General features: G+C 45.5%; 2 protein-coding genes across 2 annotated transcripts; one reads left to right on the top strand and one right to left on the bottom strand.

The window, feature by feature from the left end:
* Positions 1-27,901: 27,901 nt before the first annotated feature.
* LOC138665408 (oocyte zinc finger protein XlCOF8.4-like) lies at positions 27,902-68,874 on the bottom strand. Its single transcript, XM_069752860.1, has 11 exons — positions 68,720-68,874; positions 68,029-68,207; positions 65,879-66,067; positions 65,598-65,721; positions 62,054-62,127; positions 60,006-60,114; positions 57,483-57,580; positions 48,485-48,590; positions 40,928-41,011; positions 30,713-30,814; positions 27,902-29,745 (listed from the first exon to the last, which is right to left on the bottom strand). Exons 2-11 carry the CDS (start codon positions 68,146-68,148, stop codon positions 29,045-29,047), a joined length of 1,707 nt encoding a protein of 568 aa, XP_069608961.1. The 5' UTR covers positions 68,149-68,207; positions 68,720-68,874; the 3' UTR covers positions 27,902-29,044.
* Positions 68,875-72,105: 3,231 nt separating this feature from the next.
* Positions 72,106-200,348, top strand: LOC138665409 (gastrula zinc finger protein XlCGF48.2-like). The gene is made up of 10 exons (XM_069752861.1): positions 72,106-72,221; positions 119,236-119,388; positions 141,988-142,116; positions 148,534-148,648; positions 152,047-152,127; positions 152,325-152,425; positions 170,777-170,870; positions 191,839-191,924; positions 195,922-196,018; positions 199,440-200,348. The coding sequence occupies exons 2-10, from the start codon at positions 119,317-119,319 to the stop codon at positions 199,949-199,951; spliced, it is 1,287 nt and encodes a 428-aa protein (XP_069608962.1). The 5' UTR covers positions 72,106-72,221; positions 119,236-119,316; the 3' UTR covers positions 199,952-200,348.
* Positions 200,349-246,793: the final 46,445 nt, after the last annotated feature.

Below are 246,793 nucleotides of genomic sequence, written 5' to 3' on the forward strand. Positions count from 1 at the left end.
TGAAACACAGATGGAGCATTGGCAAGTCGAACGGCATCACTAGATACTCAAAATGACCCTCGGGCGTATTGAATGCAGTTTTCCATTCATCTCCTTGCCTGATTCTCACCAGATTATACGCACCACGAAGATCTATCTTAGTGAACCAACTAGCCCCCTTAATCCGAGCAAACAAGTCAGATAACAATGGCAAGGGATACTGAAATTTAACAGTGATCTTATTAAGAAGGCGGTAATCAATACACGGTCTCAGCGAACCATCCTTCTTGGCTACAAAGAAGAACCCTGCTCCCAGTGGTGATGACGATGGGCGAATATGTCCCTTCTCCAGGGATTCCTTCACATAACTGCGCATAGCGGCGTGTTCGGGCACGGATAAATTAAATAATCGACCTTTAGGGAATTTACTACCAGGAATCAAATTGATAGCACAATCACAATCCCTATGCGGAGGTAGAGCATCGGACTTGGGCTCTTCAAATACATCCTGATAATCAGACAAGAACTCTGGGACCTCAGAAGGGGTGGATGACGAAATCGACAAAAATGGAACATCACCATGTACCCCCTGACAACCCCAGCTGGATACCGACATGGAATTCCAATCCAATACTGGATTATGGGTTTGTAGCCATGGCAACCCCAACACGACCACATCATGCAGATTATGCAACACCAGAAAGCGAATAACTTCCTGATGTGCAGGAGCCATGCACATGGTCAGCTGGGCCCAGTATTGAGGTTTATTCTTGGCCAAAGGTGTAGCATCAATTCCTCTCAATGGAATAGGACACCGCAAAGGCTCCAAGAAAAACCCACAACGTTTAGCATAATCCAAATCCATCAGATTCAGGGCAGCGCCCGAATCCACAAACGCCATGACAGAAAACGACAACAAAAAGCATATCAAGGTAATGGACAGAAGGAATTTGGACTGTACAGTACCAATGACGGCAGACCTAGCGGACCGCTTAGTGCGCTTAGGACAATCAGAAATAGCATGAGTGGAATCACCACAGTAGAAACACAGACCATTCAGACGTCTGTATTCCTGCCGTTCAACTCTAGTCATAGTCCTATCGCACTGCATAGGCTCAGGTTTAACCTCAGGCAGTACCGCCAAATGGTGCACAGATTTACGCTCGCGCAAGCGTCGACCGATCTGAATGGCCAAAGACAAAGACTCATTCAAACCAGCAGGCATAGGAAATCCCACCATGACATCCTTAAGAGACCCTTTCTGAACAAAGCTGCCAGCGCAGATTCATTCCACTGAGTGAGTACTGACCATTTCCTAAATTTCTGACAATATACTTCTATATCATCCTGACCCTGGCACAAAGCCAGCAAATTTTTCTCAGCCTGATCCACTGAATTAGGCTCATCGTACAGCAATCCGAGCGCCAGGAAAAACGCATCGACACTACTCAATGCAGGGTCTCCTGGCGCAAGAGAAAATGCCCAGTCTTGAGGGTCGCCGCGCAAAAAAGAAATAATAATCAAAACCTGTTGAATAGGATTACCAGAAGAATGAGGTTTCAAGGCCAGAAATAGCTTACAATTATTTTTGAAACTTAGAAACTTAGTTCTATCTCCAAAAAAACAAATCAGGAATAGGAATTCTTGGTTCTAACATAGATTTCTGATCAATAGTATCTTGAATTTTTTGTACATTTATAACAAGATTATCCATTGAAGAGCACAGACCCTGAATATCCATGTCCACACCTGTGTCCAGAATCACCCAAATGTCTAGGGGAAAAAAAAAAAAAAAAGTGAACACAGAGCAGAAAAAAAAAAAAATGATGTCAGAACTTTTTCTTTCCCTCTATTGAGAATCATTAGTTTGGCTCCTTGTACTGTTATGTTTGCTAATGACAGGTGTTATGAAGGCAATCCAGAAACACAGTGTGCTTAGCGATCAGAGCGCACACAGTGATCTGACAAATACCCAAAAATACAAGAACGAGCTCTGAGACGTGGAAACTCTGTAGACTGCACACCTGATCCTATCCTAAACACAACTAAAAGCGGCTGTGGATTGCGCCTAACAACTACCTAGGCAACTCGGCACAGCCTAAGAAACTAGCTAGCCTGAAGATAGAAAAATAGGCCTGACTTGCCCCAGAGAAATTCCCCAAAGGAAAAGGCAGCCCCCCACATATAATGACTGTGAGTAAGATGAAAAGACAAAACGTAGGGATGAAATAGATTCAGCAAAGTGGGGCCCGATATTCTAGGACAGAGCGAGGACAGTAAAGCGAACTTTGCAGTCTACAAAAAACCCTAAAGCAAAACCACGCAAAGGGGGCAAAAAAAAACCCACCGTGCCGAACTAACGGCACGGCGGTACACCCTTTGCGTCTCAGAGCTTCCAGCAAAACAAAAGACAAGCTGGACAGAAAAAAAGCAACAAAAAAGCAAAAAGCACTTAGCTATACAGAGCAGCAGGTCACAGGAACAATCAGGAGAAGCTCAGATCCAACACTGAAACATTGACAAGGAGCAAGGATAGCAGCATCAGGCGGAGTTAAGTAATGAAGCAGTTAACGAGCTCACCAGAACACCTGAGGGAGGAAGCTCAGAAGCTGCAGTACCACTTGTGACCACAGGAGTGAATTCAGCCACAGAATTCACAACAGGTTTGTGATCGCTTCTCTAAGATGGTCCATTTGGTACCCTTGTCTAAATTGCCTTCATCCTCTGATTTGGTGCCATTGTTTTTCCAGCATGTGGTTCGTTTACATGGCATTCCAGAGAACATCGTTTCTGACAGAGGTTCCCAGTTTGTTTCGAGGTTTTGGCGAGCCTTTTGTGCTAGGATGGGCATTGATTTGTCTTTTTCCTCGGCTTTCCATCCTCAGACAAATGGCCAAACTGAACGAACCAATCAGACCTTGGAAACATATCTGAGATGTTTTGTTTCTGCTGATCAGGATGATTGGGTGTCCTTTTTGCCTTTGGCTGAGTTCGCCCTTAATAATCGGGCCAGCTCGGCTACTTTGGTTTCACCGTTTTTCTGCAATTCTGGTTTCCATCCTCGTTTCTCTTCAGGGCAGGTTGAGTCTTCGGACTGTCCTGGTGTGGATACTGTGGTGGATAGGTTGCAGCAGATTTGGACTCATGTAGTGGACAATTTGACATTGTCCCAGGAGAAGGCTCAACGTTTCGCTAACCGCAGGCGCTGTGTGGGTCCCCGACTTCGTGTTGGGGATTTGGTTTGGTTGTCGTCTCGTTATATTCCTATGAAAGTTTCCTCTCCTAAGTTTAAGCCTCATTTCATTGGTCCGTATAGGATTTCTGAGGTTCTTAATCCTGTGTCTTTTCGTTTTACCCTCCCAGCTTCTTTTTCCATCCATAATGTATTCCATAGGTCATTGTTGCGGAGATACGTGGCACCTGTGGTTCCATCCGTTGATCCTCCTGCCCCGGTTTTGGTTGAGGGGGAGTTGGAGTATATAGTGGAGAAGATTTTGGATTCTCGTATTTCGAGACGGAAACTCCAGTACCTGGTTAAGTGGAAGGGTTATGGTCAGGAAGATAATTCCTGGGTCTTTGCCTCTGATGCTCATGCTGCCGATCTGGTTCGTGCCTTTCATTTGGCTCATCCTGGTCGGCCTGGGGGCTCTGGTGAGGGTTCGGTGACCCCTCCTCAAGGGGGGGGGTACTGTTGTGAATTCTGTGGTCAGGCTCCCTCCTGTGGTCATGAGTGGTACTTCGGCTGGTTCTGTCCATGAGCTTCCTTTGGTGGATGTGAGTGGGGCTGCGGCTTCTAAGTTTCCTTCCTCATGTGACGAGGTTAAGTCGTTAGGTGCTGCTCTATTTAACTCCACCTAGTTCTTTGTTCCTGGCCTCCAGTCAATGTTCCAGTATTGGTCTTGCTCTCTCCTGGATCGTTCTTGTGGCCTGTCTGCCCTGCATAAGCTAAGTTCTGCTTGTGTTACTTTTGTTTGCTATTTTTTCTGTCCAGCTTGCTATATTGGTTTGTTTTGCTTGCTGGAAGCTCTGGGACGCAGAGGGAGCACCTCCGTACCGTTAGTCGGTGCGGAAGGTCTTTTTGCGCCTTCTGCGTGGTTGTTTGTAGGTTTTTGTGCTGACCGCAAAGCTATCTTTCCTATCCTCGGTCTATTCAGTAAGTCGGGCCTCACTTTGCTAAAATCTATTTAATCTCTGTGTTTGTATTTTCATCTTTACTCACAGTCATTATATGTGGGGGCTGCCTTTTCCTTTGGGGAATTTCTCTGAGGCAAGGTAGGCTTATTTTTCTATCTTAGGGCTAGCTAGCTTCTCAAGCTGTGCCCGAGGCGCCTAGGTCTGGTCAGGAGCGCTCCACGGCTACCTCTAGTGTGGTGTGATAGGATTAGGGATTGCGGTCAGCAGAGTTCCCACATCTCAGAGCTCGTCCTATGTTATTAGTAACTATCAGGTCATTTTTAGTGCTCTTAACCACCAGGTCCATTATGGTTCTAAATCACCAGTTCATAACAGTGTCTCCCGCCAACACTCAACATCCTATTAGCCCAAGAAGACATCCCCCTATCAGGAAAACCCAAAGGAAAACGCCAAAAACACATAAAAAAAACAAAACTCTGAGTATTCCTCCCCCATCACCTACCGATGTGTCTGTATTGTCTGTTGTGTCTCACCCTTCCAGTGTGTCTCAAGCCCCTCATGTGTTAAGCCCCATCCCCGAACTTCCAGACCCTTCCAGTTTTATTGCCCCTTCTCCTGCCACCTCTGCCTCCTCCACGGTGAGCCAGGCTTCTGTTCTTAATACCCCCCGGTTACATCAAACTACCCCAAGGCGTCGCGGCACAACGCGTCGCGGTACAAAAAAATAAATTTTTCAATTTCTTTGTTGACTCAATAAAAATTTTTTTAATTTGCAACAATTATGTTTGGTTTATTGTGTATTTCACCGCTGTCAATACACACCAACAAACTTCGCCACACACTTATACTTTTGGCCAAAACATATCTCCAGTAGTATAAAATACAAGACTACATCTATATGTGTTTCTTCAGTATACAAATATGAGTTGGCCAAAAAAATATTAGTTATTTCCATACTCTTTTTTTTGTACCTAGTGTAGTGTCACTGTACAAAGAGAAAATGGTGGAAATCAAGTTCAGTACTCAACTGAACCGGTCAGATGTCAAAATAGACACCTGACCTATTGAGTTGATTACTGCCTTGTATATTCACCATATTCTCTTATTTATATAGCAAATTATGTGACAATGGTTGTCAAACTGATGTGACAATGGTTGTCACACGCTACATATCTATGCTCACCTGGCCAGGTGTAAGAAATTGTGAATTCATGAGCATGTATATGTTTATCATGAATTCATTATTTCTTACACTTGACTTGATGGGTATAGAGAGCGTGACAGTCTTGACGCAATGACGTCAACAAGATTACCAATAAATCAACATGGTTACCAATAAATCAACATGGTTGCCATTATTAGAAGTATGCGGCCAGTGTTTTAGATCATTATTTGTAAACCAAAATAGGGAGTGCAACAATATAAGAGGTCAATTATGATAAAAAAATAATAACTATTACCTCATCATCTATCACCCACTCCTGGTTTTGGATTACAAAATATGATATACATATCTACTGCCCATCTTTGGTCAACCTTTGTTTAGAGAGGAAAAAGATAGGAGACATGGTCAACACAACCAACACTCAAGTTTATTAATTTGAAAAATTTGTATCAGTATTTAATAATTGGTAAAGATAAACATACAACAGGACATTTACACAACATTGTCCTGCCATGACACCCGTCCAATATCGGAAACAAAATAGGCCGCAAATTGGTCCCGCATAAGACCAACGGCTGCAGTTGACCGCATCGGGTGATGCTGAAAATCAGGCAGTGGGTGTGAAACTGGTTCATCAAGTTCAATGTGGGGTCGCTCCTTAGCAATGAGGTAATTGTGTAGAACCACACAGGCTTTGACCACCTCGTCCACTGTTTCCACTTTTAGATTGATGGCTGTTGCAAGAATGCGCCATTTAGCAACCAGAATGCCAAAGGTGCACTCTACTGTTCTTCTGGCCCTGGTCAGTCTGTAGTTGAAGATCCTTCTAGTGTGGTCCAAGTCCCTACTAGAATATGGCTTCAGGAGATTTTTACACATCTGGAAGGCCTCATCCCCAACCATAACAAATGGCAGCGGTGGGCCTTGAGTGTTGGGAAGAGGCTGTGGAGTGGGAAAATTAAAATTGTTGCCATACACACGACGGCCCATATCCGAGCTCTTAAAAGTCTGGGAATCATTGCCACGGCCAAAAGCTCCAATGTCCACGGCGATGAAGCGACACTCCGCATCCGCTATTGCCATGAGAACTACCGAAAAATATTTTTTGTAGTTAAAAAACTCAGATACGGTTCTGGCAGGTTTGATAATGCGGATGTGCTTTCCATCCACCGCCCCTAAACAGTTGGGGAAATCACACACGTTCAAAAATTTATCAGAAATTTCCCGCCACATGTCCACAGTGGGTACTGGTATAAACTCCTCACGGAGTACATTCCATAATGCACGACAGGTGTCCACAACAATTCCGGACAGGGTTGATATTCCAAGGCAGTATTGGAAGTGGAGGGAAGATAAACTCTCTCCTGTGGCAAGAAATCTAGAAGAAAAAGAAACAAAAAAAAAACATTTAAAATCTACTCTTTTTATGGTGTGATTACAAATAAGAAAAAGAAAAAAACAACATAAAATACATGTCATAACCAAAAATTTGACGGTCATTGGTTTAGTTTTGGAACGTACCGTAATGTCACTAGCAGACGTTCCTCGGGTGGAATCGCTCTACGGAGCCGTGTGTCCTGTCGCCGTATGGATCCTTGGACACGAGACAGTAAACCCCGGAAAGATTCTTGTGACATTCTCGTGTAATCCTGGAATTTCTCCGGGTTGGCATTCAGCTCCGCATAGAGCGTGTGATATGCTCCACAGCTCTCACACACTTCAATGATGGGGTGCCTCCAAAAACGCCTACGCTGTCTCCTTCTCCATCTTTGGCGGTTTCGGTCGGCCAGGAAAATCTTGAAGCTGAAATCCAGGTTGAAATAAAAGCTCTCCATGGAAAGATCCATCATGACACCAGAAACAGTAGCAAGCTGTGAAAATTTCTGTACCCCTAGGGTCAATATATTGAGAGACAATCATATACGCCCTCTCTATTCCCATTGGTTGTGTCTGGTTACCTTTTTTTTTTTTTTTTTTGGGAAATGCTTTAAAAAACGCAAACGCATGCAAAAACGCATGTAAACGCGTGTAAAAGCAGCGTTTTTTTGACACATGCGTTAAACGCATGGGTCAAAAAAACGCTGCGTTTACACGTGTTTACATGCGTTTTTGCACCATGCGGTTTTTTAAAAACGCATGCATTCAAAAACGCAAGTGTGAAACCAGCCTTACGGAGTGCGTTACCCGTGGCATAACGCGGTCTGTTACCGCCGGCATTAACCCTGTGTGAGCGGTGACCGGAGGGGAGTATGCGGGCGCCGGGCACTGACTGCGGGGAGTAAAAAGCAGCCATTTTCTTCCAGACTGTGCCCATCGCTGATTGGTCATGGCTGTTTTGCCGCGACCAATCAGCGACTTGGATCTCCATGACAGACAGAGGCTGCGACCAATGAATATCCGTGACAGACAGACATACGGAAGTGACCCTTAGACAATTATATAGTATATGATTGGTTGTATATATATATCACTCCCCAAACACTATGACCATCCACCCTACTGATTTAAATATCAAGTTCCGGATCTGCTAGCAGTTGCTTAATCATATAGAGGTGCTGTTACTAAATGTAACATGATTTATGATTGGACCGTTGTAAAGTATATAACCTTACTCTTGTTGGTGTGATGCCACCCTCAGAAGAAGGCAATAGCCGAAATGTGCGTAGGGGCGGGCACCATTACCCACCAGAGGTAATCTTTGTACCATCTTGATTTTTTCTTGTAGTTCTTCACACTTCTTTAGGAGAATGCTTTTCCACTAGGATTTTTTATGTTTTTTTCTTGTATGTATTATCTTGTGAATTGTGTTATCTCATCAATCTCTATGTACACCCTCTTTATAACATGTGGTGGGTTGCTGGTGCCAATTTTTTGGTTTCCCACTTTTTAATAACCTTGTTTGTTTTTTCAATAACATTTTGCACAGTATCTTTTATTATGATTGGTTCTTGCGTACATTTTTTCTCTTTCTGATTTTATCATACTGCACTGAACCCTATATATGTCCACTTAGTTTGGCACTTTATTAGTGTTTCTTACACATTATATCTGGTTTATTTTTTATTTGATGCCATAATTATTGACCCAACTTCTTTTTACTTTTGGTAATAGGAAGAAAGTTAGCACAATTGGATGATTCGTGATCAAAAAATCAACTTCCTTGCTGTTTAAAATGTTACATCGTGCAGCTTGTCGGATCAAGGTGTCTTATGTGTCCTTGAAGACGGAGGTCGAGACTGAAAGCAAAATAAGATAACATGGAAGAGTCTTGTAATTGGTGCTTAGCCTCCTTAATATACAAGGAGTTAAGGTACCGTCACATTTAGCAGCGATCTAGACAACGATCCCGATCGCTGCAGCGTCGCTGTGTGGTCGCTGGAGAGCTGTCACACAGACAGCTCTCCAGCGACCAACTATGCGAAGTCCCCTGGTAAACCAGGGTAAACATCGGGTTACTAAGCGCAGGGCCGCACTTAGTAACCCGATGTTTACCCTGGTTACCAGCGTAAACATAAAAAAAAAAAACAGTACATACTTACATTCCGGTGTCTGTCCCCCGGCGCTGTGCTTCTCTGCACTGACTGTGAGCGCCAGCCGGAAAGCACAGCGGTGACGTCACCGCTGTGCTCTGCTTTCCGGCCGGCGTTTACACAGTGCAGAGAAGCACAGCGCCGGGGGACAGACACCGGAATGTAAGTATGTAGTGTTTTTTTTTTTTTACGTTTACGCTGGTAACCAGGGTAAACATCGGGTTACTAAGCGCGGCCCTGCGCTTAGTAACTCGATGTTTACCCTGGTTACCAGTGAAGACATCGCTGAATCGGCGTCACACACGCCGATTCAGCGATGTCTGCGGGAGTGCGGCGATGAAATAACGTTCAGGACTTTCTGCTCCGACCAACATTCTAGGATATGGCGGAGGTTTATAGACAATATTTTTTGCATATGGGAGGGCCCCCTCGAAACACTCCTTCTCTTTGATTCTCACATTAATAATGTATGGCCGGAACTTAAATTCACCTTACAATACAGTGTCGACAACATCAGTTTCCTTGACACTAGAGTTTGTAAAAATACGGATGGCAGGCTTTCCATTGACCTACATACCAAACCCACCGAAAGAAACAGTCTTCTTCAGTACACTAGCTTTCATCCTACGGCAATAAAAAAATCTATCCCAATATCTCAATTTCAGAGGGTCAAAAGGATAGTTACTGATAATGACACTAGAAACCAGAGACTGAACGAAATGGAGGAGAAATTCTCCAATAGGGGTTATCCCAAGAGCCTTTTAACACAAGCCAAACACTCATCCCCGAAGCCCAAAAACTCGGTCCCACGAATTCCATTCGTGAATACTTACCATCCATTTTCAAGACGGGTTCAGGCCTCAATCCACCGTCATTGGAACATTCTAAGCAAGAGCTATCCTAGAGTTCCAGAATTTCAGCAACCTTTCCTGTCTTGTTACCGGCGCCCAACCAACATTAAGGACAAGTTGGTGAGGGCTGATGTAGGTTCTGACCTTCCAGTACCTAGACAGACTTTTTTACGCACTAAAAACAGGGCACTTTTCCCTGTTTAAACTGTCTGCAGTGTAATAATGTCCAGAAGGGAGACATGGTCTTCCACCCGCACACTGGAAAAGGCATTCCTATACGAGGCTTCTTTACTTGTGATTCCTCGTATGTAATCTACATCATTAAGTGCCCCTGCGGCCTGGCATACGTTGGAGAAACTACTCAAGCCATACGTGATCGTGTATCACAACATAAATCGAACATATGGTGTAACAGGGACCATCTTCCCCTCCCACACCATTTCCGTACTATGGGCCATAGCGTTGCCCAATTACGCTATCAGGTATTGGAACATATCGACCAAGGGAGAAGGGGACAGAGCAGGACAAGGCTGCTCAAGAAACGTGAGGCCTATTGGATTTTCACTCTACAGACTTTGGAACCGAAAGGCCTTAATAGGGATTTTGATACATCTAGTTTCCTCTAAGTTGTACCTTTATATTATGCTTGAACATTTGTTTGACATTTGTTTAATAGGATATGTCATAATTAATCCTGTTTTCTTTATCCTTTTAGAATCGCTAAATCCTCTCCATAGGACGTCACTCAGTAGTCTATTACTGAAGGTTTCTACCCTTAACCTTCTATTTACATATTCATAGCACACACACATATTCCCTTAGCCTTGTTTAAGCACCCTTCATCTCTATATTGCGCTCCAGCGCGCTACACAGACAGCAGACACATATACAATGCTCCAACGTTTCGCTTAATAGCGATATATAACGTCTCATTTTAGAGCATACTACAACGCTCCAGCGTATCGTTTAGACTGCGATGACGCGCGGCACCACGTGACGCGCGATACTGCACTTAAACCCGGAAGTAATACCCGGGCATTCAGTGCGTCCCTCTCTGGCAGCGCCACGCAGATCTGAGCTCCTCATCCTGGTAAGTCAGGCTGGTCCCCTCATGCAGCATCCTTAGATAGCGGTCTTATCAGACACGGTGGTCAGGCATTTAACTTATTGTCTGCTTCCTTACCACGCAGATTATGGGCTACAGACTCCATTAGCCGCTTAGTTCGCCTAGAGCCCCTTCGCTTTCCCATTTGTTGGTAAGCCCCCTGTCAAACCTCTTTTAACCCCTTTACCCCCAAGGGTGGTTTGCACGTTAATGACCGGGCCAATTTTTACAATTCTGACCACTGTCCCTTTATGAGGTTATAACTCTGGAACGCTTCAATGGATCCTGGTGATTCTGACATTGTTTTCTCGTGACATATTGTACTTCATGACAATGGTAAAAATTATTTGATAGTACCTGCGTTTATTTGTGAAAAAAACGGAAATTTGGCGAAAAATATGAAAATTTCGCAATTTTCCAACTTTGAATTTTTATGCAATTAAATCACAGAGATATGTCACACAAAATACTTAATAAATAACATTTCCCACATGTCTACTTTACATCAGCACAATTTTGGAAACAAAATTTTTTTTTGTTAGGGAGTTATAAGGGTTAAAAGTTGACCAGCAATTTCTCATTTCTACAACACCATTTTATTTTAGGGACCACATCTCATTTGAAGTCATTTTGAGGGGTCTATATGATAGAAAATACCCAAGTGTGACACCATTCTAAAAACTACACCCCTCAAGGTGCTCAAAACCATATTCAAGAAGTTTATTAACCCTTCTGGTGCTTCACAGGAATTTTTTGAATGTTTAAATAAAAATGAACATTTAACTTTTTTTCACAAAAAATTTAATTCAGCTCCAATTTGTTTTATTTTACCAAGGGTAACAGGAGAAAATGGACCCCAAACATTGTTGTACAATTTGTCCTGAGTATGCCAATACCCCACATGTGGGGGTAAACCACTGTTTGGGCGCATGGCAGAGCTCGGAAGCGAAGGAGTGCCATTTGACTTTCAATGCAAAATTGACTGGAATTGAGATGGGACGCCATGTTTCGTTTGGAGAGCCCCTGATGTGGCTAAACATTGAAACCCCCCCACAAGTGACACCATTTTGGAAAGTAGACCCCCTAAGGAACTTATCTAGAGGTGTGGTGAGCACTTTGACCCAACAAGTTCTTCACAGAAGTTTATAATGTAGAACCGTAAAAATAAAAAATCATATTTTTTCACAAAAATTATCTTTTTGCCCCCAATTTTTTATTTTCCCAAGGGTAAGAGAAGAAATTGGACCCCAAAAGTTGTTGTACAATTTGTCCTGAGTACGCTGATACCCCATATGTGGGGGTAAACCACTGTTTGGGTGGATGGGAGAGCTCGGAAGGGAAGGAGCGCCGTTTGACTTTTCAAAGCAAAATTGACAGGAATTGAGATGGGACGCCATGTTGCGTTTGAAGAGCCACTGATGTGCCTAAACATTGAAACCCCCCACAAATGACACCATTTTGGAAAGTAGACCCCCTAAGGAACTTATCTAGAGGTGTGGTGAGCACTTTGACCCACCAAGTGCTTCACAGAAGTTTATAATGCAGAGCCGTAAAAATAAAACAAAATTTTTTTCCCACAAAAATTATTTTTTTAGCCCCCAGTTTTGTATTTTCCTGAGGGTAACAGGAGAAATTGGACCCCAAAATTTGTTGCCCAATTTGTCCTGAGTGCGATGATACACCATATGTGGGGGGAACCACTGTTTGGGCACATGGGAGGGCTCAGAAGGGAAGGAGTGCCATTTGAATGCAGACTTAGATGGAATGGTCTGCAGGTGTCACATTGCGTTTGCAGAGCCCCTAATGTACCTAAACAGTAGAAACCCCCCACAAGTGACACCATTTTGGAAAGTAGACCCCCTTAGGAACTTATCTAGATGTGTGCTGAGCGCTTTGACCCACCAAGGGCTTCACAGAAGTTTATAATGGAGAGCCGTAAAAATAAAACAAAAATTTTTTCCCACAAAAATTATTTTTTAGCCCCCAGTTTTGTATTTTCCCGAGGGTAACAGGAGAAATTCGACCCCACAATTTGTTGTCCAATTTGTCCTGAGTGCGCTGATACCCCATATGTGGGGGGGAACCACTGTTTGGGCGCATGGGAGGGCTCGGAAGGGAAGGAGCTCCATTTGGAATGAGGACTTTATATGGAATGGTCTGCAGGTGTCACATTGCATTTGCAGAGCCCCTAATGTACCTAAACAGTAGAAACCTCCCACAAGTGACACCATTTTGGAAACTAGACCCCCTAAGGAACTCATCTAGATGTGTTGTGATAGCTTTGAACCCCCAAGTGTTTCACTACAGTTTGTAACGCAGAGCCGTGAAAATTTAAAAAAAAAATCTTTCCCCCCAAAATTATTTTTTAGCCCCCAGTTTTGTATTTTCCCGAGGGTAAGAGGAGAAATTCGACCCCAAAAGTTGTTGTCCAATTTGTCCTGAGTACGCTGATACCCCGTATGTTGGGGGAAACCACCGTTTGAGCGCATGGCAGAGCTCGGAAGGGAAGGAGCGCCATTTGGAATGCAGACTTAGATGGAATGGTCTGCAGACGTCACATTGCGTTTGCAGAACCCCTAATGTACCTAAACAGTAGAAACCCCCCACAAGTGACCCCATATTGGAAACTAGACCCCCCAGGGAACTAATCTAGATGTGTTGTGAGAACTTTGAACCCCCAAGTGTTTCACTACAGTTTATAACGCAGAGCCGTGAAAATAAAAAATCTTTTTTTTTCCCACAAAAAATATGTTTTAGCCCCGAGTTTTGTATTTTCCCAAGGGTAACAGGAGAAATTGGTCCACAAAAGTTGTTGTCCTATTTGTCCTGAGTACGCTGATACCCCATATGTTGGGGTAAACCCCTGTTTGGGCACACAGGAGAGCTCGGAAGGGAAGAAGCACGGTTTTACTTTTTCAACGCAGAATTGGCTGGAATTGAGATCGGACGCCATGTCGTGTTTGGAGAGCCCCTGATGTGCCTAAACAGTGGAAACCCCCCAATTATAACTGAAACCCTAATCCAAACACATCCCTAACCCTAATCCCAACAGTAACCCTAACCACACCTCTAACCCTGACACACCCCTAACCCTAATCCCAACCCTATTCCCAACCGTAAATGTAATCTAAACCCTAACTGTAACTTTAGCCCCAACCCAAACTGTAGCCCTAGCCCTAGCCCTAACCCTAACCCTAGCCCTAGCCCTAACCCTAGCCCTAACCCTAGCCCTAACCCTAGCCCTAACCCTAGCCCTAACCCTAACCCTAACCCTAACCCTAGCCCTAACCCTAACCCTAGCCCTAACCCTAACCCTAGCCCTAAACCTAACCCTAACCCTAGCCCTAACCCTAGCCCTAGCCCTAACCCTAGCCCTAACTCTAACCCTAGCCCTAATGGGAAAATGGAAATAAATACATTTTTTAAATTTTTCCCTAACTAAGGGGGTGATGAAGGGGGGTTTGATTTACTTTTATAGCGGGTTTTTTAGCGGATTTTTATGATTGGCAGCCGTCACACACTGAAAGACGCTTTTTATTGCAAAAAATATTTTTTGCGTTACCACATTTTGAGAGCTATAATTTTTCTATATTTTGGTCCACAGAGTCATGTGAGGTCTTGTTTTTTGCGGGACGAGTTGATGTTTTTATTGGTAACATTTTCGGGCACGTGACATTTTTTGATCGCTTTTTATTCCGATTTTTGTGAGGCAGAATGACCAAAAACCAGCTATTCATGAATTTCTTTTGGGGGAGGCGTTTATACCGTTCCGCGTTTGGTAAAATTGATGAAGCAGTTTTATTCTTCGGGTCAGTACGATTACAGCGATACCTCATTTATATCATTTTTTTATGTTTTGGCGCTTTTATACGATAAAAACTATTTTATAGAAAAAATAATTATTTTTGCATCACTTTATTCTCAGGACTATAACTTTTTTATTTTTTTGCTGATGATGCTGTATGGCAGCTCGTTTTTTGCTGGACAAGATGACGCTTTTAGCGGTACCATGGTTAGTTATATCTGTCTTTTTGATCGCGTGTTATTCCACTTTTTGTTCGGCGGTATGATAATAAAGCGTTGTTTTTTGCCTCGTTTTTTTTTTTTTTTTCTTACGGTGTTTACTGAAGGGGTTAACTAGTGGGCCAGTTTTATAGGTCGGGCCGTTACGGACGCGGCGATACTAAATATGTGTACTTTTATTGTTTGTTTTTTTTTTTATTTAGATAAAGAAATGTATTTATGGGAATAATATTTTTTTTTTTTTTTTATTATTTTGGAATATTTTTTTTTATTTTTTTTACACATTTGAAATTTTTTTTTTTTACTTTTTTACTTTGTCCCAGGGGGGGACATCACAGATCAGTGATCTGACAGTTTGCACAGCACTCTGTCAGATCACTGATCTGATAGGAGTGCAGGCTGCTTCACAGTGCCTGCTCTGAGCAGGCTCTGTGAAGCCACCTCCCTCCCTGCAGGACCCGGATCCGCGGCCATCTTGGATCCGGGGCTGGAGGGAGCAGGGAGGGAGGTGAGACCCTCGCAGCAACGCGATCACATCGCGTTGCTGCGGGGGGCTCAGGGAAGCCCGCAGGGAGCCCCCTCCCTGAGCGGTGCTTCCCTGCACCGCCGGCACATCGCGATCATCTTTGATCGCGGTGTGCCGGGGGTTAATGTGCCGGGGGCGGTCCGTGACCGCTCCTGGCACATAGTGCCGGATGTCAGCTGCGATAAACAGCTGACACCCGGCCGCGATCGGCGGCGCTCCCCCCGTGAGCGCTGCCGATCGCATATGACGTACTATTGCGTCCTTGGGAAGTAAAGCCCACCCCACATGGACGCAATAGTACGTCTAATGGCAGAAAGGGGTTAAGGACATTTATCCCATATGCTGCATTATTTTCACCACTACTCACATTCTCCCTCTGGTAATTTTTTTACATTTTACAGCATTGCTCCACAGTTTCTCGCTAGAAGGTGATTTTTCCTTCCACCTGTTTTAACCAGCTAACCAGGTGATTCAGTATTTACCATTTATCATGTCTCTTCATCCTCACCACACACTTTAATCCACAGCTTCAATCTTACCTCATACCATTTAGCACCACTACCCGGTACTAATATTCCATTTTCCATGTATAGGTTTTGTCTGTATTTAGATCTCAACACTCTATATGCTTTATTTCCCTAGGCACGTTATACCATGCACTAAGTTTATCAGGCTATAAAGATGAATAAATATCGTCACTTCATTTCTGATCCACGTGGGAGCTCCACCCCTCACCTATGAACATATATCCTTTCCTCATAGGGGCTCTTTATAGCATAGTAGACTATATCCAAATTTTTCTATGTCAGATCTGCAGTAAATGTATAGTCCTTGGAGTTAATCGTAGGCTGCGGTAGCATCCGCATAATTATCGTATATACCTTTTTTTATATTTCTCTTCTTATTTTATTTTATTTTATTTGTTTCATTGCTTTTCTATGTAGACATATCTTTTGTTATTTCTATTTTTTACACCTAATATGTGATATTGTGAAACCAGGCAGAGACTAAAATATTGTTCCATATGCCTTTTGTTTTTGGTATTTTGTATCAGATAAATTGGAAATTGTTCTGAAGAAGGTCCAGTGGGACCGAAAACGTTTAACTGTTGAAACTGTATCTGGGACGTGCAATAAAGACAATTAACTTCACCTTAAACCTAAGGGGATTATCTGCTTTAGAAAATCCCTGCAGAAATACCCTGTTGGGGTAATAGCAGAGGCGTAGCTAGGGTTTTGGTTCGGGGGGGGGGGGGTGAAGCTTCTGAGTGGGCCCCTAACTAGGTAACCTTGATTACAACTGGGTGATGCACCCTAAAAGTGGAGAACCTCAGCAGATGACCGCGCTGTTACTAAAGATAATCTCTATATAAAGACCAACATGGATATTACCGCCATACGGTCAGTGGTAGATACCAGCCCAACAGAACGTATAAGATCACAGTACAGTTACAGATAATGACTTCCCACTGACGTTCTTTCTGATGGAATCGTTAACTTTTCCCATCTTTTCCATCTGGCCCAGACTGACACAACTTATTCCACCCAGGACTCAGCTGCAGAGAATGCAACAAAGACACATTTCACTTCTCACATTCCAGCACCATCACCATCTATTCCCAACCTGCATGCACAAACTCCTCATCCTGCTGATACCCCAATACTGAGCCGCTGCTGCCGTATGTGTCCCTATTACTGCTCCTGCTGTGTGGTTCTCTATGACCTCTAAATTCTAAAGCACCCCTCTATAATATAGTTATGCCGGGAGCAAATGCCCTAGAAAACACTGCCCATATTTTGCCCCCCTAGAAAGTAATAATGCCCTGTGTGCACCTTTGACAGTCACAGTAACCTGAGTTCCCCTATAACAATAAGTGCCCACTTTACATTTAATAAGGTCCCGAGTCTCCCCCTGTACAGCTCCCCCTATGCACAGTATAATGCCCCCTCACTGTATAGTACCACCCACACAGTATACTGACCCCTTAGTAGCCTCCAAACTGTTTGATGGCTCAACACTGTATGATGGCCCATTTACTGTAATCCACACACTGTATGATGGCCCCATAGATAACCTCCATATAGTATAATGTGCCAGATAGTCCTCAATATAGCACAAGGCAGCACCCCCATAGGCAGACCCTGTAGTATAAGGCAGCACCCCTATAGGCAGACCCTGTAGTATAAGGCAGCACCCCATAGGCAGACCCTGTAGTATAATGCAGCACCCCTATAGGCAGACCTTGCAGTATAAGGCAGCACCCCTATAGGCAGGACCCCATAGGCAGACCCTGTAGTATAAGACAGCACCCCTATAGGCAGACCTTGTAGTATAAGATAGTACCCCCATAGGCAGATCCTGTAGTATAAAGCAGCAATCCCCATAGGCAGACCCTGTAGTATAAGACAGTACCCCTATAGGCAGACCCTGTAGTATAAGGCAGCACCCCTTAGGCAGACCATGTAGTATAAGCCAGTACCTTTATAGGCAGACCCTGTAGTATAAGACAGCACCCCTATAGGCAGACCCTGTAGTATAAGACAGTACCCCCTGTAGACTAAGGCTGACCCGATAAAAAAAAGCACAGTACTCACCTCTCTTCCTCCTTGTTCCAGCAGGTGCTCCGAACTCCCGCTCATCCCCTGACATCGCGCCCGCTGTCAGTGTTGGCGATGCCAGACGCTAACAGGGGAATGATGGGAGGAGCGTAACGCTGCGTGCCGCTTCAGTTGCAGTAGCGTAGCTCCAGGTAGGCCCCCTCAGAGCGCGGGGCCCAGGGCACTCGCACCCTCTGCACCCCCGGTAGCTACGCTACTGGACAATTGAATGGACCGCTTTTATGAACTTCTGATTCTACATTTGGGCCTTTTGGCTACTGGAAACTCCCCTGATGAATCTCCATGACTGGAGAAGAAACGCGTAGGGAGAATTACTACATTATACATGGTGGGGGGTGTCCATAGTAGGGCACATTTGGGCCTGTCCTTGTGAGGACAGGAGTCATTGCTGGGGCACGACAGGGGTTTAGTAAGAAGGTCCCCCGTCCCCCTTTTGTTATACCCTACATCTACTGGACCCTCCCAGGGACCCCTCATCATCGGTATGGGTACCCTGCGTCCATAATTGGTGAGATCAAACCAGTTTTTTATTGGAGCACAGTTTTCGGCGTAAGCACTATTTTTTTGTTGTATTGTTTTGTCCATGTTTTAATAGTATTAGTAAAAGTTACGTTTTATTTTATTGGGCTATACTCTTCTAGCTGTGTTCTACTACCTACCCTAAGAGTTGTGCAACAGCTTGGTTATTCTAAGCTGCAGCTGCTACGTAATAGTCAACCAATAGTAACCAATAATGAGTGTTTCCATGGAGCCCATATCTCAACATTTATTGACAGATTTTCCCACACACTACTGCCTAATTCACTTCCATAAACCATTTGTATTGGTTGAATCCCAAAAGGCGAGTATGAATTCACTGTTAAGGGGGTCCTTTTGGATATTAATCCTAAAGAAAGCATACTTGTAGCATGGTACTGTGGACACTTTGTTGGTGCAACATGAAACCAGGTATGCTAGAAAAGAGTGAGGTATAATCGCCGTGCTAACTGAGCTAAGGTGAGGATGCAGCAGGATTGGGAGATACCAAGAGAATACAGTATATATATATATATATATATATATATATATATATATATATATATATATATATATATATATATATATATATATATATAGGGATAAAGTGTGCTAGTACTCACTTGTTTGCATGGATGACAAACATGTGTTGGGTTGACTGCTGACTAATGCAGCTGTTGGAAAAGCTCTAATAATTGAAAAGAAAAAAGTTTGTTTATGTATATAGTATACTGGAATATAGTATATGTCAATAGCGTAATTGTGGGCTCATACAGTGCACTAGGAGTCTTATACAGTAGGTATTGAAGTGTACTTACTGGTACTAGTGTTGGCGGTATAGCATACACTGTAGGACCCCGTGCTAAATAGGCAGTCTATTAATGCTGTGAGGGTCACGGCATTTAGGAGTTGCTGCCGATGAGGGATGTTACCGCATTAAGCTGTGTGGTGAGGAGCCTCTGTAGCGCACAGATTAGAATATAATTATAATACACTAAAAGGTAACCCAGTACGGCACACTAGAGATGGTTAATAGGGAGGCACACTTGTGGTATTGTGATGTAATGTGCTCAGCAGGACCCAAGGGTAGTAGATGGGCAGAGATGTTCCTGAGCCGGAGTACGGCGCTAGAGTTGCTGCCGATAAGGAGTATTACCGCTACAGAGCGGCTAGGTGGGGAGCCTCTGGTATACAGAGCGGCGCCAGTGGCCCGCGTGCTACGGCCGTGAGCAACGCTGGGATGCGTCGCGCTAGGTGGGCGGAGCTAAAATGTGATGTCACAGAGTAGCGAGGACAGAGAGGCTCAGTTAGGGAATTGACCAACGCGTTTTGAGAGGTGTCTCCTCTCTCCGCCCTCGTATATATATATTCTCTTGGTATCTCCCACTCCTGCTGCATCCTCAGCTTAGCTCAGTTAGTGCGGCGATTATGCCTCACTCTTTTCTAGCATACCCGTTTTCCCTACAGGTACACACAGAACCTGTTTAATCACCAGCCGCTTCTGAACTATATTTTTCTCCCTGTCTCACGGTGGTAAGCGCCAGTGCTATTATCCAGTTTTTCAACATGAAACCACTGTTGTGACATCATTAGTGTGATGAACGTGTCAGCTCAGTTATTAAGGGTACTTTGAGGACTACTGAAGAAGAGCACCTGTGTTGTGTTAGTTCATTCAGATTGTAAGCTGAATAGTGCTGTTAGTGATCCCCCAGCTCTCCAGAATAACTGGATCCTTATAATTCTTCTTATAATAGAGAGAGACAGTTATGTTCAGCCAGGAACTCAGTGCATGGACTATTTGCTAATTTATTTTTTTTGTAACTATATACTTACATTTTCAAGGCAAATGGCCACTGACAGTCGAGATGAAAACATAGGCACCGTTTATTTTGTAGAGAGGAATGATATATTTTGTCAAATGTTCTGAACTTTGTTTAAAGGGAACCTGTCACCTGAATTTGGCGGGACTGGTTTTGGGTCATATGGGCGGAGTTTTCGGGTTTTTGATTCACCCTTTCCTTACCCGCTGGCGGCATGCTGGCTGCAATATTGGATTGAAGTTCATTCTCTGTCCTCCATAGTACACGCCTGCGCAAGGCAAGATTGCTTTGCGCAGGCGTGTACTATGGAGGACAGAGAATGAACTTCAATCCAATATTGCAGCCAGCATGCAGCCAGCGGGTAAGGACAGGGTGAATCAAACACCCGAAAGCTCCGCCCATATGACCCAAAACCAGTCCCGCCAAATTCAGGTGACAGAGTCCCTTTAAATTCACAAGACACCTAAAATGACATATCCCCGACTCACTAAGGGTACCGTCACACAGTGGCATTTTGATCGCTACGACGGCACGATCCGTGATGCTCCAGCATCGTAACAATATCGCTCCAGCGTCGTAGACTGCTGTCACACTTTGCAATCTACGACGCTGGAGCGATAATTTCATGACGTATGTGCGATGTAGAAGCCGTTGGTTACTATGCGCACATCGTATACAATATCGTGCACACCTTTGTTACACGATGCGATCATGCCGCCACAGCGGGAGACTAGACGACGAAAGAAAGTTTCAAACGATCTGCTACGACGTACGATTCTCAGCGGGGTCCCTGATCGCAGGAGCGTGTCAGACACAGCGAGATCACTGGAACGTCATGGATATATCGCTGGAACGTCACAAATCGTGCCGTCGTAGCGATCAAAATGCCACTGTGTGACGGTACCCTAAGAGTTGCCCTCCAGTACCCAGAAGAAAAAAACCACCTGTGAAGGAAACCGCTAGGGATCCATGGCTAGTGGATTACCCTTCCCTTGGGCTTAGAGTTAGTGCCGATATTACAGATGAAAAAGCAATTTGTACATTTTGCCAGATATAAGGAGAATTACATAAAAATAGAAACTAGGACATCTAGGAAGGCTTGAAATCACAATAAGCTGAACCACAGCCAATTTGCCAACAGAAAGAACATTTCAAAAAATAGCAAAAAGAAAAATAATGTAATAGTAGAAAGGTATATATGGATAATTCTCTTGCACTGCTGGTCAAGACGTTTTGCCTTTTTTTCCTGATGCAGGAGTTTGTTCAACTCAAACTCATAGATTGATGAAACTGCTCTTTGTTTAACACCATGATCGCCATTGGATACATTTTTGACCAGCAGCACAGACGATTTATCCATATAACCCTTTCTACTGTTGTATTTACTGCTGGTTTTGTTCCAGTATATGGCATAGGAGCTTTTATCTATTTTGGCAGGAGCTGTGCCAGACACAACGCAGCCAGGTGAGCAATACCATAGCATCTACAATGTTTATTGCCTGGGTGCGCTTTTTATCACTTTTTAGCTATACTAAAAAATAAATAGTACTTAACTTTGTAATGTATTAGGCCGGCGTCACACACAGCGTAAAACAATACGGTCCGTATATTACGGCCGTAATATGCTGAAAAGTCCCGAAAATAGTGGTCCGTAGCTCCTCCGTAGGCAGGGTGTGTCAGCGTTTTTTGCGCATGGCATCCTCCGTATGTAATCCGTATGGCATCCGTACTGCGTGGTTTTCTCGCAGGCTTGCAAAACCAACATACCGCTATAGAAATGATCCATGTGTCCCAAAAAGAAAAAAAAAAAATATATATATATATATATATGTCATTAGACACATATATGTATATATATTAATATTTTTTCCAGCGCTATACAGCTTGAAAGCCGGTAATTCAATTACCGGCTTTTTCTTTCTCCTTCCTAAAACCCGACATGATTTGAGACATGGTTTACATACAGTAAACCATGTCTTCTCTCCATTTTTTTTGCAGATTCCACACTACTAATGTCAGTAGTGTGTATCTGCAAAATTTGGCCGTTCTAGCTCTTAAAATAAAGGGTTAAATGGCGGAAAAAATTGGCGTGGGCTCCAGCGCAATTTTCTCCGCCAGAGTAGTAAAGCCAGTGACTGAGAGCAGATATTAATAGCCTGGAGAGGGTCCATGGTTATTGGCCCCCCCCTGGCTAAAAATATCTGCCCCCAGCCACCCCAGAAAAGGCACATCTGGAAGATGCACCTATTCTGGCACTTGGCCACTCTCTTCCCATTCCCGTGTAGCGGTGGGATATGGGGTAATGAAGGGTTAATGCCACCTTGCTATTGTAAGGTGACATTAAGCCTAATTAATAATGGAGAGGCGTCAATTATGACACCTATCCATTATTAATCCAATTGTAGTAAAGGGTTAAATAAAACACAAACACATTATTTAAAATTATTTTAATGAAATAAAAACAATGGTTGTTGGAGTATTTTATTCTACGCCCAATCCAGTCACTGAAGACCCTCGTTCTGTGAAAGAAAAAACATAATAAACCAACAATATACTTACCCTCCGCAGATCTGTAACGTCCAACGATGTAAATCCTTCTGAAGGGGTTAAACATTTTGCAGCAAGGAGCTTTGCTAATGCAGGCTGCTCCTCGCTGCAAAACCCCGGGGAATGAGGCTAAATATAGATCAATGAGCTATATTTAGCTTCATTTGCGGTGAGGCGCCCTCTGCTGGATGTTCATAGATCGTGGGAACTTTCCTAGAAAGCCTGGGAGCTTTCTAGGAAAGTCTGGGAGCTTTCTAGGAAAGTTCCCACGATCTATGAACATCCAGCAGAGGGCGCCTCACCGCAAATGAAGCTAAATATAGCTCATTGATCTATATTTAGCCTCATTCCCCGGGGTTTTGCAGCGAGGAGCAGCCTGCATTAGCAAAGCTCCTTGCTGCAAAATGTTTTAACCCCTTCAGAAGGATTTACATCGTTGGACGTTACAGATCTGCGGAGGGTAAGTATATTGTTGGTTTATTATGTTTTTTCTTTCACAGAACGAGGGTCTTCAGTGACTGGATTGGGCGTAGAATAAAATACTCCAACAACCATTGTTTTTATTTCATTAAAATAATTTTAAATAATGTGTTTGTGTTTTATTTAACCCTTTACTACAATTGGATTAATAATGGATAGGTGTCATAATTGACGCCTCTCCATTATTAATTAGGCTTTATGTCACCTTACAATAGCAAGGTGGCATTAACCCTTCATTACCCCATATCCCACCGCTACACGGGAATGGGAAGAGAGTGGCCAAGTGCCAGAATAGGCGCATCTTCCAGATGTGCCTTTTCTGGGGTGGCTGGGGGCAGATATTTTTAGCCAGGGGGGGGGGGGCCAATAACCATGGACCCTCTCCAGGCTATTAATATCTGCCCTCAGTCACTGGCTTTACTACTCTGGCGGAGAAAATTGCGCGGGAGCCCACGCCAATTTTTTCCGCCATTTAACCCTTTATTTTAAGAGCTAGAACGGCCAAATTTTGCAGATACACACTACTGACAGTAGTGTGGAATCTGCAAAAAAAATGGAGAGAAGACATGGTTTACTGTATGTAAACCATGTCTCAAATCATGTCGGGTTTTAGGAAGGAGAAAGAAAAAGCCGGTAATTGAATTACCGGCTTTCAAGCTGTATAGCGCTGGAATAAATAATAATATATATACATATATGTGTCTCACTGACATATATATATATATATATACCTATTCTATGTGTACACATTTATTCTACCTATTCTACTGTAAGCTGTCAGTGTGATTTTACTGTACACCGCACTGAATTACCGGCTTTTCTCTCTAACAGCGCTGCGTATTTCTCGCAAGTCACACTGCTTGTCCGTATTTTTCACGCTTCCATAGACTTTCATTGGCGTATTTCTTGCGCAGTACGGTGACAAACGCAGCATGCTGCGATTTTGTACGGCCGTAGAAAGCCGTATAATACTGATCAGTAAAATACGGCAGATAGGAGCAGGGGCATAGAGAATAATTGTGCCGTATTTTTTGCGAGTTTTACGGACGTAGTTTCTGCGCTCTTACGTCCGTAAAACTCGCAAGTGTGATGCCGGCCTTAGACTGCACAGTCACCCCTCTTTTATCCACCTCCCCCCAAAAAAACAAATCACTTAATCCCGAAAATATAAATTTTGACTATTTCCTAATACCAGGTCGGCCTCCAAAGACCATGAAAACAACAACTGTCTCCAGTGACCATCCATGTCAAAGCAGCCTTCAAGACCCATCAAACTTAGGTGTGTGAATTTATTATGATCCTACTGTAAATTCGGACCTATTCTATAATTTCTATAGTAAATTGTACAACTTACAAGATACTACTTTTCCAAATAGGTTCGATATAAATGGACCTCTGCGCCAATTCTTGTCAGGATTAAAGGGACACTGTCACCTGAATTTGGAGGGAACAATCTTCAGCCATGGAGGCGGGGTTTTTGATTCACCCTTTCCTTACCCGCTGGCTGCATGCTGGCTGCAATATTGGATTGAAGTTCATTCTCTGTCCTCCATAGTACACGCCTGCGCAAGGCAATCTTGCCTTGTGCAGGCATGTACTACGGAGGACAGAGAATGAACTTCAATCCAATATTGCAGCCAGCATGCAGCCAGCGGGTAAGGAAAGGGTGAATCAAAAACCCCAAAACCCCGCCTCCATGGCTGAAGATTGTTCCCTCCAAATTCAGGTGACAGTGTCCCTTTAAATCTCCCAACTCTTCCTGCTGAAGCTCTGTAGTCTTTTAATCAGAGTGTGACGGGGAGGAGGTTCTTCACATTTTGTATGATCTCCCCTTGGGCAAGTCTCCTGGTCCTGACGGGCTGACATATCTGTATTACAAAACCTTTGTAGAGGAGCTCTCCCCCTCATATGGTTAACCTCTTTATCTCTTTCCTGGAGGGTTCCCCCATGCTGGATACTATGGCTCATTCCTACTTGGTCCTTATCCCAAAAACAGGGAAGGATCATCTGGACTGTTCGAACTATCGCCCAATAGCTTTGTTGAATTCTGTTTTTAACGTTTTCACTCGGTTGTTGGCTAATAGACTGAACTGTTGGCTTCCTCAGCTTATCAATAAGGACCAGGTGGGCTTCGTCTCTGACTGGCAGGGGGGAGACAACACTATAAGGGCGATAGACTTGATAGATGTGGCTAATAAAAACAAATTACAGTCCCTGATACTGAGTCTAGATGCTGAAAAGGCAATAGCCCATCTTAATTGGTCCTTCATGTTTGAGACTTTACAGGCCTTTGGCTTTTCGGGCCCTTTTTTGGCAGCTATAAAAGTACTGTACATCACCCCTTCTGCCTCAATTGGCTCCCTTTCCACATGTCCTCTTCATTCAAAATATTCAATGGGAGCCTCCAGGGTTGCCCTCTATCTCTCCTAAAATGTTTTATGCATCGAGCCTTTAGCGGCTATGATTAGGCAAAACCCGAACATCTCGGGGATAGAAGATTGCGATAAGATGTTTAAGATTTCCTTATTTGCGGACGATGTCCTTTTAACCCTGACCAGTCATGTTACGTTACCTAACCTGATGGATGTTCTTAAAAAATATGGTGATTTCTCAGGGTATAAGTTGAACACTCCAAAAACAGAGGCCCTCCCATTGAACATCCCCCCAGATGTTCTAGATCAGTGTTTCTCAACTCCAGTCCTCAAGACCCCCCAACAGGTCATGTTTTCAGGATTTCCTTAGTATTGCACAGGAGATAGTTTCATCACCTGCTCAAACATTAATTCCATTGCCTATGCAATACTAAGGAAATCCTGAAAACATGACCTGTTGTGGGGTCTTGAGGACTGGAGTTGAGAAACACTGTTCTAGATCATCTAAAGTTGAATTTCAAATTCAGATAAAGTAGAGTACATTAAATACCTGGGGGTTAAACTGTCCTCCTGCTATGGTAACTTATTTAGCTCCAATTTCCCCCCTCCCGTGAACGAGTTGAAGAGATTGCTAGATAAATTGAAACCGCTCCCGCTTTCATTACTATGTAGAATTTCTTCGAATAAGATGTCCCTCCTTCCTAAACTGCTCTATGATTTTGAGACCTTGTGGTCAGGGTTCCAATGAGTGAGCTTAGGTTTCTTCAGGCAGCCATGACGAGGTTCCTCTGGAGAGATGGTCATCACAGGATCTCAAAGCGTGTCCTCGTCTCCCCTAAGTCACAGGGAGGATTATCGGTCACAGATATTACTAAATACTATTGGGCACCTCCGTAGAATCCCTTCATGGGCCTTGTTTTGGGCATACAGTAAATGGACTGAAATAAACTATGGCTGGCGCCAATCGATCCAAATTCTTTATTATGGCGGAAAAGGACCGCAATGGTTCCAGAGCCCCTTTTGGGTCCCATTCGATTCACAAGGGAAGTTTAGCTCTCATGTATGAAGAAGTTTGGCTTGGCATCTCCAAACTTGCTTATGATTTCTTTTATATATCAACCCCTGCTGCCAAGCAGTCTAGAACATGCAATGGCCCATCCTTGGTCCTCTGCAGGCCTGTTTAGATTTGAGGATGTGGTAGACGGGGATACTTAGGCTTCTTTCCTTTGACGAGGTCAAATCTAGATTCTCCACTACTAATAAAGAATTCTATCAATACTTACACATTAAACACTTTGCCTTCTCCCTTTTTCAGGAATCTTCCCGCCAACAGATTTCGAGAGGATTTGCAGGGGAAGGTCGTCGACCAAAGGTTTAATTTCGGATATTTATAAAATTCTTTGTTCCCCTCGAGATGGTCGTCAACCAAAACACCTCTATATGAGCAGATGGGAATCTATCATGGGAAAAGAACTCTCGCCCCAAAATTGGCATATCATATAGGAAAAGGCGGCAAAGTCATCTATTTGCACCCTTTATAAAGAGAACCAGTATAATATTTTAATGTTCTAGTATCACACTCCTGATCTCCTTCACAGACTGAATCCTGCAATTCCAGACGTGTCTTGGCGTTGCGGCCTTGATGTGGGTACGCTGTATCACATTTTCTGGATGTCTTCAATGATTCAGAGTTTCTGGAGAGAGGTGGCTTTGTTGATATCTAAGGTGCTTTTTGCCGAGGTGGGATTAGATCCAACTATTTATCTGCTAAATCTTACTCCTAAAGGGATTGAGAAAAGATCAGCTAAACTGCTCTTACACATTCTTACCGCGGCAAGATGTCTGGTCGCTCTTAACTGGAAGCCGACTGCCCCACCGCCCTTCCTCCATCTGCTACACAGAATTAATGACATTCGTAGGATGGAGTATATGACTGCGATCCTAAATGCAAGTGTGGAAATTTTGACTCTGTCTGGGCTCCCTGGGACTACTTCTGGGCACAAAGACTGGATTAGATCAGTTCCTGAACCTTGATTCTCTCCCCCTTGGTCTTTGCTCTCTTCCATTCCCTTTCCTTCCCACTGGTGTGGGTCTTGTCTTGTTTATCCATAATAGGGATTCACACTTATTAAATTGTTATAGGTGTTTTCATTAGATGTGTTGGGAGAGATATTGTTATTCTATCCATTCCTTTTGTTATGTATTGTAAAAGATGCTTTTGAATTTTCAACAATTGTCAATAATTGATAAAACTTTAATACAAATTTACAGTTAAAAAACTCCCCAAAACCTAGGTATGTGAGCCCTGAAGACAACTCTGGCTGTTGGATAAAAAAAACAAATAACTGGAGATGGTGAGCAAAGGCCCAGAAGACCCGTGATCATGAGAAAGTTTTCCATCTCCACACTGAAGATTTTCTTTAACGGTATAAATGCAATTACTTTTATTTTTGGTTCTATGTATGCTGGATTGTAACTTACAGGACCCTGATAAACATCTTCTAGCTACTTGAAAAACTATATGTGGAAGTAAATTTCCTCCTAACCTTTAACAGCTGATTTTGCTTAAATTTTGCTTTTATTTTTTTTAAATAGATATAAACAGGAAGATATGAAACATAAAAAAATATTCACAGGATAGGTAAATGGGCAAATAAAAGACTACTCGAGGCAAGCAAAACATGAGAAATCAATATTGCGTCACTCCAATGCAGAATTAAAATTGAAGTGTAATATTTCCATTAATATGGTTATAAACTAACAGACAAGGAAAAGGACTTCTGCATCAGGCTGTTCAGTAACCAGTAGTTTATAACCCTCTTAATATGAACCTAATACTAATTACCAGACAAACCCAATATGAGTTCAAAGTAATCAGCTTCACTCAAATGCCAATTCCACTCAATGTTTTATATGTGGTAGTGATCTACCACCCTACAATAATGCCAAGAACTCTGCATAAGCTGTTCCAGACCCTTTCACACATCTCAGACAATTCTGCTTATTTAGTGTGAAGTTATTAGCTGGAAATCTAATACACATAGCTATGGAATTTGCAAAAGTATCATCTTACAGATCCCAGACCAGTGTAATCTTATAGGATATACCAGAAGACACAATCAGGTGGAATTCTCCTTTAAGAAACTGAAATATCAATATCTAATCTTATAAAATGACTCCTCATATAAACAGGAATTAGATGCTGGAATGCAGAGTCTTAAAAACAGATGCGCAATAATTCACAAGAAGGTTGCGATGTCTTGGTGACCGAGCAGCGATCTCTAATGTAACAGGCAAAACAGTGCGTTTGTACAGTTCACAGACGTCTTCTCCACTGATAACAAGAGGTATTGTATTACAAGCAAGAAAACACTACAATCATCTTGTGTGAATCGTTTGGTGTCTGTAGAGATTGGTTTCCCTGTTGAAGCACTTTCCACAAATTCTGCAGGCAAACGGTTTCTCCCCAGTGTGTGTTCTTTTGTGCCGGTTAAGACTGCCACTGGTAGTAAACACTTTCCTGCATTGTTCACATTCATATGCTTTCTCCCCTAAATGTGTAGACCGATGAAATGTGAGACGGGCATTGGAAGTGAAACATTTGCCACAAATGGAGCAGGCATACGGCTTCTCAAGAGCATGAACCGACATGTGGGTACTAAGGGAGGACTTCGATGTAAAACGCCTGCCGCACTCAGCACAGGCAAAAGGCTTCTCTCCTATATGAATGACCTTGTGGGCAAGCAGATTTGACTTGGCTGTAAAACACTTTCCACATTCTGAACAAGCAAAGAGCTTTGCATCTGTGTGGACTTTAATGTGCGTGTCCAGCTCTGACGATGTTGTGAAGCTCTTCCCACATTCTGCACAGATGAACAGGGCAGGGATACTGTGGACTTTCTGATGACTCTCAAGGTGTATGAGGTCAGTGAAACACTTGCCACAATCTGTGCAAAAGTATGCGTTTACGTCATAGTGTTTTGTTTCATTCAGTGCATCAGATGTCGTTCCTGATATTAAAGTAAATTTTCTTTCAGGATCTAGGGGTCCTCCAGATGTCATGAGATGTGTCGACCCATCTGTGGGAAGAATTATTTTGTTTAAATTAGTATGTAAAACTGAAAGCAGACATGATCAAACCAGCAGGATAAATTAGGTGACATCTAGGTTGTCCTATATATTCAGCAAAGAGAGAAGACCCCCATCCACATTAGTCTAAGGGTCAGCCGTACTAGCAGATATTGATGGGTTCGGCCAACACACTACTGTAAATTGGAGGGCAGCCAACTGATTGTCGGGAAGATGTCAATTGTCATGTCTGATTTTGGACTGCCAATTGCTTTGTTCTCCTGGAGATAAGCCAACGCTAGACATTTCCATCAGCAGCTGACTCAGAACACAAGATCGCTTGGCCGAACGAACACTTCTATGTATGGGAAAGACAGCCAAGATGGCGATCGGCCGAAGTATTGTTCGCCTGACAGCTTTGTGTATGGGGTCTTTACAGTCACCTATAATGACATATGGGGTTTACACTGAAAATAATTAATTCAACCACTGAGTAAACACCGTGAGGTGCTGGGGACAGGCTGCTATGATGAAAACCATAGACAATATAGAGATGTATGGCACATGAAACCATTGGTGCATTCAGATGAGTAGAAAACTGGTGCACAAGAGTTCAAAAGGAACACTTGTTCGCGATAAAACATGCCAGCGATAACCTGCTGAACTAACAAAATGCTCGTTCATTACGTTAATGCTTGCGGAATAATACATTGTTATTGGTAGCACATTGCCGCTTGTAAACTGGGGATGTGCTGCCAGTTAAATGGTTTGTCAACTTGTGTAAACAGGCCAGTAAACTAGCACCATACAACCTGTATATAGTTGATCCGCACTCATTTAACAGCATGTATAAATTCCCCATTAGTCTTCTCTGTATGTTGACTGTCCCCCCAACTACCTCAAGCTAATTCTTTGGAATTATCAGAAACTGTTAGTAACTTTTCAATTAAGTTGCTAAACCTGGAAGTGTAGAATTACCTTCCTGAATTTCCCACGCTGCCGTGGGCTGCAGGCATCTAATATCCTCTTCATCCACTGCAATCAGAGATGGAAGCTGGAAATTTGCTCTGGGGTGCAGATCTATTTATATACAAAAGGCATCGATTAGATGGGTCTTCCTCATCTCTACAGTAACATTCCAATAATCCAAAATCAATCAGAACAGATAGATTTCTTGATTATTGGATGGTCATAACAAAAGCTTCATAAAGACTAGAGGAAATATTTTTAATGAGAAAAAGTCTTATGTACCATGTTTATCCAAGTGTTGCACAATGTTTCATAAATTTGATATGCAAATTGCCTCTTCTGAGAAAAAGAGGACGTTTGAGACATTTTTAGATGTCTGGTGGAAGGTGTCTTCAGCTTTTACACTCCCCCTCCTTTGTCTAGTTAAAGGGAACCTGTCAGCAGGATTGTGGACAGTAATCTACAGGCACTGTCAGCTTGATGTCGTTATACTGATTAAGAAAATGATTCCCTGGTTGATGAAATTCGTCTTGTGGTTGTTTAATCCTTATTTTCAGCTTTGAGTCAAAGATATGCTCGTGCTCCGGGGCGGCCTGTTGGGGGGTCTTCATATGGTGCTCTGATTAGATATTCATAATGCAGACTATCAAAGAGAGAAAAAGCACTACTACAAAATATGCACACTACACCTGAAAATAAAAAATATATATCAACTTTATTGGAATATGATACAACAAGTAACATAAAACATAATTAAAAACGGATATGGATACAAGCACTCAGCATCCTGGAAATAGGGATTTTTGTGTACTCACCGTAAAATCCTTTTCTCCGAGCCATTCATTGGGGGACACAGACCGTGGGTATATGCTGCTGCCACTAGGAGGCTGACACTAAGTGAAACAAAGAAAGTTAGCTCCTCCCCTGCAGTATACACCCTCCTGCTGGCTCTCAGCTAACCAGTTCAGTGCAAAAGCAGTAGAAGATCAATAACATATGAGCGTATAGCATGTCACATTACATATGAGAGTATAGCATGTCAAATTATAAAACAAGCACAAACTGATAATAGGGAGGGAGCTGTGTCCCCCAATGAATGGCTCGGAGAAAAGGATTTTATGGTGAGTACACAAAAATCCCTATTTCTCCTTCGCCTTATTGGGGGACACAGACCGTGGGACGTCCCAAAGCAGTCCCTGGGTGGGGACAACATCAGATCAGGCCGGTGTAACCGATACTTACAAGTGCCTGCCCAGACTCACATCTGTGGAAGTGTGGGAATTACAGTGCTTCAAGAATGCATGCAGACTGGAGAAATTCGCAAGCTTGCGGCCGTGCTTGCCGACGTCTGGTGTCTAGAGCCCTCAAACAGGGAGATAGGCTGACATCTAGAACGGAAGGACTCCTGGATGGTGAAAAGAACCAGGCTAACATGGCTGATGAAACGGCTAAACCCTTCCTGTGACCGTCAAGAAGCCGTCTTACCATCGAGAAGTCCAAGTAAAGTGTCCAACCTTCGGAAGGACGCCGTCCTCGATACATACCCACTCGGAGCACTCACTTCTTCCAGATTATGGAGAACCCATACCGTTTTGTGGACTGGAGCCGAAAGAGATGGGAGAAGGACGATGCCCCTGCGACAGTGGGAATACAATACCACCTTGGTAACGAGGGAAGGAGATGGCCTGAGGGCTACCTCGCATTGATGATAATAAGGAAAAAAGTCTGAAAGAACTGAGCGGCGAGCTCTGAAGACTCATCAGGATGACAGGAGCGCAGAGAAAAAAGGGGAGCAACCTTCCCTGACAGTAAAGTCTGTCCGGATCAAAAAAGAAGTCTACTGTAAGATCCCCAGGACCATTAAGGTCCCACAGATCTAACGGTACGCGGTAGGGAAGAACTACAGGTGAAGACTCCCTGCTAGAAATTCTATATTTGCAGTTTTGTTGCAATAAGACGGAAAAATACTAGCACGGCAAGCGAGATAACCTGACATTGTCAGTGCGGGTGTCCCGGGATCACTGGGGCCCTTCCTGCTTCCAAAAAGATCTCAGAAGTAGTGGAAGAGGGGTTATGGAAATTGGTACCGTGGAAGAACAGAGCATCACTGATGGAAGACTTCCGAGAGAAGTTCCCACTCACTTGAGGAGAAAACCCTGACGGCTGAATATGTCTGCCGCCCAGTGTTCTACTTCAGGGATATGTACTGCTGAGATCACCGAGTGATAGATCTCGGCCCATTAGAGAGTGCGAGGTACCTCGGCCATGGCGCTTGACTGTGGGTACCTGCTAGATGGTTGACGTATGGCGCAGCCGTGGTATTATTCAATTGAAGACGGATGGTTGACCCGCCTGAAGGCAGTGGACCTGCTGTAGGATTAGCCGTACAGTTCGGATCCCCAGAGTAATGATCGGAAGAAGACTGGCATTGGTATTCCCTAATAACCATTGGACCAGGAGAAGGCTCTGAATGAGGAAGGTGCTCAGAGACTGCCCTTTGAAATCCTGATTGACTTGCTGAAAACGAACGGAGCGAAAGAAAACAGCTTCCATTGTCGTCTTTTTCCCCAGAACCCTCCTAGCGAATTGAATGAACCGAGGGAATGAGTGATCAAGTGCACGAGCTCCCTGTTGAAGGGCCACGACCTTGACTCGAGAGAGGATTACCATCCTTCTTGTGCAGGATCATCCTCAAAAAGTAACTGCTGGGCTGGGAATGAGGAAAAACTTGTCTAAGTTTAGCTGCTAGCCCAAGTGAGAGGGTATTGCAAGTGATATAGACGACTCAGCGTAGTCCTGGAAGAGCGGCTAGAAAGTCGACCAAATAGGGCAGGACGACCATGCTTCCAGGGTGCAAGAGGCACATGACAACCGCCATGACCCTTTTGACCACTCTGGTGCGGTAGCCAGGCCGAAGGGCAAGGACGTGACTTGAAAATGCTGTTCGCGAATGGAAGGCGAAGGAATTATTGTAGAGGGTAAAAATAGGAATGTGAGGGTAAAAATCCCGAATGTCGATGGATGTCAGAAACTCCACATTTTTCTGTTGAAGTAATGGCTGAGCGGAGGAACTCCATTTGAAAAAGTGGGACCTTGTCAAAGGTTGTTAGAAGTTTGAGGTCCAGGATCGGTTTTACTTTTGATTCCCCATTTTTGGCACCAAAATCCCTTAGATCTAGACTGTCCTGGACAACGCTTCCACTGCTGGTTGGGTCTGTAGAAAAGATCCAAACCCTTGTTAGTCTCCCGCTCAGAAGATTTGATTGACCAGCTTACTGTCTTCGGGGAAAGGTTACTTGTGTGAATCGAAGTAGTTAGACTATTGGTACAGCAACCCATGTGGCGGCTAAGGAAGGGTAGGGCGCTGAACCCGAAGCCACAAGACGGAACGAACCAGATTTGCTATCCGACAGTCTCTGGTATTTTAAATGATGATACATCGGGCAGGGACACTAGTAGGTATACTACAAGAAATTCTACCGGGTTAGTCTGGCAAGTGGCAGAATGCGGGGCTGCATCCAGCAGGTCAGGAAAAAACAGTCTCTTGCGATCGTCGTGCAGAGTAGAAAATTAGGAACCCTCGATCCACCATCCTCTTAACAGGGAGGAATCGTCCGCTTTCTTGCATCAGCCGCTAAATAGTGGTGATACAAAGGGGGGTGCTCGGACGCCAGGGCAGGATGTCTGGCGATAGGCCTGGATACAGAAGAGGATACATGGAGGCGACACTGCATGTGCTCATCTGTTGATGGTGTGTGTGTGTGTGGTTGGGAAATCGGTGCCCTTTAAAGGACCCGTCGCCCTTAAAAATCAGATCAGGTATGGCATCCCATGTAGAGGCTTCTGTCCAGGGAACCGCTTGTCAATTTGTTAATGATATAAGTAGGCAAGTCCCTCTTTTTTTTTTTTTTGAAGCTCTGGCGATCCAAGGCAATATCTGATCCATATTCAGAGCGTTGTTCTCAACAAATCATAGGGCAGAGATCAGGAAATGAAAACTTCCGTTTTCTAGATGCCTGTACATTTTTCTGGAATACTTGCGGCCCATGCTAGCCGACGGCTCCCATTGTAGGAGAGGGACCATGTATATCGGTCCTGCGAGCACTCCGAGCCACAGAGGGTTCACAGAGGGATTCAATCTCTTGGTCAGAGAAACCATGGGTTGCGGTTAGTGACAAAGTCCACTGAGGGGGACTAGGTATTCTGAGATAACTTGGGATCAGCGGCGGAGGGCTCCAGAGCTCAGATAGGGTGACCAGCTTTGGCTTGAACATGTGCCCTTAAGACCAGTGAATACTGGTCATGTTCCTTTAAGACCAGGGCATACTGGTCATGTGCCTTTAAGACCAAGGCATACTGGTCATGTGCCTTTAAGACCAGGGCATACTGGCCATGTGCGTAAGACCAGGGCATACTGGTCACGTGTCTTTAAGACCAGGACATACTGGTCATGTGCCTTTAAGACCAGGGCATACTGGCCATGTGCGTAAGACCAGGGCATACTGGTCACGTGCCTTTAAGACCAGGGCATGCTGGTCATATGCCTTTAAGACCGGGGCATTTTTCAAGGATTACGCCAGAGGTGAAGCCCCTTGAGGGGAACTAGGTACTCTGGGAAGAGCCGGGATCGGCGGCGGCGGAGGGCTCCTGAGCTCATTTGAACTAAGAACTCTGGGAAATGGTAATGTGCCCCTTTTAAACTAGGGAACCTTTAAGACCAGGGAATGCTGGTCATGTGTTTTTACAAAGCAAGGGAAAGCTGGACATGTACGTATAAGCCCAGCGACTACTGGGCATGCGTCTTTAAGGAATGCAGACATGTACCCTTAAGACCCGTGCCTTTAAGACCGGAGTTTGCAGGACAACCAGAGATTGCAGGTCTTAAGTATTAAAAATAGTGAACGCTAGTCTCTTTATGCTGCCGGGGTGCGTGCGTGGGAGGGGGGTGTGGAGGGAGGATTCTCCTTACCGAGATTCTGATTCCCCCTTCTGGAATAGTGTGGTCTTCAGCGCTGAGTACCGCCGGTGCGATGCAGCAGCCACTTCCGGAAGAGCTTGTGTCCAGAAATGGCAGGAGGATGAAGATGACCGCCGAGAATAGAGCTCTCGTCCTGAATGAGAGGCGCCTGAATAGGGGGGCGGAGCCTGAAGCGCGGGCTAGCATGGGCGGAGTTCCAGGTTGCGGCCTACACAAAACCCGAAGCCGGGGGCTAAATTTTTGCAGCCAGCCGGCGCCGAACGAGGGTGACCAGCTTCTGGCTGGTCATGACTTAAAGAGCAGAGAATGCAAAAAAAAACGCCGGATGCGCAGAGCCCTCCAACCGCTCGAGTCCCGGCACTTACCTCAGTATGCAGCTTTGTTCAGCAGGTCAGAAGGTAGAAAAGATCCTGTGCTGTTGCTGCTGTTTGGACGGTGCAGGGATAAGAAAAGTCCTCAATCCATCGTCCCCTTAGCAGGGAGGTGGAGAGGAACAATCCGCCTCCTTGTACCATCCACTCTGAATAGTGGTGGTGCAGTGGGGGCTGCTCGGACGCCACACTGGAAGGTGCCTCTGTACAGCCGAGGGTAAGACCTGGTGGGCAGGGCTGAATGTCCGGCAATAGGCCTGGCTGCAGAAGAGGATACTGGAGGTGACACTCCAGTGCTCGTCTGATAAGGGAGGGGGGAGATCGGTGCCCTTAAAGGGGCCCGTCGCCCCTAGAATCAGCTCAGGCAGTGGCTTCCCATGTCGCAGGAGAGGATACGGAGAGGTAAAACTCCCGTGCTCGCCTGTTGTTGGTTCGGGGAGATCGGAACATGAAAGAATCCGTCGCCCCATTCGTCCATTGTAAAAGGTAAAAGTAAAAAGAGTTCTTTGGGTCTGAATAGCAGACCCCAGTGTGCCTCCTACGGACACTAAGCAAGAACTGGTTAGCTGGGAGCCAGCAGGAGGGTGTATACTGCAGGGGAGGAGCGGACTGTCTTTGTATCACTTAGTGTCAGCCTCCTGGTGGCAGCAGCATACACCCATGGTCTGTGTCCCCCAATGAGGTGAAGGAGAAAGATAAATGTCAAATCAGCAGCACATAATAACACAAACCCGTGCTGAAACCTATAGCTTGTTCCATAAATAATACCGTATCTAATATCCAGTATAATCCAGGGCAGGGGTGTCAAACTGCATTCCTCGAGGGCCTCAGACCATACGTGTTTTCAAGATTTCCTTTGCATTACACAAGGTGCTGGAATCATTCTCTGCAGGTGATTAAATTATCACCTGTGCAGTACAAGGAAATCCTGAAAACATGACCTGTTTGCAGCCCTCGAGGAATGCAGTTTGACACCCCTGATCCAGGGTATGTATAACAAGAAATTATGACATAGGTCTGCTCCCTAAAAGGACCTAATTGAAGCAATAAGGGATCATAAAATCTGCAGCAATCGGCTGCCTACAAAAATAAATGAAGGTCCCACCCACAGGCACAGTTGCGAATACACAGGCAGAGGTGAAAGATCAAAATGAAGATGAAAACCATAAGGCAGACAATAAGACACCACTGTCAGTCACAATATGGCAATCACTAACAAAAGGGCCCCAAACGGTAAGGGGGAACTTACATCAATAAGTCAGTAAATCAGAAGATTGAATCAGTGGAGGACTCTGATGCGTATCGCCGTAACCTGTATGGCTTCGTCAGGCGATACGCATGGGGCCGCATCCGAGTCCTCCACTCATGTCCTGGTAGTTGGGTTTCTCCCTTGCCTGATTCGATCTTCTGATTTACTGACTTATTGATGTATCGTATATACTTGCGTATAAGCCGAGATTTTCAGCACAAAAAGTGTGCTGAAAACGCCCCCCCCCCTCGGCTTATATACGAGTCATTGCCAGAAAGCCAGCGGGGGAGGGGGAGCAGCGGCAGGAGTCGGCAGCTGTGACATCATACTCGCCCTCCTCGCTCAGTCCTGCACCTCTGTTGTCCCAGCGCCGGTAGCTCTCCTCTGCGGTCACGTGGTACCGCTCATAAAGGTAATGAATATGTACACGTCTCCACTCCCATAGGCATGGTGCGCATATTCATTATCTTAATGAGCGGTACCACGTGACCGGAGAGGAGAGCTGCCGGCGCCGAGACAACGGAGATGCATGGACGTGCAGCGACTGCGCGAGGAGGGCGAGTATGATGGGGGAGGATGCAGAGCCATGCATACAAGGGGGAGGACGCGGAGCCATCCATACAAGCGGAGGACATCGAGCCACGCATACAAGGGGAGGACGCCGAGCCTTGCATACAAGGGGGAGGACCCCGAGCCTTGCATTCAAGGGGGAGGACGCCGAGCCTTGCATACAAGGGGGAGGACGCGGAGCCATGCATAGAAGGGGGAGGACGCGGAGCCATGCATAGAAGGGGCAGGACGCCGAGCCCTGCATACAAGGGGAAGGACGCCGAGCCTTGCATACAAGGGGGAGGACGCCGAGCCTTGCATACAAGGGGGAGGACGCCGAGCCATGCATAGAAGGGGGAGGACGCCGAGCCATGCATTAACGAGGGAGGATGCTGAGCCATGCATACAAGGGGAAGGACGCCGATCCATGCATACAAGGAGGAGGACGCCGAGCTATGCATTGAAGAGGGAGGACGCAGAGTCATGCATTGAAGAGGGAGAACGCCGAGCCATGCATAGAAGGGGGTGGACGCCGAGCCATGCACACAAGGAGGAGGACGCCGAGCCATGCATTGAAGAGGGAGGACGCCGAGCCTTGCATAAAAAAGGGGGGGGGGGGGGCGCCGAGCCTTGCATATAAGGGGGAGGATGCCGAGCCATGTACACAAGGAGGAGGACGCCGACCCATGCACACAAGGAGGACGCTGAGCCATGCACACATGGAGGACGCCGAGCCATGCATTGAAGAGGGAGGACGCTGAGCCATGCATTGAAGAGGGAGGACGCCGAGCCATGCATAGAAGAGGAGGACGCCCAGCCATGCATACAACTAGGAGACCGGGGGAGCCACACATAGCAGGACAGGGATGAGGGGGCAATGCATACCCGGCTTATACACGAGTCAATAAGCTTACCCAGTTTTCTGTGGCAAAATTAGGTGCCTCGGCTTATACTCAGGTCGGCTTATACTCGAGTATACATGGCAAGTTCCCCCTTACCGTTTGGGGCCCTTCTGTTGGTGATTGCCATATTGATTGTGACGGTCAGTGGTGTCTTATTGTCTGCCTTTTGGTTTTCATCTTCATTTTGATCTTATTCACCTCTGCCTGTGTACTGGCAGCTGTGCCGGGGGGGGGGGGACTTCATTTATTTTTGTAAGCAGCCGATTGCTGCAGATTTTAATGATCCCTTATTGCTTCATGGGGGTCCTTTTAGGGAGCAGACCTATGTCATAATTTCTGGTTATACATACCCAGGATTATACTGGATATTAGATACTAGAATACAAAATCTTAGGCACAGACCACATAGTAAAGAAAGTGGTGTATGGCTACTTGCCACAACCACTCATTGCAAACGCTATGGATATACTCCCATCAAATTGTAAATTTGGATATTAGATACTACATTATTTATGGAACGAACTATAGGTTTCAGGTTATGTGTTATTATGTGCTGCTGATTTGACACTTATTTTTCCAGGATGCTGAGTGGTTGTATCCATATCTGTTTTTAATTATGTTTTATGTTACTTGTTGTATTATGTGCCAATAAAGTTTATATATAATTTTTATTTTTCGGTGTAGTGTGCATATTTTGCAGTAGTGCTTTTTTCTCTCTTTTTGATAGATTGTTTCTACTACTGGCCTTGCACCTCCCGTATTTACGGTAGTTTTAGTTGTGCACCTGGATTACTCTATTTCCATAAGGCAGACTGCTGACAGGTCACGGATCCCTCGGAGATCGCAGAGAGCTGCTACTGCGCAGGCGGGGCCAGCTTGGATGAGTACTTTTTTTTTTTTTTTTACATTTTCCAGCAAGATGGCGCCACCGCATGGGCAATAGCAGCTTTCGGATATCTATATAGACCAATAGTTGCTACTACGCAGGCACGGTGGGTGCCATTTTCAAATTGATTTTTTTTTTTTACACTTTCTCAATAACATCAAGATCAGTTATTACTAGGACACTAAACATGCATTTATGCTGCAGCGCAGCGGCCACAGCTGGCGCCTGCCTACAGAAGGTTTTCTTTTCTTCAGTATGTACAGGTTCATTATGCAAACTAGGGGCCAGGTCAGTGAGGGATCAGTGACCTGTCAGCAGCCTGCAATTCCCGGGTTCATGTGATATGCGTGCGGAAAAATCGGACAGTCTGTTTTTGTTCTCGCACCTGCAGACTTGCATTAGCGAGTCTCATCCAATTTACGCCTCCATACGCAGCATGCTGTGATTTTTTTCCCCTCACTCTGAATACAGGTGAGAAAAAGATAGCAATTCCGCACTGCCTTATTGGATAACATTGGTCCGAGTGCAATACGATTATTTTTTTTATTGGATTGAACTCGTCCGATTTATACGCCAGTGTGAGCGAGCCCTTATTCTGAATATTCGGAGTCCAGATTTAATTGTAGAAACTTTCCATATGAACATATAGCAGGAAGAGGGGGTGAAATAAGTCCAAAAGAGCTCCTAGAAAAAAAATGACCATAACATCTATACTCCAGCCAGAAGCTTGATAGCAGGGGTATTCATATATTTATAGCACAGAAAAATTATTACTGCAGCCAATATCTATGGCTAGACAGGACTGGAGCTGCCCAGTAGTCATAGGTAGAAAATCTCCATGTTGTATGAGAACAGATGTCATGGCTACTTTCTCTCTTCTCTCCAGGTTGTAGGCCTCTTTATCAATACAGTCTAAAAGAAAATATGTCTTTGTTGCAAATAGCAACCAATCAGAGCTTGGCTTTTATTTTGTAAACTGCTCTGGTAACATGAAAGCTGCTCTGTGATTGGTCATGATGGGCAACAAACACAGTTCTTCTTATAGACGGGCTTCATAAATGTGCCCCTGTGTTTTGTATCGTAGCTCAGTTGTATTTGTTAAAATACCAAACACATCATATGGACAAGAGTGGCGCTGTGTGACGTAGAAAGGAAACATATTTTTTATTTTAACTCTCGCATAACCCTTTCACATCATTCAATACAGCAATAAGAGTGAAACTGCTACAGAAAGAACTAACCTTCCTCTACACAAATCCACAAAATGTCTCTGAAAATGGACCACTAACCTCTTTCTTCAGGCACCTTCTCTTTTTCAGTCTGGTGCAGATGCGGGGTTTTTGCGTTCTCAGTCACAGACTTCTTAACCCATGCTGTATAATGATTATGTAACAGAAATATTAGTAATTAAAAAATATGTTATCTGCTGAATGTAATGGCTCATGTCTGAGCAATAATAAGGGACCGTTTTCACTTTATTAATGAAGAAAACACACAATAATATACAATAAAAAGGAATGTATGAGAAGATAACAAATTATTTATATCACACTGGTATTACAAATTTATTTCACAAACTTTAGGGTTTTTTTTAATTTATATTTTCCTGTAATGATCCACATTATAACATCCTCTGCAGCCAAATTGGCAGCTTTGCTGTACAGCTGGGGACAGAATAAGCAGTCTCATTATTATCAGGGTGGGTGGAGATTTAATGACTGTGGTACTGCTGAAATCCTTGATAAGCGAGTTTAGACACGCTAAACTCACAAAGAAGCATCTGTGAGCGTCTCACCACTCCCTCTCTGATGTCGGAGGGTAGTGTATATATGTATATACTGTATATTTATAGGACCTTTAACTATCATATCAGCTGCCAAACAATGTATGAAGGATGCTTGTGCCAAAAAAACCCCAGGGACACTTTAAAATAAAAAGTTCTTGCTGTAATATAATGAAAATATAACACAAATATTTATCTTATATATAGAGGTGGGTGAACCCGAACGGTAAAGTTTGGCGTCCGTACCGAACACCTACTGTTCGGGCACGGACACCGAACATGGACTTCACCAGGACGTCTGTGTTACTACCCGAACACCGGGTGTTTGTCGCACAGTCATGGGCATGGCAGCGCAGCAAACACTGCTTCTGATCATCCCCAATCAGAGAGCCGCGGCTCCCACGCTGTCAAAAGACAGTGCGAGCGCTCAGCTCTGATCGGAGGTATAAAGATAACCTCCGGTCACCCTATTGTGCGTAGTTTCCCACAAGTTATCTCTTGAGCAGCTCACAGCTCTGCAGTCTCATTACTTCCTTGTTGTTTGGAGGCGGGTGCTCCACCTTGAGTGACAGTTCTGGTGAGTAGCTTCGTACTGCTGCAGCACACATCAATAGTCTATTAATGTTCTGAAATCTTCACTTATCAAAACATTTATATATACGTAGAGCAGCAAATTTGAACAAGCACATGGCTCAGAAAAGTGAGTCATGATCAGGAAACCTGCTCTGTAAACTGCAGGAATGGGGAGGTGGAGATAAATATATGATGAGTATGCAGGAGTGATAAGAGAACCTCAGTCAGGAGCAGAGAGGGAGGGGGACAGAGGTGAGCAGCTAACAGCTGTATATAAATGGCTGGACTGGAGAGAGCTGACTGGGGTATCCTGGAATTTAAAGGGAGGGTGCCATGATTTTAGTTTTTGTATTAATAATTATTGATTATATAATCAATTATTTTTAATATAAAAGTAAATGTACTACTTTAATACTTTTTTATTTATTCATTTTTACTTTTGCCACTGGAGGCCGCCATTTTCATTAGTGTGGGTGTAAGTGTCTGGGCACGACACTTGCACACCTCACTTACGGCAGCCATGGACATAGGAGCCAACGGTCGGGCTCCGACCGCTTCTCCTGCCTCTCAGCTGTGACTTGTGCACGCCCACTGGGCTGCTACGTCACAGCTGTCAGAGGAGATTGCGGCCATTTTGTTTTTTATTTTCCTCTGTCATCGCACACACAGCTCAGTGTGTGCGATCATAGCAGGAGCTGCCGGGGAGAAGCTGCTGCTGGGAAGAGAGGTTCGAGGTAAGTATCTGCAGCCAGGAGCTGTGATTGCAGCCTGTACTTAGTATTACAGCACAGGCTGCAATCACTGCTCACTGCCGACCTGTTCAGAGCAGGGAGATCGTCACACTGCTCTGCCCTGAACATGATTCAGCACTTCCTGGGAGAGGACTGAAGGTAAGTACAGAGTTTTTATTTTCTTATGCATCTACCACTGCTACCTGCTCCTATATACCACTGCTACCTGCCCCTATATACCACTGCTACCTGCCCCTATATACCACTGCTACCTGCCCTTATATACCACTGCTACCTGCCCCTATATACCACTGCTACCAGCCCCTCTATACCACTGCTACCAGCCCCTATATACCACTGCTACCAGCCCCTATATACCACTGCTACCAGCCCCTATATACAACTGCTACCTGCTCATATATACCACTGCTACCTGCCCCTATATACCACTGCTACCAGCCCCTATATACCACTTCTACCTGCCCCTATATACCACTGCTACCAGCCCCTATATACCACTGCTACCAGCCCCTATATACAACTGCTACCTGCTCCTATATACCACTGCTACCAGCCCCTATATACAACTGCTACCTGCCCCTATATACCACTGCTACCTGCCCCTATATACCACTGCTACCAGCCCTTATATACAACTGCTACCTGCCCCTATATACCACTGCTACCTGCCCCTATATACCACCTACCACTGCTACCAGGCCCTATATACCACTGCTACCTGCCCCTATATACCACTGCTACCTGCCCCTATATACCACTGCTACCTGCCCCTATATACCACTGCTACCTGCCTCTATATACCACTGCTACCTGCCCCTATATACCACTGCTACCTGCCCCTATATACAACTGCTACCTGCTCCTATATACCACTGCTACCAGCCCCTATATACCACTGCTACCAGCCCCTATATACAACTGCTACCTGCCCCTATATACCACTGCTACCTGCCCCTATATACCACTGCTACCAGCCCCTATATACAACTGCTACCTGCCCCTATATACCACTGCTACCTGCCCCTATATACCACCTACCACTGCTACCAGGCCCTATATACCACTGCTACCTGCCCCTATATACCACTGCTACCAGGCCCTATATACCACTGCTACCTGCCCCTATATACCACTGCTACCAGCCCCTATATACCACTGCTACCAGTCCCTATATACCACTGCTACCAGCCCCTATATACCACTGCTACCAGCCCCTATATACAACTGCTACCTGCTCCTATATACCACTGCTACCTGCCCCTATATACCACTGCTACCAGCCCCTATATACAACTGCTACCTGCCCCTATATACCACTGCTACCTGCCCCTATATACCACTGCTACCAGCCCTTATATACAACTGCTACCTGCCCCTATATACCACTGCTACCTGCCCCTATATACCACCTACCACTGCTACCAGGCCCTATATACCACTGCTACCTGCCCCTATATACCACTGCTACCTGCCCCTATATACCACTGCTACCTGCCCCTATATACCACTGCTACCTGCCTCTATATACCACTGCTACCTGCCCCTATATACCACTGCTACCTGCCCCTATATACCACTGCTACCAGCCCCTATATACCACTGCTACCAGCCCCTATATACAACTGCTACCTGCTCCTATATACCACTGCTACCTGCCCCTATATACCACTGCTACCAGCCCCTATATACAACTGCTACCTGCCCCTATATACCACTGCTACCTGCCCCTATATACCACTGCTACCAGCCCCTATATACAACTGCTACCTGCCCCTATATACCACTGCTACCTGCCCCTATATACCACCTACCACTGCTACCAGGCCCTATATACCACTGCTACCTGCCCCTATATACCACTGCTACCAGGCCCTATATACCACTGCTACCTGCCCCTATATACCACTGCTACCAGCCCCTATATACCACTGCTACCAGTCCCTATATACCACTGCTACCAGCCCCTATATACCACTGCTACCAGCCCCTATATACAACTGCTACCTGCTCCTATATACCACTGCTACCTGCCCCTATATACCACTGCTACCAGCCCCTATATACAACTGCTACCTGCCCCTATATACCACTGCTACCTGCCCCTATATACCACCTACCACTGCTACCAGGCCCTATATACCACTGCTACCAGGCCCTATATACCACTGCTACCTGCCCCTATATACCACTGCTACCTGCCCCTATATACCACTGCTACCTGCCTCTATATACCACTGCTACCTGCCCCTATATACCACTGCTACCTGCCCCTATATACCACTGCTACCTGCCCCTATATACCACTGCTACCAGCCCCTATATACCACTGCTACCAGCCCCTATATACAACTGCTACCTGCTCCTATATACCACTGCTACCTGCCCCTATATACCACTGCTACCAGCCCCTATATACAACTGCTACCTGCCCCTATATACCACTGCTACCTGCCCCTATATACCACTGCTACCAGCCCCTATATACAACTGCTACCTGCCCCTATATACCACTGCTACCTGCCCCTATATACCACCTACCACTGCTACCAGGCCCTATATACCACTGCTACCTGCCCCTATATACCACTGCTACCAGCCCCTATATACCACTGCTACCAGTCCCTATATACCACTGCTACCTGCCCCTATATACCACCTACCACTGCTACCAGCCCCTATATACCACTGCTACCTGCCACTATATACCACTGCTACCTGCCCCTATATACCACTGCTACCAGCCCCTATATACCACTGCTACCTGCCCCTATATACCACTGCTACCTGCCCCTATATACCACTGCTACCAGCCCCTATATACCGCTGCTACCTGCCCCTATATACTACTGCTACCTGCCTCTATATACCACCTACCACTGCTACCAGGCCCTATATACCACTGCTACCTGCCCCTATATACCACTGCTACCAGCCCCTATATACCACTGCTACCAGTCCCTATATACCACTGCTACCTGCCCCTATATACCACCTACCACTGCTACCAGCCCCTATATACCACTGCTACCTGCCACTATATACCACTGCTACCTGCCCCTATATACCACTGCTAGCAGCCCCTATATACCACTGCTACCTGCCCCTATATACCACTGCTACCTGCCCCTATATACCACTGCTACCAGCCCCTATATACCGCTGCTACCTGCCCCTATATACTACTGCTACCTGCCTCTATATACCACCTACCACTGCTACCAGCCCCTATATACCACCTACCACTGCTACCAGCCTCTATATACCACCTACCACCGCTACCTGCCTCTGTATACCACCGCTACCTGCCTCTGTATACCACCTACCACTGCTGCCTGCCTATATATACCATCTACTACTGCTGCCTGCCTTTGTATACCACCACTACCTGCCTCTGTATACCACCTAACACTGCTGCCTGCCTCTATATACCATCTACCACTGCTGCCTGCCTCTATATACCATCTACCACTGCTGCCTGCCTCTATATACCATCTACTACTGCTGCCTGCCTCTGTATACCACCGCTACCTGCCTCTGTATACCACCTAACACTCCTGCCTGCCTCTATATACCATCTACCACTGCTGCCTGCCTCTATATACCATCTACCACTGCTGCCTGCCTCTGTATAGCACCGCTACCTGCCTCTGTATACCACCTACCACTGCTGCCTGCCTCTATATACCATCTACCACTGCTGCCTGCCTCTATATACCATCTACCACTGCTGCCTGCCTCTATATACCATCTACCACTGCTGCCTGCCTCTATATACCATCTACCACTGCTGCCTGCCTCTATATACCATCTACCACTGCTGCCTGCCTCTATATACCATCTACCACTGCTGCCTGCCTCTATATACCATCTACCACTGCTGCCTGCCTCTATATACCATCTCCCACTGCTACCTCTGTCCTGTGTAGCTAATCTAGTCCTGTGTAGCTAATCCTGTCCTGTGTACAGTATCACACAAGATAGGATTAGATACACGGCGCAGCACAGTATCACACAGGACAGGATTAGATACACGGCTCAGCAGTCAGTATCTAATCATCTCCTATGCACTCCTCTCCCCCCAGCGTGTCTTTCCCCATTGTGGTTTATTATTTTTGTTGTGGGAGATGAGGGAGTCGAGGATTATGCGTTCGGTATGGTATAAAAAAGATTAATAAAGGACTTTATTCTGGCCGAGTATTTACAATACATGTGAGATCTATGTGGCGGCATTATGGGTGATCTATATGGTATTATGTGAGAAGCAAATGGTGGTATGTGAGAACACTGGCGGTATTATGTGTGATTTATATGGTGGTATGTGAGAACACTGGCGGTATTATGTGTGATCTATATGGCGGTATGTGAGAACACTGGCGGTATTACGTGTGATCTATATGTTGGTATTATGTGAGAACTGTATGACAGTATTGTGATCTATTTGATAGTATTGTGTGTGATCTATATGGCGGTATTATGTGAGAACACTATGGCAGCATTATCTTCAGAAAGCGGACCCATTCTATGGTGGTTCTGGCTGAGCACCTGCACGCGGGTCTGGGGTAATAGAGGGGGCAGCATGACCTCCAGTTAGGTGTAGTCAGGGGAAGGCTGGTGAGGCAGCTGAAGAGAGGGGTCTCATTTTTATCGTTACTATATGGCTACATTTCCTTCCCAGCGTCACCCCGTACTTCGCCTGCTGCCTCGCTTTCACACATCGCCAGGACAGGATGGAGAAGACAGGATCTGAGGAGGGGAATGGGGTCTGCATGCAAAGTCTGGATCAGAACAGGCCATCAATCCGCAGAAATGTTTCCTGGATTTCTGTGGAGCAGACGGTTCATCCATGTGTATAAAAGACAGCGCTCTATGTACAATCCCTGGCTGCTCCGCACACCGAACATCGTGCCCCCCATAGACCAGCACACTGCTCTCCTGAAATACTCTGTGCTGCTGTCACCCTGCTCCCTCCACCACATATCTCCCAGAATCCTTGCTGCCTGCCATCCTTGGTGACTGTCTACTTGTCAGTATAAGGCTGCCGTCACGCTATCAGTATTTGGTCAGTATTTTACCTCAGTATTTGTAAGCCAAAACCAGGAGTGGGTGATAAATGCAGAAGTGGTGCATATGTTTCTATTATACTTTTCCTCTATTTGTTCCACTCCTGGTTTTGGCTTACAAATACTGAGGTAAAATACTGACCAAATACTGATAGCTTGACGGCAGCCATACTCTGCAGTCACCAACAAAATGGCTGCTCACTGGGTTCCTGAATATCATCCTCTCTAATCCCTTAGCAAACACCCAGAAGGAGAGGAGAGGAGACATCACACACATCAGCAGACTCCGCCCATAATTACTGCAGTGCAGTAATGTGAGCTATTTGTACACTAGGTTTTTCTGAAATTTCAGCAGCTGCTCCCCCTAGTGTTTAAAAGTGGAAATTCCAAAACTTTTCAAATTATTTTTCATATTTTACTAAATTATAAACAAACGATAATATTTTTTAAGAAAATGTAATCATTAATTCTTTACATTTTTACAATTTCTGAAAAAAAAAATTTTTTGATGGCACCTTCCCTTTAACTACTGCGCACGCTCGGCCAGGTTCTGGTGGCAACAAGCCATTCTACCATGAGAATATCACAAAGAAAAGCAAAAACACCCCCTCTATCTAGAAATAGATTTAGTTTTAAATAAATAACTTTAAAGAGAAACTAAGAATATTAACAGGTCACCTCTGTTGTGGTTTTTAGGAAATTCCTCTTCCCGACACAGCTCATCCCAATTTCTCACTTCTTCTCCATCTTCCATAGATTTCATATCAATCTTAAAATCATTACACTAAATAATAAAAGATGGAAAATACATAATACTAGCAGTCACAATGTAATTTTTAACCTGTTATTTTACTATGAAAGGGATGAGCAGATTTAAAGAATTACTTGGCTTAGCAACCCCTTTACTATGCTTTTAGATTCATACATTTGTAATTATATGAGAACTAGCTATTGAACCCGTTCTACGCCTGGGTGGCGAGCATTTATATTGGTATATGGTCTCCATCCTGGTATGTGCTGCTCCATCCTGCGTCCCCATCCTGTCATGTGCTGCTCCATCCTGTCATGTGCTGCTCCCATCCTGCGCCCCCATTCTGTCATGTGCTGCTCCCATCCTGCGCCCCCATTCTGACATGTGCTGCTCCATCCTGCGTCCCCATCCTGTCATGTGCTGCACCCATCCTGCGCCCCCATTCTGTCATGAGCTGCTCCATCCTGCGCCCCCATCCTGTCATGTGCTGCACCCATCCTGCGCCCCCATTCTGTCATGTGCTACTCCCATCCCGCGCCCCCATTCTGACATGTGCTGCACCCATCCTGCGCCTCCATTCTGACATGTGCTGCACCCATCCTGCGCCTTAATTCTGTCATTTGCTGCTCCCATCCTGTGCCCCTATCCTGTCATGTGCTGCTCCCATCCTGCGCCCCCGTTCTGTCATGTGCTGCTCCCATCCTGCGCCCCCATTCTGTCATGTGCTGCTGCCATCCTGCACCCCCGTTCTGTCATGTGCTGCTGCCATCCTGCACCCCCATTCGGTCATGTGCTGCTTCCATCCTGCGCCCCCGTTCTGTCATGTGCTGCTCCCATCCTGCGCCACCGTTCTGTAATTTGCTGCTCCCATCCATATGCCCCATACGCTGCTCCATAAAGGTTTATGGACCCAATAAGATGCTCCATATTATATGCCCCGTACACTGCTCCATAAAGGTTTATGGCCCCCATAAGATGCTCCATAGTATATGCCCCCGTACACTGCTCCATTATGGTTGATGGCCCCATAAGATGCTCCATAGTATATGCCCCGTACACTGTTCCATAGTATATGCCCCGTACACTGCTCCATAAAGGTTTATGGCCCCCATAAGATGCTCCATAGTATATGCCCCGTATGCTGCTGCGATATATATAAAAAAAAATACCATACTCACCTATCGTCGCTGGGCGCCGAGTGCTGGGGGGCCTGAGCAGGCGGGGACACCGGCATGCTGTGGGGGTCAGGTGCCGGAGTCGCCGCTAGCTCAGGCCCCCGACACTTGCTATATTCACCTGGCCCTTATCCAGCGCTGCGTGCCGCTCCGTGTTCCGGGTCCTCTGGCTGTGACTGTTCAGTCAGAGGGCGGCGCGCATTAAGCGTGTCATCGCGCCCTCTGAACTGTGAACGTCACAGGCAGAGGACCCGGAGGACAGAGCGGCGGGCAGCGCTGGAACGGGACAGGTGAATATAGCTCATACTTACCCTCCTGGCGCGTCCCTGCTATCCGTTGGAGATCGCGGTGTGCGTTCAGTGCTTACACATAACGCGATCTCCTGGGAGCATCACTCTGTGGGGTCCAGACTGAGCCGGCGCTTGCGCAGTCTATAAAGGTTTCGTACAGAGTGACGCTCCCAGCCTTATATTATAGATGCTAATAATAAGAATTACGTATTAATGATAAAGTCTAATCTGTTCCCATCTGAACGTTATTCAAATCATCCATTCACTTGCCGTTACCAAGAGCGCCTCTGTTCTGCATTACGCAAACATTACATTGATTTCCCTGCTGATTACTGCTGATCACTGGGGGCCTGGCAGGAATATACTTTGTGGTTAGTTTATTCTCATAAGTTCCTTTTAATGGCACTACCGTGTGCGTTGTGTGTAGTATGCCAGCTCAGTCCTAATACCTAGACTGCAGTATCCAAAGCTCAATACCACTGTCATGTAACAGACCTATGAATAAGAAGAATGTCCCCAAAACTATCATGTTATGTAAGACCCCTCGGCAAACAATATAGAGTGTGTTATATATACCTGGGAGAAATATAGCAATATCCCAGGATAAGAAACCAATCAAGCAACAATTAACCCCTTAATAGCCAGAGGTATTTTTGTTTTTTGCTCCACTCCTTCCCAGAACCCTAACTTTTTTATTTTTCGGCTTGTTTTTTTGCGGGAGTTGTACTTTTGAACTACACCTTTGATTTTAACATATTGCCTACTGGAAAACGGGAAAAAAGTGCAGTGAAATTGCAAAAAAAGTGCAAATCCACAGTAGTTTTTTTTTTTTTTTTTTTTACCATGTTCACTAAATGCTAAAACTGACCTGCCATTATGATTCTCCAGGTCATTAGGAGTTCATACACACCAAACATGTCTAGGGTCTTTTTATTTAAGCGGTGAAAAAAAGAATCCAAACTTTGTTAAAAAAAAAAAAGGCGCCATTTTCTGAGACCTGTAGCGTCTCCATTTTTCATGAGCTGGGGCCGGGTGAGGGCTTATTTTTTGCGTGTCAAGCTGACGTTTTCATTGATACCATAATGGTGCAGATACGTTCTTTTTATCGCCCATTATTGCATTTCATTGCAATGTAGCGGCGACCAAAAAAAACAATTCTGAAGTTTTGATTCTTTTTTTCTCATTCCACCGTTTAGTGATAGAGTTAATTTTTTTTTTTATATTGATCGGGCGATTCTGAACGCGGCGATACCAAATATGTGTATGTTTGACTTCTTTTTTTATGGTTTTATTTTGAATGGGCGAAAGGGGGGCGATTTGAACTTTTACGTTTTTTTAATATTTTTTAAAACTTTTTTTTCATTTTGAATGCTTGAACAGTCTCCATAGGAGACTAGAAGCTGCACTACTATGATTGGCTCGGCTGCATAAAGGTGATGATCAGATCGCCTATGTGTAGCAGAAATGCTCACTTGCTATAAGCACCGACTACCTGGCGGCGCTCATAGCAACCCGACAGTGACAACCATAGAGGTCTGCTGGAGACCTCTGGTTGTCATGCCAACCCATCGGTGACCCACAATCACGTGACGGAGTTCACGATGAGTGGGATTACGTGGCGCTTCCGAAAAGCGAGGGTTAAATGCCGCACGTGGATTGTGATTCCACCCGCGGCTGTTAGAGGCACATGTCAGCTGCTCAAAACAGCTGACATGTGGCGGGAAAGACGTGGGCTCAGCGCCGGAGCCCACATATCAAAGGGAGGGATTCCGACATGGGTGTACTATTACGCCCAACGTCGTAAAGGGGTTAATTAAAAAGTCGTAGTTACTCACCGATAACGGTGTTTCTCGGAGCCCATGACAGCACTACGGGGAGAGAGGGGATCCGCCCTTCAGGGACAGGAAACCTACAGATAAAAGGGCGGTACCTCTCCCTCGCATCAGTTGGTTTACAGAGCATCGGAGGACCTCCAGGTTAGTTTACAACAGAGAAAAAATCATATTACAACATTTCTTAAAAGAGGAACCCCGTGCCTATACTCAAACTATATACAGTATATAAATTATATGTAATTAAAGGTGCTCACCGCACACGTGATGGGAGGGAATAAGCGAGTGCTGTCATGGGCTCCGAGAAACACCGTTATCGGTGAGTAACTACGACTTTCTCGGTCTCCCATGACAGCACTACGGAGAGAATTGCAGAGACTAAGCTTAGGGAGGGACCACCGCCTCGAGAACCCTTCGTCCGAAGGTTAAGTCAGACACAGAGGCTAGATTTAATCTATAGTGTCTAAAAAAGGTCGATGGTGATGACCAGGTAGCCGCTTTACAGATTTGCTCTATTGATACCTCTGACCTCTCAGCCCATGAGGTAGCTACTGCTCTTGTGGAATGTGCTCTTATACCATCTGGGATCTCATTCCCCGAGGATGAATATGCCAAGCCTATCGCCTCCTTTATCCACCTCGCCAAAGTACCCTTGGATGCCCGAAATCCTTTTCTGGGACCCTGGAAACAGACAAACAGAGAGCCTTCCTTCCTATACTCTCTGGTGGAATCTAAATATTGGATTAGGCACCTTCTGACGTCTAGATTATGGAAGTTCTGCTCTTTCTCATTTTTTGGGTTTGGACAAAAGGATGGCAGGGAGACTTCTTGTGACCTATGGAACTTTGATGCCACTTTTGGCAAATAGGCCGGGTCAGGTCTAAGAGTGACTCTATCATCTAATATCTTAGTGAAGGGTGGATTAGAGGATAAGGCTTGAATGTCACTTATTCTGCGTGCGGATGTTAACGCTACCAAGAGAATGGTTTTAAGTGATAGAGTTTTTATGGGAATCGTCCCTATGGGTTCGAATGGAGGACCCGTTAACGCCGAAAGGACTAAATTTAAGTCCCATGAGGGCACTTTCTGAGCGACTAATGGCTTTGATCTTGTCACCGCCTTAACAAATCTAATTATCCATGGGTTGGCCGCAATATTATGGTTGTAGAGTGCTCCTAGAGCTGCTATTTGTACTTTAAGAGTACTAACCGACAACCCCTGTTCCAGACCTTTTTGTAGGAACTCCAATATTTTAGGAATTGAGGGCCCATCTTGGACTTTTACTTTGGAGACGGACAGAAATTTTTTCAAAAGTTTTCCCATATATTCTAGTAGTGATGGGTTTTCTACTTTTTAACAACGTGGTGACTAAGTTATCTGAGAAACCCCTTTCTTTTAATAGTCCCCGTTCAAAAACCAGGCTGTCAAATGTAAGTTCGATTCCTGTGGGTGGAAGATCGGCCCTTGATGTAGAAGGTCTGGTATATTCGGCAGGACCCATGGGTCCGAGACCGAAAGCATCTTCAGCCAGGAGAACCACGTCCTTTTTGGCCAGAACGGGGCTATGAGGATCATTTTCGTTTTGTCCTCTCTGACTTTCCGAATGACTGCCGGGATCAGAATAGTTGGAGGAAAGGCATAAGTTAATTTTTGAGTCCACGGAATCATAAAGGCATCTAGAGCCTGTGGATTCCCTATCGGGTTCAACGAGCAGAATTTTTTCACCTTTTTGTTTTTGTAATTGGCGAATAGATCTATTGTCGGTGCTCCCCACATTTTTGTGATCTGATCGTAGATGGAATGGTTTAGGGACCACTCTCCTTGTTTTAACAGCGATCGACTCAGGTAATCTGCTCTCTCGTTGTTTGAACCCTGAATGTGTAGCGCAGAGAGGGATAGTAGATTTTCTTCTGCAAGGTTGAAAATTTTGGCTGAAGAACTCATGAGTGCCTGAGACCTTGTTCCTCCCTGGTGGTTTATATACGCTACAGTCACTTTGTTGTCTGAAAAAATTCGGACATGATGTCCCTGAATGTAGGCCAGAAAAGAAAGAAGAGCCTGAAGCACTGCCCAAAGTTCTTTTTGGTTTGAGGATGCTGATATTTCCTGAACTGACCAGGTTCCCTGGGCCACTCTGTCCCCCATATGAGCCCCCCACCCTGTGGGACTCGCATCGGTTGTTATCACCCGGGATATTTGTGTCACCCAAGGAACTCCCTTTGATAAGTTTTGGCTCTCTGCCCACCAACGAAGGGAATGAATAACTGAGGAACTCAGGGTGATTTGACTTTCCAATTTGTCTTTTAGTATTGACTGCCATTCGAGTACGTGCCACTGAAGTTCTCTTGTGTGGAACTGTGCAAAGGGTATCGCTGGTAGGCATGAGGACAGAGAGCCTAGTAGTGACATTGCTCTCCTTAGAGTCATGGAAGGATGGTGAAAAGTTCGCGATATCATGGCTAATATGTTGTCTTTTTTGGGGTTTGGAAGTCGGCATTCTTGTACTCGGGAGTCTAATGTCAGACCTAGGAACTCCTGTACTTGACAGGGTTCCAACTTTGATTTTTTTAAGTTTATGAGCCACCCCAAGTCCGTCAAGATAGTCATTACCCGGTCCCTCTGTTCTTTGCAACTTTGGGCCGAGTTGCTTACGATGAGAAAGTCGTCTAGGTAAGGGACTATTAATATATTTTGTTCCCTTATGTGGGCCATCATTTCCGCTATTACCTTCGTGAATATTCGAGGGGCTATAGAGATTCCGAACGGAAGAGCTCTGTACTGAAAAAATCTTAATTGTCCTTTTATGGGAACTGCCAATCTCAGGAATTTTTGAGACTGATTGTGGATGGGCACATGATAATATGCATCGGTTAGGTCTATCACGACCATGTAGCAATTTGGAAACAGGATTTTTATGGTGGACTTTATTGTTTCCATTTTGAATTTGTAATTTTTTACGTATTTGTTCAGGTTTTTTAGATTTATAATGGTCCGAAAGGACCCGTCGGGTTTTGGTACTAAAAAAAGAGGGGAGAAAAACCCTTCTCCTACTTCCTGAGGAGGGATTTCTTGAATTACAGATTTTTGCAGTAGGGAAATGATTTCTTTCTCTAAAGCTGCTTGTTCTGCCACTGAAGATCTTATTTTTGTTTCTATGTACTTCCGGGGAGGAAAAGAAATAAAATCTATTTTTAGACCGTACTGTATGATGTTTAGAATCCAGGTGTTGTTGGATATTTTCTCCCAGGCGGGAAGGAAAGATGTGAGTCTTCCCCCTACCGTAGGCACAATGTCATTTGGCGGGTTTTTTGTCACGAGAGGTGTTGCCAAAGAGGTAACCTCTATCCCTTCTCCTGCCTTCTTCCCATTTATTCTGCTCCCTGGGGGGTCTGCGGCGGAAAAATCTCCGATTCCGAAAGGACTGCCTGAATGGGGCTGGGCCCAAATTTGGAAACCCTTTCTTTTTGTCTCCTGCTTTTTGGAGAATGTCATCCAGGGTCTCTCCAAACAGAAAATTTCCTTCACACGGAATAGAACATAGCTTCAGCTTTGTCTGGAGATCCCCAGGCCAACTTTTGAGCCATAAGGTTCTTCTGGCTGCATTGGAGAGAGCAGCGGCCTTAGATGTTAACCGTACGGAGTCTGCCGAGGAGTCTGCCAGGAATGCTGCTGCTGCTCTGATTGCAGGGATAGAATCTAGTAATTTATTCCTGGGTAGCCCGTCTCTAATTTGACTCTCTAATTGATCGATCCACACCATCAGAGATCTGGAGGTGCAGGTAGCCGCAACAGTAGGCCTCAAGCTACCCCCAGCCGATTCCCATGCCCCTTTAAGAAATGTGTCTGCTTTTTTATCTAAAGGGTCTTTGAGGGTACCCATGTCCTCGAACGGGAGCGCAAATTTTTTCGAGGCTTTTGCCACCGCTACATCCAACTTTGGTGCCTTATCCCAGGAAGTGGATGCGTCATCATCGAAGGGATACTTTCTTTTAAGCGAGGGCACTGAAGAGTTTCTCCTATCAGGTTTTTCCCATTCTTTTTTAATTAGGGATTGGACATTGGGATTTAAAGGGAAGGTTTTCCGTTTTTTTTGTCCCAAGCCACCAAACATAACGTCTTGGGCTGTTTTGTCAGGTTTAGGCTCCTCCACCCCCTTAGTAGCCCTAACAGCTCTCACTAAGGCATCCACTTCCTCGAGAGGAAAACAATGTCGGCCTGAATCTTCCTCGGAGGAGGATAGGGAGGAGTCAGAATCGTCCGAATCTGCGTCATCAGATGAGGATCGGACAGAGTGGGATTGTACTGTTTCTTTTACTTTATCTTTTCCTTTTTTGGAGGAAGATACAGCATTCTGAACCTCAGATCTAATAATATTTTTTAGCTCTGATGCAAAGTCGGGAGTCTCCTCACATAGCACACGCTGGATGCAGGATTTACAAAGCTTTTTGTCCCAGGCTACTGGTAAAGCTTTGTCACAGATGGGGCAGGATTTGTTTTTCCTTTTCTCCAGCTTCTTCTTTCCCTATTAAGGGAGAAGAGGGAGCCCTATTATAATACATTCACGAAGATCAACTCACCATTCGGACGTGCAGGCAGGTACCGGTTCTGGAGGGGGCCCTGGGTCTGGAATGGAAGGTTCCCGAGGAGGTGAACTAGTCTTCGCAGCAGACCTGCTGCGCTGTGTAGAACGGCTGCTAGACCCACTTCTGGCGCTCTTAGGGTCTGTCTTCTTGTGGTGCTGCTGCCTAGGCTGCAGCTCCTGTGGATCGCTGTCCTCCATGATTTACAGGGAGATGGTGCGACAACTGTGTGTGCACCATCTCCCTATTTGTATTTGGCGCCACCTCCGGCGTTCCCCCGCACTTCCGGTCCTGCGTCACGTCCAGGGAGAAGAGAAGCTACTGCGCATGCGCGCGGCGATGACCCGGAAGTCCTGCCGCATTTCCGGAGCGGCGGCCATCTTAGTACACCCGGAGCGTGCGCTTGTCGGCACAGAAGCTCCGGGTGATCCAGCGCCCCTTCCTCTCTCAGAATCGGCGGCGCTCTCCCTCCGCTCACCCTGAAGAACCCCTCGGTTCCAGCGGTGGCGGCTTCGGGAGCCGGACAAGCCGCGGCAGGAGCCTCCTCGCTGCCGGTACTCGACCGCCCGGTCCCGGTCCATCGGTCTTCATACAGGTACCACCGGAAAGAGGTTCCCTGTTCAGGGACAGGAAACCAACTGATGCGAGGGAGAGGTACCGCCCTTTTATCTGTAGGTTTCCTGTCCCTGAAGGGCGGATCCCCTCTCTCCCCGTAGTGCTGTCATGGGAGACCGAGAAATTTTGTTTTTATTGAAGTAAATACTAAAACCAAATATAAAATGATAGGGAAAGCCTCCAAACGGACACCAGAAATGCCTGAAGAATCAATAATATTATGAAAGGGTCCACAAGGAAATATATAGCCAAGAGTAGCTATAAAGTGCAAGTGCTTAGCTGTAGTACAGGGTATAATTATCCCTATCCATTGAGCTTAACCAAGTGCGGTCCCCGGGTTCTACAACACCTCATAGTAGTGTCCTTCTAGATAAATGTAAGAAGGCAAGTTACCTGTTGTAAATGGGCTACCATCAGTAATTCTACACTTTACCTGCTTATCCTGTAGGATTTTGACATCATCCTCGGAGGAGTTTTCGAGTGAAGAAGGACCGTGAGGTTTTTCTGGAAAACTGCTGACACTGGGAGTTCCTGTAGGAAAAACCGCAAAATAAAAAATATGGTTGAAGAAATTACACCCCATTATCCAAAGCACACAGCTACTAAGAAGCAACAGCTCTGCCTCTGGATTATATGTAAAGACATTCCTTTAACCCCTTAATGGCAAGCCATTTTTTACCTCTCCACATTCTAGAAACCATCATATTTTTTTTTATTTTCTTGCTGACGTAGGTGTATGGTGGTCTTATTTTATGATGAAGAAATTGTATTATTTTGAGGAATATATAAATTACCATGCCATTTATCTACTTTTTCTTGCAATAAAATGTTTAAAGAAAGCACAGTAATTTTTTTGTTTTGCAGTTCATGCTTCACACCAAACAACCTATTGAATGAATGGACTATTCAAGTTATTATGGTCGTGTGGATAGCTAATATGTGTAGTTTTTGTTATTTATGTACTAGAATAGACCCCAATTTATATGTATATTTGAATTTTGTCATTTTCATTTTTTTTTGTGGGGAACTTTTTTTTCACATTTTATTTTTCCCTTATGTTTTGATGTGATTTTTTTACATAATTGGTCAACCAAAAGATCATAAAAGTTCTCAGGGGAACACACACAGGAGCCGCAGTTATAGGGAAAAACAGCAAAGTACAGTGGCAAGTCATGGTCTCCTAGGGTGCCACCGCATTTCTGCAGTTTTGCACTTCTCTAGCACACACCACCTGTGAACGTAGACATGGGGTATCTAGAAGATTCTCACATCCAGGGCTGTGGAGTCGGAGCCCATTTTGGTGGAGTCTGCGTCATGGAAATTGAGCAGTCGGAGGTTTCGCTTACTGACTCCACAGCCCTGCTCACATCGCAGCGTTTTCTGCATAGTACGTTTTGCTGGCATAAGGATTACTAGTGCATGCTTGAATGGGAAATTAGAAATTATTTTGCACACTTTGCTTATAATTACTGTTTGATAAAAAGCTGAGTAAGGGCAGTCTCACACGTCCAGATAATTCCGGTACCGGAAAAATCGGTACGGAATTATCCGTGTCCGTGTGCTGGTGCGTTTCTGTGGCACATCAGTGTGGCACACGTACGGCACACGTGTGCCGCCCGTGTGCCCACTGGGTACCACACGCACCGTGCTGGGTACCACACGCACCAGCATCTGGTGCTGAAGCTGCAATTCATATCTTCCCTGCAGCAGCGTTTGATGGAAAGAAGATATGAATAATCGTGTTTAAAATAAAGCTCCATGTGCCCAGCCCCCTCCCACCCCGTGCGCCCCCCCGCTGTTGTTAAAATACTCACCCGGCTCCCTCGCTGGCTGGCTCTGCTTCCTGTCCTGGCCGCACCTTCTACTGTATAAGCGGTCACGTGGGGCCGCTCATTTACAGTAATGAATATGCGTCTCCACCCCTATGGGAGGTGGAGCCGCATATTCATGATTGTAATGGGCGGCCCCACGTGACCGCTCATACAGTAGAAGATGCGGCCAGGACAGGAAGCAGCGCCAGCCAGCGAGGGAGCTGGGTGAGTATTTTAACAACAGCGGGGGGGCGCACAGGGGGCGGGAGGGGGGGGTGGGCACATGGAGCTTTATTTTAAACACGATTATTCATATCTTCTCTACAGCAAACGCTGCTGCAGGGAAGATATGAATCGTGGCTTCAGCACCAGTGGGGGGGACAGCGCTTACAATAGCGCTGTCTCCTGCACGGCACACGGACTGCACACGGACAACGTCCGTGTGCGGTACGTGTTTCACACGGACCCATGGACTTTAATGGGTCCGTGTAATACGTGCGCTCCCACGAACACCGCCATGTCTCCGTGTTTGGCACACGGAGACACGGTCCACAAAAAAATCAATGACATCTGCACAGATGCATTGATTTTAACGTGAGTCAGTGGCTCCGGTACGTGAGGAAACTGTCACCTCACGTACCGGAGCCACTGACGTGTGAAACCGGCCTGAAGGGTCTTAGGTATTATTCGTAGGAAGTGTGGAGCATCTAGCTTTAAGCTTGGGTCACACTTTTAGACACCAATATGAAAGTTTTATTTGATGTATTTTAGGCAAAAGTGCCTGGTCGGATGAGTATTTTGACCAGATCACCATTTTTCTGCAGATTTTCCAACTGCAAGCTGTATAACTTATTGGGTGAAGCAGATCAGGCGATGTGTATTTGTGTAACGATGGAGGGGCGACCTAAGGATACAGCATCCTTTATCAAGGTGTGCAGAATTATTAGGCAGCTTGTTTCCCCAGGGATTTTACTTTCTTGAATATTTAGGTTTATTAACCTTTTGAACTGACCAACAGCACTATAGTAGTTCAATAACAAAATTATTCATCAAAAAACAAATTGCCTAATAATTGTGCAGGTATGGTGGCTTAGTATGAATTTTCTTACTTTGTTCTTTAGGTCTCATTTGGTTCAGTTGCTTACCTGTATGATCTGATGTATCTTCAGGAACGGCCTCTTCAGTCTTTTGATCAATCATCTCGTAAGTCTCTTCTTGTTTGATAACTAAAGTTTGGCTTCCTGGACTCTCGCTCTAGGTAAAACATACAATAAGTAAAGCTCGGTACCTCAATATAGCATGCTGCTTAACCCCTTCACAGCAGGGCCAATTTCCATTTTTTGTGTTTTAATTTTTTCCTCCCCCTTCTTCCCAGAGCCATAAAGGTTTTATTTTTCTGTGCACATAGACATATGAGAGCTTGTTTTTTGCGGGTTGTACTTTTGAATGACACCATTTATTTTACCACAGTGTGCGGAAAAACTATTTCAAGTGGGGATAAATTGTGAAAAAAAAAAAAATTTCTGACATTGTTTTTTGGGAATGGTTTTTACAGTGAACATTTTGTAGTAAAAATGACCTCGCAGTCTGATTCTCCTCATCAATACGATTACGGTGATACCAAATGTCCAGGATTGTAAAATTATTTTAGTGGTGAAAAAAAAAAAAAGTCGGAAGTTTGCAAAAAAATCTTTTTGGGTTGTAGACCTGTAACGTTTTTATTTTTAGGTTGATGGAGCTGTGTTATGGCTTATTTTTTGCGGGGCGAGAAAGTTTTTATTAATACCATTTTAGGATGGATGTGATGCTTTAATCGCTTGTTACAGAATTTTCTTTGGAATTGAAAAAGCGTGATTTTGGCATTCTTGATTTTTTTTTTGGTTTACGGTGTTTACCAATTGTGTTAATAGATCAGTAATAAATTGATCAGTGCCCATAGACTCAGGGGCGGATATATCATCGGAGCGGATACATCATCAGGGCAACCTGCGCAAAGCACAGGGGCCTCGGAAATAAGGGGAAGTAGGTGGAACTGTGCATTTGGGGGAGTTATTAGACTGCAACGGGCTCATATACTCTTCATGTAGTTGCACAGAGGTCCTATTCTGTCAGTGTCCACCACTGCATAGGCTGTCATTGTTCTCAGCAGCGCCAATCCTGTTAATCAGGCAGTGTAAAAAGTCTGCCGAGGTATGAAACGCTTGATGGGTGAAATGATGTTTAATCTTGCCGAGAAGTCATTGTTCTTGGCAGTACAATGCCCTGTGCTGCTTAGAACACTGTGCAATCTATCTGATCGTTCCATGCTCACGGGAAGTGTAGACAGACTAAAAAATGTCTGCTCGTCAGCTTATATACCATCAATCCTTTAATGTTTAACAGCTGCCACTTGCTAGTGTGAACCCGACTGTACAGTCATGAAAAAATAGAGCAGCCGGAAGCGTTTATATATACAGTACAATATACATGCTCATTGACTAGATGACCAAAGATGAAGGACCATAAGCCCACTAAATTTTGTCAGTGGGTTCCACATCCTTTTCTGTGATAAAGGGAAGCTGTCAGTAAAATAAACCTCACCAAACTGCATATGTGGGCAAGCAGGTATTTGTAATGTATAAGCATTGATGCCTTTATAGCTTCTATCTGTTGCTGCATTCCCAAGAAATCAGCATTTTAATACTAATGCAAATACAATGTTAAGTACCCGGGGTATGACGCAGCACCTAACAAGCCTTTGGCTACCAAGTATGTTGCCCCCGCCCTGAAACATCTTCTTTAGCTTAACTGATAGCTTACTATGTAAATGCAGTTACCAAGCAGAAAATCAGACAGTGATGCTGGTGTTGGGTGGGATAACATCCTTGGGAGGATGAGGCTAGTTAGGTGCTCTAACATTTCCATAGCTCTTAACATCTCATATGAATATGAATGAAAATTTCTCGAGAATGCATCAACAGATAGAAGATATAAAAGGTATCTATGGATTTCAAATAGCTGTATGCATATATATGTGGTTAGGGAGGGTTCATCTTACTTCAGATTTGCTTGAGCTACATAATCTAAGAGACCCTTATGATTAACAGCCTCAGAAATACATTTCTAAGTGAGAAATCACAAACATATTTTAAATTTTAGTGAAACTAATATATAGAAAAAGACAAATGTTAGAACATAGTATGTATCAACTTACCATGAACTCACACTGCGGTGCACTATACTCCTCGGAAGGAGACTCTCTGCAGGTTTCTGTGTTCTGGGATCCATCTGCAATAATTTGATTAAAATCTGCACCATAATCCTTTTCTATGAAGTCCCATTTAAACTGCGCTTTACAAATTGTTAAACTACCGCAGCCTCGTGACACGTTTGCATTCTCTATATTGTTCTCTATAGCTCATCGTCCTGTGTAAACCAGAACATTATTTCACCCGACAAGTGAGCTCATCCAGGGCAGTACCACGGCCTGCAGCAGCTGACTGTATGGTCAGAGGTACAAGCGGACAGAGGCAAAAATGTGGTCAGACAATCTGAGGTCAGGGAAGGCAGGACGAGTTCAACATACGTAGCCGAGGTCAGCAGCAGAGAGGCCAGGATAAATGGGTAGGCAAGGCGGGTCAGAAAACAAGGGAGACAATACAAGAAAGCACGTTACAGCAATCTAGACAGAAAATTAACTAGAACCTTAGAAGATCAGGTGAGGAGAGATGGGAGGAGCGGCATTATAAACCTCATGCTGCTTGGGGACAGGATCTCACCTCTGCAGGACACCATGGGGTTAAATACCAGCAGAAAGCGGCTGCGCCTCCCTGTAGTCAGGTGGAGACTTACCAGCAAGAGCATGTTAGAGTGTTGAAAATGCTAGAAGAGGCAGCTCAGCGAGACAGCCTGCGACTGGGGAGAGCACTAGTTCTGCAGTGTAAGGGTGCAGTCAGAAGGCCGTATCAGGCCGAGGTCGGAATGAGGTGCACGGACTGGCCAAGGCTCTCCTGACAGCTTCATGGATTTCTATGCAGCCCTCACGCTTCGGTCAGGACAGCTACTGGCCAGTCCGTGCACTGTGTTCCGATCTCAGTCCTATATACAAGGCTGTCTGACTGCACCCTAAGTGTGATAATATACTCACCGATAGCCATCTTCCCTGGCTTCCAGTCCTCTTCTAAGTCAAGTGATGGCTCTTCTGATCAGCTGGCTCATACAGAGTTCTGTGTATAAGCCAGAAGTCTCGTTTACCATGCAAGTCTATGGAGCCTTGGCTTTTTCAATGTAAACCTATGGAGGTTCAGAACGAGACTCCATAGACTTCCATTATAAACTTCCGGATCACACGTAGAAATCTGGGTGAGCCAGCTGGTCAGAAGATCCATCACAGGACTCAGAAGAGGACCGGAGAAGTGCTGGAAACCAAGAAAGATGACAATCACTCAGTATATCAAAACACACTTACACAACCATTTACAGATATATACCATAAAAAAGGAGTGCTTGTTTAACCCCATCACAACGTAGCATGTACAGTTGCATCATATGTCGGGTCTCTGGCTTTCATGCGGACCCACACACCAAGACCACATCTTTCCAGGTAGATGATAGCTGATTTAATCAGCCATAATGTGCCTCTAACAGTCGTGGGTAGAGTGGAGCTCCGCCCGTGGCTATTAACCTGTTAAATACTGCTGTCAATCTCTGACAGCGCAATTAACACTTGCCAGCATAGGGGCGTGTCATCCCAAGCATCTATCGGCAAGCTTTGATGTGATCATGGGGCGCCAAAAGATTGCCGTGACACTTGAGGATCTCCCGGAGACCTCCATGCTTGTCATGACGATCATCCTGTGAAAGCCAGCGTTTAGCTGACGTTCATAGGTGATCTTGATTTTCTCTATAATTGTTATGTATATACAAGCGTTCAGACTATTAAGGGACTATTAAATACAAGGAAATTTTTTTAAACAAATTTAAAATATGAAACCCCCCCCCCCACAAAAGTTCAAATCACCCCCCCTTTTGCCCCATTAAAAATAAAACAAAATTTTTAAAAGATGTAATATACACATATTCGGTATCGCTGCATTTGCAAAAATTCCTATTAAAATATAAAATAAAATTAATCCGATCAGTAAATGGAGTAACGAGAAAAAACAAACAATCGAAAAGCCAAAATTACATTATTCTGGTCGCTGGTACAATGCAATTGTAAGGTGATTAAACAGAGTATCAGTAAAAACGTCTGCTCAGGGCGCAAAAAATAAGCCATCACATAGCCAAAGATCGCAAAAATGTTACGGGTTTCAGAAAATGACGACAAATGCAAAAATAAAAAACTCAAAAAACTGTGGAATTGACTTTTTTTTTGCAATTTCAACGCACTTAGATTTTTTCCTGCTTTCCAGTGCATTACCTGATAAAAATGGATGGTGTCAATCAAAAGTAGAATTCGTCCCACAAAAAGCAAGTGGAAGGAAAAGAAAAAAAAGTTATGGCTCTTGGAAGAAGGGAAGGAAAAAAAATTAAAATGAAAAATCGCCTGGTCATGAAGGGGTTAAACTGGTCACATCCTGAGATTGAAGTCGTAAGATGTTACACTTGTCACATATAAGATTTGTATACATGCAGTCATGTGCAGACTGGTCTCATCCTATTTCGGTCAAAAGAAGTGAATCGAAAACTGCCTAGTCGGCAAGTGACTGATCGTTTCGCTCGCTCATGTCACCGCTGGCTCACTGCAGCAATGCCAGTTATTCAAGACAGCGGGCACACCAGGTGTGCATTCACATAGCCTGATGGAAGACTTTGCCGTCAAACCTGGACAACCCCTTTTAATACAATTGATGAATGAAAAAAAAATGACAGCGATTAGCTGCAGCGGTCAGGTGACTGGCACAGTGCATCACTGGATGTTTCTGTGATGGCAAACTCTGGAGTGATGTGGTAAAAATGCCAGATTTCTTATTTTACACCAGAATCTGCCTTCAATGTGATCGTTATCAGGTTCAAACCATCCCTTTGTGGGTGAACACATCTGTAAGAGGAAAGCCTAGGAATGTCCCACATATAAGCAGTGCGCCAACCTACGGCAGTCAACTAGAAGGATTAAAGGGGTATTCGACCACTGATATAGTGACAGTTAGTTGCTAGTGGTTGTAACTAGTGATGAGCGAATATACTCGTTACTCGAGATTTCCTGAGCATGCTCGGGGGTCCTCCGAGTATTTTTTAGTGCTCGGAGATTTAGTTTTCATCGCCACAGCTGAATGATTTACATCTGTTAGCCAGCATAAGTACATGTGGGGGTTGCCTGGTTGCTAGGGAATCCCCACATGTACTTATGCTGGCTAACAGATGTAAATCATTCAGCTGCGGAGCTAAAAACTAAATCTCTTGAGCACTAAAAAAATACTCGGAGGACCCCCGAGCGTCCTCAGGAAATCTCGAGTAACGAGTATATTCGCTCATCACTAGTTGTAACCATGGATACCTAAGGTCCTGCAATGCTTGGACATAGCAAATCAGAAGAACTATACTACATTTGTAATTGGAGGTATTTGCTAATATTATTATTACTAGACCTACTAAATATTGGCATAGGACCTTGGAGATGGGAATATCCCTTTAAGCATGGGCAGGCCTGACTAGTGGCTGACAGCTCTTCAGTTTAGGATTATTAAGTCGGTGCTGGAGGGGAGGGAGATCTGGGTCGATCATCTAATAAACATCTAAGTCAGAAGTGCACTTACCAGGAGATGGGTTTTGCTGCTGGTCTCCAGAACGAACATCCAATACTGAAGCATTGGGCTTTTCTAAATCATCACACTCCTCCATGGAGAAATAAACGGTGACATCCTGACACCCTATAGGAAGCTGTCACACGGATAAATGACAATTACATGGGATGCCTAGCACATTCAGAATTTTATTAGACCCCATAAAAATTACAGAGCCGCACCACATTCATTAGACAGATGTGCGGTCACTTCCATGGCATAACTGCCCCACTCACATTCCCGGAAGCGCTCACCTCTCCCGTCAGCAGCTGGGTGATCGTATTGGTGAGTTCTAGAATCTTCTGGTTATTCGTTCCCTCTTCTCTCCTTCCGGCAGGTTGGGGATCTTGGTTGGGGCTCAGATTCCTACAGAATCCCCCCGACACAATGGGGCTGCTGCTGTGCGTGACCCGGCCACCAGACATCTTTAATACAACGTAATCCTGTGGATTGCAATAGTGACTTTAGTGGACATAGCGGACGCTCCGTGGACTATGTCGTGACTACAATCGCCAGGAATCGCTTCATGTTCTAGTGGTATGCCTGAGACACGTTACAGTTACGCCCATATATATTTGGACAGAGACAACATTTTTCTAATTTTGGTTATAGACATTACCACAATGAATTTTAAACAAAACATATCAGATGCAATTGAAGTTCAGACTTTCAGCTTTCATTTGAGGGTATCCACATTAAGATTGGATGAAGGGTTTAGGAGTTTCAGCTCCTTAACATGTGCCACCCTGTTTTTTAAAGGGACCAAAAGTAATTGGACAATTGACTCCAAGGCTATTTCATGGACAGGTGTGGGCAATTCCTTCGTTATGCCATTCTCAATTAAGCAGATAAAAGGCCTGGAGTTGATCTGAGGTGTGGTGCTTGCATTTGGAAGGTCTTGCTGTGAAGTAAACATGCGGTCAAAGGAGCTCTCCATGCAGGTGAAACAAGCCATCCTTAAGCTGCGAAAACAGAAAAAACCCATCCGAGAAATTGCTACAATATTACGAGTGGCAAAATCTGAGAAAGAAAGAAAGCACTGGTGAACTCATCAATGGAAAAAGACCTGGGCGCCCACGGAAGACAACAGTGATGGATGATCGCAGAATAATCTCCATGGTGAAGAGAAACCCCTTCACAACAGCCAACCAAGTGAACAACACTCTCCAGGAGGTCGGCGTATCAATATCCAAATCTACCATAAAGAGAAGACTGCATGAAAGTAAATACAGAGGGTTCACTGCACGGTGCAAGCCACTCATAAGCATCAAGAATAAAAAGGCTAGACTGGGCTTCGCTAAAAAACATCTAAAAAAGCCAGCACAGTTCTGGAAGAACATTCTTTGGACAGATGAAACCAAGATCAACCTCTACCAGAATGATGGAAAGAGAAAAGTATGGCGAAGGCGTGGTACAGCTCATGATCCAAAGCATACCACATCATCTGTAAGACACGGCGGAGGCAGTGTGATGGCTTGGGCATGTATGGCTGCCAGTGGCACTGGGTCACTAGTGTTTATTGATGATGTGACGCAGGACAGAAGCAGCCGAATGAATTCTGAGGTATTCAGAGACATACTGTGTGCTCAGATCCAGCCAAATGCAGCCAAACTGATTGGTCGTCGTTTCATACTACAGATGGACAATGACCCAAAACATAAGGCCAAAGCAACCCAGGAGTTTATTAAAGCAAAGAAGTGGAATATTCTTGAATGGCCAAGTCAGTCACCTGATCTCAACCCAATTGAGCATGCATTTCACTTGTTAAAGACGAAACTTCAGACAGAAAGGCCCACAAACAAACAGCAACTGAAAACCACCGCAGTGAAGTCCTGGCAGAGCATCAAAAAAGAGGAAGCACAGCGTCTGGTGATGTCCACGAGTTCAAGACTTCAGGCAGCCATTGCCAACAAAGGGTTTTCAACCAAGTACTAAAAATGAACATTTTATTTACAATTATTGAATCTGTCCAATTACGTTTGGTCCCTTTAAAAACAGGGTGGCACATGTTAAGGAGCTGAAATTCCTAAACCCTTCATCCAATTTTAATGTGGATACCCTCAAATGAAAGCTGAAAGTCTGAACTTCAACTGCAGCCAATTACTGGACTAAGCAGTGTTGCACCATCACTCAGGATCCCGGTGATTGCCTGCAGCGCTGTCAAAGTCTAGTGAGACAGAGAGGAGGAGGCAGGGGATTTAGTAGGCATGTCCAGCTCTCATGGGAATAGCTCCCTCAGGTCCAACTAAGGAATCAGCTGCAGCCTCTCTAACATCCCTTCACGGCTCAGACGGGATTAACCCTATAAAGGTTATATGAAACCAGACACTCCCTTTAATGGAGATATAAAGGGGTGCCCGAGTAATTTCCAGAATCCTTTCCGCGTCCCTGCAGAAGCCCTCACCTCTCCAGTCAGCAGGTAGAGGATGTCTAAGGTAATGTGCATTATCTGGTCAATCAAGTGCTTCCTGGCCTCGTCCATGGCGAGCGGCTCGGTCAGGTCATCCAGACGCGACAGCTTCATCCTACAGATCAATGCCCGCTGTATCCTGGTGGAGTGTGGATTTCACCTGGGAAACAAATCTGCAAAGCAACAAGTGATTATCTGCATACGGAAGAAAATGCCCCCCGCCCAATGCTAGTTATCACAGGAAATCCACAGGCGCAGTGTCGGAGAGCGGGCGCAGTGTCGGAGAGCGGGCGCACCGTCTGGCGCTGTTATCTTACATGGCTGCACGCGGTTTGCCCACTCTGCTGACAGTGAAAGCCCCTCTCAGCCTTTCCCACGAATGGGGGACGCAGTAGTGCGGACCCCACTGGCAGATTCCCTGCCCCAGAAGACGACGGCTAGTCACAGACCCCTCCTGGAGCGCACGGCGGCCCACAGTGGGGTACGGGCAGGTCATGACCTTCTGGGGTCTTTCCGACCGTATCTATAACTGGATGGTAGAAACGGACCCTAAACTCCTGTGAGCCCACCCACAGCGCACAATGGCACCAATATGGTTGCTAGGAGTAACAACATTGAATGCTCCCTCATCATTACAACCCCCAATTGTCTCATCCTGGCATAGGAAACCCCGGGTGTCAGTCACCTGTGAAAGCCGCTTCTTCGGTGTCCTCCTGGGCGCTGGTACAGGACCGTGCTTTCTTCCAGAGGCTCGTCTCATCTTGGAGGGAAAGCACGTGATCCGGCCATGTCTGCAATCGCAGGAGACATCTTGTAGGAGTCCGCTCCACCCTTAGGGCCAATAGAGATGGCGCGGACTTCTGCACACAAGCGGCCTGCTGCTAGAGTACGCTGTGTGCCCTGCCATCTAGCGGTGACGTTAGGTATTACACCAGCCAGTCTACAACCAGGATGGCAAAATCAGTCCTGGTGACAGGGGCCACCATCATCACTGCACTCCTGCCCGACAGGGGCCACTATCATCACTGCACTCCTGCCCGACAGGGGCCACTATCATCACTGCACTCCTGCCCGACAGGGGCCACCATCATCACTGCACTCCTTCCCGACAAGGGCCACCATCATCACTGCACTCCTGCCCGACAGGGGCCACTATCATCACTGCACTCCTGCCCGACAGGGGCCACCATCATCACTGCACTTCTTCCCGACAGGGGCCACTATCATCACTGCACTCCTGCCCGACAGGGGCCACCATCATCACTGCACTCCTGCCCGACAGGGGCCACTATCATCACTGCACTCCTTCCCGACAGGGGCCACTATCATCACTGCACTCCTTCCCGACAGGGGCCACTATCATCACTGCACCCCTGCCCGACAGGGGCCACTATCATCACTGCACTCCTGCCCGACAGGGGCCACTATCATCACTGCACTCCTGCCCGACAGGGGCCACTATCATCACTGCACTCCTGCCCGACAGGGGCCACTATCATCACTGCACTCCTTCCCGACAGGGGCCACTATCATCACTGCACTCCTGCCCGACAGGGGCCACCATCATCACTGCACTCCTGCCCGACAGGGGCCACTATCATCACTGCACTCCTTCCCGACAGGGGCCACTATCATCACTGCACTCCTTCCCGACAGGGGCCACTATCATCACTGCACCCCTGCCCGACAGGGGCCACTATCATCACTGCACTCCTGCCCGACAGGGGCCACTATCATCACTGCACTCCTGCCCGACAGGGGCCACTATCATCACTGCACTCCTTCCCGACAGGGGCCACTATCATCACTGCACCCCTGCCCGACAGGGGCCACTATCATCACTGCACCCCTGCCCGACAGGGGCCACTATCATCACTGCACTCCTGCCCGACAGGGGCCACTATCATCACTGCACTCCTGCCCGACAGGGGCCACTATCATCACTGCACTCCTTCCCGACAGGGGCCACTATCATCACTGCACTCCTGCCCGACAGGGGCCACTATCATCACTGCACCCCTGCCCGACAGGGGCCACTATCATCACTGCACTCCTGCCCGACAGGGGCCACTATCATCACTGCACTCCTGCCCGACAGGGGCCACTATCATCACTGCACTCCTGCCCGACAGGGGCCACTATCATCACTGCACTCCTTCCCGACAGGGGCCACTATCATCACTGCACTCCTGCCCGACAGGGGCCACTATCATCACTGCACCCCTGCCCGACAGGGGCCACTATCATCACTGCACTCCTGCCCGACAGGGGCCACTATCATCACTGCACCCCTGCCCGACAGGGGCCACTATCATCACTGCACTCCTGCCCGACAGGGGCCACTATCATCACTGCACTCCTGCCCGACAGGGGCCACTATCATCACTGCACCCCTGCCCGACAGGGGCCACTATCATCACTGCACTCCTGCCCGACAGGGGCCACTATCATCACTGCACTCCTGCCCGACAGGGGCCACTATCATCACTGCACTCCTGCCCGACAGGGGCCACTATCATCACTGCACTCCTGCCCGACAGGGGCCACCATCATCACTGCACTCCTTCCCGACAGGGGCCACTATCATCACTGCACTCCTGCCCGACAGGGGCCACTATCATCACTGCACTCCTGCCCGACAGGGGCCATCATCATCACTGCACTTCTTCCCGACAGGGGCCACTATCATCACTGCACTCCTGCCCGACAGGGGCCACTATCATCACTGCACCCCTGCCCGACAGGGGCCACTATCATCACTGCACTCCTGCCCGACAGGGGCCACTATCATCACTGCACCCCTGCCCGACAGGGGCCACTATCATCACTGCACCCCTGCCCGACAGGGGCCACTATCATCACTGCACTCCTGCCCGACAGGGGCCACTATCATCACTGCACTTCTTCCCGACAGGGGCCACTATCATCACTGCACTCCTGCCCGACAGGGGCCACTATCATCACTGCACTCCTGCCCGACAGGGGCCACTATCATCACTGCACCCCTGCCCGACAGGGGCCACTATCATCACTGCACCCCTGCCCGACAGGGGCCACTATCATCACTGCACTCCTGCCCGACAGGGGCCACTATCATCACTGCACTCCTTCCCGACAGGGGCCACTATCATCACTGCACTCCTGCCACATCAGTGCTCATATTAGTGACATAGCCACAGCAGTGCCTACCACACCGCCCATTCAGTGTGAGCAGCAATGCCCTGTCCATGGCAATGCCATCTACACGATGGAGGAACTGACATGGCTGTCCATTTGGGCTATCATTACCTAAGTTGCCCTGATCTCCACTCCCAGGACTATTGTCCCTACTGCTCCCAGTCCCCCACTGGTTCTGGCTGTTCGCTTATTTTTCTCCCTCAGTGGAGCCCTGTAAATGTCTGGGGCGGTGCTGGGAGATGCTGTTTCGGAGCAGCGCTGGGCTAGTCTTGTCCTTGGACCTCCTAACTATGGAGACTCTGGAACGTTCTATACCCAGCCTGGCTGTAAGCATGCCACCAGGATCTGACCCGTGCTGCCTGTGTATGGGCAGCATGGATCAGGAGCACACCGCTCCCTGGCCTCCTGATGTTATACCAAGCACTGAAGCTGGCAGGACCTAGCGCCAACCATGCTCTCTAGAGCAGCGCTTCCAAGCTCTATAGGAATAATCTTGTAGGCACTGCAAGAGTTGTCACTACTGCAGTGGAGGCCGGTAGCCTAGGCAACAAGCAGTATACTATAAAATCCCTCCATTCTTGGGAAAAGTAAATTGTAAAGTTTCCGTAGCATTGTGGCCTGCAGCCCACTGTGACAGGGCACAAACTGTTGCAATCAGACAGGATTCTTACTCCCTACTCTGGTTTTTTCCTCTACAGGCCGCCGTACAAGCGTGGATTTTACAATAACTTTATTAATCGGTTACTTCAGTCAGTTAGCAGCAGGCAGCTTAGCTCCCAGCCGTACCGGGGGCGGGGCCACACTCCGGGCTGACTAACCCGCCCACTTATGACTAGTTGTGTATGTGCCTACAGAGTCACGTGAGAGTCCTGTGCTAGTTTGTCATTGGTTGTCATTGCGCATGTGTAGAAGCCATCCCGGCGCGCGTGTGACGTCACAATGGGGCTCGCTCTGATCCTGGGTCCTATATAATGACGTTGATTGGCTGCGGAGGCGCATTCAGCTCAGGGGTAAGGAGCGCGGCTGTGGCGGACTGGCAGGCTTTATAACCCTTTTCTGTGCTCGGCCTTAAAGGAGAACGCCACCTTTTGTACCCCGTATGTGATTTCTCTGCAGGCTGCTGTGGGCGCAGGATGTTCTTGTCAGTGCTGCCTGTCACCAGTACGTCCATAGCTAGAAATGGCCGGTGTAGGCACAGCGCCTGCCCTAGCTGCCCGGCTCCTGTGTATACAGCTGCGGGGCCTGTGGAGAGCGTGTAGTGGGTGCGCAGGGCATGGCCGCCTGTGTTCTGCTGCCGGCTGTCCTGTCAGTTGGGAATGGAGCTACGTCAGGAGACGTGTACTGGGCTCCCAGTATAGACAACAATAAGGCAATCGATAAACTTGTTATTCATCAAATTAATTGTGGCAAATTAGATCCTCCTGCCTTCTGTCTGTGGAGAAGTTCCACCACTGGACTTGTGCTGGTCTATTCACATACACCAAACAGTAGAATTAAAGTCCATTTTTTCATGACAGTAATGTTATTGTGTAACATAAAGCCGCTTGTTAGAGCACGGTAATCGGCGTCTGTAAAGCTATAGCGGCGGTTTGGGACGGGCACGGGTCCTGACAAGGTCCATTTACTACATCTGATGGACTACTGGAGACCAAGCAACCTTAGGACATACAGGTGATTCTCTCAAAATTAGAATATCATCAGAAAGTTAATTTATTTCAGTTCTTTAATACAAAAAGTGAAACTCATATATTACAACCCCTGGCAAAAATTATGGAATCACCGGCCTTGGAGGATGTTCATTCAGTTGTTTAATTTTGTAGAAAAAAAAGCAGATCACAAACATGGCACAAAACTAAAGTGATTTCAAATGACAACTTTCTGGGGTTGTATATAGAGTCATTACAATCACAGTGATCTATTTCAAGTGTTTATTTCTGTTATTGTTGATGATTATGGCTTACACGAATGAAAACCCAAAAGTCATTATCTCAGTAAATTAGAATACTTTATAACACCAGCTTGGAAAATGATTTTAACATCTGAAATGTTGGCCTACTGAAATGTATATTCAGTAAATGCACTTAATACTTGGTCGGGGCTCCTTTGGCATCAATTACTGCATCGATGGCGGCATGGCATGGAGGCGATCAGCCTGTGGCACTGCTGAGGTGTTGTGGAAGCCCAGCTTGCTTTGATAGCAGCCTTCAGCTCATCTGCATTGTTGGGTCTGGTGTTTCTCATCTTCCTCTTGACAATACCCCATAGATTCTCTATGGGGTTAAAGGGAACCTGTCACCTGAATTTGGCGGGACCAGTTTTGGGTCATATGGGCGGAGTTTTCGGGTGTTTGATTCACCCTTTCCTTACCTGCTGGCTGCATGCTGGCCGAAATATTGGATTGAAGTTCATTCTCTGTCCTCCATAGTACACGCCTGTGCAAGGTAAGATTACTTTGCGCAGGCGTGTACTACGGAGGACAGAGAATGAACTTCAATCCAATATTGCAGCCAGCATGCAGCCAGCAGGTAAGGAAAGGGTGAATCAAACACCCGAAAACTCCGCCCATATGACCCAAAACCAGTCCCGCCAAATTCAGGTGACAGGTTCCCTTTAAGGTCAGGCGAGTTTGCTGGCCAATCAAGCACAGTTTAAAAAATGGATAACGTAAGTATATAACCTTTCAAAAGCTCACCGTAAGTACTTACATAAATTTATACTTTATTGAAAACATTATTTTCAAAATGTTAAATGCACCACCATCACCAACCAAGCATAAACATAGCCCAAGGGACCTGCCCCTATACTAGCCTGGATGTCCCTACCTGACTGCGGAGGTTGGCACCCTAAATCCTGCGCAGTGGCGCCCCCGCTCCTCGTCGGCTCACCCTGCTGGCCCTAGTAGGCCCTCTTATTGGCAGGGGAGTGGGGAAAATGAGGAAAAAGTGACAGATTAAATATACATATAAGAAGTTATTTGGACAATGCTGCTAAAGCTTCTCTAAATGATACTTTATCCTCTAACTATAGACTGTTTAACTGATATAACTGTGAACTACTAGCTGATCTATATATACTCTATTCAGATTGGTAAAAGGTCCAGTGTGTAATCATGATTGGTTATCTAATCTTAGAGCTATTGAACATTCAGCATGCAACGTCAACTTGTGCCATCAAAGATGGTTAAACAGGATCAATAGATATCTATCACACTATCACAAATAATCATATTCCCTCCATGATACTGTAGGTATTCAGATTAATACCATATAGAGGAAAGATATAGGAGTCATCCATACATAGCAATGTCCATAAATCATACAAAGCGCAGAAGGTATATAACCCCACAAATTTATTTCTATTTTAGTGCCACCTAGTGTTGGGAACCCATTATTGTATCTCTCTCTAGTTAGATATCTTCAATTATGGCATCCCCCTTAATATACTTTCTATTGGATAGTGTTATTGCACATTGCCCATATTGATGTAGACACTAGGTCAGCAATTGGTCATCCACATTGTCATTGATCTCACCTCTGATAGGCACTATAGCTCTTATTTAGAGAAGTTTATCAATACCCAATCTGGATTCAGACTCATTCCTCCACAGGCAAGTAATTTTGTTCTGACACCAAAAATCTAAAAATACATACAGTGGGGCAAAAAAGTATTTAGTCAGTCAGCAATAGTGCAAGTTCCACCACTTAAAAAGATGAGAGGCGTCTGTAATTTACATCATAGGTAGACCTCAATTATGGGAGACAAACTGAGAAAAAAAAAATCCAAAAAATCACATTGTCTTTTTTTTAACATTTTATTTGCATATTATGGTGGAAACAAAATTTCATCTCAATACTTTGTAATATATCCTTTGTTGGCAATGACAGAGGTCAAACATTTTCTGTAAGTCTTCACAAGGTTGCCACACACTGTTGTTGGTATGTTGGCCCATTCCTCCATGCAGATCTCCTCTAGAGCACTGATGTTTTTGGCTTTTCGCTTGGCAACACGGACTTTCAACTCCCTCCAAAGGTTTTCTATAGGGTTGAGACCTGGAGACTGGCTAGGCCACTCCAGGACCTTGAAATGCTTCTTACGAAGCCACTCCTTCGTTGCCCTGGCGGTGTGCTTTGGATCATTGTCATGTTGAAAGACCCAGCCACGTTTCATCTTCAATGCCCTTGCTGATGGAAGGAGGTTTGCACTCAAAATCTCACGATACATGGCCCCATTCATTCTTTCATGTACCCGGATCAGTCGTCCTGGCCCCTTTGCAGAGAAACAGCCCCAAAGCATGATGTTTCCACCACCATGCTTTACAGTAGGTATGGTGTTTGATGGATGCAACTCAGTATTCTTTTTCCTCCAAACACGACAAGTTGTGTTTCTACCAAACAGTTCCAGTTTGGTTTCATCAGACCATAGGACATTCTCCCAAAACTCCTATGGATCATCCAAATGCTCTCTAGCAAACTTCAGACGGGCCCGGACATGTACTGGCTTAAAGGGACACTGTCACCTGAATTTGGAGGGAACAATCTTCAGCCATGAAGGCGGGGTTTTGGGGTTTTTGATTCACCCTTTCCTTACCCGCTGGCTGCATGCTGGCTGCAATATTGGATTGAAGTTCATTCTCTGTCCTCCGTAGTACATGCCTGCACAACGTAATCTTGCCTTGCGCAGGCGTGTACTATGGAGGACAGAGAATGAACTTCAATCCAATATTGCAGCCAGCGGGTAAGGAAAGGGTGAATCAAAAACCCCAAAACCCTGCCTCCATGGCTGAAGATTGTTCCCTCCAAATTCAGGTGACAGAGTCCCTTTAAGCAGTGGGACACGTCTGGCACTGCAGGATCTGAGTCCATGGTGGCGTAGTGTGTTACTTATGGTAGGCCTTGTTACATTGGTCCCAGCTCTCTGCAGTTCATTCACTAGGTCCCCCCGCATGGTTCTGGGATTTTTGCTCACCGTTCTTGTGATCATTCTGACCCCACGGGGTGGGATTTTGCGTGGAGCCCCAGATCGAGGGAGATTATCAGTGGTCTTGTATGTCTTCCATTTTCTAATTATTGCTCCCACTGTTGATTTCTTCACTCCAAGCTGGTTGGCTATTGCAGATTCAGTCTTCCCAGCCTGGTGCAGGGCTACAATTTTGTTTCTGGTGTCCTTTGACGGCTCTTTGGTCTTCACCATAGTGGAGTTTGGAGTCAGACTGTTTGAGGGTGTGCACAGGTGTCTTTTTATACTGATAACAAGTTTAAACAGGTGCCATTACTACAGGTAATGAGTGGAGGAAAGAGGAGACTCTTAACCCCTTCCCGACCTGTGACACAGCGTATGCGTCATGAAAGTCGGTGCCAATCCGACCTGTGACGCATATGCTGTGTCACAGAAAGATCGCGTCCCTGCAGGCCGGGTGAAAGGGTTAACTCCCATTTCACCCGATCTGCAGGGAAAGGGGGAGTGGTAGTTTAGCCCAGGGGGGGTGGCTTCACCCCCTCGTGGCTACGATCGCTCTGATTGGCTGTTGAAAGTGAAACTGCCAATCAGAGCGATTTGTAATATTTCACCTAAAAAAATGGTGAAATATTACAATCCAGCCATGGCCGATGCTGCAATATCATCGGCCATGGCTGGAAATACTAATGTGCCCCCACCCCACCCCACCGATCGCCCCCCCAGCCCCCCGATCTGTGGCCCGCTCCCCTCCGTCCTGTGCTCCGCTCCCCCGTCCTCCTGCCCGCTCCCCCCGTGCTCCAATCACACCCCCCCGTGCTCCAATCAAACCCCCCCGCACTCCGATCCCCCCCCCGTGCTCCGAACCACCCCCCCTGCACACCGATCCACCCCCCCTGCACACCGATCCACCCCCCTGCACACCGATCCACCCGCCCGCACACCGATCACTCTCCCCCATGCTCCGATCCCTCCCCCCCCGTGCTCCGACGCCCCCCCGTGCCCTGATCTCCCCCCCCTATACTTACCGATCCTGGCGGGGTCCCGTCCGTCTTCTTCCCCGAGCGCCGCCATGTTCCAAAATGGCGGGCGCATGCGCAGTGCGCCCGCCGAATCTGCCGGCCGGCAGATTCGTTCCAATGTGAATTTTGATCACTGTGATATAATCTATCACAGTGGTCAAAATAAAAAAACAGTAAATGACCCCCCCCATTTGTCCCCCATAGATAGGGACAATAATAAAATAAAGAATTTTTTTTTTTTTTCACTAAGGTTGGAGTTAGAACTAGGGTTAGGGTTAGGGGTAGGGTTAGGGGTAGGGTTAGGGGTAGGGGTAGGGTTAGGGGTAGGGTTAGGGTTAGGGGTAGGGGTAGGGTTAGGGGTAGGGTTAGGGTTAGGGGTAGGGTTAGGGGTAGGGTTAGGGGTAGGGTTAGGGGTAGGGTTAGGGTTTCGGTATGTGCACACGTATTCTGGTCCTCTGCGGATTTTTCCGCAGCGGATTTGATAAATCCGCAGTGCTAAACCGCTGCGGATTTATGGCAGATTTACCGCGGTTTTTCTGCGCATTTCACTGCGGTTTTACAACTGCGATTTTCTATTGGAGCAGTTGTAAAACCGCTGTGGAATCCGCAGAAAGAAGTGACATGCTGCGGAATGTAAACCGCTGCGTTTCCGTGCAGTTTTTCCGCAGCATGTGTACAGCGATTTTTGTTTCCCATAGGTTTACATTGAAATGTAAACTCATGGGAAACTGCTGCGGATCCGCAGCGTTTTCCGAAGCGTGTGCACATACCTTTAGAATTAGGCTATGTGCACACGGTGCGGATTTGGCTGCGGATTCGCAGCAGTGTTCCATCAGGTTTACAGTACCATGTAAACCTATGGAAAACCAAATCCGCTGTGCCCATGGTGCGGAAAATACCGCACGGAAACGCTGCGTTGTATTTTCCGCAGCATGTCAATTCTTTGTGCGGATTCCGCAGCGTTTTACACCTATTCCTCAATAGGAATCCGCAGGTGAAATCCGCAGTAAATCCGCAGGTAAAACGCAGTGCCTTTTACCCGCGGATTTTTCAAAAATGGTGCGGAAAAATCTCACACGAATCCGCAACGTGGGTACATAGCCTTAGGGTTAGGGTTGGGTTGGAATTAGGGTTGTGGTTAGGGTTAGGGGTGTGTTGGGGTTAGGGTTGTGGTTAGGGGTGTGTTGCGGTTAGGGTTGTGGTTAGGGTTACAGCTACAGTTGGGATAAGGGTTAGGGGTGTGTTGGCGTTAGAATTGAGGGGTTTCCACTGTTTAGGCACATCAGGGGGTCTCCAAACGCAACATGGCGCCACCATTGATTCCAGCCAATGTTTTATTCAAAAAGTCAAATGGTGCTCCTTCCCTTCCGAGCCCCGACGTGTGCCCAAACAGTGGTTTACCCCCACATATGGGGTATCAGTGTACTCAGGACAAACTGGGCAACAATTACTGGGGTCCAATTTCTCCTGTTACCCTTGAGAAAATAAAAAATTGCTTGCTAAAACATCATTTTTGAGGAAAGAAAAATGATTTTTTATTTTCACGGCTCTGCGTTGTAAACGTCTGTGAAGCACTTGGGGGTTCAAAGTGCTCACCACATATCTAGATAAGTTCCTTGGGGGGTCTAGTTTCCAAAATGGGGTCACTTGTGGGGGGTTTCTACTGTTTAGGCACACCAGGGGCTCTGCAAACGCAACGTGACGCCCGCAGACCATTCCATCAAAGTCTGCATTTCAAAACGTCACTACTTGACTTCCGAGCCCCGACATGTGCCCAAACAGTGGTTTACCCCCACATATGGGGTATCAGCGTACTCAGGACAAACTGGGCAACAATTACTGGGGTCCAATTTCTCCTGTTACCCTTGAGAAAATAAAAAATTGCTTGCTAAAACATCATTTTTGAGGAAAGAAAAATGATTTTTTATTTTCACGGCTCTGCGTTGTAAACGTCTGTGAAGCACTTGGGGGTTCAAAGTGCTCACCACATATCTAGATAAGTTCCTTGGGGGGTCTAGTTTCCAAAATGGGGTCACTTGTGGGGGGTTTCTACTGTTTAGGCACACCAGGGGCTCTGCAAACGCAACGTGACGCCCGCAGACCATTCCATCAAAGTCTGCATTTCAAAAGTCACTACTTCCCTTCTGAGCCCCGACGTGTGCCCAAACAGTGGTTTACCCCCACATATGGGGTATCAGCGTACTCAGGAGAAACTGGACAACAACTTTTGGGGTCCAATTTCTCCTGTAACCCTTGGGAAAATAAAAAATTCTGGGCTAAAAAATTATTTTTGAGGAAAGAAAACGTATTTATTATTTTCACTGCTCTGTGTTATAAACTTCTGTGAAGCACTTGGGGGTTCAAAGTGCTCACCTCACATCTAGATAAGTTCCTTTCGGGGTCTAGTTTCTAAAATGGGGTCACTTGTGGGGGGTTTCTACTGTTTAGCCACATCAGGGGCTCTGCAAACGCAACGTAACGCCCGCAGAGCATTCCATCAAAGTCTGCATTTCAAAATGTCACTACTTGACTTCCGAGCCCCGACATGTGCCCAAACTGTGGTTTACCCCCACATATGGGGTATCAGCGTACTCAGGAGAAACTGTACAACAACTTTTGGGGTCAAATTTCTCCTTTTACCCTTGGGAAAATAATAAATTGCAGGCTAAAAAATCATTTTAGAGAAAATAAAATTTTTATTTTATTTTCATGGCTCTGCGTTATAAACTTCTGTGAAGCACTTGGAAGTTCAAAGTCCTCACCACACATCTAGATTAGTTCCTTTAGGGGTCTAGTTTCCAAAATGGGGTCATATGTGGGGGATCTCCAATGTTTAGGCACACAGGGGCTCTCCAAACGTGACATGGTGTCCGCTAATGATTGGAGCTAATTTTCCATTTAAAAAGCCAATTGGCGTGCCTTCCCTTCCGAGCCCTGCCGTGCGCCCAAACAGTGGTTTACCCCCACATATGGGGTATCAGCGTACTCAGGACAAACTGGACAACAACATTTGCGGTCCAATTTCTCCTATTACCCTTGGCAAAATAGGAAATTCCAGGCTAAAAATCATTTTTGAGGAAAGAAAAATTATTTTTTATTTTCATGGCTCTGCATTATAAACTTCTGTGAAGCACCTGGGGGTTTAAAGTGCTCAATATGCATCTAGATAAGTTCCTTGGGGGGTCTAGTTTCCAAAATGGGGTCACTTGTGGGGGAGCTCCAATGCATAGGCACACAGGGGCTCTCTAAACGCGACATGGTGTCCGCTAACAATTGGAGCTAATTTTCCATTCAAAAAGTCAAATGGCGCGCCTTCCCTTCCGAGCCCTGCCGTGTGCCCAAACAGTGGTTTACCCCCACATATGAGGTATCGGCGTACTCGGGAGAAATTGCCCAACAAATTTTAGGATTCATTTTATCCTATTGCCCATGTGAAAATGAAAAACTGAGGCGAAAAGAATTTTTTTGTGAAAAAAAAGTACTTTTTCATTTTTACAGATCAATTTGTGAAGCACCTGAGGGTTTAAAGTGCTCAATATGCATCTAGATAAGTTCCTTGGGGGGTCTAGTTTCCAAAATGGGGTCATTTGTGGGGGAGCTCCAATGTTTAGGCACACGGGGGCTCTCCAAACACGACATGGTGTCCGCTAACGATGGAGATAATTTTTCATTCAAAAAGTCAAATGGCGCTCCTTCCCTTCCGAACCTTACCATGTGCCCAAACAGTGGTTTACCCCCACATGTGAGGTATCGGCGTACTCATGAGAAATTGCCCAACAAATTTTAGGATCCATTTTATCCTGTTACCCATGTGAAAATGAAAAAAATTGAGGCTAAAAGAATTTTTTTGTGAAAAAAAAGTACTTTTTCATTTTTACGGATCAATTTGTGAAGCCCCCGGGGGTTCAAAGTTCTCACTATGCATCTAGATAAGTTCCTTGGGGCGTCTAGTTTCCAAAATGGGGTCACGTGTGGGGGAGCTCCAATTTTTAGGCACACGGGGGCTCTCCAAACGTGACATGGTGTCCGCTAAAGAGTGGAGCCAATTTTTCATTCAAAAAGTCAAATGGCGCTCCTTCCCTTCCAAGCCCTGCCGTGCGCCCAAACAGTGGTTTACCACCACATGTGAGGTATCAGCGTACTCAGGACAAATTGGACAACAACTTTCGTGGTTCAGTTTCTCCTTGTACCATTGGGAAAATAAAAAAAATGTTGCTAAAAGATAATTTTTGTGACTAAAAAGTTAAATGTTCATTTTTTCCTTCCATGTTGCTTCTGCTGCTGTGAAGCACCTGAAGGGTTAAAAAACTTCTTGAATGTGGTTTTGAGCACCTTGAGGGGTGCATTTTTTAGAATGGTGTCACTTTTGGGTATTTTCAGCCATATAGACCCCTCAAACTGACTTCAAATGTGAGGTGGTCCCTAAAAAAAATGGTTTTGTAAATTTCGTTGTAAAAATGAGAAATCGCTGGTCAAATTTTAACTCTTATAACTTCCTAGCAAAAAAAAATTTTGTTTCCAAAATTGTGCTGGTGTAAAGTAGACATGTGGGAAATGTTATTTATTAACTATTTTGTGTCACATAACTCTCTGGTTTAACAGAATAAAAATTCAAAATGTGAAAATTGCGAAATTTTCAAAATTTTCGCCAAATTTCCGTTTTTATCACAAATAAACGCAGAATTTATTGACCTAAATTTACCACTAACATGAAGCCCAATATGTCACGAAAAAACAATCTCAGAACCGCTAGGATCCGTTGAAGCGTTCCTGAGTTATTACCTCATAAAGGGACACTGGTCAGAATTGCAAAAAACGGCCAGGTCATTAAGGTCAAAATAGGCTGGGTCATGAAGGGGTTAAAGAAGAAGTTACAGGTCTGTGAGAGCCAGAAATCTTGATTGTTTGTTTCTGACCAAATACTTATTTTCCACCATAATATGCAAATAAATTGTTAAAAAACAGACAATGTGATTTTCTGGATTTTTTTTTTCTCAGTTTGTCTCCCATAGTTGAGGTCTACCTATGATGTAAATTACAGACGCCTCATCTTTTTAAGTGGTGGAACTTGCACTATTGCTGACTGACTAAATACTTTTTTGCCCCACTGTAAATCACCAGTGCAATAAAACGATTCACAAAACAATTTCAGCACATTGGTAACTCAAAGCTGCTGCGCAGGATTTAGGGTGCCAACCTCCGCAGTCAGGTAGGGACATCCAGGCTAGTAAAGGGGCAGGCACCACCCTTGGGCTATGTTTATGCTTGGTTGGTGATGATGGTGCATTTAACATTTTTAAAATAATTTTTTCAATAAAGTATAAATTTATGTAAGTACTTACGGTGAGCCAATCAAGCACAGTGATACTGTTATTTTTAAACCAGGTATTGGTACTTTTGGCAGTGTGTCCTGTCCTGCTGGAGAATGACATTTCCATCTCCAAAAAGCTTGTCTGCAGAGGGAAGTATGAAGTGCTCTAAAATTTCCTGGTAGACGGCTGCGCTGACTTTGGAAATAAAGGTCCCAGAGTCTGGAGGAAGAGTGGAGAGGCACACAATCCAAGCTGCTTGAGGTCTAGTGTGAAGTTTCCACAATCAATGATGGTTTGGAGAGCCATGACATCTGCTGGTGTAGATCCACTGTGTTTTATCAAGACTAAAGTCTTTACAGTCGTCTACCAGGAAATTTTAGAGCACTTCATGCATCCCTCTGCTGACAAGCATTTTGGAGATGGAAATATAATATGCAAATTGCCTTTTCTGAGAAAAAGAGGACTTAAACTCTATAGCGCCACCTGTTGGAAGTAGCGATCCTACAAGTCACAATCAACCCTTTAACAAGTCGTGCAATATGACTTAGGATAAAAGCCAAATTAGTATCTCAATTTGTTTCGGGCTGTTGTTCCTCATCAGTGCGAAACATGAGAACTAATTTCGCTAGGTGAGAGGCTCTGGACTGGAATCTAAGGGGTATTGTTTCTCCTTATGGAGAGTGACATACCATCTCTGGCTTGTCAAGGTAAGGAGATGGAAATGTCATTCTCCAGCAGGGCTTGGCACCTGTCCATACTGCCAAAAGTACCATTACCTGGTTTAAAAACAACAGTATCACTGTGCTTGATTGGCCAGCAAACTCCCCTGACCTTAACTCCATAGAGAATCTATGAGGTATTGAGGAAGATGAGAAACACCAGATCCAACAATGCAGATGAGCTGAAGGCTGCTATCAAAGCAACCTGGGCTTCCATAACACCTCAGCAGTACCACAGGCTGATTGCCTCCATGCCACGCCGCATTGATGCAGTAATTGATGCAAAAGGAGCCCTGATCAAGCATTGAGTGCATTTACTGAACATACATTTCAGTAGGCCAACATTGCGGATTTTAAAATCATATTTTCAAGCTGGTATAATAAAGTATTCTAATTTACTGAGATAATGACTTTTGGATTTTCATTGGCTGTAAGCCATAACCGTCAACATTAACAGAAATAAACACTTGAAATAGATCACTCTGTAATGACTATATAATATGAGTTTCACTTTTTGTATTGAAGAACTGAAATAAATTAACTGTTTGATGATATTCTAATTTTGTGAGATGCCCCTGTATACATATGAAACTCTGTTTTCATCTTCCGTGTTACTCCTTGGTCTTTTGGATAGGGGCTGTAAGGATTAATAGTTCTCTAGTGATAATCTCCTGCTGATAAAAAAAAACTAATTTGATCAAAATTACTGCAAGCAGCCCAGTAAGGCCTCTTTCACAGTTCCGTCTTTCAGCTCCCGTCACAATCCGTTGATTTTTGAGAATGCAGGATCCTGCATTTTCTCATAGACTTGTATTAGTGACGGATTGTGACAGATGGCCATCCGTTTCATCCGTCGTGCACTGGATCCTGCATAAAAAACGGTCCGTCGGGCAGAGAAAACGTTCGGAGGAACGTTTTTTCTGCACGTCGGAAAATCGGTCAGCGACGCATCCTGCGCTGCCTGTCACTGGCTACAATAGTAGCATATGGGCTCAGGATGCGTCGCTGCCTGTGAAAAGCAGGAATCCAGCGACGGGTCCCGTCTTTTCAAACTGAGCATGCCTGGAAGAATTTCCTGTCAGGGAAATTCTCTTTTGCTCGCTCTCTTTCTCTTTTTACTATTGATGCTGCCTATGCAGCGTGGAACGCCGGTAGGTGAGAATACTGCGATTTTAAAAATTTTTTAAACTTGGTTTGTGTTGTGTATGCATTTTCGCAGAGGAAAACCGCTGCGAAGACGTATACACAACAGGTGCACATAGCCTCGACGGGTCCGTCAGAAAGACGGGCCCAGTACACACGTTTTTTACAATCTGCACAGGATCCGTCTTTTCAACATTTTGACGGATCCTGTGCAGACTGTAAAAACGGAAGTGTGAAAGAAGCCTAAGTGACAGTGACACATCTCTAAAGTCCCAACATTATGCTGCCTGTACATTGTGCTGCTCTCAGATGACATTTTAACAGCCGCCACAGTTAGTCTGATGCTGGCTATGTAACACAGCTTGCTTCTACCGCCAATGCAATGCAGCAGACTTCGCTCCTGAGCCCGCATCTTACATTAACAGCGACTTGTGAAGATAATGGACACCACGAGTCATTCAGGGGTTAATAATACATAACATTCTCTTGTCAGTTGTCTCCCATTTATTTCAGCTGCCATATAGCACATGTGAATACTCAAAAAACAAAATATATATAGGAATCAAAAATCAAATATATGTACATACAATCCCTTAAAAGTTTACTTTTAATTCTGATCAATATAAAACCCAGACTCAGTATAAAAAGAGCTTAGTTTAGATACCATATATGAAAAAATATATATCGCCAAGATAAATCACCTGATAAGGTCCTAGATAAACCTACCGCTTACACCTGCCTTACTGTGGAGGTTGGCACCCTAAGAAACGATTTTTTGTCGCCCCCACTCAACGCAGGCTGTCCCTCTCTTCCCTATAATGTCCCTCTCAATAATGGTGGGAAAACAATATAGCTAAGAGCAGTGGTGAAAAAAAGAATCAAATATAAATGGACAAATAAATCATCATTTAGACCTTACTAGGTGCCTCCAAATACTGTAACAACATTCTCAACACACCGCATATAATGCACATATGATATCCTACAATGTCAACCAATATTCCAGTCCACCAACAACTGTCATTATTCTCGACCCATCATGGATAGACAGTCAATTCCATAGCAAGGCAATTCAGTTCAAAGCCCAAAACATGCCAAAAAGGACTTTCTTGATAAATAATAAAGGTGACTTAGCGTGTGTCGGTGTCGCCCCGACACGTTTCCCCGTTCTCACGGTTCATCAGGAGGAAGTAATGTTCATGAAGCCGGATGCTCTGTAGATAAATGGCATAAACCGGCGGTTATAGTGTGGAGACTTCGGCTACTTTCACACTAGCGTTGGATTCGGCCCGTCGCATTGCGTCGGGCCGAGATTCCGACGCTAGCTGTTATGATCTGGTGGCCTTGGAGCAGCATGAGCTCTGGAGAAGGTGGCCCCTGTACTGACCGCAAACCCTGAACCTAGCAGCACAACTAGAAGTAGCCGTGGGGGGTACCTAACACTTCCTAGACCCCTCGACACAGCCTAAGAAACTAACTACCCCTAAAGACAGAAACAGGAAACCTATCTTGCCTCAGAGAAAATCCCCAAAGGACAGACAGCCCCCCACATATATTGACTGTGAGAGGAGAGGGAAAAAACATACGCAGACATGAAATCAGGATTTAGCATAGGAGGCCATACTAGCTAAATAGAAAGAATAGAACAGAGTACTATGCGGTCAGTATTAAAACACTAGAAAATATCCACCACAGAAAATACAAAACACCACATCTGACTAAAGACATGGAGGGTATATCTGCATCTCCAGAGACACAGCAAGGCTGCAAAAAATACTTCACAGACAAAGCTGGACAAGAAAAAACATGAAAATGCACAGAACTATAAGGTCCACAGCAGGTGGACAGCAAAAACAAAGCCAGGACTTATCTTTGAAGAAAAGCACAGCGAACAGGAGAGACCAGAAGGGATGTGAATCCTCCAAAAACAATGGACAACTGGCAGGGACTAAAGAGTCCTGCAAAGCTATATACCCCAGTCAGTTTTGCAATTAGTAGATACACCTGTCCAATCCTGCAGTCCAGGCACAACTGCATTACCCTCTACAACCACCGGAGGGAGCCCAAAAGCTGAATTCACAACAGCTAGCGTTGTGCCACACAACGGGTGCAGCGGATGCATTTCTCCGGCGCATCCGCTGCCCCATTGTGAGGTGCGGGGAGGTGGGGGCGGTCGGAAAAAGCGGTCCGTCGGCTGCAAAAAACGTTACATTTAACGTTTTTTGCTCCCGGCGGTCCGCCACAACACGGCGCAACCATCGCAAGACGGTTGCGACGTGTGTCAATACGTCGCAATGCGTCGGTAATGTAACTCTATGGGGCAAAAACGCATCCTGCAAACAAGTTTGCAGGATGCGTTTTTTCCCCTAACGACGCATTGTGACGTATTAAAAAAAACGCCAGTGTGAAAGTAGCCTTAAATAGCTCACATCAAATACGCGCGCCTCAATAGGCTACGCCCCCTCAGGGATACAGCAGGATCCCAACCGGGTCAAAATAGTGTTGCGTACCTCAAACTAAATAGAATCCAGATGTATATGCTCCTATAGTCTTTTACAAATGAAACAGATCTTTCTCCTTCGCCTCATTTTGGGACACAGACCGTGGGTGTATGCTGCTGCCAATAGGAGGCTGACACTAAGTGATACAAAAAAAGTTAGCTCCTCCCCGCAGTATGCACCCTCCTGCTGGCTCTCAGCTCCTCCCCGCAGTATACACCCTCCTGCTGGCTCTCAGCTCCTCCCCGCAGTATGCACCCTCCTGCTGGCTCTCAGCTCCTCCCCGCAGTATACACCCTCCTGCTGGCTCTCAGCTCCTCCCCTGCAGTATACACCCTCCTGCTGGCTCTCAGCTCCTCCCCTGCAGTATACACCCTCCTGCTGGCTCTCGGCTCCTCCCCTGCAGTATACACCCTCCTGCTGGCTCTCAGCTCCTCCCCGCAGTATACACCCTCCTGCTGGCTCTCGGCTCCTCCCCTGCAGTATACACCCTCCTGCTGGCTCTCGGCTCCTCCCCTGCAGTATACACCCTCCTGCTGGCTCTCAGCTCCTCCCCGCAGTATACACCCTCCTGCTGGCTCTCGGCTCCTCCCCTGCAGTATACACCCTCCTGCTGGCTCTCGGCTCCTCCCCTGCAGTATACACCCTCCTGCTGGCTCTCGGCTCCTCCCCGCAGTATGCACCCTCCTGCTGGCTCTCAGCTCCTCCCCTGCAGTATACACCCTCCTGCTGGCTCTCAGCTCCTCCCCTGCAGTATACACCCTCCTGCTGGCTCTCAGCTCCTCCCCTGCAGTATACACCCTCCTGCTGGCTCTCAGCTCCTCCCCGCAGTATACACCCTCCTGCTGGCTCTCGGCTCCTCCCCTGCAGTATACACCCTCCTGCTGGCTCTCGGCTCCTCCCCTGCAGTATACACCCTCCTGCTGGCTCTCAGCTCCTCCCCTGCAGTATACACCCTCCTGCTGGCTCTCAGCTCCTCCCCTGCAGTATACACCCTCCTGCTGGCTCTCAGCTCCTCCCCGCAGTATACACCCTCCTGCTGGCTCTCGGCTCCTCCCCTGCAGTATACACCCTCCTGCTGGCTCTCGGCTCCTCCCCTGCAGTATACACCTTCCTGCTGGCTCTCAGCTCCTCCCTGCAGTATACACCCTCCTGCTGGCTCTCGGCTAACCAGTTCTTGCTTAGTGTCTGTAGGAGGCACATGGGTCTGTTTCAGACCCCAACGTTTTTATTTTATTTTTTACTTTTCTGTAAATTTTTATTTTTTAATTAACGGAGTGAAGGGGGCGACGGTTCCTTTCAAGGTTCCGATCTCCCCCGAACCATCAACAGGCGAGCACGGCGAGTGTACCTCCCCGTATCCTCTCCTGCGACGTGGGAAGCCATGCCTGAGCTCACTTCAGGGGCAACGGTTCCTTTCATGGTCCCGATCTCCCCACACCAGCAGCAGGCGACCACATGGAGTGTCGCCTCCATGTATCCTCTCCTGGAGCCAGGCCTAATGCCGGACAACTGGCCCTGTCCACCCGGACTGAACTCCGTGGATGTACAGAGGCCCCTCTCTATGGCGTCCGAGCAGCCCCCACTGTCCCACCACTGTGAAAGCGGATGGCACAAGGAGGCGGACGGGTCCTCTCCACCTCCCTAACAAACGGATGATGGATTGCGGTTTATCCCTGCACCGTCCACGCTGCACAGAACAGCGCTGAAACCCACATCCGCGGCGGCTCCATGCCGGGACGCGCACCAATGGTGAGTGGATCCATCTTCAGAGGGATATTCACATGCTGACAGGCAGCCTCAGCCACTTCCCTGTGGCCCACCTCTCTGAGGTAACGCTCTGGGTGGCTGCAAAAATTTAGTCCCCGGCTTCGGCCGATTTGTAGGCCGCATCCTGGAAGTCTTGCCTGGAACGACCCACTGGTGACGTCCGCCGGCTACAGAAATTTAGGACCCGGCTTGGGCCTATTCAACATTGTGTCTGTGGCTCCGCCCCCCAAATTGGCGCTTCTCGCTCTCTGCGAGATTTTATCAACTCTGCAGATCCCGGTGGCCATCTTGGTCCACCCGGCCAGCTCACACTGGGGTGACAGTATTTTTTTTCTTTTTTTTTTTTTCTTTTCTGGTCTTAAAGGTGCATGACCAGTATTCTCTGGTCTTAAAGGTGCACGACCAGTATTCTCTGGTATTAAAGGTGCATGACCAGTATTCCCTGGTCTTAAAGGTGCACGACCAGTATTCTCTGGTCTTAAAGGTGCATGACCAGTATTCTCTCGTATTAAAGGTGCATGACCAGTATTCTCTGGTATTAAAGGTGCATGACCAGTATTCTCTGGTATTAAAGGTGCATGACCAGTATTCTCTGGTATTAAAGGTGCATGACCAGTATTCTCTGGTCTTAAAGGTGCATGACCAGTATTCTCTGGTCTTAAAGGTGCATGACCAGTATTCTCTGGTCTTAAAGGTGCATGACCAGTATTCTCTGATCTTAAAGGTGCATGACCAGTATTCTCTGGTCTTAAAGGTTCATGACCAGCATTCTCTGGTCTTAAAGGTGCATGACCAGTATTCCCTGGTCTTAAAGGTGCATGACCAGTATTCCCTGGTCTTAAAGGTGCATGACCAGTATTCTCTCTGGTCTTAAAGGTGCATGACCAGTATTCCCTGGTCTTAAAGGTGCATGACCAGTATTCCCTGGTCTTAAAGGTGCAGGACCAGTATTCCCTGGTCTTAAAGGTGCAGGACCAGTATTCCCTGGTCTTAAAGGTGCAGGACCAGTATTCCCTGGTCTTAAAGGTGCAGGACCAGTATTCCCTGGTCTTAAAGGTGCATGACCAGTATTCTCTGGTCTTAAAGGTGCATGACCAGTATTCTCTGGTCTTAAAGGCGCATGACCAGTATTCTCTGGTCTTAAAGGCGCATGACCAGTATTCTCTGGTCTTAAAGGCGCATGACCAGTATTCCCCGGTCTTAAAGGCGCATGACCAGTATTCCCCGGTCTTAAAGGCGTATGACCAGTATTTACTGGTCTTAAAGGCGCTTGATCAGTCCGAGGAGCCCTCCGCTGCCAACCCCAGCTTTATCCTCTAGTTCCCCTCAGTGGACTTCTTCACTGACCAATCCATGGTTCTCTGACCAAGAGATTGAATCCCTCTGTGTACCCTCTGTGTTTGGAGTGCTCGCAGGACCAATATACAGGGTCCCTATCCTACATGGGAGCCGTCGGCTAGCAGGGGCAGCAAGTATTCTAGAAACGTGCAGGCATCTAGAAACATACAGGTATCTAGAAACATACAGGTATCTAGAAAACGGAAGTTTTTCGTTTCCTGCTCCCTCACCAATGATTTGATGACAACAAGGCTCTGAATATGGATTGGATATTGCCTGAGCTTGCCAGAGCTTCAGAGACTAAACTCCCTCGAGAGCATTTGCCATTCAATTCGGATAAGCGATTCACTGGACAGAAGCCTCTACGTGGGATGCCATGCCTGGCCTGTTTTTTAAGGGCGACGGGTCCTTTAAAGGGCACCGATCTCCCCACACCATCAACAGACGAGCACACGGAGTGTCGTCTCCATGTTTCCTCTTCTGCATCCAGGCCTAACGCCAGACAACCTGTCCTGTCCACCTGGAGACCTGAACTCTGTGGACATATAGAGGCACCCTTTTTGGCATACGAGCTCCCCCCTCTGCATCACCACTACTTAGTGGATGATGCAAGAAGGCGGACAATTCCTCTCCACTTCCCTGTTAAGAGGTTGATGGATCGAGGGTTCCTAATTTTTATCTCTGCACCGTGAAAAGAGGAGATGGCAAGAGACTATGACCTGCTGGATGCAGCCGCACATTCTGCCATGGGGCAGATTAACCGGGTAGAATGTCCTGTGGTATACCTACCAGTATCCCTACCTGATGGGTCATCAATTAAAAATACCACGGACTGTCAGATAGCAAATCTGGTTCGTTCCGTCTTGCGGCTTCGGGTCCAGCGCTCTATCCTCCCTAGCGGCCGCATGGATTGCTAGAGCAATGGTCTCCTGGCTGGAGACCTTAACTACCCTGATTCACACCAGCAACAACTGGCCAATCAAATCCTTTGAGCGGGAGACTGACAAAGGATTGTATAAGGATTGTCCAGCACAGTCTAGATCTAAGGGATCTTGGTTCCAAACAGGGGAACGAAAAGTAAGATCGACCCTGGACCTCAAACTTCTAACAACCTTTGACATGGTCCTCCTTCTTTGGATGGAGTTCCTCCGCTCAGCCATTACTTCAACAGAAAAAGGTGCAGTTTCCGGCATCCATCGACATTCGGGTTGCTTGCCCTCTGCAAAAATTCCTTCGCCTTTCCATTCGTCAGCAGCATTTTCAAGTCACAACCTTGTCCTTCGGCCTTGCTTCCGCACCCAGAGTGTTTGCACGGGTCATGGCGGATGTCATGTTTCTCTTGCACTCTAGAGGCGTGCTCGTCCTGCCCTGTTTGGTCTGTCTAGCCGCCCTTCCAGGACTACGCTGAGTCGTCTATATCTCTTGCGATACCTTCTCTCCTGGGCTGGCAGCTACACTTAGACAAGTTCTCCTCATTTCCAGCCCAGCAGATATCCTTTTTGAGGATGATCCTGCACACTTCTAGAAGGATGGTAATTCTTCCTCGAGACAAGGTCATGGCCCTTCAACAGGGAGCTCGCGCAAGGAGAGTTCTGAGGTCTTGATTACTCACCCCCTCATTTCATTCGATTTGCTAAGAGAGTTCTGAGGAAAAATGGTGACGACAATGGAAGCGGTTTCCTTCGCTCCGCTCGTTTTCAGCAAGTCAAACAGACTTTCAGACAATAGTCTCTGAGCTCCTTCTTCATCCAGGGCCTTTCTCCCGGTTCAATGGTTATTAGTAACTACCAATGCCAGTCTTCTTCTCCCCATCATTGTTCTGGAGATCTGAACGGTAGTTTTACAGCAGGTCCACTGCCTTCTGGCGGGTCACCCTATCCGAATTCAATTGGATAATGCCACGGCGGTGCCTTACGTCAGTCATCTAGCAGGTACCCACGGTCAGGCGCCATAACCGAGGTACCTCACTTTCTCTGATGGGCCGAAGTCTATTATTCAGTGATCTCGGCAGTATATATCCCAGAAGTAGAACTCTGAACGGCAAACAAATTCAGCCGTCAGGGTTCCGCCTCAAGTCAGTGGGCACTTCACCCCGAAGTCTTCCATCAGATCTGTCCTTACTGGAGCTCTCCAGTTGTAGGTGGGATGACATCCAGACTGAAGGCCAATGTACTCAAGTTCGTGGTTCGGCCTCGAGATCCAAGAGCCATCGCTCTCCATGCTCTGGTTCTGCCGTGGTACCAGTTTCCATAACTCCCCTTCCACTGCTTCCGAAAGCCTTTCGGAAGCAGAAAGGGGCCCCAGTGATCCTCAGAGATCCGCACTGACCACGTCCGTTTTTTGTTTGCGGAGCTAGTATCTTCTCGCCTTATCGCAGCACAACTGCAAGTAGGGACTTTCTCACAGGGAGTTTTCACACGTAGTTCTTCCCTATCGCATACCGTTAGATCATTGGGACCTTATTATTCCTAGGAGCCTTACAGTAGGCTCCTTTTTCATCCGGGCAGACTTTACTATCAGGGAAAGTCGTCCCGTTCTCCTCTGCGATATTCTCACTCTGACGAGTCTTCGGAGCTAGCTTCTCTGCTCTTTCAGACTTTTTTCCCTTATTACCTTCGAGGCAAGGTTGTCCTCAGGCCATCTCCATCCCTTGTTACCAAGGTGGTACTGTATTACCACTGTTATGAGGGCTTAGTTCTTCCCTCATCTCTTTTGGCTCCAGTCCACAAAATGGAATAAGATCCCCCATATTCTGGACGAAGTGAGTGCTCTGAGTAGGTACGTCTTGAGGACGGCGTCCTTCTGAAGGTTGGACGTTTTATTTGGGCTTCCTGACGGTAGAGGAAGGCTTCCTGACATTTTCAGGAAGGGTTTAGCCGTTTCATCGACCATGATAACATGGTGAATTCTTTTCACCATCCAGGAGTCCTTCCGTGCTAGATGTCAGCGTATCTCCCTGTCTATCAAGTGTCCTAGGCACCAGGCGTCTGCAAGGCACGCCTGCAAGCTTGTGGATTCGTCCAGTCCGCATGCATTCTTGAAGCACTATAATTCCCACACTTCCACAGATGTGAGTCTGGGCAGGCGGACTCTGCAGGCCGCGGTGGCGCATTTGTAAGTAGCGGTTACACAGGGCCTGATCTATTGTTGTCCCCACCCAGGGACTGCTTTGGGACGTCCCACGGTCTGTGTCCCCCAATGAGGCGAAGGAGAAATAGGGATTTTTGTGTACTCACCGTAAAATCCTTTTCTCCGAGCCATTCATTGGGGGACACAGCTCCCACCCTGTTATTAGCTTATGCTTGTTTTTTTAGAATATGACATGCTATACGCTCATATATTGTTATTGATCTCCTACTGCTTTTGCACCAAACTGGTTAGCTGAGAGCCAGCAGGGGCGTGTATACTGCAGGGGGGGAGCTAACTTTTTTGTATCACTTAGTGTCAGCCTCCTATTGGCAGCAGCATACACCACGGTCTGTGTCCCCCAATGAATGGCTCGGAGAAAAGGATTTTACGGTGAGTACACAAAAATCCCTATTTCGGTATAATCATACTGTAATTACTTATCGTATTGTGCAATTGTATAAAGATCTCACCTAATCCCCTTCTGGATGTATGTAATATTTATTGCGTCCGCCCTCCTGTGTATCGCTTCTGCGCAAGTCTCAGTCCCAATTACCTGGTGAAACGCACCGCCATCTTTCTGACGGCTTGCGTGTCACATGGAGACTGCGCAGTGACCGTGATAAGGCGCAGCATGACCCAGATGTTAGACTCCGGATAAATATAATGGGTGGAACGCACCGTCAGCTATGGAGAGACTTGCGTTCCACCTAGCCGCTGCGCACTAAACAGGGCACTCCGGTTCCATATTATGATCACACATTCGGATGTAATTATTATGGCACGGTTATAGCAGAGCCAAAAAGTCAATTTGCTTTCAAGAGAATAGTCTTACATTTACAAACGGAGGAAGCAGAGAAATATAATAATCAAGATGGATACCCCAAAGAAAAAGGGGAGGTGACATAAATGGCTATACCATATTTAGTTCATAATTCATAGTTCGGATCAGCAACACCCTTAAATAGATTAAGAAACAATAAATTCCAAAATGTAACAAAGAATATATCAAATAATCACCTTTCAATGAGGAACATGTTCAAACATGTAAGGGTATGGAGTCATCATTACGGCAGATTCTTCTTATAATTCTATCTACGGCAAAACGGACATTCCAGGTATCATCCCATCCAACACAAACACATAAAAGGGGATAGATGCTCTCCCATAATATTCAAAGAAAGCATGTGTAAGAAACCTTATCAGGTGATTTATCTTGGCGATATATATTTTTTCATATATGGTATCTAAACTAAGTTTTTTTTATACTGGGTCTGGGTTTTATATTGATCAGAATTAAAAGTAAAGTTTTAAGAGATTGTATGTACAAACATATAGGCACATGTGCCAATAATACAGTAATAAATTAGATGTCTGCTACATGGTTGCCCCCAGCGGTGCTTTCAAAAATCAAACCTTCCCGCACTGGCCGACCAAACCCAATGGCTGGCGTATGAACATGCATCTATACCATGCAAAACATGATTTATCTACAAAAAAATTCAATAAAAATATTACCTGGTTTGGGGACCGTGGTTATTGATACCAGAATACTATGGGTAACTTATATCTGGGACTTGCCTTACCTAACACTTGCATCTCCTTATAGTGACTGTGGAGATACCACGCTGGTAGTACCAGTGGCTCGTAGCCAGCTAAGTAGTGTCCCCCTTTTTTTTCCCATCCAACCACACATGATGTTTATTTGACTCAACAGGATCCTTGCTATTCTGATCAAGATCTTTTAATGCGTCTCTAGATATTGACTTCTTTTCCTTTTTCATCACTTTACCATACCCCTTTATATTGTATACATTTTAATCTGTTGTCCTAGTTAAAGGAGTTATCCAGGCTCTTACGAATGACAGCCTATCCATAGCAGATCAGCGGGGGTACGGAAAGGGTGACCTCAGAAAATATATTGATAAAGGGAATGTATCATCAGAAAATTACCTATTGTTTAAATCAGGTTGAGCTCAATGAATTTACAGGAGTTTTCAGCAAACTCATTATCAGCAGAGGCAAGATTATAATAACAGGTAACAAACAACTCCAAACATATATCATAACAGGATCCACCATTCACTATCAGTGATATCATGCATGACCCTGTTCCCCCTCACTTCAAAAGGACCTTTGCACATGCTCATTAGAATCTTCTATGCTAGTGAGCCAGACTATTGCTGCTAATATACATGTGCATTTCCTTAAAGGACAGGGAGAGTCTAAAATAGCTCCAGCAGGAAAGTACAAGATTTCAAATTTTTAATACAAATTGTGATATGGAAAAATGACCAACGTTTAAAAAAAATAAATAAATCACAAAAACATGATTTAAGAAATAGGTAATTTTCTGATGACACATTCCCTTTAATGGACTAAGGATACACCATCAGTTTTAAGAGTCTGGATAGCCTCTTTAGGGTAAGTTCACACAGGGCGTTTTTGCTGCATTTTTTGCTGCTTTTTTTATACAAATTTTCAGCTGCTTTTTACAGTACCAGCAAAGCCTATGAGATTTCAGAAATCTCATGCACAGAAATTGGTCACTCTCTCGCCACTTGGTGGCGTCAGTGCTACTGCTCTGTGTGTGCAGTCTCACTTCCCTCTCAAGCTCCCCCTGGTGGAGGCTGCACTATACTGCACTGCAGCAGCATGACAAAAAGTTTTCTATGGGGTTGAGACCTGGAGACTGGCTAGGCCACTCCAGGACCTTCATATGCTTCTTACGAAGCCACTCCTTCGTTGCCCTGGCGGTGTGCTTGGGATCATTATCATGCTGAAAGGCCCTTCCACGTTTCATCTTCAATGACCTTGCTGATGGGAGGAGGTTTGCACTCAAAATCTCACGATACATGGTCCCATTCATTCTTTCATGTACACGGATCAGTCGTCCTGGTACCTTTGCAGAGAAATAGCCCCAAAGCATGATGTTGCCACCGCCATGCTTCACAGTAGGTATGGTGTTCTTTGGATGCAACTCGGCATTCTGTCTCCTCCAAACACGACGAGTTTTCTTTCTACCAAACAATTCTTCTTTGGTTTCATCAAACCATTCGACATTCTCCCAATACTCTTCTTTATAATCCAAATGCTCTCTTGCAAACGTCAGACAGGCCCGGACATGTACTGGCTTAAGCAGGGGGACACGTCTGGCACTGCAGGATCTGAGTCCCTGGTGGCGTAGTGTTACTGATGGTATCCTTTGTTACGGTGGTCCCAGCTCTATGCAGGTCATTCACTAGGTCCCCCTGTGTGGTTTTGGGATATGTGCTCACCGTTCTTGTGATCATTTTGACACCATGGTGTCAGATCTTCGTGGAGCCCCAGATCGAGGGAGATTATCAGTGGTCTTGTATGTCTTCCATTTTCTTATTATTGCTCCCACAGTTGATTTCATCATGCCAAGCTGCTTGCCTTTTGCAGATTCAGTCTTCCCAGCCTGGTGCAGGGCTACAATTTTGTTTCTGGTGTCTTTCGACAGCTCTTTGGTCTTCACCATAGTGGAGTTTGGAGTGTGACTGTTTGAGGTTGTGGACAGGTGTGTTTTATACTGAAGAAAAGTTCAAACAGGTGCCATTACTACAGGTAATGAGTGGAGGACAGAGGAGCCTCTTAAAGAAGAAGTTACAGGTCTGTGAGAGCCAGAAATCTTCCATGTTTTAAGGTGGCCAACTATTTATTTTCTACCATAATTTGCAAAATAAATCTTGCCAAATCAGACAAGGTGATTTTCTGGATTTGTTTTCTCAATTTTGACTCTCATAGTTGTGGTCTACTTATGATGTCAATTACAGGCCTCTCTCATCTTTTTAACCCCTTTCTGACATATGACGTACTATCCCGTCGAGGTGGGGTGGGCCCGTATGACCACCGACGGGATAGTACGTCATACGCGATCGGCTGCGCTCACGGGGTGAGCGCGGCTGATCGCGGCCGGGTGTCAGCTGCCTATCGCAGCTGACATCCGGCACTATGTGCCAGGTGCTGTCGCGGACCGCCCCCGCCACATTAACCCCCGGCACACCACGATCAAACATGATCGTGGTGTGCCAGCGGTACAGGGAAGCATCGCGCAGGGAGGGGGCTACCTCCGGGCTTCCCTGAGACCCCCTGCAGCAGGCCCGGATCCAAAATGGCCGCGGCATCCGGGTCCTGCAGGGAGGGAGGTGGCTTACCAAGTGCTTGCACAGAGCAGGCGCTTGGTAAGCCTGCACTGCTGTGCAAACTGTCAGATCAACGATCTGTGATGTCCCCCCCGGGACAAAGTAAATAAGTAAAAAAAAAAAAATTTCCACATGTGTAAAAAAAAAAAAATAAAAAAAATATTCCCATAAATACATTTCTTTATCTAAAAAAAAAAAAACAATAAAAGTACACATATTTAGTATCGCCGCGTCCGTAATGACCCAACCTATAAAACTATCCCACTAGTTAACCCCTTCAGTAAACACCATAAGAAAAAAAAACCGAGGCAAAAAACAACGCTTTATTATCATACCACTGAACAAAAAGTGGAATAACACGCGATCAAAAAGACAGATATAAATAACCATGGTACCGCTGAAAACGTCATCTTGCGAGCCTCCATACAGCATCATCAGCAAAAAAATAAAAAAGTTATAGTCCTCAGAATAAAGCGATGCAAAAATAATTATTTTTTCTATAAAATAGTTTTTATCGTATAAAAGCGCCAAAACATAAAAAAAGGATATAAATGAGGTATCGCTGTAATCGTACTGACCTGAAGAATAGAACTGCTTTATCAGTTTTACCAAATGCGGAACGGTATAAACGCCTCCCCCAAAAGAAATTCATGAATAGCTGGTTTTTGGTCATTCTGCCTCACAAAAAGTGGAATAAAAAGCGATCAAAAAATGTCACGTGCCTGAAAATGTTACCAATAAAAAGTCAACTCGTCCCGCAAAAAACAAGACCTCACATGACTGTGTGGACTCAAATATGGAAAAATTATAGCTCTCAAAATGTGGTAACGCAAAAAATATTTTTTTGCAATAAAAAGCGTCTTTCAGTGTGTGACATCTGCCAATCATAAAAATCCACTAAAAAACCCGCTATAAAAGTAAATCAAACCCCCCTTCATCACCCCATTAGTTAGGGAAAAATAAAAAAATATATTTATTTCCATTTTCCCGCTAGGGTTAGGGTTAGGGTTGGGGCTAGGGTTAAGGCTACAGTTAGGGTTGGGGCTAAGGTTAGGGTTGGGGCTAAAGTTAGGGTTTGGATTACATTTATGGTTGGGAATAGGGTTGGGATTAGGGTTAGGGGTGTTTGGCTTAGAGGTGTGGTTAGGGTTACCGTTGGGATTAGGGTTAGGGGTGTGTTTGGATTAGGGTTTCAGTTATAATTGGGGGGTTTCCACTGTTTAGGCACATCAGGGGCTCTCCAAACGTGACATGGTGTCCGATCTCAATTCCAGCCAATTCTGCGTTGAAAAAGTAAAACAGTTCTCCTTCCCTTCTGAGCTCTCCCGTGTGCCCAAACAGGGGTTTACCCCAACAAATGGGGTATCAGCGTACTCAGGACAAATTGGACAACAACTTTGGGGGTCCAATTTCTCCTGTTACCCTTGGGAAAATTCAAAACTGGGGGCTAAAAAATAATTTTTGTGGGAAAAAAAAGATTTTTTATTTTCACGGCTCTGCGTTATAAACTGTAGTGAAACACTTGGGGGCTCAAAGTTCTCACAACACATCTAGATAAGTTCCTTGGGGGGTCTAGTTTCCAATATGGGTTCACTTGTGGGGGTTCCTACTGTTTAGGTACATTAGGGGCTCTGCAAACGCAAGGTGACGCCTGCAGACCATTCCATCTAAGTCTGCGTTCCAAATGGCGCTCCTTCCCTTCCGAGCCCTCCCATGCGCCCAAACGGTGGTTCCCCCCACATATGGTGTATCAGCGCACTCAGGACAAATTGGACAACAACTTTTGGGGTCCAATTTCTCCTGTTACCCTTGGGAAAATACAAAACTGGGGGCTAAAAAATAATTTTTGTGGAAAAAAATTTTTTGTTTTATTTTTACGGCTCTGCATTATAAACTTCTGTGAAGCCCTTGGTGGGTCAAAGTGCTCACCACACATCTAGATAAGTTCCTTAGGGGGTCTACTTTCCAAAATGGTGTCACTTGTGGGGGGTTTCAATGTTTAGGCACATCAGTGGCTCTCCAAATGCAACATGGCGTCCCATCTCAATTCCTGTCAATTTTGCATTGAAAAGTCAAATGGCGCTCCTTCCCTTCCGAGCTCTCCCATGCGCCCAAACAGTGGTTTACCCCCACATATGGGGTATCAGCGTACCCAGGACAAATTGTACAACAACTTTTGGGGTCCAATTTCTTCTCTTACCCTTGGGAAAATAAAAAATTGGGGGCGAAAAGATAGTTTTTGTGAAAAAATATGATTTTTTTTATTTTTACGGTTCTGCATTATAAACTTCTGTGAAGCACTTGGTGGGTCAAAGTGCTCACCACACCTCTAGATAAGTTCCTTAGGGGGTCTACTTTCCAAAATGGTGTCACTTGTGGGGGGTTTCTGTTGGCATATGCAACAGATTAGGACTTATTATAAGTGAAAGGAGGACTTTATACTAACCAGACAGCAGATGGCGATAGTGTGTAAAGTTATATTCTTGCTGTAATGTGGGGAGGGAAGCTCTCAGTTGTTGGTTGTTTTCTTACTTTCTGTTTTGCTTTTCTTCAGGAATGTGTTGTGTTCAGTGCACGGACTGTGTGACACAGAATTGTATCTCATGTTTATCCAGTATGAAGTAAATACTGTTTACTCAAGATATCTTGCTGATTGAAGCTCTCCTAAAGGTACCTTCACACTCAGCGACGCTGCAGCGATACCGACAACGATGTCGATCGCTGCAGCGTCGCTGTTTGGCCGCTGGAGAGCTGTCACACAGACAGCTCTCCAGCGACCAACGATCCCGAGGTCCCCGGGTAACCAGGGTAAACATCGGGTTACTAAGCGCAGGGCCGCGCTTAGTAACCCGATGTTTACCCTGGTTACCAGCGTAAAAGTAAAAAAAACAAACACTACATACTTACCTACCGCTGTCCGTCCCCGGCGCTCTGCTTCTCTGCACTCCTCCTGCACTGACTGAGCACAGCGGCCGGAAAGCAGAGCGGTGACGTCACCGCTCTGCTTTCCGGCTGACCGACGCTCACAGCCAGTGCAGGAGGAGTGCAGAGAAGCTGAGCGCCGGGGACAGACAGCGGTAGGTAAGTATGTAGTGTTTGTTTTTTTTACTTTTACGCTGGTAACCAGGGTAAACATCGGGTTACTAAGCGCGGCCCTGCGCTTAGTAACCCAATGTTTACCCTGGTTACCAGTGAAGACATCGCTGGATCGGTGTCACACACGCCGATCCAGCGATGTCTGCAGGGAGTCCAGCGACGAAATAAAGTTTTGGACTTTCCTCAGGGACCAACGATTTCCCAGCAGGGGCCTGATCGTTTGTCGCTGTCACACAGAACGATTTCCTTAACGATATCGTTGCTACGTCACAAAAAGCAACGATATCGTTATGTGTGAAGGTACCTTAAGTACAGCGGTGACTGCAAGAAGACGCACTCTGCAACAGGTTATGGGCCCAGACACCCCAGGCACCCCAGACACTACAGGCCTGCACTACAAGCTCAGGCAGAAGGATCCTGGTTTATAGCCCAGATAACGGAGCACACAGATAAGCTCTGTAAACAGAAGGAACTAAATCCAGATACAGAGTGACAGAGGAATTCACCATCCCAGGAGCTGGATATAATTGCAGAGAATTCACAGGACATACAGGAGAATATCTTCAGTACAACTCTCTAAACAAGTAAGGGTACCGTCACACACTGCCATTTCGATCGCTACGACGGTACGATTCGTGACGTTCCAGCGATATCGTTACGATATCGCTGTGTCTGACACGCAGCAGCGATCAGGGAACCTGCTGAGAATCGTACGTCGTAGCAGATCGTTTGGAACTTTGTTTCATCGCTGGATCTCCCGCTGTCATCGCTAGATCGGTGTGTGTGACACCGATCTAGCGATGCGATCCAGCGATGCGTTCGCTTGTAACCAGGGTAAACATCGGGTTACTAAGCGCAGGGTCGCGCTTAGTAACCCGATGTTTACCCTGGTTACAAGCGTAAAACTAAAAAAAACAAACAGCACATACTTACATTCTGGTGTCCGTCATTTCCCTTGCCGTCTGCTTCCCGCACTGTGACTGCCGGCCGTAAAGTGAAAGCAGAGCACAGCGGCTGTGCTTTCACTTTCACTTTACGGCCGGCAGTCAGTGAGTGCGGGAAGCAGACGGCAAGGGACCTGACGGACACCAGAATGTAAGTATGTGCTGTTTGTTTTTTTTTAGTTTTACGCTTGTAACCAGGGTAAACATCGGGTTACTAAGCGCGGTCCTGCGCTTAGTAACCCGATGTTTACCCTGGTTACCCGGGTACCTCGGCATCGTTGGTCGCTGGAGAGCTGTCTGTGTGACAGCTCCCCAGCGACCACACTACGATTTACCTACGATCACGGCCAGGTCATATCGCTGGTCGTGATCGTAGGTAAATCGTATAGTGTGACGGTACCCTAAGACTATATAAAGATGATGAGTAACACAGAACTGAAATTTACAGTAGCTAATCTGAATAGTGAAAATTATCAGTTATGGAAATTCAAAGTAGAGATGTTGTTATCTAAGGATGATCTATGGGAAGTAATTGTTACAGCAAGACCAGATCAAGATAATCAGACATGGAATAAGAAGAATATACAAGCGAGAGCCACCATTAGCTTATTAGTGGATGATGCTCAATTAATACATATAAGAAATGAAGAAACAGCTAAGGGAATGTGGGAAGCATTAAGAAAACTGTATGAAAGACCTAGCTTGAATCACAAGTTATTTTTATTAAGAAAGCTGTACAGTATGAGATTGAGTGCAAATGACGATATGCAGAAGCACATATTCTCAATGATGGAAGTGATATCACAGCTAAGATCTATTGGTGAAGATATTAAAGAAAGTCATGTAGCAGCTATATTGTTGTGCAGTTTACCAGATTCGTATACAGCCTTGATAAATGCCCTTGAGACGAGACCAGAAACTGACATTACATTAGATTTTGTGAAAACAAGACTAATAGATGAATATCAGAGAAGAAAAGAACAAAGAAATGATTCTTCTACTGAAAAGGACAGTGAAAACGCTCTTAAAGCTACAGAATTCAGAAAACCCTATAATAAAGAGACAAGAGAATGCTTCAGATGTAAGAAAAAAGGTCATTTAAAGAAAGACTGTACCATATGGAAAGCAGATCAACAAAAATTACAACATAATAAGCATACACAGAAAGTAAAAAACACAATTTCCGATTCATGTGAGAATAATTGGAATGGCACATTTAAAGTAACAGACAAGAAATCATCACTTGGTTGGTTTATTGATTCAGGAGCAACGAGTCATATGACAAGTGACAAGAATTTCTTTACTGATCTTGATTTAGATAAGAAAGAAGCCATTTATCTCGCAGATGGAAGCAAAATAACCGCAGAAGGTATTGGACAAGGTATGCTAAATTGTTCAAACAAGTTCGGGCAAGATTCAAAGATACTTGTACAAGATGTGTTGTATGTTCCAAAATTGGAAGGCGGATTATTATCTGTGAAACGTTTAACAGCAAAAGGACTTAAGGTACCTTCACACATAACGATATTGTTAACGATATCGTTGCTATTTGTGACGTAGCAACGATATCGTTAATGAAATCGTTATGTGTGACAGCGACCAACGATCAGGCCCCTGCTGGGAGATCGTTGGTCGCTGAATAAAGTCCAGAACTTTATTTCGTCGCTGGACTCCCTGGAGACATCGCTGGATCGGCGTGTGTGACACCGATCCAGCGATGTCTTCACTGGTAACCAGGGTAAACATCGGGTAACTAAGCGCAGGGCCGCGCTTAGTAACCCGATGTTTACCCTGGTTACCATGCTAAAAGTAAAAAAAAACAAACACTAGATACTTACCTAACGCTGTCTGTCCTCCAGCGCTGTGCTCTGCACTCCTCCTGCACTGGCTGTGAGCCGGAAAGCAGAGCGGTGACGTCACCGCTCTGCTTTCCGGCTCACAGACAGTACAGGAGGAGAGCAGAGAAGCAGAGCGCAGCGCTGGAGGACAGACAGCGGTAGGTAAGTATCTAGTGTTTGTTTTTTTTAACTTTTAGCATGGTATCCAGGGTAAACATCGGGTTACTAAGCGCGGCCCTGCGCTTAGTTACCCGATGTTTACCCTGGTTACCGGCATCGTTGGTCGCTGGAGAGCTGTCTGTGTGACAGCTCTCCAGCGACCAAACAGCGACGCTGCAGCGATCCGGATCGTTGTCGGTATCGCTGCAGCGTCGCTTAGTGTGAAGGGGCCTTTACAGTGAAATTCAAAGACAATGAGTGTGCAATTATTGCAGGAAACAAGGTGATAACCAAAGTCAAGGCAGATGAACAATTATATCATTTTGACACACCAAAGGAACAGATGAAGGTATGTACACATGATCACAAAAACTGTATTCACATGTGGCATAGACGTCTAGGACATAGACACCCTGACAGTATAAGGGAACTACAGAGAAAAGAATTGACAAAAGATTTAAAGATATCAGATTGCTCAATTACCATAAGATGTGATTGTTGTATAAAATCCAAAGCCACAAGGATATCTATTCCAAAAGAAAGTGAGATGAAAAGCGAAAGACCACTTGATTTGGTGCATACTGACGTATGTGGACCCATAAAAGTGACTACATCAGGAGGCAATATATACATGTTGACTTTTATAGACGATTACTCAAGATACACAGCCACATACTTAATTAAAAACAAAAGTGAAGTTTTTGATAAACTTGTAGACTATGTAACAAGATCAAGTAACAAATTTCAAAGGAAGCCAATTGTCATCAGAAGTGATAATGGAGGTGAATTTACAGGTCACAGAATAGAAGACTACTTAAGACAAAATGGAATAGAACACCAGAAAACGGTTCCATACACACCTGAACAAAATGGAGTAGCAGAAAGAAAAAACAGAACTCTAACAGAGATGAAAGATGTATGCTGACAGATTCGAAACTACCAGAGAAATATTGGGGTGAGGCAGCATTGACAGCTACTTATCTACAGAACCGACTTTTTTCCAGAAAACTGACGAAAACACCATATGAACTGTGGCAAGGTATGAAACCAAGTGTCAATCATTTAAAAGTTTTTGGATGTAAAGTTTTCATATTCATTCCAACAGAAAAACGTTCCAAACTTCAAAACAGATCCATGGAAGGAATATTTGTTGGATATAGTGAAAATTGCAAAGGATACAGAATCCTAGATCCCAAAACAGGCAGAGTTACGGTGAGTAACAGTGTGACATTCATTGAAGATTTAAATGAAGACATTATGATTTCAGTTGAAACAAAAAATGAGAAAACCAATAATGATACAACTGAAGAAATATCTGATGAGAAAGAAGCAGAAATTATTGAAGAACAAAATACTAAAAGTGAAGAATCACAACTACAAACAGACACAGAACCAAGACGTTCAATGAGAGAGAACAAAGGAAAACCACCGAAAAGTCTCTCATACAAGACAAGCACAAGAAAAATCTATGAGCCTACTTCTTGGGAAGAAATATCTAAACTGCCTGTAGGAGAAGACTATGATGAGACATTTGCTCCAGTTGTCAAACACACTACAATAAGAACTTTACTTACAGTTGCAGCAATGAAACAGATGCAACTGAGACATCTGGATGTAAAGACAGCTTTTCTGAATGGATATTTAACAGAAGACATTTATATGGAACAACCTCCAGGATTCAAAGATGAAAGAAATCCAAAGTTTGTAAACTACAGAAAAGCATATATGGTTTAAAGCAAGCAGCTAAAGCGTGGAATGACAAAATCACGGAAGTACTTACAAATGAAAAATTTCAAAGAAGCAAAGCTGATCCATGCTTATACACAAAATGGCTGATTAATAGATAGATTTACATACTCATATATGTAGACATTTTGATTTGTTTTGAACAAGAAAGGGATAACGAAAACATTCTAAAAATCCTGAAGCGACATTTCGAAATCAAAGACTTGGGAAATGTAAAACAATATCTAGGAATACAAGTAGAAAGAGAAGAAGATGGAAGTTTCCTACTGAATCAAAATCACATGATCCAAGACATAACAGAAAAATTTGGATTAAAGGATGCAAAAACAGTAAAGTCTCCAATGGAAACTAATTATCTCAAAGAGATGAACAGTGAACAAAATATGCTACCAAATAATGAAGAATACAGAACAGCAATAGGAAAACTACTGTATCTAGCGACCGTTACAAGACCAGACATCGCAGCAGCAGTAGGAATCCTGAGTAGAAAGGTATCAAAACCAAATAAAGCTGATTTGAATGCCGTGAAGAGAGTAATGCGTTATTTGAAAGGAACTAGCAATGTTAAGCTGAAATTACCCACAAGCGATGATTGCATTTTAACAGGATATGTTGCTGCAGATTGGGCTGGAGATCCAACTGACAGAAGATCTACCAGTGGACATATTTTTTTCCTCTCAGGTGGACCAATAAGTTGGACAAGTAAGAAACAGTCAATTGTGACACTATCTTCAACAGAAGCAGAATATGTTGCCGCAGCACATGCGAGTCAAGAAGTACTGTGGTTAAGACAATTGTTGACAGAATTAGGACAACCACAGTTGGCACCAACAAAACTAAAAGAGGACAATCAAGGATGTCTTGTTCTTGCTCAGATGGAAAGAGTCAATCCAAGAACCAAGCATATTGATGTGAAATATCATTTCTTGAGAGATCATCAGGAACAAGGAGTCTTGAAGTTAGAGTACTGTCCTACTGAAGAAATGACAGCAGAAGGCATTGAATGCTGATAAACATCAGAGACTAATAAAAAAGTTGGGTTTGATTGAATAAGTCCTTACTGTTGAGAAAGGGTGTTGGCATATGCAACAGATTAGGACTTATTATAAGTGAAAAGAGGACTTTATACTAACCAGACAGCAGATGGCGATAGTGTGTAAAGTTATATACTTGCTGTAATGTGGGGAGGGAAGCTCTCAGTTGTTGGTTGTTTTCTTACTTTCTGTTTTGCTTTTCTTCATGAATGTGTTGTGTTCAGTGCACGGACTGTGTGACACTGAATTGTATCTCATGTTTATCCAGTATGAAGTAAATACTGTTTACTCAAGATATCTTGCTGATTGAAGCTCTCCTAAAGGTACCTTCACACTAAACGACGCTGCAGCGATCCAGACAACGATCCTGATCGCTGCAGCGTCGCTGTTTGGTCGCTGGAGAGCTGTCACACAGACCGCTCTCCAGCGACCAACGATGCCGGTAACCAGGGTAAACATCGGGTTACTAAGCGCAGGGCCGCGCTTAGTAACCCGATGTTTACCCTGGTTACCATCCTAAAAGTAAAAAAAACAAACGCTACATACTTACCTACCGCTGTCTGTCCCCGGCGCTTTGCTTCTCTGCTCTGGCTGTGAGCGCCGGGCAGCCGGCAAGCAGATTGGTGACGTCACCGCTCTGCTTTCCGGCCGCTGTGCTCACAGCCAGAGCAGAGAAGCAGAGCGCTGGGGACAGACAGCGGTAGGTAAGTATGTAGCGTTTGTTTTTTTTACTTTTAGGATGGTAACCAGGGTAAACATCGGGTTACTAAGCGTGGCCCTGCGCTTAGTAACCCGATGTTTACCCTGGTTACCAGCGAAGACATCGCTGAATCGGTGTCACACACGCCGATTCAGCGATGTCAGCGGGAGAGCCAGCGACCAAAGAAAGGTCTGGCCCTCTAGCCCCGACCAACGACATCACAGCAGGATTCTGATCGCTGCTGCGTGTCAAACTAAACGATATCGCTAGCGAGGACGCTGCAACGTCACGGATTGCTAGCGATATCGTTTAGTGTGAAGGTACCTTAAGTACAGTGGTGACTGCAAGAAGACGCACTCTGCAACAGTTTCAATGTTTAGGCACATCAGTGGCTCTCCAAACGCAACATGGCGTCCCATCTCGATTCCAGTCAATTTTGCATTGAAAAGTCAAATGGCGGTCCTTCGCTTCCGAGCTCTGTCATGCGCCCAAACATTGGTTTACCCCCACATATGGTGTATCTGCGTACTCAGGACAAATTGTACAACAACTTTTGGGGTCCATTTTCTCCTGTTACCCTTGGTAAAATAAAACAAATTGGAGCTGAAGTAATTTTTTTGTGAAAAAAAGTTAAATGTTCATTTTTATTTAAACATTCCAAAAATTCCCGTGAGACACCTAAAGGGTTAATAAACTTCTTGAATGTGGTTTTGAGCACCTTGAGGGGTGCAGTTTTTAGAATGGTGTCACACTTGGGTATTTTCTATCATATAGACCCCTCAAAATGACTTCAAATGAGATGTGGTCCCTAAAAAAAAAATGGTGTTGTAAAAATGAGAAATTGCTGGTCAACTTTTAACCCTTATAACTCCCTAACAAAAAAAAAATTTTGGTTCCAAAATTGTGCTGATGTAAAGTAGACATGTGGGAAATGTTACTTATTAAGTATTTTGTGTGACATATGTTACAGAACCCCCCAGCACCAAGAATGTTATGCAGTATATGTATGTATAATAGTTTCCATGTGAAATGTGTTATGGACCTGGTGGTTAGGAGCACCCGGAACGACCTGATGGTTAAACTCACACAGGACAAGCTCTGGGAAGTGGGAGCTCTTCTGACCTCAACCCCTAATCCTATCACACAACTAGAAATAGCCGTGGAGCGTACCTAACACGACCTAGACGCCTCTTCACAGCCTAAGAGCTAACTAGCCCTAAAGATAGAAAATAAAGCCTACCTTGCCTCAGAGAAATTCCCCAAAGGAAAAGGCAGCCCCCCACATATATTGACTGTGAGTTAAGATGAAAGTCACAAACACAGAAATGAAACAGGTTTCAGCAAAGGGAGGCCAGACTTACTAAACAGACTGAGGATAGGAAAGGTATCTTTGCGGTCAGCACAAAAAACTACAAAAGACCACGCAGAGTGTGCAAAAAGACCTCCGCACCGACTCACGGTGCGGAGGTGCCACTCTGCATCCCAGAGCTTCCAGCTAGCAAGGCAAAATCATGATAGCCAACTGGACAAGGAAACAATGAACAAATAATAACTAGCAGGGACTTAGCTTCTGCTGGAGTAGACAGGTCACCAGAAAGATCCAAGAGTGAACTGAACCAGTACAAGAACATTGACAGCTGGCATGGAGTAACGATCTGAGTGGAGTTAAATAGAACAGCCAGCCAAAGAATAAACTGTCACCTGTGGAAGGAACCTCAGAAGCAGCAGCTCCACTCACAGCCACCAGAGGGAGTCCATGGACAGAACTCGCCGAAGTACCATTCATGACCACAGGAGGGAGTTCGAAAACAGAATTCACAACAGTACCCCCCCCCCCTTGAGGAGGGGTCACCGAACCCTCACCAGAGCCCCCAGGCCGATCAGGATGAGCCAAATGAAAGGCACGAACTAGATCGGCAGCATGAACATCAGAGGCAAAAACCCAGGAATTATCTTCCTGACCATAACCCTTCCACTTGACCAGGTACTGGAGTTTCCGTTTCGAAATACGAGAATCCAAAATCTTCTCCACCACATACTCCAACTCCCCCTCGACCAACACCGGGGCAGGAGGATCAACGGAGGTAACCATAGGCGCCACGTATCTCCGCAATAACGACCTATGGAACACATTATGGATGGCAAAAGAAGCTGGAAGGGCCAAACGAAATGACACAGGATTGAGAACCTCAGAAATCTTATACGGACCAATGAAACGGGGCTTAAACTTAGGAGAGGAAACCTTCACAGGAACATGACGAGACGACAACCAAACCAAATCCCCAACACGAAGTCGGGGACCAACACAGCGCCGGCGGTTAGCGAAACGTTGAGCCTTCTCCTGGGACAATGTCAAATTGTCCACCACATGAGTCCAAATCTGCTGCAACCTGTCCACCACCGTATCCACACCCGGACAGTCCGAAGGCTCAACCTGCCCTGAAGAGAAACGAGGATGGAAACCAGAATTACAGAAAAAAGGCGAAACCAAAGTAGCCGAGCTGGCCCGATTTTATTAAGGGCGAACTCAGCCAAAGGCAAGAAGGACACCCAATCATCCTGATCAGCAGAAACAAAGCATCTCAGATATGTCTCCAAAGTCTGATTAGTTCGTTCGGTTTGGCCATTTGTCTGAGGATGGAAAGCCGAAGAAAAAGACAAATCAATGCTCATCTTAGCACAAAAGGACCGCCAAAACCTCGAAACAAACTGGGAACCTCTGTCCGAGACGATGTTCTCCGGAATGCCATGCAAACGAACCACATGCTGGAAAAACAATGGCACCAAATCAGAGGAGGAAGGCAATTTAGACAAGGGTACCAAATGAACCATCTTAGAGAAGCGATCACAAACCACCCAAATGACCGACATCCTTTGAGAGACAGGGAGATCTGAAATAAAATCCATGGAAATATGCGTCCAGGACCTCTTCGGGACCGGCAAGGGCAAAAGCAACCCACTGGCACGAGAACAGCAGTTCTTAGCCCGAGCACAAGTCCCACAGGACTGCACAAAAGAACGCACATCCCGTGACAAAGAAGGCCACCAAAAGGATCTAGCCACCAAATCTCTGGTACCAAAGATTCCAGGATGACCCGCCAACACCGAACAATGAACCTCAGAGATAACTCTACTAGTTCATCTACAGTGGGGCAAAAAAGTATTTAGTCAGTCAGCAATAGTGCAAGTTCCACCACTTAAAAAGATGAGAGGCGTCTGTAATTTACATCATAGGTAGACCTCAACTATGGGAGACAAACTGAGAAAAAAAAAATCCAGAAAATCACATTGTCTGTTTTTTTATCATTTTTTTTGCATATTATGGTGGAAAATAAGTATTTGGTCAGAAACAAACAATCAAGATTTCTGGCTCTCACAGACCTGTAACTTCTTCTTTAAGAGTCTCCTCTTTCCTCCACTCATTACCTGTAGTAATGGCACCTGTTTAAACTTGTTATCAGTATAAAAAGACACCTGTGCACACCCTCAAACAGTCTGACTCCAAACTCCACTATGGTGAAGACCAAAGAGTTGTCAAAGGACACCAGAAAAAAAATTGTAGCCCTGCATCAGGCTGGGAAGACTGAATCTGCAATAGCCAACCAGCTTGGAGTGAAGAAATCAACAGTGGGAGCAATAATTAGAAAATGGAAGACATACAAGACTACTGATAATCTCCCTCGATCTGGGGCTCCACGCAAAATCCCACCCCGTGGGGTCAGAATGATCACAAGAACGGTGAGCAAAAATCCCAGAACCACGTGGGGGGACCTAGTGAATGAACTGCAGAGAGCTGGGACCAATGTAACAAGGCCTACCATAAGTAACACACTACGCCACCATGGACTCAGATCCTGCAGTGCCAGACGTGTCCCACTGCTTAAGCCAGTACATGTCCGGGCCCGTCTGAAGTTTGCTAGAGAGCATTTGGATGATCCAGAGGAGTTTTGGGAGAATGTCCTATGGTCTGATGAAACCAAACTGGAACTGTTTGGTAGAAACACAACTTGTCGTGTTTGGAGGAAAAAGAATACTGAGTTGCATCCATCAAACACCATACCTACTGTAAAGCATGGTGGTGGAAACCTCATGCTTTGGGGCTGTTTCTCTGCAAAGGGGCCAGGACGACTGATCCGGGTACATGAAAGAATGAATGGGGCCATGTATCGTGAGATTTTGAGTGCAAACCTCCTTCCATCAGCAAGGGCATTGAAGATGAAACGTGGCTGGGTCTTTCAACATGACAATTATCCAAAGCACACCGCCAGGGCAACGAAGGAGTGGCTTTGTAAGAAGCATTTCAAGGTCCTGGAGTGGCCTAGCCAGTCTCCAGATCTCAACCCTATAGAAAACATTTGGAGGGAGTTGAAAGTCCGTGTTGCCAAGCGAAAAGCCAAAAACATCACTGCTCTAGAAGAGATCTGCATGGAGGAATGGGCCAACATACCAACAACAGTGTGTGGCAACCTTGTGAAGACTTACAGAAAACGTTTGACCTCTGTCATTGCCAACAAAGGATATATTACAAAGTATTGAGATGAAATTTTGTTTCTGACCAAATACTTATTTTCCACCATAATATGCAAATAAAATGATAAAAAAACAGACAATGTGATTTTTTGGATTTTTTTTTCTTAGTTTGTCTCCCATAGTTGAGGTCTACCTATGATGTAAATTACAGACGCCTCTCATCTTTTTAAGCGGAGGAACTTGCACTATTGCTGACTGACTAAATACTTTTTTGCCCCACTGTATCAGGGACAAACAGTTTCTCCGCTGGACAACGATCAGGTCTATCAGCCTGAAACTTCTGCAGCACACGCCGCAAATCAGGGGAGATGGCAAACAAAATTACCCCCTCTTTGAGAATACCCGCCGGCTCAGGAACACCCGGAGAGTCAGGCACAAAACTCCTTGACAGGGCATCAGCCTTCACATTCTTAGAGCCCGGAAGGTACGAAACCACAAAATCAAAACGGGAGAAAAACAGCGACCATCGAGCCTGTCTAGGATTCAATCGTTTGGCAGACTCGAGATAAGTCAAATTCTTGTGATCCGTCAAGACCACCACGCGATGCTTGGCTCCTTCAAGCCAATGTCGCCACTCCTCGAATGCCCACTTCATGGCCAACAACTCTCGATTGCCAACATCATAATTGCGCTCAGCAGGCGAGAATTTTCTAGAAAAGAAGGCACATGGTTTCATCACCGAGCCATCAGAACTTCTTTGCGACAAAACAGCCTCTGCACCAATCTCAGAAGCATCAACCTCAACCTGAAACGGGAGCGAAACATCTGGCTGGCACAACACAGGGGCAGAAGAAAAACGACGCTTCAACTCCTGAAAAGCCTCTACAGCCGCCGAGGACCAATTGACCACATCAGCACCTTTCTTGGTCAAATCAGTCAACGGTTTTGCAACACTAGAAAAATTAGCGATGAAGCGACGGTAAAAATTAGCAAAGCCCAGGAACTTCTGCAGGCTCTTCACAGATGTTGGCTGAGTCCAATCATAAATGGCCTGAACTTTAACAGGGTCCATCTCGATAGTAGAAGGGGAAAAAATGAAACCCAAAAATAAAACCTTCTGAACCCCAAAGAGACATTTCGACCCCTTCACAAACAAGGAATTCGCACGAAGGACCTGGAACACCATTCTGACCTGCTTCACATGAGACTCCCAATCATCCGAAAAGACCAAAATATCATCCAAATATACAATCATGAATCTATCTAGGTACTCTCGGAAGATGTCATGCATGAAGGACTGAAACACAGATGGAGCATTGGAAAGCCCGAATGGCATAACCAGGTACTCAAAATGGCCCTCGGGCGTATTAAATGCTGTTTTCCATTCATCGCCCTGTTTAATTCGCACAAGATTATACGCCCCTCAAAGATCTAGCTTGGTGAACCAACTAGCCCCCTTAATCCGAGCAAACAAATCAGACAGCAGCGGCAAAGGGTACTGAAATTTGACTGTGATCTTAAGAAGGCGGTAATCAATACAAGGTCTCAAAGAGCCATCCTTCTTGGCCACAAAAAAGAACCCTGCTCCCAACGGTGATGACGACGGGCGAATATGACCTTTCTCCAAGGATTCCTTTATATAACTCCGCATAGCGGCGTGCTCTGGCACAGATAAATTAAACAGACGGCCCTTAGGAAACTTACTACCAGGAATCAAATTAATAGCACAATCGCAATCCCTATGAGGAGGTAAGGCACCGGATTTGGGCTCTTCAAATACATCCCGGTAATCTGACAAAAACTCAGGGACTTCAGAAGGAGTGGAAGGCGAAATTGACAGCAATGGAACATCACCATGTACCCCCTGACAACCCCAGCCGGACACGGACATAGATTTCCAATCCAATACTGGATTATGGACCTGTAGCCATGGCAACCCCAAAACGACCACATCATGCAGATTATGCAACACCAAAAAGTGAATATCCTCCTGATGTGCAGGAGCCATGCACATGGTCAATTGAGTCCAGTACTGAGGCTTATTCTTGGCCAAAGGCGTAGCATCAATTCCTCTCAATGGAATAGGATACTGCAAGGGCTCCAGGAAAAAACCACAGTGCCTGGCAAACTCCAAGTCCATCAAATTCAGGGCAGCGCCTGAATCCACAAATGCCATAACAGAATAGGACGACAGAGAGCAAATCAGAGTAACGGACAAATGAAATTTAGACTGTACCGTACCAATGGTGGCAGACCTAGCGAACCGCTTAGTGCGCTTAGGACAATCGGAGATAGCATGAGTGGAATCACCACAGTAAAAACACAGCCTATTCCGACGTCTGTGTTCTTGCCGTTCAGCTCTGGTCAAAGTCCTATCACATTGCATAGGCTCAGGCCTATGCTCAGAGAATACCGCCAAATGGTGTACAGCTTTGCGCTCACGCAAGCGCCGATCGATCTGAATGGCCAAGGACATAGACTCATTCAGACCAGCAGGCGTGGGAAATCCCACCATGACATCCTTAAGGGCTTCAGAAAGACCCTTTCTGAAAATTGCCGCCAGGGCACACTCATTCCACTGAGTAAGCACAGACCACTTTCTAAACTTCTGACAGTACACCTCCGCTTCATCCTGACCCTGACACAAAGCCAGCAAGATTTTCTCTGCCTGATCCACTGAATTTGGTTCATCATAAAGCAATCCAAGCGCCAGAAAAAACGCATCTACATCACGCAATGCAGGATCTCCTGGCGCAAGGGAAAATGCCCAGTCTTGAGGGTCACCACGCAACAAAGAAATAATGATTTTTACTTGCTGAACGGGGTCACCAGAGGTGCGGGGTTTCAAAGCTAGAAACAGTTTACAATTATTTTTGAAATTCAGGAATTTAGATCTATCCCCTGAAAACAAATCAGGAATTGGAATTCTAGGCTCTAACATCGGATTCTGAACCACAAAATCTTGAATGTTTTGTACCCTTGCAGTGAGATGATCCACACAAGAGGACAGACCTTGAATGTCCATATCTACACCTGTGTCCTGAACCACCCAGAGGTTAAGGGGAAAAGAAAGACAAAAAACACTGCAGAGAAAAAAAAATGGTCTCAGAACTTCTCTTATCCCTCTATTGAGATGCATTAATACTTTGGGCCAGCTGTACTGTTATGGACCTGGTGGTTAGGAGCACCCGGAACGACCTGATGGTTAAACTCACACAGGACAAGCTCTGGGAAGTGGGAGCTCTGCTGACCACAACCACTAATCCTATCACACAACTAGAAATAGCCGTGGAGCGTACCTAACACGACCTAGACGCCTCTTCACAGCCTAAGAGCTAACTAGCCCTAAAGATAGAAAATAAAGCCTACCTTGCCTCAGAGAAATTCCCCAAAGGAAAAGGCAGCCCCCCACATATATTGACTGTGAGTTAAGATGAAAGTCAGAAACACAGAAATGAAACAGGTTTCAGCAAAGGGAGGCCAGACTTACTAAACAGACTGAGGATAGGAAAGGTATCTTTGCGGTCAGCACAAAATACTACAAAAGACCACGCAGAGTGTGCAAAAAGACCTCCGCACCGACTCACGGTGCGGAGGTGCCACTCTGCATCCCAGAGCTTCCAGCTAGCAAGGCAAAATCATGATAGCCAACTGGACAAGGAAACAATGAACAAATAATAACTAGCAGGGACTTAGCTTCTGCTGGAGTAGACAGGTCACCAGAAATATCCAAGAGCGAACTAAACCAGTACAAGAACATTGACAGCTGGTATGGAGTAACGATCTGAGTGGAGTTAAATAGAACAGCCAGCCAAAGAATAAATTACGTCACCTGTGGAAGGAACCTCAGAAGCAGCAGCTCCACTCACAGCCACCAGAGGGAGTCCATGGACAGAACTCGCCGAAGTACCATTCATGACCACAGGAGGGAGTTCGAAAACAGAATTCACAACAGAAATGCATCAGTCCACAGGCTGCGCTACTGGACAAGATATTCTCTTTCTGACCTCCCCCCACCTTTGTAATTCCCACAGTAAATAGCGGCAGGCTCCGGCCCCCTGCGGCTATTGTAATGTATGTCTGGCCAGCTGTTTTCCTATTGGCCTGTCCTGTGTATCTGTGTTATATATTCTGTGTGCTGAAAATAAAGTGTGTTCTTTTAGACTGGAAATACGTGGGGTAGCAGTCAGCTTTTATATGCTCTCACGTAACCAAGGAATTCCAGCCAGCATCCTTCATTCAGAATCCAGCAAAAGCAGCGTGGACCTCCTGAAACACGGGGTTGTACTGAAAGAGGTACCACAGCTTGTTAGACCCCGTTACAACATATCTCTGTGATTTAATTGCATAAAAATTCAAAGTTGGAAAATTGCGAAATTTTCAAAATTTTTGCCAAATTTCTGTTTTTTCACAAATAAACACAGGTAATATCAAATAAATTTTACCACTATCATGAAGTACAATATGTCACGAGAAAACAATATCAGAATCACTGGGATCCGTTGAAGCGTTCCAAAGTTATAACCTCACTAGATGGTGGCCTGATTCTAACGCATCGGGTATTCTAGAATATGCATGTCCACGTAGTATATTGCCCAGCGATGTAGTATATTGCCCAGCCATGTAGTATATTGCCCAGTCACGTAGTATATTGCCCAGCGACATAGTATATTGCCCAGCGACATAGTATATTGCCCAGTGATGTAGTATATTTCCCAGCCACATAGTATATTGGCCAGCCATGTAGTATATTGCCCAGTGACGTAGTATATTGCCCAGCCACGTAGTATATTGCCCAGCAACGTAGTATATTGCCGAGCCACGTAGTATATTGGCCAGTCACGTATTGCCCAGCCACATAGTATATAGCACAGCCCACGTAGTATGGTATATTGCCCAGTCACGTAGTATATTGGCCAGTCACGTAGTATATTGGCCAGTCACGTATTGCCCAGCCACATAGTATACAGCACAGCCCACATAGTATGGTATATTGCCCAGTCACGTAGTATATTGGCCAGTCACGTAGTATATAGCCCAGCCACATAGTATATTGCCCAGTCACGTAGTATATAGCAGAGCCACGTAGTATATTGCCCAGTCACGGAGTATATTGGCCAGCACAGAGCCACGTAGTATAGAGACTTAAAAAAATACAAAAACATATACTCAAAGGGGTTAAGTGAGAGAACTTGCACAATTGGGGGCTGACTAAATACTTTTTTTCGCCACTGAACACTCTGCAACCATCTTGACTGAAAAAAACAGAAATGTAGTAATTTTTGCAAATTTATTAACAAAGAAAAACTGAAATATCACATGGTCATAAGTATTCAGTAGAAGCACCCTTTTGAGCTAGTACAGCCATGAGTCGTCTTGGGAATAACGCAACAAGTTTTTCACGCTTGGATTTGGGGATCCTCTGCCTTTCTTCCTTGCAGATCCTCTCCAGTTCCATCAGGTTGGATGGCTTTTTAACAGAAAAATAAGTGTATGGCAACCATCAGCATTGGAAAATCTCCGTGGTACAAGGTTGGCACATACTGCTGGTGGTATGTTGGCCCATTCCTCCATGCAGATCTCTTCTAGAGCAGTGATGTTTTGGGCCTGTCTCTGTGCAACACGGACTTTCAACTTCCTCCAAAAGTGTTATGATCCGTTCCAGGGTTTAATCCTGTCTGCCTTTTTCCGGGCGGATCATGTCAAGGGTTAACTTTGCTCTGCCTCATTCTGGGTTCAGGTTTGCTATTTAGCTCTGATGCATCCTGCTGGTGGTGTCAGCTATAGTTCTGCCTTCGGCGTGTGAACCTGACTCTGGTAGTTCCTGATCCGTTCTGCTGTGATCCCTGACTTGCCCCATGTCTGTTGACTCCCTCTGTCTGCCCTTTTCCCAGTGTTTCTCTATTTGTTGGTTTGATTCCCTGGTTTTTGACTTTGCTCATATTCGGACTCGCTTCTGCCTTCTGTCTTTGTTTTATCCGCTTCTGACTGTTGCTGAACCTCCTGCCTTGTTCCTGACCACGTTTACTGCTGATCCCTTTGGTACTTCCGCTTCTAACGGTTTTCTGACTCGGCTTGTCTGACCACTCTCTCGCCACTTGGTGGCGTCGGTGCTACTGCTCTGTGTGTGCAGGGGGACACGTAGACATGTGGGAAATGTTATTTATTAACTATTTTGTGCGATATGATGCTCTGATTTAAGGGCACAAAAATTAAAAGTTTGAAAATTGCAAAATTTTTGCCTAAGTTCCGTTTTCATAGTAAATGCAAGTCATATTGAATTTTACCACTAACATGAAGTACAATATGTCGCAAAATAACCAGTCTCAGAATCAGAGGGATCCATTGAAGCGTTCCAGAGTTACCATGGGTATCAGATATGGCAGATTGGGGATCCTCTGCCACTCTTCCTTGCAGATCCTCTCCAGTTTTGTCAGGTTGGATGGTGAACATTTGTGGACAGCCATTTTCAGGTCTCTCCAGAGATGTTCAATTGGGTTTAGGTCAGGGCTCTGGCTGGGCCAGTCAAGAATGGTCACAGAGTTGTTCTGAAGCCACTTCCTTGTTATTTTAGCTGTGTGCTTAGGGTCATTGTCTTGTTGGAGGTGAACCTTCGGTCAAGTCTGAGGTCCAGAGCACTCTGGAAGAGGTTTTCATCCAGGATATTTCTGTACTTGACCGCATTCATGTTTCCTTCAATAACGACCAGTCGTCCTGTCCCTGCAACTGAAAAACACCCCATAGCATGATGCTGCCACCACCATGTTCCACTATTGGGATTGTATTGGGCAGGTGAAAAGCAGTGCCTGATTTTCTTCACAAATACCGCTTAGAATTATCACTAAAAAGGTCTATCTTCATCTAATCAGACCAGAGAATCTTATTTCTCATAGTCTGGGAGTCCTTCGTGTGTTTTTTTTTAGCAAACTCTATGCGGGCTTTACTATGTCTTGCACTGAGGAGAGGCTTCCATCGGGCCACTCTGCCATAAAGACCTGACTTTTGGAGGGCTGCAGTGATAATTGACTTTGTGTAACTTTCTCCCATCTCCCTTCTTCATCTCTGGAGCTCAGCCACAGTGATGTTGGGGTTCTTCTTTACCTCTCTCACCAAGGCTCTTCTCCCACGATTGCTCAGTTTGGCTGGACGGCTAGGTCTAGGAGGACTTCTGGTGGTCCTACTTCTGCCATTTAAGGTTAATGGAGGCCACTGTGCTCTTCGGAACCTTGAGTACAACAGAAATTGTGTTGTAACCTTGGCCAGTTCTGTGCCTTGCCACAATTCTGTCTCTGAGCTTCTTGGCCAGTTCCTTTGACCTCATGATTCTCATTTGATTTGACATGCACTGTGAACTGTGAGGTCTTATATAGACAGGTGTGTGCCTTTACAAATCAAGTCCTATCAGTTTACCGTAATTAAACACAGCTGGTCTCCAATGAAGGAGTTAAACCATCTCAAGGAGGATCACAAGGAAATTTACAGGATGTGACTTAAATATGAGTGTCTGAGCAAAGGGTCTGAATACTTATGACCATGTGATATTTTATTTTTTCTTTTTTATCAAATTTGCAAAAATTGCTACATTTCTGTTTTTTTCAGTCAAGATGGGGTCAGAGTGTACATTAATGTGAAAAAAATAACTTTTTTGAATTTACCAAATGGCTGCAATGAAACAAAGAGTGAAAAATTTAAAGGGGTCTGAATATTTTCCATACCCCTAACCGCATAATGTGACAGTGGTCAGAATTGTAAAAATTGGCCTGGTCATTAAGGTCAAAATTGGCTTGGTCACTAAGGTCACAAAGTCCACATCCCAATAAGAACAAGGAAAACTATTCTGTGGACAGGTGTGCCCTAACTTTTGACCATTACTGCATGCCCAAAACCAGAGTCATAAAGGAGGGTCTGTTTCTATGTCTGAGTAATAGTACTCTATGTGAGTGCAGTCATTAGCCCACTATGTAACGTATCACATCTCTTCATGTTTCAGGCTTCATTCTGTAGACGCTGCTCATCTGATGGAAAGGCGATAAGTGGACATTAAGTAGACGATTGGTGTGCCATTATAGAGATGGACAGGAGTCACATGACTGGGGAGATCTTAAGTCTCACACTGAAGATCATCTATCTACTGACTGGAGAGGTGAGATGGTCACTTGACATCTGTTACTGATAATACAGGTCCTTCTCAAAAAATTAGCATATAGTGTTAAATTTCATTATTTACCATAATGTAATGATTACAATTAAACTTTCATATATTATAGATTCATTTTCCACCAACTGAAATGTGTCAGGTCTTTTATTGTTTTAATACTGATGATTTTGGCATACAACTCCTGATAACCCAAAAAACCTGTCTCAATAAATTAGCATATTTCACCCATCCAATCAAATAAAAGTGTTTTTTAATAACAAACAAAAAAACCAGCAAATAATAATGTTCAGTTATGCACTCAATACTTGGTCGGGAATCCTTTGGCAGAAATGACTGCTTCAATGCGGCGTGGCATGGAGGCAATCAGCCTGTGACACTGCTGAGATGTTATGGAGGCCCAGGATGCTTCAATAGCGGCCTTAAGCTCATCCAGAGTGTTGGGTCTTGCGTCTCTCAACTTTCTCTTCACAATATCCCACAGATTCTCTATGGGGTTCAGGTCAGGAGAGTTGGCAGGCCAATTGAGCACAGTAATACCATGGTCAGTAAACCATTTACCAGTGGTTTTGGCACTGTGAGCAGGTGCCAGGTCGTGCTGAAAAATGAAATCTTCATCTCCATAAAGCATTTCAGCCGATGGAAGCATGAAGTGCTCCAAAATCTCCTGATAGCTAGCTGCATTGACCCTGCCCTTGATGAAACACAGTGGACCAACACCAGCAGCTGACATGGCACCCCACACCATCACTGACTGTGGGTACTTGACACTGGACTTCAGGCATTTTGGCATTTCCTTCTCCCCAGTCTTCCTCCAGACTCTGGCACCTTGATTTCCGAATGACATGCAAAATTTGCTTTCATCAGAAAAAAGTACTTGGGACCACTTAGCAACAGTCCAGTGCTGCTTCTCTGTAGCCCAGGTCAGGCGCCTCTGCCGCTGTTTATGGTTCAAAAGTGGCTTTACCTGGGGAATGCGGCACCTGTAGCCCATTTCCTGCACACGCCTGTGCACGGTGGCTCTGGATGTTTCCACACCAGACTCAGTCCACTGCTTCCTCAGGTTCCCCAAGGTCTGGAATCGGTCCTTCTCCACAATCTTCCTCAGGGTCCGGTCTCCTCTTCTCGTTGTACAGCGTTTTCTGCCACATTGTTTCCTTCCAACAGACTTACCATTGAGGTGCCTTGATACAGCACTCTGGGAACAGCCTATTTGTTGAGAAATTTCTTTCTGGGTCTTACCCTCTTGCTTGAGGGTGTCAATGATTGCCTTCTTGACATCTGTCAGGTCGCTAGTCTTACCCATGATGGGGGTTTTGAGTAATGAACCAGGCAGGGAGTTTATAAAAGCCTCAGGTATCTTTTGCATGTGTTTAGAGTTAATTAGTTGATTCAGAAGATTAGGGTAATAGGTCGTTTAGAGAACCTTTTCTTGATATGCTAATTTATTGAGACAGGTTTTTTGGGTTATCAGGAGTTGTATGCCAAAATCATCAGTATTAAAACAATAAAAGACCTGACAAATTTCAGTTGGTGGATAATGAATCTATAATATATGAAAGTTTAATTGTAATCATTACATTATGGTAAATAATGAAATTTAACACTATATGCTAATTTTTTGAGAAGGACCTGTAGGTCTTTTACCAATGAAATAACGCCTGTTAGTTCTGTGGGATGCCATATTGCGCCGTTACATCTGATAACGCTTCAATTTAAGCACCACTCTGGCATTTCTTTGACTTCACCGCTGGAGTGGTATCACTATGGTAAGTTCTCTGTCCCTAGTAAAACACCTGCTGTCTTCTGCTCCTTCCTGAAGCTGCTACGGTCCTGCTCCGCCATCTTGTGACCACAGCTCCTGAGTGATTGGAAGTCAAAGCGGTAACAAGCTCTCAATGTAAGTCATATCAAGAATAAGTCCCTCCCACTTGCCCCTAACCGAACTTATAGCAGAGTTCGTTCCCACCGATAACAGATATGTATACAAGGTGAAATAAGACCCTGAGGTCCCTGCGATTTAAGGATACCTATCAGGGACAAAGATGAAATGTTGCGGTTTGCTCCCATATTCCTCATATACGACTGAATGGCTGATCTTAGTTGCAAATAATGGAAAAATTGAGATCTTGGGATGGCATGTCTAGCTTGTAGCTGTTCAAAGGACATGAAGATCTCCTGATCAATCTTATTTATTTTAATCAAGAAAACTTTTATTGAAACAACAGACATTACAGCCTTAATAACAGCAAACAGTTACAGATGCATAATGAGACATATCAACCTAGACATTGCCACCATGCATAACCACAGACCATGAGGATAATTCCCAACAACCTTTATACCTCACCATCCCCCTGTTTCCTTGGTATACCTTGTATATAAAACAGTTTAAATAATACAATCTGAATCTACATACCGAAAGACTGATATTCAGGCTATGTACACACGTTCAGGATTTTTTGCAGAAAATTCCTGAGAAAAACCGGACATTTTCTGCAAGAAAACCGCATGCGTTTTTGCCGCGGTTTTGACGCATTTTTGCAGCGTTTTTTTCCGGACACTTCCCAATGCATTTTGTAGTGGGAAATCCGCAAAAAAACCCCACAAAATTAATGAACATGCTGCGTTTTTTTCGCAGGAAAAAAACGCATCATGTGCACAAAACATGCGGAATTCATTCTAAATGATAGGATGCTTATTGTATGCAGTTTTTTTGCGGTTTTATAGCGTTTTTATCGGGAAAAACCGCGAAAAAACCGCAACGTGTGCACACAGCCTAATACTCCTATACGTAGTTAATATTTTTTTAACCCAGTAGTAATAATTAAGAGATCACATCTGATGCCAGCTCCATGGACACAACTGCAGGTCATCTGATCCAATCTCCCCATTTTTTTCCGAATTTACTGGTGGCTCCATTTTTAGTACGGTATATACCCTTTTCTCCATTAGGATTGTATTATTTAAGTAATGAACTTCATCTATTGAGGGAGGACCACTTACCAACCATTGTTTTGCAATAGTTTTGCTGGCCTGGTAAAATACTTTGGCTACAGCCAAGTGCACTGGATTGGAACCTCCAATGTTCCCCATAAGATCCAGTACACATACCATAGGGCTGAGGGGAACTTGAATGCTAAAGACCTCCAAAATTAGTCTGCTGACTTTCCCCCACAGCACCCCCGCCCACCTTCCCAATTGAGAACTTGAACAGAACATGTGGATCAAATCAGCTCCCTCTTCCACACAAAGGGGACTATGATCGTCAGCTGTCAAAACAGTTCTGACCTTCTCTGAGTTGTATTGATCGAAACGTGACGTGTAGATTCCAGAATATCCTCCCATTCTTCTATGGCTTGTGACAGTCATTGGTAATGTAATAGAGGGGAAGTATGTTTCACTACGCCTAATAGCCTCAGTGATATAAAATCCAGAGTTTTATTTCCTCCAGCTCAGTAAGTGTTGCGAGCGTTAAGTTAAGTTTATGTTATAGGCTGGTTTTTAGGGAGACATTCATAGAGCGGGTAGGAGACTGTCCCCCCATATCTCCACCTACAGAGCCATCACCACTATGTGCTGACAGGAGCTTGGTGAGGTCACAGTCATTTCTCTGTATCATCCTCCTCCCTGCTGTAACCTTTTCTCCTACGCCTCATTGGGGGACACAGGACCATGGGTGTTATGCTGCTGCCACTAGGAGGACACTAAGTTAACACATAAAGAATAACTCCTCCCCTGCAGTATACACCCTCCTGCTGGCTCTAAATGAACCAGTTCTTGCTTGTCTGTAGGAGGCACTTGGGTCTGCTTTTAGACCCCACCGTTTTTTATTTTCATTTTTATTCTATTTTTTCCCGTAACGGAGCAAATGGGGGTGACAGACCCTTTCTAGGTTCCAATCTCCCCCAAATCATCAACAGGCAAGTACGTGGAGCGTTCCTCCCGTATCCTTTCCTACAATATTGGATGCCAGCCCTGAGCTCCCCTTATGTTCGACGGTTCCTTCGCATGCTGATCTCCCCTGTTAGGGTTGGCGGAACGCACCGAATATATTTATTACGTGGGATTGGTGCGTTTGCAACCCGGGATCCACTGTGCAGGAAAGAACCTGCTGCTAAATAAATGGCGGCACTACATGGCAGTATAAACCAGCTCTGTTAGCTTCACAGAGCAGCCGAGAAGGTAAAGCTCTGTGCCCTGTTAGACTTTCACAGAGGCACAGGCCAACTATCCAGATGTGAGCAGTGACTGGTCATGCATGCACACAAAACTCCTCGCTGGAGGTGCCAGCATTCTAGGGGCTTATTTCAGCCGGGTCCCTGAACACATTCAAACACATGACCACACTGGCGCAAAGTACATAACATAAGAGGATACTAGCGCATGGGCGTGCGGCCATGCGAGCCTTAAATAGCTGCAGCACGTATAGGACCTTTCAAAGAAGGACCAATGGAATTGTTGCAGTACCTGAGCATGTGACCCTAGATCTCCACTGAGAGATCTTGCCCTGGGCATGCTCAGTGTGTGCAAAGTAGGACTTAGTCCCAGAAAAGCCTGCTCGCCGCAGATCAGTGCAGGGTACAATAGCAGAGCCAGGAGAGGCAGTAGTAACCCTTTGCACAGAATCAGTCTCAGTCAGACGCTGGGAGCGACGTCTCCGCTGAGCAGGCTCCACTGTGGCTGATGCAGAATGGGAGACCGCAGCAGACACGGATCGAGATTCCCCCTGTGCAGCAGAGGAAACTCGACTCCTAACATCCCCCTCTATAGCAGGCGACCACATGGAGTAGCCCTCCATCTACCTCTCCTGGAGCCAGGTGCATAGCCGGACATATTATGTATGGCATCCGTGCAGCCCCCCACTGCATCACCACTGATATAGCGGATGACGCATGGCGGCAGAAGCTCTCCACCCCCTCCCTGACTATGGTGACTGTGGATTGAGCACCGGCCCACCGCATCTACTGTGAGTACACTGCGGGGGCCGAGGCGCTGGGGGGTCCTGGTCCCAGGGGGAATGGAAGGTCCGCACCTCTAGCAGGGCTTAAAGCCTGGGTCCGTGGGTGGTCCGCACTGCGGCTTTGCTATGAAGGAGCGCGGCTCAGGATGGCACTAATAGCGGTCGTGACGCCGCAGGCTGCAACCGCAAGTTTTTCAAATTTAGTCCCCGGCTTTTCCCCTTCATACAGGCCGGAGTTCTTGGCCATGCCCACCGGCAATTACCGCCGCCCATCTTTTCTAGCGCTTCTCGTTCCCTGAGAAGCGCTCTCACAGATCTCGGCGGCCATCTTGGGACACCCACACCGCTGATCCTGCAGCACTCCTCCAGCTCTCCTAATCACAGCCTTCAGGACCATACATTGCGGACCTCCCCTAGGGACTCAAGACACAGGACCTGGGTAAGCTGCAGATACATAGCTTAACCCTTCTCCTGCTGGTAAGCGCTCTCCTCAAAGCTACTATGTCTCAGTCAAGGCCTCACAAAAAGTCTGGGAAAACCCACACTGTATTCTTTGCTGCATGTACCTCTTGTAAGGTCTCATTACCTCGGGGTCACAATACTGCATTGTGCACAGATTGTGAACCCGGGACTTTTCAGGAACCACCTGTTACTGATACCGAACCTAGTGAGCCTGGTCCCCCTGAGTGGGCTACCTCTCATACCCGGTCTATGGCATCCCTGGCAAAAGCGTTAGAATCGTTCCGAGACCCCTCCTCTAACCAGGGCACTCTTACGGATGATGCTTCCGATCCTCAAAACCCCTCGTACTCTAGGGGTTGTACATTGCCAAGGAGCTCTCGCTCTTCCAGGAAAAGGACTCATGCCATATCCCCATACCATCACCGGGATTCGGGTTCTCAGAGCTCCATTTCTCGCTCCCCTTCCATTGGGGCTAGTAGAGAACCTGTTTCAGAGGACAATTCTGACACGTTCCTAGATCAGGAATTTCATCACGATCAGGAGACTCTCGACTCTCTCATTGAGTCAGTGAATAAGGCTTTGAAACTTGAGGAGGAACCTTTATCTAAAATGGATCATGCCGTGTCCTTTAAGAGGACCAATCGAGCGCACAGTGTTCGCCACTCATCCCAAATTTAAGGAAATTGTTGAATCTCACAGGATCCGTCCTGATAAACGATTCACAGGGAAGAAGCCCATGGAATCAAAATATCCCTTTGCCCAGGATCTAAGAAAAGATTGGTCTCAATCTCCCCCGGTAGATCCTCCGGTATCACGCCTGGCTACTAAATCTATTTTATCCTCTTTGGAAGGCGCCTCTATTAAAAACCCAATGGGGGAGAGAGGTATGTTGATGGATATGTCCACACAGAATGATGCATATGTTGAAGTTTACAACGTTGGTAGGTTCATTGGTGATAGAACAAGTACAAGAGCAGATACTGATCTGGCCAAGATGTGGAAGGTTGTGTGCATTCTTAATGGTCCGGTGGTCTGCCGGTATGTCTCAGGTTGTGGCTGTATAAGCTGACGTTGGTGGTGGAGTGAGAGACCAAACAGGTCTGTGCCCAGGAGGAGAGAAGCTCAGCCTCAGCAGATGCGTCCGTCGGCAGATGAATTTTGCAGGCGGCAGAGCCGCATCTGTAACTTGTGGGTACACGGAACAATTGCAGTGGATTGTTTCCCACCCAGGGACTGCTTTAGGACGTCCCATGGTCCTGTGTCCCCCAATGAGGCGTAGGAGAAATAGGGATTTTTGTGTACTCACCGTAAAATCTTTTTCTCCGAGCCAATCATTGGGGGGGACAGCACCCAACCTTGTTAAATGTTAAACTCCTACTGCTTTGCTACCGAACTGGTTCACTTAGAGCCAGCAGGAGGGTGTATACTGCAGGGGAGGAGTTATTCTTTATGTGTTAACTTAGTGTCCTCCTATTGGCAGCAGCATAACACCCATGGTCCTATGGTCCCCCAATGATTGGCTCGGAGAAAAGGATTTTACGGTGAGTACACAAAAATCCCTATTTTCACCGCAGGAATCCCTATTATTAAAGGGACACATAGAAGTGTACAATGTCCCAGCCTAAAGCATCTAAAAAGTCTAACAAGGCTATTGCAGTCTTTTTCACTTCATGCTCCTCCTGCCAGTCTGCGTTTCCCAAGGCTCAGAGTTCACCGCTCTGCAATGCCTGTGACCCCAAGTGCGCTCAGGAGCCTTCCGCTGCCACCGAGCCCAGTTTACTTAGTCCCCCAGAGTGGACTTCGTCACTGTCTCAATCCATAGCTTCTCTGGCCAAAGCGATTGAATCCCTCCGTGATCTTTCTACGGAGCGGAGCGTTTGCAGGACTGATGTAGATGGTTCCTCCCCCAGGCGGGAGCAGTCGGTTAGCAGGGGCCGGAAGCACTCTGGAAGCCTAGGGGGGTCTAGGAAACTGATCCCTAGTACGTCTCTTGAGCAAACACGTGCCTTGTCGCCTGAAAGCTCCGTTTCTCACTCTCCCTCTCCAGAGGTCAGTAGCGAACGCGAATCTGAGTGCAAATCAGAACATTGAATTCGCTGATAGAAGCGGTCAACTAGACTTTGAAGGTTGAGGAAGATTTAGATTCCGCTCCGGATCAAGCCATGTCCTTTAAGAGGACTAAACGCCCTCATAAGGCATTTGCCATTCACCCTGAGTTTCAGGCCATAGTCAATCGGCACCGGAAACGACTTGATAAACGCTTCACAGGACAAAGACCTCTTGAGGCAAAGTATCCTTTCCCAGCTGAGCTGAGGAAAGATTGGACTGAATCTCCTGTAGCAGATCCCCCAGTATTTCGCCTGGCATCCAAAACCCATCTGTCCTTCTGTGCGGGTAATCCATTAAAAATCCCATGGGCAGTCAGATAGGAAATTTGACTCGCTCTGTCTTTGAGGCCTCAGGTTCGGCTCTCTATCCATCCTTTGCTGCAGCATGGGTAGCTAAGGCAATTGTCTTATGGTCGGAGACCGTAGCTAATTCCATTTAGAGCAGTAATCTTCTTCCGGAGGCGGCGCACCTGTCCAGCCAAATTTCTTGGGCAGGAGATTACCTAATACATACATCTTTGGATGCGGCCGGCTGTGCTGCTCTGTCAGCAGCCAATGCCGTCACCATCAGAAGTGCATTATGGTTCAGAGAGTGGAAAGCGGACTCTGCATCAAAGAAGTTTCTCACATCTATTCCTTATCAGAGTGACAGCTTATTTAAAGAGAAGCTGGATCAGCTTATTTGTGATGCTATGGGAGGAAAGAGCAAATTTCTTCCCCAACAGAGACATAGGCGTTCTTTTCAGAGACAGCAACAAATCCGATTCCGATCCTTTCACTCCAATCCGGGCTGGTCCACTACCACTACATCTTCCTGCTCAGGGCGCTCTCCACGCAAGGATGGAGGACCTCATGTCTAGTATAGACCCAGGCAGCATTGAAAATCTCGATCCAAACAGTCGAGATCTAAGGGATTGAAGTCTCAGAGGTTCTCCGCCCACTGACACCAGCAGGGTAGGTGGCCTTCTACTTTTTTTTGCCAGGCCTGGCTTTCCGTCGTCCACGACAAATGGGTCAGAGACCTGGTGTCATCTGGATACAAGATCGATTGTGTTACGTGCCCACCAATACGTTTCTTCCCCCTCCCGTCCTCCTTCCTCAGAGGCAAGGGCAAAGGCTTTTTCCCGAGCCATAGACGTATTGTATCACGACGGTGTCATTGTCCCTGTCCCAGAAAGCGAAAGGTTTCAGAGTTTCTACTCGAACCTTTTCGTTCCAAAAAGGACGGAAGCGGGAGATGCATACTAGACCTCAAACTTCTAAACAAGTTTGTCAAGGTCCGTCATTTCCGCATGGAATCTCTGCGATCATTTATCACTTCAATGGAAGAAGGGGAATCCTTGGCATCCATCGACATCCGAGATGCTTACCTGCATATCACGATTTTTCCTCCTCACCAGAGATTCCTGCGCTTCGCCATTTGCAACCAGCATTTTCAATTCACGGCCCAGCCCTTCGGCCTCGCTATGGCTCCCAGAGTGTTCACAAAGGTCATGACGGCTGTCGTGTCCATCTTGCACTTTCGAGGTGTGGTTGTGCTGCCCTGTCTGGACGACCTTTTGGTCAAAGGTCTGTCTTTCCACGACTGCGCGTAGTCTGTTCGCATCACTTGCGATACCCTTTTTTCGCCTAGGCTGGTTGATAAACTTAAGCAAATCCTCTCCCGTCCCAGCCCAGCAGATATCGTTTCTAGGGATGACCCTGGACTCTTCTCGAGGGTTGGTAATTCTCCCTTGAGACAAGGTCCTAGCCCTTCAACAAGGAGCCCACACACTTTGTCAATCTTCTCATTCCATCTGGTTTGCTATGAGCGTACTGGGAAAAATGGTGGCTGCAATGGAAGCAGTCCCTTTTCTGCTGCTGCACCTTCGTCCCCTGCACTACAGGAACACGTTCTCCCTCGACCGCAGGTGCCATTTATCCCTGAAGGTCAGCCAGGCTCTCAGATGGTGGACATTGAGCTCTTCCCTCAATCAGGGTGACTACCGATGCCAGTCTTTTGGGCTGGGGAGCAGTTTTTTGTCACCACACTGCTCAGGGCAGCTGGTCAATTCAAGAATCAAGGCTTTCGATCAATGTCCTGGAGATCCGGGCGATACGGCTGGCCCTTCAGCAGTTCCATTATCTTCTAGTGGGTCACCCCGTCCGTATTCAATCGGACAACGCCACGGCGGTGGCATACATCAATCACCAATGGGGCACCCGCAGCAGGGCAGCCATGTCCGAGGTAACTCACATTCTCTGATAGGCAGAGAAGAACCACTCGGTAATATCTGCGGTGCACATTCCAGGCGTTGAAAACTGGACGGCAGACTTCCTCAACTGTCAAGGGCTCGCCTCGGGGGAGTGGGAGCTTCATCTGGAAGTTTTCAACCAGATCTGTCTTCGCTGGGGGACCCCAGATGTGGATCTGCTGGCATCCAGACTGAATGCCAAAGTTCCCCAGTTTATAGCGCAGTCTTGAGATCCAAGAGCAATCGGAGTGGATACTCTAGTTCTTCCGTGGTGCCACTTCCGTCTTCCGTAGAGTTTTCCCCTGCTACCGTTACTTTCGAAAGTCATCAGGAAGGTCAAGGCGGAAGGAGTCCCAGTGATCCTGGTCGCTCCTGACTGGCCATGCCGTGTGTGGTTCGCAGAGTTAGTGCGCCTCATTGACGATGTACCTTGGCGGCTGCCGGATCGTCCAGACCTGCTTTCCCAGGGTCCGACTTACTACCAGAACTTAGGGGCCCTGTGTTTAATGGCGTGGCCGTTGAATCCTGGGTTGTGACTCAGGCTGGGCTTTCTCATCAAGTCGCTTCCACAATGTTTAGTGCCCGTAAACCCACATCTGTACGCATTTATCACCTTACCTGGAATACATTTTTTGCTTGGTACAAGGATCGTGGCCTTCCTCCTCTCATCTTCTCCATTCCCACCATTTTAGAGTTCCTACAGGCCGGTCTGGACTCCAGCCTGGCTCTCTCAAGGGTCAAATCTCTGCCCTATCAGTCTTATTTCAAAGAAGGATCGCGTCAAGACTTCAGGTTAAGACCTTTATACAAGGAGTTTCACATGTGGCATGCCTTTAGTGCCTTGGGACGTCAACTTGGTGCTGAGTGCCCTACAGGAACCCCCCTTTGAACCGCTTCAGGATATTTCGTTGTTTTTTCTGTCCTGGAAGGTAGTCTTTTGCGATCACATCAATCAGACGATTTTTGGAACTAGCCGCTCTGTCCTGTCAGGAGCCTTTCCTTAATTTCCATCAGGACAAGGTTGTCCTCAGGCCGTTCCCATTCTTTTTGCCAATGGTCATCTCGTCCTTCCATCTTAACGAGGACATTGTTCTCCTTTTATTTTGTCCTGCCCCTATTCACAGGGTGGAAAGAGCTCTCCACACTCTGGATCTAGTCAGAGCTCTGAGAAGGTACATCTTGAGGACAGCATCCAGGTGGATTTGTTCCACCATCCATGAGTCATACTGAGTCAGAGGTCAGCCCATACCAGCGGAGATCAGAGCACACTCCACTGGGGAGGTGGGGACTTCTTGGGCCATTCGGCATCAGGCGTCGGCAGAGCAGGTCTGTAAGGCTGCGACTTGGTCCAGTCTATATACCTTTGCAAAGCACTATAATATTCACTCTCAGACTTCAGCAGATGCGAGTCTGGGCAGAAGAATTCTGCAGGCCGCTGTGGCACACATCTAGACAGTTGTTACGGGAAGCTGAATCCTTTGCGGCTTTTCTACATGCATTTGCATATTTCCCGTAAGGGATGGGAGCAGTGTTCTGGATCACTGCGTTGAGAGACACGTGATGGTGTCTCCGCAGTGTTGGATGTTTTGATCTCCCCGAGGTCATTCATCCTTATGTTTATAGTCCTTTTACTAGGCACTGCTCCTAATAGCCAGTTTCCTACTCCACACTGATCAGGGGCAAATACCCCGAAACAGCTGTCTGTGGATGGATACCATGTTTTGGCATAGGTGGTTTTCCTTTTTGGATGCTGCCCTTCCCATGGTTGTTTCTTCCCAGTGAAAGACCTGGCTATTTATTGCTTGCGTTGAGAAACACTTGATGGTGTCTCCGCGGCTTTTCTACATGCATTTGCATATTTCCCATAAGGGATGGGAGCAGTGTTCTGGATCACTGCGTTGAGAAACACGTGATGGTGTCTCCGCGGTGTTGGATGTTTTGATCTCCCCGAGGTCATTCATCCTTATGTTTATAGTCCTTTAACTAATACAGTGGCATGTAAAAGTTTGGGCACCCCTGGTCAAAATTACTATTATTGTGAATAGTTACGCAAATAGAAGATGAAATGTTCTCTAAAAGGGCTAAAGTTAAAGATGACACATTTCCTTTGTATTTTAGGAGATATATATATATATATCTTTTACATTTTAGAAATTACAAAAAGGAAAATGAGCCAACGCAAAAGTTTGGGCACCCTGCATGGTTAGTACATAGTATTACTTTCAAAAGGGGGTATCACAGTTTATAAACTTTTTTTGTAGTCAGACAAGAGTCTTTCAGTTCTTGTTTGATGGATTTTCATCCATTCCTCCTTGGAAAATTCTTCCAGTTCTGTGAGATTCCTAGGTCGTCTTGCCTTCATTGCTATTTTGAAGCCTAGCCACAGATTTTCAATGATGTTCAGATCAGGGGACTGTGAGGGCCATTGTAAAACCTTCAGCTTGCTCCTTTTGGGGTAGTCTATTGTGGATTTTGACATGTGTTTAGGATTATTATCCATTTGTAGAAGCCATCCACTTTTCAGCTTCAGCTTTTTTACAGATGGTGTTATGTTTGCATCAATAATTTGTTGAAATTTCCTTGATCCATTCTTCCCTCTACCCATGAAATGTTCCCCTTGCCATTGGATGCAACACAACCCCAAAGCATGATTTATCCACGACCATGCTTAATGGTTGGCGAGATGTTCCTTTGTCATGGTTAGGACATAGTTAATTCTCTCAGGGTTAATGTGGTTGGCCTCTCTCTCAAGATGGGAGGGGTATTTACTGTATACTCACTCCTAACTTGGTTTCTTTGTCAGCTATATGTTCTGTTTCACTCTGTATCGGTCACGGTCCACAGGACTAAAATACAAAGGAAATGTGTCATCTTTAACTTTAGGCCTTTTAGAGATCATTTCATTTCAACTTACTTAAGGCTGGTTTCACATTTGCGTTTAAATCCGCAGCGTTTAAAACGCATCCACGAGTGGTGGAAAAAACACATATAAACGCGTACAAACGCAGCGTCTTTTAGACGCATGCGTTTAAAAAAAAGCCGCGTTTGTACGCGTTTACATGCGTTTTTTCCTGCGTTTGCGTTTTTGGTGCGCATGATGAGAAATTTCACAAGACAAAAATCAAGATAACCAGACACCGCCAATGGGACTACAGAGGGCGTATATGATGGGATCTCTATATATAGACCCTAGGGCTACTGAAATTTTAAGAGTTTGCTACTGTATCCTGTGTCGTGATGGATCTTCGCCTGGAGAGCTTTTATTTCAACCTGGATTTCAGCTTCAAGCTGTTTCTTGCCTGTGCTTTTGCTTGGGAGCAAGACAGAAATTGCAAAAGATGGAGAAGGAGACAACATAGGCGTTTTTGGAGGCACCCCATTATTGAACTACGTGAGAGCCGTGGAGCCTATCACACGCTCTATGCCGAGCTTAATGCCAACCCGGAGAAATTTCATGAATACACACGAATGTCGCAAGACTCGTTTCGGGATTTGCTTTCTCGTGTCCAAGGAGCCATACGGCGACAGGACACCCAGCTCCGTGAGCGATTCCACCCGAGGAACGTCTGGTGGTTACATTAAGGTACGTTCAAAATCTAAACCAATGACAGTCCAAATGTATTTTTTGTGTATTTTCCTTTCTTTTTTATCGTAACCACACCATAAAAAGAATAGATTGTAATTTTTTTTTGTGTTTTGTTTTTCTTCCAGAGTTCTGGCCACCGGAGAGAGTTTATCATCCCTCTACTTCCAATACCGGCTTGGAATATCCACCCTGTCCGGAATAGTTGCGGAGACCTGCCGGGCTTTGTGGAATGTACTCCTGGATGAGTTTATACCACTACCCACCTTGGACATGTGGCTTGAAATTGCGGAAAAATTCTGGAATGTGTGTGATTTCCCCAACTGTTTAGGAGCGGTGGATGGAAAGCACATTCACATTATCAAACCAGCCAGGACAGGATCGGAGTACTTCAATTACAAAAAATATTTTTCTGTGGTGCTCATGGCAATAGCCGATGCGAACTGTCGCTTCATCGCCGTGGACATTGGAGCTTTTGGCCGTGGCAACGATTCCCAGAGTGTCAAGAACTCGGATATGGGCCGCCGTGTGTATGGCAACAATTTCAATATTCCACCGCCACAACCTCTCCCCAACACTCAAGGTCCACCGATGCCATTTGTTATGGTTGAGGATGAGGCCTTCCAGATGTGTGAAAACCTACTGAAGCCATATTCCAGTCGCGACTTGAACCACACTAGAAGGATCTTTAACTACAGACTGACCAGGGCCCGAAGAACAGTAGAGTGTACCTTTGGCATTCTGGTCGCTAAATGGCACATTCTTGCAACAGCCATAAATCTAAAAGTGGAAACAGTCGACGAGGTGGTCAAAGCCTGTGTGGTTCTCCACAATTACATAATGACTAAGGAGCGACCCAACATTGAACTGGATGAACCAGTTGCACACCCACTGCCCGATTTCCAGCAACACCCGCTGCGGTCAACTGCAGCCGTTGGTCACATGCGGGACCAATTTGCTGCCTTTTTTGATTCAGATATTGGACGTGTGTCATGGCAGGACAATGTTGTTTAAAAGTCATGTTGTAATTATATCTGTACCAGTAATTTTCTACAATGATAATAATATTTCTCATTAATAAATTTTAATTTTGGTTGTGTTGACCATCTCTCCTATCTTTTTCCTCTCCAAACCAAGGTTGTCCTAAAACTGGCAGTATTTGATCTGTATTTAATATCAGTTTTTGTAATCCAAAACCAGGAGTGGGTGATAAAGGCAGAGGTGCTAGTTATTATGTTAATATCATAATTTACCTCTAATTGTTCCACTCCTTGTTTTGGTTTACAAATACTGATATAAAACACTGGCCACATACTGCTAGTAATGGCAGCCATGTTGCTTTATTGGTATTGTCTTTTCATGTATCCATTGGACACAAACTAAAGAGACAATCACTGTCACGCTATCTATACTCATCAAGTCAGGTGTCAGAAATAATGAATTCATGATTAACATATACAGGCTCATGAATTCACTATTTCTGACACCTGTGCAGGTGAGCATAGGTATGTAACAACATTTTTCACCTCAATTTGTGTGTAATAGATTAAGTATAAAGAAGAGAAAATGGTGGTTATACAAGGCAGTTCTCTACTCAACAGGTCAGGTGTCATAACTAATGAGTTTTTTGACACCTGACCTGTTCAGTAGAGGTCTGCACTGTATTTCCACCATTTTCTCTTCAGACTGCCACACTAGGCACAGACAAAAAGAGATTATGGAGATACATGTAATATTTTTTGGCCCACCTCATATCTGTATACTGGAGATATGATGTGGCCCAAAAAGTAAGTGTGTGGCGACGTTTCTTGGCGCACGGTGTGTGTTGCCGGCGGCGATAAACACAATAAACCAAACATAATTGTGGCAAATCAAACTTTTTTTATTTTGTTAACAACTCAAAAAATTATTTTTTACTGCACCGGCTTGGGGTAGAGTGATGTAAACGGGGGGTGTGAAGAACTGAGGCCTGGCTAACCGTGGACGACGCAGAGGTGGCAGGAGAAGGGGCAATGAAACTAGAAGGGTCTGGAGGTTCGGGGATGGGGCTTGACACATGAGAGGCTTGAGACGCACTGGAAGGGTGAGACAAAACTGACATTACAGACACATTGGTAGGTGAAGGGGGAGGAATGCTAAGAGTCCTGTTTTTTTTCCTGAGTTTTTTGGGGGTTTGCCTGGTTGGGGGATGTCTTGGTGGGCTCATATGCCATGGCGTGGTGGCGGGTGACCTGTCAGGGTCCGGCTGCACTGTGTCAGAGTCCATAGTGCTCGTAGAGCGTGCAGCCATGCCAGAGTCCATATCGCTTGTCGAGCGGAAGGCCATGCCAGGGTCCTGCTGCATCGTGGTGGGGGCGGTACGGAAAGCCATGCCAGGGTCCTGCTGCATCGTGGTGGGGGCGGTATGGAAAGCCATGCCAGGGTCCTGCTGCATCGTGGTGGTGGCGGTACGGAAAGCCATGCCAGGGTCCTGCTGCATCGTGGTGGTGGCGGTGCGGAAAGCCATGCCAGGGTCCTGCTGCGTCGTGGTGGGGGCGGTACGGAAAGCCATGCCAGGGTCCTGCTGCATCGTGGTGCCAGTGGAGGAGGTCCAAGCAGGAGCAGCGGTTGTCACGGTGGTGGCGGTGGGATGTCCAACTGCACTCGTCATGGTGCTGGCGCTGTAGTGGAGTCCACCTGTGGAAGGAATTGAGGTGGCCGTGCAGTGGTATGCAGCAGAGGTCGGCATTGAGGTTAATCGTGACAGTGAAGGCACAGTTGGATATGCCGCCACTGTCTGCTGGAAATACCGACTCTGCTGCATAGCCTGCACGTAAGCAGCATTGCAGGCCTGCATGACACTCAGCTGGAGATCAGGAGTAAGGTGTTCTGACATGCCCTGCTCAATTTGGTTAAAAAAATGATGAGCTGGCCTCTGGAGGTCGGCTTTCACTTGATCAAGGCTTTTGGTGACCTCCTGGATACGTGCATTCAAGAGGTTATGTGAAACATCCATTCGGTCACCTAAAGCCTTGATTGCTTCGTGTAAAACCGAGCTCAAGTGCAAGAACTCGGGCATGAGTGACCTGTCCGAAGTCCTCTGCCGCTGCCGGGATGAGCCCCAAAAAAAGGGGGCAGTGGAAGAGGACTGCAAAAGGGGAAGACCTGATGGACCAGCTCCCTGGTCTCCAGTTAGTGTGGAAGGCCCACTTGCTGCTGAATGGCTGGGACGGGTCCGTGGCTGTCGGATGAAGGACCGCTCCAGAACCTGGGCCGACAGTCGTGCTGTATGTGCTGTGAAAAAAAGGAAAAATAAAATTATTTTCAAAAATTTACCAGACGCAAAATCCTGTGGAATTTAAAAATACAGATTATGAAAATACAATACAACTTAAAGCATGTGATAAATACTTACGTTCTCTGGGCAAGGACCGGTCTTAAAAATGCCAGAACGTGATGGTATTTGTACGTTCGGATCCTTGCTCCTGAACCACTGGGAACACGACTCTCTTGACGCAGGTCCTTGTTGAAGCCAGGGCCGGCGTCAGCACCCAGCACAGCGGGCAAATGCCGGGGCCCTGGGAAGAGAGGGGGGCCCACTCATGCTGTGTTAGATACAGCTGGGAGAGCAGAGCAGGAGATAACATGCTCTCTCCGCCTACAAAGTCACTGCTGGCTGCGTTCTCTTAACCCCTATGTGCCAGCTCTGACACAAGCATCTTATCACTCAGTGAGTGCAGCCAGGCAGGCACACATAGGGGTTAAGAGAAGGCAGCCAGCGTGACATTGTTTGTGGGGGGAGAGAGCAGTTCTCTGCTCTGATCTCCACCCCTGGCTGGCTGCCGTGCTGCTGAAGTTATGAGGCAGATTCAGGAGGAGCTCCTATCAGTGCCTGAGTGAGTGGCGCTGCTCTATACTATGTGGGCTGCGCTGCTATATACTACGTGGGCTGCTATATGTTATGTGGGCTGCTATATACTACATGGGCTGCTATATACTACGTGGGCAGTGTTATATACTACATGGCTGTGTTTATATGCGATCATGAATCGGGGTATGTGTTAAAGGGGGGGCCCACTGAGACTCTTTTGCCCGGGGCCCTCAAAAACCTGGAGCCGGCCCTGGTTGAAGCGGTCCTTCATCGAACGCCAACGTGTTTTTACTTTGTCCACTGTTAAAAAAAACTAAACAAAACACATTATGGTCAGAAAATGGACTGCCGTGCTCAGACAACTGTGTGTGATGAGAGAAACTCTGGAGAGTTTCTTTCATCACACAGAGTCGAGTGAGCACGGCCAAGGTCTCTGCTGCTTCACACTGCAGTGTAATACTTACCAAATGCACTTCGGACCCGTGTCGTGGCGTTGTCCCAGCCATCCCACATCGCTTGGGCCACCTCATTCCATAACCGCTGGATCGTGGTGTTGTTCGAGTGCAGTGGATCCCGGCTGTCCCACAACGGGACTCGCTCCTGGACCAGGGTGATAAGGAGGTCATTCTCTATCAGGTCATCGTCCCGTTGTGAAACCTAAAAATTAAAGAAAGTCATTAAAGGTTGCTCAATTACATAAGGAAAAGAAAGAAAAAAGATGCTGAGAAATGGCATGAATAGGAAAGTCAAGATACGACCTTGACTCCGCTGCTCCTGCCCTGTCTGTGCCTCAGTAGAAGAGCTCTAAAAAAAACGGAAAAATCAAATTGTCACATATGTCGATGTGACAGTGAATACTTACCAATCTGACGAGGCAAATACTCACCTCACACTCCACTTCCGACTGTCGTGGCTGAAACTCCTCACCAGATGAAGAATCCGAAGAAGACATTCTGATGCATGTAGAAAGAAAGAAATGGCAGAAATTAGGACATGTAGAGACAGAAAATAAAGGTATTGGCTAGGATATACTCACATTGTTCAGGGTCTTGTCCTCCAAGATGTGGCCTGTCCGTGTCTCGTCGGCTTCAGAGTCTGGTGAGAATTGACCTGCAACTGTCCACACCCTCCCTTTTATCACCTTGAGGCTATGTGCACACGTTGCAGATTATTTGCGGTTTTTTAGCGATTTTGCGCTATAAAAACGCTATAAAACCGCAAAAAATCTGCATACATTAAGCATCCCATCATTTATAATGGAATCCACAATTTCTGTGCACATGATGTGCGTTTTTCTGCATGAAAAACGCATTGCGGAAAAATAATGAACCTGTTCATTAATTTTGCGTTTTTTTTCGCGGATTTCCCACTGTCTAATGCATTGGGAAATTTCCGGGAAAACACGCGCAAAAAACACGCAAAAGACGCGTCAAAACCACGCAAAAAACGCGCAAAAAAACGCATGCGGATTTCATGCGGAAATCTGGCAGAAATGTCCGGATTTCCACAGGAATTTTCTGCATGAATTCCTGAACGTGTGCACATAGCCTGATGGTCGGGGGTGGCTTATCAGTGTCTAGACATGGTTATCTTAATTGAAACGCATGCGTTCAAAAACGCAACCAAACGCATGTGCTTAAAAACGCATGCGTTTACATAGACAGCAATGCGGTTTTTTTACGCAAACCTTGCGCAATCGAACGCATGCGTTTCCTTGCGACAAATAGACGCCTCTAGTAATTACTACATGTTGCATTTCCGCGCCAAGATGCAAGCATCGAAACGACGCATGCGTCGTCAAACGCGAACAAAAAAAAAGCATGCATTTTTAATGTTAAATATAGGAAAACACAACGCATGCATTTATATGCGGTACAAACGCAGTGGCAAAAAACGCAAATGTGAAACCAGCCTGACTGTTCACAATAACTGTAATTTTGAGCAGGGGTGCCCAAACCTTTACATTCCAATGTATATAAATGCATTATCTCGTTGCCCCATTGCCAATTTGTCTAAAAGATGACCCGTTGTTAATCCCTCCTCATAAAACTTTATTAACCCCGTAACGACTGCCGAAACGCCTTTTTAACGGCAGCAGTTTAGGGGCCTTATTCCTCAGCGCCGCTTTTTAACAGAAATAAGGTTATAGCGCCCCCCAGCATCAAAAAATCCCTGGTAGCCGAGACCCCAGTGAACATGATTCGGGTCGGTTTTTACCGTCCCCAGTCTTGTGATCACCTTTATTCACCAAATAACGGCGATCGCATAAAAAAAGGCAGATTTCCCATTCATTTCACTTTCCTCTGATATCATCTAGCATACCAGAGGAGAGAGAAATGGGGTCCACCAACCCCCCCGGTACCTTCGCCATCCCTGGACCCTCCGGCTCTGTCCCCCAGCCCTAGGCGCCTTCTTCCTGGAAGAAAATGGCGGACGCATGTCCAGTGCGCCCACTGAGATCTGCCAATTAGTACCCGGCAACATTAGATTTTTCCTATTGATTCATTTTGATCACTGTGATAGACCCTATCACCATGATCAAAATAAAAAAAAAAAAAAGTAAATCAAACTCCCCTTTGTCACTTCCTTAGGCTACGTTCACATTCGCGTCTTTGGACGCAGCGTTGTCGTCGCAACGCACGACGGATGTGAAACGCACGCAAAAATGCATTGTTTTGTGACGCATGCGTCCATTTTTGGCTTGATTTTGGACGCAAAAAAATGCAACTTGCTGCGTCCTCTGCGCCCTGACGCTTGCGCAAAAAATGACGCATGCGTCACAAAACGCAAGACCGCATGTCCATGCGCTCCCATGTTAAATATAGGGGCGCATGACGCATGCGTGTTTGGGTCTAAACTAAATTTTTTGTGATAAAAGTAAAATGTTCATTTTTCCCTTATACTTTGTTTTAGCTCTCGTGAAACACCTGAAGGGTTAATAAACTTCTTTGGTTTTAAGCACCTTGAGGGGTGCAGTTTTTAGAATGGTGTCACTTTTGGGTATTTTGTGTGACATAACTCTCTGATTTAAGGGCACAAAAATTAAAAGTTTGAAAATTGCTAAATTTCCAAATTTTTGCCAAATTTCTGTTTTTTTCATAAATTAACGCGTCATATCGAAGAAATTTTACCACTAACATGTAGTACTTTATGTCATGAAAAAACATTCTCAGGATCAGTGGGATATGTTGAAGCGTTCCAGAGTTGTAACCTCATGAAGAGAGTGGTCAGAATTGTAAAAATTGGCCTGCTCATTAAGGACAAAATAGGCTTGGTCACTAAGGGGTTAAAAACAGGTTTGTTATCCGCCTGCTCCAGTTGATATACACGCTGTTGCTGCTGGGCCTCCTTCCACTGCGCCTAATTGAGCTATTATTGTGAATATATGCTTGTTCAGTTACATGTACCCTATTCTCTAAATCCTCTCCCTTTTTTGCCAGATATCTTATACCATCTTTATTGCTCTTATTATGACGCCCTCAGAAATGTCTTCATATCATCCCAGACTATATTAATAGGTGCAGATCATAAATTGTGCTGAAAAAAAATCTGACAATTTCCCCTTAACATTATGGTAGTTAAAGATAACCTGTCAGCAGATTTTGCCGCTGTAAGCGGCCACCCCTTTCAGGGCTTATCTACAGCATTTTATGATGCTGTAGATAAGCCCCTGGTCCAACCTGAAAGATAAGAAAAATAAGTTTTATTATACTCACCTGGGGGGTCCGGTGCGGTCTGGTCCGATTCGTGTAGCAGGTCCTGGTCTGGCACCTCCCACCTTCTTACGATGCCACTTCTTACGATGCGCTCCTGCGCAGGTGTATTATCTGCCCTGTTGAGGGCAGACCAAAGTACTGGAGTGCGCAGGCACCAGGAAAGATCAGAGAGGCCCAGCACCTGCACACAGCAGTACTTTATTCTGCCCTCAACAGGACAGATAAGACGCCTGCGCAGGAGCGCGATGCCGGGGAACCATGAAGCAAGCAGAAGGGCAGCGTCGCAAAAAGATGGGAGACGCCGGACCCGGACCTGTGACACTTATTGAACCCCCCCCCCCCCGGGTGATTATCATAAAATGTATCTTTCTTATATTTTAGGTCAGACTGGGGAATTATCTACAGCATTATAGAATTCTGTAGATAAGCCCTGAAAGGCAGATGCCGTATCTTATATCGGCCAAACCTGGTGACAGGTTCCCTTTAATAAGTTTGAGCTAAAATTGGCTCAAAGGCTGCCTAGTCCACATTGGGTCGACTTGTACCTGAAATAGGAGAATGATCCGATAAGGACCTAGAGGAGTAATCAATGTTAAATACAGACAAGGCCATAAGGGAGTTACCCAGCACCATATCTATATGTGAAGGGGCACAGGAGAAAACGATTTGATTAGGAGCTCTCTTCCTCCAAGTATGTATCAGGCCAGACTCATTAACCAGGCGACCAAAAGGAAAAATAGTATCATCCCCGGCCAGGGACTTAACCTTAAAGTGGTTACAAGTGTTATTAAAGTCACCAATAATAATAAGAGGCATATCTGGCCAGTCTGCTAGTTTCACTAGTATTTTCTAGGCTGGAATATAAGGGTATGTGTCCACGGGACGGATTACATCAGGATTAGCTGCGGATTGAACGCTGCATACATCCACAGTGTCTAGATGTTACAGCATAGTTGGGTGGATTTTATGAAATCCCGTCTCCACTATGCGTGTGAACACGCATCCGGCGGCCCTGCGTTTACGGACATGCGGCGCGTCTTTTTAGAACGCAGCATGTCTGTTTACCTTGCGGCAATGCTCCATCGCCGCAAGGTAAATAACAGGGTCCTATGTATAGGGTGCGGCGATTCCGGATGAGTGCAATGAACACATCCGGAATGACCGCGCTTACAGAAGGGGGCGACGCTTTGGGCGGAGCGGGGTTTTCCATTCCTTCAAAGCGCTGACAATCCGGATCGTGGACACGCACCCTTAGGGTAAAGGGAGGGGACATATACCATGCCAACAATGCATTCAAAATGGAACCCCAACAAACTTGCCCTCATCATCTGTAAATGAGCCTATACATTTGAGGGGAATACTCTTCTGTACTAGAAGGCTGACTCCTCAGGCATACTTAGAGTACACTAAATCCCATTAAGGGTCTGTGTGTCAGTCTAATGGAATCCTTGGGCATGTGTGTTTCCTGCAGCCCTATGATAACCGGGTTAATCTTTCTAATGCGCTCAACGGAGTGCTTCTTTAAAGGATTTGGTTTCCTTGGACTTGCAGATGCCTTTTATTTTGTTGAATTACTTATTTGCTGTGATGATCATTTGAAAGCTTCCTCCACTTGCTGAAAGTTGACCGAGTCCATTTCATCAATATTAATGTTACATTTTTTTCCCTTAGGTTTATGTACCAATAAAGAAATCGGATGACGACAACATTACAGAACCGTTAACTCCTGCACTTGAGAAAGAGAATGATGAGAAGATCCTGGACCTCACCAACAAGATCATTGAGCTGCTGACTGCAGAGGTGACGTTATATAGTAACCCCAGAGATGACCTGAATAACCATCCTTTATTCCTCCACTTACTGAGTTCCTGTGCTCTCAGCAGCATTGGCCCTTGCACAGTAGTGACCAAGCCAGTAAGCTGGGCTACCAATGTGTTATCCATGTACAGGTCCTTCTAAAAAAATTAGCATATAGTGTTAAATTTCATTATTTACCATAATGTAATGATTACAATTAAACTTTCATATATTATAGATTCATTATCCACCAACTGAAATTTGTCAGGTCTTTTATTGTTTTAATACTGATGATTTTGGCATACAACTCCTGATAACCCAAAAAACCTGTCTCAATAAATTAGCATATCAAGAAAAGGTTCTCTAAACGACCTATTACCCTAATCTTCTGAATCAACTACTTAACTCTAAACACATGCAAAAGATACCTGAGGCTTTTATAAACTCCCTGCCTGGTTCATTACTCAAAACCCCCATCATGGGTAAGACTAGCGACCTGACAGATGTCAAGAAGGCCATCATTGACACCCTCAAGCAAGAGGGTAAGACCCAGAAAGAAATTTCTCAACAAATAGGCTGTTCCCAGAGTGCTGTATCAAGGCACCTCAATGGTAAGTCTGTTGGAAGGAAACAATGTGGCAGAAAACGCTGTACAACGAGAAGAGGAGACCGGACCCTGAGGAAGATTGTGGAGAAGGACCGATTCCAGACCTTGGGGAACCTGAGGAAGCAGTGGACTGAGTCTGGTGTGGAAACATCCAGAGCCACCGTGCACAGGCGTGTGCAGGAAATGGGCTACAGGTGCCGCATTCCCCAGGTAAAGCCACTTTTGAACCATAAACAGCGGCAGAGGCGCCTGACCTGGGCTACAGAGAAGCAGCACTGGACTGTTGCTAAGTGGTCCCAAGTACTTTTTTCTGATGAAAGCAAATTTTGCATGTCATTCGGAAATCAAGGTGCCAGAGTCTGGAGGAAGACTGGGGAGAAGGAAATGCCAAAATGCCTGAAGTCCAGTGTCAAGTACCCACAGTCAGTGATGGTGTGGGGTGCCATGTCAGCTGCTGGTGTTGGTCCACTGTGTTTCATCAAGGGCAGGGTCAATGCAGCTAGCTATCAGGAGATTTTGGAGCACTTCATGCTTCCATCGGCTGAAATGCTTTATGGAGATGAAGATTTCATTTTTCAGCACGACCTGGCACCTGCTCACAGTGCCAAAACCACTGGTAAATGGTTTACTGAACATGGTATTACTGTGCTCAATTGGCCTGCCAACTCTCCTGACCTGAACCCCATAGAGAATCTGTGGGATATTGTGAAGAGAAAGTTGAGAGACGCAAGACCCAACACTCTGGATGAGCTTAAGGCCGCTATTGAAGCATCCTGGGCCTCCATAACATCTCAGCAGTGTCACAGGCTGATTGCCTCCATGCCACGCCGCATTGAAGCAGTCATTTCTGCCAAAGGATTCCCGACCAAGTATTGAGTGCATAACTGAACATTATTATTTGTTGGTTTTTTTGTTTGTTATTAAAAAACACTTTTATTTGATTGGATGGGTGAAATATGCTAATTTATTGAGACAGGTTTTTTGGGTTATCAGGAGTTGTATGCCAAAATCATCAGTATTAAAACAATAAAAGACCTGACACATTTCAGTTGGTGGATAATGAATCTATAATATATGAAAGTTTAATTGTAATCATTACATTATGGTAAATAATGAAATTTAACACTATATGCTAATTTTTTGAGAAGGACCTGTAGATAAATGCTGTTTCAGTGCTGATAAAAGGAGATTCTCCTCAGGTTTTCCATTTGCCTCAAATCCACTAACTTCTTCAGTGGTGGTCTGATGGCTTCCTGAGAGGACGCATCTCTCTGTGCTCCTCATCTCCCGGACCCTCCATCCTGTGATAAACCGCCATCCTGACTGAATCTCTCACTGGAGCTTCACTTCAGGAATCCCCTGCAGCAGTTTTGGAGTGGTGCTTAGTCACAGATCAGTGTTTTCCTGCTGCGGCCTAGCCTGCCCTGGCTGCTGAGCTGTGTGGATTCTGCTCAGTCAGCTGTGACGCAGCTGCTCCTGACACCTAGTGAGTGATTGAATGTGGAAGAGAATGGTGAGGGTGAAGTCCAGGGTGCTATGGTGAATTGGCATCGGGAATCCACAGGAAAAGCTGGGTGAAGTGACTTCATTAATGCTTCTCATGTGGAGCCCAGCATAAAGTAGCAGCTGGTGCTTCTAATCCATATTGCACAGTGGTTCAACAGTGTAGGACAGCTTCCTGCCTCAGCAGTGTTCCTGACCCGTGACTGCAGATAGTACAGCTTAGTGGAAACGGCCTCCCTGACTGACCTGAGTTTACTGACATTGTCAGAGGCCATTTTCTCTGTGCTTTATTTTCTGGATTCTTGTGGAACAATGCCACCTGCTGATATTTAACAGTAGCAAAGCCTATATATTAGACCTAAAATGAACCTGTCAGCAGGATTGTACACCATAACCTAAAGACAGTGTCAGGTTGGCTCCGTTATACTGATTACAATGATACATTGGTTGATGGAATCCGTCTAGTGGTTGTTGTTTAATCTTTATTTTCAGTTTTGAGTTAATGATCTGCTCGTGCTCTGAGGTGGCCTGTGGGGGAGTCTTCATGTGGTGCTCTGTTCCCTCAGTGACCTGCCCCCTAGTTTACATATTGAATATTATATATACTGGATATTATATACACACATGGTCAAACTTGGTACCCCTCGTTTAATGACAGAAAAACCCACAATGGTCACAGAAATAACTTGAATCTAACAAAAGTAGTAATGCCTGTCCCAACTGTCTGTCACAATGACGCCCCTCCTACTGCTCCCTCCACACACCGCTCCGGATTATGAAAATTCTAATGCCAGGCCCCCCGAGCTCACAGGCTTCATACACCAGTAAGGCTGGGTTCACACTGCGTCTAGGCAGTCCGTTAGACGGACTACGTTACACCGCAGCATAAACGCGGTGTAACGTAGTCCCATTACGGCTGCCATTGACAGCAATGTCGGACGCATCGCTAGCGCACGCCCACAATGGGCGTGTGCTAGGGATGTGCCGTCATTGAGTGATGGACCCGGATACGCAGGCTGCAGCGTTTCCGGGTCCGTCACTGCTAGTGCAGATAGAGCTAGCAGCTGCTCTATCTGCGCTAGCGCCATTGAACGCCGGCACTTGTGCTAGCAGCAGGCCGTCAGCGTATGTGCTGAACGGGCTGCTGCTAGCGCAGTGTGAACTTAGCCTTAGGGTAATAATCCCATGATGGCGGCCCTGAGTAGGGGGATGTTTATTTCTGGCATTGCTGTGCAGAGACCCTTCTTAAGAATAGTGAGATGTCTCTGACTACTGAGGTTGAAAGGGCTGAATACATTTCAAAAACCTGACCTGCACATCCAAACATAGACTGAGTGTGAACAGGTGCTGAACCCAGAGTCGCCAACTCGTATATAGTTAAATAAATAGGGCAGCACACTGCAGCGCCAAAACATGCAAACTTGAAAAAACGAAATTTGAACTGCATTACTGCACTAGAAATATGAAAAATGAGAGCTTTTAGCGCACAAAAATGGCCAATTTTATGTGTACCTCGTAGCCACGTTAAGGCATCTCTCTCATACGAGGTCCTACGTTTGACCTACCTCCCTGAGAATAAACGTCTCCATCTGAATGGGTACATGTAAAAACCTCTTCTTGGACTCAAATTCTCTCTCTATGTGGAGGGGTATTGGACCTACTATAATTAAAACACCTGAAGCTAGGAGGCGGGGAGTGCACGATCAGAAGGCTAGAGAATACATTTCAAAAACCTGACCTGCACATCCAAACATAGACTGAGTGTGAACAGGTGCTGAACCCAGAGTCGCCAACTCATATATAGTTAAATAAATAGGGCAGCACACTGCAGCGCCAAAACATGCAAACTTGAAAAAACGAAATTTGAACTGCATTACTGCACTAGAAATATGAAAAATGAGAGCTTTTAGCGCACAAAAATGGCCAATTTTATGTGTACCTCGTAGCCACGTTAAGGCATCTCTCTTATACGAGGTCCTACGTTTGACCTACCTCACTGAGAATAAACGTCTCCATCTGAATGGGTACATGTAAAAACCTCTTCTTGGACTCAAATTCTCTCTCTATGTGGAGGGGTATTGGACCTACTATAATTAAAACACCTGAAGCTAGGAGGCGGGGAGTGCACGATCAGAAGGCTAGAGAATACATTTCAAAAAACCTGACCTGCACATCCAAACATAGACTGAGTGTGAACAGGTGCTGAACCCAGAGTCGCCAACTCGTATATAGTTAAATAAATAGGGCAGCACACTGCAGCGCCAAAACATGCAAACTTGAAAAAACGAAATTTGAACTGCATTACTGCACTAGAAATATGAAAAATGAGAGCTTTTAGCGCACAAAAATGGCCAATTTTATGTGTACCTCGTAGCCACGTTCAGCACCTGTTCACACTCAGTCTATGTTTGGATGTGCAGGTCAGGTTTTTGAAATGTATTCTCTAGCCTTCTGATCGTGCACTCCCCGCCTCCTAGCTTCAGGTGTTTTAATTATAGTAGGTCCAATACCCCTCCACATAGAGAGAGAATTTGAGTCCAAGAAGAGGTTTTTACATGTACCCATTCAGATGGAGACGTTTATTCTCAGTGAGGTAGGTCAAACGTAGGACCTCGTATAAGAGAGATGCCTTAACGTGGCTACGAGGTACACATAAAATTGGCCATTTTTGTGCGCTAAAAGCTCTCATTTTTCATATTTCTAGTGCAGTAATGCAGTTCAAATTTCGTTTTTTCAAGTTTGCATGTTTTGGCGCTGCAGTGTGCTGCCGAAAGGGCTGAATAGGCATACATTGCTAATCCCCAGGCCTCGTGTAAGCCGCAATGGGCCCAGGAATTACTTATTCTGACAAAGGAGCAAACACAAAAGAAAATGCTGGCGACGGAGGCTGCCATTTTTGAGGTAGAGGATAGTTATTGGCTTGATTGGCTCATTCTGAAGCCACCTCCTATATCCATTCCGTGTGTCAAGAATCCACAGTGGGAATTCCATACCGACCCACATCTGACTAATGAGATTTTTGGAGAATTTTTTATCAAGATTTGTAAACTTGTCTCCCAGATTGTAAACTCTTTTCTACCTGGTCTTCCCCTTTGATGCTTGTCTCATAAGCAATCAGAAGCACTAGATCCCCCGATTAGTGAAGTGATAGAGATGCTACTAAAGTACTACCTTCTGGGAAAACTCCTGGAACCAATGGTTTGGTAAGGGATTGGTACAAGACTAATTGTGATTTGGTTAAACATCGTTTGTTTGAGCCCTGAGAATTTTGAGATGGGAGCTTCCTGACTCAAAAGGGAGGTGCTGCCAGTGGTCTTACTGAAGCCAGGGAAGGGCCTCATGTCTCCTGATTCTTACCACACTATTTTGTTACTTAATATATTAAAACTCTAGCTAAAATTCTTGCTTTGAGATTGAGTCTGGTTCTGTCATCATTAATACATCCAAACCAAACTGGATTCATTCCAAGTAAAACCCCCAGCCCTTAACATTCAACCTTTATTCTTAAATATAGCAGCTGCCCGTGATGATCCCTCTCCCGGTTTTTTTGGACTATTTTTTAGATTTCTGTGCTAGAAAAATGATTATAATGGCATGGAAATCCATGGAAGTCCCCTGTAGGCTCCAATTGCTGCAATTACCTGTAGTCAAGAAATATTTTCCATTATATAAAGTCCTCTATACTAATAGGAGATGTGCTTGTAAGTTTGGTAAGGTATAGGGATGGTGGTCAGCAATAGCAGGCTTCTGTATGTTCAGTGCTCTCATATGTCTGCATGAGCTGGTAATGAATTACATTTTGGGGGATGGGGCATGGAAATGGAGACCACTATGATTGTGTGTTATGTATGAGGATGTATGTACTAAGTGTATGTATAGGTCTCTTTAGTTGTTAATTATTATTTTCATTGTCTTTAAAAAATGGAAAAATGGAAAATAGAGCCTTTCAAAGGAAGAAATGCACATGAACTCTATTGGCAAACATGCCAATACTGGTTTATATCTGTAAAACCCTCAGAATAAAATGCTTGTGGCAAGTTTGGCATGAGTTTTCAGTTTGGGCTTCCGCGATGAGGGTTGGTATTGGATCCCATGTGGCTACGCTTGTTGCTCCCGCTCCCCTTGTCTGAATATGCAAATACATTTTGTCTATCTCTGTCCTTGGTTTATTGCTTTAGATTACTCTCAACTGTTTTACTTATCTTTTTACTTGCCCATGTTTCTTTATTCTCCCTTCTTGCCTCCATTTTGTAATTTTCTCCTCCAATAGCCATCCCCCCATTCGTCCTATAATATTTTGTGTCATCTAGGGCGAACACTTAAAGGAAGTGAAAGACGAACCCGTGACCAGTACTGAAGAGGATGCTCGTGTGTGGGCTACACTGACGTGCAAAGAGGAAGACATCCCCATGAATATAAGTACTGGTAAGGTGCAATGGGATAGCTAGACAGTAGCATGCTCGACCGGGGCCTACAATTATCTGAGACATTTAGGCTATGTTCTCAGAAAACGGAACAAAAATTCAGAATTCTTTGGCAAAATGCACTTGTTTGCTTACTGACAGATGAAGGTAGGGGGCCTCCATTGCGGTGGCCATCTGTTTTCCATTCCGTGTCAATTTTTACAACAGAAGAAAAAATGCAGCATGCAGACATTTTTTTCTTTGTCATACCATTTTTGGAACAGACAAGCAGAACTCCCAGATGGGCATGTGAACAGAGTCTTAGCTACTTACCCTGTTTTTTTGCTATTTGTATTTTCTTGGAGAAAATGGATGGAGTTCATCATCAGAGTTTCTAAAGCAGCATTTTGAGGAACGTGGGTTCCTACTTCTGTCCATACAGTGTTAGTATCTGTGCCAATATCATTATTGCTGCTTCTCTTGGGATTACACACTATATATTTCTTCTCAGAATTCTCTCTTAAAGTACCAAGAAGGACCTGTCTGTCTTGGTGATCACACAAGCTCAGAAGCTGGGCGCATGCAGTCACATCGGACGCACAGCAGTGATTGACAGGCAGGTTCCTAATGTAACTACTGGAATCTTCCCGTTTAGCCCCCTAGATGCCACCGTCAATAGCAAACCACATCATCTAGTTGGTAAGATGAGGGGAGCTACCTGTCATTGCATCTCTGATGCATTGCTAAACATGGCCTCCATGTTCATAGAGTGGGGCTAATGAGTGGCACCACCTTGTGGGCCGAATAAATGGAAAAAATATTGTATTTAAAAGTGTAAGATACAAACCTAAATCCACAAAAGGCTCCATTTTACATCAAAACATTCTTATTTTTAAATTATAATAAATACAAAATAAATCTATTTGGTATCACTGCTTCAAATACAACCTGAATTATACAGCTCAAGCATTATTTATCTTTCACAGTAAATAGTGTTAAAATAAAAAGAATACTAAAATTGCTGTTTTTTGCATTCCACCACCCAAAACATCTAAATGAAAAAATCATCAAATAAGCAAACTATCATACAATCGTGTCAGCAAAAAAAAAAAAAAAAAAACGTTATTGCTCTCAATATAAAAACAAATAATTTTTCCTAAAAAGTGTTTTCAATGTGTAAGGCTACATTCCCACAGTGAGATTTTGGTGAGTTTTTCACGCTGCAGAATTTCTGCACCTATTATTTAAATAAGGTTACTTGTGGGTTTTTTATTGCATTTTTACATGCGTTTTCAGCTTGTTTTTGACACTGCGTCACTTTTTGTTGTGTCCCACCTTAAATAAAGCTGCTTTGTTTTGATACCTCCTGGTATTTAGTATTTAACTCCAAAAGCTTTATTGATATACTAGATGGAGGCCCGATGCTATTGTATCGGGAGGGCGGTAATGTTACGATGGGGGCAGGCTTTGCAGCGTTGAGAATCTCTCCCCCCATGTGCTCACCCACCTATCCACTCTCTCTTTCCCCATGTGCTGACTTCTCCTGCCTGTGATCTCTTCTTTGACTTGCCTACCCCATGTGCTATCCCCCTTGTCTGCTGTCTCTCTCCTTCCTGTGCTGTGTTCCTGTACAGAACATACCACAGCTCCTGGGCAGGGGAGGAAGCAAAAGACAATACTGACATCACAGGAGGATACATTTTTTGAGGTAAAGTATTGTTTAAAAACAGTCAGTGAAATATTTTACCTGACAAAAATGAATCCTCTGTGATCTCCTGTAATATCAGTATTGTCTTTTGCTTCCTCCCCTGCCCAGGAGATGTGGTATGCTCTGTACATGGTAAGACACAGGCAATTTTTTAAAATGAACTTTCGTTCATGGGAAAACCCCTTTAACGTGACCGGCTTCCTCTGCCTGTAGATACGTCGCGCATCTGCCGCTGGGATCAGCCGAATGATTCACTGCGCCTGCACGGAATTTGCGCAGGCGCAGTAAATCAAGCCGCCGCCATCTTTGTGCAGACAGATTACGGCGGTCACATTAAAACTGCACATGCACTCCTCCTGTACAAAGATGGTGGCGGTCAGTGAATCATTTGGCTGGTCCCGGCGGCGGCATATACAGTGTGTGTGTGGTGCGTATGGCGCATACAGTGTGTGTGTGTGTGGTGCATACAGCATATACAGTGTGTGTGTGGTGCATACAGCATATACTGAGTGTGTGTTTGTGTGGTGCGTACGGCATATACAGTGTGTGTGTGTGTGGTGCGTACGGCATGTACAGTGTGTGTGGTGCGTACAGCATATACAGTGTGTGTTTGTTTGTGTGGTGCGTATGGCATATACAGTGTGTGTGTGTGTGTGGTGCATACGGCATATACAGTGTGTGTGGTGCGTACAGCGTATACAATGTGTGTGTGTGTGTGTGGTGCGACGGTGTTCCGCTGGTGGTACCGTGCAAGAGGCTGGTGCCACCAGCAGTTTCCATATTGAGGAATCCATCACTTGGGTGTCCCAATATGGCGATTCGGTGAACTTCCGCCACTTGGAATTCTGGGATCCAAACACATCTGGACGGAACAGGATGTGAAGACATTACAAGGAAAGTATATGTTAGGATTAGGTGCAGAATACATACACTTTTGATGCGTTTCTGCAGTGGAAATGCACAAAAAACACTTGTAGGGTTTTTTCTGCAGATTTTCTGCACCTAATGCTAGTCTATGGGAAAATCCGCACATAAAACTCAGCATATCCTCAAGAGAAATTGACATGTTACGGATTTTAAACATGCACCCAGGTGAGGTTACGCTGAGTTAAAAATGAGCACGGTGGGCATGAGATTTCGATAAATCCCATCCACTTTGCTGAAACTGTAAGACGCTGCATTTCTGACACAGCAAAAATACGGAGCATCAAAAACGCATGAAAAGCTCATGTGTAAACATAGCCTAAAAGTAAGAAAAAGATAGCAGGTTAATACTACCTTAATCTTACTGACCAGCTGAATAAAGTTAACATATTAACTATGCCACTCGGTAAATGCTTTAAAAAACATCCGTGAGCTTTGGGTCTCCTAGCCCATACTCGACAGCCTCATGCCAGTTCGTGCATTGCAGTCTGTACTCAGACTGCAAAATACAGATGTGGGAAAAAGGCCTCATACTGCCTGGTAGCCTATAAGATCCTACCTCCAGCAGGGCCATTGTTAGGCTTCCGGTTGTCACCCTGCAATTTTTTATATTGAACTGACTGGGGACAGAGGGAGCCAGGGACAGGACGCCTGTTAATAAACTAATGAGAACTGACACGTTCCATTAGTACCTGAAACAGCATGAAAGTGACAGACAAACGGTTCAAGATAATGTTTCTTTTAAGATGGACAACCCCTTTACGTGGCTGTTTCCATATTTTATACAGATCAGTCCTGTCAAGACTGCCCACAAGAAAATGTCACTGGAATTCAGTGTGGGGAGGAAATTGCTACAAGCATAAGTTCAGGTAATCAAAGCGATTCCTTCAAAATCAGCCTACAGTAGTTACATTTGTTGTAGTTAAAGGTCCACCACCCTCAATAAAGGCACCCCGATGAGTGGTGTAGGCTGGAGAGGATGTATCAGACATTTCTAGACACCTGGTCCATCATGTTATAGTCCCTGTAGTACTCGTAAAACATCTCTTTCCATTTTCCTATTCAGGTGAATCAAAAGTCAGTCATATGCTTCAAAGACCGGTGGATGCAGCAGACAACATTGCTGATTTCCCAGATGGACGCAGAATGGATTCCTTTGAGACAATGGTACATGATGATTTTATTGTTTGTGTAAAGCAAGATAAAACAGGTTTTGACTGACATGTATAAATGAGTGCGATGGTTAAAAAATGGCTGCTCTCCAGAGATGGGATCTCGTAACTGCTTTCAGATCCCCCAACCTCTTTAAAAAGCAGGCTGGTCTACATATGAGTCTACAAGGACGTTCTGCAGGAGTGGGGAGCCAGCTGTCAGACACAGCTGAATAGGGAAGGCAGAAATGGTTTATTACCACGTCTGCTTACTGACCAGGGTGTACACAGTGCTGAACAAGCTGATAGATGATCAACAGGAGAGGGAAGCTCTGAGTGCGGGGAGGGAGCAAAAGCTGTTTGGTCTCAGAAGACAGAAAAACAAGTATTTGAAGCAAAAAAGTATTTTAATGTTCAAGTGCTTTCAACAGTATTTTATGACTTTATGGAAGAATGGAATGTGAACTAATTTTAATGGGAATCTGTCATGTCCCAAAACTGATATGAAACTATTTAACCTCTATAAAACTCATACTTGCACTGTAGATGTTTGTAAATGTGTTGTATAGAAAAACAGTTTTACTACATGTGTAAATGAAGGTGCTTAGGTACACCCTTGGTGTGGTGAAGAGTTTGGTTCGTTCGCTGCACAGAGGAGTCTACAGCTGCTATACAGAAGAGGAAGATTAGCGTGCACTGCACACACTAACATGGTGCACATTCTCATCCCTCTCATGTCATCATCAGCCTCCACTGCTTTATGATCCTGTGTGCAGTGAGCGGCCACTATACACAGGGGAGTGGGATGAGAACTCTGCCCTTGCACACAATGACACTGTGTATGCAGGTGATCGGCCGCTCCAGCGCCTATTTATGTAGGGCTGGGGAGTTAGATCAGGCAGCGTTCAAAAGCTTGTGCTGCCAATGTCCATGATTTTAGGGGAGGAGTAGTGTAATCAAGAGGGTGGAACATTGCACCGAAGTCCACTTACATATGTTTTAAACTTTTATAAAATGCAATTACTACTATCTACATTACCAGTATAATTTTTTATAGGGACTAAATCCTCTATGTGAAGATCTAAATAGTTACATTTCAGTTTTGGGTATGACAGGATTGCTTTAACCCCTTTCTGACATCTGACGCACTATTCCGTCCATGTGACCCGGGCACGTACGACCATGGACGGGATAGTACGTCATGCCCTTTAATGCGACACTGCGACTTAAATCATAGCGATAGCATTAAAATTCCGACACCATCTTACCTGGAGGAAGATGGTGTCGGCATCCCAGGGCCTAACTCCGCCCACCTGGTCTCCTGATCTCTGTGATTGGCTGTTGAATTCTGCACAGCCTTTTCAGCCTTTCTCATTGTTTCAGCCAATCAGATTATCAGATCCAGTTATCAGTGCACGTGCCTGCCATTTTCCTTTTTTTTATCACCCCCTTTGCGCCACCTGACTACAACCGTAATTGTTGATCACTGATCTCTGCCCGATCTCTCTTCATCCACCCCAATCCCCCCCTTCGCCCTCCTTTTAACCCCCTCCACCCCCCTTTGCACCGCCTCCATGCGCACATTTATCAGCCGCCGAGCGTGGATTGTTGACGCAGTTCACCGATCAACATTCGTGCTCGCTTTTTTTTCTCAGTCCCCTTTGCACCAACTCCATATGCACATCTCTCAGCCGCTGAACTTTGATAAGTGACCCAGTTCACTTCTGAGAGCTCATGCCTGCCGATTTCCTTTTTTTTTCACCCCCTTTGCGCCACCCCAGTGCGCATATCCAGCAGCCGCCAAACTTAGATAAGTGAAACAGTTCACTTATCAGAGCTCTTGCCTGCTCTTTTCCACTTTTTTTTACCCCCTCTTTGCGCCACCTGACTACAACTGTAAGTATTGATCCCTGATCCCTGCCAGATCTCTTCATCCACCCCAATCCCCCCATCTCCCCCTTCCCCCTATTTTTACACCCCTCTACCCCCCCCCCCTTTGCGCCACCTCCGTGCACACATTTAACGTTGATAAGTGAAGAAGTTCACTTATCAGAGCTCGTACCTGCCGGTTTCCTTTTTTTTCACCGCCCATTTGTGCGAACTCCATACTCGCATCCCGCAGCCGCCAAACTTTGATGAGTGATGCAGTTCACTTATCAGAGCTCGTGCCTGCCATTTTCCTTTTTTTTCACCCCCCCTTTGCGCCACCTGACTACAACCGTATGTTTTGATCCCTGATCCCTGCCCGATCTCCCTTCATCCACCCCAATCCCCCCATCCCCTTCCTTTTTACCCCCTCCACCCCCTATGCGCCGCCTCCGTGCACATTTAGCAGCCGCCGAGCGTTGATTGGTGACGCAGTTCACGATCAACACTCATGCTTGCTTTTTTTTCTCAGCCCCCTTTGCGCCAACTCCGTACGCACATTCCACAGCCGCTGAACTTTGAGAAGTGACGCAGTTCACTTATCAGAGCTCGTGCCTGCCGGTTTCCATTTTTTTCACCCCCATTTGCGCCGCCTGACTACAACCATAAGTGTTGATCCCTGATCCCTGCCCGATCTCTCTTCATCCACCCCAATCCCCCTCCCCTCTCTTTTTACCCCCCTCTACCCCTTTTTTCGCCGCCTCGGCGCGCACATTTAGCAGCCGCCGAGCGTGGATTGGTGACGCAGTTCACCGATCAACACTCATGCTCGCTTTTTAATCTCAGCCCCCTTTGCACCAACTCCGTACGCGCATCCTGCAGCCGCCAAACTTTGATAAGTCAAATAAGCGAGAAAACAGCCGCACTCTCTTGGGTTATAGCTTGCAAAGTGGTGTATTTATTCACATGTGTTTGACATTCAAATATACGTACACATACAGCAGGATAAGAAAAAAAGTGACGTTTCGACCCAATTCCGGGTCTTTCTCAAACTGAGTAGCTGATACTGTTTGAAAGTTTGAAATTAGGTCCCAAAAAGGGCTCCTCTAGGTGTGGCGCTGGGGTATCCTGCTTCCAGGATAAAATGCTGTTTTACATTTTTTTCACAGGCATTTTTTTCTCCCCATATGCTTTTTTTCTTTTAGCTTTTTCTTTTCAGACAAGTTTGCACCAATCACTATCCCCGCCCCCCCCCCCCACACACACACACAGTTATAAATAAAGTACACACAAAGCACCATATGCACACAAAAAAATGTCCTGCCCGTCACGTTCGTTCCAATAGGGCTATTCGGTGGAGGAAGCATATTCTTTCCTTGCCTCCGACACTGATAGCGAGGGAGAGGATCCCACATTTCTTTACTTTTCAGATTATTCATCCTCTTCCTCCTCCTCATCTTTCTCCTCTGGTTCGGCAGAACCACCACACAGATGCCCCAGGACAGAAGATGAGGCAGCGCCCACTCCTGAAGATGAATCATTCGAACCCCATATGGACCTTGCCCCCTGAAAATTACGAGCCACTGGTTCCTGATTTTGTGGCAGAATCGGGAATCAAGTTTGACATCACCGCCCTCACAGAAATAGACTTTTTAAAAGTCTTTTTCCCTGAGGAGTTTATTAACCTCATGGTGGGACAAACTAATTTATATGCTCGACAAAACCCCGGTTCATCATATTCTAACTGGTCTCCTGGAGAAGCAGTTGAAATGATGCTGTTTTGGGGCCTTGTCCTTCATATAGGGATCCTGAAGAAGCCAGAACTTTGGCAATATTGGAGTGTTGATATATTATGCAACACTCCAGTGTTCCGAATGGCCATGACGCGGACGTGTTTTGAGGCCATCCACAAATTCCTGCATTATTCCGATAATGCACAGTGTCCAGCACGAGATGACCCCAACTTTGACCATCTGTTCAAAGTTCGGCCAGTCATCGAACACTTCAACAAAAAGTTTGCTGAAGTGTACGTGCCCCAAAGGGTCGTCTGCGTAGATGAGTCCTTTTAAGGGAAGGCTCAGATTCCGTCAGTACCTGCCCAGCAAGAGGGCCAGGTACGGAATCAAACTCTATAAGCTGTGTGAGAGTACCTCAGTACCTCAGGGTACACCTGCAGCTTTAGAGTATTGAGAGTATACAAAGGAAAGGACACCAGGATTGAACACCCTGAGTGTCCCCCTGTCATGGGAGTGAGTGGGATTTGGTGCACCCACTGCTGGATAAAGGTTATCACCTCTACACGGATAACTTTTATTCCAGCATCCAACTCTTCAAATCACTCTCTGCGCAAGGTACCGCAGCCTGCGGTACTGTCCGTAAAAATCAGAGAAGCCTCCCGAAAACGCTACTTGGGCAGATGCTCAGAAGGGGTGACAGCAGAGCCCAATGTTGCAACCACCTGCTGGTGGTTATGTACAAGGACAAGAGGGATGTTTTTCTGTTCACCACCATACACTGTGATGGCAGCGCCCTCAGCACTGTACGGGGTACCTCTACCGCTATGCTGCTGTCACTAGGAGGCTGACACTTGGCAAAAAAAGGAAAATAGCTCCTCCCCAGCAGTATACAGCCACCGACAGGCACAAAGCAACTCAGTTGGTGTAAAAGCAGTAGGAGAAACAACGAAAAGCTCAACATATGTACCAACCCAAAACAAAGGCCCAACAACGGTACAAACATTAGGGAGGGTGCTGTGTCCCCCAATGAAGGCACCAAGAAAAAGATTCTACGGTGAGTACCAAAAATCCCTCTTTTTTATCGCTTCATTGGGGGACACAGGTAACCATTGGATGTCCAAAAGCAGTTCCAAGGGTGGGAACAGAAAGAATGCCAAGAAAGCGGACTTAAAATGGGTCATTCTCAGACCTCAGAATGCCCGAGGTGTCATGAGTTGGAAGCTGACTTCATATACATGATGTGGAGGTGTCCAGCAATACATACATTCTAGCAGGAGGTTACCACCTTCTTGTCATCCCTAATAGCAATACCAATTCCCCTGGATCCCTTGGTGTGCCTGTTTGAGGTTGTAGAAGAAGATAATTGGGACCATTATATTAAAATATTTCTCAGAGAGACACTATTTTTGGCTAGGAAATTAATTGCTCTGAGATGGATGGGTAGTTTAGGCTGGTTTCACATTTGCGTTTTTTGCCGCTGCGTTTTAGCGCAAAAAAAGCGTGCTTTTTTTTCCTATACTTAACATTAAAAACGCATGCGTTTTTTTGCATGCGTTTTGCCGCGTTTTGACAACGCATGCGTCGTTTCTATGCATGCGTTTTGTTGCAGAAATGCAACATGTAGTAATTTCTAGCAGCGTTTTTTAGCCGCAAAAAAACGTATTGCTGTCTATGTAAATGCATTCTCATACTTACCGACCTGTGTCCCTCCCGGTGTTCGTCCGTCTGTTCAATGGGCGCCGCCATCTTCCAAAATGGCGGGCGCATGCGCAGTGCGCCCGCCGAATCTGCCGGCCGGCAGATTCGTTACAGGTACATTTTGATCACTGTGATAAGTTCTAAAAAAGGTTCAAAATAAAAAAAATAATAAATAAACCCCCCCTTTATCACCCCCATAGGTAGGGACAAAAATAAAATAAAGAAACATTTTTTTTTTCTTTGCCCCACTAGGGTTAGGGTTAGTTCATACTGCGTCTAAGCAGTCCGTTAGACGGACTACGTTACACCACGGCATAAACGCGGTGTAACGTAGTCCATTGCGGCCGCCATTGACAGCAATGTCGGACGCATCACTAGCGCACGCTCACAATGGGCGTACGCTAGGGATGTGCCGTCATTGAGTGACGGACCCGGAGACGCGGGCTGCAGCGTTTCCGGGTCCGTCACTGCTAGCGCAGATAGAGCTAGCAGATGCTCTATCTGCGCTAGCGCGATGCAAACGTTGGCACTTGCGCTAGCAGCAGCCTGTTAGCGTATGTGCTGAACGGGCTGCTGCTAGCGCAATGTGAACCTGTCCTTAGGGTTAGGGTTAAGGCTAGAATTAGGGTTAGGGTTAGAATTAGGCTTTGTGCACACGGTGCGGATTTGGCTGCGGATCTGCAGCGGATTTGGCTGCGGATCCACAGCGGATTGGCCGCTGCGGATTCGTAGCAGTTTTCCATCAGGTTTACAGTACCATGTAAACCTATGGAAAACCAAATCCGCTGTGCCCTTGGTGCGGAAAATACCATGCGGAAACGCTGTGTTGTATTTTCCGCAGCATGTCAATTCTTTGCGCGGATTCCGCAGCGTTTTACACCTGTTCCTCAATAGGAATCCACAGGTGAAATCCACACAAAAAACACTGGAAATCCGCGGTAAATCCGCAGGTAAAATGCACTGCCATTTACCTGCGGATTTTTCAAAAATGGTGCGGAAAAATCTCACACGAATCCGCAACGTGGGCACATAGCCTTAGGGTTAGGGTTGGAATTAGGGCTAGGGTTGGAAATAGGGTTAAGATGAGGCTGTGGTTAGGGTTATGGTTAGGGTTAGGGGTGTGTTGGGGTTAGGGCTGGGATTAGGGTTAGGGTTGGGATTAGGGTTAGGGGTGTGTTGGGGTTAGGGTTGTGGTTAGGGGTGTGTTGGGGTTAGGGTTGTGATTAGGGTTATGGCTAGAGTTGGGATTAGGTTAGGGGTGTGTTGGGGTTAGTGTTGGAGTTAGAATTGAGGGGTTTCCACTGTTTAGGCACATCAGGGGTCTCCAAACGCAACATGGCGCCACCATTGATTCCAGTCAATCTTGCATTCAAAAAGTCAAATGGTGCTCCCTGCCTTCCGAGCCCCGACGTGCGCCCAAACAGTGGTTTACCCCCACATATGGGGTACCAGCATACTCAGGACAAACTGGGCAACAATTATTGGGGTCCAATTTCTCCTGTTACCCTTGTGAAAATAAAAAATTGCTTGCTAAAACATTTTTGAGGAAAGAAACATGATTTTTTATTTTCACGGCTCTGCGTTGTAAACTTCTGTGAAGCACTTGGGGGTTCAAAGTGCTCACCACATATCTAGATAAGTTCCTTGGAGGGGTCTAGTTTCCAAAGAGGGGTCACTTGTGCCTAAACAGTAGAAACCCCCCACAAGTGACCCCTCTTTGGAAACTAGACCCCCCAAGGAACTTATCTTGATATGTGGTGAGCACTTTGAACCCCCAAGTGCTTCACAGAAGTTTACAACGCAGAACCGCGAAAATAAAAAATCATTTTTCTTTCCTCAAAAATTATGTTTTAGCAAGCAATTTTTTATTTTCACAAGGGTAACAGGAGAAATTGGACCCCAATAGTTGTTGCTGCGTTTGCCCTGAGTACACTGATACCCAATATTTTGGGGGTAAACCACTGTTTGGTCGCACGTCGGGGCTCGGAAGGGAAGTAGTGACTTTTGAAATGCAGACTTGATGTAATGGTCTGCGGGCGTCATGTTGCATTTGCAGAAACTCTGATGTGCCTAAACAGTAGAAACCCCCCACATCAGGGGCTCTGCAAATGCAACATGACGCCCGCAGACCATTACATCAAGTCTGCATTTCAAAAGTCACTACTTCCCTTCCGAGCCCCGACGTGTGACCAAACAGTGGTTTACCCCCAAAATATTGGGTATCAGTGTACTCAGGACAAACTCAGCAACAACTGTTAGGGTCCAATTTCTCCTGTTACTCTTGTGAAATTAAAAAATTGCTTGCTAAAACATTTTTGAGGAAAGAAACATGATTTTTTGTTTTCACGGCTCTGCGTTGTAAACTTCTGTGAAGCACTTGGGGGTTCAAAGTGCTCACCATATATCTAGATAAGTTCCTTGGGGGGTCTAGTTTCCAAAGAGGGGTCACTTGTGGGGGGTTTCTACTGTTTAGGCACACCAGGGGCTCTGCAAACGCAACGTGACGCCCGCAGACCATTCCATCAAAGTCTGCATTTCAAAAGTCACTACTTCCCTTCCGAGCCCCGACGTGTGCCCAAACAGTGGATCCCCCCCAAATATGGGGTATCGGCGTACTCGGGACAAACTGGACAACAACTTTTCGGGTCCAATTTCTCCTGTTACTCTTGTGAAAATAAAAAATTGTGGGCTAAAAAATAATTTTTGAGGAAAGAAAAATGATTTTTTATTTTCACGGCTCTGCGTTATAAACTTCTGTGAAGCACTTGAGGGTTTAAAGTGGTCACCACACATCTAGATAAGTTCCTTGGGGTGTCTAGTTTCCAAAATGGGGTCACATGTGGGGAAGCTCCAATGTTTAGGCACACAGGGGCTCTCCAAACACGACATGGTGTCAGCTAACGATTGGAGCTAATTTTTCATTCAAAAAGTCAAATGGCGCTCCTTCCCTTCTGAGCCCTACCGTGTGCCCAAACAGTGGTTTACCCCCACATGTGAGGTATCAGTGTACTCAGGAGAAATTGCCCAATACATTTTAGGATCCATTTTATCCTGTTGCCCATGTGGAAATGAACAAATTGAGGCTAAATAAAATTTTTTGTGAAAAAAAAAAAGTACTTTTTCATTTTTACGGATCAATTTGTGAAGCACCTGGGGGTTCAAAGTGCTCACTATGCATCTAGATAAGTTCCTTGGGGGGTCTAGTTTCCAAGATGGGGTCACATGTGGGGAAGCTCCAATGTTTAGGCACACAGGGGCTCTCCAAACGCGACATGGTGGCCGCTAATGATTGGAGCTAATTTTTCATTCAAAAGTCAAATGGCGCTCCTTCCCTTCCAAGCCTTGCCGTGTGCACAAACAGTGGTTTGTGACCACATATGAGGTATCGATGTACTCAGGAGAAATTGCCCAACACATTTTAGGATCCATTTTATCCTGTTACCCATGTGAAAATGAAAAAATTGAGGCTAAAAGAAATTTTTTGTGAAAAAAAAGTACTTTTTCATTTTTACAGATCAATTTGTGAAGCACCTGGGGGTTCAACGTGCTCACTATGCATCTAGACAAGCTCCTTGGGGGGGTCTAGTTTCCAAAATGGGGTCACTTGTGGGGGAGCTCCAATGTTTAGGCACACAGGGGCTCTTGAAACGCGACATGGTGTCCGCTAGAGATTGGAGCCAATTTTTCATTGAAAAAGTCAAATGGCGCTCCTTCCATTCCGAGCCCTGTCGTGCGCCCAAACAGTGGTCCCCCCCCCCACATATGGGGTATCGGTGTACTCAGGACATATTGTACAATAACTTTTGGTGTCCAGTTTTTCTTTTTACCCATGGGAAAATAAAAAAATTGTTGCTAAAACATCATTTTTGTGACTAAAAAGTTAAATGTTCATTTTTTCCTTCCATGTTGCTTCTGCTGCTGTGAGGCACCTGAAGGGTTAATAAACTTCTTGAATGTGGTTTTGAGTACCTTAAGGGGAGCAGTTTTTAGAATGGTGTCACTTTTGGGTATTTTCAGCCATATAGACCCCTCAAACTGACTTCAAATGTGAGGTGGTCCCTAAAAAATATGGTTTTGTAAATTTTGCTGTAAAAATGAGAAATCGCTGGTCAAATTTTAACCCTTATAACTTCCTAGCAAAAAAGAATTTTGGTTCCAAAATTGTGCTGATGTAAAGTAGACATGTGGGTAATGTTATTTATTAACTATTTTGTGTCACATAACTCTCTCGTTTAACAGAATAAAAATTCAAAATTTGAAAATTGCAAAATTTTCAAAATTTTAGCCAAATTTCCATTTTTTTCACAAATAAACGCAAAAATTATCGACCTTAATTTACCACTAACATGAAGCCCAATATGTCACGAAAAAAACAATCTCAGAACCGCTAGGATTCGTTGAAGCGTTCCTAAGTTATTACCTCATAATGGGACACTGGTCAGAATTACAAAAAACGGCCAGGTCTTTAAGGTCAAAATAGGCTGGGTCATGAAGGGGTTAAAACATGCAAAAACGCATGCGTCTAAAAAAAACGCAACGTTTAAATGCATTTTTTCACCACATGCGTTTGCGTTTAAAACGCTGCGTTTTTAAACGCAAATGTGAAACCAGCCTTACACCCAACACTGAGATCCTGGGTAGAACTTGTCAATTCAGTGATTCCATATGAAAACACGGTCTATCAAAATAGAGGGTGCCCTGGGAAATTCTATAAAATATGGGACTTCTGGAACGCCACCGTGTGGGCAGCACGGTGGCGCAGTGGTTAGCACAGCAGCCTTGCAGCGCTGGAGTCCTGGGTTCTAATCCCACCCAGGACATCTGCAAAGAGTTTGTATGTTCTCTCCATGTTTGCGTGGGTTTCCTCCCACATTCCAAAGACATACTGATAGGCAATTTAGATTGTGAGCCCCATTGGGGACAGTGATGATAATGTGTGCAAACTGTAAAGCGCTGCAGAATATGTTAGCGCTATATAAAAATAAAGAGTTATTTATTTATTTATTTAACTCAACACCCGTCACCATCTAACAAGTGCCTAACAATATTGATGTGGAGGGGATGTGCCCAAACCACATTTACAGATGCGTCGGTTTTTCCAACAGAAATGTTAATTTTTAGTTATTGTCATGTAAATAGTTATTGGGTATCGATCTCCAAGTTTCAAGGTCGACGTTATATGCGATCCAGTATATGTATACTGAGATAATAAGTTAGAATGAGTGGTTAGATGTATGTGAAATATACAACCACAGTGTAACATTGCTGGACGGTTAATGAGACATGAGAATGAACACTAATATAATTCATACAGTATTGCTTTTAATTTTGTAAACTAGTGTAATAACAAAGTGTACTCCTGTTTATGGACATAGTAAATGTGTTTGTTCTTATGTACAGTATATTTTAAATAAAAAAAGTTAAAAAAAGATAGCGGACTTAGGTCTGCCGGTGCGCATCCGCCGCCTGCAGCACCTTCCTACCCAAGCCTGCATCAGACGAGGCATGGGTATGAACCCTGTAAAACCTCAGAAAAGTGTGCAAGGACGACCAGATTGCAGCCTTGCAAATCTGTAAGGCCGAAGCCTGGTGACGAACAGGCCAGGAAGCCCCCACGGCCCGGGTGGAGTGAGCCCTCACTCTCGGAGGAGGCTGTTTGTACTGAACGCGGTATGCCTCCATTATTGCTGAAAGAATCCAACGAGCAATAGTGGACTTAGAAGCTGAGAGCCCCTTACAACGACCTTCGGATATAACAAATAGGGAATCGGAGTGACGTAAGGAAGCAGTCCTAGAAACATAGACCCGAATAGCTCTGACCAAATCCAGCTTGTGGACGGACTTTTTCCAGGGGATGAGCCAGAGAAGGACAAAAGGAAGCAAGGACAATGTCTTCTTTGATGTGAAAGGTAGAAACAACCTTGGGAAGAAAGGAAGGAACAGGGCGAAGAACTACCTTGTCCTGATGCAGGATCAGGAACTGAGAACAACAAGACAGCTGCCAGCTCAGAAACCCTCCTGATAGACGTAATGGCGATTAGGAAGTAGAAAAAAGGAGATATCTTGAATGGTTTCAAAAGGCATGCGCTGCAGAGCGCCAAGAACAAGGTTCAGATTACAAGGTTCTATCGGGGAATGGTAAGGTGGCACCAGATGGGCGACACCCTGAAGAAAAGTCTTCACCTGTGAATGAGAAGCTAGATCTCTCTGGAAGAGAATAGAGAGTTTAAACCTGTCCCTTAAGGGTACAAAGCGATAGACCCGAGTCAAGACCTGCCTGGAGAAAACCAAGGACAGAAGGGAGTGAAAAAGACATTGGGAGCAAGCTATTCTCCTCACACTACCAGAAGAAGGCCTTCCAGCATCTGTGGTAGATGTGCGAGAATGCTGGTTTTCTCTCTTTAATCATGGTCTGAATGACCTTATGAGAAAAAACAGCTTCCTTCCAGACTACGGCCTCAACAGCCATGCCGTTAAACTCAGAGACTGAGAACTCGGGTGGAAGAGGGGGCCTTGTGAGAGACGATTGGACGGTCTGGAAGCCTCCAGGGAACATCCATGAGCATGTTCACCAACTTCGCGTACCAGGCCCATCTTGGCCAGTCTGGAGCTATCAGGATTACGGGAATCCCTTCTGCCTTTATCTTTTTTACGACTCTTGGAATCAAGGGGAGAGGCAGAAAAAGATAAGGCAGCTGAAACCAGGGCCATGGGATCACCAGGGCATCGCAACCGATGGCCAGCGGATCCCGAGCCCTGGCTACGAACTGAGGAACCTTGTGGTTCATCCGAGATGCCATCAGGTTGACGTTCGGAGTGCCCCACCTCTGGTATATTTGATTGAAGACGGAAGACGGCGGGATTGAGAGACCACTCACCTGATGCGAGACCCTGACGACTCAGAAAATCAGCTGCCCAAATTTCGACCCCTGGAATGTGAACGGCTGAAATGGCAGGGACGTGCCGTTCCACCCATCTCAGGATTCTTGTCACCTCTGATATGACCTGTTTGTTGCGGGTTCCGCCTTGGTGATTTATGTAAGCCACAGCCGTGGCGTTGTCCGACTGAATGCGGACCGGCTTGCCTGCGAGGAGCGACTGCCAGTGAAGAAGAGCAAGAAAGATTGCCCTGATCTCTAAAAGGTTGATGGGGAGAAGAGCTTCCTGAGCGTTCCAGCGACCCTGCGCTGCGTGATGAAGGAAGACCATTCCCCAGCCGAGGAGACTGGCGTCGGTGGTGATGACCTGCCATCAGAGAGGGAGAAAAGAAGTCCCACGCAGGACCGAGGCGGACAGCATTCACCAAGTCAGGGATTGCCTCACTCTGAGAGGCAGGAGAACCAGTCGGTCCAAGGAAACAGTTCTCTTGTCCCAAGCAGGCAAGAGGGCCAGCTGAAGGGGCAGTGTGTGGAACTGGGCAAAAGGCAAGGCTTCCATGGAGGCAATCATTTTCCCCAGGACCTTCATGCAGGACCGTAGAGGAAGGAGGCTGGACGCTTTAGAGAGCGGATCCCCTGGCAGAGAGAGGCAAACTTCTCCTTTGGAAGAAAGACACGAGCTTGAGCCGTGTTGAACTGCATACCTAGAAACACCAGGCGCAGAGCTGGGATTAGAGAGGACTTCTCCCTGTTGACTATCCAGCCTAGACAGATCAGAGTGTCCAGAGTGATCTGAAGACTCTGGTTGCAGTCTCGTCGGGACAGTCCCTTGATCAGAAGATCGTCCAGGTAGGGGATTATGAGAATCCCCTTGGAGCGAAGGATGCCATGACCGCCCCCATGACCTTTATGAATACTCTGGGAGTAGACGTCAGGCTGAAAGGAAGGGCTGTGAACTGATAATGATCCTCCTGGTTCGCAAACCGCAGGAATCTCTGGTGTTGCACACAAATCGGAATGTGGAAATAAGCATCCTAGATGTCTAAGGAACAAAGAAATTCTCCTGGTTCCATGGAGGCGATCACCGAGCCTAAGGACTCCATCCTGAAGTGGTGGATCCGAACCTGACGGTTCAGCTGCTTGAGGTCCAAGATGGGACGGAGCGATCCATCTTATTTTGGGACTACAAAAAAATTGGAGTAGAACCCTGAAAATTGTTCGTTCCAAGGAACGGGTAAAATTACTCCTGAACGAAGAAGGGAAGAGACGGCCTGAAGAATCCCTGGGGCTTGGGATGGCAGTTTTGGCGGGCAAGACAGAAAGAAACGTCTGCCTCGGGAGAAGAAAAGTCAATCTTGTAACCGGACGTAACGATTTCTCTGACCCAGGTTTCGTCGACCACCGACAACCAAGCGTCTCTGAAAAGAAGAAGTCTGCCTCCCACCCTGGAAATATTTCCAGGTGGGGGTGACCCGTCACTTAGAGGGGAATTTGTGAGAGAGGGACCTCAAAGACCTTGAGGGGTGGCCCTTAGGCCTCTAGTGAGGTGCAGGTCTGAAGGATGGCTTACTTCTTTCCTTTGGGGCAGACGAGCGGTCATCCTGGGAGGTAGTCCCTGAAGAGGAGAAAGATCTAAAAGGCAGGCAGGGGCCCTTTCTTGTTAAAGGGACGTTTAGGTCTGGACTGAGGAAGAGAAGTACTCTCTCTCCCTCTCCCCCCCCCCCCCCCCCCCACAGTTGCTTCCGAAATTATCTGGTCCAGTCTGGACCCAAAAAGCCTAGAACCCTGAAAGGCCAGGTTGGTGAGAGACTTTTTAGATGTTGGATTCGCATTCCACGCCTTCAACCAAAGGATGCGGCGTATGGCAATTATGTTGCTGCTATCTCTGGCGCAACAGGCAGCCGAATCCAAGGAGGCAGCCAAAAGGTATTTTCCAGCATGAGCAATCTGGTCCGCCAAATCTGCCAGCTCATCCGGAGGGGCTGCTGCACTGGCGAAGTATTTTGGCCCAGGCAGAGATGGACTTCACCACCCAAGTGGAGGCAAAGCTGGGGTAGAGAGAGGCACCAGTCGCTTCAAAGGCCGACTTGGCCAGGGACTCAATCTGCCTGTCTGTAGCATCCTTAAGAGACGTGCCGTCCATTTTGGAAAATAGGCGGGAGACCGGCGGGTCCACTACAGGTGATTCTGCCCACTTTCCGACAAGATCGGGACTAAAGGGATAGAGAATGTCCAGATGCTTCCTTCCTGAGAAGCGCTTACCTGGATGTTCCCAATGTTTAGCCATAGTCGCCTCAAAATCCTTATGATTAGGAAAGGTCCGGGAAGGACGTTTTACCCGTTTGAAGGAGACGGATTGTTCCTCAGCAGGAACATCATTCTCTTTCAGTTTGAGTTTGTGTAATAGCCAGGATAAGGCTACCTACCATTTCCTGCATCTTTGAAGTCTGGTCGGTATCAGAATCAGATCTGGACTGGGATAGAAAATCCGACCCAAAAGCCGCCTCCAAGGAGGAGGAATGGGGAAAGGGGGCATCCTTGGAGATGCAGAGGGGCCCGGGGAGCAGGATGAGGAGCTAGAGCGAGCCCGCTTTCTAGACCTTTTATCCGATCGGTCCCTGCTAAGGTCGTGGTCAGGTGCTTGTGAATCGCACTGAGAGGCGTTCGGAGCACTGGTGGCCGCAGATATGTGGAAGGCATTCTAGGACCTGAACCAGGGACTGGGAAACTTTAGTCAGGTCATAGATCGACTGAGACATAGCAACAGCCCACTCCGGGGGGAGGAGTGTGCTCACATCCCGGGCGTTAGGGCGCTCCTGTGGGGCAGACATGGTGGAAGGACTGCAGCACGGGCAGAAAGGAGAGGATTGACCTATGGACTACTTTATTTTGCAGTGGGCACGAGCGTAATGAACCACAGTGGGTCTAGAGTGGGGGCGAGAATCCTCTGCAGAGTTGAGCATAAGTCAAGCTTGAGGTACTGCTATGGAGAGGAACTGCTGAGGAGAGATATAAAAGAAGGCAAAGGAGAGAGAAAGCCGAGCCTGCAGCAGAAGACCCAGGATAGCAGTGTTCCCCTAGACTGGGTTCCAAGGCAGAAGCAGTGAGTCTGAAGAGAAGGGACACGGAACAAAGATGGCCCCGGCAGAGCAGGCACAGCAGCATGCTGTAGAGCGGGGGCATGGCGAAGGAGATGAATCCGGTTGGCCGATGAGCCAGAGGGGGCATGGCCGGCATGAAACGAAAGCGCCCCACTGATAGGTTGAAGCGCCAGGAGTGTGTGACCAGCAGAGAGAATCTGCAAGAAAAAAAAGTGCTGGCCCGATAAACTGGCGGTATGTGGGCGGAGAAATGGAAAGGATGCTGAAAAAGGCGCGCAAAGCATGGGCGTGGATATACAAAGCGCCTGCCGAAAAGAGGGCGAAATTTAAAGCGCGCAGCCGGCGAAGAAGGATGCTTGGCCATATAAAATGGCCGGGGCTGAAAAAGATGGCTGGTACTGAAGGGGATTAAAGATACTGCTGTGTAGCTGCCATAGAGGTACCAGTAGAGGTACCCTGTCCCAAAAAGGGACAGAAATGAGAAAGGAGCCGCCTGCGCCACTGCGGGACATGGGAAAGGAATACCATAACCGCAGGAGGGACATGCTGTTCCTAGGTCCACAAATCCTCTACACGGATGAGGATCCATCAGTAGCCCTCGGGTGGGAGAGGGTCGCTGGCAGCGGAGATCCTCCTTCCCACACCGTCTCCGGATGGTGCAGAAGACAGCATCAACCCCTTACAAGAAGGGGGGAGGCCACCGCAGGTGACCACAGTCTTCCTCTCAGTCCTCTACGAGGAGAAAGGTGAGGAGGGGAATAGGCAAGAACTTGCCACCAGGAATCACCCTGAAACACCCAAAAGGGTGACAGGGGAGATAAAGTCCTGCCTGCGGGTCCGACACCACACTGCTCTCTCGGTCGCATAAATGTGGGAAAACAGGGTGAAACATTACACCCTGTTACCCTGAAGCTGAAGAACCTGAAAGACAAAGGGTGAAAAATTAACAAAACACAATAGGGTACCTGAAAAGGAAAAGACGGATCTGAGATCAGATCTGGGTCTGCCTCCTACAGACACTAAGCTTAAACTGAGTTGCTTTATGCCTGTCAGCCTCCTAGCGACAGAAAGATCATTTTTGTGGGCAGAAAATAGGATTTTTTATTTTCACACCGGGGCATTATAAACTTTAGTGAAACACTTGGGAGTTCAAAGTTCTCACCACTCATCTAGATAAGTTCCTTAGGGGGTCTAGTTTCCAAAATGGGGTCACTTGTGGGGGGTTTCCACCGTTTAAGCACATCAGGGGCTCGCCAAATGCGACATGGCTTCCAATCTCAATTCCAGCCAATTTTGGTTTGAAAAAGTCAAACTGCGCTCCTTCCCTTCCGAGCCCTGCCGTGCGACCAAACAGTGGTCTTCCCTTTACATATGGGGTATCAGCGTACTCTGGACAAATTGAACAACTTTTGGGGTCCAATTCTACTCGTTACCCTTGGGAAAATAAAAAATTGGGGACTAAACGATCATGTTTGTTTAAAAAATAAGATTTTTTATTTTCACGCCCAGGCGTTATAAACTTTTGTGAAATATTTGGGGGTTCAAAGTGCTCACCACACATCTAGATAAGTTCCTTAGGAGGTCTAGTTTCCAAAACGGGGTAAATTGTGTGGAGTTTCCACCATTTAGGCACATCAGGGGCTCACCAAACACGACATGGCGTCCGATCTCAGTTCCAGCCAATTTTAGTTTGAAAAAGTCAAATGGCGCTCTTTCCCTTCCAAGCCCTGCCGTGCGTCTAAACAGTGGTTTCCCCCCACTTATGGGGTATCGACATACTCAGGAGAAATTGCACAACAAGTTTATCTGTTCATTTTCTCCTTTTACCCTTGTCAAAATAAAAAAATGTTGCTAAAAGATCATTTTTGTGACTAAAAAGTTAAATGTTCACTTTTTTCCTTCCACGTTGTTTTTGCTCTGGTGAAACACCTGAAGGGTTAATAAACTTCTTGAATGCGGTATTGATCAGCTTGAGGGGTGCAGTTTTTTGAATGCTGTCACTTTTGGGTATTTTCTGCCATATAGACCCCTCAAAGTGACTTCAAATGTGAGGTGGTCCCTAAAAAAATGGTTTTGTAAAATTTGTTGTAAAAATGAGAAATCACTGGTTAACTTTTAACCCTTTTAAAAATGTGGTCCCAAAATTGTGCTGATGTAAAGTAGACATGTGGGAAATATTATTTAATAACTATTTTGTGTGACATATTTCTGTTTTAAGGGCATAAAAAGTCAAAGTTACAAAATTGCTAAATTTTCCAAATTTCCGTTTTTTACACAAATAAACGCAATTTATATCGAAGAAATTCTACCACTAACGTGAAATACAATATGTCATGAGAAAACAGTCTCAGAATCACCGGGATCCGTTGAAGTGTTCCGGAGGTATTACCTTATACAGGGACAGTGGTCAGAATTGTAAAAATTGGCCCGGTCATTAACGTGCAAACCACCCTCGGGCTTAAAGGGGTTAAAAATAAAGAGGAGAAAAAAAAAGTAAAATAAAAATATTAAAGTCCAAAAGTTGTTTCTAACTCTATATGTAAGTGAAGGGGCTGCGGTACACCCTTGGTGTGGCCAAGAACTCAGTTCACCTTTCTGCTCCCTTAGTTGCAATACTCCTCCCTCTCCTTATGGTAACTCCCCAGCCCTTCACGTATGGACACTGTAGCGGCCGAGCGCCTGCATACACAGTGTGAGTGTGCAGGGGCTAAATTTTTATTCCCCTCTTCTGTGTATAGCTGCTGCTTGCCGCATTCAGGATTACAAAATAGCATCGGCCGATGTTAAAAGGAGAGGGAGATGAGAATATGCACAATGTAAGTGTGTGCTCTCTCATCTCCTTCTCTGCTGTATAGCAGCTGTGCAGCAAATGGCCACTATACACAGGAAAAGGAGATGAGAGCATGTATACGCTCACATAAACCATTGCCGTGAAGGAGTTTTTTGTCCGGAGTAAAAATAAATTTTTTTTAGACTAATTAAGAACAAAGTATGTATTAATTTCCTTTATTTCTACATTTATTATTTGTTTAAATATACATAGTACCACTCCTTATTGTACTGATTGCATTTTTTCTGTATAATCTAGAATGCCAGTCTGAATATTGTAGTAATTGATGGTGGTGAAGGCGAACAGCATTTTAAAGAAGAGGAGGATGAAATTCCTGTAGGTGCTAGATCAGGTGAGGCATTCAAGAGAGCTAGTATTGAATGTATAAATCCATAACTACCGTATTTAACTTCTTCATGACATTTAACTTCATAGTTGGGAAGAAGTACAGGTTAGTCTTGGTGATCATGCAGGCACGACTTAACTGTCAGCCTGTTCTCTTGCAGCAACAGCAAGGGTCGGTGCCAGCACCATTCCTGGCTGTTTAACCCTCCAGATGCACGTGGTCAATAGTGACCGTGGATCTAGATGGTTGTGAGAGAAATAAGGCTTCCTCTCTCACCCGATTGCCCCCTCCTCGTCCCTCCATTAAGTGATTGAGGGGTGCTTTGACAACGCAAGGATAAGCAATGCCCTCTGGGTCTGCCAGTTTCGGTTGCCATGAGTAGGGTCTAACATGCTTTATGTCATTATGAAACTGACAAGTATAACGCACTGCAATGCATAAGTATAGCAGTGTATTAAACCAGCAATCAAAGTGTTACGTGTCCAAGTCAAAAACTAACAAATCCTATAAAAGTTGTTGAAAAATAAACATGAAAAATCCTGAAAAAATTAATTTGCATTCAAAATGCATTTTTTTATGCACAAGCAATACAACCAGAATTGCCCAGTCTATATAACTGTCACATTATCTTTTTTTTTTATGGTGTTCCCAATATGGGTTAAATAAGCATGAAAAAAAATGCAGTTTTTTTTTATTATATTGAGACAAAAAAAAAATAGAATGAAAAACGATCAAAATGGCATCACTGAAAACTGCATCTTTGCCCCCCCCCCCCCCCAACAAAAGAGCCCTCATAACAGCTTTGTCTGCAAAAAAGTAAAACTGTTATAGTTCTCAGAATATAGCGAGGCAAAACTAGATTAGTAAAAAATAGTTTGTAATGTGCAAAAGTAGCAAAGCATGAACAAAAACAAAATATATAAATCTGGTACCACTGTAATCGCAGTGACCACAAGAATAAATCTGTCTTATCACCTATACCTCACAGTGAATTGCGTGAAAAAACAACTAAAAATAGTTCCAGAATTGAAGCAGTCATACAGCACTGCCAGCAGAATATTAAAAGGTATAGTTCTGAAAAAGTGGCAGTGAAATCTATATAAATATGGTATCACTATAATTCTATTAAACTGAAGAACACATTTGTTTTATCACTTTTAGCTGTGAACAATGTAAGAGCAATTCTTGAACTATTGTTTCTTTGTTCATTCTGCCTCTCACAAATCAGTATAAAGGTACCTTCACACTCAGCAACTTTACAACGAGAACGACAGCAATCCGTGACATTGCAGTGTCCTGGATAGCGATCTCGTTGTGTTTGACACGCACCAGCGATCTAGATCCTGCTGTGATATCGCTGGTCGGAGCAGAAAGGCCAGAACTTTATTTGGTCGTCAGATCAGCGTGATTCCTCGTGTTTGACAGCAAAAGCAACGATGCCTGCAATGATTTACATGGAGCTAACGACCTGTGACGACCTGTGAGAATGATAAGTGAGTAACCCTTAAGTCACTGGATCGCTCCTGCATCGTTCTGGAGCTGCTGTGTTTGACATCTCTACAGCGACCTAAACAGCGACGCTCCAGCGATCTGCTCGTTGTCTGTATCGCTGCAGCGTCGCTGAGTGTGAAGGTACCTTAAGGCTTGGCTCACATTTATCCTGTGCTCGATGCTGAGCGCTTACTCCGAGGTTTAAAATTAAATGCACAATAGATGTTGCAAAATCCAAAGGAACTATTTACTGTAATGAGACAGATGAAGTCACTTTGAACTCTGCCTCGCCTCTTTTTTAGCATTATCTGTCTTTTTAGTGGTTTTTGTACATGCCTTAAAAGTGGGGACACTGCTGGAACAGAGGTCACATGGAGGGTAAAGTGACTCCATCTGCCTCATAGTTAATGTATCTGTAAGCTGCTCTGTCTGAATCATGTTTTTCAAGGATTTAGACAAAAACACTGGCGAGCAAAGTGATCAAAAAATGTGACATTGCTACCCCCCGCCCCGTATCCCCCCAAAAAGCACAACAAAATCCTTGCTCCCAAAGTAAAATACCTGCTACCCCCCCAAACATTCTGAGTTTAACAGTGTGCCCAAACCACTGTTGATGTTCTCAAGTTTGGTGTTTTGCTGTAGCAAGGAAGAACTTGCTTAATAAAATAAGGGGTGCATGTCTCCAGAAGCACAAGCTGGGCACAAAGTTTCTTGCTGGGCATAAGAATATTTGCAATTTTTTCCTTCGCCTCATTGGGGGACACAGGACCATGGGTGTATGCTGCTGCCACTAGGAGGCTGACACTAAGTGAATACATAAAAATTAACTCTTCCTCCTCTGCAGTATACTATACACCTACCACTGGCTCCAGCTCGAACCAGTTCAAGCTTAGTGTCCATAGGAGGCACATGGGTCAGCTATTCAGACCACAATTTTTTATTTCAGTTTAATTTTTATTCTATTTTTCACCTTTTAATATTTTTTCTTTTATGGTTCTTAAGGGTGACGGATCTCCCCCAACCAACAACAGGCTTGAACGTGGAGTGTCGCCTCTACGTACCCTCTCCTGCACTGTTGAAAGGTAAACCTGAGCTCTGTTTTAGGGGCGACGGGTCCCTTCATTTTCCACTCTCCCCACACCAACAACAGACGGGAACATGGCGTGTTTCATCCACATACCCCCTTCTACAGCCAGTCTTTTTATGGCCGGACCAACAGCCCTGACGCATCCTTATGGAGTTAACCTCTAGGATGTACAGAGGCATCTATGGCGTCCGTGCACCCCCGCTGCACCACCACTGATTGAACAGGGTGATGGAAGGAGACGGACGGTCCCTCGCCACATCCCTATCAAAGGGATGGTGGATGGAGGGTTCCTGCACTGTCCACGCTGCAGCCCCTGACCTGCAGGGAAAGCAGTCAAGCTCTGCACTTCTTCAAAGTGCCTCCAGACAGGATGGGTAAGTGCCCGGGTCGGGCTCAGCAAGGGGGATGCTCCTGCAGCGCATGCACGGGTTTTTCCGGCGCCGGTTATTTAGTCCCTGGCTTCGGCGGCGTCTGCTAGGCCACGACCCGGAAGCTCTGCCCACTCGCTTGCTTCATGCCGGCGGCTCCGCTCACCCACTTGACACTTCTCGCTCCGAGCAAGACTGCCTTTCCTGCTCCCGGCGGCCATCTTTTCCTTATTGGCCGCTTCTCAGCACGTTGCCACGGGGACACAGTATCACAGAATTAACATCCCAGCAGCTGTCGCCGGCCAGATCGATAACACCGGGAGGATCTCACAGGGCCACAGGACCTGGGTAAGAGCTGTGCTACGACACCCATTGGCCCCTTTTTCTACAGTATTTCACCGGTAATTAGCCACCAAACTCTCTATTGGGGCATTGAGTCAGGACAGACTGGGGTACATCATGTAATACTCCCAGACATCTAAGAGGGCCACCAAAAACACATACAGTGTTTTTTTACCTCATGTACCACCTGCCAGATGTTGTTACCATGGGGACAGAGTACACACCACTGTGCAAAGCCTGTGATCCCGAATGCGCTCAGGAGGCCCCCGCCACTACAGAACCCAGTGTACCTAGTCCCCCTGAGTGGGCTTCGTCACTGTCGCAGTCCATGGCTTCACTAGCTAAAGCGATTGAGTCCCTCCATGAACTCTCATCGGGTCATGGCATTCGTCTGCCTGTCTTAGAGAGTTCCTGCACCACACGGGAACCATCGGCCTGCAGGGGCCATTCTCAGTCAAAAGATACACAGGCATCTAGAAAATGGACCCATAGCACGTTTCCCAGGCCCTCTCGCGCCTCGGCATCCGTGAGCTCCATTTCTCGCTCCCCCCTCACCAGGGGTTCGCAGCGATCAGGACTCCTAATACGAGTCTGATGAGTCCTTCGACCTCGATTCATTGGATTATCAGGCGACTGTGGATAGTCTCATAGAGGCCATCAACCAGACTTTGAAGGTTGACAAAGACTCTACCTCCACCCCAGATCACGCGGTGTCCTTCAAAAGGACCAAACATCCTCATAAGGTGTGTGCCAATCACCCCGAGTTTCAGGACATAGTGCTACGGCATAGAGAGAGGCCAGACAAACGCTTCTCAGGTCAGAAGCCTCTTGAGGCGATATACCCTTTCTCACCGGATCTGCATAAGCAGTGGGCGGAATCCCCTCCAGGTGATCCACCTGTATCCCGTCTGACTTCCAAAACCCTTCTATCCTTATCAGACGGATCATCAATTAAAGATCCCATGGACCGTCTGATAGAGAACCTTGCCCGTTCGGTTTTTGAAGCCTCGGGCTCAGCACTCTCCCCCTCTTTCGCCGTGTCGTGGGTATCCAAAGCAATGGTCTCCTGAGCAGATACTCTGAGCAGAATCATACAGGGTAGTGAGCTTCCCCCGGAGGCAGCGGATCTGGCCAATCAGATCGCTTTGGCCGGAGACTATTTGGTACATGCTTCTCTGGACGCGGCTAACTGTGCTGCGCTTGCGGCCTCAAATGCCGTTTCTATTAAGCGGGCACTGTGGCTCAGGGAATGGCGGGTGGACTCTGCAGAGCAGGCGGCCATCTACTCTGGTTTCATCATTCCTTGCTCTCTGTCGTTCACGACGATTGGGTCAGGGACCTGGTATCCTCCGGATACAAAATAGAATTTTCTTCCTCGCCACCGCCTCCAGAGTGTTTGCGAAGGTCATGGTGGCCGTCATGTCCATTTTGCACTCTTGGGGCATGGTCTTGTTGCCTTACCTAGACGACCTTCTAATCAAGGGACCGTCCTTCCAGGCCCGCACGGAGTGCGTGCGTATCACTATGGATACTCTTTCTCACCTAGGCTGCATGATCAACTTAAGCAAGTGTTCCCCTGTTCCAGCTCAGCAGTTATCCTTTTTAGGCATGACCCTGGACACTTTCCGGGGGTTGGTGATTCTCCCTCGAGACAAGGTCTTAGCCCTTCAACAGGGTGTCCGGGTGCACTTTGTCGGCCTTATTTTCATTCCATCCCCTTCGGCATGGGGGTCCTGGGCAAGATGGTGGCAACAATGGAAGCGGTTCCCTTCGCCCAGCTACACCTCCACCCTCTGCAGCATGGGTTTCTGGCAGCCTGGGACAGGAACCCATTCTCCCTCGACCGACAGTACCGTTTGTCCTTGTGGGTCAATTAGGCATTCCGGTGGTGAACGTTGCGGGAAATCCAGGGGAAATCCTAAATCCCGGTTCTTTGTCTGGTGGTCACTACCGACTCCAGCTTCCTCGGCTGGGGAGCTGTCTTCCGTCACCACATTGCCTAGGGGCGTTGGTCACCTCAAGAATCGCTCCTTCCAATCAACGTCCTGGAGATTCGGGAGATCTGGCTTTCCCCATCCGAGTTTAATCAGACAATGCAATGGCTGTGGCATATATCAACCATCAGGGGGGCACCTGCAGCAGGGCGGCAATGTGCAAGGTGGAATACATCCCCTTCTGGGCCGAGATAAACCACTCAGTCATCTCTGCAGTTCACATTCCGGGGGTGGAAAACTGGGCGGCAGACTACCTCAGCCATCAGGGCCTCGCCTCGGGAAGTGGTCACTTCATCCGGAGGTCTTCCAACAGATTTGTCATCGCTGTGGGACTCCGGACATGGATCTGATAACATCAAGACTAAACGCCAAGGTGCCAGAATTCAAAGCTCGGTCCTGGGATCCAAAAGCTGTCGGGGCAGAGGCACTGGTTCTTCCGTGGCATCAGTTTCATCTTCTATACGTGTTTCCTCCATTTACGTAAAGGCCCCTTCACATTAAGCGACGCTGCAGCGATACCGACAACGATCCGGATCGCTGCAGCGTCGCTGTTTGGTCGCTGGAGAGCTGTCACACAGACCGCTCTCCAGCGACCAACGATGTCGGTAACCAGGGTAAACATCGGGTAACTAAGCGCAGGGCCGCGCTTAGTAACCCGATGTTTACCCTGGTTACCATCCTAAAAGTAAAAAAAAACAAACAGTACATACTTACCTACAGCCGTCTGTCCTCCAGCGCTGTGCTCTGCTCTCCTCCTGTACTGTCTGTGTGAGCACAGCGGCCGGAAAGCAGAGCGGTGACGTCACCACTCTGCTTTCCGGCTGACCGACGCTCACAGCCAGTACAGGAGGAGTGCAGAGCACAGCGCTGGAGGACAGACAGCGGTAGGTAAGTATGTAGTGTTTGTTTTTTTTTACTTTTAGGATGGTAACCAGGGTAAACATCGGGTTACTAAGCGCGGCCCTGCGTTACCCGATGTTTACCCTGGTTACCAGTGAAGACATCGCTGGATCGGTGTCACACACGCCGATCCAGCGATGTCAGCAGGAGTCCAGCGACGAAATAAAGTTCTGGACTTTATTCAGCGACCAACGATCTCCCAGCAGGGGCCTGATCGTTGGTCGCTGTCACACATAACGATTTCATTAACGATATCGTTGCTACGTCACAAATAGCAACGATATCGTTAACAATATCGTTATGTGTGAAGGTACCTTTACTCCCAAGGGTCATCAGGAAGATCAAGGCGGAGGGGGTTCCAGTGATCCTGGTCGCTCCGGATTGGCCATGCCAGGCGTGGTATGCAGAGTTGGTACAACATGTTGTCGATGTCCCATGGCGATTACCGGATCATCCAGACTTACTCTCCCAGGGTCTGATTTGCCACCAGAACTCAGGGGCCCTGTGTTTAATGGTATTGCCATTGAATCCTGGGTCCTATCCAAAGTTGAGTTCTCCAAAGAGGTAGTGTCCACCATGGTCAGAGCTCGGAAGCCTGTATCGGTGCGCATCTATCACCGCACCTGGAAAAATTTTTGCATGGTGTAGAGACTGCAGTTGTCCTCCTCTTGTCTTCTCCATTCCCACCATATTGGAGTTTCTTCATTCTGGTCTGGACTCAGGTCTAGCGCCTAGTTCCCTCAAAGGCCAGTTTCCATATTAGGCTACTTTCACACTTCCGTCTTTTGTCCTCCGTCGCAATCCGTCAGCTTGGGCAAAAAACGGAATCCTGCAAATGTGCTTGCAGGATGCGTTTTTTTTACCAAAGACTTGTATTAGTGATGGATCGCGACGGATGGCCACACGTTGCGTCCGTCGTGCGACGGATCTGTCGTGTTTTGGCGGAGGCGACACACAAAAAAAAGTTCAATGTAACTTTTTTTGTGCGTCGCGTTCGCCATTTTCGACCGCGCATGCGCTGCTGAAACTCCGCCCCCTCCTCCCCGGACTGCAGAATGGGCAGCGGATGCGTTGAAAAACTGCATCCGCTGCCCACGTCGTGCAGTAATTTCACAACGTCTGTTGGTACGTTGGCCCGACGCATTGCGACGGGCCCGTACTGACGGAAGTGTAAAAGTAGCCTTATCTGTTTTGTTTCAGCGCAGGATCGCTTCCAAGCCGCAAGTGAGGACTTTCATTCAGGGGGTCTCCCATGTGTTGCCTTCCTATAGAACGCCCTTGGATGCTTGGGACCTTAACTTGGTCCTGGGTGTTCTACAGGAAGTCTCCTTCAAACCACTGTGCGACGTTTCGCTAACCCACCTTTCATGGAAGGTCGCTTTCTTTGTCGCGGTGACGTCAATCAGGCGAGTTTCAGAGCTGGCCGCTCTGTCCTGTCGAGCTACTTTTCGAATTTTCCACCAGGACAAGGTAGTTTTCAAGCCATCCCTGTCCTTCTTACCCAAGGTAGTCTCCTCTTTTCACCTTAATGAGGACATTGTCCTGTCCTTGTTTTACCGGGCACGGTACACCGGGTGGAGAGGGCTCTTCACACTCTGGATTTGGTAAGGGATCTCACGAGGTACGTCTCACGGACAGCGTTCTTCCGTAAGTCAGACGCTTTATTCATTCTTCCCGAGGGTCACAGGAAGGGACTCGCCGCTTCAAAATCCACAGTAGCCAGGTGGATACGCTCGGCTATTCAAGAGTCTTACCGTCTCAGGGGAAAGCCTATCCCAGTGAGAATTAAGGCGCACTCCACTCGGTCAGTGGGTGCTTCTTGGGCCATTCAGCACCAGGCGTCGGCAGAACAGGTTTGCAGGGCTGCGACTTGTTCCAGTCTACACAGATTCTCTAATCACTACAACATTCACGCTCAGGCTTCTGCTGATGCGGGCCTGGGCAGGCAAATCTTTCAGGCGGCGGTAGTGCATCTATAGACAGTTGGTACATGGGGTTTGATCTGTTGTGTCAGTTCCCTGTTATGAAAGGCAATTCAGTATCACAATGGACATGGAGGTCAGAGCACATACAGTGATCTGACAATAACCTAAAATAATAGAACGAGCTCTGAGACGTGGGAACTCTGCAGACCGCAATCCCTGATCCTCTCCAAACACAACTAGAGGCAGCCGTGGATTGCGCCTAAAGCTCCCTATGCAACTCGGCACAGCCTGAGAAACTAACTAGCCTGAAGATAGAAAAAATAAGCCTACCTTGCCTCAGAGAAATACCCCAAAGGAAAAGGCAGCCCCCCACATATAATGACTGTGAGTAAGATGAAAAGACAAACGTAGGGATGAAATAGATTCAGCAAAGTGAGGCCCGATATTCTAGACAGAACGAGGATAGGAAAGATAACTTTGCGGTCTACACAAAACCCTAAAGAAAACCACGCAAAGGGGCAAAAAGACCCTCCGTACCGAACTAACGGCACGGAGGTACACCCTTTGCGTCCCAGAGCTTCCAGCAAAACAAATAGACAAGCTGGACAGAAAAAATAGCAACAAATAGCAAAGAAGCACTTAGCTATGCAGAGCAGCAGGCCACAGGAATGATCCAGAGAAACACAAGTCCAACACTGGAACATTGACAGGAAGCAAGAATCAAAGCATTAGGTGGGGTTAAGTAGAGAAGCACCTAACGACCTCACCAGATCACCTGAGGAAGGAAACTCAGAAGCAGCAGTACCAGTTTCCTCCACAAACGGAAGCTCCCAGAGAGAATCAGCCGAAGTACCACTTGTGACAACAGGAGGGAGCTCTGCCACAGAATTCACAACAGTTCCCCACCCAGGGACTGCTTTGGGATATCCCATGGTCCTGTGTCCCCCAATGAGGTGAAGGGGAAACATGTATTTTTGTGTACTCACCATAAAATCCTTTTCTCTGAGCCACTCATTGGGGACACAGCACCTACCCTTTTGGCCTGACAGCTGTGCTTGTTCTTCGGTTTGACATGTTGTTCCAGTATTTGATGGTTTTGATCTCCTACTGCTTTGGCACTGAACTGGTTCAAGCTGGAGCCATTGGTAAATGTATACTATAGAGGAGGAGGAGTTAATTTTTATGTATTCACTTAGTGTCAGCCTTCTAGTAGCAGCAGCAGACACCCATGGTCCCTTGTCCCCCAATGAGTGGCTCAGAGAAAATGATTTTACTGTGAGTACACAAAAATCCATGTTTCTCTTTGCAACACCAACTGGATGCTTAGTTATGGAGAACCCCTGTGGCTAAATATGGTCACTACACCTGTAGATGAATTCCAAGAGAGGTGTAACTTCAACACCCCCAATCTATTCCAGGAGAAATTCTATACTACAAAAGTCAAATGGCTTTGCTTTCCTTCCGAGCTCTGCTGTGTGCAGTAGTTTTCTACCATATATTGTATGGCAAATTGCTTTGCAAATTGAGAGACAATTTGGAGTAATTATACAAAACATGTTTTGGTCCATTTTCTATTATTACACCTTAATGAGAAATCTGGGGCTAAAGTAACATTTTAGTGGAATAAAGATGATTTTTCATTTTCATGTCCCACTGGTACAACATTCTAGTCTCTCTCAGTCTTATGGGAGGAGGGTGTTCCTCTACAGCAGGAGGATGGACGTCTCTCTACTGTTACGGGGGTATACATTAAGGCAGTAATACCTCCCAAAATTGACAGGTCAGACGTCCGGTTGACCAGTGATAAGGGTGCTTCTGCCCAACTTATGGACATGATGTCACCTGACGTGTACAAGATGACTGTCAGTGATGTGGTAGATAAAATGTGTGACACCCATTTACAGTGCTGTGCAAATTAATTGGGACAAAGCAAATGACACATATTTTTGAATATTTAATAATAAATTGTTATAATGCACTGTTACATACTAGTTCTGAAAATTACCTTTTTCCACTGGCTAGTTGACCAAGATTATTATTATTATATATTATTATTATATTATTATATATTAAAACTGGTTTGAATCACTGACTGGTAACCAACTTACGATTTTACTTAAAAAATGCTTTGTCCCAATTAATTTGCACAGCACTGTAGAGAGCAACTGGAGGGTTCACCATGTTTTGGGGTGTGAGACAGACTCCGGGGGTGACTGTGACATTGTCATTGCCATTAGCAACCGCTAGAGCTGAGTACAATGTTTGGGTCCGACACCGTTAGAAATGGCGACCGCTGGTTCCAGGATGACCGATCGGGTGGTGACTCCCATTCAGACGGTGATGAAAGCGGAAAAGAGTGCAGTAAAGCTGAATCGGGTACAAGTGGCAAGTCTTCGTCCTGTTGCCGGAGACGTAAAAGAGGCAAAGGAGCTGAACAAATTGCACCCTCTGTGAAGATTGATAAGGAGGAGAATTCGACCGCTGTCACCCGACAACTAGAGAAGGTCTGTCAACAGCAGGTGTCAAATATGGAAGCCGCCAACTCCGCACAGTTGGATCAGGTGCGTCACCTGGAGTCTGAGCTCTCAGTAGTCAAGGCTCAGCTCGGAGAGAAGGAAGCCCAGGAGGTCCAGGATCTCGCCAATGAATTGTCTCATGAGAAGCAAAAGGTGACAGATTTACAGGCTGAGTTAAGGCATCTGAGAGACCAGAAATATGAGGAAAACAGGTTTGGAGTCTAGGAACAAGAACAGTGATGTTTTATAGATGACTATACTACAGGGACTATAAAAGAGCATGTCGAACAAGAAAAGGCCCTGAGACAAGCGGCTGAGCTCAGGGTACATGAGCTGGAGAAGGAAGTCTCTGAGCTCAGAGGACACCTGTCAACGTGGCAAACTGTGACCAAGGCCCTAAGGGAAGATATGGAAGGGCTCATAAAAGCATTAAGAGGCTCTCTACAAGAGAAAGAGGTGGTGGTCGCAGACTTACTGCGGCAGTGCCAGAGTGGTAACGATGCGGAGCTGCCAATGCCCATCTTGGCGAAGGTTCGTGCAGAAGATAAGGCAGAGGAAGAGTTTGAGCTAAGAGCTGACAAGACAGTCACCCGGTCGTGGCAGGTGTCTTGATGGAAAGGTCCATGGCAAAGTAGGAGCCGTCCGTCCATGAAGAGAATGAGGCTCCGCTCTTCAAGTCCGTGATAGATGTACCCGAAGACGTGCGAGAAGCATGTGTGCATGAGACATTTAAAAAGGCAATAGAAGCATGTAGTGTGAACTGGGCACCAGAGACTAAACAGCTGGTGATACTGTCGACTAGGGAAGTCACAGTGAAGCGGGTGGCTATCCTGAAGGATTTGCACCTACAATGTCTCCGCATGAAACAGATGATCCTGTTGAGGAATAAGGAAGCCGCTGGATGTTTGGAGCATGCCAGGCAAACTCAAAGTCGGCTGGGCTTTGTGGAAGACATCGTTCAAATACCCAGAAATCTGGTGGGGAAAGTTGTTGGAAGATTTGGAAAAGTGATGCAAGACCTGGTGAATAGATCCGGTGTGGCGAGAGTCAGGATTCAAGATGATGGTGAAGTCCAGGTAGCTGGTGAAGATGGGATGATTCGTAATTGGCTCAGTAGAAATCCTTAGGAACATTCGAATGCTTCTTGAATACCGGGTGACATATCTGAAGGAGATAGAGCAGCTAAGACTGGACCGTCTGCAGATTAATAAACAGCTGCAGAATATAAGATGACAACTACTTTCAATCCGGGGTAAAGAAAAGATACCATAAAGAATAGAACAGTTCAAAGTAGTGACTCCTCTGTTGGCTCAGGGCTGAGTGACCCAGGCGGGAGACCCGGTAGCATACATAGTAACGAAGAGTCAGACTCAGATCAGTCACTAGGCTCGAATGGACGGTGGACTCATGACCGCAACAACAGTGCAAGGCGGCCATGGAAAGAAAGGCCACTTGAAGGGGTACACTTGGAAAGTGGGTTGACTAAAAAGGGTCTGGTGACACAGACAGATGATGACTCAGAGGTTAAAGCCCAAGGCCGACAAACTGACCACTGGGGTCGGGGGAGGCCTAACAAAGGTGTGATCCAATGACGCCCAAAACCGACTGAGACAGTCCTCTCAACTTGTAGGGTAAGTTGACTTGGGTACCGGGTCTCGAGGCCCCTGGTTTATGTCAAGTGTTCAACCCCGCAAGTTTGAACAGAGGGAGAGAGTATGTGAAACAGTAACTTGTGTTACAGCCAGGGGGAGCTGTATGTGCTCCTCAGGATACTCATGGAGGCGTATCTGTAGTGGTGATAATGAAACAGTGTCCAGCATGATTGTAAATGGCCGGTATGTGTCGCAGAGGGAGTCTGCGCTGTAAGCCAGTAATGTTGTTCTGGGACCTGTAGTCCCACAAGTATTTGCATAGTTTAAAATGGAGGCTTGCAGGGTTAGTTGGACACCTGCACCCTATGGGGATGGTTACAGCTACATAATACGACCAGGGTTTGGTCAGATGGTTCAGAGTGCATGGACCTGAATGTTCAGAGTATGAGGTCCTGTGAATGGCCTGTGTGTTGGAATGTCCTGGAGTGGACTGGATTCCTGGAAGCACATGGTGAGGCCATGGACTGTTGGCTTGTGTGTTGGAAATGCCTGGGACTGGACGTCCTGAATAATGCATGGAGAGGCCATATCTGCACAGCCTGTGATGGCTACTGTGTTGGGGAAGCTACAGTTCCGTCTGCGGGTCTGGACTATCTGAAGTGCACTGGTCACAAGATCGGTGATCCCAGTTCGGCAGCTTCCCTGGGAACCAGGAGTCAGTGTGTGGAGCAGGAGTTCCTGTAAGGTAACTCCAGATTAAGGGGGTTACGGGCAGAGAAGTATTTGCCATTGGAACAGACTGTCGGTGGTTTATGTGTTTCGTTGATGTACATAATGAACTGTTTTTGACGTGGTTTATGAGTCTAAATAAACCGGAATAGACTGTTTTTGTGAGAAACCATGCCTGAGTGTTTTAATCGCGTTGCCAAGCGTGTGTCCCCCAACGCACTCAGGGAGCGCTATCTCACAGTTGTTCTTTTTGGGCAGGAAGAATTAATCTGCTTAAACAAAAATCTGGGGAAATGGCTGTGGGAACGATAAAAGGGCGATGGTGTATTGGGTACAAGGAGTTACTGCTCTACTGATATGGTTGTGTAAGACTCATCACTTTGAGCGTTTGAGGCGCTGTTGTTGAAAGTTTTGGGGTTAGCGGGTAACCTGCGCTGCCGGCATAGTATCACTAAAGGCAGGTCCGTATTTGCCACTAGGCACGCGAGGGCACATGCCTAGGGCGGCGACATTGCGGGGGGCGGCACCTGAGCAAGGTGTGTTTTTTTTATTATAAGTCCCGGCCCGGGTCAAAAACGCGCCCGACGGCCCCGCCACCCCCCCCCCCGCCTCCGAGTCCCCCCCCCCCCGCCTCCGAGTCCCCCCAAGCCCCCACCTCCGAGTCCCCCCACCTCCAAGTCTTCGAGTCCCACCCACCCTCCCTGAAGACTATACTCACCTGCTCCAGCGATGCCTGGTCTCAGCGTCTGTAGCGCGTCCTGAGTGAGCGGTCACGTGGCACCGCTAATTAAGGTCATGAATATGCGCATATTCATGACCTTAATTAGCGGTACCACATGACCGCTCACTCAGTCAGGACGAAGGCGCTGCGGCGCCGCGGGACAGAGCCGGAGCAGGCCTGGAGGGATGTCAGCGCGGCGTGTGGGACAGACAGGCAGCTGACAGGTGAGTATGACTGAGGGACGGGGGGCGGGGGGAGGATGGGAAGCAAGATGGCCCGGGAGAAGGAGCGGGGAGGGGGTGGAGAGATGAGCCATGCATAGGGGGGGGGGGGGTAAAGAGCGCCATCAACCATGCATATGGAGGGGGGGGGGAATTATGAGCGCCATCAGCCATGCATAGGGAGGGGGGGGGAATTATGAGCGCCATCAGCCATGCATAGGGAGGGGGGGGGAATTATGAGCGCCATCAGCCATGCATAGGGAGGGGGGGGGAATTATGAGCGCCATCAGCCATGCATAGGGAGGGGGGGGGATTTTGAGCGCCATCAGCCATGCATAGGGAGGGGGGGGGAATTATGAGCGCCATCAGCCATGCATAGGGAGGGGGAATTATAAGCGCCATCAGCCATGCATAGGGAGGGGAGGGAGGGGGGGGAATTATGAGCGCCATCAGCCATGCATAGGGAGGGGGGGGGAATTATGAGCGCCATCAGCCATGCATAGGGAGGGGGGGGGGAATTATGAGCCATGCATACAGGAGGAGGGGAGGGGGATATGAGCCATGGCCATTATACAATATGGAGCATCATGTGGGGTCATTATACAGTATGGAGCATCATGTGCGGTCATTATACAGTATTGAGCATCATGTGGGGCCATTATACAGTATGGAGCATCATGTGCGGTCATTATACAGTATGGAGCATCATGTGTGGCCATTATACAGTATGGAGCATCATGTGCGGCCATTATACAGTATGGAGCATCATGTGCGGTCATTATACAGTATTGAGCATCATGTGCGGCCATTATACAGTATGGAGCATCATGTGTGGTCATTATACAGTATTGAGCATCATGTGCGGTCATTATACAGTATGGAGCGTCATGTGCGGTCATTATACAGTATGGAGCATCATGTGCGGCCATTATACAGTATGGAGCACCATGTGGGGTCATTATACAGTATGGAGCATCATGTGCGGTCATTATACAGTATTGAGCATCATGTGCGGCCTTTATACAGTATGGAGCATCATGTGTGGTCATTATACAGTATTGAGCATCATGTGCGGTCATTATACAGTATGGAGCATCATGTGTGGCCATTATACAGTATGGAGCATCATGTGCGGTCATTATACAGTATTGAGCATCATGTGCGGCCATTATACAGTATGGAGCATCATGTGTGGTCATTATACAGTATTGAGCATCATGTGCGGTCATTATACAGTATGGAGCATCATGTGTGGCCATTATACAGTATGGATCATCATGTGTGGCCATTATACAGTATTGAGCATCATGTGGGGCCATTATAAAGTATGGAGCATCATGTATGGCCATTATACAGTATGGAGCATCATGTGCGGTCATTATACAGTATTGAGCATCATGTGAGGTCATTATACAGTATTGAGCATCATGTGTGGCCATTATACAGTATTGAGCATCATGTGTGGTCATTATACAGTATTGAGCATCATGTGAGGTTATTATACAGTATGGAGCATCATGTAGGGCCATTATACAGTATGTGGAGCACTGCGTAGCCATTATACAGTATGGAGCACTGCGTGGCCATATTTTTTTGGTTTTATTGTATATGAAACAGTGTGATCAGCAGTGCTGAATGGGTGTGGTTGGGACTTGGATATGGGTGTGATTAGTTGTGAAATGGGTGTGGTCAGAGGCGTGGCCCAAAATTTGCCGTGGCGCACTACGTGCGCCGCAACCTTTACACCTTTTTCCCTTCTTCAAAAGTTGGGGGGTATGGTACCGCATTTCCCAGATCACAGCAAGTACCACAAATCCCATAGGGAATGAATGAAACCAAACGCAGTGTTGCCGTAAGGGATCCGTTACGCGGCAGATGCAGAAAAACTGCCCCGATCTGCTGCAAAAGGCGACTTTCACATCAGCGATTCTTGCCAAAGTCACTGCGAATAGTGTCATACTCACCAATGGGGGAGGCAGCACTAAAAGTGCCTAGGGCAGCAGAAACTCTAAATACGGCCCTTACTAAAGGAGTCAAATTAAATGGAGAGTACAAAGCAGTTTAATCTCAAGGCTTTTTCAAAGTATTCTTAGTTCTTCTTCACGAGAACAATAGAAAAGTTACGAAGCTACTTTATTCCTGAATAAATTGTATTCCTCCCGGCAGCCTCCAGCTTTCAGTCATGGAGGTGCGGCTTCAGTTATCACTCAGTATCTAGTGAACAGCGGCTGTAACCACAGAGTGCCAAGTATTTTTACATCGCAGCTGACGGATTTGGTTATCCTACATGTGCACCACCAGAATACCAGAAGTGCCATGTTTTCCTAATTACTTCAGTACCGTACATGTGCACTCTGAATAATATCTTCTTCTACCTGCTCGTACAACAATGAACAGACCACCAATATCCTCTCACAATCTAATCTCTCGACTGATTTCCTGCTATTTCAACCGAAGGAAGCACGGGGGCGTGAATTAGAAAGAGATTCCAGGCATCTAGTTAACTTGGAACTTCATTGCGCCATGCTCACAGAATATCTGAAGGTCCAACGCATCCCCAGGGGTCTCAGGGTCTCACAACGACCTACTATCCTCAACGACCAACCGGAATTTTGCAAAATATTTGAATACATTACAATAAGTGTAATCCGATAGAAAATATAGAATGCACTCACCGATCCCGATAAAAGGAATCCTTTATTTGGACGTCTGTAGCCTCATACCGGGAGAACGTGAACAAAGACGGACGACAGCCGTTTCGTGCTGATTAGGACCCGTGGAAAGGATAAAATCAAAGGATTGATTTTATCGGGATCGGTGCGTGCATTCCATATTTTCAGAGTCGACTTTGTATTTGGCTACAGGATTTTGCACCCGAGTATCCTGAACTTTTGGGGCGTTATTAGCATCAGCAGATGAGCACGGCTTAGGGCAGGAAGGTCACAGATTTGCAGTGGTGCGGATGAGTTGCCATTCTTCTAATTACAATAAGTGTTCATTTGATTTGATGACACTAACTATGGAGCATCTCCAGAAGTTGATTATTGCCACCAAAGAACGAGTTAGTAACATCGAAACTCAATTTGACTCCTCCAGAACACCAGATGAGCTGACTCCCTTCAAAAATATGATTAAGAACAACATTGGTCAACATCGTAAAGACACAGAGGAAAAGAAAAGGATTAAAGGGACTCTGTCACCTGAATTTGGCGGGCTCTGTTTACGGTCTGATAGGCGGTGTTTCCTCATCTGTCATGCACCCCTTCCTTTCCCGCTGGCCGCAATATTGTCTTGAATTTGATTAGGTTTCCTCCGTAGTACACGCGTGCGCAATGCAATCGGAGGAAACCTAATCAAATTCAAGACAATATTGCGGCCAGCGGGAAAGGAATGGGCGCATGAAAGAAGAGGAAACACCGCCCACCGGACCGTAAACAGAGCCCGCCAAAATCAGGTGACAGAGTCCCTTTAAGTTCCAGCTGGACGCCAGCGACTATCTCCTTGATCACGTCTACAAATGGCGAGAGAACTACGGCTATCAGCAGGATTCCTTCCGGCAACCACATTCATCCAAGGACTGCTCAGCATCCGGTTTGGAGGAAACACCATGTCTTCATCTAATTTTTTCGGTCTTCGCAGGAAAGTCTGCGCAGGAAGACTTTACGCCGATAAAGATGAGACGTGGAGGTCAGTACTACAGGGGTACAAGAATCGATGAGTCACACGCTCCCAGTGTACTCCATCCATCGTAGTTAATATTTCCGCAAAATCCCTGGGTATAGCCCAGATTGACTTACTTCTTTCTGTTCCATATAGCTTGTTTGGACTAGACATGGATTTACAGCATTTTTTTTTAGATCTATGGACCTTAAAACTTTTTTTGCAGGATCTCCACCAGCCTTACCAACTAATGTAACATCATCACCATGCATAACTGCTAGAGAATTAGGTCTAAGAGGTACTAGTAGTTTCCGTCCTCCTCGGAGCAGTGCAGCGCTAGAAACATCATTGATTTTGTCAATAGGGACTACCATTGCTTAAGAGCTGACTCTGAACAGGGACTACTACGTTTTCAAAATAACGTATCATCATTGGATAGACAGGCGTTAAGATCTCTGCTCGACAAAAGGGACATTTTTATTATTATTACTATTATTATTATTTATTTATATAGCACCATTGAATCCATGGTGCTGTACATGAAAAGGGGTTACATACAAGTTACAGATATCACTTATAGTAAACAAACTAACAATGACAGACTGATTCAGAGGGGCGAGGACCCTGCCCTTGCGGGCTTATATTCTGCAGGCTTATGGGGAAGGAGACAGTAGGTTGACGGTTGCAGGAGCTCCGGTGTTGGTGAGGCGGTAGCTTCGGTACTGATGAGGAGGCAGCGGGGTCAGTGCAGGCTGTAGGCTTTCCTGAAGAGATGGGTTTTCAGGTTCCGTCTGAAGGATCCGAATGTGGTTGATAGTCGGACGTGTTGGGGCAAAGAATTCCAGAGGATGGGGGATATTCGGGAGAAGTCTTGGAAGCGGTTGGATGAGGAGTGAATAAGTGTGGAGGAGAGAAGGAGGTCTTGGGAGGACCGGAGATCACGTGAGGGAAGATATCGGGAGATTAGTTCAGAGATATATGGAGGAGACAGGCTGTGGATGGCTTTGTAGATCACTATTAGTAATTTGAACTGGATACGCTAAGGGAATGGGAGCCAGTGAAGAGATTTGCAGAGGTGGGAAGAAGAGGAGTATTGAGGAGAGAGATGAATTAGTCGGGCAGCAGAGTTAAGGATGGACTGGAGAGGTGCAAGGGTGTTAGCAGGGAGGCCGCAGAAAAGGATGTTGCAGTAGTCAAGGTGGGAGATGATGAGGGCATGCACAAGCATTTTAGTAGATTGACTGTTAAGGAAAGGACGGTTTCTGGAGATATTTTTGAGCTGGAGGCGACAGAAGGTGGAAAGAGCTTGGATGTGTGGTTTGAAGGACAGGGCAGAGTCGAAGGTTACTCCGAGGCAGAGGACTTCCGGTACAGGGGAAAGCATGATGTCATTGATTGCGATAGATAGGTCAGGTAAGGAAGATCTATGGGATGGAGGAAAGATGATGAGTTCAGATTTGTCCACATTCAGTTTGAGGAAGCGAGAGGAGAAGGAGGATATGGCTGATAGGCACTCTGGGATTCTGGACAGCAGAGCGGTGACGTCTGGGCCAGAGAGGTAGATCTGAGTGTCATCAGCATAGAGGTGGTACTGGAATCCATGGGACTTTATGAGTTGTCCCAAGCCAAGTGTATAGATTGAGAAGAGTAGGGGTCCTAGAACAGAGCCTTGGGGGACTCCAACAGAGAAAGGGTGGGATGAGGAGGTAGTGTGGGAGTGGGAGACGCTGAATGACATTATAATAAAACCAGCAAATAAGAGCAGTGACATTGTGGTAATGGAAAAAACTTATCGGCTGTCAGTCAGTGCCAAGGTGTGGTCTCAGCCACTGCTCACTATGTACTGAGCAGTGACTGAAGCGCGCCGGCCACACCTCTATGACTGAAAGCCGGAAGCTTCCTGTAGGAATCAAGTTAATTTCCTTTCATTAGCTGGACTTTCAGTGCAGCAGCCGCATGGCTTTCAAACGCTATTACACTGCAGATTAACCCCATAACTGCAGGTAATAGCATTTGGGAACAGGACAGGTTCCCTTTAAGGTTAACTGTAAAGAAGAATAGTGTTGGTTCTGGTATTTTATTAAAAATATGTGTATAAATGTATATAGAGTGTTGTAAAGACCCATAATAACAATCCTCTACTGAGTAGCACTTCGTATTAGTAACTTTTTTACATGTAGCAGTGCCCAATACTAACCCCTTCTCTGTTGTGCAAGGTACACAAAACGCTGTGAGGCTCATCTTGTGCACTTTAGTTTACTACTTTTCACTGATAAAAATGTTCATTGGGCATCTTCCTTTTAGAGTCTGTTTTTGGGGCTCGGCTCGATTGACTTTCTTTCCCTATATGCAAATATGAAGAGATCTGTTATTGAAACCAAGCCAGGCTTTCTATTTTTCTTTGGATGCTAAATTAAGAACTGGAAACCATTGAGTGTGACAGTGGCATTTTTTCTGTATTTCTTTGTATCTGACCCAGAGCAGGCCTCTGCATTTGAGCTTTTGCACTTTAACTTTCTCCATGTTTTGGTCGGTTTGTCTCACTTCTTTGTGTGTTCATTTGCAGATAAGGCACCTGGGTTGCTCAGACCTAGATGAGCAGCAAGTCTATACTTTTACTGTGGTTTTAGGTGAAATGATAGGTACACTTTACTAAAACATAATACAATAATAGAAAAAAATAAATGATAGAGCGGCAATCCTATCAACCAGCTGAAAAAGATAACACTTTTTTTTAAACTGCATTGTATATGGTATGTAAAAAAAATCCCATTCCCCCATTCAAATTAATAAAACAAACCAAAATTTACATATTTGAAGAACACTGTTTGCATGATCTAATGTAGTATGTTATCTTAGAACACAGGTAATATGTCAGCAGGTGTTTGCTATGTAATCCGATAGCATCATAGTGTGCATCATAATGTAGAGGCTGAGAGCCAAATTTGACACTTATTAGGCTTTGTTTTGCTATTTCATAAAATCAGTGTTTTATTAGAGGGAGATTATCACTAGAGGACTAGGTGTCTTGTGCCTCCTAGTCCAACCACACCACCACCACCACGGATTAGCAGCTTTCTGTCAATAATACAATTTACACATGAAGCTGCGAATCAGCAGCGAGGGCAGGGTTATACACAGAAAGCAGCCAATCAGTGGTGTGGGCGGGGTTATGCACAGCTCAACATTTCAAGCTCTGCTAGATCTGCAGCAGAGACAACTGTGATTTTATTACAGCTACTGGAATCGGGGTCTCTGTCCCTACACCATACTACTGTCAGATTACATAGCAAAAACATGCTGACAGTTTCCCTTTGAAGAATGCACAGAAGTATAAAAATAATCAAAACAATTTTGGAAATTGTATTAAATTCTTATATATAAAAGATGATTTATAAATTTAATTGTTTGCTTCTTCTGTTGTACAGATGGTTCAAGGAACAAATTACAGAAGCCACCTCTTAGATTTATTGAAGATGAGGAAAGTGATGACTCTGAAACAGAGGAAGACGAGGTACTAAGTGGTTCCATTGCGTTTTGGGTTGGCTATGTTAGGTTGAACTTTAAATAAAAGCTCACCGACACAAAAAGAGGACTTACAAATCCTCCAAAAAATTCAAAAAAGTCACAGAAAAAAGCAGAGATGTTTTACCTGCTGAAGCCTCCAACTAAATGCACCAGCAGGGCGCAGCGGACCTGATAAATGATGGCAAACACACAGGTGCAAAAAATACCGATGAAACAACCACTTTCAATCCAGTGTTGGCTGTTTGGCATTAGTGCACAAAAAGATAAGAGATACTAGTCTGTATATGGCATAATTCACACACGCAATGCAAGGCATCTGGTTTGCAACCTATTAATAACGCACATACAGGCGGGCTGCCCAGTGCTACAAAATGCATGCTGTGTGAACAGAGGCCAATAGTTTACAGAGCCATCATGGTCCGACTGCGCCCTGCAAGATAAAGTGCAAAAAGAAAACCACATATCAATGTATGTATGTAAGGTATTAGTTTATATTGGGGCCTCAATACGTAAGCTGGCAACCCACGTCACGGGTCCTTACAATTTGCCAGTCCTAAATTTAGTTGGAGGCTTCAGCAGGTAAAACATCTCTGCTTTTTTCTGTGACTAGTTTGAACTTTAGTAGTTTCAAGTTGCTATTAGCATAAATAATCGGCCCCATAGTGTGTATACTTCCTTTAAATCTTGCTGAAGTAGGTGTCAATCCATATTCATTAAGAGGCATACACAACTTAAAGCATTGGCGCCTCTTCCAAGTGGCATGCACCTCCTTGCACCGTGCCACAAATTCTACTCCAGTCAGTCGTACACAATGGTTACTGTGCAAAGTAGTTACTGACTTTTCAATAAACTTTGACATATCCAATGGCCAATGCAATGGTTAACAATTGTGCTTAACACTTTATTTACCCAAAGTGAAATTTACACCCTGAAAAGTTGCTCCAAGGTGTCTCCTTCCTAACGCGCTATCTACAGACTGTCACGTGTATTCCATCTGTAGCTTCAGAGATGCTATGAAGAACCCCACCTCACAGCCTCCCCTGATGTCACTAATACGTCTGGGGTCACACGTTATGGTCTCTCCACTTTCACCATTGTGACGTTCCACACCCCGTTGGGATATGTAATGTCAGCCTGGCATAGGTTTACACAGACACCTCCTGTCTACATGGGCACAGGGAGACATGGGAAATAAGAGATGTGGTCCACACAAATACCGGTGTGGCACAACATTCTCTCACAACCCTGACAGACTGAGAGATCCCTTTCAGTAGCACCAGTAAAACGGAGCGCTGCCAGCCCGGTAGGACTGTCACCAGTTCCTCATTAGATATAAGCCCCTTCCATTAACAGGATTATATCTGTTCAGAAACCAGGCTCAGTAGGTATCATGTGATGTTAAACTGAGAACATGAACGTGTAGATTGATGGATCGAGATAAAAGAGCAGCCCAAGGTTAAATTGGATATTCAATTGCTTTAAGGGCACACTACACAATGGATATACATATATGATGGTCAAATATACAAATACAGTTGGCAGTACATTAATCATAAGCGGATGATACAAACGTCAGTTACCAGTTTGATCCCACACACATGGGAGGTGTGGGGTACCAGCATTTTACGGTTGCTTCCAACACGATATTTAGGGCATGACCTCCCTTAGAAGTGAACACGGGCTGGCTGCAGTCTCGCACAAGCAATTAACCACTTAGTCGGTCACTTCCTAGTTTCCCTCCCCTTGGGTCTGGTCGTTGAAACTCAAAAACCTATGATGGATGATAACTTCTCAACAGAAGGTCATAGGGAGGTGGCTTTGGCGCCATCGGATCCAGCTGGGCCCCTGTTACCCTTTGAGACCTTTGCTACCTGGCTTCTCCTAGCCATTCTAAGTATCTCCATATCAGTGTGCTAGAATGCGTCGAGACCCCAGCGGATGTTCATCCCATTCCTGAGATCTTCAAAATTTAACCGGTATACGGCTAGGGCAATAACTTCATAACTCCTTATGAAATTACAGCTCCCATCCATCTGGAGGGGTAGTTTTTGAAGCAGTTAAGCAACTTGGGATCCCAGCAGGGTTTCATTCTGCCAGATGGCTTTGGTCCCAACTAGGCTTTGGTCCCAACTAGGGTTTTGTGTGAGTTTTTCCACTTGGAGCTTTTGAAGCTGGACCACGTGGTAAGCCAGGTGTCCTGTCTCAGCTTCACATGTTGAAGGAGATCTATAGTTTCAGACCGGATATGATAGTTGATTGGCATGAAATTATATCCCAATATTCTTCACAGATGCCGACATAGATTGGTGGAATTGTTGTGTTTTCCCTTTCCTAGCCAAAGAAATGGATAAAATTAGCCAATAAATTATGTGCCCCTTTATTAGCACAAAATGGTGTCAATAACCAAAGCAATTGGTCCTGCAGAGACAGCGCATGATTACGCAGCTGTCAATGGAAAAATGAAAATTTATAGCTCTTGGAATCAGTTGATGAATTGCAGAGTCCTGAAGGCTCAAAATTGGCAGACTATATAAGGAATATTGAAACTTCTGAATTTGACTGCGTGGCCAAGAAAGATTATATATTTTTTTGGACTATAGGAAGCACCCAAGTTTAAACAAAAAAAAAAAAAATTGAAAAAAAAAATGTCATAATTAAGATTCCATGATGATCAAATAGGAATAGGGACTTGGCAGAAAAAATGCTGCATAAAATGCTCAGGTTTTTACTTGCAGTTTTCCCCCGTTCAATTGAATGCGTGAAAAACATTGCTAAACTGTTGAAAGAAAAAAAAATAGATTTTTCAAATTTGCAAGGAAAAAATAAGCATGTGCTTGAGATTTCAGAAATCTGGTGCTGTAAAAAAGAATGCATTGTGTGAATAAGCCCTAAATAACATTAGAAAAACAGTCAGTTTTGCATTTCAATTTGCAATGCATGAATGGAGGTTTAAAAAGGAAGTTTAGGGGTCAATGTAAATACTCAAACACTATTTGTTGTCTCCTCTACTGCTATACGTCTAGATGATTAGGTAACACCTCATCAAAGATTGTATAGAGGTCTTTCACATGCTAGCTATATTCCCTGTATGGCATGTGGAAGAACATGCTGGGGTCAGATGAGACCAAAGTATAACTTTTGAGGCAAAATACAAAACGCTATGTGTAGCGGAAAATGAACCTTGCACATCATCTTAAAAACACCATTCCAACCATCAATCATAGTGGTGACATTATGATGCTGTGAAGACGCTTTTCTTCAGAAGTGCCAGGGAAGCTGCTCAGAGTTGATGGGAAGATGGAAAGAGCTAAACACAGGGCAATCCTGCAGGATAACCTGTTACTTGAGACTGGGGAGTAGATTCAACTTCCAGCAGGACAACGATCCTAAACATACTGTCAGAGCTACAATGCAATGATTTAGATCAAAGCATATTCATGTGTTTCAATGGCAAAACTATCAGAGATCTACATTAAAAGAGTTGCAGCAGTAATTGTAGCAAAATGTGGTCCTACAAAGTATTGACTCGGGGGCTGAATACAAATGCACATAACAATCTTCAGATTTTTACTTTTAAAATAATTAGAAAATCATGTATCATTTCTTCTACACTTCACAAATACTTGCTACTTTGTGTTGGTATATCACATAACATCACAATAAAAAAAATTCAAGTTTGTGGGTTTAACATGGAAAAATATGGAAACGTTCACAGGGTATGAATACTTTTTCAAAGCACTGTATACAATATCTCATAAATGAATACATTAACTTACATGTATATTCCATATTTACTGTAGGTAGAATGAATGCCTGGCTCGCGGCAGTGTGTTTTGATGATGACGTTGTTGTTATGTTTTTTAAGTAATAATTTTTTTTACCGTAATGACGTTGTACCATAAAATGTTGCAGTTCCATTGTAATTTCTTATCAAAAGAGGATAAGATCTTCCATCATGATCATGCTTATCCTGTGTCTCCTAGGACAATGATGTTAGTGGTCTGAAAATTATTAATTCTGAAGAAATTAAATCCTGCATCAAAACTAAGAAAGAAGAGGTTGCATCAAACATCAGTTCAGGTGTGTGGTAAATTTTGCTTCGTTTTCCTGCTTCATCATCTAGTATGGACAATCTCTGATTGTCTACTTTATTGCTAAAGGCAGCCTCATGGAGTCCAGCAGAATGGGAGATAGTCTTTAGTGGCTTTCTGCCCTGTCTTATAAATGGAGGTCCAAGGAGACAGAATCCTCTTACCTAAAAAGTCTCAAGGATAGGGCTTGTCCACTGTCGAGGACCACTTTTTAAAGTGCTCTAGGGTGGCACCTTCTTGCGTGGTATCTCTGACGCCCTCTACCATATGATAAGCAGCACTTTGTACAAGGTACATGGAATGGAACCAAGGTAAGGAGCCGTAAAAAGAGTGCATGACAGAAAACACCTCATCAAGATATTATAAAGGTAACTTATGGAGGAACGGCAAGGGCAAGTGGTTGGAAAACTATCCGGTGCCACAAGTGAATCCACATAAGCAAGGAGAAAACAAAACGGGAGAATTTTACTAACTGATTCCCAACCAGCGACAAATATATAAAGCAGTCACGGTGCTTGTTTTGGCTCTGTGACATACATTTTTGTTAGGCTGACCTTGTGGGTGCTATACGTGCACCCAGGAGATTAGTAGCAGGAGTGAAGCTAAATTACTTAAGGTACCTTCACACATAACGATTTCGTTAACGATATCGTTGCAACGTCACGCTTTTTTGTGACGTAGCAACGATCCCGCTAACGATATGTTTATTTGTGACAGCGACCAACGATCAGGCCCCTGCTGGGAGATCGTTGCTCGTGGGGAATGATCAAGACCTTTTTTTGGTCGCTGATCACCCCGCTGTCATCGCTAGATCGGCGTGTGTGACGCCGATCTAGCGATGTGTTCACCGGTAACCAGGGTAAACATCGGGTTACTAAGTGCAGGGCCGCACTTAGTAACCCGATATTTACCCTGGTTACCATTGTAAAAGTAAAAAAAAAAACAGTATATACTTACATTCCGATGTCTGTCACGTCCCTCGCCGTCAGCGTCCCTGCACTTTTACAATGGTAACCAGGGTAAATATCGGGTTACTAAGCGCGGCCCTGCACTTAGTAACCCGATGTTTACCCTGTTTACCCGGGGACATCGGCATCGTTGAAGACAGTTTCAACGATGCTGAAGTCTTTCCCGGATCGTTGGTCGCTGGAGAGAGCTGTCTGTGTGACAGCTCCCCAGCGACCACACAACGACTTACCAACGATCACGGCCAGGTCGTATCGCTGGTCACGATCGTTGGTAAATCGTTTAGTGTAACGGTACCTTAAGTCCTGCTTCTGCCAGGATCAGTGCTAATGCCGGTCCTGGCAGTGTAACACTCTACATGCTGTGGTCAACTGTGACCACTGATTCTTGGCAATTTGCCAGAGGGAGTGGGCTCCCTTTGTCACCCATGGGCCCGTCTCTGCCTAAAGGTACCGTCACACATAACGATATCGTTAATGATATCGTTGCTTTTTGTGACATAGCAACGATATCGTTAACGAAATCATTATGCGTGACAGCGACCAACGATCAGGCCCCTGCTGGGAGATCGTTGGTCGCTGGGGAAAGTCCAGGACTTTATTTCGTCGCTGGATCTCCCGCTGACATCGCTGAATCGGCGTGTGTGACACCGATTTAGCGATGTCTTCACTGGTAACCAAGGTAAACATCGGGTTACTAAGCGCAGGGCCGCGCTTAGTAACCCGATGTTTACCCTGGTTACCATTGTAAATGTAAAAAAAAAACCACTACATACTTACATTCCGGTGTCTGGTCACGTCCCTCGCCTTCAGCTTCCCGCACTGACTGTGAGCGCTGGCCGTAAAGCAAAGCACAGCGGTGACGTCATCGCTGTGCTTTACGGCCGGCGCTCAGTCCGTGCGGGAAGCTGAAGGCGAGGGACGTGACCAGACACCGGAATGTAAGTATGTAGTGTTTTGTTTTTTTACATTTACAATGGTAACCAGGGTAAACATTGGGTTACTAAGCGCGGCCCTGCGCTTAGTAACCCGATGTTTACCCGGGGACTTCGGGATCGTTGGTCGCTGGAGAGCTGTCTGTGTGACAGCTCTCCAGCGACCAAACAGCGACGCTGCAGCGATCGACATCGTTGTCTAGATCGCTGCAGCGTCGCTTAATGTGACGGTACCTTAACAGTGGACCCTTGGCTGCCATGTTACTACACCTATTAGACCCTGCCTAATGCATAGACTACCTATCGTTGTTTTGTGGAAGTATTGCACTGTATTATATGAGCGATCAAGCTCACTGAAGTTCTAGTTCCCTAATGGGGGTAAAATAAAAAGAAAATGTATAAAATATCTAAAAAAAACCAATTAAAGACAAAAAAAGTTTTCCTGTTAATGTTTTATATTGTAGGAAATATAAAAAGAAAATTTCATATCATTAGTATTCCTGCGTCTGTAACAATTTGACCCACTCCGTTACCATATTTAATCACATCCTGACATGTGATGTAAAAGTATGTCAGAGGTTGAGTTCCTGAGTCAATCTCTGATAGTGGCATTTAAAAGAAAGTGTCACATGAAAAAACCCTATTAACCTGCAGATATAGGGATAATGTGCAGGTTAATAGCGTTCTGAACCTGCCTGGTGACGGCATTTAGAGCCTCCTGGCAGCGTTCTAGTTTAGGTCACAGGGTGGCGCCAATATGGGTTCCGTTACCGCTGATACAGAAACAGGCGTCTGTAACCGCGCCCCTAGCACTGACTGACAACCACCGCTCCCTAAACCCAGGACAGTAACGCCCTTCCCCCCAGTGACTGAAACACATTCTGCAGGGAGGAATAAAGATAATTTCCTCCTGGCAGTTGGGCTCTAAGTGCTGGCATCGGACAGGTTCAAAATGCTATTAACCTGAAGATTAACCCCATATCTGCGGGTTAATAGCGTTTTTTTCACGTGTTTTCTTTGTGCAAAAATAGCAAAACATAAATAAAAATATATAAATCCAGAATAAAGTCAACCTGTTATTTGTGCTGCACGGTGAATGCCATATCAATCCTACCGTTAAAAATTGGCAGAATTGCTGATTTACTTTCATTCCCCCTTTCCAAAAGAACAGAATAAAAAGCAATCAAAAAGTCATGTGTACCCAAAAACGTACAAATGAAAGCTTTAATTCACCCCACAAAACAAAAGCCCTGACCTAACACCTATCAGAGTTGTTCAATAGTAAAACGATACCACTGCCATGGAGGAATTTTCCTTAAAGAGGTTGTCCACTATCTGAGTGTTTGCCATCCCTCCCGTGCTGACATGGAGTCCCATCATATCACACTTTAGTATTCTGATATTAGTCTAGAACTAGATTTCTTATTACTATTATCCAGATAATTTTTCCTATATTTGGCGTCCATCAGGATTTCTATTTTTCACAGTAAAGGCCTTTTTTATTTTACAGGTGGTAAAGACACTGCTACATCCGCAGCCGATCTGAAAATCCTTCCCTTCAACCGAAAAATGGTGACTGCAGAAAAACCGTTTTATTGTGCCGACTGTGGCGGCTTCTTTAAGCACAAGTCCAGTTTGATCCTCCACCGTAGAATTCACTCCGGGGAGAAACCATTTTCCTGTTCACAATGTGGAAAAGAGTTTATACAGAAGGCAAATTATATTCGACACCAGAGACTTCACACGGGTGAGAAGCCGTACAAGTGTGCTGAATGCGGGAAGCTTTACGCACAAAAGCAGAGTCTGATCATGCATCAAAAGTTTCATGCTGAAAATGAACCTTTCTCGTGCCCGGAGTGTGGGGAAAACTTCATCCGGCAGTCTCATCTGGTCACTCATAGGAAAACCCACAAAGGTTTAAAACGCTACTCATGCCCTGACTGCGGAGATTTCTTCATGTTGCGTTCCAGTCTAGTCATTCATCAAAGGGTTCATAGTGCCGAAAGGCCGTTTTCTAGCTGAATTGATAGAAGCATATTGACATGAGAAACTCAGATTCTGTAAGCTGCCCTATGTGTATACCTGTATAGTCAGCTGATGTGTTTTCAGGAAATAAGCAGCGTAAAATATGCACGTTTTTGTCGTGGCTTTTACATGCGTTTTTGTTGCAGATTTTTCCCCATTCATTATTAAGGGTGAAAATTTCAGCAAAATTGCTGCAGGAATTGACATGCGGCAGATTTAAATCTGCTGCAAATGTGCAAGGAGAAAATAACGTGTGCATGAGACTTCAGGGATCTCTTTGCTGGTATCAGGAAATCCTACAAATCTGTGAAACAAAAATGCAACATGTGCACAGACCTTAAGTGTATATATATTAAAGCAAATGAAGGCAGGATGACGTAATGTCGGAAGAATACTAGAGACAATGATTTATTTCAGCTTTTATGTTTTTCATCACATTCCCAGTGTCTCGGAAGGTTACATTCCTTGGGTTTGTCCAACTTGGGTCAAATGTTTCAAGTACTGTAGGTTTCCAGAGGCTTCTCACCTTAAGTTGCTAGAATATTGGTCCATTCCTAAGATAACTGTTGTAACAGAGTCAGGTTTGTAGGCCTCTTTGCTCGAACATGCTTTGTCAGTTCTGGATTTACTTTTTTTATGGGATTGAGGTCAGGGGTTTATGATGACCACTTTGTTGACTTTAAAGTGAACCTGCCACCTGATTCTTGCTGTCTCATATGGCTGACCACTGGGTGACGCTCACAGCAAGCCGGCACTGACAACCATAGAGGTCTCCAGACCTCAATTTGTCATGCCAACACATCGGTGACCCGCGATCACGTGACGGGGGTCATCGGTGTGCGTATTTCCGGCACGATTCCCGGAACCGCGATTTAAATGCCGCTGTCAAGAGTTTGACAGCGGCATTTAAATGGTTAATAAGCCGCAGGTGGATCGCAATTCCACCCGAGGCTACTGTGGGCACATGTCAGCTGTTCGAAACACCTGACATGTCCCCGGAAAGATGTGGGCTCACCGCCGGACTTGCATCAAAGGGAGGGTATTAAACATCAGTGTAAATGTACGCCCGATGTCGTAGTGGGTTAATGACCAAGCCAAATTTTTTAAATCTGACCATTGCCACTTTGAGGTAATAACTCTGGAACACTTTTTTTGTCACATATTGTACTTCATGACGATACATTTTGGTCAATATAATTTGTGTTTATTTATGAAAATATCTAAAATATGATAAAAAAATTGAAAATTTCCCAATTTACAAACTTTACATTTTTAAACCCTTAAATCAGATAATTATACCACACAAAATAATGAATAAATACATTTCCCACATGTCTACTTTACATCACTAAAATTTTTGATACATCTTTTTTTTGTTAGGAAGTTTATAAGGGTTAAAAAAAATTTTTTTTTAGGGACCACATCACATTTGAAGTGACTTTGAGTGTCCTATGTGACAGAAAATACCCCAAAGTGACCCCATTCTAAAACCTGCACCCCTCAATGTCCTCAAAACCACATTCAAGAAGTTTATTAACCTTTCAGATTCTTCACAGGAATTGTGTTCTTCACATCCTGGAAGGAAAAAATTTACATTTTACTCATTTTTACAAAAGGGTAGCTGGAGATTTGGAGCCCAAAATTTGTTGTGCAATTTCTCCTGAGTATGCCGATACCCCATATATGGGGTAAAACTACTATTTGGGTACACGGCAGGGCTCGGAAGGGAAGTAGCACCGTTTGACTTTTTGAACGCAAAAATGCCTGGAATCGATAGCAGACACCATTTTGCGTTTGGAGAGCCCCTGATGTGCTGAAACAGTGAAAGTGGAGTGTGACACGTTCTCTTTAGAGGGAATCTGTCAGCAGGATTTTAGTCCCCAAACTATTTATATGCTCATGCAACTGTTTCATAGACAAGGCCAGCAATACCTTTACATGGCCAGTCTGTTCCTCTGTTACTGAGAAATCAACATTTGGAATTGATATGCAAATGATGATAATGAGCTATGGTATAGCTGAAGCCCCTGTCACTCCAGCTCTATATCCTGCCCAGTGTCACTGCCACCTCCTGCTAGACTGATGGGCTCTATGCTCTCTGACTTCGGGCAAAGGCGCTGTCAGTCAAGCAGTACTAGGCAGTGCAGGACGAGGTATAGAGCTGGTGTGATAGAGGCATCAGATCTACCATAGCTCTTCAGCTTCATTTGTATATCAATTCAAATGCTGATTAAGGAATTTCTGGACTTCTCTTGTAAAGTGCTACATGTACATATAAATAGTTTGGGGGAGAGTGAAGTCCTTTTGCCGTATTTCCATTAAATTAAAGGGGCAGCCTCAGACTGGTAGTCTTAAAAATAAAGTATATCATATTCCATCTCTAAATAATTAAGAAAAGCAAAGTTGCAGGAGATTTTATATTGTACAATTCCCAATGTGTATGCTTAGCAGGTTACCATTTCCGGTCTATTTAGAATTGTCATTGTTTTCATCCACATGTCGGTGTAGGCCATGTTTCTTTTTATTGTCTTTGTTAGATAATACACGTGTAAATATGAGCATGAAGGGACTAATATATAATTAAAGGGGTTTTCCGGTTTTGGAAAACTCTTCTTACCTGTTTTAAACAAACACCCTCCCCAGGTCCAGACCTGAGTCTCTGATGCTGCTTCGGTGTCTTGTTGGCTGTTGCATGGATGTTGAAAGTGTAGCCAATCGGTAAGCTCAGCGATTCGTGCCTTACACTCAAGCAAAGCTGCTGATCTCCGTTACTAACAGCAGCGACATGATTTCGGCGCTGCAGACGATAACAGACACTGGGACCAGTGACAGAGACTCAGCACTGGCCTCGGAGAATAAATGATAGTTTGTTTTACAAAGCAGTCTGCAGCCAGGGGAGAGGGGTTTTCTGAAACTTGGAAATTCCCCTTAATAACCTTTTCATTAAAATAATTGTGTGCTTTGTCTCTGTTTTGTATGTGTTCCTTAAAGGAGTTGTTGCCAAAACATTAAGAATGTATTTAAAAGCAGTTTTTGACTAAAGGTACCTTCACACATAACGATATTGTTAACGATATCGTTGCTATTTGTGACGTAGCAACGATATCGTTAATGAAATCGTTATGTGTGACAGCGACCAACGATCAGGCCCCTGCTGGGAGATCGTTGGTCGCTGAATAAAGTCCAGAACTTTATTTCGTCGCTGGACTCCCTGGAGACATCGCTGGATCGGCGTGTGTGACACCGATCCAGCGATGTCTTCACTGGTAACCAGGGTAAACATCGGGTAACTAAGCGCAGGGCCGCGCTTAGTAACCCGATGTTTACCCTGGTTACCATGCTAAAAGTAAAAAAAAACAAACACTAGATACTTACCTACCGCTGTCTGTCCTCCAGCGCTGCGCTCTGCACTCCTCCTGTACTGGTTGTGAGCCGGAAAGCAGAGCGGTGACGTCACCGCTCTGCTTTCCGGCTCCCAGACAGTACAGGAGGAGAGCAGAGAAGCAGAGCGCAGCGCTGGAGGACAGACAGCGGTAGGTAAGTATCTAGTGTTTGTTTTTTTTTACTTTTAGCATGGTAACCAGGGTAAACATCGGGTTACTAAGCGCGGCCCTGCGCTTAGTTACCCGATGTTTACCCTGGTTACCGGCATCGTTGGTCGCTGGAGAGCGGTCTGTGTGACAGCTCTCCAGCGACCAAACAGCGACGCTGCAGCGATTCGGATCGTTGTCGGTATCGCTGCAGCGTCGCTAAATGTGAAGGGGCCTTAACACTATCTCATGTCTTCAACTATCACTGGTTGTATCTCTTCTTTTAAACATTTAAACTTCACACCTATCCTTAAAGAGGACCTGTAGCCTCCTACGCATTCCCGACACAGTAAGATGCCCCCACAGTGCATCCCTTCGTACGCAGTTTAAATGTCACAACACTGCAGTGTCACCCATCCCACTCAAAATAGTGTAGTGGCTAATACATAGCCTAGTTCTCACATTGAGCTGTTCAGGCCTGGGCTGTGTTTGGCTCCTTGCGGTAGACAGACAGGCTCAATTGTGAATCCCCAGTGGACTAAGACATTGGATCTCAGATATCAAAGTATAATTTATTCCACTTTCATATGATTAGCATATTACCTGCCTGATAAATAACAATATTACACCTTCGGCCTGGGACAGCTCATAGAATCCCACGGTTTGCAGTACCATCTCTACGCCGATGACACGCAGATCTACCTATCTGGACCTGACATCACCTCCTTACTGACCAAAATCCCACAATGTCTGTCTGCTATTTCATCTTTCTTTTCTGCTCGCTTTCTAAAACTGAACATGGACAAGAATAGAATTAGACATTAAATAGAATAGAATTCATCATCTTTCCCGTATCTCAGTCTACCCCTTCACCAGACCTATCCATCAATGTCAATGGCTGCTCACTTTCCCCAGTCCCGCATGCTCAGTGCCTTGGAGTGATCTTCAACTTTGCCCTATCTTTCAAGCCTCGTATCCAAGCCCTTGCCTCCTCCTGCTGACTCGAAAACATTTCCCAGATTCCTTGACCAAGAAACTGCTAAAACGCTCGTGCACGCTCTCATCATCTCCCACCTCAATTACTGCAGCATCCTACTCTCTGGCCTCCCCTCTAGCACTCTTGCACCACTCCAGTCTATCCTAAACTCTGCTGCCCGACTAATCCACCTGTCTCCCTGCTATTCCCCAGCCTCTCCTCTCTGCCAAGCCCTTCACTGTCTTCCTATTGTCCAGAGGGTTCAAAACCCTAACTATGACATACAAAGCCATCCACAACCTCTCTCCTCCATACATTTGTTACATGGTCTCCCAGTACTTAACTTCACGCAACCTTCGATCCTCTCAAGATCTCCTTCTCTACTCCCCTCTTATCTCTTCTTCCCACAACGGCATACAAGACTGCTACCTTTCTTCCCCCAAACTGTGGAATGCTCTACCCCAACACATCAGACTTTCACCTACCACGGAAACCTTCAAAAGGAACCCGAAGACTTACCTCTTCTGACAAGCCTACAAGCTGCAGTGATCCTCAGTCTACTGAACCGCTGCACGACCAGCTCTACCCTCTCCCACTGTATCCTCACCCATCCCCTGTAGACTGTGAGCCCTTGCGGGCAGGGTATTCTCTCCTTCTGTACTTGTGTGTGCCTTGTATTGCTCATGTTTATTGTACTTGTCTATGTATGCCCCTTTTTTTCACATGTAAAGCGCCATGGAATAAATGGCGCTATAAAAATGAATAATAATAATAATAACAATATTGGGTTTAAAGTAAGGTGCAGAGTTCTGGTGAAGGTTACATTCTCATGTTTGTATTTTTTGGTGAATCAATTTTACACTGAATGCTATTGTATTTAGCCAAACCTGTGAAATAAGCCAAATCCTCCCAGATCCAGGACAAAGCCTCTTTTACCATTCAGATGCTGTATAGAATCAAATCCTGCTTTGTCACAGTTGGTATCTCCCATAAAAGAAAAATTTTACCAGGAAGAATGAAAGCTACTGGACTTTGTAGCTCAAGTCATTGTTGTATTCTCCCATATCCTACAAAAAATGAGCGAGAGTGGTCACAGCATGTAACAAGCTGAATGGTGGAACCACTGTGCTCAGGACCAATAAAAGCCTGGAGGGGTGTAACTAGGAGCCTCACCTAATCTGACATCGGATACACAGTGGCATACTATACCGTGATCCGAGGAGAGACAAAGGAGGTAGACCAGGTGCTACACCAGGACTGATCTTGGGTAGATGGCAGCTAACCCCCTAGGAATGAGTAGCTAAAAAGGTACATTAAATGTAGGAAGGTGCTGTAAGAACACAGGAACCACAGATACAGACTGGATCGGCTGATGTACAGATGAGCACTGGCTGGTGTGGCTGTACCGGCTGACGTAGAGAAGAGCCCTGGCAGGTGCAGATGCACCATCTGAAGTAGAGATGAGCATTGGCAGATTCAGCTGGTCGGCTGACGTAGATATGAGCCCTGGCAGGTGCAGGCAGGCACTGTGAATTCGAATCAGGTTATATGCACTTCATAGGTCGGAGTTTTGTGAAGACTCTGGAACCCTTAAGGTGATCAAACAGCTCGGAGATGAGAGGTAGAGGATACTTATTCTTAACCGTGATTTGGATAAGGCCCTTATAGTCGATGCATGTTTGCAGAGAACTGTCCTAAACAAAAAAAGAACCCTGCTCCAGCTGAGGAAGATTTCTGGATAAATCCTCTGGCAAGGTTCTCCTCTATATATTTGGATACGGCACGAGTCTCAGCATGTGACAGGATACATCATCGTGGTCTGCAATAAGCTTCATGTGATTCACGACCTTTTTCTTTCCCGCAATCTTGCCTTCCTTGGCCTCACAGAAACATGGCTAACACCCTCTGACACCGCCTCCCCTGCTGCGCTGTGTTACGGAGGCCTCCACTTCACCCACACCCCTCGACCCGGCAACAAACATGGTGGAGGAGTGGGTCTTCTCCTTTCTTCAAACTGCACCTCTAACCCAATCCCACCTCTTCCCTCCCTTATCCTCCCCTCTTTTGAAGTCCATTCTGTCCGCATCTACTCTCCCTCCAACCTCCAAGTGGCCGTCATATACCGACCTGCGGGCCCGGCCACTGCCTTTATTGACCAATTCTCCACCTGGCTTCTTCACTTTCTCTCTGCTGACACTCCCACCATCATCATGGGTGACTTCAACATCCCCATTGATACCCTTCAGTCAACAGCCTCCAAACTTCTGTCCCTTACCTCATCCTTTGGACTTACTCAGTGGTCCTCCGCAGCCACCCACACGGATGGGCATACACTAGACCTGGTATTCACCCGTCTCTGCTCTCTATCTAACTTCACCACCTCCCCTCTCCCTCTATCCGACTACCATCTGCTCACCTTCTCATCCCTGTCCTCCTCACCAATCATCCATATCCAGCAACATGCGCACCCACGCAGAAACCTTGCACACCTAGACACCCACACACTCTCTGACTCCATCCTACCACTGGCATCCATATCCTCACTCCACGACACAGACAGTGCTGCTGCTTTCTACAATGCCACTCTCGCATCAGCTATTGACACGGTTGCCCCTCTCGTCCATGGCAGAGCGCGACGTATCAATAGACAACCTTGGCATAATAACACCACCAAAAAGCTAAGGCAAGTGTCCAGGGTTGCGGAGCGGCGTTGGAAGAAAACACACTCGCAAGACGACTTCACTGTATTCAAACAAGCAACACTCGCTTTTAAATCTGCACTCACCTCTGCTAAACAGGCCTACTTCACAACCCTCGTATCTTCCCTATCCCACAACCCCAAACAGTTATTCAAAACATTTAACTCCCTCCTCCGCCCCCCACTGCCCCCTCCAACCTCCCTCATCTCTGCTGAGGACTTTGCCACACACTTTAAAAATAAGATCGACCAGACAAGGCAAGACTTTATTGTTCAACCACCACAACCCCTTTATATACCAGACCAATGCCCAAACCCCATAACCTCCCTATCCAACATCACTGAAGGGGGACTTAATTGTCTCCTCTCCAAATCCCACCTCACCACCTGTGCGCTCGACCCCATCCCACCTCCCCAACCTCACCACCACACTTATCCCATCCCTAACCCACCTCTTCAACCTATCACTAACTTCTGGCACCTTCCCCTCTGCGTTCAAACATGCCACAATCACGCCTATCCTTAAAAAGCCAACCCTCGATCCAACTGCTATGTCCAGCTATCGCCCAATATCGCTGCTCCCATTTGCTTCCAAACTCCTGGAGCAGCACGTCCATGCTGAACTCTCCTCCCACCTCTCATCTAACTTGTTGTACGACAATCTACAATCTGGTTTCCGCCCCCATCACTCAACTGAGACTGCCCTGACCAAAATCACTAACGACCTACTTACCGCCAAAGCTACTGGACAATACTCTGTACTCCTCCTTCTAGACCTGTCCTCTGCTTTCGACACAGTTGACCACTGCCTCCTACTACAGATCCTCTCCTCCTTTGGCATCAAAGACCTCGCCCTATCCTGGATCGCCTCGTACCTTTCCAACCGCACATTCAGCGTTTCCCACTCCCATACTACCTCCTCATCCCACCCTCTCTCTGTTGGAGTCCCCCAAGGCTCTGTTCTAGGACCCCTACTCTTCTCAATCTATACACTTGGCTTGGGACAACTCATAAAGTCCCATGGATTCCAGTACCACCTCTATGCTGACGACACTCAGATCTACCTCTCTGGCCCAGACGTCACCGCTCTGCTGTCCAGAATCCCAGAGTGCCTATCAGCCATATCCTCCTTCTTCTCCTCTCGCTTCCTCAAACTCAATGTGGACAAATCTGAACTCATCATCTTTCCTCCATCCCACAAATCTTCCTTACTTGACCTATCTATCGCAGTCAATGACATCATGCTTTCCCCTGTACCCGAAGTCCGCTGCCTCGGAGTAACCTTCGACTCTGCCCTGTCCTTCAAACCACACATCCAAGCTCTTTCCACCTCCTGTCGCCTCCAGCTCAAAAATATCTCCAGGATCCGTCCTTTCCTCAACCCCCAATCTACTAAAATGCTTGTGCACGCCCTCATCATTTCCCGCCTTGACTACTGCAACATCCTTTTCTGTGGCCTCCCTGCTAACACCCTTGCACCTCTCCAGTCCATCCTTAACTCTGCTGCCCGACTAATCCATCTCTCTCCTCGCTACTCCTCCGCTTCCCCCCTCTGCAAATCTGACCTACAAAGCTATCCACAACCTGTCTCCTCCATATATCTCTGAACTAATCTCTCGATATCTTCCCTCACGTGACCTCCGGTCCTCCCAAGACCTCCTTCTCTCCTCCACACTTATTCGCTCCTCATCCAATCGCCTCCAAGACTTCTCCCGAATATCCCCCATCCTCTGGAACTCTCTGCCCCAACACGTCCGACTATCAACCACAGTCGGATCCTTCAGACGGAACCTGAAAACTCATCTCTTCAGGAAAGCCTACAGCCTGCACTGACACCGCTGCTGCCTCATCACCAACGAAGCTACCGCCTCACCAACACCGGAGCTACCGCCTCACCAACACCGGAGCTACCGCCTCACCAACACCGGAGCTCCTGCAACCCTCAACCTACTGTCTCCTTCCCCATAATCCTGTAGAATGTAAGCCCGCAAGGGCAGGGTCCTCGCCCCTCTGTATCAGTCCGTCATTGTTAGTTTGTTTACTGTATGTGATATTTGTAACTTGTATGTAACCCCTTCTCATGTACAGCACCATGGAATCAATGGTGCTATATAAATAAATAATAATAATTAGTTTTAGCCTCTTGTCAAAGACGTTCACGTACGTCCAATATGCTGCAGGCAAACCAGGGGAAGTCGGAGATTGGACAAGATGAACGGGAGCTTCTACCCTCGGTATGACGGACTGGTTGACCATTGTCACCTGGTCCACTTGCATAGGCTTTGGGGAGAATGCCGATGCCTGCTGTAAGACTGGCTTTTGAAAGGTAGGTGCCAGGCATAAGGGTCTTCTCTCACAGGTTATCTCTCTGGAGCGCTCCTGGTACCTGATGTCAATCCGTGTAGCCAGAGACACCAGGTCATCCATGGAGGAGGGTATGTCGCGACTGGCTAGCTCATCTTTGATTCGCCCAGAAAGGCCCTCCCAGAAGGTGGTCACCAAAGCTTCGTTATTCCAGGAGAGTTCAGATGAGAATGTGCGGAAACATGCAGGGTACTGGCCCACTGTGAGGTTTCCATGACGCAGACATAGAAGAAATAGAAATGTAAAGGCACCAACTGTCATCTATCTTGGTATTGTAAAGTCAAAATCTGCACTGTAAATCATGTTTACAGATTTTACCCTTGAACTGTGATTGAAAGATCAGTTCAGGAAGAGAAATAATAATCTCTGATAAGATATATTAAAGTTTCTTATGTGTACTATTGATTTTGGAAATTAAGTAATTCTGCTGCAAGTTCTCCTGAAATGACAGTTACACTTTAACTCCTTAACCCCATATGACATACTATCTCGTCGAGGTGACCTGGGACTTAATTCCCAGTGACGGGATAGTACGTCATATGCGATCGGCCGCGCTCACGGGGGGAGCGCGGCCGATCACAGCCGGGTGTCAGCTGACTATTGCAGCTGACATCCGGCACTATGTGCAAGGAGCGGTCACGGACCGCCCCTGGCACATTAACCCCCGGCACACTGGGATCAAACATGATCGCAGTGTTCCGGCGGCATAGGGAAGCATCGCGCAGGGAGGGGGCTCCCTGCGAGCTTCCCTGAGACCCTCGGAGCAACGCATTGCTCCAAGGGTCTCCTACATTCTCCCTGCAGGCCCCGGATCCAAAATGGCCGCGGAGCTGCATCCGGGTCCTACAGGGAGGTGGCTTACCAGCACCTGCTCAGAGCATGCACTGGTAAGCCTGCAGCCCTGCCTGTCAGATCGGCGATCTGACCCTATAACATGATGACCCCCCGGGGCAATGTTGTAAAGTAAAAAAAAATATTCCTAAATAAAGAAAAAATATATATAATTCCCATAAATACATTTCTATATCTAAATAAAAAAAAACAATAAAAGTACACATATTTAGTATCACCGCGTCCGTAATGACCCCACCTATAAAACTGTCCCGCTAGTTAACCCCTTCAGTGAACGCGGTAAAAAAAAAAGAGGCAAAAAACAACGCTTTATTATCATACCACCAAACAAAAAGTGTAATAACACGCGATCAAAAAGACGGATATAAATAACCATGGTACCGCTGAAAACTTCATCTTGTCCCACAAAAAACGAGCCGCTATACAGTATCATCAGCGAAAAAATAAAAGTTATAGTCCTCAGAATAAAGCGATGCAAAAATAATTATTTTTTCTATAAAATAGTTTTTATTGTATAAAAGCGCCAAAACATTAAAAAATGATATAAATGAGGTATTGCTGTAATCGTACTGACCCGAACAATAAAACAGCTTCATCAGTTTTACCAAATGTGGAACGGTATAAACACCCTCCCCCTCTCTCCCCCCCCCCCCCAGAAATCCATGAATAGCTGGTTTTTGGTCATCCTGCCTCACAAAAATCGGAATAAAAAGCGATCAAAAAAAGTCACGTGCCCGAAAAAGGTTACCAATAAAAACGTCAACTCATCCTGCAAAAAACAAGACCTTACATGACTCTGTGGACCAAAATATGGAAAAATTATAGATCTCAAAATGTGGAGATGCAAAAACTATTTTTTGCAATGAAATGCGTCTTTTAGTCTGTGACGGCTGTCAATCATAAAAATCCGCTAAAAAAATTCTATAAAAATAAATCAAACCCCCCTTCATCACCCCCTTAGTTAGGGAAAAATAATAAAGTTAAAAAAAATGTATTTATTTCCATTTTCCCATTAGGGTTAGGGCTCGGGTTGGTGCTATGGTTAGGGTTTCAGTTAGAATTGGGGGTTTCCACTGTTTAGGCACATCAGGGGCTCTCCAAACGAGACATGGCGTCCGATCTCAATTCCAGCCAATTCTGCGTTGAAAAACTAAAACAGTGCTCCTTCCCTTTCGAGCTCTCCCGTGCGCCCAAGCAGGGGTTTACCCCAATATATGGGGTATCAGCGTACTCAGGACGAATTGGACAACTTTTGGGGTCCAATTTCTCTTGTTACCCTTGGGAAAATAAAAATTTGGGGGGCTAAATAAACATTTTTGTGGGGAAAAATGATTTTTTTATTTTCACGGCTCTGCATTATAAACTGTAGTAAAACACTTGGGGGTTCAAAGTTCTCACAACACATCTAGATACGTTCCTTGGGGGGTCTAGTTTCCAATATGTGGTCACTTGTGGGGGGTTTCTACTGTTTAGGTACATTAGGGGCTCTGCAAACGCAATGTGATGCCTGCAGACCATTCCATCTAAGTCTGCATTCCAAATGGCGCTCCTTCCCTTCCGAGCTCTGCCATGCGCCCAAACGGTGGTTCCCCCCCCACATACGGGGTATCAGCGTACTCAGGACAAATTGTACAACAACTTTTGGGGTGCAATTTATCCTGTTACCCTTGGGAAAATACAAAACTGGGGACTAAAAAATAATTTTTGTGGGAAAAAAATAATTTGTATTTTCACGGCTGGGCGTTATAAAATGTAGTGAAACACTTGGGGGTTCAAAGCTCACACAACACATCTAGATAAGTTCCTTAGGGGATCTACTTTCCAAAATGGTGTCACTTTTGGGGGGTTTCAATGTTTAGGCACATCAGTGGCTCTCCAAACGCAACATGGTGTCCCATCTCAATTCCAGTCAATTTTGCATTGAAAAGTCAAACGGCTCTCCTTCCCTCCAGAGCTCTGCCATGCGCCCAAACAATGGTTTACACCCACATAAGGGGTATCAGCGTACTAAGGACAAATTGCACAACTTTTGGGGTCCAATTTCTTCTCTTACCCTTGGGAAAATAAAAAATTGGGGGCGAAAAGATCATTTTTGTGAAAAAATATTATTTTTTATTTTTACGGCTCTGCATCATAAACTTCTGTGAAGCACTTGGTGGGTCAAAGTGCTCACCACACATCTAGATAAGTTCCTTAGGGGGTCTACTTTCCAAAATGGTGTCAATTGTGGGGGGTTTCAATGTTTAGGCATATCAGGGGCTCTCCAAACGCAACATGGCATCCCATCTCAATTCCAGTCAATTTTGTATTGAAAAGTCAAATAGCGCTCCTTCCCTTCCGAGCTCTGCCATGCGCCCAAATAGTGGTTTACCCTAACATATGGGGTATCGGCGTACTCAGGACAAATTGTACAACAACTTTTGTGGTCCATTTTCTCCTGATACCCTTGGTAAAATGAATCAACTTGGAGCTGAAGTAAATTTTGTGTGAAAAAAGTTAAATGTTCATTTTTATTTAAACATTCTAAAAATCTCTGTGAAACACCTGAAAGATTAATAAACTTCTTGAATGTGGTTTTGAGCACCTTGAGGGGTGCAGTTTTTTGAATGGTATCACACTTGGTTATTTACTATCATATAGACCCCTCAAAATGACTTCAAATGAGATGTGGTCCCTAAAAAAAATGGTGTTGTAAAAATGAGAAATTGCTGGTCAACTTTTAACCCTTAGAACTCACTAACAAAAAAATTTTGGTTCCAAAATTGTGCTGATGTAAAGTAGACGTGGGAAATGTTACTTATTAAGTATTTTGTGTGACATATCTCTGTGATTTAAGGGCATAAAAATTCAAAGTTGGAAAATTGCGAAATTTTCAACATTTTCACCAAATTTCCATTTTTTTCACAAATAAACGCAAGTCTTATTGAAGAAATTTTACCACTATCATGAATTACAATATGTCACGAGAAAACAATGTCAGAATCATCAGGATCCGTTGAAGCGTTCCAGAGTTATAACCTCATAAAGGGACAGTGGTCAGAATTGTAAAAATTGGCCCAGTCATTAACGTGCAAACCACCCTTGAGGCTTAAGGGGTTAAAGGCAACCAGTCAGGCAACTCATAGTGCCAAACATCAGGCAGCATGAATCGCAGCGAAATAGCAAAATTGTAGCATGGTATTTTATTCTCTGAAACACTTCGGCAAATAGACGAGACCGGCATGGCACCTTGCAGGGCTCTTCCTAGCATTGCTGCAGCTGTTGACTGGTCTTTCTTGTGTGTGCACTTAGGGAGAGACTTTTCCTTTAAAGTATATCTTCTCTGAAACATCGGAGCATTTCAGAGAATGAGATCTGCGATTCATGCCTCCTGCGGTGTGTGCGGCATGAATTGCCTTAGGCTACGTTCACATTAGCGTCATGCGACGCTGCGTCGCCGACGCAACGCACGACGGATCGGAAACGCACGCAAAAACGCACCTTTTTTGACGCAAGCGTCGGACGGATGCGTCGTAAAACGCAGCGTTTTTTGTGCGTTTTTTTGTTTTTTTACAAAAAACGCAGCGTTTTACGACGCATGCGTTGTCAAACAATGATTATATCTTTACACACAATTTAGTGTCTAGACACTAGATAACACCACCAATGAATAGAAGAGGGTGGGTCTAGTGTCTAGACAATCGATAATGCCACCAATGGGTAGATGAGGGTGGGTATTAATGTAATAGTGGTATATATACCCCGGCATAGATTATTTCCAACCATAGAGCATCAAGATGGATCGTTCCATGGAGAGTATCTACCTCAATTTTGAGCTGGAATTAGCCCTTGCTATTGCCTATGCTATTGCCTGTCATGAACAGAGGAAAAGAGACAAACTACGGAGAAGGAGTCGTCGGCGTTTTTGGCTACACCCTATAGTGGAAGTCCGAGAGAGTCGTGGAGCCTACCATTGTCTGTTTGGCGAGTTAAATCACAACCAGGAGAAATACTTCGAGTACACCAGGATGTCTCAAAACAGCTTCCGATATCTGCTGCGTCTGGTGGAAGGAAGTATTTCCAGGCAGGACACGCAGCTCCGTAAATCGATTTCCCCCGAGGAACGTCTGCTGGTGACTCTATGGTACGTAATGGAATGTGAAGGATTTATATGTTCTTGCCATTTTTTTAAAGTAACGTGTTTTTGTTTTGTGGGGTGGGGGATTGTAATTAAAAATGAAAAATTCTTTCATAACAATGTAATTAATTATATTTATTTATTTTTCTTCTTGTCAGTTTCCTGGCTACCGGAGAGACCTTGAGATCACTGCATTTCCAGTTTCGTATTGGAGTCTCCACACTGTCTGGTATTATTGCCGACACATGCCGCGCATTGTGGGACAACCTCCGGGAGGAATTTTTACCCATCCCTACAACAGAAATATGGCAGGCCAACGCCCAAAAATTCGAACAAGTGTGTTCTTTCCCTAACTGTATTGGAGCCGTGGATGGGAAGCACATTAGGATTACCAAGCCTTCAAGAAGTGGATCTCTGGGGGCGTGGCCTAGCGACGAATGTGAGCGGACGTGCGAAGGGTCTCTCTCCCTGCACCGCTCCTTAAACCTACCCTTTCAGGCGCCGCCGAACGCCGAAAACCGGGCAGAGGGACCCCGCAAGTCCCCGGCGAGGGGAAGAAGGCTCCGGAGTTGATAAGCGGTGAGGAGCGGAGATGCCGCGCCGCAAACAGTCGGCGCCTGCAGCCGGCGCGAAAATTCAAGATGGCGCCGTGGCCGAGGAGGAGGCGGCCAGGGCCAGCGCTACATACCGCCGGAGGCTGGAGGTAATAGCCCGGCTGGAGCGATTTGCCCGCACGGAGGAGGGGGGAGCCCTGCTGCTGGATCCAGAGGGACTTGAGGTGGAGGAAGCCCTGATGAGGCAAGAAAGTGGAGGGGACGCTGGGACCGGTGAAGTGGAGGTGCAATGTTCCCCAGGGAGGGCGCAGGGAGCGCACAGTGCAGAAAGTGTGACACCTGCTGCTAGCCCTGTGCAGACCAATGACTCTGATGTGGTACAGCAGCCAAGGATGGGGGAACCAACACTGCAGGACATTTTCTCTGTCGTTATTCACTGCAAATCTGCCCTGGCCGCGCTGAATCTGAGGGTGGATGATCTGACAGTTGAAATAAAGTCCCTTAACTCTGCTATGCGCAAAGTGGAGAAAAGAGTGGAGGTGGTGGAGGAGCGTGTGGGTAGTGTGGAGGATCAGACAAACGAACTGTTAAAAAGAGAAAAGAAATATATTCAACGAATTGCAGAGCTGGAATTTAAGACAGATGATTTGGAAAACCGATCTCGGAGAAACAATTTAAGAATAATTGGGGTGCCGGAGAAGGTGGAGGGAAATAATTCCACTGAATATATTGAGGCATGGCTCAAGAACTCGGTGGGAGGAGCAGACCTTACCAAACATTTCTCGGTGGAAAGGGCTCATCGGGTCCCCACTCGCCCTCTGCCGCCCGGCTCGGCCCCTCGTGCCATATTGGCAAAAATTCTGGACTACCGGGATCGGGAGACTTTACTGAGAAAGGCCAGGCTGAGTGATGGCCTGAGTATAAATGGGAATCGGATCTCCATTTATCCGGACTACTCGGCATCGGTGCAGAAACTTAGAATGAAGTTTGGGGAGGTCAAGCGACGGCTCCGTGAACTGGACCTAAAATATTCAATGCTCTACCCAGCTAAGCTTAGGGTCGTGGCGCTGGACCGTGTTCAATTTTTTCAAAATCCGGAGGAGGCGATGCAATGGCTGGACACCAACGCCAAGAAGATTGGCACTGAGCGGAACCGTTAAGAATGTTTCGGAAGGATTGTGACTCTGCTGGTTCTGCCTCTCTTCGTTGGAGGGGTCCTTTCTGAATGTTACTGTTGTAGATGGTTCAACTGCACCTAACGTTTACAGTATTATGTTCGGCCGCGTAATGAATATTTCATATTGGTCGCGGTGTGGGGGGAAGAGATGGACGGCAAAAGACTTAGTTCTAGGGTATACTAAGTGCCCTCGGTTCTCATATAGAGAAAGAAAGTTCGGAGTATCTGAGTTATCTTGAGTTTTAGATGGGGAAGGTTGGGTTAGTTGTTGGGATGGGGGGTGGGAAGGGGGGGGAGGAGGGCATTGGGGGAGACCTGGGAGAGACGATTCTTATTTTATACCTTTTTCTAAGGAAATGGAAGGGAAGGTTAATATTATAAGTTGGAATGTTAGGGGGCTAGCGGACGCTACTAAACGTGCGGCAATATTTCAGTACTTAGTGAAACAGAGGCCCTCGGTGATATGCCTGCAAGAAACTCACTTAGTGGAGGAAAAAGTAGATATGTTACAGAAAAAATGGGTGCGCAGGGCATATCACTCGACTTTCTCTAATTATGCAAGGGGGGTGTCTGTTTTGATCCATACTAGTACTCCATTTGAGGAAGTTGAGGTTAAAATTGATAAAGATGGTCAGTATGTCCTTTTGGTGTGTAAAATTCTTAACCGTCTGATTTGCATTGTTTCAATATATATACCCCCGCCGTATTCTGGTAAGAAAATTCAAGAGATTTTGGAGCATATGAGAGGGTGGGTCGGGGTTCCTCTTCTGGTGGTTGGAGATGTGAACAATATTGCCGACGACCATTGGGATAAGAGTAATCACGCTCCGCTACGTAGGGACGGTAATGGCACTCCTTTTGGGAATTACCTTAGAGAAATAGGCTGGATTGACTTATGGCGGGTTCGAAACGCTAATACTTATTCTTATTCCTGTTACTCGACCACGTATGGTTCTATGTCTCGTATCGATGTCGCCATGGGCAATGATGGGATGAACGAATTGTTAAGTGAGGTGGAATATAATCCCAGGATTCTATCAGATCATAGTCCAGTTCGGGTATCATTAAAATTATCTGAACAGGTTGGTTCACGGAAGATGGGATGGAAGGTCCACCCCTCCTGGTTACAACTCTTGGACATGGAAAGGGTGGGGGCTGAAATAGAGGAGTTTTTTAGGATTAATGATGGGAGTGCGGAATGCCACGTAGTATGGGACACCATGAAGGCGTATTTAAGGGGGATTCTGTTTCGTGACATTTCACGACATAAGACTAGGACTAGAGTACAGGATCAAGCTATTCTGGAAGAACTGAAGGCAGCTGAGGCAGCATTGGGGGCCCATTGTACTAAGGAGTCTCAGAGTCGGATGAGGAAGGCCCAAGAGGAGGTCAATCAATTATATTTGAGAAGGGCGGAGAGATTGCGGGCCTTTCAAAAAGCGTCTTTTTATTCAGAGGGGGAAAAGGTGGGGCATTTACTTTCGGTAGTGGCGTCTGCACAGAGGGACTCCTCTCATGTCTACTCCATTAGGAGGGAAGATGGAATATTGGTTACTCAGGGGGAGCAGATTTTGGAAGTGTTTAGGAAATTCTACAATAAGCTATATACTTCAAGTGTGGACAGGGGGGCTGAGGACATGACGGACTACTTGGAGGGGATTGACCTGCCTAGGTTGAGTAAAGAAGACTGTGAGTTGTTGGAGGAGCCGATTGGGGAGGAAGAATTGGGGGCCGCTTTGGCGGGGGTTGCTGGGGGTAGGGCTCCGGGGGCGGATGGTATTCCAGCTGAGATGTACAAGGTATTGAAAGAAACTTTGTTGGCCAAACTGTCGGAGGTGTATAATAGGTCATTGGAAAGAGGGGAGTTACCTGTTTCAATGAGAGAGGCTATCGTGGTCGTTATCCCTAAGGCCGATAAGGACCCACAACTACCAGAATCCTATAGACCAATCTCACTTTTGACGGCTGACATTAAGATACTGGCAAAAGCTCTGGCAAACAGGTTATCTAGGGTGATTGACAGACTGGTTCACCCGGATCAGTCAGGCTTTATGCCCAATAAATCAACGGCACTTAATCTGAGAAGGTTATTTTTAAATTTGCAAATCCCTTCTGACAATGTTGGCAAAAGGGTTGTGGTATCCTTGGACGCTCATAAGGCTTTTGATTGCGTGGAGTGGAGTTATTTGTGGTCAGTACTGGAACGAATGGGGTTTGGACCTAAATTTATCTCATGGGTGCGGCTGTTGTACTCTTCTCCGGTGGCCAAAATTAGAGTGAATGACGCTCTCTCTGAGACTTTCTCTTTATCTAGAGGTACTAGACAGGGCTGCCCTCTGTCCCCGCTGCTCTTCGCCTTGGCGGTGGAACCCCTTGCCGCAAAGATCAGAGGGTCCCGGGAGGTGAAGGGTTTTATGTACGGGGAGGCGGAAGAAAAAGTAGCGTTATACGCTGATGATATCCTGCTCTTCTTGGAGGATTCCGAGGGGACCTTGGTAAAGACGGAGGCCATTATTGAGGAATTCGGGAGTTATTCGGGCTTAAGGATCAATTGGGACAAATCGAATATGATGTTGATAGATGGGGATAGTGGGGACGGTGATGGGGGGGACTCTGTCACAAGGTTGAGGCTAGTTGAGAAATTTAAGTACTTGGGGATTCAGATCGCACTCCCTCTGACTAGCTTTGAGGAACTGAATTTGGCACCTCTTCTGCGTAAGATACGTACCAAGGTCCAGGCGTGGAAAAAGCTACACTTATCGGTAATTGGTAGGATAAACCTGATAAAGATGATTGTGATGCCGCAGTTACTCTATGTGTTGCACAATTCCCCTATATGGATATCGCAGAATAGGTTTCGGAGGATTAGATCTTTGTTTGGTGAGCTGATCTGGGGTGGGAAGAGCCCCAGATTTAAACAGGAAACCCTACAGAGACCAAAGACGGAGGGAGGGGTGGCATTGCCCAATCCGTGGTTGTATTTTTTGGCCTCACAGTGTCAGCATTTCAAGGGATGGGGAGATGGGTCAGGTGGGATGCGGGCACCTTGCAGCCTGAGATCATTGATTGGGACAAAGGTGTTGAGTGAGGGCCTAGAGGGGGGACATTTCCGTGAGAAAGGTTCTAAATTTTGCACTGTAAGGCTCATTCACAAGGTGTGGGATAAAGTTAAAGGAATTAGGGGTGTACGGGCACTCACTAGATTCTCACCCATTTGGAACAACTGTGTCCTACAGGAGTTTAGACAGATGGAGGGATTTCATATTTGGAGGGAGGCAGGCATCTCTCGGATGGGCCAGATTTTACATCAGGGTAGAATTAGAGACTTTGAGATATTGCAGGAAGAATTTTTACTCCCGGAGTCTGAGATGTACCAATACCGTCGTCTTTCTCATGCGTACCGGGCACAGTGTAAGAGAGGGCCTGTTGAAATCCAGGTGGATCTTATGCTGGATTTTATCCTTGAAGGGGGAGGCACGAAGGGGGTGATTTCGGGTATATATGAATTCCTTCTATTTTCTTTTCTGGCGGAGCACCCTATTAGAGCAAGGGCGAAATGGGAGGCTGACCTGGGGGCGATTGATGATGACCGATGGGAATCAGTATTGGATTATGTGCCCAAGATATCAATGAGTGAGCCTGGTAGGCTGTCACAATTATTTGTCATTCATAGGGCTTACAGAACCCCAGACATGTTGTTCAAAGCCGGATTAAGGCCTAATTCAGAATGCCCTAGATGCTCGCAGTCCGAAGCAGGCATCCTTCATATGTTGTGGCAGTGCCCCAGGCTGTCCTCCTTTTGGGTGGTGGTGTTGAATAAAGTGGGTTTGGCATATAGTTGTAATGTGCCTCGGGATCCTCTGGTATGTGTTTTGGGCTATGTGGAGGAGGTAATAACTGATAAGCTGTATAAAACGGTTATAGCTAGACTGTTATTTATTGCGCGAAAGTTGATCGCCAAATTCTGGATTAGGGAAGAGCCACCAACAAGGAGAGACTTTATGAAGCAAGTGGACCATATCATTGCTTTGGAGAAGAGTATCTACGTTAGGAGGAACAAGATGGACCTCTTTTACAGGTTGTGGAGCCCGTGGCTTGAATCAATGTGACCTGAAGACCTTTTGCCCCTATGGAAATATTTTTTTGACTAGTCATCTTCCTCTTCTTGTACTTTTGTATGTGATAATTTAGTGGGGGATGACTCTTGACAGGTCTCTAGTGGGTGGGGGGAAGGGGGGTGGGAGTTTGGTTTGGGACTAAATAAGTTTTCTAACAAAAAAAAGTATTGTGTATTTGTATATTGCTGAAAACAAACTATTCCTTTTATTGTCTATGCACAATTTTGATGGTTTAATAAAAATATCTGATTCAAAAAAAAAAAGAAGTGGATCTCTTTTTTTTAATTATAAAAAATACTTTTCCACCGTGCTCATGGCAATTGCAGGTGCGGACTGCAGGTTTCTCGCTGTGGACATTGGAGCATTTGGCCGTGCAAATGATTCACGGACATTTAAGGAGTCAGACATGGGCCGAAGATTATACGAGAACAATTTTAATTTCCCCCAGCCACGACCTCTTCCCAACACCGAAGGCCCGGCCCTGATATTTGTTGTGGTTGGGGATGAGGCTTTTCAAATGAGTGGCAACCTACTTAAACCGTACTCCATTCGGGGGTTGGACCGCACCAAAACTATTTTTAATTATAGACTGTCCAGGGCCAGAAGAACTGTGGAGTGCGCCTTTGGCATCCTGGTCTCCAAATGGCGTATCTTAGGATCCGCCATAAATTTGAAAATTGAGACAGTGGATGAGGTGGTGAAGGCGTGTGTGGTTCTCCACAATTTTATTATTGATAAAGAGAGAGTCAACATGGAACTCGATGAACCCATACCAAATCCATTGCCTGATTATCAAGATCATCCTCTGCGGACAACTGTGGAGATTGCTCATATGAGGGACCAATTTGCTGCATACTTTGTTTCTGATGTTGGGCGTGTTTCATGGCAAGATCAAATGGTTTAATTCATCTTGTTATTATGATGTCATGTAAACACTGTGGAGTCCATGTCATTTAACCATCCTATGTTTGGTTATTGTTATAATGTCCCCTGATTTTCTAATGCGTTGTGTTTTGAAATAAAGTTCTTGTGCCTTTCCGTTTTCACAAAAAAATCTCCCATATGTTTTTCCATAGTAATAGAATTGTAAAATCCATTTTTAGTGAAAGTAATGTGTGTCCCACAAAATTTATGTGAGCACCAGTACCCAAATGGACTGTGACAAAACAAATAAATTTTTCAGCCGTGTGTACCATAGTTTTGAACGTATAACATGATCGGCTCCCACCTTGTCAACCATTTTTAATCCTGCAGACTATTTTCATATGGAACCTGGCTTGACAAGGAGGGAGACGATCATGTTTGCAAAACTCTACAGAGTTAACACTATTGTACTCAGAATGCTAGAATACGTCCAGAGTCAAATAGTGGCGACACTGTGAACATTGCTTCCACCTCACCTGACCAATATTCTTAAGGTACATTAATAAAACTATTATCCAACGATACCGACCAGTGATACGACTGGACCGAGATCGTTGTTTAGTTGTCGCGTGGTTGCTGGAGAGCTGTCACACAGACAGCTCTCCAGCGACCAAAAAAGAGCAAGTCCCGTGTAATCTGGGTAATGTTATGAAGCGCATGGCCGCACTCACGATGTTTACCATTGTAAATGTAATTTTAAAAAATACAAAAAAACATTATATTCCGGTGTGTGACACGTCCATCGCCGTCAGCTTCCCGTACTGTGCCAGCCCTAAAGCACAGCACAGCGTTTATTATTAAGTCAATGGTGTGCTCAGCTTTACGGGCGGGAATCACAGTGTCAGTGCGGAAAGATGACGGCGAGGGACGTGGTTGACACCTTTTTATATTTGTGGGGTATTGTTCACTTTTTATTTGAGTGTTTAAAACACTGCGCTACTAACCCAATATTCCCTTGTTTAAAACAAAGACATCGCTGGATCGGTGTCTAACTCGCCGATCCAACAATGACAGCGTGTGATCAGTTACCCCAAAAAATTCCAAATCATTCGCTGACACCAAAAATCTCACAGCAGGTGCTCAATCGTTTTACGATTTCAGAAAAGATAACGTTGGTTACACACAAAAACCAACTTTATCTATACTGAAATCGTTGTGTGATGGTACATTTTAAACTTGACATATTGAGCAATGCTGTTTGTGTTTGCAACATCTGATAGTACACTGAGCGACAGCCCTATAAAACAATGAAAAAAAAAATTGATAACATATTGTCAGACATTGCACATCAGGTGTTACAAAAAGATTTGTGTATACGGCGCAAGGTGTGATTTGGTGCAAACTTTATTTGAGACAATAAAAACACATTTTTTTTTTTAAAAATAACATTTTTATTTAGGGACACAAAATAAAAAATGGGAAAATGTAATTAGGGGGTATCTACATCTGCTATTAAAGGGGATTGATATCCCCCACTTTTTGGGGGTGTTGAGGAGAACGAGGAGGAGGACGAGGGGGAGGAAGCAGCATACTCTATCACACTAGACGGGATGCCGACATCAATCCAGGCAGTTGATGGTGGCGAGACTGCCAAAGCAGGAGGTGAGGGAGGAGGAGGGACGACCAGTGTCCTTGGCTGGCTACTCCGGCTCCGGGTCGACCCAGGCTGTGTAGATGGTGTACTCCTTGTAGACCCAGGCTGGTTACTGGGTGTACTCTGTGTAGACCCAGCCTGGGTACTTGGTGTGCTCCGGGTCGACCCAGGCTGTGTTCTGGTGGTAGTTTTGGGAGCAGCCATAGCCAAGGTCGTAGTGCTTGTCGTCGTCGTCTTCTTCTTTTTCTTCCTCCTCTCTCCCTCTGGGTGTGGGTCGGCCTCCTGTCTGTGTGCCCTTGAAGGCCTGTCATGCTCTGAACTTTGGGGCTCTGTTCTGTGGTGGCGGTGGCCCTCGGCACGCGGGGCTCTGTGGTGGTGCTCTGCAGCAGGAGTCGGAGTCATGGCAGCCAGCGATGGTACTGCGGGCACATTTGTCGCTGACTGCATGACCCGAGCCTGCTGCAGAGCAGTGACATATACATTGTTGCAGCCCTGCATGACCGAAATCTGGAGTTCCGGCGTAAGATGTTCAACCATGCCGTTGTGAATGGCATTAAAAAATGATAATTACTTACGGGTAATTTGATTTTCCAGAACCATGACAGCACTGTACGTGAGAGATGGCATCCGCCCCCAGGAACAGGAAACCTGTAGCAGAGATATAAGAATGGGGCGGCCCCTCTCTCCTCAGTTTGTTTCAGAGTATGGAAGATGACCGCTTTGTTAGTACACAGTTATGTATTCTATTTACATTGTACAAGTTTCTATTAGTTTCTTATCTATATACATATTTCCTTACACACATATTTACTTATATATAATAAGTTTGTTTTTTTTTTTGTGAATCACACAACCATCACCAAGATAGGGCGGGAATTAATGCAGTGCTGTCATGGTTCTGGAAAATCAAATTACCCGTAAGTAATTATCATTTTTTTCCCTTCACCATGACAGCACCGTACGTGAGAGGAAGAAATAGAAGACTCCTAGGGTGGGACAACAGCAGATAACACCTTTCTCCCAAAAGACAAGTCCGAAAGACCTAAGTCTAGTCTATAATGCCGGAAGAAGGTAGATGGTGAAGACCATACCGCTGCTTTACAAATCTGTTCCACCGAGGCGCATGCCTTTTCCGCCCAGGAAGTGGCAATAGCACGCGTGGAGTGAGCCGTGACACCTTGTGGGGGAACTTGACCAGAAGAGGAATATGAAAGTGAGATAGCTGTACGCAACCACCGTGCAATAGTCGCCTTTGAGGCCTTTTTTCCCCTGTTTGTCCCCTGGAAGGTGACAAAAAGGGCCGATGACTGACGCCAAGATTTTGAGGCTTCTATGTATTGAAGCAGGCAACGTCTGACATCGAGACAATGGAAGGTTTGCTCCCCCTGGGATTTTGGTTGGGGACAAAATGAGGGAATAATAATTTCCTGGTCTCTATGAAATTTTGAATTGACCTTCGGAAGGAAGGCAGGATCGGTTTTGATAACCACTTTGTCATCATGAAAGGTGGTGTAAGGAGGGTTCACCGACATAGCTTGCAATTCACAAGTACGACGGGCAGAAGTTAGAGCAACCAGAAGGACCGTTTTTAGGGTCAAGGATTTTATTGATATAGAATCAAGAGGCTCAAAGGGGGAAACGGTTAGAGCATTTAACACTAAATTTAAATCCCAGGGAGCCACCTTAGGTAATAATTTTGAGGGTCTGGATGTAAAAGAGGCTCGTATGAACCTGTAGACCCAAGGGTGATCAGCAAGTTTATGATCAAACAGCGCACCCAGGGCAGAGACTTGCACTTTTAAGGTGCTAGTAGACAGACCCCTTTCCAACCCTTTTTGGAGAAATTCAAGAATTTCTTTTACCGGGACTTGCTGACTTGTTTCGGACAATTGTCGCCCCGAGAAATCTAGGAACTTTTGCCAGATGTTTTGGTATTTCTCTGAGGTGACCTTTTTCCTGCTGGCTAGCAACGTGGTTACCAAAGGGTTTGAGAATCCTTTTGCTAACAGAAGTCCCCTCTCAAGTTCCAGGCGGTGAGGTGTAGCCTGTGTACTTGGGGATGTTGAACTGGTCCCTGGTGCAGGAGATCCGGGGCATCCGGAAAGATCCATGGGTCCGAGATAGACATGCGTCTGAGCCACGTGAACCATGCCCTTTTCGGCCAAAACGGAGCTATGAGGATCACTCGTGCCTTGTCTTCCCGAATTTTCCTGAGGACTGTCGGGATTAATGGTATTGGGGGAAACGCGTACGCTAGATGGAAGTCCCACCGATATAGAAACGCGTCTACTCCCTCCGGGTGTTCTCTTGGGTTCAGAGAATAGAACTTCTTCACCTTCCGATTTTCTTTTGTGGCGAATAGGTCTATCTCTGGAACGCCCCAGCTGGCACATATTTCGCCAAACACTCGCTGGTTCAGGGACCACTCCCCTTGACATAGCGTGTGACGGCTCAAAAAGTCGGCTACCTGATTCTCTGACCCTCTTAAGTATGTTCCGGTTAGTGAAAGAAGGTTGTTCTCGGCCCATGTAAAAAGTTCTTTGGCCTCTGCCATAAGGGATGGTGACCTTGTGCCCCCTTGGTGATTTATATAGGCTATCGTCGTGTTGTTGTCGGAGAGCACTACAACATGTCTTCCCCGAATCCTTTCTACTATATGAAGAAGTGCCAGCCGTACTGCAGACAATTCCTTCAGATTGGAGGATGCTGAGGTCATTGGGATCCCCCATTGACCCTGTAGGACCTGATCCTCCAAGTGTGCTCCCCACCCCCATGGACTCGCATCGGTAGTAACGACTAATGGATCTTGTACTGACCATGGCACTGCGTTGCTTAAATTTTCTGTTTTCAGCCACCATTCTAGTGAGTCCTGAACTGTTGGAGATAGAAGAATCTTCCGATTTAGATTGTACGGACTCCTGTCCTGTTCGGCCAGAATCTGCCATTGTAACTCTCGTGTGTGGCTTTGTGCCCACCGAGTTGCTGGAATCGTTGCCGTCAGGACTCCTAAGAGCAACATTGCATTTCTCAGGGAGATAGTCCGTTGTAGTTGAAACAATTGTATCTTCTGCCAAATAGATTGAATTTTTCTCTGTGGGAGGACACACTCTTGCTTGACTGAATCCAATAAGATTCCGAGGAATTCTCGAGTCTGTGTTGGGACGAGTCTTGATTTTTTCAGGTTTATCATCCATCCCAATCTGGTTAGTACTTCCAGTACTCTTGCGACTGCTTTCTCGCAATTTTCTTTGCTGTTTGCTATTACCAAAAAATCGTCCAAATATGGTACCAACATTATGTCTTCTTTCCTGATGAAAGATGCCACCTCGGAAATAATTTTTGTGAATATGCGGGGCGCTATGGCTACCCCAAAGGGAAGACACTGATACTGTAGATGGACGGGGGTCTTTGCAAGGTTTACCACTAATCTTAGATATTGTTGGTGTTGGACAGCGATTGGCACATGGTAGTAAGCATCTGTGAGATCGATCACTGCCATGTAACAGTATGGGTTGAGTACTTTCACTGCGGTTTTTAAGGTCTCCATCTTGAATTTTTCTATTTGACTGTAGAACCCTTTCCCTATCTCCTGATGAGGTACTTTTATTAATACCTCTTTTTGGATGAGGAGATGAATTTCTCTCTCTAGTGTGGCCTGATTTTTCCCCGCCACTTGGGTCATTTTTACCCGATTTGGTGGGAGGATGGAGAACTTGAGTTTTAGACCCTCTGACAATAAGTTGGTTACCTATTGAGAAGCCGGCAGTGCTGCCCAGTGATGGACAAACCGCCGGAGTCTTCCCCCCACCGGAAAGCTGGCGTCATTGAGGTCTGGGATCAGACTTGGGAGGAGGCTTGTTGAAAAGAAATCCTTTTTCTTTCCGGTCTCTCCAAGGTCTGCCTCGACTAGACCTGTCATCTGATCGGCCGCGGGTTCCTCTATATCCAGATCCACGAAAGGACGAACGAGAGGTTTCCCACCGGCGTCTGGGAAAGGAAGGAGGTGGAAACCGCTTTTTCTTGTCCGACGCTTTCTCAAGGATCTCGTCCAGAGCCTTGCCAAAAAGGTATTGCCCTTCACAGGGTACTCCGCAGAGTTTGACCTTCGACTGAAAGTCAGCTGTCCAATTCTTCAGCCACAATGCTCCACGTCCTGAATTGGATAAAGCACATGCACATGCGGCACTCCTCACGGAGTCTATTGAGGCATCCGCCAGGAACCTCGCGGCGCCCTGAAGAGAGGGCAACGCTTCCAGTAGTCTCTCTCTCGGGCATTTGTTTCTGATTTGGTCACTTAACTCCTCCAACCACTTGACCATAGCCCGTGCCGTGCAAGTGGCAGCAACCCCGGGTTTAAATGACCATGTTGCTGCTTCCCAGGCCGACTTTAGAAAAGCATCTGCTTTTTTGTCGAGGGGGTCTTTTAGGGCTCCCATGTCCTCAAATGGTAAAGCAACCCCCTTAGAGGTGCTGGCGATGGCTGCATCTAACTTAGGCGCCTTATCCCACTTCTCACAGACCTCCTCGTTAAAGGGGTATTTGCGTTTCAAAGCCTGAGGGATGGACATCTTTTTATTAGGCTTTTTCCACTCCCGTTTTATTAAATTGACTATGTTATCATGGAAGGGAAAAAATTTCTTCTTTTTCTCCTCCAAATTACTAAACATAGTATCTTGGACTGTCCGCGGTTCCTTAGGAGTCTCTACTCCCATAGTCGTTCTGACTAGTTTGAGCAGCTTTTCAATATCTTCTGATTGAAAATAAGGGTGACCATACTGCTCATCTAAGGAGTCTAAATCTGAGGCATCAGAGGGGGTTAAGGCTCCCGGCTCTTCCCCTGAATCTACGTCCGACCCTTGCTCACTTGTTGGGGGAGGGGGGGTTCCCTTTGTGTGATGTTTCAGCTGCTCCTTAACCGTGGACTTAACTTCCTCTCGTATAATCGATTTAATATTTTGTAATAAGGAAGATGATTCTTCCGCAACTGTTTTATCGATACAGGGCTGGCAGATTTTCTTGATGTATAGCTTGGGGAGAGTGTCCTTACATAGTGGACAGGCCCTATTTTTCTGTTTGGAAGTGGTTTTCTTTCCCTAAAAAACACAGTGTACAGGGTATCACTGTGTGGTTTGCCTTACAAAGGCACTCACCCCTCCAGGACCCCAGATGCCGCGGTAGCGTGAGTCTCCTCAGACATTCTGGGCGCAGGCATCAGCAGCGTCTCTGGATCCATCGCTGGTTCGGTCATCTTCAGGCGATTGCTTGAAGTGTAGAACCAGCGATCCCTCTTGCCGCTTCTATTATATACAGTAGAAGGAGCGGTGTGCGCGCCTCTGGAGCAGCTTCCATCCGGAAGTGTCCAGCACACCGGCTCCTTTCGGCGTGTGACGCTACTTCCGGCGCGACCGGAAGTCGTCCTCCTTCACTTCGGCGGCCGGCGTCAGTGAAGGACACGCCCCCCGGACCTGGCTCCTGCCCAGAGCGGTCGCCGGGGAGTCCGGCGAGGGGAGAAAACAGGCGCGCACAGAAGCCCCTTCACCCGGGCAGCACCGCACGCAGCGCCGCCGAGCATGGCTGCCCCCCCCGCGGACCTCGGCCTCCGGACCGGACTCATCAGAGGGGGTATCCCTCCGGAGGTAGGAGCTCTGCAACAGGCGTCCACCTGCAGGAACAGGAAACCAAACTGAGGAGAGAGGGGCCGCCCCATTCTTATATCTCTGCTACAGGTTTCCTGTTCCTGGGGGCGGATGCCATCTCTCACGTACGGTGCTGTCATGGTGAAGGGAAAAAAATGTTTGGCCGGCCTCGAGAGATCCGTTTCGATGTTTTCAAGACGCCGTTCGATATTGGACATTTTATCGCACAGCGCCTTGAAACCATTCTGAAATACGGTGCTCAAATGTAAAAATTCGGGCATGACCGCCCTGTCCGAGGCCCGCTGACGCTGTCGGGAAGACCCGAAGGAAGGAGCGACAGAGGCCTCGGCCAGGGGAACATCTGATGGACCGGCTGCCAGGTTGCCAGATTGTGGTCGTGCAGACCTGCTCTCGCTGTGGGATGGCTGCGACAGTTCAGATGGCGCTTCACAAAGGACCGCTCCAGAGGGTCGGACAGTCTCGCGGGTGCTGCTGTGTGTTCTGTGAAAACATAAGGAAACCATTAGTATACTAAATATCACATTTCACATGCGTCATTAATAAACTTTACCGCCAGGTATCTATTGCCGCCATTAATATTAACCTATTTTTAATATTGACACTGCATATGCACCATCAATATTAAAAAAAAATTCATTTATTTATTCAAAATAGTCACCCATGGTTGCGGTTTGTAACGCCAGACAATTATGCTTACGTTGGAACTGCCATGACGTCACGGTCATGTGACCGAGACGTCATCACAGGTCCTGCGAGCTGAGCAACCATGCGAACATAACCTGCTTTGCAGTGGAATGTATGCCGTATCTATTATATTTTACTTTTTTGTGTATAAAAAATCTGGGATAAACCTGGATAGCCACTATACTACTCCACTATGAAATATTGGCTGGGCATGGCCAATCTACTATCTTTCTGTGTTCTGTATACTTCAGATTTCAGGGAAATTGCTAGTAAGTCAAGCTCACCATTGTAGTAATCCCAGAAGGGAGCCGCTGTGTCAAGTGTGAGAAGACCAGAAATGAATAAAAAATTCGAGGTCAATGAGGCGTGAAAAGTAAAAACAAAATACTTTATTCACTTCAATCAGAAGCAGAGGATGAAACATCTGCACAATACAATAAAAACAGTATCTACGCGTTTCAGGTCTGATGTTCCCTGTCTCCTGAAACGCGTAGATAGTGTCTATTGTATTGTGCTGATGATTCATCCTCTGCTTATGATTGAAGAGGATAAAAGTATGTATTTTTTATGTTTCACGCCTCGGTGAACTTGCCTTTTTTTCTTCATTTCTATACTTTGTACTTGCCAAAATAAATGGCTGGGCAATAAGCTACGTGGCTGGAATGTAGTATGTGAATATGCATGTTGTAAAAACTAGGTGTGTGCATAGGTACTATACTTACTCTCTGCTTTCAAGGACCGGTCGCAAGAACTGCAGTATACGGTTGTACTTGTACACCGAGGTCCTTGAAGCGGCAGCACCACTACGGGTCTGTCCCTCCTTTTTCAGGCCCCTCCTGAAGCGGTCCTTCATGGAGCGCCATCTGGTCCTCAATTGTTTAACTGTGTATAAAGTTAAAAAATAAAAAAGGTTTTAGATAATATATTGAAAACGATTACGCAACCGTGTGCAATCCCAATAGAAGACATCACAGATGGTTGTGTAATCCTGGCATGATGGGTCACAGCAGCATTTTGGAAATACTTACGGAAACTAGCTTTGGCCTTGGGGGAAGCGCTGTCGAAGCCATCCCACAGCGATTGTGCCACCTCTAACCACAGACGCCGCAATATGCCCTGGTCCGCGTGCCGGGGGTCACGGCTGTCCCACAACGGGCCCCGTGCTTCAATGGATGCCACCATCATGTCAATATCCAATGGTTCATCCAGGGCCCGTTGTGAAACCTAGAATAAATGGAAAATATTAATGTTTGCAAGAAAAAAATAATTGTCCCTACCTCCTCCACTGTCACCTACCACAAACACCACCACCCCCTCCCACCACCCCCCATACCCGCAAAAACAAAAAAATTACAGAAAAAAAATGAATAGGTTTGAAAGAAAAACTTACTCTCCGTCCTGCAACCACAGCTTGGCCCCGTGGTCCCTGCTCCTGCTCCCTATGTTCCTCCTGGTCCTCCTCCTCACTTGAAGAAGCCTGCAAAATAGTTTACCAAAAAGTTGAGTGACCCATCTACAAATGACAGCGAATACAGGTCCTTCTCAAAAAATTAGCATATAGTGTTAAATTTCATTATTTACCATAATGTAATGATTACAATTAAACTTTCATATGTTATAGATTCATTATCCACCAACTGAAATTTGTCAGGTCTTTTATTGTTTTAATACTGATGATTTTGGCATACAACTCCTGATAACCCAAAAAACCTGTCTCAATAAATTAGCATATCAAGAAAAGGTTCTCTAAACGACCTATTACCCTAATCTTCTGAATCAACTAATTAACTCTAAACACATGCAAAAGATACCTGAGGCTTTTATAAACTCCCTGCCTGGTTCATTACTCAAAACCCCCATCATGGGTAAGACTAGCGACCTGACAGATGTCAAGAAGGCCATCATTGACACCCTCAAGCAAGAGGGTAAGACCCAGAAAGAAATTTCTCAACAAATAGGCTGTTCCCAGAGTGCTGTATCAAGGCACCTCAATGGTAAGTCTGTTGGAAGGAAACAATGTGGCAGAAAACGCTGTACAACGAGAAGAGGAGACCGGACCCTGAGGAAGATTGTGGAGAAGGACCGATTCCAGACCTTGGGGAACCTGAGGAAGCAGTGGACTGAGTCTGGTGGGGAAACATCCAGAGCCACCGTGCACAGGCGTGTGCAGGAAATGGGCTACAGCTGCCGCATTCCCCAGGTAAAGCCACTTTTGAGCTACAGAGAAGCAGCACTGGACTGTTGCTAAGTGGTCCCAAGTACTTTTTTCTGATGAAAGCAAATTTTGCATGTCATTCGGAAATCAAGGTGCCAGAGTCTGGAGGAAGACTGGGGAGAAGGAAATGCCAAAATGCCTGAAGTCCAGTGTCAAGTACCCACAGTCAGTGATGGTGTGGGGTGCCATGTCAGCTGCTGGTGTTGGTCCACTGTGTTTCATCAAGGGCAGGGTCAATGCAGCTAGCTATCAGGAGATTTTGGAGCACTTCATGCTTCTATCGGCTGAAATGCTTTATGGAGATGAAGATTTCATTTTTCAGCACGACCTGGCACCTGCTCACAGTGCCAAAACCACTGGTAAATGGTTTACTGACCATGGTATTACTGTGCTCAATTGGCCTGCCAACTCTCCTGACCTGAACCCCATAGAGAATCTGTGGGATATTGTGAAGAGAAAGTTGAGAGACGCAAGACCCAACACTCTGGATGAGCTTAAGGCCGCTATTGAAGCATCCTGGGCCTCCATAACATCTCAGCAGTGTCACAGGCTGATTGCCTCCATGCCACGCCGCATTGAAGCAGTCATTTCTGCCAAAGGATTCCCGACCAAGTATTGAGTGCATAACTGAACATTATTATTTGTTGGTTTTTTTGTTTGTTATTAAAAAACACTTTTATTTGATTGGATGGGTGAAATATGCTAATTTATTGAGACAGGTTTTTTGGGTTATCAGGAGTTGTATGCCAAAATCATCAGTATTAAAACAATAAAAGACCTGACAAATTTCAGTTGGTGGATAATGAATCTATAATATATGAAAGTTTAATTGTAATCATTACATTATGGTAAATAATGAAATTTAACACTATATGCTAATTTTTTTAGAAGGACCTGTATAGTAAGCAATAGTAGATCATGTACTCACCGGACTCCTCAGCGGTGAGGTGTTGCTTGAATCGCTGCCGCTGGCCATGACTAAATGCAATTCTGAAATAAAGAACAAAATAACATTGATCCTATGCTCCTATGCACAATCCAGCAATATATAAAAAAAAAAAAAAAAAAAATTCATTTAAACCACAAAGAACATTGCACTCCAACTGAACTAACGCTGAGCAAACAACACTGCCACATTGATTAAATTAAAGAAACAATGGCAGAGACAACCCAATGCCAGAGTACAAAAGCCTAAAGATAAGAAAACTAATCTACAACAGACCCTATGTAGTAATCCCAAAAGAGTTTTTTTTTTTTTTTTTTAAAGTACAGTATGCATGGAGCAACCCAAAAAACACAATAGATTTTTGAAAGGAAAAAATTAACAACCCCCAAAAATTAAGGGCAGAAACATTAATAAAACACACCATACTTTACAATAAAACCGACAGGGCCGGAGACAATAAAAGGCCATACAACGCCATACATCACAACCAGAAACATACAACAATGTCTTTACACAACCACAGTGCTGAACATAATACACAACTTGCAATAAAAAATTAATAAATGTAATAACAGGGCGCAGAATCATTCTATACTACCATAATTTAAAAAATAAAACCGACAGGGCCGGAGACTATTAAACGCCATCATATAACGCAAGAATAAAACATCACAACTGAATACAAAAAACACCACCAAACCAAAAAATGGAAAAGAAAAATCTATCCTGGAAAGAACAATAATCAAGGCCGCAGACAATGAAACGCCATTCTATACCACGCCATACATCACAACCAGACTAAAAATACCACAATATCTTTAACCACAGTGCAGAATATAATACACAACTTGCAAAAATAATTTAAAAAAACATGTAGAAAATGCACAGAATCATTCTATACTTACATCTCTGGACAGCGGATGAAAAGACAGTATTGTAGTAGTGTGTCTAGTCTGTTGTGTAGCCTGCAGCAGAAGTGACAAACAATCCAACATTTTCTTTATATATGGGGGATGTTTTTCTCACTGTTTGCACTGTCTAGACACTGTCTAGACACTTTTTTGTTTCATTTTATCTAATGACGCATGCGTCGCACAACGCACGCACGACGCACACCCGCGACGCAAGTGCGTTGTCAATAGGTTTCAATGGGAAATTGAACGCATTGACGACGCACGAGCGACGCAAGTGCGACGCGTGCGTTTTTTGGACGCTAGAAAAATGCAACATGGTAGCGTCTCCGACGCCACCCAGGTGCGGTGAAACGACGCATGCGTCGTGCGTTTTACCGACAACGCAACGCATGCGTCCCCAATGATAAAGATAGGGGCGCATGACGCATGCGTTGTCGTGCGTTGACGACGCAGCGTCGTTTGACGCTAATGTGAACGTAGCCTAACAGGCTCCCATTAAATTCTTGGACCGTCGTTCTGTTATGTTAAGCTATGGAGAGAAATACTTTTTGCATATTGCATCAGCAAACACAACAGGCCTATATTTTATCACGCAAGCTCTCGATTACAACATGAATGATACTTGCTAACAAACCTAATATATTACAACTGGAGATATTAGCAATCAAATATTTGGCACCTAATGAGTTTAGTTAAATTCAAATGGGTGTTAGTTTTCAGTGGGGCGTGTACTTCTGCCACTTTTTTTACACTGACCAATCATGCGGGAAGGAACATGTGTACAGGTCCTTCTCAAAAAATTAGCATATAGTGTTAAATTTCATTATTTACCATAATGTAATGATTACAATTAAACTTTCATATATTATAGATTCATTATCCACCAACTGAAATTTGTCAGGTCTTTTATTGTTTAAATACTGATGATTTTGGCATACAACTCCTGATAACCCAAAAAACCTGTCTCAATAAATTAGCATATCAAGAAAAGGTTCTCTAAACGACCTATTACCCTAATCTTCTGAATCAACTAATTAACTCTAAACACATGCAAAAGATACCTGAGGCTTTTATAAACTCCCTGCCTGGTTCATTACTCAAAACCCCCATCATGGGTAAGACTAGCGACCTGACAGATGTCAAGAAGGCCATCATTGACACCCTCAAGCAAGAGGGTAAGACCCAGAAAGAAATTTCTCAACAAATAGGCTGTTCCCAGAGTGCTGTATCAAGGCACCTCAATGGTAAGTCTGTTGGAAGGAAACAATGTGGCAGAAAACGCTGTACAACGAGAAGAGGAGACCGGACCCTGAGGAAGATTGTGGAGAAGGACCGATTCCAGACCTTGGGGAACCTGAGGAAGCAGTGGACTGAGTCTGGTGTGGAAACATCCAGAGCCACCGTGCACAGGCGTGTGCAGGAAATGGGCTACAGAGAAGCAGCACTGGACTGTTGCTAAGTGGTCCCAAGTACTTTTTTCTGATGAAAGCAAATTCTGCATGTCATTCGGAAATCAAGGTGCCAGAGTCTGGAGGAAGACTGGGGAGAAGGAAATGCCAAAATGCCTGAAGTCCAGTGTCAAGTACCCACAGTCAGTGATGGTGTGGGGTGCCATGTCAGCTGCTGGTGTTGGTCCACTGTGTTTCATCAAGGGCAGGGTCAATGCAGCTAGCTATCAGGAGATTTTGGAGCACTTCATGCTTCCATCGGCTGAAATGCTTTATGGAGATGAAGATTTCATTTTTCAGCACGACCTGGCACCTGCTCACAGTGCCAAAACCACTGGTAAATGGTTTACTGACCATGGTATTACTGTGCTCAATTGGCCTGCCAACTCTCCTGACCTGAACCCCATAGAGAATCTGTGGGATATTGTGAAGAGAAAGTTGAGAGACGCAAGACCCAACACTCTGGATGAGCTTAAGGCCGCTATTGAAGCATCCTGGGCCTCCATAACATCTCAGCAGTGTCACAGGCTGATTGCCTCCATGCCACGCCGCATTGAAGCAGTTATTTCTGCCAAAGGATTCCCGACCAAGTATTGAGTGCATAACTGAACATTATTATTTGATGGTTTTTTTGTTTGTTATTAAAAAACACTTTTATTTGATTGGATGGGTGAAATATGCTAATTTATTGAGACAGGTTTTTTGGGTTATCAGGAGTTGTATGCCAAAATCATCAGTATTTAAACAATAAAAGACCTGACAAATTTCAGTTGGTGGATAATGAATCTATAATATATGAAAGTTTAATTGTAATCATTACATTATGGTAAATAATGAAATTTAACACTATATGCTAATTTTTTGAGAAGGACCTGTATATATATAGTTTTTTTTAAAAATGACCCTTTAAATTTATGACTGCACTTAATCATTGTGGGATGTATGTACCCCCTGTCCCATAATATTGTACTGACAAGCCATCATCATGGGGGTCCACAGCCAAGGAAGGAGCTGTTCTAGTGATGGTGTCCTCGCGAAAACTCCTATAATATTAAAATTCAGTAAATGTTACAATTGACTGCCCAGTTCATGCTCGATTTAGGACAAAAACCCAACAAGGTTTATGTTAATCGAAGGCTGTTAGAGGACATATTGATGTTGATAGCCCCAGCAAACTGCGCAAAAAAATACTCCGGATACGATTTGAAGAATATAGTGAGGTTCCCATGTTTTAGTCCCTTTCCTAACCTTCAAGTGCATGCCTAAATAGGTGCGCACAAATTTTGCACTCCTAAGAAATAGTGTGACTGCTATAGATTTGTCGCAATGCATATGACCCTGACTTAAATCAAGTACCTCGGATCTCCAGGCGAGTTCCATTTGAACTGTATCATCAACATTATGCTGATAGCAGTAACATAGCTACCAGGGGGGCAGAGGGGGCTGTTGCCTTGGACCCAGCGCTCCAAGGGGCCCACCCGGAGCTTCGCTACCCTGAACTGATCAGCGTGCATAGCGCACTGATACAGTTAAACCCTGCGCTAGAACAGGAAAACATGGTCTCACTGCACTCCCACTCTCCATTCTGCAGACGGCCATTATAAATCTTGGGGGCTAATGAAGGGGCCATTATATAGTTTGTGAACTACAGTAATGCAGGGGTCATTATACAGCTTGGGGACTAATACAGAGGCCATTCTTACCTGACCTATCTATCACAATCAATGACATCATGCTTTCCCCCGTACCGGAAGTCCGCTGCCTCAGAGTAACCTTTGACTCTGCCCTGTCCTTCAAACCGCACATCCAAGCTCTCTCCACCTCCTGTTGCATCCAGCTCAAAAATATCTCCAGAATCCGTCCTTTCCTCAACCGTCAATCTACTAAAATGCTTGTGCATGCCCTCATCATCTCCCGCCTTGACTACTGCAACATCCTTTTCTGCGGCCTCCCTGCTAACACCCTTGCACCTCTCTAGTCCATCCTTAACTCTGCTGCCCGACTAATCTCTCTCCTCGCTACTCCTCTTCTTCCCCCCTCTGCAAATCTCTTCACTGGCTCCCATTCCCTCAGCGTATCCAGTTCAAATTACTAATACTGACCTACAAAGCCATCCACAACCTGTCTCCTCGATATATCTCTGAACTAATCTCCTGATATCTTCCCTCACATGATCTCCGGTCCTCCCAAGACCACCTTCTCTCCTCCACACTTATTCACTCCTCATCCAACCGCCTCCAAGACTTCTCCCGAATATCGCCCATCCTCTGGAATTCTTTGCCCCAACACGTCCGACTATCAACCACATTCGGATCCTTCAGACGGAACCTGAAAACCCATCTCTTCAAGAAAGCCTACAGCCTGCACTGACCCCGCTGCCTCCTCATCAGTACCGAAGCTACCGCCTCACCAACACCGGAGCTCCTGCAACCCTCAACCTACTGTCTCCTTCCCCATAATCCTGTAGAATGTAAGCCAGCAAGGGCAGGGTCATCGCCCCTCTGTATCAGTCTGTCATTGTTAGTTTACTGTAAGTGATATGTGTAACTTGTATGTAACCCCTTCTCATGTACAGCACCATGGAATCAATGGTGCTACAGTCATGGCCAAAAGTATTGACACCCCTACAATTCTGTCAGATAATACTCATTTTCTTCCTGAAAATGATTGCAAACACATATTATTTGGTATTATCATCTTCATTTAATTTGTCTTAAATGAAAAAAACACAAAAAGAATTGTCCTAAAGCCAAATTGGATATAATTCCACACCAAACATAAAAAAGGGGGTGGACAAAAGTATTGGCACTGTTCGAAAAATCATGTGATGCTTCTCTAATTTGTGTAATTAACAGCACCTGTAACTTACCTGTGGCACCTAACAGGTGTTGGCAATAACTAAATCACACTTGCAGCCAGTTGACATGGATTAAAGTCAACTCAACCTGTGTCTTTGTGTGTACCACATTGAGCATGGAGAAAAGAAAGAAGACCACATAACTGTCTGAAGACTTGAGAAACCAAATTGTGAGTAAGCATGAGCAATCTCAAGGCTGCAAGTCCATCTCCAAAAACCTGAATGTCCCTGTGTCTACCGTGCGCAGTGTCATCAAGAAGTTTTAAAGCCCATGGCACTGTGGCTAACCTCCCTAGATGTGGACGGAAAAGAAAAATTGACAAGAGATTTCAATGCAAGATTGTGCGGATGTTGGATAAAGAACCTCGACTAACATGCAAACAAGTTCAAGCTGCCCTGCAGTCCGAGGATACAACAGTGTCAACCCGTACTATCCGTCGGCATCTGAATGAAAAGGGACTGTATGGTAGGAGACCCAGGAAGACCCCACTTCTTACCCCGAGACATAAAAAAGCCAGGCTGGAGTTTGCCAAAACTTACCTGAAAAAGCCTAAAATGTTTTGGAAGAATGTTCTCTGGTCAGATGAGACAAAAGTAGAGCTATTTGGGCAAAAGCATCAACATAGAGTTTACAGGAGAGAAAAAAAGAGGCATTCAAAGAAATGAACACGGTCCCTACAGTCAATCATGGCCGAGGTTCCCTGATGTTTTGGGGTTGCTTTGCTGCCTCTGGCACTGGACTGCTTGACCGCGTACATGGCATTATGAAGTCTGAAGACTTCCAACAAATTTTGCAGCATAATGTAGGGCCCAGTGTGAGAAAGCTGGGTCTCCCTCAGAGGTCATGGGTCTTCCAGCAGGACAATGACCCAAAACACACTTCAAAAAGCACTAGAAAATGGTTTGAGAGAAAGCACTGGAGACTTCTATGGTGGCCAGCAATGAGTCCAGACCTGAATCCCATAGAACACCTGTGGAGAGATCTAAAAATGACAGTTTGGAGAAGGCACCCTTCAAATATCAGGGACCTGGAGCAGTTTGCCAAAGAAGAATGGTCTAAAATTCCAACAGAGCATTGTAAGAAACTCATTGATGGTTACCGGAAGTGGTTGGTCGCAGTTATTTTGGCTAAAGGTTGTGCAACCAAGTATTAGGCTGAGGGTGCCAATACTTTTGTCTGGCCCATTTTTGGAGTTTTGTCTGAAATGATCAATATTTTGCTTTTTGCTTCATTCTCTTTTGTGTTTTTTCATTTAAGACAAATTAAATGAAGATAATAATACCAAAGAATTTGTGATTGCAATCATTTTCAGGAAGAAAATGAGTATTATCTGACAGAATTGCAGGGGTGTCAATACTTTTGGCCATGACTGTATATAAATAATAATAATATACAGCTTGGGGGTTAATGCAGGGGCCATTATACAGCTTTGTGATTAATGCAGGGGCCATTATACAGCTTAGGCTACTTTCACACTAGCGTTGTTCGACGCACGTCACAATGCGTCGTTTTGCAGAAAAAACGCATCCTGCAAAGTTGTCTGCAGGATGTGTTTTTTCTCCATAGACTTTCATAAGCGATGCATTGTCACACGTTGCATCCTTCGTGTGACGGATGCGACGTGTTTTTGCAGTCCGTCGGGACAAAAAAACGTTGCTTGCAACTTTTTTTGTCCGTCGGGTCCGCTTTTTCTGACCGCGCATGTGCAGCCAGAACTCCGCCCCCTCCTCCCCGGACCTTACAATGGGGCAGCGGATGCGTTGTAAAACTGCATCCGCTGCCCCCGTTGTGATATTACTTCACAGAATGCGTCGGTACGTTGGCCCGACGCACTGCGACGGGCCCGTACCGACACTAGTGTGAAAGTAGCCTTAGGGACTATTGAAGGGGCCATTAAACAGTGTGGGTGCCGTTATACAGCTTGGAGGCATTTTTCATCCCGAAAGGCATTCCCTAGAACTCAAAAAGCCTAAATGGAGTAACGAAGGATGAGTGCTCCGGAGCGTCCTCCGTTAGGGGTATCTGCCAGTACCCCTTGCTCAAGTCTACGGTGGTTACAAATTGGGCACTGGCTAGCTGATCCAATAGATCATCAATCCTGGGCATGGGGTAAGCATCACTCTTGGTGGCATCGACTAATCTCCGGTAATTGATGCAGAACCATGTTGTACCATCCTTCTTGGGGACTAGGATGGCAGAAGAGGCCCAGGAGCTGTGAGATGGCTGAATAACCCCCAGTTGTTTCATCTCTTCTAGTTAGTTCTTTATCATTGTTTGAACTACCTCTGGAACCTGGTAGGCAGCCTGCTGGATGGGTAATGTCCGGAGGTTTCCACATGGAGGCTGGTGAGAGTAGTCTGCCCCAGCTTTTTTAGGAGAAAGCAGAAGCCCTGTGTCTTAGTACGGAGAAAATATCATCCTTTTGTATATCTGGTAAATGTGAACCCATGGGAAATCCCGCTTGGGAGACCTGAAGAAGATCAGGGAGATACTTGTCATCAGGTATCACTAGGGGAGTGGCAGTCAGGTAGAACAGGCAGAGATCAGTCATGATATTCTTTCAGCATGTTGATGTGGACAGTCTTCTGTCGTCGACCATTAGGGTCCATGGCAATGATGTAGTTAGTGTAATTAATTTTCCTGACAACCTGATAAGGGCCTTCCCATGTTGCTTGAGGCTTGCTATCAGGGTAAGCAATAATCATGAGAAACTGTTGTTCTTCCGTAAATTAATTGGTCCTGGCTTTATAGTCATACCAGGTCTTTTGTCTGGACTGGGCCATTCGCTGGTGTTCTTTAGCCAAGGTAGCTAGCTGGGAAGAGACGGTCTCAGAACACTAGAACATACAGAATGACGGGAGTTTCGGTGTCCCACAGACCTTCTGGCCAAACTGTAGTTGGAAAAGAGAGAAAACTGTGGACTCTTGGGGAACCTCTTGATAGCCGATGAGGAGATGTGGCGGTTATTTTTCCCAGTACTTTTCAAAGTCAGCAAAAGCCTGCAGCATATTTTGTTTGCGGGCTGCTGTTTTTTAGGCTGGGGGCCTATATCAATGGCCCCTTTCCAGCCTGAGAATACCAGCCCTCAGCTGTGAGCTTTAGCAAGGCTGATTGTCAAAAATGAGGGGGACCCATGCCGTTTTTTTAAATTATTTCTTTAAATATCTGAAAAAAAAACAACAAAAAAATAGAGCGGGGACCCCTCTATTCTTGATAACCAAACTTGCTGAAGCTGAGGGTTGCAGCCCCAGCTGTTATTAGCAGCAGCAGGTGTTGGATGATGGGAGTAAGGGTCCCAAAAGCCCCCACCTGCTGTCATCGTTCTTATTTTAACTATCAACATTCTCCTCTGCTCGTGCAGATTGCCGGTAGAGCACGGGACAATGATGAGAGCCATCTTCAGCACCCGCCACTGGGGAACAGCACTTACTGTAGCGCTTCTTCTCTGCCGGCCGTCCGTGTGGTACTGATGCGGCATACGGTTACCACACGTGTGCCGCAAGTATTACATTCATACCAAACGGACACGGATATTTCCGGTACCGGGTTTTTTTTATACCGGAAATATCAGGACGTGTGCAATCGGCCTAATGTTTTGTAAGTTCCCTTCTATCTCCAAAAACAGCTTTGATCCAAATGTTACCAAAGTGCCCATCAAGCTACCATCACAATGTTCCTAAATGACATGAGCCAAATTGCCTCACACCGTGCTGGCCACAGTGGATCACGGCATTACCAGCCACAGTGCTGCGTCCACACTACCCTGCGGGGGCCTTACTCTCCTGCTGCATCTGACTAATAGACACAGCAGAACATTGCAGCCTGCTTTATAGAAGAGAAATAATCTAATAAGTAAAAAGCCCTATCTTTTGCCCTAATAGTGGCCAAGACATTTTGGTCAGTGACCTCTCAATAAAGGGATGAAGCTGAGTGGTTAATCACTATCTGTAATAATTACTTTTCTTGTACTGTTCCTGAATTACAGCCTGTATCGGGGGTCCTAAACCAGTGGCTCGTGGCTGTCCGCTCAGGCGAGTGCCACTCTTAGCTGTATTGGCATCCACAGGAGGGCACATATGGCAATTATTGCTTTATAAGAGAACTTGATAAAAAAAAATTCTGAGAATGATTTATTTTTAAGGGTGCACTTAAAGGATTGTTTACTTCTCGACAACCCTTTATTAAGAGCTGCAAAAAGTAATAAAATATGCCCACCTCCCTGTCTGGTGAGACTCTACCGATCTCCCTGAGGTCAAATGCTGCTGATCGGCTGCAGCCTTTTCCGCAAGAAGAAAGCTGCAGCCTATCATCAGTCACGTAAAATGATGAGACTGTGGGGAGACTACAGGAGCGTTGCCGGTCTGAGAGGCAGCTATATTTTTTAGTAAACTGCAGTTAAGAAGATGTTATTCAACACTGAACAGTCTCTTTATGGGGCATTATTTCTAAACGAGCTTTTTCAAACTTTATCAAAAGAGAATGTTCAAAAAAAGGAAAATACATAACTAAGTCACCCAGTATCCCACCCTAGCCCCCTTCCAGGTGAGAAGGTGGTTGGGGAAGGAATTTTTTTTAGATATTCAGAATAAATAATTAAAAGGTAAGATTGTTCTACTACTAGCCCATATTTGGAAAAAAAAAAATCATTGTATTATTATTTGGGCCATCTATTTTCTTAGCCAATTTAAACCAATCCTGAAATACAATATTTTTAGAGGAGAGCCGATTCCTCGCCATAACCAACTTACGTCACCGCTGCCTTATATTATCGGCTGGAAATGGTGGATCTGGAGACTGAATGATTGACAGGGGACTAGTCAGGAATATGGAGCATTACCGTCTATATTCATCCTGATAGCTGTGTGATATAAAGAGAAGAAAGACACCGGAACCTGTTCTTGTTAAAAATTATTTATTATCAATAGGCAGGGAATCAAGAATAATAATTACATACATTCAGTGGCGTAACTAGAAAGTTATGGGCCCCGATGCGAACTTTCAAATGGGGCCCCCCCAACCATGCAAAAATGGTCCAAGCAGTCAGACCCCCACCAATCAATACGTTATCACTTATCCTGTGGAGAGGTGATTACTTTTTTCCACAGGAAACCCCCTGTAAGTGCATCTCCGTCACTGTGTACAAAGCATTAAAACTAATGGAAATAAAGAATCTTCTCCTAATTAATATCAGAGAGAACAAATGACCGCCATACACAACACAATCCACTATACCAAGACCAATAATATCACATACAGAAAGAAACACCACCACACCAGGACCAGACCACATAGTGACTGAATAATACTATATACAAGGGACAAATACCGCCACACCATGAACAGATCACATATTACCACCACTTGGTGACCAAATAGCACATACAAGGGACAAATACCACAACACCATTTCCAGACCACATATTACCACCACATAGTGACTGAATACTACAATACTGATCAGTAATTTAAAAAAAACCACAATACTATCACCATAAGTGCCAGTATTCACAGGAGATCTGTACTTAGTATGCAGTGTCTGTGTAGAGGTAATACAGTGATCACTGGTGGTATTATACCCAGGAGCTCTGTACATAATGTATAGGTAATACAGTGATCACTGGTGACATTGTACACAGGAGCTCTGTATATAATGTATAGGTAATACAGTGATCACTGGTGACATTATACACAGGACCTCTCCATGCATCCTGTTTCCGAAAATTAAACACTGCTGTCAGAGATTGACACCGGCATTTAACATGTTAACAGCAGCGGGTGGATCTGGATTTCATCTGTGGCTGTTAGGGGCACATAGAAAGCTGGTCAAATCAGCTGTCGTGCCGTGAAAGATGTGGACTCAGTGCCAGAGCCCGCATCAAAGGGAGGGAGACGACCTTGGTCGTACCTATACGTCCAAGGTGGTAAAGGGGTTAATCAAATTTACACTAAAATATTATCAATTATAAGGCTAAAAAATGCCCAAAAGATGCCTGGGTGTCTTTTTTTGAGCAAAAAACACCAACCAAAAGTCATGGAAAAAAAGTTATGAAAAAACATTGGCTAAAAATACTGCCAGAAAAAGTCAAAGCACTTCGGGTAACGAACATAAATTGCTCAGCTTTAAAAAAAACACTAAAAACTGCCAGAAATAAGGAATTGCTAAAGCATCTTCCACTTGGATAGATGTTTCTGACTGGTGTAAAAGACACAATGTGATTATACGCTTAACCTTGCCTTATCTTCATCTTGCAATGTCTTTAATGATCTGCTCCCTTTTCAGACTCCAGTCACACCGAGTCCTGTGTCCTCATTCCCATTTATGCAAGGGACCATGGTGCACGAGGCTGAAGTTGGTTTGTTATTCGTTCAGTTTCTTAGTCGGCAATTGTTTCTTTTCTGTATTTATAGGTTTAACAACAAAACATAATCATCACAATACTAAAACACAATGCAATGAGGTGTCTTGATGTGAATACACTTAAAAACAGCTACAAAAACAATAAAACTGGTTCAAAAATTGGCATCAATGTGGGCACCAAAGAGCGTTGAAGAAAGGGTTAAATTACTCTGGGCCACTGATCTCACACTGCAGACATATAGATCACGGAGCCCCACATCAAAACCAGGTCTCTCCAGCCTGACCCAAAAGGGTTCTGGGCTTCAGAACAGGCATGAAAGTGGGCAAACAGCCCATTTTCACATATTTGAATAAGTAGCTGATGTTTTTAAGGGGTTAAATGACTTTGGGCCACTGATCTCACACTCAAAATACACAGATAGTGATGTCTCGTATCAAACCCAGGTCCCTCTAGCCTGGCCCAAATGGGTTCTGGGCATCAGATCTGGCATCAAAGTGGACAAACAGCCCATTTTCACAGATTTGAATAAGTAACTGATGTTTTTACGGGGTTAGATGACTTTGGGCCACTGATCTGACGCTTAAAACAAACAGATAGTGATACCTCAAATCAAACCCAGGTCCCATTAGCCTGGCACAAATGGGTTCTGGACATCAGAACTGGCATCAAAGTGGGCAAACAGCCCATTTTCACAGATCTCCCGTTAGCCTGGCACAAATGGGTTCTGGACATCAGAACTGGCATCAAAATGGGAAAAGAGCCCATTTTCACAGATTTGAATAAGTAACTGATGTTTTTAAGGAGTTAAGTGACTTTGGGCCACTGATCTCACACTAAGAAAACATAGATAGTGATGCACTGCATGAAACTCAGGTCCCTCTAGCCTAGCCCAAATGGGTTCTGGGAATCAGAACTGGCACAAAGTGGGCATACAGCCAATTGTCACAGATTTGAATAAGTAACTGATGTTTTTAAGGGGTTAATTGACTTTGGGCTACTGATCAAGAAAAAATGGCATTTAAAATGAAGGATACAAAGAAACTGAAATTGATACAAAGCGATTTAAAGGGGAAAATTAAGAATGCCCGTGAGGCATTCCGAATTAAATTAGAAAATAAATTGTCACAACAATTCCATGGAGGTGTGGTTGGGCATGAAACAGCTAACTGGGTTTAAGGCAAAGCCGGAGCGTGGAGAAGTGGATCTGCCCTTGGCTAATGAAATGAATGAGTTTTTCAACAGATTCACCAACACAAGCACAGCGTAATCAGGAATAGGGGATAGAGCAGGGAAACGATCGGCAGCATTGACATTGGGGGATAAACTGCCTGCTTTCACTGTCTCCCAAAGCGACGTGAGAAAACAGTTTAGTAGAATTGTTATTGGCAAAGCAGCTGGGCCTGATGGCCTCAGTCAATGTGTCCTCAGACCGTGTGCAAACCAACTGTGTTCTGTCTTCCAGCACCTGTTTAACTGAAGCCTTCAATCACAGGGTGTACCAGAACTGTGGAAGACCACCTGCCTGGTGCCAGTTCCTAAGACCACTTTTCCAACTTCCCCACAAGACTATCGTCCAGTGGCCTTAACATCACCTGCTATGAAGTCCTTGGAGAGAATAATACTCGCCTACTTGAGCCTGAGGGCTTTTACTGACCCCCTACAGTTTACGTACCAGCAGAGATTGGGGGTGGATGATGCGGTAGTGTCTCTGCTACATACCGTACATTCATTCTTGGACAATGATGGATCTGTAGTGCGCGCCATGTTCTTTGACTTCTCAAGTGCTTTCAATATCTTACAGCCGCTCTTACTACATAATAAGTTGACTGATATCGCGGCAGATGAGGGGATGGTGAACTGGATAAGTGACTACCTGACGGGCAGGCCGCAGTTTGTAAGGATGGGGGAGGTGGTATCTGGCAGTGTATGGAGCAGTGTTGGAGCCCCTCAGGGTACAGTGCTGTTGCCCTTCCTCTTCACATTGTATACAGCTGACTTTCAGTATAAATCAGATTTTTGTCACCTCTAAATATTCTCAGATGACTATCTAGTACTAAATGTAAAGAAAACCAAGGAGTTGGTGGTGAGTTATAGAAGGAAAAAGGAGGATTACTTACCGATCAATATTGCTGGCCAGGAGGTTGAGATTGTTGAGAGCTACAAATATTTGGGGGTTCACCCGGACAGTAAACTCAATTGGAGGTGTCATATAGAAAAGGTTTACAAGAAGGGAATGAGCAGACTGTACGAGGGGCGATCCAAAAGTAATGATAATCAATACTAAACACAATGAATATAGTCAAATTTTTTTACATACAGTTAGGGCCAGAAATATTTGGACAGTGACACAAGTTTTGTTATTTTAGCTGTTTACAAAAACATGTTCAGAAATACAATTATATATATAATATGGGCTGAAAGTGCACACTCCCAGCTGCAATATGATAGTTTCCACATCCAAATCGGAGAAAGGGTTTAGGAATCATAGCTCTGTAATGCATAGCGTCCTCTTTTTCAAGGGACCAAAAGTAATTGGACAATGGACTCTAAGGGCTGCAATTAACTCTGAAGGCGTCTCCCTCATTAACCTGTAATCAATGAAGTAGTTAAAAGGTCAGGGGTGGATTCCAGGTGTGTGGTTTTGCATTTGGAAGCTGTTGCTGTGAGCAGACAACATGCGGTCAAAGGAACTCTCAATTGAGGTGAAGCAGAACATTCTGAGGCTGAAAAAAAAGAAAAAATCCATCAGAGAGATAGCAGACATGCTTGGAGTAGCAAAATCAACAGTTGGGTACATTCTTAGAAAAAAGGAATTGACTGGTGAGCTTGGGAACTCAAAAAGGCCTGGGCGTCC

Source organism: Ranitomeya imitator, chromosome 2 (assembly GCF_032444005.1).
Source record: "Ranitomeya imitator isolate aRanImi1 chromosome 2, aRanImi1.pri, whole genome shotgun sequence".
Classification (NCBI taxonomy): Eukaryota; Metazoa; Chordata; class Amphibia; order Anura; family Dendrobatidae; genus Ranitomeya; species Ranitomeya imitator.

Coding starts and splice junctions, on each gene's coding strand:
- LOC138665408 (XM_069752860.1), bottom strand. CDS start 68,148: ATGAAGCTGTCGCGTCTGGATGACCTGACCGAGCCGCTCGCCATGGAC. Junction 66,068..68,028: donor TCTACCTGCTGACTGGAGAG/GTGAGGGCTTCT, acceptor TGCAATCCACAG/GATTACGTTGTATTAAAGAT. Junction 62,128..65,597: donor GCAGCAAAACCCATCTCCTG/GTAAGTGCACTT, acceptor AAATTATTGCAG/ATGGATCCCAGAACACAGAA.
- LOC138665409 (XM_069752861.1), top strand. CDS start 119,317: ATGGACAGGAGTCACATGACTGGGGAGATCTTAAGTCTCACACTGAAG. Junction 152,426..170,776: donor TGGATTCCTTTGAGACAATG/GTACATGATGAT, acceptor TGTATAATCTAG/AATGCCAGTCTGAATATTGT. Junction 170,871..191,838: donor TCCTGTAGGTGCTAGATCAG/GTGAGGCATTCA, acceptor TCTGTTGTACAG/ATGGTTCAAGGAACAAATTA.